The following is a 217,214-nucleotide window of genomic DNA, read 5'->3' as shown; positions in this document are numbered from 1 at the left end:
TGGTTCTTTAGGTTCTCTGACCCCATGGAGTTCACCATCTTCATATAATGTGCCAAGCTCAGAAATGGAGGACTTAAAGTAGAACCCACGGGAAGGCAACCTGAGAAGTCTTTCTCATATGTGCTTCAAGGATCACAGGTACAGTAGCTGGAGTTGCTGGTGAATAATACAGATTCCTGGTATCTGAATCCTTTTCAGGTGATTCCAGAAATCTACATTATTCAACGCGTGAACGTACTATGGGATTTGTGCTCCACTGAGTCCAGTTCGAGCAGGAGTTCCTTGCTACTTTGAGAAATACTGACAATCATTCCAAGACCCCAATCCTTTCATTTCTGTAGCGCCCAGGCTAGGAGACTTCAAATAGAAATCTTGCGTTTCAGACAAGGCGCGTACCCTCAGAAAAAGGGGCAGACATCTGGCCTAGAGATGGAAGGCATGCAGCCCTCGGCCCATACTCCAGCTTGCAGCACTAAGGCCAGGGCCTTGGCGCTGCAGGAAAGATGCATGACTACTTCAAAGTCATTCTGACTCAACCGGCCGCGTCGAGACTTGAACCCAAGTTCCACTGGGGCCTCGCAAACGCACGCTCCGTGGGCGGGACTCCCGGGGTCGCCTAGGCAACGGGCGCACGCCACGCCCAAGCTCCGAGCCCCAGGTCTGGAGGCGGGGGGGAAGGAGGGAGCGCACGCTGCTGGATATCTCGCGGGGCTGAGGCCACTTCCCCAGCCCCTCCCCCCGACTCCGCCCCGCGGAAGTGCCTGCCGAGATTTTCGAGTGCTGATTGGCTCTCTCACGCGAGGGGCGGAGCCTGCGGCAGAGCGGTGCGTACTTCCGGCTGCCGGGTTGACATGAAGAAGCAGCGGCGACCAGGACGGCAGTAGCGGCGGGAGTCGAGGCTTGCCGCGGGGCTCGGAGCTGAGAGCGCGGCGCGGCCTAGAGCGGCAGACCGTGCAGTGGGCCCAAGAGGAGGCGCAGCAGCCGCCCTGGCCCGTCATGGAGATGGAAAAGGAGTTCGAACAGATCGACAAGGCCGGGAGCTGGGCGGCCATTTACCAGGTGGGGTAGCGCCCCGGGGCGCGGCAGGCCCCTCGCTTAGGCCGCGTGAACCTTCCCCTCAGACCCCCGGCCCCCGTCCTCCCTCTGGGTCTCGCCCTCCGCCTCGGCCCTGCCGCTTGAGGATTCGGTCCGGCGGCGACGGAGGCCGGCCTCCTCTCTCTTTGTCCCTCGGGTGGGCCTGCGTCTCTCCCGGGCCTCACAAACCCCTTTGATCCCCCCCACCCACCTCATATCCTCCTGCCCGGCTGACCTCTCAAGCCTGGAGGCCGCCGGTCTGTGTTCTCAGCTCGAATCCCTCGCACCCTGACCCCGCCCCCCTGCTTAGCCACTCTTTGTCCCCTGGGGTTGGTAGAACACCCCCACGACTTCCTTTTCCAGACTGGACCACCCCAGGCTCTCTTCCTTTGTCTCCTGGGGGGAAAGGGTTACTCCCCCCTCCCTCCTTCGCATTTCCTTTCCCCTGGTCTCGGTGTGTGGCAGGTCCCACGGATGACAGTCCCCTTCCCCCTTCCCGTTCATTCATTTAGTGGACATGAATTGGCGTGCCTGTTCCATGCTGGGCATGGCCCTGGAAGTAGTATTTGCAGAACAAGACAGACGAGACCCTATTTCTCGCGGGGCTTAGAGTCGACTAGGGCCGTCAGGCACACGAGCAAATAATTTCGGATTGCGGCCAGTGCTGTGAAGGAAACACCACCGCATACCGGGGTAGAGCCGCTGCACGGAAGGTGGGTGGGCTGCCTCCGAGGGGATCAGGGGGGATCTGTCCGAGGAGCAGACCAGCTTTGAGCCGAGTGAGAAGCAGCGGCAAACCCTGAGATTATCTGGCTAAAGCGCTTTTCAGCCACAAGGCCTGCAATACCCACTCCTCTTGGGCCAAAATAAAATACCTTTCCAGGCAGGGAAGGGCAGCGTTGTTGCCCTCTCTAAAACCGCTTCTTTCCCCCAACGGACGTCTTCTCCTCTTTGGCATGGCTGAGTCTTCCCAGTCCTCGTTTCCTTGTGGGTTGGGTGGTTCATAAATGAAAGTTAGGAAGGTGGGATCTCACCTGCCTCTGCAGCATCCCATTGACAACACGAAAGGGCCTGCTTCCGCAAGCAGCTAAATCCTGTAAGGAAAATACATGCTCCCGATTAAATGTCATTGCGGGGGTTGCGAGGATTAACCAAAACCACACTTGGCATTTTAAGTGAGCGATGGACAGAATAGAGAGATTTTGTTACTCGTGTAAAGGGAGAATGCAGTTTATTCTGCTTTCAGCTTATAGGCTCAAAGGGCAAATTGTAAGATCCATCAGCTGGTAGTATTAAAATCTATTTTGAGCTCCACTTAAAAAGGAAAAAAGCTTTAAGCAGTGCTTTGGTATGCTTGACTAACAAAAGCCTTTTTTTGGCAGGCTTGGCTTCATGTGGATTTGCATCAAGCTTATTTGACAGGATTCTTCTTACTAGGACTGTAATGGATACTAACTTCTGATAGACCAATATTTATAACCACTGTAATCTATATAAGTATGAGGAATCAATATAGAAAATTTGTATTCTGTCTGGTCTCTGAGTTAATTGAATGAATTCCACTAGTGACTTCGAGAATGTGTAGACAGGTTTTCTGCATCACATTTAATGCAGTAGAATCCCAAGGGGCTTTAAAAGAAAAAATTGTTAGTTTGAAGTGTTGATTGTAACACAGCCCATGACAAGTGGAGGTGGCCTCCGGGAAGCGCTGGGGAAAATCTTTTGTAGTGGAACTGGGTTGGCAACGACAGATTCATGTTACAAAAAGTTCTTGGTTGATTTTCATTTCTTACTGTTTTAGGGCAGAGTGGGAAACCCATCACCCAAGCATTGTCCGTACTGTGTTATGCGTGCCACCAGCTTGAAGCATGATGGTCTTCGGTTAATTTCCCTCCCTGTTTGTATGTTAGTCTACCACTTTTGAACACCAGGAGTTAGTCAAATGACAGTGTGTGGAGATTGTCCCAGCATGTTCGTGGATTGCACATTCCTGGAGGTGGTTTCTTTAAAAAAAAAAAAAAAAATTAATGTTTTTATTTATTTTGAGACAGAGACAGAGCATGAGTGGGGGGAGGGGCAGAGAGAGGGAGACACAGAATCCGAAGCAGTCGCCAGGCTCCGGGCTGTCAGCACAGAGCCCGACGCGGGGCTCGAACTCACGAACTGTGAGAGCATGACCTGAGCCGAAGTCTCAGGACGCTCAACTGAGTGAGCCACCCAGGCGGTTTCTTTTTATTTTAGAGAATTGTCTGCTATAGGATTTCTCACGTATACCAGACAGATATTTTTCTTTTCTAAAATTGAAATCAGAATCTTCGCTCCTTTTTGAGTTTGGAGGTGGCTCTTTATTGGGCAACTGTAGCATTTTTAAAAACATAGAATACAAATGACCTTGAGTCTCAAGTGGCAAAGTTCCCAAAGTATGTGTCAGTTTACCAAAAGCCATTATTTTCAAGCATTCAGAAAAATGTATTTACTGTTGGTAGAAAATAGAAGTAAAAAAATTAATATTTTACAGCATGGCACAATGAGGGTAGCCTTACACGAAGTCATTTTGAGCTTGCTTGTTGGTCTGTTGTGATGAGAAAAATAATATGCAATTCTGGCTTAAAACTTTGTAAGTGAGGCAGTGCGGTTATTTCTCACTATACTTTCCTAACTAAAACAAAAGATGCAAAAACTTGGAAGCAATTGGGAAAAGAACAAAGGGCGAAGTAGACTTTTGAATGTGGAGGAATGTGGCTGCTCAGAGAACAAACGCTCGGGCAAGGATTCTGTGCTGCTCAACCTGATAAACTGAGCAGAAATGAGTGTTTAATTGTCAATCCTGACAGCACAGGTACCAATAAGCATTTAGTGTCTATAGAAAATCAGCTTTGATCGCTTATGCAGATGGCTTTAAAACGTGTTGTCTGTCATTTAAGCGATTGTCTGTTTTGAACAGTGGACGTAATACTTAGGGAGCCCGGAGTTTGAGGTGGGCTGGCTGGCCGGAAGAGCAGAGAGACTGCAGACGGGGAAAAGGGATTGGTATTGGGAGCTCGAATGAGAGGGGAGAGGGCTGCAATGAATGAAACAGCTAATAAGCGGTCCTCCGTGTGTAGTTTAAGGTTTGGGTCAGGTGTTTTGCCGTGTGTCTTTTCTCCCGTTCTTTGATTCTCTGACACCATTTCTGTTCACCATTTTCCGTCGTGAATGATTTGATTGTTTCAGATAAAGAAGATTGCAACAGTAGCTCGTGACTTGAAGTCAAGATTTATTCCATGTTAGAGGCAGGCTTTGTAAAATGGGCCACTCTTCAGTTGACATTTGTTTCTATAGCTGCTTTCATTATGAAATGCGATCTAATGCCTGACTAGGTTAAAACCATGTTATAACAGTAGTTCACTAAAATTCCTACTGCCGTATGCAGCTTATATTGTTAAATTCAAAAATGATGAATATTAAAATTTGCCAATAATTTTTATGTAAATACATTCTCTTCAGAGAAAAACTGTATTTTGTGTAGAGGAGAAAGATCTATATGCCATGACTCACTTAAAAAAAAAAAAGACAAACGGAAGTGACACGGAGAGATTGGGAAGTTCTAGTCATCTTGAGTGACCCATCAGATCTAAATGTTCTCGTGTAGCCCTGGTGTGAGTGAACTAAATTTAGGTGTCTGATCACCACTTTGGAAATGGTGTGAAAACCTTTGTCATTGTCTGGACTCAAATTAACGGGGAGCACAAGTAGAAATAGTGGAGGAGAGGACGCTTTGTGATCATTATTTCTTTGGCATCCCTGGCGTGTTTATAGGTATACTTTGGTACTTTGGGAAGTATGTAAACTGTATCAGGAGGCTCTGAAAAGGCAGCTGGGCCATCGCGGTAATACAGCCATTTCATTTGCCGCATCTCTCATGGGTGGGGAGAGGGAGGGCACCGCATTTGCATTTCGACATGAGCAGCTTCCCCAAACCTGTAAAAATGCCTAGGATTGAGGGGCGCCTGGGTGGCGCAGTCGGTTAAGCGTCCGACTTCAGCCAGGTCACGATCTCGCGGTCCGTGAGTTCGAGCCCCGCGTCAGGCTCTGGGCTGATGGCTCAGAGCCTGGAGCCTGTTTCCGATTCTGTGTCTCCCTCTCTCTCTGCCCCTCCCCCGTTCATGCTCTGTCTCTCTCTGTCCCAAAAATAAATAAACGTTGAAAAAAAAAAATGCCTAGGATTGAATAATGTAATTGAGTGTATACTGCATTTCATGATAAAGGTACATTTAAAAATGTCTTCGAAGACATTTTCAGACTATCCAGTGTTGAAATAATTGTGCCTTTTCTCCCCCCTCTCACGCCCCCCCTTCCTCCCACTTTTTGAATGGCCTATTTTCTGACCTTTAAATTGCAATTTAAATCCTTTTGGCGATTTGTGTCCTATGCTGTGGTTTGAATTGCAGGTACTTTTTTGTCAGCCTGCCTGAGCCCATGCATATCTTTGCAGGAGCTGGCAGTCCTCCCCCGTGTTCATGTTTATTTGTTCATTTTTGTTACTTTGTCAAATTGTTAATTTGTAACCAACAATACCGACAAGTAGGCTGGGTGTGCTTCCTCCGGCTGCCCACATTCTGGAAGATGGGAAGCCTCGCTGGGTCCTTCTTCCGGAAAATGGGAAGTCTAGCTGGGTTGTTGTTTCCAAGACAATGTAGTTTGGTACCAGTCATTTGATGTGCGTGTTTTGAATATCCATGAATGCTGGGGATAGTTCTCGATTCCCTCTACCGCATCGCGTGGATTGGTCACCATGGCGTCCTTCCTACTATCCCAGTGGTCTGAGTTCTCAAATTTTGCCTATGATAATTCCTGTCGTTTCTAGTTTCACCCTGCAGAAATGAGGGAAACCAGTCATGAATTGGTACGGTCCCCTCATGGTCTGCTTGCACCTCCTCCCCGCCCCTGTCCCGACCGTGTATGTTCTTCGCAGTTATCACTAGAGTAATTGTGTCTAAAACAGACCCTAGCCTGTCGCTCTGCATAACTGCTTCTTGGGCTTTCTTGACCCCTGTAAGGTCCAGACTGCGTAGCATGGCAGCCGGGTTCCGGCCATCCTCTCCCTGGACCGTCTATTGTAGCCACACCAGGAGTGCAGCGTCCTGCAGACTCCTCTTCCGCTCGTGCGTCTTGACTTCCCACTTTGTCCAGGCTGCCTTTCCCACAGTCTGGCTTGCGCTGCCCGGCTCAAACGTGTGCCTCCTTGCTTTGGATTTTGCTCTCTCACCTGTGTGTGTGTGTGTTTCCAGACAGCTCCGTACGTGCCTCATCTAAAGCCACCGTTTCTTTCTATCCGGGCCTGTGTCCTCTGGAGTCCACGCTGTTGAGGTCAGCTTTTCCCCTCTCTCACTCATCTTGGCATCGTCTGTACCTGGCACCAAGTACCTAAGAAATGTTGGGATTAAATTGGTTGGCAGCACTTTGCCAGGCCCTGGCAAAATATAAAGCTGAACAACACATGTTTCCCAACTCCCATTCTAGGTGGGGAAGGAATGATAGAAACAATTAGATTATCCACACTAGTACTAGGAGCAGAGGTCACTCTTGGAGAAAATCACCAGTTTTGAGGTACGGCCTCCTGAGGCAATTTAGTACTGCCTGTGGTGGTGGCTTGGAAGAAAGGCTTCAATTCTTCCCTAGGAGGAGCGGACTCAGCCAGCTTCTTTCGCAGGAACTTTACATTTAATAACGAATTTGCGCTTGCCCTCAGGCAAACTTAGTGGGAAAATTGGAGGTGCTAATATCTAAGATTTATTGAATTACTCTGTCCTCCTCCCTCTTGACTTGTTCTCATGTGCCTTCTAGAAGGGCTGTGCGTGTAGTTGGTTTGTAAAGTATTTTTGATTATGGCATACCAAATACGGTTCTCCATAAAGTAACATCCCTTATGAAGTCTTTGATTTTTTTTTTTTTTTTCAAAGTGTAAATGGTAAAGGCAAACATTCTTGGTCTTTGATCAGACCACCCTTCTGCCCGGGAGAGTAGCTTAATCTTTTGCTTTCTGTTTGGTCCCAGCTCTGTCACTAAGATGCTAAATGGGCTAGTTCCTTTCTTCTTTAATCCGTTCCTTTGTCAAAAATGATCCTGGCCTAACTGATCTGAGTGCATGTCAAGTAATAAAAGTCTTCAGTGTACTCACAAAGAGAATTTAATGTTCCTGAAGTAATCCTTGTAAACGCTGCAGTGGTTACTCAGTTTTGTAAGGTGTGTGGGTGTTGGTGAGCACAGTTAGGCTCAAAAATTTATAGGAGTTTTGTTAGCATAGCTGGAGATTCAGAAGAATTCAGTCTTTGTTTTTTTCCCAAGAGGTATTAAGCATTTTTAATAAGAAAGGTTCGTCTGACTAGTGATGTGGGAAAAAGAGTAGCACTGACACAAGAGATATGCTTGCAGTCTTTCTCTAAGTAGCGATGGGGTGGTTTTTCCTGTAAGAGATAGAGGAACTGATTCTTGAGAATTTACGAAAGATTCAACCCCAGCTAGGTACGCGAAGAGTAGCTGCCCTTTATGATGTAATTTTAGAAAGAAACCTACATGTGGTCTAAACTTCATTTGAATAGTATGATCGTTTACACAGCTGCCATGTTTGAGAAGAAAGTACCTAAGTCTCCAGCATTTTAGAAATAATTCTTTGTAGAAGTGGGCTTCATAGTTTCCTAGCTGCTGCCCTTTTAACTAGGCAGCTTGACATAATCACGAGTGTCTTACTGACAGTTTGTAAATTGTGAATGTCTGAAAACTGGACCTTTCCAGTTTCACGTGGTAGATTTTTTTTTTCTTCGAAATAAATAGCCAAGGAAAAGTCCGGTTTCCCAAATCCATTGATTGATGCGGACGAGTCACACTGCAGACAAAATAGTAACTCTTAATAAATGATTTCTGGTATTAAAAAAAAAAAACTGTGACATGATTCAGTTTGCAGTTCTTTTTCAAATTTTTTTTTTCAACGTTTATTTACTTTTGGGACAGAGAGAGACAGAGCATGAACGGGGGAGGGGCAGAGAGAGAGGGAGACACAGAATCGGAAACAGGCTCCAGGCTCTGAGCCGTCAGCCCAGAGCCCGACGCGGGGCTCGAACTCACGGACCGCGAGATCGTGACCTGGCTGAAGTCGGACGCTTAACCGACTGCGCCACCCAGGCGCCCCTAGTTTGCAGTTCTTGAATGCTATGATTCTAGCAAGGCAGTAGGTTTCGCAGATAGTCCTTGGTAATTAGATAGAATTGGTGCTTCAACAAGCTGCCATGTGGACTGACAAAGTACACATGGCTTGTTAGCAAAGTGACACTTAAGGTCTGTATTTTCTCCGGAAACGTACATGTGTTCCTTACTACCCTTCATCTGGTACTGTGCCAGGAAATTCAGGATCCTAACTGAGGGTTAACCACTTGCTGAAGTAACCCTCCGGGCCCACGTTGGCTTGTGTCCTGGGCTCCTCCTCTTACTTGCAGAAGCTTCTTCCCAAAGACTGGGTGAGACATGTTTTCTTTTACAGATGAAGAAGGAAAAGCCTCGACTGTGTTTGTGGCTTTTGTGGGCAAGCGACACCACTTGCAAAGATAAGATGAGCATAGCAAAACTAGGTTTCCAAAATTGTGTTTTTAAAACGTATTAGTTAGTGATTGGAGAAGGAAAAAATCCTCCTGATCGCTGTTATTCTCATGAAATGGCCCCCCACCCCCGACTTTTCTTACCTAATGGATCTCTTACTGGTGTATCTCTTCCTTTTGAGGAATCTCATTTTAAAATTGCCACAGTAAGTTTCACTAAACAGCTTAGCTAGTTTTTATTCTGATGAGGACTGATTACTCAGAAAATGATACACTGTCTTAGATGGCTTACAGGAAAGCAAACATCAAGTCATTATTCCAAAAAGTTGGAGTTCTCTTAAGCACAGGAGGTTACTTAAAAATGTCCGTGGGTGAAATCATTTCTGAATATAACTTCACTCAAGAGAGCAAATAGGCAAGCTGCATTTAACATAATGTGGTAAATCAGCTTTAAATTCCCTGGATGGTTAAACATTTGTCACGGTTATATTTATCTTCTAGATTTTGTACTGCTTCAGTGTTCAAAGAGGGCTTCGTTTGCTTCCGCACGGGTGAAGGAAAGAAATGCCTTCACTCGGTCATAAATATCCATAAATATCGTAGATATTTGTGTGGCTTGGAGAGAAGGTGCCTCTAAGAAGACACTTTGTGGTCTTCTTGAGGGGAGGAGATTTTGTTTGATGCTTCTTGGCTGTTGATTCCCGTTGGTTTTCCTCTGATTTGAACTGCATTTTAACGGCGTCTTAAAGTTAGGAGCCTTGCCATTATTCTTCTCCACGACGTGGATACCCACGTTGTCAGGGTCGTTCTGATCGTCCTCGGAGGTGGGGTGAAGGGGTGAAGCACAGGGGTGCGAGGTCAGGTTTTCAAGCCCAAAGCCACATTTCCGGAGCAATCCCTTCCTAGTACTCCAGGTGATGTAGCCACACTGAGGGATAAGCTGGTCATGTCTGTTACACCTTCCTTGAGAACCCACGTCCCTGTGATGCTGGGTTTTAATGAGTCCTTTGTGTACCCATCATGGTACTGTTTCTAAGTGTATTAAGTATTCCTTCACATCCTACTGACAGTTTTTCTCAATATACCCTGGGAATATCAGCATCACCAGTGGTATTTTATTTCATCTGTCCCTGCTGCAGGTCTGCCCGGGTCTTTCCCCTGTCATCCTGCCTGCTAATGAGAATGCTCCTGGGACTTTGGGTGACAGTGTATTCAGTGCGCCTCAGACAGAGGCGGTTGGCAGGTCCTGCACTCACCTTTATTTGACCACTTGTTTCCATCCTTTGTGAGCTTGTATTTTCCCCAGAAAACTTACCAGAGCATAGTCATCGTGCAGAGAGGATGACAGGAAAAGAAGCTGAAGTGTAACCGAGTCCTTTTTTTTTTTTTTTTTTTTTGCGAATGTGTATTTGTCAACTACGCTTCCTTTTGCAACTTGTTCCACTACTTGATGACAAGAAACTTTTGTGTTTCCCAACCGACTTTGTTTGTTGGAAGCTGTTGTTTTTGAAAGTAGGAAATAAGTGGTTTTAGGAGATGGAGGCAGGCTTTGGTTTGAAGTAGGAGCTGGTGTGTCCCTAGTTCTCGGTGCGAAAGGCAGCTGGAGATGGGTGTGGTCCGTCATCTAAAATTTCCTATCTTCAGTTTGAGGAGGTGGTTACCATTCTAACCACTTAAGAACAGCTCGGTACTTGGCTGTTTTATTTACAGGGCAAAACTTAGCTCTAATGGTTTCCCTCGTACTTGCCTTCAAATTAATAAAATGTCATTTTTTAGTCGTGTTTACAAGTCAGGGCTGTTTTAGAAGGAGGAAAGGATACAGCTGGAGTTAAAGGGGTAAATTAGCATCACACCTCTAGTTTTGTAAATGCTTCTAGTGTTTGATTTTTGTAGGTTGATCATAAGGAAGTGATAAGTATGTTAGGTTATTTGTGGTTTGAGCTAATTTTAGTCTCTGTTCACAGCTTGCTTTATATCCTTTGACATTAAAACATGCTTTCTAGAAAGACAAATTTTGAATGTAGGACACAGTCTGTATTCTCCACTGGCCTGCATTTCACAAAACATTTTCTCAGGACTTTGGAAGTTGGACAGTTTGAAGCCTAGTAACATTATTTAAAATCATTGATTCCTTTGCTTAGGGACATACATCTCTGCTTCTCCGGTGAGTGAATTAGATTCTTTCGTAGAGGCTTGGGGCTCTTGCTTCAAGCCGGTGGCCAGAAGGGCACAGTTAATGTTAGAGGATTTTCAAGAGACCACGACGGACTGTGCGATGTGCTAGGCAAGCACGGCTCCAAGTGGCTGCTTGTCGGAAGCCTTCCCCACCCTGCCCCCGCGGTCGATAGGATGTTTTGCTCCTAAGGGCTGGGCCTTAGATCTGCCTCCCGTGCTGGTCGGTTTCACACAGAACAGTTGTGTTTCCAAGCTCTAGTCCCAAGCTGCCCTGCTGCCCACCCTTAACCAACCGCCCTGAACATACATCTCCCCCGGGATTTGTGAGGTAATGGAAAAAGACGCCTGGGTCTGGGTTCTCGGTAGGCCTTTGACTGTTGTGGGGCCTTGACAGAGGTACACGCAGAATCTGTAAAATGTGGTGATTAGACCGGATGGCCTTACAGCATGACCGGGAGCTGGCATTCTCCAACTGTACAGTCACATGAGGAGCCAGGAGAATGGGGCAGCTTTTCCGGAAAACTTGGGGCTTCGTGTCCTACTCTTGCCGGATTTGGCAGCTTTTTATGTTATGTGCTCCCCTTTACCTAACGGTGAGATGGATCTTTAAATTTTCATATTTGCTCAAATTAAAACTTCAAAAATCCACTATTACGTCTTTAAAAGTAATGGAAACGCCCTGTGAGAGCGTAAATCAGATTATTTTATAAAATTGCTGCTTACCACGTTGATGAATGTCGTTTCTTTAGAAACTGCTTCCTTAGAAATTCTTTTTGTGTCTAAAAAGGATTATTGGGTTTTGTAATTGGACCTAACATCGCCCATCCAAGGGAGAATCGCACAGTCTGATCCACGTTCTCTCCTCATTCACAATAAAACCCAGTAAATAGCCAACATTTACTGGGTTCCGTTATGTGCCCCAGGCAGCGTGCAAAGTGCTTTACGTGCAGTCCCGTACGTGGCACGCCACCAATTGGTCTTTAATAGCAGGAAACGTTTGCGGAGGACAATTAGGTGTCGGAGCCTTGATGTTCTTCTCTGCCGGATCTCCCGTGTCCCGTATCCAGCTTGGCAGCAGCTTTGTGGCCACGCTCACCCTGGCGCACAGCTGCCACGAGAGACGAGGAATTGTGCGAAGCTTCCTGATCTGTTAGGACATAGAAGAGATAGTCTGTAGATTTAGACCGTTACTCCGTTTTCTGTCCTCTTGCCTACCTGTCACAGACTAGCCACCCACAGCCCTGTTTTGCTTGGTCCACACAGTGGTTTTTTTCCTTAAAAAAGTTAAAATTTTTGTCGTCATTTCTAAATCAGGAGAAGTCACATACAAATCTGAATTTCTGGTCTTCTCCTGAAAAATCTGAAGACTACACTGTCTGAGCCTACCTCGGCCGTGGCCTGCTGGGCTGAGGGGTACCACTCCCGCTGGCCAGACGTGTGTGTCCTTCAGATGACCGCAGCTCCACGGCAGGTCACGCTGTCCTCCCTTATATGAACCACCCGGTCCTTGGAGGTGCTTGGGTTTGCGACCTCTAGTCCAAGTTGGTTTGTTTTTTTTTTTTTCTCTTGGCATTTGATATTAGTATTAGAATTAAGATGATTTAAAAAGTTTAGCCTTGCCAAGTAGCTGGTACATTATCATTAGGTACAGATCAAAGCACAGGAAGGCTAGCCAGAGATAAAGTTTGATGACTAGTGTGAAAATGCCCAGGAGAGTGCCCTTGACATTAAAATCTTTTAAGGATAAAATCTTAAACCAGGTGCTTCATCCTGCCCTTCCTCTTTCCCTTTTCATCTTTAGCCCCCTTCTGCTATTTTGAGGAAGTTGGAAGCTGCCACTGTTTTTTTCCACCTTGGGTGACTGAATGTAAGTGTATTTTCATCCCATGTTCAGCTCTTTCCACGAACTATTTTTGATGAGCAACTTGGAAGTTGGGTGGTTCCTATGGGACTTGATAAAAAGAATGAGTTGCCCAAATATGCTTGCATTGAGAAATCGAAGAAGTGTTTTTAATGACTCGTTTTGTGACTTGGACAGGGATGATACCGTTTATCATGTGTCTGAACTCATGATTAGATGGTTTCTCTACCAAGGGATGAAATAAATGGTAGCCATCATAAAAATAAAAGAAATATACCGGTTACAAAGAAGGTGTGTTGCTAAGGGCTCTAGCCCTGTTCAGCAGCAGCAGGACAGGTTGTATAGTACGTCATGCTTTTTCTGTGACCCATCTTGAGCATCTTTTTTACTCCGTAGAGGTATGTTGTAGAGGCCAAATGAGAGCAAGCAATGGATTGTTTACCATTCGGAAACAGTCAAGGCCTTTGTTCTGAGTTTTGTACCTTTCCCCCCCAAAGCTGAATCCCAAAAGGAGATCCCAAGACCAGGTCAGTGTTCTAGCACTCCTAAATCATGTGACGTGATGGCATTAGCCATTTTATACTTCTCTGTATTAGTGAAATGAAAATCAGTAACCCGAAGGCCAATTTCTCCATAAAGCTTTTCATGCACCTTCATTTCCTCTTCTGTTCTTAGATTGTAAGCTCCTTGCAGGCAGAGTCCATTCATTCAGTCATTAAACAAATACATGAACAGCTAGTAGGTGCCAGGGCCTGCACTAGACAGTGAGGATAAGCACTGACCAAGATACAGTTGGTTCTGGCCCTTAAGCTTAATAGTCCAGCCAGCAAAGGGGCTGAATGGGGACAATCCCAGTTCAGAGGGATGAGAGCTCTTGCTGACCCAGGCCCAGGCCACGCTCAGGAAGAGGTAGCCAATCCAGACCGAGAGCAGGAAAACACAGATGGAGGAGCTGTCAGGCAAGGATAAAAGATAAAAGTAATGTCTAAGTGGAGATCCCAAGAGCAGGCAGGAGTGAGCCCCGTATGTTCTCCCGACCCCTAATCTGGGCATACTCCTTCTTGCCCTTCCTTCCCGTTCAGTATTACATTACCTACATTTGAAAGCATGGGAACATGTTTAACTTTCTTCCTCTTCGGTTTTAACCCTCCTCCTTCCATCTCCAACACACAATTCATGTGCGTTTGTGTGCCACCACCCCCCCCCCCCATATATTTCCTCTCTCCCTTCTGTTCTGTTTCCTGTGCCATTACTTCTTACCTTGACTGTGCTGATCGCCTCTGAACCCTTCTAATAGGGTGGAATAGTGGAGGTTACATCATGCCACTGACCACATGCCACCGTGCAGTGAAGTCCTCTTCCTCGGGGTGGGGGTGGGGTTTGCCTGCCATCAGCTTACAGCCCGAGAGCACTGGCCTCAGTGTGCTGCGCTTAGTGGGCAGGTCAACGCAGTGTTCACTGCAGTGATGGGTAACTTTGGTGTAAAGAGTGTATGCAGAGCCTCGTCAGTCTGTATAGAGAGCAGAATCGTTATATATTTTAACAGGCATGATAAAGCTTCCTCAGAAGAATTAAGTCTGGGCCTGACTCACTAAGAATGAACGGAAAGTACGTGGTTAGACCCCTGATTTGCAGCTGATACTATGAGAATAAAGGTCTCAGTTATTCACTGTGAATTTTAAAGGATATTTTTAATGATGTTGGCTGGCTCATCCCATTATGTGGTCTATTTATTAGCAGTTTTTGGTACACAGATGGCTTTGGGTGATTCTTTCAAGTCAAGTACCTTATAAAATAACATAAATTTGCGGATAATTATCCTCCTTTTAAATGGCTAAGTGGTAGGCTTTAATTTTTAGGCATTTAAACATTTTGGACGTGATTACAAATTGTGAGACTACGATTGCCTAAATTTAAACATGAAAACGATCATGTTGAGAAATTCTGGGGATTTACTGGTTGCTGCCTGTTTGTCATTCACATACTTACTACACCCTTCTTGCTCTATAGAAGCGGTCAGAATTAGTATCTGCAAACCATTATGGTTGTGAAACCTTTTCCCTCTTTTCCTTCTTGTAACTCTAGCTGTGAAGGTTACGTGCAGAAGTAGTCCTGGATTTGATAAAAAAATAATTATTGATTTCTTAAAGAAGAAGAGCGTTTCCTTTATCAATAGATGGCAAAGTAGAATAAAAAGACATTTTGGCTATTTTTTCTTTAACCGTGAGCAGGATGATTGTGTGTGTGTGTGTGTGTGTGTGTGTGTGTGTGTTCGTTCTTGTTTTATTTTGGAATCACGTACATGTATGTAGAATGTACAGAGCAGAAGTAGATGTATGGAATATGAAAAGAATAGTTCACAAGCCTCTCAACAGAATCACTAAGATCTAGCCATTATATGACCAAAATATTGAAAGGCAGGGGGAGGGAAGCAATCTTTTTTAAGATAGATGTGAATGAGAAAGAATTATAAAAAGGCATTCTTTATATAGAAGCCTAGACACTGGATGTGACCCCTGGTTCGTTGATTTTGCTTTGTCTTCAGATTTGCCGAGGAACGTGAAAACACTTGACTTGGAGGGGAGGTTTTGGGGGCGGGGGGGTTGTGTGTGTGTATTTTTGGGGGGGGGGGATTTTTTTTTTCACATTTATTTATTTTTGAGAGACAGAGACAGAGCATAAGTTGGGGAGGGGCAGAGAGAGAGGGAGACACAGAATCCGAAGCAGGGTCCATCCAGGCTCTGAGCTGTCAGCACAGAGCCCGACGCGGGGCTCAAACTCACGAACCGTGAGATCGTGATCTGAGCCGAAGTCGGAGGCTTAACCGACTGAGCCCCCCAGGCGCCCCATGTGTGTGTCTTAATCAATCGTAGGAGTCCTTCAAGCTTTTTTCCTCCTAGTCAATAAATGGCCATATTGGGGAATTGTTTAATTACTTGCTTTTATTATGCTAGTTGTATTTTAAATGGGTCCCTCTGCATCCCTCTCTCCTCCCCTTAATTTACCTGGGTCACAACATGCCTTCCGTTCCAAGGCTGCTGTCTCCCCTGGGCCATGTCAGTGTTCATTTGGGCAGTCCCCCCAACATCCCCACCTCATCCCTGGGGACTGCATGTCCCTCTCCTGTCACTGCCTTCCTCTTGTAGGCAGGTCCTGGGCCTCGGGATCTGCTCTCCCTTAGACGTATCATCCAACCCAGACCCTCCTCTGGGGGTCACAGCCTCCACTCTGACCCTCCATTCTGCAGTCACAGCCTCCTGTGCTCCACACCCTCTGCCTCTGGGTTTTCTCCTTCATCTGGTTTCCAGGTGCTCCTCCCCAGCCCCAAGCCCTGTCTTCCCTTCTTACACAGTTGTCATTATTGGAGTTGTCGCTCCAATTTGGCCTGTCTGCTCTCCATTGGCATCCGTGACCAGCTGTAGCCCTGGACCAGCTTTTCTCTCCCTGTGCCCGGGCTCCTAAGTGCTAACTGAAGAAAATCTGTGTGGGGAAACTGTCCTGGTCTCAGAGGTTGAGCCACTAGAAATCCCGTCTTCAGCCTCAGGCCTGTCTCTCTCAGCTCCGGGCCATCAGATCTGAGACTTACCTGCCATCCTCTCTACTTCATTTGTCTCACGAGGTGAAGGAGCCTTTGTTCCTATCTGAGGCCACCCTCGTGTCTGTGCTCTGCACACCTTCTGACACCTTCCCTTCTCACCTGGTCAAGGCATCTTGCCCTAACAGTCTAGTGTCACAGTTTAGCCCTCCCTCTCTATTGCTCTTCTTACTTTTAAGCATTCTGAGGCTTTCTTCAGCTGGGACTGTCCCTCCAGCCACTGCTCTTTAGTTTCCTTCTCCAGTGGAAATGTTTGAAATAAATAGGTCACTGTGTCCATTGTTCACCTTCCAGGCACTACTACTCCGGGAAGTTAGGGCTCCACCCTGCCAGGCCACTAAAATAATTCTTGAGAAGGTCACTCTTAGCTTCTTTGTTGCTAATCCAGTGGAGTCTTTGCATCCTTATCATAGTACTGTTTAACATGGCTGACCTGTTTGCTTCTGGAATGTTCTCTAATCCCTGTTTCCGTAACTCTGTCTTATTTCCTTTTTCTCTCCTTTTAATAGCTTCTCTGTCTCTAGCTAGTCCTGGCTCTCCCTCTGGGGCTGCTCCTCTTATCCTCTGCTGGGGAAGTTCCTCAGGGGGTCGTCCCGTGTCTCCCTCCCCCCCGCCCCCCCCCCCCCTTCATCTGACTCTTGTTCTTCCGGGGGCAGTCTCAGTCAGGAAGTAGTAATGGCCCTTGATTCGGGGCATGCACGACACATTCTTGCACTCTGGTGTGCCTTTCAGAACCCCCTTAGTTCCTGAAATGGTAACGCTCTCTGTCCCTCACAGAGCCTTTGCATACACTGTTTCTTCTGCCTAGAACCTTCTCCCTTGCTAATCCTACTTCTTCCCTTCAGTCACATCTTGGGCATCCTCTTTTTGGATGCTTTCCCTGACTTCCCCTTTCCCCGGATCCAAGTTAGGAACCTCTCATAGGTCTTCGCATGGCCCCTGTATTTCCCTTTCATAGCATCTTGGGTAATTGCACTGTAACTATATCCATGGTTCTGTAGCTGCTTGCTTATTGCTTGTAATCTGTCAAGTCTTCAAAGGGGCAGGACTGCTTTTGTCTCAGTCATTTGTATCTTTTCATACCCATTTTAGCACCTGATGTGTAGAAAGTACTCAAAAGTAGTTCCCGACCCAACAGATGAGCTATGCTGTTTAGAAGGTTCATGAATTCGAAACTGCTTGGTAGGGAGACATCGAGTTTATAGGATCGCACGAACCACATGTTACTTTGTTTTCTCTACTACGCTTTATGTTAGTTTTCTGCGCCTGACATACCCCCCCTTCCCCAGTGAGATTAGAAGCCCCTTGTGCCTTGTGAGTGACAACTGTGTGTAATTCCTGGTGTCCCCCTCACAGTGCCTTGTATGTCCTTGGACTTCATTTCACTGGGCCTGATCCCGTGTACATACGTACGTACTAATACGTACGTACGTATATGCGGAACACTTAATGGAACGAAGTCTCTTCTGTAATCCGTCCTTGTCTTCCTCGGGTGGCCCTGCCTCTGGGCCGTGCCCAGACCCTGCCACTCCGGAGGGGCACTTTCCCTGTGGCTTAGTAGCTTGCTGTGTTCCAGCATGCTGGCCAAGTATGAGCGACAGCTGTGGTATGAAAGTCTCCCTCATTCAAACTTCATAGGTTTGGGAGCTGAGACTGACCAATGCTGACAGGAAATAGAGGCATTTATTAAAAGCCAGAGAGTTGTCAACTTGCAGGAAGCAGAGCTCTCGTTAGCATATGATTTTGTGGTTGGTTTGGTGCAACTCTGTAAAAGTAAAGAAGGAGGCAAGAATGGGGGCTGTGTGCTTGGGTCTCTAAAGTTAGATCCTTTTTCCTAAGTAAGTTGCCTTTAGAGTTTCATTTGTTTGGAATTTCCTGAGATGTTGATCTTGCCAGAAAGTTCATAGCAAAAAAAAAAAAAAAAAAAAAAAAAAAAAATTCTGGGCAGGTGAAGCATTTGCATTTGAAATGACATCTCTGTTTTTGTTTTTAAAACTTTTTCTTAACATATTATCCTTGGTTCAGCCCTGAAGATTATTCTATTATTTATGGATCTCAACTTTTCCCTCATCTTCTGGATCTTACGAAACGAGTGGTATTATTTGAATGGAGAAGAGGAGGAAGGGAATAAAAATAAGTGTGAAAGTCTTGTTCTTGCCTAGGCAAGCTTGGCTTCATAGCTTGGAGCGCAATGACACATCCTAGTCTGGTGAAGCAGGGGTATTTCGGGTTGGTTTGGCTTCTTACTGTATTTGATTTTTTTTTTAGGTTTGTCTTTTAAACTGGAATTTTTATGTGAGTGTAGTCAAATTTAGAATAAAAGCACTTAGTTTTGTAATTTCCAGAGCACTTTTTGCAGAGCAGCTACTTTAAATTTTTTCTAAATGTTTATTTATTTTTGAGAGAGAGCACACGAGCGAGCGGGGGAGGGGCAGAACAAGAGGGAGAGACAGAATCTGAAGCAGGCTCCAGGCTCGGCGCTGTCAGCACAGAGGCCCACACAGGACTCAAACTTGTGAACCACAAGATCGTGACCTGAGTCACCCAGGTGTCCCGCAGAGCACCTATTTTAAAACACGGTCATTATGGTAAACGGGTTGGGGCAAGGATTGTTCATCTAGTGAACTGAGACCCAGTGTGATTCAGTGGTCACAGAGCAGACCTCTGACCCTGACCAGAAGGGAATCCTGTTCTTCCTGGTCCACTGTGTTACTTTCCTGGAGCCCCGGGGTTGCCTTTTGTCAGAGTAACTGAGTCTAAACAGAATGGAGATTTCCTGTTAGATTATAGCACTTGCCTGCCTTCATTCTGCTTATCTCAGTTAGAGCAGCAGATCCGAACCGTCAGTGTTATTTACTGAGATTTTTTTTTTTTTTAAAGTAATCTCTACAGCCAACGTGGGGCTTGAACTCACGACCCCAAGAACAAGAGTGGCTCTACGGACTGAGCCAGCCAGGCACCCCTATTTACTGAGATTTTTGTTACATGTGAAAATGCCTATAAATAAGGTTGAAGGCCAGAGGTAGAACGGTTGAGAGCAGAATAGAAATAGCTTTAAAGACGGGGTTGTGGGCAGGAGTCTCACAAAACGTGTTGAAGATTGTGTGGGAAGCAGTAAGCGTTTGTGTTCCACTGTGTTGGGTTCGAGCATACTTACTCCGTCCCCATGTTGCAGGCTGTGTGTTGCTGAGTCCCCACCCACAGTCGTCCTCTTTGTCTCGTTTTCCCCCTCCTTGCTTCCCCTCCTCGCCACCCTCTCCCCCCATGGCTGCCGCAGCCACCACTAGCAATTACCGACATGTTGGATCTTGAGGCCGCTTCCCTATAAGGATACAGGGCCTGTGGTGTTGGCTCCGACATGGTAACCAAGCTCTGTGGGTTCTCTCCTATGTACCTCGTGAGTCTGACTGCCTGCAAGCTAGCAATAAACGGCCTCTTCTGCTATCTGATCCATCTGTCGTTGCTTGCTGCCTCTGTATTTAGGGTGCATCTATAATCTGCCGGTGCCAGTTGAAGAAGATGATAGGAGCAAGCACATGCTTCGGCAGGTTGGGAGGGGTATTCATCAAAAGCCGGAAAATTAACTGCGATGTCTGTCGAGAAGAACAGGGTCCGTCTGTGGCCGAATTTTGGGAGTTTTGTTTTTTGGTTGTTTAATATCCCCGTAGAGTCCTTTTTAAGTCGACAGGCCTAGGGAAAAGCCATTGCCAGTCATATGCGTTAGAGAGTGCCTCGAAATGTGTTCCTCTCCGAAGCATCCCCTTCAGTCTTATTTGGGTCAGTATGCAGGAACCATGTTCGGATGGCTGTTTCTGGCTGGCATAGACTCAAAATGGTAACCAAGCATGAAAGTACAGACGGTCCCTAATGCACAAATGTGTCTGCTTCAGAAGTTTGAAAGTTGGTTGTCTGGGACTTTGAACATATTTTTCTGTAGAGGCTGTGTTATAAATAGGGGTTAAGCTCCAAGCTCACCCATGGAACCTTTTTAATCTGGAGTACATCTGAAATATTCCTATTAATATAACAGATAATTTCCCCATTGAATTAGTGTACGTGATAATGATTACATACTACTTAATATTAAAATCACATAATAGTGATTTCACAAGTAAAAAACCATTCTGGATTCCATCTAGGGGGTAGTGTGTGTGTGTGTGTGTGTGTGCGCACGTGTGTGTGCGCATGCACGCGTGGAGGGTGGGGATGGGTATGTATTGATACATCCTTTCCCTTGCAACGCTGGCACTCAGAGTGATTTTTCTCCTCACCTCCATGTAAGTATGGACTCCTGTGGCCTTTGGAGGCAGACTGGATTCAAGGTTGCAGGGGTAGATGAAAGCTGAGAGGAACACACTTAGGCTGGAGTTTAGGCCTAATCTCTTCCTTACCCTTTTTTTTCCTCTGGGGTCCCCAGGCATTGGCCTGTTTTTTCTTTGGTTGCCATTTTTTTTTGCTTCTGAGCAGGGTTTCTGCCTCTGGTCTATAACCGAATCCCCTGTCCGTCTCCTGCTTTTGAAAGAAATCTATAGTCTTTTTGAGGTTTTCTAAATTAAATGTTGTGGCAGAGTTATCACATGTTATTTCTGCTGTGAGAAATTATAGAATCCCAGATGACTAAACTTCATAAACTACATGTATTTCAGTCTCATTCTCCTCTATTGTGTATTCCATTGCACAAAATAACGGCTTTTATAATTAACATTGCTGGGCGCCTGGGTGGCTCAGTCGGTTAAGCGGCCGACTTCGGCTCAGGTCATGATCTCGCGGTCCGTGAGTTCGAGCCCCGCGTCAGGCTCTGTGCTGACAGCTCAGAGCCTGGAGCCTGCTTCGGATTCTGTGTCTCCCTCTCTCTCTGCCCCTCCCCTGCTTGCTCTCTCTCTCTCTCTCTCTCTCTCTCTCAAAAATAATAAAGATTATAATTAACATTGCCTCCCTCGGTTGTATTTCTGATTTCTGATTCGTTTTCACAGGAGACCTTGCCAGGACAGGACAGGACACTGTGCAGTGCACTTCCTACTTGCGGCCTTTAAAACTGTCCGCTGCAGTATTTCAGAGTCCAAGCTGTCTGCTGCCAGGACGGGAGAAACCTTGGGTGGGGCTTGTCTGTGGTGTGTGTGTGTGTCTCTCTCTCTCTCTCTCTCTCTCTCTCTCTCTCTCTCTCTCTCTCTCTTAAGTTTATTTATTTTGGGAGAGAGCAGGGAAGACGGAGAGAATCCCAAGCAGGCTCCACGCTGACGGCACAGAGCCCGATGTGGGGCTTAACCCACAAACTGCAAGATCGTGACCAGGTCAGACGCTTAACTGACGGGGCCACCCAGGCGCCCCTTGTCCGGGGTCTCTTAGGGCTTGATTTGTGTTTCCTAAGGTGTAAAGACAGTTGATGTTTTTGGGCAGGGACTGGCAGCGTAAGGCGGTGTGCAGGCCGGGCCTAGGGAAGGACTGAATGGCATGGCAGGGCCTGGCCCTGGCAGTGTTGTGGAAAAGCATTTGCTCCAGAGCTCTCCTCTCCTGCAGATATCCTCCCCCGCCCCCCATCCCGTAGTCACTCAACCTGTACCTCGCTTTTGGCCTCAACCAAACACTGCCAGGATGCCATTGGGTTGGCTGTTAGCTGGAGGAGAGGGTGAGCCTGAGTGTCCCCCTTTAACAGCTCACACTTTTTTTTTTTTAATGTTTATTTATTTCTGAGACAGAGAGACACAGAGCGTGAGTGGGGGAGGAGCAGAGAGAGAGGGAGACACAGAATCTGAAGCAGGCTCCAAGCTCCGAGCTGTCAGCGCAGAGCCCGACGCGGGGCTTGAACTCACGAACTGTGAGATCATGACCTGAGCCGAAGTTGGGCGCTCAACCGACGGAGCCACCTAGGCGCCCCAACAGCTCACACTTTTAAATGGGCTTGTGGAGACCAGAGCTGGAGATTCCCTGCTTATTCACACACAGATTTTGTCCCTGATTTGATGGCTGCCATTTCCCTTCTCAGCAGACAGGGACACCGCGCACACCCAGAAAGGAAGGCCTGATGTACCATTTCTGAAAGGTGCAGTCTGGCATCATTGTGATCAAGACGATGGGTCAGGTGGAGCCGCAGGAGGAACGTGGCTGTTCCCCAGAACTACAGATTGTGTCACAAGTGCGTTCTGGTGTCGTGTGGTGGAAGTTTCTGGCATTATTTTTCCCCCTTAATAATCATGAGCAAAGGGGTGCCTGGGTGGCTCAGTGCTGACAGCTCAGAACCTGGAGCCTGCTTCAGATTCTGTCTGTCTCTCTCTCAAAAAATAAATAAACATTAAAAAAATTTTTCTTTTAAATCATGGGCAGAGAAGAGGGGGAGGAGGTTGTCTGGTCATAGAGGCTGTCCTCTTAAATAGCACATCTTGCTTTTAGCAAGTTTTATCCAAATGAGACTTTACATTTTTCTCTAATTTACTGGCAGTTCTGAAAATGTGTAATTATTTTTGCCAGAAAATCACTCAAGCACTTAAGTCTTTTTCTACCTGTGCAGATATGCTGCATTCTTTTAAAATATATCAGCCATGGGTTACCCCTAAGATTTTATACATTTTCGAGGTTTTTTTTGTGTTAAATAGGTTTCTGTAGACTTTTGCATGCCTTTTGAGGATATGTTTTGCGATATAGAATGACTGCTTTATCTTGTCTTGTAACCTTGGTTATTTTTCTAACCACTAAGCATTCTTGTTTCTGCATTGAGAAATCCATTGGGTAATTATAAAATCAGTAGATACTTACACTTACAAGTATCTGTCCTTAGTCACACTAACTCAAAACCTGATCTCCAGCTCTCTGACTTGCCCTTACATCCAGCTGATTGCCCAGTACTCCACCTTCATTCTTTTTTTTTCTTTTTTTTTTTTTTTTAATGTTTATTTATTTTTGAGAGAAAGAGAGAGCATGAGTGCGGGTGGGGGCAGAGAGAGAGGGAGACACAGAGTCCGAAGCAGGCTCCAGGCTCCAAGCGGTCAGCACAGAGCCCGATGTGGGGCCCGAACCCACGAACCGCGAGATCATGACCTGAGTCAAAGTCATGACCTGAGTCAAAGTCGGAGGCTCAGCCGACTAAGCCCCCCAGGCGCCCCTCTGCCTTCATTCTTACGCGATTGTCTGAACCGCCCTCATTTCCTCATCTCTTCCCTTGACGGCATCCGGGCCTTCCTGGTCTCTGGCCTCGCACAGTGGCCTTCAGCTGGTTTCTTGTTCTCTTTGTCCCGGTCCACCTGAGGAATCCTCTGCCTAGGGGAAATTCAGGATTTGGTTATAGAAAGAAAGCCACTAGAAAGAACTTCATCAGCTTCTGGTGTGCCAAGTAGTGGTTTTTTTGCAGCACGCTATTCCTTTTTATACTTAGCAACATTTTATATGAAGTAATGTTCTTGTTCCTCATGTATATTTATTTTCTTCTTAGCTAGCATGTGAGCCCTCTAAGAACATTGGGCTCGAGTCTTCACATCTTTGTGTCCTCAGTACCTAAAGTACTCGTGTGTGGCCCACATCGCCTCGTGGACTTGTATCGCTCACACATTTAACCTTCCGTAGTTAAACCGTACGTAGCGTTACCCTCCACACCCCCCGTGGAAGAAGAGAGAGAGGGAGAAACTCCTTTAAATGCCACATTGTCCGTCAGACTACACCGTGATATCCTCTGTAGGGAAAGAGAGGCCACAGTTGAAAGAGAAACAAAAGAGGTTAAGATCTGAGCTTTACAATATCTACGGCTTCTATGCTGGCAATTTATGGTATTTTTTCCAAGGTCAACCTTAATTGCATGCACTTTGCTTCTTGCTAACTATAGAACTTAGTTGCTGTTCAGAAATGTTTGTGGAATTAAATAAACCATATGAAGGACTCCGCGCTTGAGAGTACTCTACCTAACAGTTATTCTTGCCCAGAAGGGTCCTCTAATTTCCCTATAAACCATTACGACGGTCTTCTGCAAATTTGTATAAGTCATGCTGGCGCGAAATTCATCACAGCCTAATTGGGCAGCTCTAGTTGCCAGGCAGTATGCTAGGCACTGACGAGGACAGGAGTGATCAGGAGCGTAGACCTGTGGTCTTTTTCATGGTCACGGGGTAGACGGCATGTAACAGTCACACCGATGATTAATCTTGTGGAGGAAGTGCCGTGAGAGAAAAGTAAGAGGTGCCAGGAGAATGTTGAAGCTTGGGGCTTTCAGCTGGTTTGAAGGGGTCACTGGATGCTTAAGCGAGGCCTGAAGGAAGGGGTGGTGAGCCCTTTGGTTAGAAGTGGCTTAGCGGTTTGCAAGGACACAGGGAAGGCATGTGTGGCCAGGGTATTGGTCTTTAGAGTATGTCATCTCTTGAGGTAATGACTCCTGGAGGTTTATTTATTGCTAGAAAGTCCCTTGGATTATACAGATTTTAAAAATTAAGGATTTGTTTCATACTAGAAGCCTGTGATTTGTGAAGTCTTATATCACTTCTACTCCTTGAGATTTTGTAAGGTATGTGAAAAAAATTTTTTTAATGTTTATTTTTTGAGAGAGAGACAGTGTGTGAACAGGAAAGGGGCAGAGAGAGAGGGAGACACAGAATCCAAAGCAGGCTCCAGGCTCCAGGCTCCAGGCTCCGAGCCATCAGCACAGAGCCCGATGCGAGGCTTGAACCCACGAACCGCGAGATCATGACCAGAGCCAAAGTCAGATGCTCAACCAGCTGAGCCACCAGGCGCCCCTAAAATTTTTTTTTAGTGTTCATTTTTGAGAGAGAGCATGTGCAAGCGGGGGAGGGGCAGAGAGCGGGGAGACACAGAATCTGAAGCAGGCTTCAGGCTGCCAGCACAGAGCCTGATGTGGGGCTCGAACTCACTAACCGTGAGGTCATGGCCTAAGCTGAAGTCAGATGGTGAGATCGTGACCTGAGCCGAAATCAGATGCTTAACTGACTGAGCCACCCAGGCACCCCTATAAAGTATTTTTTAAAAGTCCAAAGTCTTGAATATCTCCTTTTAACCTTGTTAAGAATGATTATATTTCTAATTTATACTGGATTCCATTATAAAGTAATATGTTCACTATGGAAAACAAACAAGAGTAAGAATTATCTTTATCCCTATCACTGTACAATATAAGTACTATAAACATTTTGTCTCTAATTCTGTCAGCTGTTTTTGTTTTTTTTTTTTCTAAAGATGTTATTTCTGAGTGATTTCTACACCCAATGTGGGTCTCGAACTTACAACCCCGAGATCAAGAGTCACATGCTCTACTGACTGAGCCAGCCAGGCACCCTGTCAGTCATATTTTTAATTATCATTTTTATGGAGATAATTGTAGATTTGTGTGCCGTTGTGAGAGATAATACAGAACGCCTTGTACACTTTGTCCAGCACCCCCTGCAAAAGGTAGCATTGTTCAAAACTATGTCACAGTCAGCAGGATAGTGACATTGATACAGTTTGCCCATCTTATTCAGATTTCCTCAGTTTTACTTGTACTCAGTTATATTGTTTTCCATAGACTCTTGTATTAGCACAAAGCTATTTTCGATGGTTTACTTCTAGTTTTTTATTCTGCTCCTTAAGAGCGTCCCTCCCCCTAATCTTATATCCCTGTCATGCTCATGTGTTTTCTCTAAACCTGTTTAAGAAAGCAATTACCTGTGAGAGGAATAAATAGGTCGGAAACAGAATTGTCCATCTGGTTGTACTTTACTAGCCTGCTGATTGTTTATGGACTGTTAAGCTAGCTTATAGTTTCTGACCTGGCTGCTGAAAGATACTCTGGATTGTTTCTAACCGAGAGAGAACCATTTAGTGCCATTCGGAATGGACTAAAGTCAACATGTCTGGAAAAGGCCCAACAGTGATAGAAATGTCAAGTTGCCTGTAATTAAAAAAAAAATAAAGTAGAAGAGAAAACATATAGGGAAAGTACCAGTAATACAGGAGGCTTTGAGAATCTTTGCTGTCACTCTTGAGTGAATGTTCTCAGGTGGTAACAGATCATCTGACGATCCATGACTGCTGCTCTGTGGGACAAGTAACCCAAAAGGTATGCACCACCCGCGTTGTTACAGATACGGGCAGTTGACTTTCAGTGGTCATATGATTTTCACGTGTCATCTGGTTTTCAATGTTGTTCAGATTTTCTAAATGAGGATTTTTCAATGGTGGGGTGTCAAAAGGAAAGAAACAGTAGATGGGTGAAAAGGAAGTTGTTTTAGAGTGACTGAGTTCAGAAAGCATGACGAGAGCAGGAGGGAAGCCATCGGGATGGTTGATACTGCTTGCCCAGTTGTATGGGCTAGCTCGAAAGCACATCGGGCAGATGGTTGACTCGAGAAAATGTAAAAGCAGGGGATGACAGCCATTAGCGTCTTTGTCCAAGCAAACGGGAAAAGCCTGAGGAGAAAAACTAGTTAGGTATGATTGTGAGGTTAGAGTCTGGGCAGTGAGAGAAGGCAGAGAGCTTTTTCTGTCCAGAAGGACAGAGGTTAGGCTCTCCCTGGTGAAAAATAACTATTGAGTTCTAGCTGGCCTTGTTCAGCAGCTCTTAATCATTAAAATGTAACAGCATAAGAATAGAAGAAAGCTACGAGAACCTAAATCTCAAACCTGTTAAAGTGCTGAAGTTTTGTTTTAATCAATCCAACTCTTATTGAACCTTGTTATGGAGGTTCTAGGTAAAGTAATAAGACAAGAAAATTAAATTATTGCAAAAATATTGGGGGAAGCAGATTTAGTCTATTTGCTAATGTGATTGCTATGCCCAGAAAACGCTGTTTTTTAAAAAAACAAACTATGAGTAAACGAAGGCAGGTGAGATGGCTGGATTACGAGATTCTCTTTATTCTAAGATAACGTGTGTAGTGTGAGCCTGTGTGTAAAAACTAGCAGAAAGAATTCATGATTTGTGTTTGCATGTGTTTGAAGAAAAGTTTGGAAGAGCAGACGCTACTAGATTGTTAACCTTGGTTAAGTTTTTTAATTATAGCTTTGTATTCTCTACTCTGGACATGTTATTTTTATAATTTTTGAGGAGGGACTTTATAAATGGTTAAGTCCTTTGGTATTTAAGAATTTTTGTGTTTTGTAATGTTTCCTTCTATACCAGTATCTTTATTATGTACCCTTAGTGTCTGGCTGTTACTGGGTTTCCCTTCTGTGAGCAGCATTGACATCATGTAGTGGCCATTCCTGTTCTCTTCTTTCTTCCCCAGCATCTGATTTGAGGTACTCTCAGTTGATATTTGAAGATTCTCAGTTGATACCCATAAAACTGATCAGCAAGATAAAAACTCTTCCTGGGATGCCTGGATGGCTCAATAGGTTGAGCGCCCAACTTTGGCTCAGGTCATGATGATCTCACGGTTCGTGAGTTCCAGTCCCGTGTTGGGCTCTGTGCCGACAGCTCGGAGCCTGGATGGAGCCTGCTTCGGATTCTGTGTCTCCTTCTCTCTCTGCCCCTTCCCCGCTCACACTCTGTCTCTGTCTCAAAAATAAATAAATGTAAAAAAATAATTTAAAAAAGATAAAAACTCTTCCTGTTCTGCTTCCCCCATTCCCTTTTGATACTTGTTCTCTACATTATTACACAGTACATTGTCCTCCTTACCGCTGACCTTGTGTCTGAAATCTAGTAAATACTAATGCTCACTATCAGTTCTTCCCTAAGCTTCCCTCCTCGGTTTGGTTGCCTGATGCTCATTCTCTACCAGATTTCTCAGGAAAGGTTTATGGAATTAATGGTGCATGTTCTTAACAGTGTGTCTGCAGCCTTGATATTTGAAGGCCACTTTGAATATAAAAATCTTTGGATCACATTTTATTTCCTTACATAACTTAAACGTGTTACTCCATTATCTTCTGGAGCAAAAGCATTGCTGTGGATGTTTGACAGCCTCATTAGCCTTCCTTTAAAAGTAACTGGGTCTTGGGGCGCCTGGGTGGCGCAGTCGGTTGGGCGTCCGACTTCAGCCAGGTCACGATCTCGCGGTCCGTGAGTTCGAGCCCCGCGTCGGGCTCTGGGCTGATGGCTCAGAGCCTGGAGCCTGTTTCCGATTCTGTGTCTCCCTCTCTCTCTGCCCCTCCCCCGTTCATGCTCTGTCTCTCTCTGTCCCAAAAATAAATAAACGTTGAAAAAAAAAAATTAAAAAAAAAAAAAAAAGTAACTGGGTCTTTTTGCTAGATTCTCAAAGGATTTTTTAACTTTTTATTTCAGAGTCTGATTCATTTATTAAGTCATGCCATGGTGGTAGCTACTTCGGTCATTCTTCCCCCAAATCTATGTGTTTTTTCAATGTATAGTTTCAAACCTTTCCTTTATTTAAATAAGCCTTGCGAATGCCTTGAATTAGAGTTTTCAGTATTTTGTTACATGGCTTTGGTTTCTTTTTTCAGGGACTTAGCCTGTTATGTCTCTGTTTGATCTTCTTTGCCCATCATCTGTTTCTTTCACTCTCTCTTAAAAACTTTTAAAATATTTCATCATTTATTTAAAAAATAAAAAACTATTGGGGCTCCTGGCTGGCTCAGACAGTTGAGCATGTGACTCTTGATCTCAGGGTCGTGAGTTTGAGCCCCACATTAGGGGTATAGATTACTTAAAAAAAAATTACTAAATACAATTTTTTAATTTTTAAAATTTTATTTCAAAAAGTTTTACAGAAAAAATTGTAGTAATAGTGCAACAAACCTATTTCTCTTTATTTCTTTAAAAAAATTGTATTCAAGTCCCCCTGATGTTTCTTTTAAAGCGTTAAACATGTTTGCTCTCGTGGTCCTCCTTGTTGTGTCTTCATTTCTGAAACTATATCTCTATTTTATTTATTTATTTTTTTTATTTTAATTTTTTTTTTAATTTTTTTTTCAACATTTATTTATTTTTGGGACAGAGAGAGACAGAGCATGAATGGGGGAGGGGCAGAGAGAGAGGGAGACACAGAATCGGAAACAGGCTCCAGGCTCTGAGCCATCAGCCCAGAGCCCGACGCGGGGCTCGAGCTCCCGGACCGCGAGATCGTGACCTGGCTGAAGTCGGACGCTTAACCGACTGCGCCACCCAGGCGCCCCTCTATTTTATTTTTAATTCTTTCCTGATTTCTTTTACTTCTCTTTTCAAATCATTCTTTTTTCCAGCCACCTTGATTCTTGACTCCTCACTCTCGTCTATATTGTTCTTCTATAGCTTCTACTGCTTTCTTAATCTCTGTTAGCTTGTTGGCTTGGTTTTCGTCTGTCTTGGGTGTCTTTCCAGCTGGCTTTTATTTTCTGCAGAGATACTGCTGTGTCCCTTATTCTCTTTCGTCCAGTGATGCTGTGTGTGAAGCTCAACTACTCCTTGTCTTCAGATCATTTTTAAGCGAATGGTTTCCTTGTAGTTTGAGGAAGGAAGGGGTGGGTCCCATAGATGCTCTAGCTCAGGGCTCTCCGGCTCCCTCTTGAGATGCCTTTGTGAAGTTATTTTATTTATTTATTTTTTATTTATTTTTTATTTTTTTTTAAATCTTCTCTTGAGCTAATCATATTTTTTTTCAAATTTTTTTTTCAACATTTATTTATTTTTTGGGACAGAGAGAGACAGAGCATGAACGGGGGAGGGGCAGAGAGAGAGACACACACAGAATCGGAAACAGGCTCCAGGCTCCGAGCCATCAGCCCAGAGCCCGACGCGGGGCTCGAACTCACGGACCGCAAGATTGTGACCTGGCTGAAGTCGGACGCTTAACCGACTGCGCCACCCAGGCGCCCCTGTGAAGTTATTTTAAACCGACCTTGGACTTTCTCTAAGATCTTCCCCTGTTCCTCCCATCTGACTTACCTTATCTCAGCCTTCTCTTTCCTTAGCCCCTTTTCCCCATATCTTGCTCAGTTTGTTCTAGTCCTAGACGTTTCTTCTCAGTGCAGGGCTTTGTCCTAGAAGGGCCTTTCTGTGCTCAGTTTTGAGAGTCCGTGGGACCTGGATGCCCCAGCGCCTTGGGTGGAGGAAGAGCCTTGCACAGCCTGGGAGTTGGAACCCACAGAATTTGTTTCCAGTTTGGCCGCTAACACAGACTGGCCGACACGCTTTGCGGTGAGCACCTGCTGGTGACCTGGGGGTTCCGCTGATCCCAGAACCCTCTGGGGTCTTGGAGTCTCCTTCCTCCCACACAGGTGCTATGCCACTGTGGCTCTCAGTGTCTGGTCCCTACGTCCTGTACTTTCAGGACTGCAAGGGCACCTTGCCACTGGTTTTGTCTTAGTTGTCCGAGTTAGTCATCTGCCCTTGTCGCTTCGTGTCTCTGTGTGGAGGGCTCAGGAGGAAGGGAAAACTGTGTCACTGGGGCTACCACCTCCCAGATCGTAAAACCAGAGTAAGCACTCAGAAACCTGCATCTCAGCCTGTCATCCCCCTACTTGGAAAAACTGAGTCTTAAGAACCTTCTTCGTGAAAAGTTTCAAACGTACAGAATAAGAGAGATGAGTATAATGAACCCTCACATATCCGTCACCTGGTTTGAAAAATTACAAACTCAGGGCCTGTCTTCTTTCATCTAAACTCCCCACCCCCCACCCCATTAACCCCTCCTAGCTCTGATATGTTTTGAAGTAAGTCCTAGCATCATAACAAATACTTCTTTTAAAAAAGAAGACCGGGGCGCCTGGGTGGCTCAGTCGGTTAAGCGTCCGACTTCAGCTCAGGTCACGATCTCGCGGTCCGCGAGTTCGAGCCCCGCGTCGGGCTCTGGGCTGATGGCTCGGAGCCTGGAGCCTGCTTCCAATTCTGTGTCTCCCTCTCTCTCTGCCCCTCCCCCGTTCATGCTCTGTCTCTCTGTCTCAAAAATAAACGTTAAAAAAAATTTTTAAAAAGAAGACCAAAAATTGAGTACTCAGGGATAGGAGAAGCCAGAAGCACCTCTCCTTTGGCCTCGGAGAGGAAGATGAAATGTCAGTGAAAGGAGACGATGATAGCATCCGGAGTCTGGGCCAGATGCCCGTCGGCCTGGAAATGTGTTCAGAATACAGCCTCTAGGGGGCTGGTCACGGTGGCAAGCTCTGCTGGGCACAAGGGCTAGCAACGCAGTGCTTCCCATTCCTGCCTGAATAGTGTTGGTAGCGGAGGGTCCCCGTATGTCGTGATTTGGGAGTGCTTTGCACTGAGTCCCTCCCAGCCTGGCTTGGCAGCTCCCTGTGAAATCCTTCCTGTCATCCCAGCCATTGACCCTGCTGCATCCCAGATTTGAGGGAAGGGTGTACATTCTGATGGAGCGTATCCTTCTCCGGGAATGTATCCCATCAGAAAATGGTTCTGCCTGCAGGAGAAATGGAGGTGGGGCGGGGGGGGAGAGGCACATCCTTCCAAGAAATGTTTCTCTCACACCCAGCCATTCCCTGGGTATCCTAGCAGGAAATTACTCATTGCTGGAAAACCACCCTTGCGCCCTGTGCTGAGGAGGTCAAAGAGAGAGCAGAATTCTCGAAGTTGGTTGGGTCATCAGTACTTTCTTACTGCAGTCATTATTTTGTATTCCACGGTTGTCCTCATGCTGTTGCTCTTTTCTCAATTCCGGATTCATAGCTCTCCCTTGGTGGTTCTGACCTGCTTATTATTAGCACACTCAGCTAGTAAATCTTTATTGAGGGCCCGCTGCAGGAATTGTGCTGTGCTGGTGAACAAGCTCGACCTGGTGTCTGCTCCTTTGAGTGGCGGAGACCTTTGTATCATCTTTCCCGGAAAGCCTCTCCAGCCCCGTTGAATGCAGGCAGGAAGTTTAGGAAGTGTTGTGTGTGCCCTGGGCACACCGACGTGGGGCACAGGCCGCTGTAGTGTGGTACAGGCCTCCTCTTCCTTCTGACCTTGCTGTGATTACAGGAGCCGAGTCAGTGGCCCAGGCAGCGAACTTCGAGGTTGCTCTGAGGAAGAATGGGCATCCCTTCTGCACCCCAGGCCTCAGTTGCCAAGGTTTCCTCTCAAGCAACATCGCTGGGACATACTGGGCAAAACAGCTGGGATATAACCATCTGATTTATTTCCTCCAGTTGATGCCAGTCCAAGCCTGCAAGGAGAAGCGACTGGTCTGCAGAGCCAGGGCAAGCTCTTCCCTCGGCACCAGGTCTGGCCGCTCCGCCGTTAGTTACTCCTGAATTTACTGTTCCCATTTTTGCTAGCCAGCCTTGGTGTCTTTCCCCTTTTCCTTTGGAATAGATTTCCTGTCTGATCGGTACTTTCTACAGTGTTTGATTGTGACTACAGGTGCTCTAACCCCACTCAGTGGGAAACTCATTGAGGAAGGGACCTCGACCTAACCACCTGCCTCATCAACATTTGGCACAACTTGAAATGGAAGGGCAAAACTGGGCTTGCAAGTACAGTGATATATTGTGGTCTTGATCCTGAAAGTCGTTGTCAAAACTTGACTTTGGTGTCTTGTGTAAGAGTTTGCTTTAAGGAGTAGATTTGTTTGGCAAAGCCAATTACCTTTAAAAGAACTTTACGGTTCTGGCCTTTTAGCTATCCTGCCATCTAGTGAATGTATCTTAGGGAAATTTTATACTGTTCACTCTGAGTAGTCTTGCCAAGATTGCTTTTCGGCACAGTAGGGAAACAAATGGTCTGCTAGTGATGTGCTTGAGTTTATATAGTGCTATTACATGAAAATGTCACTAGATTCAGTGTCTCTAAAGTTCTTTATTTGAAAAAAAATTTTTTTTAATGTTTGTTTATTTTTGAGAGAGAGAGAGAAAGAGAGGGAGACCGAGACAGAGCACGAGCAAGGGAGGGGCAGAGAGAGGAGAGAGAGAGGGAGACACAGATCCAAAGCAGGCTTTGACCTGCCCGCAGAGAGCCCGATGCGGGGCTCAAACCCATGAACTGTGAGATCATGACCTGACCCGAAGTCGGACGCTTAACCAACTGAGCTACCCAGGCACCCCTAAAGTTCTTTATTTATCCTGATTGTTTGATCCATTTGGTCCTTAGGATTTGTTTTCCTGCTAGTCATTTTGTGAGAAAGAATATCTAGCTAATTGTAATATCTTTAAAGGATATTACCTGTCCAGTAGCTTTCAGTTATGTATGTAATAATAGTGACTCCAGTTTGTATCTAGCAATATGTGTATGGATTTTGGTTTCTGTATAGTTTTAGTTGTGGCATTAAGATATTGAGCAAACCCTCTTGAGGAATGGTTTGGCATCCATCAGCCTTCAAAAGCTTCTAAAAATTGATCATATGTTATTAGCAAAGGTTTACTGCCTCTTTCCATTGTGTAGAGAATATACTTTTTATATATTCAGCTCTAAGAAGGGAGAACCCAAAAGCCCAAGGCTTTTGACTGGAGAGGAGGAAGGGATAGAACCTTAGAAAAAAACAAAACAACAACAAAAAAAACCCACCTCATCTCACTAAATATGTTGAAAAGGTGGGAAGATGTACTAATTTAATTTGCTAAGATACTGCTACTTGGATATTATTTGAAAGTTTAATGAAATACACTTAATAAAGTAAAATAAACTAAAATTTGCTTTGACCAAAGTTAGAAGTAAAGCAGCTGACATGATGAGCTATGTTTTGCCATTTTGTTTGTGATAGAACTGCTTATGAACATGGTGAATAGAAATAACTTTTTAAATTGTTAAATTTGGTACAAGTTTATATGCATGGTAATACATACTAGGTAAATATGGGAGGGGGGGATTTTTGTATCAGAGCCGTCTTGCCCATTCTTTCCTTACAGAAGAAGAACGAGGTAACAGTATTCATTCTAACTACAGAACTACTATTGTAGGTTTTAAAAACTCCCTATTATTTTAATCTCTTATGTTCCTTTTGATTTTTAGTTTGCTAAATAGTTGCAAAAAATGAGTCTAGGCTGCGTCATCATCTTTAAAGAACAACTCTACCTAATTGTAATGGTTCGTCTGTTTCTGAAAAATAGTGATTTGTTCATTCTGAAGTCAGAATTATCGAATGCAGCTGTGTTTTGTTACTGTTTGAATTTAGGGAGAGGAAGGAGGAGCTTTCTGTAATATACAATTTGAGCTGCTGTAATACACAAGCACAGATTGCACTAAGTGTGGTGCAGCTGGTAAGCTGACTGAACCAGACTCAGTGTGAAGTTTAAGGGCTAATAATGGGTGTAGTTGATAATTGTAGCAGGAAAATAAACTTCAGATAGATTAAGATTAAATGTTTTTTTTAAAAAGTGACATTACCATATTGAGGAAGAAAGATTTTCTACTGCTACGAGCAGTAGAGGAAATTGCACAGGAAAAGGTCAATAGATTGGAATGCATACAAATGTAAAACTACTTTTAAACTTCTAATTGCACAGGCAATGCATATTCCCTGTAGGAAATACTGGAAAGCAATAGGAAAAAAAAAAATTCATCATCTTGCCAACTAGCACTAGCTGCTGTGTTGCTAATATATTGACAGTTTTCTGATCATCCTCCCACATTTAAATTTCATTTCCCATACATAAAAAGTTTTAAATGTACAAGTAAATTGGAAAAGTGGTTTCCAGCACTGACAGAATTGATGGCTTTAAAATATGTAAAGAGGTTGGGGCGCCTGGGTGGCTCAGTGGGTTAAGTGTCCAACTCTTGATTTCAGCTCAGGTGGTGATCTCACGTGATCGAGTCTCACGTCGGGCTTTTTGCTGACAGCTCTGAGCCTGCTCGGGATTCTCTCTCCCTCTCTCTCTGCCTCTCCTCTGCTTATGTGCGTGTGTGCACGTGCTCTCTCAAAATAAACAAACATTAAAAAAATGAAATCTGCAATGAGGTTGTATGAATAAGAAAAATGCTAATATTGTCAAAGCTTGGTAGGCAAAAGACAGAGATCACTGTGTGTGCATCATCCAGCGGACACTTAGCACCTGCTGTGAGAGCTGTGCTTCCTGGGCGCGCATACAGCTGCTGCAAGGGATAGACCTGTGACATTGTTGTCTGTATGTTTTATGCCAACGTTCTGAGGCATAATCAAGATACAAATTAAAATGAGTGGACAACGTATTTCTTCTTCATTTGATTTTCAAAAAACAAGGTAGGTGAATGTATCTATGAGCTTGAGATGGGCAGATATTTCTTAAGACAGCCCAAAAAGCGAACCATAAAAAGGAAAAGATTGATAAATTGAACTTCAGTGACATTAAGAACTTCTGTTCATTGAAAGCGACCGTGAGGTTGCAGAAGTAGCCCCAAATTCCTCCCACCCCTGTCTGCCTGCCCCTCCCAGTGTGATTCCCATAAAGAGGCAGAGAACCACTTTCGAATTTGTGTTTGGCTATGTGACTTGCTTTGGCCGATGGAATATTGGCGATCACAACACAAGCAGAGGCCTGAAGAAGTACTTGAATATTGAGCCTTGCCCTCTCTTGCTGCTTTTGAAAATTCTACAATCACTACTCTGTTAACAAGCTCAGGCTAGCCTGTTGGATGATGAAGGACATGTGGCTTACTTCTTGCTTATCACCCTTGTCAGCAGCTAGTCAAGCATCAGGTTTGTATGTGAGTGAGGCCATTGGGCCACCAGCACAAGTGCATATTTGAGTCCAGTCAGTAACACATGGAACAGAGACAAGCCATCCCAGCTCAAATGGCTGACTTCTAGAATCATGAGCAAATAAGCAGTTGTTGTAAGCCCTGTGTTTTGGGGTAGTTTGATCCACAGCAAAAGCCAGATGATCCAGAGGAAGATACTTGTGACGTTATATGACCACCAAGGGACTCGTGCCCAGAGTCCATCAGGAACACTGCATATTATTAAGAAACAGACAGCCTAATAAAGTGAGGTGGACAAAGGCTACACAGGATGTCACTCCAACTATGTGACATTTCTGCAGTAGGCAAAACTACGGGACGGTAACAAGATCAGTGGTTACCGGGGGTTTGTGGGGAGAGAGGGCCAGCTGACTAGGGAGAGCATGGGGATTTTAGGGCAGTGAAAATACTCTGTTTGATATCGTAATGGTGGGTGCATGCCATCATACATTTGTCAAAACTGCTAGAATGTTCAAAGCCAAAGAGTGCACCTTTCTCCAAGAACACTTCAAGGGCTCCTCTGGCCTGAAGCAATGGTCTCTTGTGCCAGTGCTGCTCCTTGTCCAGATGTCTTGGGAGTAGGTGCGTGTGACGCGTGCCACTAGTGAACGATTTTTCAGTGCTGACGTAATGAATAAGGGACTTTAAAATAACTGCGTTAAGGTGGCTGTAAAGTCATTCCCCTGGTGTTACTTTGACTTGCTGCATTCAGATATGCTTTCTTGGGTGATGATTTCAGGTAACTCTGAGTGTTGCATGACTTCATGGTACAAAAGCAAAACTGCGGGCTGTGGGCTCACATGGGTTTTTGTCTCTTGGAACCCATATTAAGACTGGCTTGTCTTGATATGGTAAACAATAAACAGACGCCAAACCGATGACTTCAGTTTTTGTCAGTGGGTCCTCTCTCAACAGATTGGCCTGAGGAGATTTTCTCCTAAAGCCCTGAAGTTGTGGGGACCTTTGCTGTTTGTGTAGCAACATCCTTAAATTAGCTTTATGTCTGTAGGGTTACATCTCACTTATGAATTAAGGTCTAAAAAAAAAAGATGAGAAATCTGTGCTTAGATCAGGTTATCCTTAAATTGCCCCTAATGTCTGATGCGTGTGATTTTATACCTGTAGTGTGGTACTGTTGCTCTCAGGCACGTTTCAGTGCTGGAACCCTAAACTTCATCCATAGGAAGAAGCAACAAAGAAAGATGCAGGTGCCCGTAGAGGCAGGGGCTTTTGAACCAGTCGTTCTGCCTTCCCAAGAGTGTTCAGACCCTGATGGTGGGGAGGGGGGTAGGTAGAATAACATCCAATTGCTTGGCGGCTTTAATCTGCCTGTGTTCTTGTTAATCCTGTATACCCCTGATGAGTCGTCCCAGATGTGTTTGTGAGAGGTCCACATGACAGCACCTAGCTGGAATTGAGCGTCTGTTTATCTGGCAGTCTTCCCTAGGGGAGTGCAAGGTCCTTGATGGCAGGACTTTGCCTCTCTTGTTCTTCTTTATATCCTTAGTACATCCTTGTATGCACTGCCACATAATCAGCACTCAGTAGATACTTAGATGAGGTGAAGGGACTCATAGTGAATCTAAGCCTTGCTTCCTTAATCCTTAACACAGAGTTCTTTGGAAAGCCATATGGAAGAGCGTGGTTACCTGCTTCCTCTCTTCCCCAAATTCTCACTTTATTTTTATGGCCTCACTGAAGAACTAATCACTTCATAGTGCTTTTAGGCATTGGTAGTGCCTGCCTTCTTCATCCTGATCCTCATAATGGTGTCTAGAAAAGCATATTACGTCTAGAAAGTATTTAGAAAATTTACTTGTTTGGCGATGATAATGCAGAAGCCTTGGTTCGGGCAACAGAAACTTGGAATATTAAAGAAATTCTTAACCAACGCTGTTCTCATTTTGATATTGTGTTTGCCTCCTGTTCACACTCCTCAATTATCCACGGGAGTATCCTAGCAATTTTACAAGCGTTGTTCTCCGTCATTTCAGAGTGGGGATATTGTTTGGGTTCCTAAGGTCCCTCCCTGTGACCCCTGAGCTTAGGGAAATTAACCAGGGAGGGAGGAAGCTGGTGGTTGGCAGTCTGGTTCCCTGTAAAGGAAGGTGTGAGCCTTCCACTTTCGTGTGTCTGGCAGCTACTTGTGTCCTTACTCAACTGTAGCACTGTCCTCCAGCAGAGTGCCAGAACCCCAGGGCCTGAGTGAAGTACTTAAACTGTCCTTATGGAAAGCAGAAGGTAAACAAAACAGAAGCGAAAGTAGGTTCCGTTTTTGAGACTGTTCTCTTACAGGAATGGCTTTGTGGTTCTCAGCATTTAGAAAGATACTGGTTCCAGTGTGTTTTATTGACATCAATTACTGTAAGTCTGATTCATTTTCTGCCTATTGATTTCTGCCCAAGGTGAAAGTCATGACATTTAACAGAAAACGTAAGTGATTAAAAAAAAAAAGTATTCTTAGGACTGTGAAAATGAAGTTTAGAGTCCGTGACACCTAAAAAAGCAGTTTTTATACCTCTTTGTTAATGATTCTATTTCATGTACAAATAACGTAAAGGTTGCAGTAGCTTCCTATAATGAACTCAGAGTGTTGTTTCGGAATTAATTTTATCTGCGTCAAAAGTTTTCAGTGGTAGAAGACCATGTCAATATGCTCTCACTAATCACAAGGTTTTCTCAAAGGTAAGATCCTTCATTTCTAAATGAGTCCTATTACTGCAGCTGGAAAATAATTTTCAGTTCTGAAACTGCATAAGACCTTACAGAATCAAAAATAGCTATGAACCACAAATGCATAAAGTGACTTTGTTCTTTTGTAAATGCCCGAGGGTCATCATCAGTGACAGCGGTCCCTTTCTATGTTTTTAAGATCTCTTACTTTAAATGGCTGTGTAACCATGGAGTTGTTAAAAATTGAGTGATAATGTTAAAGCTCTGTTAAGCTCCCAAAAGATACTCTAGTTTATTTTAAAGATTCTTTATCCTTAATAGTTTGCAGCTTAACCCCGACCCTGCCGTGTCTGGGTACTGACTTACTGTTCAGGTTGCCCTGTGGCCCGTTCTCCTCTGTCTAAACTGCTCTTCGCGTGTCCTATTTCTCATACTCTGTTCCTCCCTCCTGGCTTTCAATTTACTCCTCCTTTGGCTGTGTTCAATATAGCGTTTATTAACTGTCCGTTGAGGTTTTGTGTTTTGTTTCTGTTTTTAAATTTCGTTTCTAAGATTTCTCATTTGTTCTTTCCTATCTACTTCTTCTGGTTTCATTTCTCCCTCTTTTTACTCATGACATCTTTTTTTTTTTTTTAATTTTTTTTTCAACGTGTATTTATTTTTGGGACAGAGAGAGACAGTACATGAACGGGAGAGGGGCAGAGAGAGAGGGAGACACAGAATCGGAAACAGGCTCCAGGCTCTGAGCCATCAGCCCAGAGCCCGACGCGGGGCTCGAACCCACGGACCGCGAGATCGTGACCTGGCTGAAGTCGGACGCTTAACAGACTGCGCCACCCAGGCGCCCCTCATGACATCTTTTTAAAAAATGATTCCTTCATTTATCCCCGATCTCAAATATGTTTATCTGTGAAGTGCCTGACAGGGTGTATAATAAATTTCACGTGGGATGGACTTATTTTCTAGCCAATTTGTTGGTTTATCTTTTTCAGAACCAGTACTATTCTGTGTTTTTGGTACTGCGGCACAGGCCATTTTGAGTGGGAGGGCTTTTGTTTCCTTTACATTCATTCTTGTTCTGTGTTTGAGCCGAGCTCTGCCTTTGTGTTTTTCTCTATATGTAATTGACCATTGTCTTGTATTCGGAGCAGAGGGTGTACATCAACACGTGGAATCTGTTCCACCTTCTCCACCAGATTGTTCCCCTAGCCAACTTCATGAAGGGTATTCCATACCCCCCATCCCTTATCCCCTTGCTGGGGGGGCGGGGGGGGGGAGCTGGTGGTGGTTTGTAAAGCAGTTTGATTCTGCTTTTTTCCATGTCACTTCCCAGATGGACATAATTGTTCTGTTAGTGATTTGTAGCTCCATTATTTTAACCTTGCCCCAGACCAGCGTACAGAATGACCCAACACTGCCTCAGATGCTGGCAGGGATGATTTTTGTGTATCTTGCTGCCTTTTACATGCTGACCAGTTTTCCCTCCTTTCTCTGGCTCTCTTTCAGGCACCACTGAAGATTCGGAGGTGCTGGGTTTACTTTTCAGCATCTTTCTTTATCCAATACATCGTCATTTTAAAACCTAAACCAAAACAGCCTTGGTATTGTTTAGCTAAATTTTAAGCTCTTTCTTTGTTATCTAAATGTTGTAGTTTGTCCTTAAATTTAATGATACTGAGTATATGGTTTCTTGTATGTCAGTTATATAAAGGTAAATATAATAGACATTTTCCTAAGGTTTTTGTAGTAAATAATATTGTTCTAGTAACTTCCATATATAAAGAATACTGTATTGCTTTTAACTCGAAATACCTTAGCCTCTGACTTGGATGATTTTTATATTTCTTGGAGTTATACAGAAACGCTATACTTTGTCAGACAGAAATCTTATGTTCTCCTTAATAATGAGATTGATGATTAACAAGATTTGTCCCACATGTTCCTTTGAAGATTTGGTATTTAAAATTTTAGGCTAGCACCCCCTCCCTCTGCTTCTATATATATCTCCCTGTTCAGCTGGCAGCCGCAGCAAGTGTCCAGGAAACGTACACCCCTGTATGCTCACTTACTGCATTTTAAATTCTTGCCTTTACTGTACGTCAGCATTTCCCTTCAATCTAGCTTGCTTTGTCCATCTCTGAGAGCCAGGACCTCCATAAAGTACTAGGTAACAGCTTGAAAAATCAAATTAGGCCACCGTTTGTACAGTGGGGGTAGGGGGGCATATAGATGTTGAAGGTGCTAAGGGACTTGGTAGTTCACCTCAGTCCTGGTGAGTGCACAGTACTCCTGGAGGTTTTTCTTCCTTTAGGCTTTTAAAACAGATCACTGTCAGAACCATTAAAAGCTAGCCCTTTCTGCTTTGAATCCATGTATTAGTAGCTATTCCAGTGCTATCTTATCGTAAGACTCTATGTCCCAATTGCAAAGCAAAATAATAATAATTATTATTACTCTAGTAACTTCCATTTTGTAACAGATGATTGAAAATAGGATTGGATCAGACATTTGCTAAACAACCTCCCTTTCAGGTACATTTCTGTCCCACGATGAAATGAAGCATTTGGTGTAGAAGCAAGGACTCTGAGTTTTGGGAGCCTTTGGGGCCATTCGTTAATTCAGTCCACAAAATCTAGTTGAGTCCTCTGGGCCTGGGCCTGGGCTTAGGAGGGGTGGAGAGGCAAGGATCCAGGCACTTCTGTCAGACTCCCAGCTGCTGATGGATGCCATGCTGTCTACCTCGTCACATGTCAAATAGTTTAAAAGTGACTAATGCATTTTACCGTGGAGCCAGTAAGGGACACCCGGTTGTGGGACTGAAGACAAAAGGGTGTTAAAACCAAACCTATACTTAACGCAATGATGTGCTTACTATAAACATGAAACTATGTCTGCAAGGCTGGGCTGGCTTTTATGCCTGTGTGTTTTAAGATAAAAATTAGAAATCTCAAACAATGTCAGCTTTTCACCCAAGTTTTACTTCACCTGATTGGATTTTGGAGGTATTTGAATAATGGATGGTGAGCTTTCATGAGTACATACAGAAATGAATTCACTCTGGGCCCTAATTCGTTCTGTTACTGGAGCTTTCTAAATATATGAGTCCTTCGTATTCACTGGGAGGTTATCGGTTACCTCCTTAAATGAGTGGGGCAGGATAGGAATCAAGAACTAGCCTTAGAAATTATTCAGGTAATGTTACTTTCTGTCCTGTTCCCTCCCTTGCCTCATGTAGAATTTCTGGTTCAGCAGATGTTTTGTTTATAATTTACCAAGCATTTGTAGCACAACTTTCTAGCCCAGCTCAATCATACTTTTGGAAGAATTTAATTTTTTCTCGTGAAAAATTTAATTTTCTTCATGAAAATAGTTCACTATGGAGATGACTCAGATCAATTTGAGTGCCCAGTGCCTGTATAAAATGATAATGTGATTTCAGTCATTTACCTGTAAGCTTTGACCAAACTTGAGCCTGCTTCAGTAACCCATTATCGCATTATCTCTAGGAGAGCATGAACCTTGGACATCTATTACACATGCTATTTTCTTCTGTCACATTTCTGAAATCTACACTAAGAATATGAAGTAGGCTCTTGAAAAGCCAGTAAAGAACTGGCTAGGAGAGGGTGAGGGTAGGTAAAGAATCTATTTGTTCTGCGTTGGTGTATTTCATGAAATGAGATCCTGTCTCATTTAAAAAATGCTGAGGTACACTTTGATTTGGGAATGTTGGCATTTCTCTTTAAGGGATGCTTCTGGAAACCTGTTCAATGGCAAGTTTTTTATTTCCCTCTTGGCTTGGCTCCCACATTTCCCCTGGCATTCAGCTTCTCATCATCCACTTTAAGGGTTTTATTTTATTTTATTTTATTTTATTTTATTTCATTTCATTTTATTTTCTCTGTGGAAATTTTACACACTTGTTAAGATTATTTAATCTCGGTCAGCGTAGTAAATGATGTAAGGATATTTTATGCTAGCGATGGGAGTCTCCTTAAACTTGTTCATTAGTCAGTGTTCTGCTCTTTCTACAACTGTTGGAAAGTTAGCTTACCTTCACTGCGGTTTTAGATTACAGAGATCTTATTTTGCTTTAATTCTGTGAAGGTTTTTGGTACAGTCCATTTTACTTCCAAACTGCTGTTATTAGTTGCCTTTAACTTTAAAGGTACTTTATCACTCCTCAAGTTTAAGACTGTAATCCTGGCATTTTATTTTACTAAATGAAACATAAATGGCTTGTATTCAGAACACGCATGTATTTCCCATATGATACTGTAATGTAGAGAAACACTTAAATGGGTATATTTTCTTATTTGTAGGTTAAAGTTGGTTAGAAAAACTTTACTGCACTTAAGGTCTGTGCATTTCACTCTTATGAGTTTACCTTCATTTTAAAATCAATTTTTAAAAAAGTATTGTATGAATACCTCTTATTTTCTCAACATCTTGACCAAATGACCACTCCAAATTCTACTTCCTCTTCCTCTCTCAGGCAGCAAAACAGTATATATTAATATAATCCTTTGGCTGAATAAAATCAGTTGCCCACGGTTACTCATATCTTGGCCCTTATTTCCTCAGAGTGAATATTTGTTGGTTCAGTGGTGTAACTGTATCAGTTATTTCTTCCGTCTTTATTCAGTCGCACCAGCTGGATTAACCAAATTTTTTCACACACACACACACACACACACACACACACACACACCCGCCCAAGGCTGAATTTGTATCTGCTAAGTGCTTCCAATTAAAGAGAACAACAGATTTGAGACTTAGATTTTTATTCCTTTGAGTTATTTGTCTGTGTTGCATAGCCTTTCCCTGCAAGCTTAATTTCATCCACAAATGATGTGATGAGTGTGTTCTGCTGGGTTATTTTGCTTAATCTCGGATAGGTTTATAATCTGTAAACATGCCTTTTCAAATTATTAGTTCATTTGTAGTGTGAGTCAAAAACACCTCCCCGCCATTTTGCAGTTCTTTAAATAAGTAGACTAGCAGAATGGGGGATTTTTTTTTTTAATCCAAGTTGATCTGCACGTGATCTGAGAAGTGAAAGGGGACCATAATAGGTCTGTGATAAAAGCCGTTGCTTTTTTGTCCACACCTCAGCCCATTACCGCAGTCTCTTTGCTCGAAACCATTTTCAACTCTGCTAGTCTCATTTGTCTGTGTCTCCCTATTTCCAAGGAAAATGTTTATTTTCTGATTCATTCATTTAGACCTTTACACAGGCAGAGAGGATTTCATTTTCTTGAACAGCCGTCCTTTCTGTTTTTTCCTCCCCTTTGCTTCCCCTTCCCCATTTTCCCAGTATCTTACACCTTTTGGTTAAAACGATATTCATTTCCATCATTTGCCTACACACATAGGCACAGGTAGCATCGTCCTGTAGTTTCCTCTTTAAAGTTTTCCCGTAGTTAATAATTGCCGTATGTACTTTGATTCGCGTGGCGTTCTTTCTGCCTGTTGATTCTTCCCATACCTCTTGTAGTCTCTTGGACAGTTTTCCACCGGGTCAGTCAGCACTGGCCGGTAGGAGTGCACCCCACGTGTATAATTTCACCCTTTCTAGTGGCAAAAAGGTAAAAAGAAGATGAGATTAACAGTAGTTCATTTAGCCCAGGATGTCCAAAATGTTGTTTTAACGAACACCACTGAAAATATTTACGATACTTGAGTTTCCTTTTTGAATACTGTCATCAAAATCTGATGTGCATGCACTTCAGACTGCTACTACTTACATGCTCTCAGGAGCCACCTGCAGGAAGTGGCTGCTGTAGTGGACAGAGCAATTTCAGCTGATTTCTTGGTTTTAGTTTTTGTCTTAGAGGCTTTTGTACTGGACAGACACCTCCATTCTCTTGGATTGTTTGGTCTCTGGGCCTGACACACACAGCTGTCATCTTAGGAACTCCTTCTGCTTTTCTTGATTGGATTCCCTATTTCCTGGATTTCAGGTCTTCTCCTTATTTTTCTCTGGTGGTTTCATTCAGTCATGGTGGGTACAGTGGACAAAGGCATGTCATTGACCCATTCAGTCTCTCGAGTCACACTGCTCCAGTCTGGCCCCCTTGCTCCGAGGTCTGGTATATACTCGTCATCCTGCGAACACCTCCCTCCACAGTTTCTTTGGAAATTTCCTTTGCCTTTGCTCTTGTGTCAGGTTTTTGGTTGTTTTTTGTTTTTTCTTTACCACATCTTCTATTTTTCTCTTTCTTGGTTTATTTCTTCCCTCACATGGAAGACCTGATGCTCAGTGGATTGCTGAGGACCAGAAGCATGGGTGGTAAGGTGCTTGACATCTTGCCTCTGTGCAATGTTTTTATTACACCTTCTCACTTGATGACAGTTGGGCTGGATATAGAATTCTAGGTTGGAGATCATTTTGCTTCAGATTCTAAAGGCATTGCTCCATTGCTGTCTCGCTTTCAGTGTTCTGGCGAAGTCTGAAGTCATTCTGATGACCTTATCCTTTGAAAGTGCATTATTTTTTCTTTTCAGGGACTTACAGGACATTTTCTTTGAGAGATTCTGGAATCACGTATTAATGTGCCTAGTATAGATCTGTTCTTATTATGATGAACACTTGATAGGTCTGAAGATTTCCTTGAACGATTCGTTTTTGTTTTTTTTTTCTTTGTATTTTGTTTTGCCTAGTTTTCTATTGGGGGTTTTTGGGGGATAGGTGGTGCTTTACTTTCTGGGAGGATTTTCTTCTACCTTTACCTAACATCTTGTTCTTAATTCATGGATACAATATCTTTTCTTATCTTACTGAATATATTCATCTCTTTTTTAAAGTTTGTTTTGTCTGCAGTTTATTTCTTCCAAGGGGCTTTTTTCCCTGTCATTTTTCTTGTAAATCTCTTTGATATTAGAGGCTTTCCTCTTAAATCTTAGAATCAGTGGTTGTCTGTGTGTGATGAAGAGTCGGGGCTCACAGGGCAGATTCAGAGCTCTGACAGGTGGAAGGGGCTCATCATCCCTGACCCAGGCGCGAGCCCTCTAGCGGGGCTGTTGATTGGTTGTTGGTTATGTGCCCTGGTGATAGTATCTTCCGGTCCTTCCTCTTGTCTGCTCACATCACCTAGAAAGCACTCTGCCTCCTGATTTACATCCTCCAAGAAATGATTCTCCAGAGTTCTGTGGTGCGTGGTGGCAAGTCACCCAGCAGCACAGCACGGAAGGGGTGCGGCGGGGATGGTGGAGATCCCTTTCTTCCCAGACGGCCCCAGCCCTGAGCCCTGTGGCGAATCCCATCCTTCCATCCAGAGGCGGCACTTCTGAGCCTCTGCAGGAGTCTGTGCTGGAAATCAGGGTGGTTCTCTGCTTTTCCCCATTGCTGGCTTGTGATCGAGCTTTCTCAGACCTGCCAGCTACTAATAAGATTCCCAGCTTCCAAAATTCTGTTGTTGCTGTCTTCTCTTGTTCTCCCTTGTGAGTTTGTCTTTTTTTTTTTTAATTGTAGTGACATATACTAACAAAATTTACCATTGTAACCATTCTTAGGTATACGGTTTAGTGGCAGTAAGTACGTTTACATTGTTGTATGAGCTTATCTTTTAATAATCATAAAATACAAGTTAAGAAGAAAAGATTTCTAAATGGGAGTGTAGTGGTGTTTTAGGAAAGCAAAATTAGATGTGTGTGATCAGCAGGAGGCATACTTTGGGTCTTCTGTTACTCCAGACGCTTGCTGTTAATCAAGACACTTTCTCTTTCTGACCCGTTTGGTATAATGGGATTTGTCTGTCTCCTGGGAAAGCAATCGAATAGTTGTTGGCATAAAGGTGCATTTTATCTGCCCTCAATAATTGTAGCTTTACGCAAGGTTACAGATGGAACTCCCAGGCATGACGTTCAAGGCTCTCCGCGATCTGGCCTACCCACCCACGTGCTCCAGCCGTCTGTCGTTGCTCCCGCCAGCCCACTCACACTGTTCCTTGCAGAAGATGTGCACTCCAGCCTTCGCTGGGCTGCATGTTCCCGAGCGAAATGCGCCCCCTCCCCTCACCGCCCCACTCCTTTGCATCTCCCTGCTGTCTTCCGCGTCTTTCCAGCTCCCAGCCCCACGCCTTCCTCCCACTGTGGCCATGTGGTTGTTCCTCTTCTGTTTTCCTCTCATGACCTTGTACGTGCCTCTGAATTATCACCTTGCGTTTCCCACACTGCCCAGCTCTCTTTGATGTGTGTTTCTCTACTGGGTCTTCTCAGTGCCTGGCACATAGCCCGTGCTCGGTCAAATGTCTGGATGGATTCCTGGTGCCAGAGAGTTCAAAAGAGAACTCTTTATCTTTTTCTTTTCCTTTTTTTTTCCTTTGTAGGATATCCGACACGAAGCCAGTGATTTCCCATGTAGAGTGGCCAAGCTTCCTAAGAACAAAAACCGAAACAGGTACAGAGATGTCAGTCCCTGTAAGTATTCACATCGCCATTACCAGTCTCACTGCTTCCACTGCGTCGGCTTCTCAGTCAGGACCCCTTGAGCCCCAGGGTTTGGCAACAGATTGATAGCAGTAGAGGTTTATGACTTGATTGTTTCCTATTATAAAGGCATTAGAGACTTACAGTAATGGTTCATTTTTTCCACGATTGTAGAAGGAGTAAGATTTCAGTTTCTGGAAAATGCAGCTGAGTTCAAAGCACTGTTTTTAGCTTTGACTATTTTTATGATGAATCCTTTTCCTACCAGCTGAAGCAGAGTAGAGTAGGCACAATATAACCTTTTCTGGATGACTCAGCAACAGCGTTATTAGACCCCGAGTGAGCGTCATATTGAACTGTGACGATGCCCCGCCCGGGCATTAAGGAGCCGGAGCGGCGGTCCCCCTCCACTGAGGACAGCTCTGCTCCTCAAGTCCCACCCCTACCGCCAGCACCGGTCTTCTAGCCCTTTCTTGCCATTAGCTCTCATTGGGCCTGCCGGCCTCTGACAACCTCCGCCTTCGGAGCGACCGGCTCTGAATCTGCTGCTCTCCCAAAAGGAAAGAACGAACCGTGTTCGAATTTGGGTAAAGCGAGAAAACCTGGAGCTGAGTAAAGAGCACGACCTTTGCCATTTCCTCTAGGCCCCACAGAACCTTTTGACTCCCCTTCAGGGTTTTTAGGCCCTGTCCGTCAGGGAGGGTTGTAGCTGCCACCGTCCCCCCGTGGCGGTCCCTTCCATCTGCCAGGGACACGGACGACTCCGGCCGTCATCCCTCACACTGGCACTTCCCGCATGCCTGCGAAGTCACGCCTGCCCCGTGGCAGTGGGTGCCGCTGCTCAGTGCTTTCCAGGGGAGTTGGCAGCGCTCCCCACCCCCCCCGCCCCCCAATTGTACAGCAGCAGGTTCCGGGGAGGGGAGCGGAGGTGCGCCTAGGCTGGCACCAGGCGGTCCGCCTGTGAGCGCTGCCCTGGTTCCCTGCCCGGGGGTGCGTCTCAGCCTGCCGCCTAACAAGCCGTGTGGCTTCGGGCGAATGGTTCCCTTCTCTGGTCTTCAGTAAAGCAGGAGCCGCGCGGATCTCAGGACTCCGTGAAGGTGAACTAGAATAGCATGAGCCGCTTAGCTCCGTGTCTCACTCATAAAGGCTGGCTGCAGTCGAGGCGGTTGTTAACGGGTGAGCAGAAGGTGCACGCCAGGGGCGTCTGCAGTGGAGGGCGTCAGGTGGCACGCGACTGCGCTCCAGCACCCGACGCTCTTGGCTAAGCATGTCGTGGCCGTGGCACCTAGTGGGGTTTATTAAAGAAACAAGGCTCTCCTCCGGTGACGGTGCTGTGAGGTCCTGGCCGGCTGCGCCGCGTTTCACAGAACAGTCCTGTCGGCATCCTTCACGCGGAGCGAGGACACCTACCCCCCCCCCCCCCACCAGCTTTGCTCTGCGGTAGGGAGTAATGTCGTCTTAATGCCCCTCTTCTGCTTTCTCCTCAGGACTCCTCTAAATGGATTCCTGAGCCAGTTTTCCACAGAGAAAACACAGCATTTGAAATATTCTTCCCGGGAAACAACTCGCAGCTTTTTTACCCCGGTGTCCCTCCCAATTTTTCTTTTTTTCCCCCACCTCCACTATCCAGCAGGACAGATAATTGGCTTTTTAGGGCCATGGGGGATCGGGGGAGAATGAGTCAAGGTAGAAAGTGACCTTGTCGTCTGTCTTCCGTTTGGCAACTTTGGAAAAGCCCCAGCAGCTCTCAGAGGAGTTGTTTTTCCAGGGTCACCCGGTGCTGTGGGAGCCCAGTCTTCTAACCCACCAAGGAGTTGTATGGTCTCATAGCCTTTTGGGGATCTTTTATCTCCATGACTTAAATACTACCGAACTATCCCAAGTTGTATTACTCCTCTCTGATGAGAAACATTCTTCCAAGTGGTGGCTAATTTTTCAAAACATTTCTTAGAAATCCTTTAAAAATTTTTTTAATGTTTATTTAATCTTGAGAGAGAGAGAGTACGTGAGCAAGGGAGGGGCAGAGAGAGAGGGACACAGAGGATCTGTGCTGACAGCAGAAATCCTGATGCGGGACTCAAACTCCCAAACCGTGAGGTCACGACCTGAGCCGAAGTTGAACCCTTAACCGACTGCCCGCCCCCCCCACCCCAGCCAGGCACCCCTTCTTTGAAATCTTTTACAACAAAAAGCCCCAAACCATGTGTCCCCGTTAACTTGTCCTTTCCCATTGGGCTAGGGAAGAAAAGATAGTATTCATGAGCGGTCACCCGAGTTCATCATCCCTTGTGTCAAACCAGAAATAAAAATGCCCACCTGCTCTTGTTAGTTGCACTGGCAGGATAAGGAAAGTGGCCTCAGGGAAGCACTGCTTTTGGGACAAAGTCATGGTAAAAGGGGGAAAAAGTGGCCATGTGTTTTCAGTAACCTGGGGCAGAATTTCCAAATGAGAATTTCTTTTTAAAAACCATCCTGGGGGGGCGCCTGGGGGGCTCAGTCAGTTGTGCATTGGACTCTTGGTTTTGGCTCGGTCGTGATCCTGGGGTTGTAGGATCAGGCCCTGTGTCAGGCTCCGTGCTGTGCATGGAGCCTGCTTGGGATTCATTCTCTCTCTCTCTCTCTCTCTCTCTCTCTGCCCCCCTCCCCCTCTTTGCCTTCTCTCCCCCCCCCAGCAGAAAAAAAAAATTAAATGAGAAAAAAACTTATTCTGACAATTACATTTAATGTACCTTCAGAGTTTTGGATTCAGGGTTTAGTTTTTCCAGTGAAAAACTCTCTTTTAAATGTCTTTGGTCATGACGGTTTCTGAATTTGAAATATTTAGAATCACTTAAGTATATGTTACACTTGAAACTTAAAAGAAACAAAAACAAAAAACCTTATATGAAGGAATTAAAGATATCACTTTGCACACCACTATATATTTAGGTCATTTTCATCTTCAATCCATTAGACACAGGGTAGGTGGAAATAACGATCATAAATCCTACCAACTGTAGCTCATTGTACCAACTAGAGCTGTAGGGGCTAGGTGAAATTTTTGGTGGATTTTTTTCTCTTAAAGATTGAAGCCGCTATATTTGATTACCTAATAAAAATATATATTCGGCATCTGAGAACAGATGCCTTGACACCCTCTCCCCATAATCTCCTGATTTGTGGCACAGGGATAAGGAAGATCTGACCTAAGAACAGGCTGCCCAGTTAGGACATAACCCATGTTTTAATGTAGTTTGTCTGTTACTATTTAGCATTAGCTTTGAAACACTTCCAGAAACCTTTCTCAAAATACTAAGTTGTCCCCGTAGTGATGACTAATCTCAATTAAAACACCATGGCCTCAGCCAGTGTGAATGCCCTTAATGCCACCAACTCACCTTTTTCACTTTCCCCATGGGGTGCACTGCCTGTGTAGACACTTTGGTCCTCTAGGACTAACCTTTGAGTTCTGGTTTGCCTTTCAGTTGACCACAGTCGGATTAAACTACATCAAGAAGATAATGACTACATCAATGCCAGTTTGATAAAGATGGACGAAGCCCAAAGGAGTTACATTCTTACGCAGGTGAATGGATTGTCCACATTTTTTTAATGGCTCTTGGCCTTTCTTGATATCAGCCTAAGAACTTTAGAGTACTGTCATTTATACCTCAAATAAGATCCACCGCATCCTTTCAAAGGTCAGGTTTTAGGCAATCCAAAACAGCAACGAGGAAGGAAAAGAATCTTCCTTCAGAGATTCAGGTTGGTTGTCACCCGCGTCTTTTCTGGGAAGTATGCCACTTGCTGGGCTTCTAGAAAACAGCATGAAATGCCAGAACTGCCTGTGGTCTGTTGACAGTGGCAGCAGAGCCGTGGCAAGAGAAGCGCCCTTACCTGTGTTGATTCCATAATTGAAGAGGGTTAGCAGTAGACCAGTAATCTCTGCCCAGGTAGCTACTCAGAATTTCTCAGCATGGTCCTCATTCTTTGGCCCAGAAAAAAAAGCATCCTTAGATTATGTGGACAAGCATGCAAAACCGTTCAAAATTCCCATTGGCTTTTGACATTTTTATGGGAACAAATCATAAAAATGATCTAACACTTGATCTTCTTGTGAAATGCTTACTGGCATATGACCCCAAGACCACAGGTATCTAAGAAAGACGATAAAGAAATTTCTTTTTACTTAATTTTCTCAAGTCTTAGTCTGTTACCTGTAAGTTGCTCTAAACACTCTGTGTTTCTCTCTCTTTTTTAATTTTTTTTTTTAATGTTTATTCATTTTTTTTTTTTTTTTTAGAGACAGAGCATGAGCGGGGGAGGGGCAGAGAGAGAGGGAGACACAGAATCTGAAGCAGGCTCTAGGCTCTGAGCTGTCAGCACAGAGCCCGACACAGGGCTTGAACCCACCAACTGTGAGACCAGGACCTGGGCCAAAGTTGGATGCTCAACTGACTGAGCCATCCAGGTGCCCCTATGTTACTCACTGTCTTAATCAAACAGCAAGGGGAAACTACTCAAGTGTTTATTTTTTTTTTTAACGTTTATTCATTTTTGAGAGACAGCATGAGTAGGGAAGGGGCAGAGAGAAGGAGATACAGAATCCGAAGCAGGCTCCAGGCTCTGAGCTGTCAGCACAGAGCCCCATGCGGGGCTCGAACTCATGAACTGCTGAGATCATGACCTTGAGCCGAAGTTGGACGCTCAACCAACTGAGCCACCCAGGCGCCCCTCTCTCTGTGTTTTTTAATCATAATGTTTGCTTTCTCGTTCTATATCAGTTTATCATTCTTTAAAAAAAATTTTGGGGGGCACCTGGATGGCTCAGTCAGTTGAGCATTCCGACTTCGGTTCAGGTCATGATCTCGCAGTCTGTGGGTTCAAGCCCCACGTTGGGCTCTGTGCTGACAGCTCAGAGCCTGGAGCCTGCTTCGGGTTCTGTGTCTCCCTCTGTCTCTGCCCCTCCCCCGCTCATGCTCTGTCTCTCTCTGTCAAGAATAAATAAACATTAAAAAAATTTTATTAGGGGCGCCTGGGTGGCGCAGTCGGCTAAGCATCCAACTTCAGCCAGGTCACGATCTCGCGGTCTGTGAGTTCGAGCCCCGCATCAGGCTCTGGGCTGATGGCTTGGAGCCTGGAGCCTGTTTCTGATTCTGTGTCTCCCTCTCTCTCTGCCCCTCCCCCGTTCATGCTCTGTCTCTCTCTGTCCCAAAAATAAATAAAAAACGTTGGGAAAAAAAAAAAAAACAGTGAATCATTTAAAAAAAAAATTTATTAAAATTTTTTTCAGTGCTTGTTTATTTTTGAGAGTGAGAGACAGAGTGTGAGCAGGGGAGGGGCAGAGAGAGAGACACACACACAGAATCAGAAGCAGGCTCCAGGCTCCGAGCTGTCAGCACAGAGCCTGACACGGGGCTCAAACCCACGAACTGCGAGATCATAACCTAAGCTGTAGTAGGACGCTTAACCGACTGAGCCACCCAGGAGTCCCAGTTTATCGTTCTTTTATATGGCTTTGGCGTATAGGGTGATTTTGAACATCGTACTTCTGTTTAACATTTAGAGGTTAAAATAACGGTGAAGCCAGAAAGCATATGAACAGAGGCTGCTTTAGGGCAGGGAGCTGGGTCAGAGCAAATCTGCCGTGGCCCTGCTTTACTGCCCTGTCTTGTCCTGTTCCCCTCCTCTCTGTCCATGAGGACAGTCAGCCGAGTGCCTCCCAGTGTACAGAACACCAGCCATGCTGTGTTCAGTCCTGGGACCCATTCAGGAAGTTCTTGGTGTATGCACAGGGGGCGGGCCTTTACAAGGCCTCAGGTCAAAGTCTTCCCAGCACCCCTGGGGTGGTTGGGGAAGAGTGATAAGGAAGGAGATCCTGGTGGTGGCAAGCTGGCGGGAAGAGGTTGAGGGAAAAGCAGCTTCTTGGTAACTTCTCTTTTTAGAAGAAGTCAAGTTTTTTACTTCCTGATTTCAGCCGTGCAACTTTGGTGTGGGGTTAGGCAGTCCAAAGCAAAGATAGATAGGGGTATAAAGTCAAATGGAGCGCCAGGATATCACCATGGAAACTTTTTACACCACTGCCTTCCCCACCCCCGTGCCCTAGCAATTACTTGGCACATCTGAAGGTCTCTCTGTTTTGTCAGGTGGTACCATGGACATATCTAGCTGCCTGCACGTCACCCTTTGCCCTGGGATTTATAAAAGGGACTGAAGTAACCTGGCCCCAAAGTTATACCTCTAGACAGTAGGAGTGAAACATTTTCCAAACTACAAAACCAAGAAAACCCTGCCCATTTTTTATTTTCAGTGTTCGTGATGCAAATAATACAAGTCTATAGTCTTTTTTTTTTTTTTAAGCCAGTGATGTGGAACTATAGAGAATGATGGCAAAGGCGCCTCTGTTACCTTCACAGTGAAGTGTTGGCTAAGTTGCTGTGTCTCCTTTCGGATTTTATATGATTTAAAAACATTTTTTTAACGTTTATTTATATTTGAGAGAGAGAGGGAGAGAGACAGAGCATGAGCAGGGGAGGGCAGAGAGAGACAGAGAATCTGAAGCAGGCTCCAGGCCCTGAGCCGTCAGGACGGAGTCCGACGTGGGGCTCAAACTCAGGAGCCGTGAGATCATGACCTGAGCCGAAGTCGGACGCTCAACAGACCAAGCCGCCCAGGTGCCCCACTTACATGATTTTTCAGTCCCTGAGACCCATCCTAAACTAAGGTGATGGGAGGTGGGGAAGGTGGCAGGCTGGGACCTGGTGGGAGCCGCCTCTGTGAGGCCTGGCCCTCATGCCCAACTTGCAGGATGAGAGACCTAGTTGGCCAGCCGGGAGGCCTGGGGCTGTTGCCTGAGGCTCTGGCTGGAGCGCAGATGTGTCCGGTTTAGGCAGCAGGAGGAAGAGGAGTTCAGGAAAGTGAGTGGGCACTGAGGGCTCATGTGGTCAACAAAGGTGTGGTGAGACTTGAAGGGAAAGGAGGCAAAAAATCAGGAGAATTTGGGTGAAAATAAGTGAGACTGGAAACCATTCTAGAAGTGGTGCTGGCCGGAGGAGGTGATGCGTTCTGTCACAGAGGTGAGAGGTGATACCCTTTCCAGGCAGTACTAACAGTTGAGACAAACTGGAGGCGTCCATACTCTTGTATCCAGTAAACCCCTATGCCTGTTGCCAGTTGGCCCGTACCCCGCCATGTCCCGGTGCCCACACTGGACCCCTTGGGCTACCTAACTGATCATTTGTGACTACATCTTTTATGTGCTTTGGTCCAAGGATGAAGGTGGTCCATAGTCAGGCATCATTTTTTTTTTTTTAAGCTTATTTATTTATTTTGAGAGAGAGCATGCATGTGTGAGCAGGGGAGGGCCAGAGAGAGATGGAGATAGAGAATCCCCAGCAGGCTCCATGCTGTTCAGTGCAGAGCCTGACGTGGAGTTCGATCCCACAAACCGTGAGATCATGAACTGAGCCAAAATCAAGAGTTGGGTGCTTAACCGACTGAGCCACCCAGGTGCTCCAGGTTCATCATTGTTTATTTTTTTTAAGCTTATTTATTTTGAAAGAGAGACAAGGGCACCTGGGTGGCTCAGTCAGTTTAGTGTCTGGCTTCAGCTCAGGTCATGATCTCATGGTTCATGAGTTCAAGCCCTTCATCGGGCTCTGTGTTGACAGCTTAGAGCCCGGAGCCTGCTTCAGATCGTGTCTCCCTCTCTCTCTGCCCCTCCCCGACTCGTGCTCTGTCTCTCTGTCTCTCGAAAATAAATAAACGTTAAAAAGGAAAAAAAAGAGAAAAGAGACAACACGAGTGGGGGAGGGTCAGAGAGGGAGGGAGAGACAGAGTCCCAACTGACTGAGCCACCCAGGCGCCCCTCGTCGTTAGTAATAGTAATAATAGGTAACATTCCACTGGATGTGTACCATGTTCCAGGTGCTACGGTAAGACCTTTACATGAATGGATACAGTTAATATTCCCTTCACAGCCCTGTGAATAAGGACTATGATTGGTTGAGTGAGCTGGGTGGAGAAACTGAGGCATAGAGATGTGAAGTGACTCATCCCAGGTCACGCGGATGATCAGTGATTGGAGCTGAACTGAAGCCACCAGAAGTGTCACCGATGATCACTTCCCCATACTGCCTCTTCCCAGCACCCACTAGCTTTGTGGCCATATTCTACTCACCGTCAAGAGGGGCCTCGGTGGAGCCCCTCTGCTAGCCGGCTCAAACCGGAAAGCAGAATCCGCATTTTCTGTCCTCTGCTGGTCAGCCCTGAACCAGCCCTGAGAGGCAGATACAACCTTTCACCACCACTAGGCAGGGAGGGTGGCACCTGTCCCAGCCTCAGCTGCCCTTGTGCCTAAGGGCACTGTCGTCGGCCGACCGCCAGTGGTGAGCTCTCGGAGCGAGTCACTGTAACATCACGCACACTTTGTGGATTGTGTATTTGCAGGGCCCTTTACCTAACACGTGTGGTCACTTTTGGGAGATGGTGTGGGAGCAGAAAAGCAGGGGCGTGGTCATGCTCAACAGAGTGATGGAGAAAGGCTCGGTAAGTGACGGATTTATCTGCTCTTTACGTTACCGTCCGTAAGCGCACCGGTCCGTGAAGTTGTCATTTTTGTCTGAGTCGATTTCTTGAAATTGCTTTTGTATTTCTTTTACGTAGTGTCCTTTTTAGTAGAAAAATTTAAAGAAGTGATATACGCATACATGTTTATTGTAAGCGAGTCAGAAAAGTAAATGAATTAAAAAGAGGGGAAAAGGTCCCAATTGCCCTTGACCTATCCCTCACTCATCAGTCAGTCTCTCTCCAGAGTGTGTTCATATTTGTTCAGGAACACCCTAGCCTGCGTGCATCTGTCCCTTGAGTCACCGCCCTGGCCTTTCGACTTGTTCTCCTCAGCGTATCCTACACTGAGACCAAGTGTCACCACCCCTTTTCCCAGCTGAAAACCCTTGTGGGGCTCCCACCGCCTCCTGGGATGTGCCCGTTGTGGCTACAGGACCAGTTAACCGGGACCCCGGTTTCCCACATCCGTCCCCGGACTCCAGCCAGAACACACGTCTGTTGTTTCAGTTCTCTGGACCAGTCTGAGTCACTGTCCCACCCCAGCCCTCTTACAGGTATCTCCAGTGGCTTCCCTCGAGTCGGCCACGGCTCATGCTCTCCTGCCCATCTCATCGTGTGGGTTGCCCGTTAGAGGCCCGTCTCCCACGCGAGGTGATGTGGTGTGCGGGGCACAGTGGCGTCAACGTAGCGAATAGACGCCGCACCCCTGCTACCTGGCTCCTTCCCTCCTCTCCCAGCCGGGGGCTCTCCAGCCTCGGCAGTGGAGGCCCTGGGAGAAAGCGAGCGGAGGAATGCGGACACCAGTGGGAGTGAGTGGCCAGGAGCAGAGAACGGCGTGTGCCCAGGCTTCGTCAGGAGCCGGCCCTGTGCTCTGGGGCTCACCCGGGCCACTGCGCTCACAGCTGTCCTGGCCGCCTCGGGTCCCGGCTTGCCAGGAGAGCAGAAGGCTCCAGAGAAGCCGACCCTCCAAAGAAAGCACACTCGTGGCCCTAGAGGGTAAAAATACGAGTGCAGAGAAGTAACATCGAAGGGGACTTGAGCAGTGAGACACAGGGAAGCACCCCCCACGGAGCCCCCCCCGCCCCCCCCCCCCCCCCCCCCCCCCCCCCCCAAGAACCATTCTTAGTTACAGCCCACGGCACGACAGCGCATGTTGAAAGTCAGGCTTTTTGCCTCTGCGCCCTTTTCTTAATCTTAAAGTATTTATTTGCTCGATAACAACAGATGGAGAGCTTACCTGAGCATTCAAAGAATGAAATCCTGCTTCTTAGAAAATTGTTTTCAGTGAAAGTGGTTTTTCATGTTTTCTGCTTCAGTGGCTTGATTAGTAAAATGTGAAGTTACAAATGTGGAGCCACCTCCCACCCATCACCACTCTTGTCAGCAATTTAGAATAAAGAGACAAACGTTAGGTTCCCACAGTATACACTCTCCGCAAGGGAACGTGAAACGTGGTGGCCTGGCCACACGTTCAGCACTCGGTAGCGTCCAGGGTCTCTAAACATCAGCACCGCTGACACGGGAGGACACGGGAGGCTGCTGGGCAGCGGCCCTGGCCTCCACCCACGAGATGCCGCTGGCCTGCCCGCCCCACTGGTGGCGATCAGAAGGTCTCCAGACATTGTCCAAATCTGTGCAAAATCGCCCCCAGTTGCGAAGCACTGTTCTGGATGGTATTGAGGGTTGGGAATTTTCTTTTTTATAAAATTTTTTGAGTTTGTTTTTTGAGAGAGGGAGGGAGCACGAGTGTGAGCGGAGGAGGGACAGAGAGAGGGGGAAAGAAAGAATCCCAAGCAGGCTCCACACAGCGCGGAGCCCGATGAAGGGCTCCAGCTCCCAAACCGCGAGGTCACGACCTGAGCCAAAACCGAGAGTCGGACGCTTAACCGACTGAGCCACCCAGGCGCCCTGAAGGGTAGGGAATTTTAAATCGAGTTGTTTATCCAGAAATCATTGGATATGGTAGCATTTCCTTTTTATTTGGTACTGAAGGTTTGGGTGAAACCTCTTTGCCGCTGGCACAGTCCCACAGGGGCGCTGTCATGACGTTGGCACTGCGTGCTGCTCACCGGGCCTGTGCTTGGTTGCCCGCCATCCAAGGCTGACCGTAAGTGGACCATCCATCCTCTGACAAGTTTCCCCCTTGGCCATTGGAAGAAAAAAAGGAAACCTGGCTAGTTGATTCTCTCGTACTTTACTGTGATCGTGTGACATTAGTCTCTCTTTTCCTTTGTAACTGTCCTTCCCGCTCAGGGTCATGCCCACCAACGTGGAAAGCGGTGAATGAATGGTTTGAGGTTCTTAAAGCTTCTTGGGGTCAGCAGTTCCAGTCCAGCGTCGATATTATCATCCCCATTAGAGCTGACTGGGGCAAATTGTAAGAGGTTGCAGTGCCTTATTTGCTTAGCTAATCTAATTATAAACCGTGCAGCCGTCCCACGGTACGAACCAGCTTGCAGAGCGTTTCCATGTGATGCGTATTTGTTTTGTGGTTTCCTTCCTTCTCTGCGTAGTGTAGGACATGCCCCTCTTATTTCTGGCAGAGCTGGCCGTTAACCCTTTTGGGACCTTGTGCTTCCTGGAAAACAGCAGTGCGGGAAATGTGTGTTAGACTGTGCTCATCCAGGTACCTGAAGGTCTTGGTTCGATTTCCAGATTGAGCGGAGACATGTGCGTGAAGAGTGTGTATGTGGGGAAGGGCAGGGGTGGTGGCTGTTTAGGCAGGGCGGACAAGCAAGCACCGCCTGTATCTCTCTCCCGAAACCGCAGCTCAAGGCGCTGTTTGGTTTCAGTGCTTTTGCACACGAGACGCTCTGGATTTGTATCACGGGAACTTCAGGCTTCATCCGTCTGCTTAGTTAGCTCTCTGGCTTGTCACTCCTTGGGAAAGCCGACTCCTCCGTCACAGGGTCACCCCGGGTGTCATTCATGGATTTTTCTGAAGATGCCTAGCTGTTTTGGAAGGCTGGGGCCTCTGTCTCCCATCCAGCTCCCAGGTGGTAACGGCAGCCACGACAGCCACCGGCCTGTTGGTGCTGCCACGGTGACGTTTGGTGCCGACCCAGGACGTGGCACGATTTGAATCCTGGTGAAGGACTGCTTTCGAGTAAGATAAATCTTCTTCTCGGGTTGGCGTGTGTCAGTTTAAAGGCTGGCAGGAAGTAGTGATCTCGAGGTTCAGTTTTTTGTTTTGTTTTATTTTCTGTGTTAAAACAAAAATTCCTACGGGAAATGACAGCAAGCAGAGCATGGCATGTTACCGCAAATGCCTGAGAGCTCTTAAAAATAAATAAGAGCTCGATGCACACTTCGTGCGTGCCAGGATTGCGCACTTCTGGCGGACTTTCTTGGGAAGTAGTAGGCGTCCAGAATCTCGGGCTCGTACCTGATCGCGGAGGTTTCTTAGGCTTCATTTGCAGTTTTGAAAGTGAGTGTTTGCTGTGTGGAGGTGAAATTTGAAAGACTCGTTCTTCCCTGCCCATGAGACCCGAAAGCATTGGCCTCTTCTTTGGTAGCGACCGGCCATTCTGCCTTCCCGCTTCTCTGCTCGCTCGTGGCCCTGGGTGCGTGCTCCAGCTCATGTGGTGTTGCACCCGCCAGGGCAGGCTCTTTGGTTCTGGGGTCTTCAGGAGCCGCATGGCCCTAATGGTCGGAAGCGTGGGAATAAATGCATCCTTTAAACCTCTTCTGTCGCCAGTGCTGGCTGCCCTGCCCACTTTGGCTGAGCACGGGGCCTTGCCATGTCACTGATGCTTTGCGTCCCGAGGGGCAGAATTACCTTGAGGCTGACAGATTGGCCGTGTTCCGGGGGTTCATCTTTGGCATTCGGTGTCAGGGAGGTGATCTGGGTGAAACTGGCCGGGTCTTTCAAACAGGCCCTGTCCGGGCTCTTTCGAAAGCCGTGTGGGCCTTCTGTTTCGGAACTGTGACGTCGATGCTACGCTGACATCACGATCTGGTGTCTGTTGGGGTGTTTCTCCTTTTTCTGTGGTTGCAGAACAGCTGCAGCTGGGCCGCGTGCGGCTTCGTCAGAGCAGGCCTGGTGGGCCTTCGTGCTTCTGTCTCTGGTCTGCTAAGGAGCATCCTGGCTCTTTGCTGCCCAGGGGACGCCGTGGGCTCCTGGGCCTTCTGCCAGAGTCACCGTGGTCTGTCCCTGCCCCCCTGTTGCTCTTCTGGCACTGGCTTCTGGGTCACCCCTCCAAGTGCACCCCTGTCAGAGGCCACTTCTTCCGTATGGTTTTCCCTGATCTCTTTCCTGTAACCTCAGCTGGCCTGGAACATTATTCCCCTCTTCTGAATTCCCACGGCACACCCACAGGGGTTCCTCCTGCCACACCACCTCGTCACTGCTTTAGCACGGACAGTCTCTCTCCTGACGGGCAGGCTGGCCCTGCAGGGTTCCTTCCACCTCCTGTGGCATTTCAGACACAGCACCCTGTGCCTCGGAGAAGGTACTGAGGGGGCCAGTGCGTGTTCAGTTGCAACTCGCTTGGATTTGTACCATTTCCCGAAGAGCTGTTTACGTCCACTGGTACTTCACGTGGCAGAAATCATGTCTTTGGGGTTCCCTCTGTCTGGGCACCTTGTCTGACCTTGTGGTTCATAGACCTTCAGCTTAGCCCCCATCTATCAGCTATTTTGGTCCAAAATGTTCACCAGCAAACAGAAAAGTCTGCCGTGGAAACCTAGTTGAAGGTATGCCACTAAATTTGAGTTCCAATTTTTTCTTGAACTCTAAATAAAACCAAACTTGGGGGGTTTGCTTACTTTGAAGAAAAAGTTCATGAGCTGCATTTAAATGAAGACCTGAAATTATTCCTGAAATTCTTAAGCTAGAAAATCAAAAGGATTTTTCAGCACCGACCCAAACCGGAATGAAAGGGTGGCATACAGCAGTGGGTGATCCTGAGCCCCGGAGGAGCCCGTCTCCTGCCTCCTCTAAACACCCAGCCTGTTCACCATGTTCCACTGTCTCCTCTAGACGTGGTTATTTTCCCCAGGGTAAGGAGTCTACGTTGTGCCGATGGCACTGACCGGTTCTTGGTAGTCTTCCAGATGGCTGTGCAAGTAGAGTCTGTGAGAGACTAAAACTTCTGTACAGTTTGACTTTGCTTCATAGATGGTCTGGAAGGACCAGACCCCTGGAGCTGCCCTCATGGTGGGGAGAGCCAGGGAGTGGCTGCGTTCGGAGGTCTGAGCCCTCTCTGCCCAGCTAGTCCTGGTTTGGGTCTTCACCCCTTCCCGTCTCCCCAAGAGGCAGGTTGTGCTGACGGTGACTTCCAAGGTCAGAAAACTCCCGGTTTCCCCGTCGGGTTGTCCTAAAGCGCGTGGAAGGCACTTTGTACCTCCCTTCATAGGAAAACTGTCCGTGGCTCACAGTAATACGTTCTTTTCTCTTCTAGTTAAAATGTGCGCAGTACTGGCCCCAGAAAGAAGAAAAAGAAATGATCTTCGAAGACACAAATTTGAAACTAACCTTGATCTCTGAAGATGTTAAGTCGTATTACACAGTGCGGCAGCTAGAATTGGAAAACCTCACAGTGAGTATCACGTGCTGTTCCGTACTTCAGACGGGCACTGGCTGAGATGTCTTTTCACCTGGGTCATACTACCTAACCCCGGTTTTTCTGGTCCCTCCCTCACCACAGAGCTCCCTCCCTAAACTGGAACACCAGTTTATCACGGTTTTTAGGGAAAGGGGGGTTTCTCATCTAAAACTTCTCTGTTCCTGTCTTTGCAACCGCAGAGGGACTGAAATGGTGGCCTGCACGTTACGTAGCAGCCGCTGCCTCTTTTGTCGTCCACGGTCTCTTTAGCGCGAAGCGAGGGAAGAAGGGCCCTTCTGGGGCTGAGTTCACGGTCGATGAGGTCTTGGGTTTACTCGTTGTGGAAGAATTTATAACACCAGCTGCTGGCTGTCATTGGAAGCTGGTCTTGAAACAGGCCAAGGCGCGGGGCTGAGAAGCTGTACCGCAGAAGGCCCGCGTGGGGATTCCAAACAGCCCAGCAGGAGCGCTCGCCGTGTGGGGACCCTCCACCAGTACTTGCAGCCGCGGGCGGGAGCTCCCAGCAGCTCCCGGGACGGCCACAGCGATGGCGGCCAGCCACCACCTTCTGGAACGTAGCTGCGTGGGGTGGATTCCTGGCCCCGCCGTGTCAGACTGTCAGACTTCGGGTGGAGGGGCATCATGTCTCCCCGTGTCTCAGTTTCCCCTTCGTTCAGAGGGGGGTTTTGTAAGGGTTCAGAAGGTAACAAAGGGGAAGAGGTAGAGCAGCACTGGGGCAGCAGGTACCGTGGGGTCGAAGTAACGGGTTTGGCCCGGGAGCAGCGCGTACCCACAGATGGAAGGGAAGGCAGGATCGCGGCTTGCCGGGCTGCGCCGAGGTGAGTCTGCCCCCGAGTTTTATTCACGTGCCAGTTTTCAACTTCCTGCTTTCCAGTGCACATGACTCCTGTTGTTGTGTTACTAATTGAAACAAGATCTAGACCTCCGCGCGGGTGACCACGAAGCAGAGGAGAGGTTGAAGTCGCGTGGCTTCCGCGAGCACCGCGGGGCACTTCCTGAGTGCTGTCTCTTCTCTGTGTGACGGCTCTGCAGCCGTGATCCTGCTGCAGCCACACGCGCGGGCTCCAGGGCTGTGATTTATGGAGGGGTTTGACGGAGGATTTTCAGGAATAATGTTGGCAGCGTGTTGGAATGTGCCTGGAGGATTATGCAGTAGACTTTCCTCTGCATGCTCTTTAAATTTTGCAAGCCTAACATGAAGCGCGACTTCTGGTAAACTCTTGAGACGGTATCTCCGGCTTGTTGAGGGAAATGGAATTCCGACCGAGCAGAAGCGGCCCGTGCTGTGTTTGCAGAATACGTGCAGCAGTGTGGAGGTTTTGATGTTGAGAAGATCTGGTCGCTCTAACAGACTTTGTTTTGAAAAATTCTTTTCTCAGCCGTGTGTCTGTTGAGACACAGGTCTAGAATGGTGGGCAGGTGTGCGGGAGGGGATGAACAGGAGATAACCGTACCTTTTTAAGGATTGAAAGAAAGAACTTGCTTTTGGTATATTTTCTCCCCCCCCCCCCACCCCCATCTTTAAATCTATTTTTAAGTGTTTTTCTTTCCCTAAAAACCAGAAAGGGCATTTCTCGTTTTCAGCCACACAAGGAGACCATTTTCTAGGGAGGGAGAAAATGGCATTGCCTAGTGTGGTTCTATTAATCATGTTCATGTCACCGGCAGATTCTTCCAGTTCAGCAGAAGGATGCCTGTGTGTCAGGGCTGGTGCAGGATTACATATGTATATGTGTTGCTGATGTGAAGTCACTGGGGTTTTCTGTAGGCTCTTTCATACGTTTTCATCCCACTGAGCCCCAGGAAGGCGGTCACAACTAAAGCTAAGCTCTGGGAGGGCATGGACAGTGTCTTTGCCACGTGGCTGGCACATGGTAGGCACTTTGGGCACATTTTGTTAAGTGAGGGGAGGCATTGTTGGTGAGCAGGCCTCTGGCCCAGAGCATTTTGCCACCAACTGCTCTCCAGGTGACCTAGGCACTGACGTGGCCCTTGGCACTGTGTGGCAGGGAGATAGATGCTCAAGGCGGTGTGGTTCCTGCCTGCATGTCTTCTTCCTGTGCCCGCTTTGGCGAGGCCGGCAGGTGTAGCTACCCCATAGTAAGACTGGCTCCCGTGAATGGTGTGCCCTTTGCCGAGCAAAATCTTGAGTACTCTCCTCCCACTGAGAACTACGTTTTGATCATTTCTGCCGGAGGCCAGGTGTCCACCCTGGGGGTGGACTCTTCGTAGGTTCAGAAGGAGGAGCAGAGCTGAAAATGGCACCAGAGGGCCATTCTTCTTGCTGTTGCACTGGGAGCAGACCCGGCCAGGGGAGAAACACTTGGGGACGAGGGCCAGGGTCTTCCTTTCGAAAGTTCCTGCCGCAGGCTCTGAACACGGGCTCTGGAGTCCAAACTTAAACTCCTGCTTCCTCACTTAATGGAGGGTCAGCCTGCGAGCCTCAGTCTCCTAACCAAGAAGAGGGGAATAGTGGGCATACACGCCCCAAAGGGTTAACGTGAGAATTCAGTGAGCTGATGCGTCTGGCGCTAGAACGCGGTGGGGCCAGTTGGGGCTGGTGGGGTCGACACCCTCCTCCTCAGCTGGGTCATCGAGCCACACGTGGCAGCCACCAAGCCTTGGAGACTGAGCTGGTTCCTTTTTTTCTCTAAAATGGCAATCCCCTGAGACTCCCGAGTAGTCTCGTGAAGCCCGGGATGACCCAGAGCTGGTGCCACACGCACAGAGTTACGTTTTCCCTCTTTCGTGGGAAGCCTTACAGGGCTTGAGGACAGGACTGCCGTGGGCGGCGACGTGGCATCATTGTGCCTCGTGGGGCAGAGAGAAATCACTTGCAACCGTGAAGACAGCAGAGGTGATAGGGGCACCGGAGGAAAGATGTGGGTGGGGATGTTCCATGCTAAAGGAAGGGACGTCAAGGCAGGTGTCCAGTGTCGGGCACCTCAGTGCTTGGTATTCCTTGACTCGGCGAGTGGACGGGAGGAGATCTGGAAATCTGAGAGGTGAAGCTGCTCTTAGAGTGAGATGGGGGCCTGGTGGGGACGACTCTTTGTGCCTACTCAGAAGCAGTGATTTCTGTACAGATGATTGTCTCAGAATTGGCATGAGGTGTCTTTTTGTTTTTGTTTTTGTTTTTCTTTCAGTCTCAAGAAACTCGAGAGATCCTACATTTCCACTATACCACGTGGCCTGACTTTGGCGTCCCAGAATCGCCAGCTTCGTTCCTGAACTTCCTTTTTAAAGTCCGCGAGTCGGGGTCACTCAGCACGGAGCATGGCCCTATCGTGGTGCACTGTAGTGCGGGCATCGGCAGGTCGGGGACCTTCTGTCTGGCTGACACCTGCCTCCTGCTGGTGAGGAGGCCCCTGAAGACCCTGGGAAGAGAAGGGAACCCATTTGAACGTCTCTTGTGGCCTCTGCCCGCGGCTTCTCTGTCATGGTCTCGGCAGTGAACTAGCAACGGTCTTCCATTTTTAACACTTGCCCTCCTGTGAAAGTAGCTCTACCCTAAGTAGCTTTTGTTCAGAGGGATATTCTTCAGTTGAATTGCAGAATCGAGGAAGATCCAAAGAGTGCTCTTCCCTCATTCTGTCCCCTGTGCTCTGGTGGTCCCCATTTTGCTGCATTTACTCACATTGTCTCCAATTCCGCCTCCCCACGGCGAGTTTTTGCTGAGTAGAAACCAGAGCACGCCTCCAGAACATGGAAAAATCACATTGTACTTGGGAGTTGGAGCTGACTCGGGGTGTCTCCTCTCTGGCTTTCAGATGGACAAGAGGAAAGATCCTTCTTCTGTTGATATCAAGAAAGTTCTGTTAGAAATGAGGAAATTTCGGATGGGACTGATCCAGACAGCAGACCAGCTCCGTTTCTCCTACCTAGCTGTGATCGAAGGTGCCAAATTCATCATGGGAGACTCTTCAGTACAGGTAAGCATTGCTTCCGCTTTCATCCAGGCGTGTTGATCTCGAACTTCTGTCTCTGAAGAAGGAGGCTGTCAGCTGTAAAAGTTGTTCAAACGCTAGCACGTGTCAGAAGAAAGAGCTGTCCTTCGTGTTTAAAAAGCTAGAAAGCTGCGGAAACGTTCACCACGTTCCGGTTTCTGCCTTTGACGTGTTGACGTAGAGAACGTTGATAGGGAGAGTAGACTTTATTTTCAAAAGATTTCACCTTCCGAGTATATGTGTCTGCAGCCCCAAGAAGCAGAGAAAACCCCTCGCCTCTGCTCGCCTAAAGGGGAGCAGATTTCCTGACACATCAGCCCGGTGTGAATACGAATGGAACTTTCTCTCGCTGCTTTCTCCAGGAGCAATGGAAGGAGCTCTCCCACGAGGACCTGGAGCCCCCACCCGAACACGTCCCCCCTCCTCCCCGGCCGCCCAAACGAATCCTGGAGCCACACAATGGGAAGTGCAAGGAATTCTTCCCAAACCACCAGTGGGTAAAGGACGAAACCGGGGAGGATAAAGAAGACTGCCCCATCAAGGAAGAAACCAAAACCCCCTTAAACGTCCCTTGCAGCGTGGAAAGGTAAGGCGAGCAGGGCCTGGCTTATTGGGGTGAGGGGATGTGACCTTCCAGTCGAGAGACGCATGTTGCCATTGAAACCCTGTGGACACAGCCTCCTCTTGGCAAGCGTAGCTTCTGTGTCTTTGAAGCATGAGGCCCCAGAGACATCCAGCCACAGGTTGGTCCGGTGAAGTGACCCAGTTCGGTGGGGCTCTAGCACCACCTTGTGGTACCCATTGGAACCAGAGATTCGCAGGACAGTCCTGCTCGGAAATGACCTTGCCCTCCCTCAGGCTTCCAGCCAGTCCTGAAACGTGATATCCAGGTTAGACGGTTATACTTTCAGCCCCCAGATGGTCCATCTGCAAGTTTCACCTTTTCGTGTGCTCTTGATTAACTTAATGCCATTTAACCAAGATTATTGAGTACCTTATTGGTACACGTGAAGTACTGAGATCACTAGAACATGGCCCCTGGTCTGTGTTCTAGAAGATTTTGTGGGGACAGAGACCGTAGGTTATGGTTGGGAGCCTGGGGACGGTAAGGAGACGGAAGTGCAAGCTGCGGGGTCAGCCTTAGCAGCGAGACGCTCAGCCTTCTCTGGGTGCTCAAGGAAGGCTGCCCGCATGAGGCGTGGAAGCTTGAAGAACGAAGGGAGGCAGGCCTGAGCCAGAGCCTCTGGAGGCAGTGCCCTTGGTTCCTGATTTTTGGATGAGTGCGTGCTGTGCCCCAGCATCTGTCCACGTCTAGAAATTTAGTGCGTGGCAGTTCGCAGACAGGTGTGCAAGAGACATACAGGTGGAGGTGTTCGTTGTGGCATCGTTTGCAATGGTGAAGAATCAGAGCTGAGCCAAGTATATATCCAGGGATTTGATACGTTGTGCTTTCTCCGACCTTGGGATGTTCTGGAACTGTTAAAGGACAGGATCGGGAATTATACTCAAGAAAGCAGGTTGTACGTGGTGGGTGCCCCAGTGGTCCTCTGGCTACGTCGATCATCAGAATCTTCACCTGGCTGGGCACCTTGCTAAATGCTGGTTGCCAGGCCCCGGTCCTGACCTATGGACTCGAGTCACCAGGGTCCTCCTGCAGCTGGGTCCCTGTCACAACAACGTCACATCTGGTTCTAGGGCTTGAGGAAGGTCTGTGCAGCGGGGCCTCCCAGAGCAGGTCCAGGTGACGTGCAGAGCGACAGCTCGGTGACGGTCCCCCAGGGAGACTGTGCCTAGCTTCCAAGGGCCTCTGGTGACGTTCTCAGGGCGGGCCAGTGTGCTGCATCTGAGGGCCTGCTGAGAGTCGAGGGTGAGAGAGGAGAGCGCTGACACGTGACTGGTGTCCAGTTTGTCACCTGTTCTGTACTGATTGAGACTGGCAAAGAGTGGTGGCTTTCACACTGTGTATGTGAAGGTGGTAAGGAGGGAAGTGCGGATCTGGGAAGATAGAAGCCAAAGAGCTCCAGGAAGAAGCGCAGCCATGCTAAGAACGTACGTGCCTCCGCAGTGGGGGCCCGCATGCACACAGACCTGGGCCCCGTGGCCAGAGCTCGCGGCTGCGTCCCAGAAAGCAGGTGCTTTGTACCGCCGCCTCCTGTCTCCTGGGAAGGGGGTGCCTCAGGGTGGTCCTGCCAGTCACACAAGATGCTGCTGGGGTAGAAAGGCCCTGGAGTGGCCTGTGAGAAGCAGGACGTCTTGTGGTCAGGGCCTCTCGAGGGAGGCCTGGAGGAGGTGGTGAGGAGAAGAGGGGCCTCTGCTGGCCTCTCTGAGACAGCCCTGGAGCGAGAACACCGTGCACATCGTCCCCGCAGGGTGTCTCTGGCTCGCCACCAGAAGGGCAGCCAGGGTCCTGTGTGCAGGATCCCTGAGCAGCAGTGCTCCTGGCAGGATTGGGTTGATGCTGGGGACACGAGCCTGGCACAGGGCGGGCTGAGGGGCAGAGGGATGTGTGATGTCCTCACGTCAGCCAGCAGCGACAGAGGCTCCTGGGGAGAGGGTGGTAGAGTGTGGGCCACACCATTGCCTTCTCTGATCTAGAACGGAATGTTCTCCAAGCAAACCCCAGGACAAATAAGCACCTGTCTTTGCACCAGTGGCTGTATTTGTCCTCGGAGTCTTACCCACCCCCATCACCAAGGAGTCCACTGGTCTCCGGAACCATACCTTGGCGATGGAGACCGCCTGGGTCTCTGGGGGGGTGGCTGTGGGGGTGCCAAGTGGGCTTCAGGTCGGTGTCCCCATCGCCAAGGTTTCTTTACACATGGCTCGTTTTTTCTTAGAATTCCAACTGTCACAGTAGCGTCCTCGGCATTGTTTTCCCTAGAGTGAGTAACCAGTCTCCGTCCCTCTCCTCCCTCAGCACGAGTCCAGACACTGAAGTCAGAAGGCGGGTCATGGGGGCAGGTCCTGCCCAGGGGGAGCCATCACCGCCCAAGGAGGAGCAGGACCAGGCGCTGACTCCCTGGAAGCCCTTCCTGGTCAACATGTGCATGGCCACGGTCCTCACGGCCGGCGCGTACCTCTGCTACAGGGTATGTTTTCACTGATGGACGTGCTGGCAAGACCTCATGTACAGAAAGCACTGGCCGACAGCCCGGCGTTAGCATTCAGTGCTGTGGAAGGATCTGAGCCAGTCTCAGAAGAAACAGAGCAAAGGTTTTTAAAGTCTGGAACTGTGAAGGGCTAACGAGAGAATTGAGGATTGATGCACTGGGGTTTTAAGGAGCCCTGTGGTCCCAAGAATATATGAGTCTAATCTCAGGGCCTTAACCTATTCAGGAGTAAGTGGAGAAAATGCCAAATACGTGTCTCTCTTTCTCTCTCTCTCTGTCTCTCTCTCTGTCTCTCTCTCTCTCTCTCTCTTTTTTTTTTTTTTGTGTTATTATTTGTTTTTGAAAAAAAATAGAATTACAACACATTGTTGTTTTTAACCTTTATAAAAAGCAGCTTTTGTTATTTCTGGAAAAAAAAAAGAGACTAGGCACTTACAAAACTTTCTTGTACCCTTAGGTGGTGTAACCAGATACACAGTTTATATTTGATTTCCAGGGAAAGTCTCCCACACTTTTCCGAATGTAAACTCCTTTGGAGAAGAGGGTTTAAGGGTTTAGGGCACTATCTTGCTCAGTCGCTTCCTCCGCTGTGTGCATACTGAGCTTGGACGGTGCCCGCGAGCTTTCCTGTCGTAAGAAGACAAACAACAAAAGGCCATCTCTGGAAAACAAAACCCAGCTTCTGCTTTTGCTCAGGGTGTCCCCGCCGGTTTTCCATTGTTCATTTCTCCGTTGATCCCTTCTTGTTCCAGCCATCTGGGTCATGCCCTGCCCTCGTCACCCCACCTCCATAGACGGGGTTTCTCAAGCCCCCTGCCTCAGGGTCAGAGGTCACAGCAGGGTGGCCACCAGCTTTGCACCCTGCCCTTGAGATCCAGCAGGAGCAATTTCCACTTCCTTCGGAATATAAAGTGAGGGGAGGAGGGAGGATTGGCCTCAAGACACTGCTCCTGGAAATCACCTCCCTAGACACTTTCAAATCCTTTTAAACATCCTCTTTCCCAGCGACCGTCTTTGAGTAGATCAGACGGTTTAGCAACGTGCAAGCCATTTTTTCCCTTAGGGGTGATTTTGGGAAGGGGGCCATTGTAAAAGAAAATTGAAACCCCCTTCCCTGGAGGCCAGCTTGGGGGCGGTGGCGTGGCGGCGGGGGGGCGGCCTGGGGTGGCCGGGGTCGTGCAGGGCTCTGCAGCTCCGTGGGGGTGGGGCCGGGCTCATCTGAAAATGTTTGGTTTCATTCCAGTTCCTGTTCAGCAGCAGCACATAATCTCCTCCACTCCACCTCCACCCCACTGTCCGCCTCCGTGCGTAGAGCCCGCGCCCGCCTAGCAGGCACGCCGTGGTAGGTAAGGGCCGAGGACAGCGTAGCCGGCCGTGACCTGGACGGACGTTTGTTCTGCACTAGAACCACCCTTCCCGGGCTGTTGGTCTTACCCCTTTTGACGGTGTCCCCCCTCCCTTTCCTTCGAGCACCAAATCCACAACCCCTTTTTTTGAGGAGAACGAAGGAGAGTACGGGGCTGGTGGCCTATGCGGGTCGCGAGGCTCGCCCTGCCCGGTGCGTGCTCTCGGCGTGGCCGGCGCGTCCGGGTGGGCGGGCATACGCTGTCCTCCCGCGGACCTCTGCGGAGACTCCACTCCGTATTTATTGTTTGTTTTTTTCCCCAAAGGCGTCCGTAGTGCACTAGCATTTTCTTAAACCAATAATGTATTAAGAACTTTTGATGTCAGCCTTGCATCAAGGGCTTTATCAAAAAGTACAATAATGAACCCTCAGGTAGTGCTGGGAACGTTAGATTTTGCCATGAGCCTGCTGCGTCAGACCAGTACTAGGAAGGAGGACGGTTGTAAGCAGTCGTATTTCGTGGCATTGTGGGTAACGTGAGAAGAGGTTTGGCATATGTTTATAGGACATGGGATAATATATAACGAACACTTGGATATTTAAGATACGTGGTGTGAGATTACTTTGTCCCAGTTACCCCCTCCCAGTTATCTGCTAGAACCTTGTTCTCAATCACTGCTTTCCCTGTGTGTATTAGGATATGCATGTGTGGTCGTCTTGTGTCCTGATCCAGTATCACGTGCTTGAAATACTTAGCTCTCTGCTTATTAATGTGCCCCGTGTACAAGTCCAGTCTACCTTTGCATGACCTGATCGTTACGTGGCTGTGGTTCCTAAGGCTGTTGCAGAAATAATCACCATTCCGCAATGGGGTGATGTTTTCCAGTAACGGATATTTGCCTCATACCTGGCATGGCACTCTGGTGACTTCCTGGTGAGGCCCCGGCCTGTCCTTGTTCAGCTGGGTCCCACTGTAACTCAGACATTCCAAGGGTATGGGAAGCCATAGTCCCACCTCACGCTCTGGACGTTTAGGCAAGCACGGTCCCGCCCCCCCCCGCCCCGCCCCCCCCCTCCCCGACACCTTGGGGATCAGCCTCCACTGTCAGAAGTTGACGCTCTTCTCGAGCAGACCATGATTCGGAACCAAGGCAACTGCTGGAAACCGCACTTCCTGAAGCATCCCGGGTGTCGGGCCCTCGGAGTCCGCCTGCCGCCGTCCTGGTCCAGGGGCCTTGCTGAGAGCCACGTCTGCCCCCGCCCTTGAACCCTGGGGACTGATGGTGCTCACGACTCTTCTGCAAGGGAACTTAAGACCTCCACGTTAAGTGGCTTTTTTAAACAAGAAGAAGAAGAAAAACACAACAAAACAAAAAAACAAACAAAAAACAAGGCAGCTGTAGCTCACCAGCTGCTCATTCGCCAGCATTTTCACGTGTTGCCTTTCACGTGTTAGAAGCCCGTGCAGAGAAATTCTGTGGTGGCAACGTTTGCGGCATCACTGTGCAGAGCCTTGGAGAGGTGCGGGTGAGGCTGAGATGCCAGGCTGTCGGCATTTTTGAGTTGGGCTTGTGTGTTTGTTTTTAAAGTCCTGTATATGTGTGCAGTAGTTTGGGTGTGTATATAGTAGCATTTCAAAGTGGATGAACTGGTTTAAGCTCCTGTCCTTGGAAACCAGATGGCTCTCCATCTTGTTACACGTATGTTAGAGAAGTAGCGAGCTGCTCTGCTATATGCCTTAAGTCAATATTTACGCATCAGGTCATTATTTTTTACAATGGCCGTGGAATAAACCATTTGTACGAAAATAAAAACAAACGAAAACAGCGAGGCGTTCTGGTAAAATACCTTTTCAGGTGTGTGTATACACGGCTGCATGATGCGGGGAGGGAGGGGGCGCGTCTCAGGGTCCTGTGACCTCACAGAACTATCAGACTGTACAGTTTTCCAACTTGCCATATAAATGATGGGTTTGCGTTTTAGTTGCAACAATAAATTTTTTTTCTAAAGAACACGGATTTGGGGTGCCTCCCATGCCTTTGTTTAAGGGGCCCGAACAGGACGGGTACCTCCTGTTTCTTTTCTGCTGCCGCCTGCGGGAAGCAGGTGCTGTGGGTCGGGTGGCCAAGGGTCACTGTGGCCTCCCGGGGTTGTGCGCGCCATTGGGCTGGGGGAACGTTCCCTTCCTGGCGAGTTTATTTGGCACTTCGGGCCTCCGCCTGGCTGCTTCGACAGCGACTCCACCCACCTTTTGAATGTGCAGGCCCCTGGCTACCATGGCAGACGTGCACAGGACCTGCTCAAGAACGCGTCCCCTGTCCGGCTGCCTGGGAGACCCAGCGGTTACCGCTTCCAGTGCCTCTGGTGAGCCACGCGTGACGGACGGGTGACGCAGAGGCAACGGGATGGAAAACTCATGTATGTGGTCTGCCTTTAAATCTCCTCGAAAGTGATCTGTTGACTTTCTGTTGTGAAGTAACTTCAGACTCCTAAGATGTTGGCAAAATATTGCAAAAATCGTTCGAGAATTCCCTGTCCTTCGAGGTTGTATGACTGGATGCCTGCTGCTGAGTAAACGGTTCGTGCTGTGGGCTCCCAGCAGGATCCACGGGACTGGGGGGTAAAAACAGACGATGGTCATGTGACCTGCGGCACACCCACAGAGGACTGTGGCCACGGGACTGCGGTGTCACACCCACTGTCACCTCAGTCTGTTTCAGATACAAAAATGGCATCAAAGCTGTCATGAAGCGGTGGGATGCCAGGGTAGGGAAAAAAGCTGAATCTGTAACTTTGGTGCAGAAATCACATGAGGCCAAAGGCTGGACAAGGAAGGGCCACGCGGCTCAGTGTCCGTGTAGGAGCGGGCGCTCAGGGAGCCTTCGGCCGCACGGGGGACATAGGGGGCCCCAGCCCCCCGCCTCCCTCCTCACCTGCTTGTGCGGGAGAACCCGGCCCACGGGGCTGCATGCGGCGCAGGAGGGGCTGCTCGTTTCCTCCCTGGGAGGTTTGTGGAAGCAACCACTGCTTTGTGCTTTTTTCAGGTAAAGTGAGACACCAATAAAATTCATTTTAATTGAAATTCAAAAAACTGAACATAGGAACAAGGCAAATAAATACGAAGTTAAACCGAAAAGCACAGAATATATACAGGAAGTTTACATGAGAAGGTTGAAGAGTCCAGAATCCCCAATGCCATTGTCAGGAGTCACGTACCCCAGGTTGTCTCTACGGCTCAACACAAAAACAGTTCAGGACACATTTGAGGGTTTTTTTTTTTTTTTAACAGACTTAAATAAGAAACGAATCTTCTTTCTTTAAATATATTCTTCAGTGAAATCTTTCTTCAAACCGGCTGATGGCTTCTGACACAATTTATCTAATCGGCCCTAAGTTGACTTCCGTTTAAAAGTTCGATTCCATTTTGATGAGGTCACGGTGGATGCTTTTACTGACACGACACAAGGTTTCCTGGCCAATGACGTTTTCTTCCTTGTGCTGTTGAACACAGTGACGATAAGGTCCACGGTCTGCAGGCCGCCACCAGGCTCCACGGGGGCGTTTGGACTACTGCTTGGGTTAAGATCATGAATCATGGAAACCCTGGCTCTGTCTGTCTTCCCACCTTGCCTGGCTTGCCAAGATGACGGCTTGCTGCCATGGAAATGACCCACTGCGTCCTCTTTAGCAAGGTCAGTCAGCCCGCTTGTCTCTTCACTGCCCGTCTTTATTGAACCAGCAGTGCTGAGCAGGCCAACCGGCAGGGAGACTTTGATTCCAGGCCTCAACCCGCCTGGCCTTGGCCCCTTCGGGGTGCAGCTGGCCAGGGAAGGTCAGACACATTCTCAAAACTGAAAGCTGGTCGTTTGACTCAAGTCCAACAGCCTTCAAAGTGCCACACGTCCCATTTGTACCCCTGGGCTGCGTGACTGGTCTGGGGACTGAGGGAGCACAGAGCATACCCCCACCCACAGCTCTGGCCCTGGGTCAAGGCAAGGCAGCAGCAAAAACAAAGGTGCCAGCTGAGGCTTCTTAAAATACAGTGATTTCAATATCGGCTTCCTGGCAAAAGGCTTCTCCTCTTGGTTCCAAGCAGAGTTTGTCCATCTTCTCAAAAGCTGAGCGTCCTTTCTCCCCTGAAATATTAAGGTGATCGGTCACTGGATTGTCCCCCACCTCTGCGTTCCTGCTCTGGTGAACCCAGATGGCCTCAGTGGCAGAGGCAGGTGGCATTTGGGGAGCTCCTGCTGGCCACTCGCATGGATGGACCCGGTGCCTCTCCCTTACATTCAAGACAGAATTTGCTGAACTTTATTCCTGCCGCGCACCTGGCTTTCACTCCCAAGGATCATAAACTGAAGCTGAAGAGAGAAATAAGGCACTTCATGCCACCTCAACCATGAAGGAAACCCATCTTGGCCAAGTGCAGTCACATGGGTCACCGACCGCACTCGGCCTCTGTATCATTTTGCATCTTTGAGGGCTGACCGTGGCCCCTCTAGCACAACCTTCCAAAGGTCGCGAACCTCACTGCACCGCACAGAATGTTTGATGGTGGACTTTACCGAATGACAGCGTGGCTTCCCGGGCTGCTGTTCGCACGGCCTCCAGGTCCGACTGGCACAGGCTGGCGATCTGATCGATGCTTTCAATGCCCTGTTTGAGGTGAGGGGAAAGAGGACCCATCGGGACGTTTCAGGTAGCAGGTGGAATCTACTTTTATGAGCTCTGTGAGACCAGCCCTAGCGTGGTCTTTGGGGCCTCAGGCCCTTCCTTTTCTGAAGGCTTGTAGGTTTCTTATGTAGCCTCAAGTTCATCAGAAGGGCCCCCACCTTTTCAATTCTGACACCTGCTGCTGAGTCAGGCCATCAGCAGAGCTTTATGGATAGATTCCTTCCAGAAGGTCTGTCTTGAAAACTGGGAAGCCCTGCTTCCCTCTGGACCTTCCCACCTCCCCCTTGCTCTCCTAACTCTAGCCTCTTTGGGCAGGCCGTGAGAACATCAGTCGGAACCCAGGTTTGGGCACAGCTGACCCTGGCTGCTCTCCAGGGCCAAGGACCAGAGTGCACTTCAGCCTCTTCTCCGGAGCACCCCTACCCCCTTACTGGCTTGGCTGTTCGATTATAACCAGATGGTCCTCCTAGAACTTCCCTTGGTTTTGTTTTTTTGTTGTTGTTTGTTTGTTTTTTCAGAATGAATGGGGTGAGTTTAATCTATTTTTCATCAAGCAAATTGGCGATGGTTTTTTTTAAAGGAGACTTTCAGATACAGGTGGGTTTGAGGCAAGATGGACATCCTGTCATATCTGCTTTAAGAGGGTGAGTTGTACCTGGAGTCTCCAGAAGTTTCATATTCTCTGGCCTGGAGTAACCCTTTGTAGAGTCCAGCCTAAGGAAGTAATTCAGAACTCTCTATTTTTTAAAAGCGTTACGTGCCAAGATGCTCATAATGATATTATTTATAGTAATAAATAGATGACAAAGCTTAATTTTCTACCACACAAGAGTGGGGGGATCTGTCAAGGTAAACCCTCAACGGCCCCTTCATAGAGACTTCTAAAGCACTGCCAGTCTACCACTGAGTGTCTGTTTTGCTCACTGTTTCTAAGCTATATATGTAGCATGATCAATCTAAAGACATTTAAGTTTAAGAGAGTGAGCACAAGCGGGGTAAGGGCAGAGAGAAAGAGAGACAGAAGCCCGATTCAGGGCTCGAACTCCGTGAGCAGAGGGATCATGACCTGAGCCGAGACGAAGAGTCACAGGCTTAACTGTGCCCGCCAGGCGCCCCTAGCATGATCGACAATTTTAAATACTCACACCCACAAAAGAAATGTAGCAAAATGCCAACAGTACTTTCTACTAAGTATTGGGATGAAGGGTAACTTTTACATTTCTGAATTTTACACTTTCTTTCCTATAATGAGCTTATTGTGCTTTTAGAAAATATTAAATCGAGGCCATTAAAACACAATCCTAGACTTCCAAAGTGAGTCCCTAGGGCCACCTGCTTCTTCAGGCCGAGCCAGAGCAAACGCTCCTCGACTACTGTTGAGGGGCCTCTGCTGGTAGCACTGAGGTCTGCTCTAAAACGAGCTCTCCAGGGGCGTTTTTTTTGTTTGGTTTTTTTGTTTGGTTTTGTTTTTTGCTGGTGGTAGTTTTGGGGGGAGGGGAGGGGTATTCCCAGTGGAATAATTTTGAAATGAACCAACTGGAACATTAGCCATAAGCAGGCTTCCCTCCGTCACGGGCGAGGACAGGTCAGACTCACCCTGAGGTGTTTTAGCGCCACACACGCGGCCTGCTGGAGTTTCCCGTCGTTCTCCATCAGGGCGTTGGTATAGAAGACCAGAGCCTGGAGAATAAGGTTGCTGTGAATGGGGGGTCAGCCGAAGCCAAGTCCATGCTGCCTGTGGCTAATCCTTCTAATGCTGGAGGGCTCCTCGAGCCCTGCTTCCCCTTTCCTAAACAAAAATCGGGCTGTGATCTATTCATCTCTGGGCCAGGCGCACCCAGTCCCAAGACCTATGCTGCGGCGTTTGGTTTCTCTCTAATAAACACACTGGTCCCTGGGCTGATGGTAATCAAAATGAAGAAGGCTCTTTTCATCTAATAATATTTTCCAAATCTAGATAAAATGCTGCATCGGAGCAATCCGATGTCTGGCCGGGGCCACTCAAAGAATTGGACGTGCGGAGGGAGGCCCGAAGGCCGAGCACCTCTTCCCTTCAGCCCTGGTCCCTGGTCCCCGGTCTCAGCGATGACCCCGCCCCCTCCACCACATCCGCCAGAAAAGAGCTGCATGGGCTTCACGAGACTCTGCAGGTTAATTAGGAAGCATGTGAGAAGGTACCCGGCCTTTGGGTGCCCAGACTACAGTCAGGCCTCGGTACTGCCCTCTTCTACCTTGGGGGCTGGTACCGTCAATCTAGAGTAGTCACAGGCCCAGGAACCTGAAGGGCAGAGGGGTCCGGTTTCTTGGTTTTCAAACAGACTGAACCCAACGAATCAGCCAGCCACACGTACTAGCTGAGATGAGGCTGGCCGTCAGAACCCTAAGGAAGAAACGCTCTCCGTGCAAGCGACATCTCAGACCAAATGGGTATGTTGGCGTTGGCGGCACAGATGCACGAGGCAGTAAGACGAGAGGTTCCGTGGGTCCCTCGGGTGGCCGCCAGCAACCCCAGGTCCCTCCCCAGGGCTGGCGTCGCCCAGGGCAATGGCCTGAGAAGGACCGCATGCATGCACGCACCAGGGAACCTCCCTAAATCTAAACATCCTGGGACACCTGGCTGGCTCGGGAGGTAGAGCAGGTGACTGGGTTGGAAGTTTGGGTGTAGGGATTACTTAAAGTAGAATCTTCAAAAAAACAAAAAAAACCCTCGCAGCAAAGGCAACCCCCTTCAGAACATCCCTTGTATTTTTCCGAGAGAGGAAGCCTGTGTCCCCCTGGCTGTCACACATGTAGCCATGGGGCTGCCGCCTCCTCGCCTCCCCCCACCGTACCTTCTCCCGAAAGCTCTGGTTCCGTGCCGCGCTGGCCAGGCGAGCACTAGCCGCCCTGCACACCCGGGGGGTCCCGTCCAGCTGCAGCAGTGCCCAGGCCCGCAGCGTCTGGGGCAGGGGCTGGAGCTGGCCCAGCCGCTTCCCCTGCAGCTTCCTGATCGTCTTGACTTGCCCCGCACACTGCAGCTCCTCGGCAAGTGTTACTGGAAGAGAGGAGTGGGCCCAGGGTCCCTCTGACTGCGGTCGGCAGTACAACTGCGCGTTTGTTTGGCCACCGCCGTGTTCGTGTTCGGGAAGCAGATCCCAGGGCAAGCCCCCACCATCACCAAGGCGCAGCCCGGATCGGCCTCAAGGGGGTGCCTCCTGGAATCTCTAGGAAGGCTTTCCGGCAAGGGGTCAAATCACCCTGAAAATTAATAAAACCTCAGCCCGTACTTTTAAGGACTCCGGCCAGCCACCCGTCACCCTCCTATCCAGCTCTGACCTCTGCCCTGTGCTTTGTAAAACCTTCTTCCCTCGGAGGTCATCTCCCTGCGTGGGCTGAGTGTACAATCTAATTCCATCTGGGGTCTCGAAAGGACAGCCGGAGGGGAAAGACGCAGTGGTTCGAAGACCCTGGCTTCCAAAGAGCCAGGACAGAGGGTTCCACGGACGGAGACTCCTTCGTTCTTGGCGTTGCTTTGAGGCGCCCTCCCTCCCAGCCCCTACCTTCTTTGGTGAGCTGGGCAAAGTGCTTCTCTAGGTCAGACACCCCCTGCCTCTGCAGGTAGCTGTGAAACTGGAACCAGGTGACCGTCTGTTCTTCGGGGAGCCCGGCTCCGGGGAGCAACCCACCACAGCTGACCACCTGCTCCAGGAGCCTTCGGCATGCTGGCGAAACAGGAGAAGGCCATGAGGATAGACGGGGCCCCCGTGGAGCTCCGCCGCCGGGCATGGCTGGGGCAGTTTAAAGGCCTTCTAACGGCATGCGGATGGGTGTCCCCCACTGTGCCTCCTGTGCCCGAGAGAAGGAGCATGCTGCGGCTGGGGTCCGCAAGCCCCACGTGTAGACATTCTTGGGGTGCACTCCATGCCCGAGGCTGGGGACTGGAAGTATTCAGGCCAACTAGCAGCCAGATGCTGGCTGGAGCTTCCAGAGCCCCTGGAAGGGAGGACGGCTGTCAGCTGTCAACAGAGAAAGATGCTCTGCTTTCTGAGGAGGGGTCCAGCCAACACTTCAAGACACCTTTATCCTGCCCACCTTTCTAGAAGTGTTCTTTCCTAACCCCTTTAAGGTTCGGGTGGAAGCCATGCAGTCTGTCCCCAGACAGATGTGCCAAAAGGCTAACGTTTGCAACTTCAGGGCTTCGCAGACCCCTTCCTGTCCCGGGAAGAGGCGGTGACGTGTAGCTGAGAAGCGCCCTCCCTCTGGTGCCATGAAGACAGAGACGAAGACGGGGCTAGAATGAGGCCCTGGGGCGGGAGGGGGTACCTATTTCCAGTTGTCCCGGGTATTTCCCTCGGACTCTGTGCAGAAACGTCTTCTTGAGTTGGTTCAGCAGCGTCGTGCCGGAACAGGACAGGACCCTGCCGGGCTCAGTGCACCCTCTCCACAGCTTCAGGCACCCCTTCCTCCGTGTGGCCTGGGGGACAACTGAAAGCCCGGGTCAGGACCCGAATGACGGGAAGGCCGAGCAACCGGGTGGCCCCAGGATTTCCTTCTGCGGAGGCCTGAGAGGTCAGGGGCAGCAGGGTTTCGGGCAGCTTTCCTTCCCGCATCACAGCCTGACACGCCAAGGACCAGCAGCTTCGGCCGTGGATGCCTTCCCTGGGCCCGTACCGCGGTCCTCGCAGCTAGGACGGCTGCTGCCACTAGCCTCTCCTCACGGGCAAGGGGAGGCTCCGTGGGGGGCAGAGGCAGAGCGGGGGTCACAGCTGTTTCTGGGAATGCGTGCCGTGTGCCTTGAACGCGTCCTGGCGATTACCTCACGGAACAACACTACCCAGTGGCCTCCTCTTTAGACAGGTGGGGAAGCTGAGGCCCAGAGAGGTGAGTCATTTGCCCAGAGCCGCACAGCCCACCGAACTAACTCCAAGGCCGTGTGGCCTCCCTCCCGCACCCCACAGCGTGTACGTCTGAGCACAGCCCCACCACCACCCCAGCTCGTACCCTCTGGGCGCCAGTGAGCTTTGGGCATCAGGATGGGAGACGAGGCTCCCCTGCCCTCCAGAGCCCATCGCTTCGTGCCATCCACACGAGGGCAGCCCGTGGGCAGCGGGCGGTTACTTACTTTCCTCAATGGATGCTGCCTTGCTGACCTTCTCAAAATCCAGCACAGAGAGCATCTCCAGAACCTGCTTTTGCTGCACGGCTTCTTCCAGAAGGCATTCCTGGACCATCCTCGACAGGTTAGGAGAGCCAAGTTTCTGGGAAGCAACCCACGATGCTCCAGGTTAGCACAAACATGCCCTCTGAGGCCGGCAATCAGGACTGCGGCCCCCACCTGCCTCCCCCCAGCTTTTCTGTGCCGGTGGTAGCTCTCTGACTCCCGTCTGGGGGTTCCTGCTTCTCCAAGGTGGCCGAGATGATGGGATGCAGGCTGCGGCTTCTGGGGGCTTCCTCTGCTACCAGAAAGGGCCAGCCTGCCTGAAAGTGAAGCCAGCCAACGCAGGAAAGCAGAGCTGAGAGAGACCCAGTTACGATGTTTTTTGAAATCCTGGATCCACCTGGGCCTGAAGCCTACCCCAGGGCCTTTGAGTTCCACGAGCCAAAAAGTTCCCTTTGGTTGAGCCAGTTTGGATCGGAGCTCTGGCAGCTGCCGCGGAAAGAACCACAGCCGCTGCTTTGGGGTCAGCACTTGGACTTTCAGGAGAGCCACGTGACCTTTCACCCAGGCCTGGACCTTCCACAGAGGAGCCTCCCCAGTCTCACTGGCTCTCTTCCCTGCACCGTGCTCCCCACCACCGGCACGATCAGATCTTCGCAGAGAGGACTCCCGCCCCCTAGCCCGGCTTCCCGGCAGGCCGCCCCGCCCCCCACATCCCGTGGCCAAACCTGCAGCAGAGTTTTGCAGACGTGGAGGTGGACGGTGAGCAACATGTCCAGCTCCGGGGTGCCGGCCGTCAGCTCCCGAGGGGACGCTGTCCGTGGTGGCAGCGGGGGCGGGCTCCTGTCCTTTCTGAGTTGGATTGAGAAGAACTGGGTGACTGTGCCAGTTAGCGGCTCAGCTCCCTCCGCGGGTAGAGGAGACCCTCCCTCCCTGGGGAGCTCTGATCAGGGAGGCCCGCTCCAGGGCCCAGGCAGATAGAGTTACACCAAGGATAAAACCAAGAGAAAAGAAAAAGCAGCAAAAGCCGTCAACGAGGGGTGGCACGGGCCCTGAAGACTGGGGGGGGGGGGGGGGGGCCACCTCCGGGATGTGTGATCTGAAGGCAGAAGGCTGCGGTTCAGGCTAATCCTTAGCTCTGTGACTCTGGACGGGCCTGCCCCCCTGGCCTCAGCGTGCTCATCTGTGAAGTGGGGACAGGCACACCCAGCTCCGGGCAGTGAGGGGTCAGGGCAAGCCTGCCAGCAAGCATCGCGCCCGGCACCACGTTGGCCTCGTGGTGGAGGCCGAGCCCGAGGCCTGAGGAAGGACAGACGCGACACTGGGATGCTGGGTGGGATCGTGAGAGGAGAAGACGAGATGTACTGTGTGTCCTGTCTGGTGCTGCTGAGATTCGGGAACAGGAGCCGGGCGTGAGCAGGGCAGGTGGGGGTGGAAGGTTGCACAGAAGGGGGAGCCTGTGTCCCTGCTGCCCGTTCGGTAGAGGACAGAGGTCCTACTGCGTCCCTTGTTATTTTGTAAGAGAAGAACCCAGCCAGGCCATTGCCCGCAGCTCGGGACCATGCTGGGGGGTGGTCGTGCACTCAGTGGTCAGCACGCCCCTGCTCTGTGCCCAGCGGCAGGCACGCAGGGGTGGGGGGCGCAGCAAAGGAACAGAGTAAGTACCAGTCGGAACCAGGGCGATGGGAGGCTGAGGCTGCAGGGGCCGACAGGAAGCGCGGAACTGAGGCCCATCGCCAGGGTCGGTGCTGGGAGGGGAGGGCGCCTACCTGGGACCCTGGCAGCCCCCACACAGGGACAGCTCCTGCGGGGCGAGGTCAGCATTGAGGAAGGCGAAGCTCTCCAGGATGCACTCCATCAGGCTCTCGGAAGAGGCGTGCTCCTGGCGGGCGCCACGGGGCTGTGGACAGAGCGGCAGGACCTTAGGCCACGGACCGTCACCACCGGGTCCGGGTCATGAGCACCGCCCCTCGGAGCCCAAGTGCAACCCCCCACATCAAGGATGGGCACAGGGGTGCGGCATCCCCCGAGGCCCCTCCCGAGTAGCCTGGTAGATACGGCTCCAAAGCCCGAGGGACACAGACCTGAAAAGCCTCTCCTGGGCTCACAGGGACCTGGCGAGAGACAGGAGTGAGCGGGCAAGTGATTGGGGGGGGGAGCCCGAGAACATGTGTGTCCCCCCCCCCCCCTCAAGAGGCCAGGCTGCCACTCTGCTCCAGCTGACACCTGCTGCTTGGGAATGTGGGGCCAGACTGTTCACTTTTCTCAGAAAAGCTGGAAACCTAGATTTTTGTGGGAACCTGCTAGTTTTTGAACATTGACAGCTAATCCCAAATTACTGTAAAAATAGGGTGTGAGTCAGGCTCAAAGGGAGGCTCAAAGGCTGCCCGGTGAACTTCTAGATTTCAGGGTCTCTTCTCCCAGGGAGATGTGGAAGGAGAGAATGGTTGAGGCACCCCCTGACTGGCAGGGATGAGGAGAGTGCTGGTGCCACAGGGCCTGCCACTGGTGGAGCAGGTCCCTTCCTCCGGATCTAGAAATCCACTGCTGGAGATTTTGGTCTCCCCTCCATTCAGGGCAGGACCCCAGGGCTTGCTCGGTCCCCATCCCTGGCATGCCCAGGCCACGTCCCACACGAAGCCACCCAAGGCACAGCCTGAGCAGATACCACCTTGAGAAGCAGAACTAGGCTCCTAAGAGTTGAGCCCGCGGAGAAAACCTTGTTATTCTCTTGTTAGAGAATAACAATGGCTAGTTGCGGATCTTTCCTCCAGCAAAAAAAAAAAAGTACGTTGGTGTGTATATATGCGCGCGCGCGCGCACACACACACACACACACACACACACACACCCCAGTTCTCATTATTCCAGGTGGTACCAAACCATTGCTCCTAAGAGAAATGCAGAGACCACTAGCCTCCGGTCACATTTTTATCAACCCATCAGTACAGAGCCTCGTTTCATGTGTACTTCTGTTTAAAGACACCTTATTTATTTACAAAAAATGTTTATTCTTGAGAGACAGAGTGTGAGCAGGGGAGGGGCAGAGAGAGAGGGAGACACAGAATCGGAAACAGGCTCCAGGCTCTGAGCTGTCAGTACAGGGCCCGACGTGGGGCTTGATCCCACAAACTGTGAGATCATGACCTGAGCCAAAGTCAGACGCCTAACTGAATGAACCACCCAAAGGCACCTTATTTAATTTACACTGACAATTCGTTCACACTGAACTCACACCTGGACGAGGCTTATGTAACATGGAATTTGTGAGTGAGGCCCTGCACAGCCTTCCTGGGCTCAGGAGCACTGGATAGCACTTCACGCGGTCAGGCCCATCCAACAGCTTGAAATCACCAAAAGAAAGGGCAGAAATGTGAGACACGCGGCACAAACTAGACGGCAGAAAGGACACGCGTCTGGACCAGGGCTGCGAGACGAAGGCAGAGTGTGTGAACCCTCTGTGTGTGAACAAGTGAACCCCTGGTTCAGCCCCAGCCAGGCACGTGCATGGCAGGCGACTCTGCACGTGCCCACAGATGACCGTGAGCACATCACAAGTACTGATTTTGGAGTTTCAGGTAAGCTTTACAGCAAGTAGATGAATGAGAAACACAGAATCCGTGAATGGTGAGGACCGACTACGTGTATACACACACACACACACATTATACACATACACATCAAACTAAAAACTATGGCCTATGCTCACTTTTACTCTTCGAATTCGGTTTGGTACAAGAAGAAAAGCTCCTCAAGTACGTTTAAAAGTATTGCCTGGGGGGCCCCTGGGGGGCTCAGTCGGCTCAGGTCATGATCTCACTGTTGGTGAGTTCGAGCCCTGCGTCGGGCTCTGTGCTGACAGCTCAGAGCCTGGAGCCTGCTTCAGATTCTGTGTCGTCTTCTCTCTCTGCCCCCCACTTGCACTCTGTCTCTCTCTCAAAAATAATAAAACATTTTTTTAAATGTTTTAAATAAATAAAAGTATTGCCTTACTGCAATATTATTTTAAGGCTTTTATGTAAAGGAGGTATGATTTTTCAAAATACAGCCATGTGACAGAAGCTGCATGTTGCAGCCTCAAATCATTCCACACAGAAAGGCTGTTAAGAAATACAAAAGAAGTGACTTTTTTTTTTTCTTGAAATTCTCCGGCAGCTCCTTTTCAAAAGAAGGTAGCAGTGATAAACAACTTTGTTTTGAAGTTCAGTTTTTAAAGATACAAAGTGAAACTTTCTCTCTGTCACTGGTGCTGAACGTTGGGGGTGGGGGTGAGGACAAAACAACCGAAACCAATTTTTGAAGAGAGCAGTTAAAACCATTCCACCGCCAGTGGGGCCTACACAAGAGAGCGGTTTCAGCAAGTAACTGATGCTTAAGTCGGTGCCACTGTTGCACATTTTGTTGTCCATACATTTAAAATGATGTAATAGGGACGCCTGGGCAGCTCAGTCGGTTAAGCGTCCGACTTCGGCTCAGATCATGATCTCACAGTCTGTGGGTTCGAGCCCCGCGTCGGGCTCTGTGCTGACAGCTCAGGGCCTGGAGCTGCTTCGGATTCTGTGTCTCCCTCTCTCTCTCTCTCTCTGACCCTCCCCCGTTCATGCTCTGTCTCTCTCTGTCTCAAAAATGAATAAACATTCAAAAAATTTTTTAAATAATAAAATTATGTAATCAGAAAAATCGAATAAATCTGCCCAGGCCAGCACTATTGAGAGCCACCCGAGGGCAGCTCTTGCTTGCCACGGGCCCTGTCGAGGAACAAGCTCAGAGTAGGGTGTGTGGCTGCTCGCGGCCTCTTGTGACACCAGCTCTGACCCTAGACACGCCCCGGGTCTGGGAATTGAATGCCCAACCTCAGCCCCGCCTGCCTGGGCCAGAAGATGCCAGAGGGGGCCAGGTTCTCTGGCCAGACGGGGAGCAGGTTTTCTACCCCGGTCCCCGACTTCCACTTCTAATCGTCCTCCCGGCCAGTGAAGGCCATTGTTCTCCCCACTGGTCAGATGAACAGACTGAGGCCCAGAGAGGAGACGTTGCCCAGCTGGGTCACAGGGGAACGAGGCCAGGATGCCGGCCCAGGCTGGCTGCCCCCAGAGTCTGCTCCCAGTCGTCAGGCGCTAGTAAAGCAGGGCTGCTGGCCCTCCAGGAAGAAACCCACCTTCAGCCGGTCCCTGCAGCCGAGAACCTGGTACTCCAGCTCCCGGAGCTGGGGCTGGGCAGTATCCATGGACCTCAGTAAATCCAGAACCTCTTGCAGCGGCCTCTCGAGGGTCACCCCAGGCCCATCCGCTCCGTCCTCGGCTTCTCCTTCGTCATCGTCTTTCTGGCTACCCGGGACTGTATGGTTGTGGAATGGGGAGCCCCGTGGCAGGCTGGGGGCCTCTATTCCCAAATTCCTCCAGCCAGGCTGCTCCACAAATGAGCCTCCCGCCAGGTGGGCCATCTCTGGCAGGAGGCCCAGGGATTGGGGGTCCTCCTGGGCCTCCTCTTCGATGGAGGTGTTGGGGCCAATGGCCACGGGCAGGAGTCCCACGTCTGAGGTGGATGCTGATGTGCTGGTCTCAGTGTCTCGGGGGTCCTCAGAGCTGAAAGAGTCCATCTCGGGCAGCTCCTGACTCTGGCTCCGCAGGCCGGACCCCCGAAGGTCGCTGTCGGACAGGTAGCCGAGGATGGAAGGGGCCTTTGGCCCACCCAGGAGCAAAGCCTGCTGCGCTGGCCGCTGCAGGACAGACTGGGGAGGGGGACACAGGACCAGCCTGACTGCCACACCAGGGACTTCCTGCCACCCCAGCGGGGCTTCCCTCCATAAAGACTTGCCCCGCACACACACACTCAACGTGACTGGGGTCCACCAAGGTGATCGGCGAACTGGAGGTGTTGACGGGACCCTGCAGCCCCATCCCCCCTCTAACCCCCTCCTTTCCAGCCCCTGAGGCCACTTTGCTGCTTGTCACATCCTCCAGGCTCTACACCTTCCTGTCCCAAGGCCTTTTAGAATGACTGTGCTCTCTTCCTGGAACATTCTTCCCATATGTCTTTGTGGTCATGCTCTTGGCCCCTCAGGTCCTTACTCAAATGGCACCTTTTCTGGGGACCTAGCCCTGGACGCCCTGTTTTAAATAGCAACTCCCACTTTGCCCCAGAAGTCCCCTCTCCCTCCCTGGTCTGTGTTCCCGTGGTCCTTAGGCCCTTGATCAGCCGGCGCTCCCTGAGGACACTGTCCCCACCTGGCCTAGAACAGAGCCTGGCACAAAGTTGTGAATGAGCGAACAGCTGACACCAAGCTCGCCCCGCTCTGCGGCACCCCCTCCCTTCCCCTTACCAGACAGACCAATAATAATGTCTGATGTTCCAAAGCACCATCTGTTTTTATCAGGTGTTCTTTGAAAGCCTTCTCGTTCATTAACTCACTTAATCCTTGCAAAACCTCACCAGAGTGGTGCCGTTATTTTCAGTTCTCTGATATAGAAACTGAAGGCCAGAGAGGTTGGGTGACTTGCCCAAGGTCACACAGCAGGTGAGAGGCATAAATAGCATTTGAACCCAGCCGTTCCGGCTGCAGAAGCCAGACTCTGGACCACGTATGATTTCTTTGACTGTAATATGCTGGGCACACCATGGCCAGAATACGGAAGAGGTTGACGACAGTAGCTGGTGCTAAGGAAGGGGCCCAGATCCCCGGAGGTCACAGGAAAGAGATGTTTTACTAGACACTATGTCAAGGTATTACCTACTGGAAACGTACATTAAATTTAATTTTGAAACAAATAGACTATGGCTGGAGTGGTAGCACCATACAGAGAACCCCATTCCAGGCTTCCAGGAGAACCAGCCAGGCCTCGAACCAAGTCCAGAGGCCCCCAGAATGGAGGGCTGACAAGAAGGAAAACAGGACAGAACACCACCCAGGATGATCCCCAAACCAGGGAGCACGAGTCCAAAGGGGGACCGGAAGTGCCAGGCTGCCGATCCCAGCCCCACGTGCTGGCCCCGGGGGAGTCGCGCCCACCCACGATCCTGGGGTGACCACAGCATCCCTGCCCTGGTGAGGCTCACTCACCAGGTAGTACCTCTCTCGGAAGCTGGGCGTGCTTGGGGGTGTCCAGTTGTACAAGGAGCCCTTTCTGCTGCCCATGGAGAACTTGCCCGTAGGGCTGGGCGACACCAGGAAGCTCTCGGTGTCAAACGGGCTGGAGGAGAGAACAGAAGGCCGGGGTGTCGTCAGTGCCTGGGAGAACGCGGCAGCACAGAGAAGACCTCGGGGGACTTCAGAGGAAATGGAGGTTCGGGAGGGGCCTGGCCTTGCCTGGGGTCACAGTCACAGCACCTAGAGATTCTAGGTGCACATTCTCAACCCCCCTGGGAACATCTCACCACCCTGAGGGCCCTTAGCCACATGGCAAGGGGCAGTGACTGGCAACCAGACATGTGAATGACACCCCCTTCAGAGGGCCCCTCAAGAAGCTGAGCGGAGGCACAGTGGACACTCCGTTCTGCCATTTTCTGGATAAACAACGTCACCGTCCCTCTCATCCCGATCTGTAACAGGGGTGCCATTATTTACGGAAGGACCTCTGTCGGTCGTGGTCACACGTAAGGCTGAGAAGCCAAGATGAGTGTGTGAAATACAGGGGAGCTGGGGCTCCAGCCTGGCCCTCACCCAGCCTTCCCTAGGAGCCAGTAGGTCTGGGTAACCTCCCTGCTGCACGGACACCGGCTCGCTCTCCTTTGCACAAAGGCCTGGCTCCTGCTCTGTGGGTTCTAGACGCTTCAGGCCAGCAGGACGCCTGCGTCCTTGGAATGGCCCAGCCTCGCATCGGATGGTGCTGGGCCGCCCGCGACCCTATAGATTTGAGGGCCTTCCCTGGAAAGAATAGTGTGCAGCCCCCACCGGACGGATGAGGACACTGAGGCTGGGGGTTCACCCGGCTCACTGGGAAGAAAGCGGCCTCTAGAGGCCCCAGGCCGGATGGAGAGACTGGGCAGAGCAAGCTCCAGAACAGAAGAAGCGTGCCCCAGCCCCTTAACTCCTGCTGCACCTGCCTCGGGGAATAAAGAGAATTCTCTCGAAACGCGAGGTTTCATTTGGGGCAAAAGAGCCCTACTGACAGAAAAACAGAGCCTTTGGAGACCAGCAGCATTCACTGAACGGCCCAAGAAGGTGACGAGTCGGCCGCCCCAGATGGGCACTGCCCCTTGCCACCTGCGATGCCCGATGGAGAGCCCCCGACCCGGGAAGGACGTGTTTTCGTGAGCGTCCCCATCCGTGGGGTCTGGGGTCCACGGGGGCCTGGTGGACGGCAGGGGCCAGCGGGGAATGAGGTGGTGGGAGCAGTGAGGAGAGCCCTCCTGGGGAGGGGCAAGGCTCCTCCCTGGAACCCAGCCCAGGAGGTCACCGGAAAGGGTCCTGGCCAGCATAGGCGGTTCGCTGAAAGAAGGGAACTAAGACTCAGAAGGGCGGGGGCAGGGAGGGTGGGCAGAGGCTCCAGCCTGGCCGTGGGGCCCAGTGAGGGCAGGAAGGCCCACAAGTGGATGCTAGGGTGTGCTCGGGCCACCAGAGGAGCCAGCGAGGCCCTCTTCCTTCTGCTCTGGGTGGGAGTCCCCTCTAGGTGGGAGTTTGGGGCCAGCCTCGGGGAGGGACATCGGGGCCTGGGGAGGAGGCCGGCCCCCTACTCACTTCCACAGCACCTCCAGCTGTAGCTTGATGGTGCCCAGCTCTGTGATGTCCACCACGATCACCTGCGGCCTGGTCGTGAAGAAGTCAGTGATGTCGCAGGTCACTGTGCCCACGGCCAGTGAACTCAGGCCCCTCAGCTCTGTCACCTGAGGGGGTGGGAGTTGTGGATGACGCCTGAGCCCAGCCTCCGGGCACCCTATCCCCGCCCCTGTGCCTCACCCACCTTGATCTCGAAGTTCTCGTGCAGCGTGGGGATGAAAACCTTCTCCTCCTCCTCCCAGGTCTGGCTGTCGTCAGACTCGATCCGGCCCTTCAGCTTCCAGCGCTGGCGGCCCAGGCGCATGAGCACCTGTGGGCCGGAGAAGGGGCGGGTCAGCAGCCCCAGGGAGCTCCTCCCCCGAGCCACCTGCCTGGAGGCCCTCCCTGCTAGCTGGGAGGGGATGGGGACAAAGCCCAGCTGGGACCCTGGTTCTCAGCAGCTCCCACCCCCCAAAGGCCTTATGGGAAGCCCTGAGGACTGACGCCCGAGTGGCCATACCTCGTACTGGTCTCCGGGACAGAGGCGTGCATAGCCCACGAAGCCTAGAACAGAGACAGGCTAATCTCCTCTCCGCCCTGCTCTGCCCCTGCCCCTGCCCCACGGACCACAGGTCCTCCCTGGGGGATCCCCTGCCCACGTGTGGGTATCACCTTCAGGGAGGGATAAATCGTCATGACGGACGGCGGACAGGCCCGGGCCCTCATGTCCACCTCAGGGGATGGGACTTGGCTGAGGTTACAAGTCATGTGAGTGGAAACCCAGTTTTCCTGGACCCCTGGGACCCTGACCAAACCCCCAACCTCAGCAGAAGTCCCAGGACCCCCAAGACGGCCTGACGCTACCCCCCAACCCCCCACCAAACTGGCTTCTGCCCACCGACCCTCGTCTCTGTTACCTTTCATCCTGATGTGGAACTCTCCCAGGTGAACCTCCAGGGCCCCCTCGATAAGCCACATGTCCTGCAAAGCCCCACACAAGGCGGCTCATGGCCGGCCCCTGGGCCCGGTGAGGTGGGGGAAGGGGGGCCCACGGATCCTGCCAGCCGGAGGCCCCAGGGAGCAGATAGCAATGGTCCTCGGGGTCCAGCCCCCCCCAACACACACACACACACGTAGCCCTCTGCACCCCTCACTGCCCCCCACCTCGGTGCACTCCTGCAGGCTGCGGCCCAGCTCCTGCAGGCTCTCCCGGGAGGCACGGCTGGGCGGGCACCTGGAGAAGGCCCTCTGCATGTTGGAGGCCCCGTCGCGCAGGCGGCACTGGATGCAGTAGCCCTCGTAGAGTTCGTCCACCTGCGGGGGGCGCGCAGGCTGGTGGGCACGGGGGCCCCAGGCCTGCCTGCCACTCTCACCCTCGGGAGAGGCCGCGCTGCCCTGGGTCCCCTGCCCCGGAGAGTGTGAGCCCCCGGGGGCAGGGGTCACATCGCTCATCCACTCCTGTGCCCAGCGCCCGGTGGACGCCTGCACACAAACCGGCTGGGCGAAGGCATCGCTTCCCCTCTCCCTGCCCCACTTTTGGGCTGCAAAACAGGGGAGGTGGGTTTGTGATATCCTGCCCAGCCAGGGGGCCACCAGTGAGAACATGGAAGAGTTGGTGGGTAAAAGCTTGAAGGGCTTGCTGTGTGACCTTGGGCCCGTCTCTGTCCCTCTCTGGGCCTGTACTCTCCCATCTTTGCAGTGGGGTGGTTGGACTCAGCCTCTCACCCTGTAAGCTGGAGCATGAATGTGGTCTTTTAAACCCCACAATCCTGGGGAGCCCAGCCACCCCCTGACCCACCCTTCCCCCCCCCCCCGCCCCGCCTCAGGGCCCAACTCTTGCATTTCCTGGGCCTCCTCGCCCCCCACCCCCACCCCTGCCCGGCAAACCCCAGCCCTGCCCTGTGACATCCAGGAGGCAGGCTGACCTTGCTGATGTGAAACTCCATCTTCCGGATGTGCCTTTCCACAGAGCGCGTTTGCTTCTCCCAGAAAAAGAGAAGGTACTTTGAAAGTGGCCTGGGCCACCCCCTCCCCAGGCCCCACCCCCTGCCCCTTCCTCGGGTCCTAACACAGAACTGGGCTCCCAGCCAGGCCAGCCCCTCAGCATCCTCATGGCTGAGCCCGTTTCCCCATTTTACAACTGGGGAGGAAACCTCCTGTAGGATGGCCTGGGGGACGAAACGCGGGCAATGACATCAGTCCCCCGTGAGCCCACTTTGCTTACTGCAGACAGAAAGTCTCACCCACCTTGTCCAGGTCGTAATAGAAAGCCTGTGGGGAGGAGAGTGGGGAGAGACAGGTGTCAGAGCTCTGGGTGCTCCTCCACAACCCACGTGGCTACATCCCAGGGGCACCTGAGCTCGGAGGTAGGAAAACCAGCAGCCACTCCCTCCTCTGGGCCCTGCAGTCAGCGGCCCGGTTCCAGACTGTTCCAGGCCGAGGGGGGAGAGTGGAAAACGCATGCGCTTTGGGTGAGGCAGTTCTGGGCCTGGCTCGGTTTCCCAGCCGTGTGTCCCAGGCCAGTTACTCAACGTCTCTGAGCCTCTACCTCCTCATGGAAAATGGAGTGGCCATAGAACACAGCACCTGCCCTGCAGGGTTGTTGTGAAGGGCAAAGGATGAGGTAAGCCCTCAACAAAACGGGGGTCACTGTGATTTGATCGTTTAAGGGGTGATTTCAGCCATGGCCAGAAGAACCGAATGCAGTGGGGGTGGAGGAGGCAGCCAGCGTCCCCCCCACCACCACCACCCCAAAGCCTGGGGGTTCAGGCTTTGGGAAATGCAAATCCAGACTGGTCCAGCCACGCCAGGGGCCAGGGGCCAGCCAGGCAAATCTCAGTGTAAAGGGCCAGACAATAAAACTTTGGCTTTGGGGGCCGCATGGTCTGAACTCAGCCACAGACCACATGTCAGTGATGGGTGTGGCCCGTGCTGATGAACTTTATTTCCAAACAGGCCCTAGCTCGCCCGAGTAGCTGAAATCACTCTATTTGAGCCTGGAGGCGTTTCCACGAGGTTGGAGCTTCACTGGGGAGAAAAAGCAAGACGTGGGGGAGCGGGGAGAATTGTGACTTCATTCTTCTAACGCTGACCCAAACCTTCCATGCGCTTCCGCATGGATGTTTACATGACGATGGGACCAGGGAGGAAACCGTGGAAGGTGAACTACCAGATTGTCCAGGGGTTGAACAGTGTGGGACACAGAAGACTGAGGGGAGAGCGGCATGAAGCTGGAAGGAGGGAGGGATCAAACCCTCCAGAAGTGTGTGCTTTCCCATGAATGCATTTATGAGAAACGATACATGTGCGGTTATGAGAGGAAAACTCCGTGTTAGAAATAAAGAGATGGGGAAGTTCCCGAGCCTTTGGAAGAAAAGTGTGCAGGAAAAGCCAAGAAGCAGCAGCGCCCAGGGAGGCAGGACCCCACGTCCGTCAGCCCGCTGCGCGGCCCCAGGGCGGCCACGCCTTCCCTTGCCTCAGTGTGCCCATCTGTGAAATGGGAGTAGCGAAAACGGATGAGCCTTTATACGGCTGCCCACCTTACAGTTACTTCTAGAGCCAGAGAGTGGAGGTGGGCCCTGCCCGAGACTGTGGACTCCTGAATCGTGAGGCAGGGGGAGGGGGGAGGAGGGAGGGCAGAAGCTTCCCAACAGTCCGTGAGGTTAAATTCCTCAGGGTCCAAGTGAGGTGAGTTCATCACAAGACAAAGACAGTCCATTCCTCAGGCCTGAGCTCCGGGACTGAGATTTACACCCGTGATGTGGGCAGGGGCGGGTGAGGGGGACTCCGTCTTTGTACCCCAGGGAGGCTGCTCGGGCGGGAAGGGGCAGGGAGAGGTCTCACCAGCCTGGAATTCCTGCGGGTGTCCTTGTGGCGCCCTGACAGGTAATCCAGCTCGGCCTGCTGGGTGCACAGATACTCCCTGCGAGGAGAATGAGGAAGAGGAGTTTGCAAAGTGGCAAAAGAAGAAGAAAAGACACGGCCCGGTGCCCAGGGTTCCGGAGTGGAGGCGGCCCCAGCTGCCGGCTCGGAGAATAGCGGTGGTTCTGGGCCGGCTCAGCGGTCAGAGGGGCGGTGCCGTCTCGCCCACCGGAAGCCGGGCCCCAGCTCGCTCAACCTGCAGACCCCACACGCTGGGGGCTGTGTGCCCAGCGCTGTGCAGAATGAGGAACCTCTCCATTAACAGGTGCTATTGTTATTATGCCCATTTTAGAGATGGGCAAACTGACCCTGAAAATTGGCAAATAACTCAAGCGCAGAGTCACAGCAGGGACGAGGCCGAACCCGGGTCTGAAACCAGCAGTGGCCTCCGGAGGCCGCTCTCTTCACCCCAGCCCACGGGGAGGTCAGCGAGAGCCCGCCTCCCTCACGGGCGAAGACAGGCCATCCTGCTGTCGGCCTGTGCAGGGCCAAGGACCAGAGAGGGGCTGGAAGACCCATTTCTGGGACGCACAGAGAAAGCTGTGTGGCTGGAGGGGACACTTCACGTTCTTTTCCAGCCAAAGAGCCTTAGACGTGAAGCGTGAGGTCTGGACTCGGGAGCCACGGTGAGGCCCCATCCTGCTTCATCAGAGTTTACTAGGCCACCCCAGGAAGGTGACTCGCCCTCTCTGGGCCCACTTGGACCACCATCTGCCAGGCCGCAGCTCACTCAGGGCGTGGGCTCCCCAGGAAGAAGGGGGTGCTGTTGAGTGAGCCCAGACCGGTCTCCAACGTGAGGTCCTTACAGGAATCACCAGAGCGGTCCTGGGAGATGCGCCCCTTGAAGACAGGCTCCAGGCACCCGGCCCCAGCTCCCGCTCTGCGCCAGTGCAGGTGGGGGCGTGCGGTGCGCCCCGTGGGTGGCGGATGACAGATGTCCCCTGGGCTGGCGGTCAGGGCGTGGCGAGGGGGGAGGTGACCTTTCCCCGGAGCCCGGGGTGGATGGGGGAGGGCTGCGGACAGAGGGCGGGTCGGCACTGGCCCCGGAGCCCCACTCCCTGCTTCCAGGCCGTAGGATCCTGGACGAGCTGTGTCCCCTCTTCCTAACCCTAACCCTAACCCTAACCCTAACCCTAACCCTAACCCTAACCCTAACCCTAACCCTAACCCTAACCCTAACCCTAACCCTAACCCTAACCCTAACCCTAACCCTAACCCTAACCCTAACCCTAACCCTAACCCTAACCCTAACCCTAACCCTAACCCTAACCCTAACCCTAACCCTAACCCTAACCCTAACCCTAACCCTAACCCTAACCCTAACCCTAACCCTAACCCTAACCCTAACCCTAACCCTAACCCTAACCCTAACCCTAACCCTAACCCTAACCCTAACCCTAACCCTAACCCTAACCCTAACCCTAACCCTAACCCTAACCCTAACCCTAACCCTAACCCTAACCCTAACCCTAACCCTAACCCTAACCCTAACCCTAACCCTAACCCTAACCCTAACCCTAACCCTAACCCTAACCCTAACCCTAACCCTAACCCTAACCTCCGGGAAAAGGTGAGGAGGCTCTCTGATAGCGTTCTTCAGGGATTCAACGGCGAGATGTGTAGAAAGCCCGCAACTGCTGCCCCTGCTGCTGTTGTCACTGCTATTAATTAGTGAGAAACAGAGCAGGATCGCAAGAGGCGGAGGGCGGGACAGGCCTCCCGGCCGGAAGGAACGGCGTGCGATTCAGGACACGCGCATGCGCGCTGAACAAGGAACCTGGGGCGCGGCAGCCTCCGCGGACGCTCCCCTGCCCGGGGAGCTGCTCAGCAAGGGCCACAGCACAGGTACAGGAGGGCAGATGGGGCATTTGGGGAACCAGTGGAGGCGGGGAGTGAATAATAGAAAAGTCTAGAAAGGTTGAAGGTCAGAAAGGACCCTGAATGCCCCCCCCCCCCCGAGGGTAGTAGGGAGCCATGGGAGAGACTTGAGCAGAGCAGGGGTGGCAGGTGGAGAAGGGGTAGGTGGGGACGGGGCTGGGACAGCAGCAAGGGGGCTGCTGGGAGAGAGGAGGCCCCTGGACTGGGCGTCACGGAGTCTAGGATCCTAGAGGGGCTACATGGTGGCCCCCCATGTGACTTATTCACGGGGCAACACTGCACTGAAACCACAGTTCTCTCTCGAGCCCTGACCTCTTCCATGAACCTCGGGTTTGTGCCCGAACTACCTCTTTTCATCTCCACTTGGACGATCTCTCTCTCTCTCTCTCTCTCTCTCTCTCTCTCTCTCTCTCTTCTCTCTCTACCCCCAGTCCCTCCCTCAGTCAATCCTGCCTGCTCCACCTTCAAAACGTATCCTGAAACTGACCCTGTCCCCTGCCCACCCACCCAGCTGCCACCTGGTCAAGTCCACCATCGTCTGCCACCTGGACCCTTGTAGTGACCTTCTTACAGGCCTCCCCGCCCCTTGCAGCCCGTTTTCCGCGTACAGCCAGAGTCTTGTTAAAACTGAACTCAGACCACACCCTTCCCCCCCCCCGCCCCCCGCGCAGAACCCAGCTCACCCAGAGTGAACACTAAGTGCTCACAGGCCCCATGTCACCTGGTCCCCATTGCCCCCCAGACCTCCTCACCCTTGCCTCCCTCTCTCAGCTCCCATGCCGACCTGCTCACTGTGCCCCTAATGCTCTGATCATGCTCCTGCCCCAGGGCCTTTGCACATGTGGCTCCCTTGGCCTAGAATGTTCTTTATCCATTACCTGCTGGGCTCACTCCTTCACCCCTTCAGGTTTTTGCTCAAATGTCACCTTCTTAAATGAGACCTTCTTTGAACCCCTTATTCAAAATCAGCCCCACACCTTACCTTGATTTGTTTTCTACTATGGTACTTCCCACCACCTGACCTATTTCTGTATTTTGCTTTTCTGCCCTGTTTATTGTCTGTCTCCCATTAGGAGGCTCCACAGGGGCAGGGATTTCTGTGTTTTATTCACTCCCACACCTTGTGCCTGGCCCTCCGTTAGCCCTCAAGAAAAGCGCATGGAGTGGGGTGCCTGGGTGGCTCAGTCGGCTACGTGTCCGACTTGATTCCGGCTCAGGTCGTGATCCCACAGTTTGTGAGTTTGAGCCCCACATGGGGCTCTGCACTGACAGTGTGGGGCCTACTTGGGATTTTCTCTCTCTCTCTCTCTCTCCCTCTCTCTCTGCTCCTCCCCACCCCCCTCAAAATATAAACAAATACACTTTAAAAAACATAGGTGGAGTCAGTGACTGAATCTTCCTGTTCTGGCTTCTGCCCAGCTAGCCAGTCCAACTCTCTCCTTCGCTCCAATCCAGCCACCCGGGCCTCCTGTCCTACACTCTCCTACCTCAGAGCCTTTGCCCGCGCTGTTCCCCCTGCCTGGGACGCTTATCTCCCAGAGCCCAGCACAACCGTCGGGACCTCCTTGGTGAGTCTCCTCTGCCTCCACGTGCTGCCTCTACATCACCTTCCTCCGTGCACTCAGGGCTGCTGGGAGTTCTGTTACTGCTTACGTCACTTCTGTTTGGCCATCTCCCCTCTCCACCATAAGCTCCCTGAGGCCAGCATCCCCCCCCCCCGCAGCGTTCACTGTGTCCCCAGCGCCGAAGGGTGGGCCTGAGCGCGTGGCTGCACCCGGGACGCACTTGTGGACTGCAGGAGCTCCCTCCTTGGCCTCTGGCAGACAAGACCCGACCGTGTTCTCTGGGGAGAGGCGGAGAGGAGAAGCGGCAGAGAACGCACGTTTCAGGGACAACAAACACTGGTCCTTACTTGAGGCCTCTCTTGAGTGCTTCGAAGATCTTCTTCACCTGCTGTGGCTTGGGGTCCGGGCAGACAGACCCCTTCCGCAGCGTGCCATACATCTTGGAGGATTTGGCAGGCATTCGAGCTCTCACGGAGTTCCCGTGGATGGACTTTCTGTGAGAAGGAATGAGGGGCACAGCTGGGATCCGGACAAAGCCCTCCCCGGCGGGGGGCGGGGGCAGGCACTGGGGGATCGGTGGCCAGAGCCCGGGGCAGTCACGAGGCCTGGCTGAGTCCCGCCCCGCCACCACCGAGCCGTGTGAGCTCAGGAAAGTAGCCGGGACTCTCCAGGCCTCGGTTTCCTCATCTGCAAAACGAGGGCTTGGATCTGAAGATTAAAAGACGAAGAAGAACCTGACATGAGACATCAACGCAGTGGGAAGTACAGTCGGGCAGCCCAAATGCCATTGTTTTCGGCTCAGTGTGGTCTGTCCGTCCGGACAAAACTACTTGGGAGGCCAAATCGTAGCCGTGGGGCGTCCCGTGGGTGGGCACTTGTTGGCTTTGCCTGCACAGGACCCACGCCTCTCCCTCTATTAGTAACACCCCAGTTTTCCTCTGGGGCCCCTCCCCAACTCTGCTGCTCATGCATGTGGTTTGGAGAGAGGTGGCTTGACAAATCACCACACACACAGACACGCGCGCGCACACACACACACACACACACACACACCTGCACACACATACACAGGCATTCTGAAGCAAATGCATGTCTCAGGCCTGGAGTCAACATACTCCATTTCCCTGGCTCAGGGAGAGGCACAGGACACAAATCTGTCCAGTAACCCTGCCGGGAGTTTGCTTCCAGATTCACAGATAGGAAAAGGATTCTTTCTTCTGACATTGCTGTTCCGGGGGAACATACACCTGGAACAGCCAGCCATTTCCTTTGCATCATGTAGGGGGAATGGAGGCAACACAGGGAGGAGCAGGTGGAGGCAGACCAATTCCACATGACCATGAGCTCCTGGATCCAGCTATGCCTGAAGCTAGACCTGCCCGTGGAATTTCACTTACATGAACCAGTTGGTTCTCTTTTCTGCCTAAGCCTATTGGAGTTGGGGTTGGGGACTGAATGATCTTAAAAACTGATGTCCCCCAGGAGCACCTGGGTGGCTCAGTTGGTTGGGCATCCGACTTCAGCCCAGGTCGCGATCTCACGGCTTGTGGGTTCGAGCCCCACGTCAGACTCTGTGCTGACAGCTCAGAGCCTGGAGCCTGCTTCAAATTCTGTGTCTCCCTCTCTCTCTGCCCCTCCCCTGCTCACACTCTGTCTCTCTCTTAAAAATAAATAAACATTTGGGGCGCCTGGATGGCTCAGTCAGTTAAGCGTCCGACTCTGTTTTGGCTCAGGTCATGATCTCATGGTTCATGAGTTTGAGCCCTACGTCAGGCTCCATGCTGACAGTGCAGAGCCTGCTTGAGATTCTCTCTCTCCCTCTCTCTCTCTGCCCCTTCCCCCCCCGCTCTCTCTGTCTCTCTCTCAAAAAAAAAAAAAACTTAAAAAGATTTTAAAAACATAAACACTAAAAAAAATTTTTTAAGGAAAAAAAAAAAAAGAACTGATGTTTCCCAGCAGTGACAGCTGTGTCTCTCAGCCCTTGAGGGGCACACCAGCGTTTCAGGATTGACTGGAGTAGTACAGGGTGAGGGTATCCTCGTTACAGTCCCGGGCTGGTTTCACTGGCACCTAAGCTCCTTCTAGAATCCTATGCCTCATCCACTAAGTGCAAGACCAGGGCTGCCTCCGTCCGTCCTCTTAAAGACATTGTTTCCCAGGTATCCCTGCACCAGATGTGGCTTCAGGACTCCCTTCTCACGGGAGAAACACGAGTGGAAATAACACTCGAACGTCTGGGTCAGTCTCTCAAAGAAGCTTCTAGCTTTTCCTTCCAGCTGCCTCCCTCCCTGTCTTCCTCTCGGGTGCACTGAGGAGCCTGCTTCAACCTGTGCTCTAAGGTTCCTCAGGGATGGAGACAGGGGGGGAGGGAGGGGGGAGAGACGGAGAGGGAGGGAGGGGGAGAGAGTGAGCACGAGCAGGAAGGGGGGAGGGGAGCAGGGGGGAATAACCAGTATTGTTTCTTTGTCAAATGTACTTCACCTCTACACTAAGGTACTACCCAAGCCTCAGTTATTTATCTGTCAAATGGGAAAACAATAGACCCTAAATGAGAGAGCAGTGCTGGGAATTCTCTGAGACACCAGGGGAAACATTCGGCATAATGGAGGCAGTGGGTGCCTAATAAATGTTTGCTACCGTTATAATAGTCACGTCCCATCTGTATCTGTCCCTGCGCCCACAGCCTGGAAAACAGTAGGTGCTCAGTAAATACTGAGCTGAACGGGACGAGGGAAATACAGCGTGTCGTGGGGACTAGAGAAGAGAGAGTTGGGGGAGCCCAAGGGCGCAGCGGGACCTCAAGGGAAGAACAGGATGAAGGGTCGTCCCAAGAAGGGTGTTCTGAATCGGGGGACGGTGAGTCAGGGTGGAGGGGAGGACGCGGTCCAGTCTGTGTGTGATGCTGGGCGGACAGCAAGGAGAAGGCTTGACCGAAACAGAGTGAGGAGACCCTTCCCGCCCTGTGGGAGCCGAGGAGGGGGAGCGGGGAGGAATGGGTCAGCTCCCAGCTTCACAGACCCGGACGATGACAATCTGGGAGCATCGTGACGGTGCCCGGATAGAAGGTGCCCCCTGAGTGTCTGTTGCTTCCCACCCCTGCTGTAGGAGCTTTAAATAAACATCGATTTTAACCCCATTGCAAGGTAGGGAACCGGAGGCTCAGAGAAGTGACTTGCCCCAGATCACGTGAGTGACAGAGCTGGGACCCAAACCCAAACATGGGCAGATTCCCAGCCCGGGATCTGAACCACCCCTCTGGGGGCAAGGGGCAGGGTTCCCTCAGGGTCCTCAGAATCATCTGGAGGACCCAGGCTCAGATTGCTGAGCCCTCTCAGCAGAGGCCCCAGTCTCAGGTTCAGCAGGTCTGGGGCGAGGCCTGAGAATCTGCATTTCTAACACGTTCCTAGGTGCTGCCAGTGTTGCTGGTCCAAGGACCACGCTTTGAGGACCACCGTCTTAGGGGATTCACTCGGGGGACATCCTTCTGCTGGAAACCCAGGTATGCATCTCCCCGGGAGCCCTTCAGAGTTTGCTGCACTTTTGCGGCCCAAAATCAAGGGTACCGGACCCCCCGACTCACTCAAACACTCACAGAGGGGCTTTCTGCGAATCAGGCACCATGATGGGAGCCGAGGGCCTGGGGTCCTACCCTCGAAGACTCCCTGTCCCCGGGAGGAGGGGAGGATTGAGGTCTGGAGAGCCAGGCAGGGGGCAGGCAGGACACAGCTTCCGGCTCCTTCGGCAGGCCTGACAAGTTCACTCTGGCGCCCCAAGAGGCTGAACGGGCAGCCAGGCTGTATATCCAGCCCAGCCAGATGTGGCACATTCCACACACAGATACAGACACCTGCTGTTGACTCAGCAGAGAGGAGCTGCCCCGGCCGCCCCTCCGGTTGGGTTCCCTACCCCGGGAATCCTCGCCATGTTACATGCCAAGGATCCAGAAATAGAGATCCCCGGCCCTGCCCGCGCCCTGAGAACTGGGTCCTAGGGGATGTTGCAGCAAGGAAGGATCGGGGGGGAGCAGGGGACTTGCCACGCTGGGAGCTTATGTTGTCTCATGAGACACAAGCTCCTGGTCAACCACCCATGGACAAATCCCAGCCCCGGGGTCACAGGTACTTAACCTCCTAGAGACTCAGTTTCCTCATTTGTAAAGGGCAGTTAAGAGTGCCTACCTCATAGACCAGTCATGAGACCATCATTCACTCAACAAACATTTACTGAGCACTTACGGCACACCAAACAGCATTCGAGGGGCTGGAGGTAAAACAGAGACCAAAGCAAGTAAAAGCCGTGTCCCCGCGAGCTGCCATGCCAGCTCGGGGAGGCGGTGGGACAGCCGGCACAGGCTCTGGAGCTAGGTGCCCGTGTCTCTATTCGGTAACCCCACTTACAAGCTACGTGACCTTGGGTAAGTTAACGAACCTCTCTGTGCCTCAGTTTTCCCATCTGTAAAATAGGGCCCAGGGAAAGCGTTGCTGTATGCGTTAATAAATGTAAAGGGGTTTGAGTAGTGCCCGGCAAAGGACAAGGGTTATGTATGTGTCAAAGTTAAAGAAGACAATAGGAGCGCCTGGGTGGCTCCGTTGGTTGAATCTGACCCTTGACGTCGGCTCAGGTCACGATCTCATGATTTGTGAGTTCGAGCCCTGCGTCGGGCTCTGCACGGACAGTGTAGAGTCTGCTTGGGATTCTCTCTCTCCCTTTCTCTCTGCCCCTCCCCCTGCTCACGCTCTCTCTCAAACTAAATACATAAATTTAACTTTTTTTTTTTTAATTTATTTTTGAGACAGAGAGAGACAGAGCATGAATGGGGGAGGGGCAGAGAGAGAGGGAGACACAGAATCGGAAGCAGGCTCCAGGCTCTGAGCTGTCAGCCCAGAGCCCGACGCGGGGCTCAAACTCACGGACCGTGAGATCGTGACCTGAGCCGAAGTCGGACGCTCAACCGACTGAGCCACCCAGGCGCCCCATCAAACTAAATACATAAATTTAAAATATAAATAAATCAGTAAGATAATAAATATCCAGGCCCTCGAAGGGGCTGCGCTCCCTCCTCCCTCCCCCTGCCTGAGGCCACACCACCCACCTCCTCCAGCAGGCCGTCCACAAAGTTGACATGCCAGGCGGGCAGAGACGGGTAGGGCTGCAGCCTTCAGAGAGGCGGGTTTCCGATGGGCTCAGGCCCCTGGCAGGTGGGGTGCACGAGCAACTCTGGGGGGGGGGGTGCCGCGCAGGAGCCCAGCTCACCTGCCAGCTCCCAGGGGTCCCCGGCCCCCGGGGTGTGCGTACCCTCGGCCGGTCCCCACTGCCATCTACCCGGAGACCTCCTCACCCTCACCGCTGCGGCCGTGCCTGGCTTCACTGGCTCCCGGGCGGGGAAGTTCTGAGCTCAGTGCTCTCGTCTGAGGTTCAGCGGGACGGGCGCGGTGGCCACTCTGAGTGCTGCTGGCTCAGCCGGGGAAGTGCAGCCTTCAGATGGCGAAATCGGGCTGCGTGTCTGGCCCGGTGATACAGCCGCCAGGGCAGAGAGCGAGCTCCGGGGGCGGGTGTCTCACCGGCTCTGGGAGCACTCAGTAAATATTAAACAGCCCCTGGCATGCCAGACAAGCTTCCAGAAGGACACGTGCCACCCGGTGGCCCCAGCCCTCACGTGAGGCCGCCGGGACGGCCTTTCTGCCTGATCGTCGTGGGGAAACACTTTGTCGGAGGCCCGGTGCACGGCTGCTGCAAGTGGGGGACCTGGGGGCAGGCGGGGCTGGGTGTGGCTGGGGGACAACGATAGGACCAACTGAACACGTTTCGCGTGAGGACTCAGTGGGCCGACGGTGTAAGCTAACCCTGTCTCTATGCCTGGTGGCCCTGAATGGGTGGGCACGATGAGGAACAGAGCAGGGTAGGGAGAGCACCTCTGCCATATCCTCTTTCTCCAACCTCCTTTCCTTGAAAATCAAAGGTTTACTACTTAGTTTTCACACCCCCACTTGCCGGCCATCTCAGCAGAGGAATTCCTGAGGTGGTGAGGACCTGGCAGGGGCTCCTAGCTCAGGAGGGTACCCTCCTGACAGCCTGGGGGAGAGGAGACCTGGCTGAGGAGGGACCGGAAGGGGGTAAGAGCAGCCACGCCTGTGAATCGGGGCAGAATGGGACAGCATCATTCATAGCAATCATTCACACCTTAGTATAAAATTTCCCCACCAGATAGATCACTTCCTCAGGTGAATTCTTTGATTATGGAATAAAAAGCCATGTCCAGAGTCAAAAGGGTTTCAGGTGCCAGGGCAGGGGCAGAGGTTGGACAAAGGGGACGTCCATGAGCTTCAATCCCTGGCTCTCCTATCTGAGGTTATTTTTACCTGCCCTGCCCCAGCCACTGGGTGCCTTGGCAATGTGTCTGTGATTCAGCCTGGTTGGATTACCTGAGAAATAAGGCCAGAAGGTGAGGTCTGAAACACAATCTAGGCCGTCCAGCCCCAGAGCCAAGGGTCCAGACTCCTGGGAGCTGGCCAGAGACAGGAAGTTAAAAATAGATGCACTCCTCCCCATCCTCGTGGGCAGCTTCTTCCTTACCCTTGGCAAAGGGCACTGAAGAGACTAGATGGTGGCCACTCAGGGACCTCAGAACCCACCCAGGCTGGTGGCTCCAGAATTCTCCAGAATTCTCAGAGCAGGAGGAGAAGGAGCCACCAGGAGAGTGGCTATTCTGGGATATTTACAGCCATCAAGGTCATCTGTCTTAGACCAGGATGCAGACCTTGCCAGATGTGATCTTGTCTTTGCTGATGGCCACTGAGCCATAGCGGGACAGGGTCAGACCTCTCTGTCTTCTTCCCACCCAGAGTTCTGTCCTCAGGAGTCCTTGGGACACTACCTGGGCAGAGCTCCTGACTGGGGCCTGTGGGAACATTCCCATGGAGGCAGGAAGTCCAGAAGCCCCCCAGGGGCCTGGCAGGGGGAGAGCTGCAGGCAGGACCAGGCACAGAATTCATGAGGCCCAGTGCAAAAGAAAATGCAGGGCCCTTTTTTCAAACTGTAGTAAGGGTTTCTAGATGGCGGGGCGCCTGGGTGGCTCAGCCGGTTAAGCATCCAACTCTTGATCAGCTCAGGTCACGATCTCACAGTTCGTGGGCTGGAGCCCTGCATTGGACTCTGTGCTGACAATGTAGAGCCTGCTTGGGATTCTCTCCCTCCTCTCTCTCTCTGCCCCTCCCCTGCTTGCACTCTCTTTCAAAATAAATAAATAAACATTGAGAAAAAAAAAAAGGAATTTCTAGATGGCAACACCACAGTATTACGTGAGCACAGGGCCCTAGTGAGCACACAGATTGTATACTCACGCAGCTGGCCTTGGCTGCCAGGGTCTGTGAAACCCCCCTTCAGCGCCCCCCACTGCCAGACCATGGTAACAAAATCCCCATAGTGCCTCTGTGTGAGTTAGAGAAAGGCACCCCACCCTGGGTGGGCCAGCTGCACGCCAGGGCACACAGCTTGGGAGGGTTACGTGGACTGGATGGCCCCTTTGGCTGGGTGACCTGTGCAACTGTCTTCAGCAGCCCTGATTACAGACCCCATGGTGGGGGGGCCTGGTGACGCCCAGAAGAGGCAGCTCAAAAGTGGTTCTGTTAAGGAACATGATCATTCCCTGGCCAGTTGACTTAATCCTTCTCAGCCGCACTTATGGAGTGCCTAATGTATGCCTTCCTTGCGGTGGCATCCACGCTTTCTCCTCTTGGAGGCTGGGCGTCAGAGGGACTGGGTGCTCACTCTCTCTGGGGCTGTGTTTTCCTGTGCTTCAGCTCTTTAGTGCCCCACCCCCCCGCCTTGCACCTTGCATGTCCTTGCTGTGGCTCACAAAGCCCCGCAGCCCTCCCTCTCTCACGTCTATCCCCCAAGACAGCCACACACCCACTTTCTGTGCCTCAAAGCTCATCCCCACCTCGGGACCTTTGCACTGGCTGCCCCTTCCACCTGGAAGACGTCCCCAGCCCTGCATGCTCTCTGCACGTGAACATCAACTTGTCTTCTCTCTGGCCTTAAAGGTGCCTCTGCCTCACTGAGGGCCTCCTCTGAGAGCCCTGCCACCCTCCCACATCCCCGTTTTAATTCCTTCACGTGCCACCAGCTGAATCCTTCTTGATTATTGTTGGCTTATTGTTCGCTGCCCTGACAGGAGGGCGGGGCCCGGTTCCGTCCCCAGAGCCCGGGACAGGGCCTGGGCAGAGTAGGTGCTCCATAAATATTTGGAGAACGAATCAGGGATTCCTAAGCATGCTTCCAGCTGAGACCCTCCAGGATTTCGGCCCTGAGACCCACTCCTCCCGGGCACGTGCTGGCACTGAGCGGCCAGGAGACAAGTGGGCGAGGTGGGAGAGCTGGACCTCAGGGACCAGGCATCACTGGGGGGGGGGGGGGGAGTGTGCAGCTGAACCCCAGGGAAAGAGCCACAGGAAGGCCCGGTCTGGGGCACGGGTGGTCCACCTCAGGACACGGCAGTGAAACCAAGGCCCAAAGGACATTAAGCAGCCCCTGGCCAGGTAAGGAGGAGTCACAGGAGGGCCCGGAGGAGAGAGCGGCCAGTGTGACAGGGAGCTGTTTGTGAGGCCGCGTGAGGAGTCCAGATTGCATTCTCAGCAGATGGGAACCCCTGGCAGGTTTCGGGCAGGAGAGGGCCGTGACGAGCCCTGGCCAACCCTGCTTGGCTGGGTGTCCTGCCTGTCCCCCACGTTTGCTCAGCCAGGCAGATGTTTGGGCCCCTCGGGCTTGGGCCACTCGCGATGCCTGAGGGATTGCCCCACCCCTGGGCGGGCAGCTCCCCAGGCTTGCACAGTGCCCGACATGAAGGCCAGGACCAGTCTGTGGCCCCCAGGAGTGGAAACGAACCTTCCTCCCGGGAAGTACCTGCAGCCGAAGGAGACTCGTGGAACAGCCATGAACTCACGTCCAGTGGGGCAGCCCTGACCCCATCTCTGCTGTTCCTCCTCCTTTGAAAATTTCCCGCAAGCACCTACTGTGTGCCAGCATGCGCCGGCTGCTTGCCTTGTGTCACCTCATCGTACGCTCACGACAACTCTGTGTCGGGGAGGGACACTCGTGATCCCCGTTTCACGGATGAGGAAACCGAGACTCAGAGAGGTGAAGTCACTTGCCCCAGGTCACAGAACTGGGATAGGTGGCCCCACGTCCCATTCTATCAAACAGGAAGAACATTCCATCCTGACCCCGCCCCCAGACTAAGTTCCAGGGCTGAACGAACCAGTCTTGCTGTGTGACCTTGGGTGAGCAGCTCCACCTCTCTGAGCCTGTTTTCTGATCTGCTAAGTGGGCCTGATAAGCTCACGCAGGTGACTTCCAGGACCAACTGCCAGGAGCATGTGACATGAGACGGCTTCGGGTCTCAAGGAAATTACAGGTTTCTCCCAGCACCAAGTGTCACACGCGCGCACACATACACACACACACACACACACACACACACGCACACGCACACACTGTCCTGGGCTGCAGACTTGGCATCAGAGAGAGCTTCAGGGTCACAGGCTGCACAAGACGAGCCAGCCCTGTACCCTCCTCACGGGCAGAACTTACGCGATCCTCCGGCTCTGTGCGCTGCTGAAGCCCGCGAAGGAGGCGCTCCGGCCCACGACCCCCACGGCCCCCGCGTCCCCGGAGGACAGGAACCGCAGCCTCACCGACATGGCCGTCACCTACAGGGAGAGGACAGGAGAGTCAGCCTCGCGCTGCCGCCTGTCGAGTGCGGGTCGCGGCTGGTCCCCCTTCACCACGGTCCCCAAGGTCCTTACAACAGCCCCACAAAGGGGGCAGCTGGTACCGTCCCCAGCTCACAGATGAAGCTCAGTGAGGCAAGGGAACTGTTTGGGCTGGCAGCAGGAGCGAGATTCGAACCCAGGTCTCTGTACTCTGTGCTCAGGTTCTTAATGGCTGAGCAATGCTGAGGCTCCGGCAGGGGGGAGTCAGCTCCTCCTGAAACCATACCTGATCTCTTCTCAGCTACTCCTCTCTGCCAGTAACCCTCACCCCCCTCCACAAACACTCATGGAACGCTGTGTGCCAAACACTGTGCTGGAGACACGCACTGAGCAAGACAGGCAGAGTCCTTGCCTTCCAGGGCTCCCGGTCTGGCAGGGAGGCTAATGAGCCACCAGTTACGGGAAGGACCCAGGGGATACTCGACTTAGCCATGGAGGAGGCGATCAACTGCTGAGAAGGAAAGGCTGATAAGGGGAGAAGGAGAAGGGAGCGGGAGGGGAGGGTATCTGAGGCAGAGGGAACAGCATGGGCAAAGGCCCGGGGGTACAGAGGACACGGCGTAATCCAGAAACCGAAAGAAGAGCTGTGGTTTGGGCCGTGACTCCAGGGGAGGCTGGAGAGGCCAGCAGAGTGCAGCTCCTGCGGGGCCTTGGTAACCCCAGGGAGGAGTTTGCCCTTGCAATTGGGCAAGGGTGACTGGGAGCCATGAGAGGGTTTTGAGCAGGGGTGACAAAGCCCAGCTCACATGAGGCCAAGCTGCTGGCATCCAGGCCCTCCAGAATCCCTGGATCCGTTGCCCCATCTCTGATCCAGGCTGCAATGAGGCCAGCCTAGAACCCTGGCTGTCTTTTCTTTTTTCCAAACCGCCTCTAGGTTGGAAAAACGCCACCGTATCCCTCGGGAGTATCGCCAGTGCCTTCCAGCACCGACAGTCGAAGGTTCTTCTGCATATCTGACCTGAATCTCTGCTGCTGCGTTGCTCCTCGGCCAGGGTGGAGACAGGCCGAGGATTCCAGGGACCCCACTGCTGAAGCCAAGCCTCTAAAAAAGCTCCACTGCACCACCTCCCTCGTATCGCTGCTTGGTAAGGCCCCCGCGTCCCAACATCCGTCCACCTGCCAGAGTCCACGCCTTTGCTCAGGGCTGGGCCTCTCCCTGGAATAACGTTCTCTTTCGAGCCACGTCTGTCCAGCATCCCGTCCTGCATTTTATGTGTGGTCAGCCCCCACCATAGGCTCCAGGGCCCCCCTGGCAGATCCGTGCGGCCCCCACAAGACTTCCCCTTCTCCTAGGCTCCCCCCATCCCCACCCCACACTGCGCTGTACATAGTGCTGAGGACTGGAAACCAAAAGGCCAGACCTGGGCTCAGACCCCAGCTGTGCCACTCGCTGGCTCCGGGCCCCGGCGGTCACGTTTGCAAAGCGGAAAGTCAGAGGACCAAGGAGACCGTGCGCTGAGGGTGCACAACGCGGAAGGGAAAGAGCTGGTTGTCTCTGTGCCGTTGGCCGACAGAGGCCCCCGCCCCGCAGGGGGCTACAGAGGCGGATGAGCCCGGGGAGCGCCCTCCAGCCCTGCCGGGGGAAGCTGGCGAGTGTTTGCTGAGCACCCACTGTGTGGCAAGCCCCAGCACCAAGGACCGTCACATGCTGTGGATCCATGAACAGCAGCCCTGATGGGGGCCACCGTCTGTTGAGTGCTGTTACTAAGTCAGCCCTGCGCTAAATGTCTCACGGAAATTATCTTAGCAAATCTACGCAGCCCCTGAGGCCTGGGAGCTGTTGCTGACCTACTTGGATAGATGGCGACATGAGGCCCAGAGAGGGGACGAGACTGGCCCAAGAAGCCCGCGTGGAAGCAATGAGACAGGTTTGGAACCTGAGTGCGAGCGGCTGCAGACGCCATCCCTTCCGACTGTGCGCACTCAGACGTCCCCGTCCCGCCTCTAGATGTCCCAGCCCCACAGGGAGGTCCCCACGCTCCCCGCCTGTGCCAGGCTGCTGCCAGCCTGGACCAGCCCCTGAGCGTCAATCGTTACTTTCTTGGGAATTTTGGTAGCTTGAAATCAGCCACGGCAGGAATGTGTACACCCTGGATGTCGGCAAGTGCTACAAATTTGGGCTTTTTTTGTGTTTTTTTTTCCCCTGCAGGTTAGTGAGCATCTATCAGTACACCATTGCCCCACCACTAGCGGTGTGTGCTCAGGGTGGCACCGGGGACCTTCTCGAACTCTTGAGAGCCCCCAGCCAAGCTGGGCAAGGGAATGAGGGGGTAACAGGGAGGGAGATCACTGGGGTCACTGGTTAGGAAGAATACTCTGGTGCCAGCCTGGGGACTGGGGACTGAGGACTGGGGACTAGAGGCTGCGGGCTGGGGGCTGGGGACTGCGGGCTGGGGGCTGAGGGCTGGGGACTGGGGGCTGCGGGCTGGGGACTGGAGGCTGGGGACTAGAGGCTGGAGGTTTCAGGCTGGGGACTGGGGGCTGGAGGCTGTGGGCTGGGGGCTGGGGGCTTCAGGCTGGGGACTGGAGGCTGGGGACTAGAGGCTGGAGGTTTCAGGCTGGGGACTGGGGGCTGCGGGCTGGGGGCTGCAGGCTGGGGACTGGGGGCTGCAGGCTGGGGACTAGAGGCTGGAGGTTTCAGGCTGGGGACTGGGGGCTGGGGGCTGGGGGCTGGGGACTAGAGTCTGGAGGTTTCAGGCTGGGGACTGGGGGCTGCGGGCTGGGGGCTGGAGGCTGCGGGCTGGGGGCTGCAGGCTGGGGACTGGGGGCTGGGGACTGGGGACTGAGGGCTGGAGGCTGGGGACTGGGGGCTGGGGACTGGAGGCTGGGGGGTGCAGGCTGGGGACTGGGGCCTGGGGACTGGAGGCTGGGGGTGCAGGCTAGAGACTGAGGGCCGGGGGCTGCGGGCTGGAACACCCTTCCCCCACCTTCCCTGCTCCATCAGTTACAGTAGACTGCGGATGGCAACTTCTCTGCTCCCCCATCAGACAGAGAGGGACCTGCAGGCGGGGCTCGAGTGTTCTCTGGTGCTTGGAAGATTCACAGCACATCCTTATGGGACCAGAAACAGTGCCTAAAAGGCTGGGCCTGCTGCTGCCACCGTACCAGGCTGTGCAGCCCATGGTGCCAGATAAGTGGAAGCCTCAGGCTAAGGATAAAGATAAGGATGGGGATAAGAATTTCCACTAAGTGCTCGATTCCAAGGCAGGGGCTGACAAACATTTTCTGTAAAGGACCAGATACCAAAGTTTTTGGCTTTGTAGGCCATATGCTCTTTTAAATACCCACAACTATTTACCTCTATTGTTTTAGAGCAAAAGCAGCCACAGACATTATGTAAATGATGAGCATGGCCACGTTCCCATAAAACAGTACTTACAGCTATTAATGGTTGACCGTGGGTGCCCAGCACCCTCCGTGCTACCGACTCTAAGGGCTTAAAATCTCATTTAATTCTCCCGACATTATATCAGGTAAACACGATTATTATCCCCATTTTGCAGATAAAGAAACCGAGGCTAGAGAGCAGAGGAAACGACTCATCCAAGGTCACACAGGTAGGAAACAACAGAGTTGGGATTTGGACCCGGGCATAACGGGCCTTAAAAGCCTGGTCACTTCATTCAAGGTGGCACCTGTTCCCCGGGGGGCTGTGCTGAGGACATGTCCCCACCCAAGAGCCAGACCCAGGCTGAATGGAAGCAGGTCGTGAAAGGGACCTGCCAAGCTAGAAGTCTAGCATTGGGGGTGGCCAAGAAAAATCAACCCCATCCCCTGCAGGCTTCAGGGTGTGGGAGCCCGGGTCCCTGGGGGCTTCTTGGGACCAGCATCGGTTCCCAATCAGCTCAGCTGCTCCAAAAGGGAGGCCAGCGGCCACCCCCAGCCTCCCCCACAGGCCCCGATGGGGTTAATCCTGGCTGTTGACTGGTTGGCCCCCTGCGATCTCACCCAGCTGGGTTTCTTGCTGCAAAAACATCTCCCTTCTGGTAGATGGGCTGGGACGGCCAGGCTGAGACCCCTAAGATCTCAGGAGCCTTCACTGGGCAGCCCCTGACAAGACCCCGTGAATGTTGGTCACTTTCGACCAAGGCTGATATTCTCAACGTTAAATCAGTGACCCAGCAGGGGCACTGACCACTCTGAACAGAGGTCGGCGCTCAGAGGCTCAGGATAGCCCTGGATATAGCTGGAACTCTACGGGCAAGAGAGATAAGCCAGAGACCTCGCTGGGCCCCTGAGCAGAGGAGAGAGGCACAGAAGTCATGCAGGTCCCAAACCTTTGGTGGCAGACAGGACTGCCTCGTCCCCGTGCGTCCCTCGCTGCCTCTCGCTGGCTTGGTACCCTGGGGCAGCACCCGCTTAGACGGATGGCTTGGACACAGCTGGTGAGTGCAGCAGGGGCCAGGACACCTGGAGGGGCTTCTCACACAGCCAGCGGCTCCCCAGACACTGGGACCATCGTCCGGGACCTCCTCCCGAGGCGCGGCTGGAGGGAGCCTGAGCCCACTCCGCTAAATCTGGCCAGCTCACTGCTGGCCAGAACCGCCCGCCAGCCCAGGGAACCTACAATTTCACCTCATTTGGAGGTGATGCTTCTAAATTTAGCGGCGTGGGCTCTCAGGGCTGGGTGGCTTTTATGCCTGAGTCCCTCACTTAGGGCTCTTTTATATCCGCTCAAATGCCAGGCAGGGCTTAGTTTGCTTATAGGAGTTTCCAAAATAGTCCCTTTGGTTTAGCACGAAAGGAAATGGTAAAATAGCCCAGGATGAGGAATGTGAGTTTATACCTAAGAGGGATGGGCGACCCGCGGAGGCCGCTCTGGGAACCAGACTACTGTCTGCACCAGATGGAGGGCAACTGCCTCGTTTCACCGGCGAGCACGCCCAGAGTGGTCACGTGGCTTGCGCGGATCACCCAGAGGTGAATGGAAGGGCCAGAAGAATCCACGCCCCTCCCCCCTGCCAGCTCCACGGCTGCAGACACCTCCAGGCCTCTGCCCAGGCCGTGTCCTCTCCCTCCCTGGCACGCTCTTCCCCCAGGTCTCCCGGGAGGATCCCTCCGGGCATGAGATCCCAGCAGAAAGGTCACCGCCTCAGAGAGGGCCTCTCTGGTGCCCCCTGGCGACAGCGGCCTCACTGTTCACCCTGTTTCAAATCCTGCAGAGGAGTCACTGCCGTCCCAAATTGTCTTGTCAAGGTGCTTGGCAATTGTGTGGCCCTCACAGGAGTCCCAAGCTCCGTGGGGACAGGGACTTTTTGGTCTTGCTCACAGCCGTATGTCCCAGGGCCTCACCAAGTAGGGGACCCCGGTAAGTACTGGTCCGTAAGTGATTGCTTGAATAACTGAACGATTGAAGGACATCTCTTCAGACCTGTGTCTAGGGCTCACTTACTTGATTTGTTCATTCAACACACACACATATCGAGTGCCTACTGAATGCAGGCACTGCGCATACGGCTGTGAACTAGTCCAGTGGGAGACAGGAATTAGGGTATGAGGCTGGACTGTGATAGGGAACTAGAGGCGTGGGGGGCAGACAAGGATCCCTCACCCAGCCAAAGGGGAGTGCCCGGGGAGACCCCCTGGGGGAAGCGATATGTTGAAATCTAAAGGAGGGGGAAGAATTGGCAGGGAGAGAGAATGGGATGGAAGAGTGTGCCAGGTGTTGGGAACAGCATGTGCAAAGGCTCAGAGATAGGGTCAACTAGATGAAATGCAATTAGATGAACTTAGTACAGTGTGGGTGGCTAGAGCATTAGGTACCAAGAGGATCCCTGAGGGGCTGAGTGGGGACCAGGCCTCTATGGGGACGGGGGTTTAAGCTGCATCCAGGAAGAAGTAGGCAGGACAGGCCTCCAGCACCCTCTGGATTTGGTAATGGCGCCCTTGAGTTCGTTCACTTACTGAATATGCCCCTACTGCACACCTGACCAGACAATGCTGTGTCTCCATAGACAATGAATGAGTGCCTGCTGCATGCCAGGCCGTCGAACCCCGCACCTCCGTCCAGGGGCTAGGGGCAGTCACACTGGAGACGCCTCTGTCCCTTTGGCCCAAGGCCCATGTCCCCTGGGCCAGCACTGACTGCCGTCTGGGGCAAGCTCAGATACCCTGTACGGCCTACCCCAGCTTGACCTGGGTTTTTGCCCTCTGCACTCAATCCCTCACCCACCCACCCCTTGCTTCCGCCACAGACAAGACCCAGACATTTGATGGTCCCTGAGAGGGAAAATCCCACAGCCAAGCCACAGAGGACAGAAGCCACGTTAGCTCTGACACCCGCCAGCTCGGGCTCCCCTTCTCTCTGCGGAGCCCCTGGGGCCCCGCCCCTACCAGATGCTTTCAGATGCTTCTCTACCCGCTGCAAGGAATCTGCTCACCTCTCCTCAGCCAGGAAAGCGTGCCCAGGGGATCTCTGCATGTGATCTGGAACAAGTTTCCTCCTCCCTGAGCCTCTGTCTCCCTGTCTGTAAAGTGGGAGGGCTGGGCTAGAATTCGGGGTCCCCCAAGCGCAGGCCCATCTGAGCCAGGTGAGGAATGCATAGCAGACACCGTGATTCACCTGGCAGGAGAGTCATTCTTGCCTTAGCCCCCTTTCTCTCCTGGCTCCCCAGCCGTCTGACACTTGTCCCCCCCCCCCCCCCCCCCCCCCGTTCAGCCGAGTTCAGAGCTGGCGCCAGGCACACGCTCCGATCGCATCAGGTGTTTTGTTGCCTTTCTTTTCAGGTAAACTTCCGTTTAGAGCAAACCGTCTTGTGTACGATATAGAGTGATTTTCTTTAAGTGAAAGAGTCATGGATTTGAAGGACGCTTGGTTTAAGTAGGGCAGGTAGGAACCCAGCTTCTTGGAAGCCCACGTTTCTGGGTCCCGCCGTGGAAGTGAGACGGGGGGGGGGGCACACCTAGCTGTGCCCCTGCAGATGGCCTGATGGAGTCAGATGAGCAGACAGCACCAGTTTCTAGTGGAAAAGAAGAGGAAGCAGCATCTTGGGGAGCCCTACCTGTCCCCCCAGAATTCATGGTCCCAGGGCTGCAGGGCAAGTGGAAACTTCCTGGTGGTTCAAGACGAGGCATGGGGGTCGGGACCCAGGATCCAAGAGGGCCCCTTGCCTCAGTTTATCACACAGTCTACAGTCCCCTGTGACCTTCCTGCCCAGGGCAGCCCTGGGAGGTGTCCACGACCCGCCCCAGCTCAGGCCGGGAGGCACAAAAGGACCAGTCGCGTGAGCGGACAGATCGGCTATCTCATCAGGCTTCACGATGCACCTGTGACCATCTCACAGCTGAAAACCCTGCGCGAGGCCACAAACGGCCAAACGGCCAAGTGCGAGGGAGCCCAAAGGGCTCAGCCACACGGAGGAAATTTCCATGGCAGGAATTAGGAATATGGTTTTGAGGAATAATGACACGGGAAGATAGAAGATGTTGAAAGTAAGATGTTGGGGACAACAGACCAAGATGTGAACTATACACGACACGCTCTCCGCTTTATTTCTCCATCAATGCCTTACCAGTGTTCTACCGTGGGCACGCATTCCCTCACAATCAGAAAAAAAGAAAAAAGGTGATCTGAAGAAAACAGAAAGATTGGTCACGTGTTGCATAGTAATCAAGCTGCCAAGGGGGCTCTGTGTGTCCTCCGACCTAGAGAACGATGCCTTTCAGGATGAAGCTGGGGTCACAAGAGAGACTTTTCTCTTAAAAAAGAAAGAAAGAAGGAAAAACAAACTTTTAAAGGTCCACGAATATCATCTACACTCCCAGCTAACGCCAGGGGGCTTTTACGAGGTAAAGATGACTCATGAATCTCTGTGAAATATCCAGAGGGTGTTTTGATTTAAATGCCCCCCCTCAGCACTCTGAGCTCCCAGACAGACGTCACCGCGGGGGGTGGAGGGGGTCACCTGGAAGAGACAGCACCCCTTTGGGGACAGGGCCTCCTGGGGCCGCCGTGGGGGCGGGGGAGCGTGGAGCCTGTGGAGCTGGGGGCTCGTGGCTGGAAAGACGGAGCCCCGATGCGGGATAACAGAGATCGGGGGGCAGCCAGACCCCTTCTCAAACAGGTGGGGCGGGAGGGACTGAGCCAGAGGCACCACGGTGCAGAGGGACCCCTCCCGGCAGGTCGGGGTGAGGCCACACCGTGGTCACGGTGCTTGGCCAGGTGCCTCTGTTTGACGCCAAAGAGGGAACCTGGCAATATTGCTAATGAGAACCGGCACTTCGAGAGCACCGGCTTCTGCCACGTTCTGTGCTGAGAACCAGCTCCTCTCATTCCTGGTCCCCGGCAGGTCTGGCCTCGGCTTCGCTCTGAGCGTGCCGGACGCCGGGCCGAGAGCTGGACACGGCACGTCTCCCCCACAGCACGCCTCTGAGGTGGGCGCTCTTACCACCCCCGTTTTACAGACGGAGAAACTGAGGCTCGTAGAGCTGAGGTGGCCAGAACTAGCAAGTGGCAGCGTCCCATCTTCGACGTCTCGCCTTAGAACACTTGCGTGTGGGCAGTGTGACACAGGTGTGCGTACCCCTCATCCACGTCCTAGGGGTGACCGAGCAACACGTGTGGGACCCCCATCAGAAGCCCTCACTCCAGAGTGGTTATGGGAGGGTCTCAGGCAGAGCTCCACTGACACTTTGGGCCAGAGCATTCTTGGCCGGGGCGGAGGGGGGGGTAGGGCTGTGTATTTAACCCCTGGACACCAGGAGCACCACGCCCTCCAATGGTGACAACCAAGAGCGCCCACAGACACTGCCACGTGTCCCCTGGGTGGCAGAATCACCTCCAGTGGGAGCCACTGGGTTAAAGCAGCTCTTCAACTCTTAAGGGTTCGTGAATCAGCGTCGCGGGCATTCGGGGTAATTTTCACGTGTGCGAGTAGAGGCGTTGAAGGTGCGGTCTTCCGTGGGTGGCAAATACTTCCCCCCTCGCATGAATGGGGGTAGGAATCTGGGGGGCCCAGCAGCCCAGCATCTTCAGAAGGGGCCCCGGGGCTGCAGCTCCCACTGGGCCTGTGCCACCCCAGCCCCCGCACGCACGCACCTGCACACTCACGCCAGGATGCGGACAAGGGCCTGGAGCCTCAGAGCGGGGGCTGGATCTCGGAGAAGAGGTTGGTGGCCCCCTCGGGGTGTTTGCTGTTAACATCAGAGTTCTGAATGACACCTGCCTTCCTCGCAACCCCTGCCCGGCAGCGAACAGAGACCCTAAGGCAACCTACTCATTTTGTCCCAAAGCACCCGACCACTGATGAACACTCACTGGCTTGGGTCCACTTAGCACAGGCAGGACTTGGATTCAAACCCAAGGGCCGCCTCGGTCACCCACTCCACTTCGGGCACTGGATGATCTGCCCGAATTCTCCATGGTCAGGGACACAGACGCTCCCTGCTACTCACCCGCACAGCTGGACATCAGAGCCACCTCCCCTAAACCGTCAGGACAGAGAAAGAATGCCATTCCCGACTGCTGTCTCTGCTCACCTCTGCAGTTAGGTTCCCTTCCCAGAGCACCGGGGACTCGTGCACGGGGCCCACGAAAATGGGTGGATTACTTTTAAAATCAGAAGATAAGAAATGAACTTTCAGGGGCGCCTGGGTGGCTCAGTCGGTTAAGTGTCCAACTTTTTGTTTGTTTGTTTGTTTGTTTTTTAGCGTCCAGCTCTTGATTTCGGCTCAGGTCATGATCTCCAGGTTCATGAGATCGAGTCCTGTGTTGGGCTCTGTGCTGGCAGCATGGAGTCTGCTTGGGATTCTCTCTTCCTCTCTCTGTGTCCCTGCCCTTCTTTCTCTCCCTCTGTCTCTCTCTCAAAATAAGTAAATAAACTTAAAAAAAAAAACTGCCTTGAAAAAAAAAGAAATGAATGTTTAGGTTAAACAGAATGTTTTATATTATAGTGTATATGTGTTACTATTTCTATATTAATAGCGTGTATTTTATCCATTCTTAGGCCAATTCAGTGGTAAATACACTATTTCATATTTCTTATACAGGAAGAGTCCTGCGAAGGCCAAGATGCTGGGGACTCAAGAAAGTCGCCACGGGCCCTGCCCTTTGCCCTCTGCTAGCCCTCCTTCGAACCTGTCTGACTCCAGAACACTCCTGCCATCTCCAGCCCACAGGCTCCCTCCCCAGCTCCTTCCCACCCACACCTTTATTTTACAGATGCAGTGAGCCCATCTCTCCTCCCTCCCCCTGCTCTCGTTTACCCTCCACTCTCCCTGCTCCTCTGGCCCAGGCAGAGGGGCTGAGAGAGCAGCCAGGCGGGGCCTTACACTTGACCTCGATATGCTCTTTTGACCCTCACCAAAACGTGATGCCGTGGGTTCCACTTTGTCCTGTTCTGGCCCTTGGGATCTGGAAGGCCAAACCCAGGCAGCCTGGCTTCCAGGTCAGCCTCTTATCCACAGGCCCTAACTGCCAGGTTTCTGGAGTTGGCAGGGGCCCGGCTGATGTCACGGAGCCTCTGGGCCACCACCACCCCCAGTCTCCCACTGAGCACTGTTTAGATTCTCCTCTTCTTATCAACTTGGACCCCTTCCTTCTCCCACCTCACTCTGAGTGTTGTTTGGGGGGGGGGGGGGCAAGTGGGTTTTTCACCCTCCTTTCCCTGGTTCCTCACGAGATCGAGTATTTCTATATGCTCATTATCTTTAGAATCTCCTCTTCTCGACTTCTCAGTTCATAATCCTTTATCCAGCTACCTAGCTATTCTTAGTGACTTCTAGTTTTCTCCCAGCCCCTCACGTGCTTTTTAACTTGTTCCTAATGGTGTGTGTGTGTGTGTGTGTGACAGAAGCTTCAAATATTTATGTGACCAGATCTGTCAACATTGTCCTTCTATGTTTTAAGAGTTTGGAACTTTCTTTCTCCACCTCTAAGATTAGGTTTCTACTCTCTAGACCACTGAAGTCTAGCTGCCTGGGTGAGAATTTTGTCTCCCTCGCCAGGCTGTAAAGCCCTCAAGAGAATCTCCCTCCTCCATAGGGGCCCTTGGCCAAGAGCTTTCACTGTCTGCTCTGCTTCTCAGAAACACCCTGAATCCGTCCCCTCCTTTGCATCCCCCTCCCCCTGGGCCAAGCCCCCATCACCTCTCTGCCTCCACCTCACCCTCTGCCTCCACCTGAAAATGTCCATCAGGTTTCTTACACCCCTCCCCAGGCTTGCAGCTTCTGGACACATCTAACTAAAATCTCACCCCCGGAACTGTGCCCACAAAGCTCTGAAGAGGCACCCGCCTGCAGAGAGGCCTCGTTCAGCAGTGCCTAAGGATGGAACCCAGATCGGGATGGTCAGGAGCTCCCTACGCACTGCCCAGGAAGACAAGAGCACCTGTTGTGCCCCTTCCGTGCCCTAAAAAATTAATCACAACTGGGGCTTTTCCTAGAAAAGGCAGGGGGTAGGTTGGGGGTGGGGTGGGGGAGGACTTTCAAAGCCTTGACACTCACCATCCCTCCTATTTCCACCCATTCCCACCCAGCCTGGAGGGCAGGCGGGACGAGTTGTCATCCCCCCACCCCGTTTACAACTGCAGTGCTGCGGCTCAGAGGGGGCAAAGGGTTTTGGGGCGGGCAGGGGGGAAATACTGTCATTCAGACACATTTTGAGCACTTAAGTGGTGACAGGTGAGGAGCTAGGCTGCACAGGGACCACACGGGAGGACCCTGGGTGGGTGAGGGGCTGTAACTCAGGAGCCCGTGAGTATGAACATTTCAAGCCCACTCACTGCGGTTGTTCACACGCCTTCTATACCCCACGGTTGCCTGTAACCCCAGTCCCTGCGTCTGGCTGAGATGCATGGCCCAGTGGTGCAGAGTCAGCCTCCCGGATGCCCGAGCTCCCCCGCCAGCAGGTCCCGGGACTCCTGTGCAGGCACGTGGGCTGGTGGACGGGGACTGTTTGCTGATGGAGGCTGTTAACAGCACCGGAAATGGTCAAGGGTTCAACGAGAGATGAGCCATCTGGTCATCCCAAGGTAAACAGTTTACAAGAGACAAAGCAAGCCAGCCTGCCGTTTTGGTTTTTCTTTCGACAGCGCCATGCGCCCTTTCCTTTTCCCCCTGCTACCAACTGCAGAGACAGGCTGTCCCAGGCCCCCTGACCCCAGCTCGGTGCCACCCTGGGACAGGGAGGCAGGAAAAGTCAGAGGTTTTCACAACTTTTCTTGCCCCGTTCTCAGGACTGAGTGCCTTTATGCCAGGTGGTTAACCCACAGTGTAAGGAGAGTGGATTTCCTCCCAAAGGAACAGGCTTATTTTCTAGAACCCAAAGCCTTCAGTTTCAAGCATCTTCAGCCTTAAATCCATTTCCTGTTGGAAGAAGACCCCTACTGGTCTCCCCAGGTATTGCATCCCTGCTCTACCAGCCACTAAAAATGCCCACAGAAAAGGAAGAGAGGGGCTCCGTTCCCTATGTTCACAGAGAAGCCAGGGGATTCTCAGGCATACAGGATATGTATGTGGCTTAACAGCCTGAAACAAACAGTTTGTGCTGGAATTGTAATCCTGGAGTTTCCAAAAGTGTTGCAAAACCCTCCAGGCAGACTCTGGAGTTTGTGTACTACAAGCTGTTTATCAATTAATTCCTTCTTTGCCAAACATTCCTACTTGGCCCACTGGGAGATGAGTTTGGTGGGAACGCATCTCCGATTTTGTAATGAAAACCACCAGGGAGAGAGGGCTCATGTTACAGAAGATGTAGCTGGAACAGGTGCTTCCCATAAGGACAAGGGTAGTCCTAAGTTTTGAGCTCGTGTAATAAAGAAGGGTGATATCTGGGGACCAGGAGTTGGGGACCCTGCAATAACCCAGGAGATACACATCCACAGATCCACAGGGAGGGTGATGATTATAAGTCTTGAGGTCCAAAAAAAACAAGTTCAAGTTCAGACTTTGCCTCTTTCTGGCTCTGCGACTTAGACAAGTCACTTAACCTCTGAGCCTTGGTTTCCTCATCTATAAAATCATCGACATTACCTTACATTACTCCATTTACAGTTTTCTCTTTATTAAAAGGAAAAACCAAACTATAACTTATAGCTTTTTTAAAAGTTTATTTATTTATTTATTTATTTATTTTTTGAGAGGGGATGGGCAGGGGCAGAGAGAGAGAGAGAGAGAGAGAGAGAGAGAGAGAATCCCAAGCAGGCTCTGTGCTGTCAGTTCAGGGCTCAAACTCAACGAACTGCAAGGTCATGCCCTGAGCCTAAATCAATAGAGGCCTAATTGACTGAGCCACCCAGGCGCCCTAATTTATAGCTTTGTCTACTGCTTTGTGCAGCAGACAAGGTTAGAGACCTGAGAAAGTGTATTAGTTTTCTGTGGCTGCTGTAACAAAGGACCATAAAACAGGTAGCTTAAAACAACAGAAATGTATGGTCTCTTCTGGAAGCTAGAAGTCCAAAATCAAGGTGTCGGCAGGGCCCTGTCCCCTCTAAAGTCTCTAGGAAAGGGTCCTTCCTTGCCTCTCCCAGCTGTTGCTGGTGGTCGTCTGTCCTTGGGCCTTCTTGGTGTCTAGCCACACCTCTCCAGTCGCTGCCTCTTGGGTCACGTGACCTCCTCCCAGGGGTCTCTGCTTCACAAGGCATTTCCCTCTTGTTCTAAGCACACGGTCACTGGACTGGGGCCCACCCCAGTGACCTCATCTTAACTTGATTACAGCTGCAAAGACCCTATTTCCAAAGAAAGTTACATGCGTCAGTACAAGGGGATAAGACTTCAGCGGATCTCTTGGGGTGGGGGCGGGGGGACACACTTCAACCATAACGGGTAGAAAACACTTTGTTTAATGCAGCAGGCTAAGGGGATTCTAGATGTGTCGAGGTGGGCCCCGAGCATTGGTGGGTGGGAGAAAAAACACTAGTTCAGTATGAGAAAACACAGAAATGTGCTTGTTGGTGACTGACAGCTGGAGAAGGGGAGGGCTTTGGGGGATGGGAGGGAATGAGACATGAAATTCTCCAGGCAATGAAATTTTGGGATGGGGATTCTGAAATTTACTTCCAAGTGTGCTCCCCCTGGCTTCCCATTACCCCGAATTCTGTAGACTTTCTCTCCTCCTGATGGCAGGCACCCCTTTTTCCTTCTGAGGACTTAGTTGCTTGTTTATTTATTTATGGGAGGGGAGAGCGCAAGTGGGGGAGGGGCAGAGAGAGGGGGACAGAGGATCTGAAGCGGGCTCTGCACTGACAGGCTGACGACAGCGAGCCTGATGTGGGGCTCGAACTCATGAACCACGAGATCATGACCTGAGCTGAAGTCAGAGGCTCCACGGACTGAGCCATCCAGGCCCCGTGAGGACTTAGTTTTTGCCCATTTACTGTATTCCAGGCCTGTGCGCACCCCCGGTGACCTTCCGGGAGACCCCCTCGGCTCAAATCCACCAGATTCTTTTCACGGGCTCCCAGCAGCTGTCTCTAGAGTCCGCTCTCCCAGCAGGCTTGTGTCAGCAATAGTTTAGGAAAAACGAAAGAATTGGAGCAGTGTCCAACATGGGATAAAGGGGGGAAAGACAGCAATTTTGGAAGAGTGGAGGATTTTTAAAAATTAACATGTCAGCACAAAGGTACCTAGAAGAAATGTTAAGACCCTCAAGAATCCTTGGGGGCAGTGAGGGAGAGGGTAGGGGCCAGGGTCCTGGGTTTCTCACTGGGGTCTCGGGCCTTGGTTTAAATATAAAAGGGGGTACCCCACAGGAAGTCTAGAAGATGTGGGCCTCTGGGGACTGACGCTTGAGGGATCCGAATGCCTGGCGCCCGCTGACACAGGGCAGTGATGGCTGTTACCTGACACATTGTCCCCTGGAGTGCGTGGCCCCTCGCTTTTGGCCAGCGCCTCACAGCCTCGGCCAAACCGCCTCCCCCGCGGGGAGGCTGGGCCCCTGCCAAGCTGGGCCCTTCCTGCACACATGCTGTTTTGATTCTGCGCCCCTCTGGCTTTATTGGTTTTTTCCTGCTAAATGAGGTGAGGTTTGCCCAGCCCAGTGGCAATTCCTGTAAAAGCTGGAGTTTCGATGACCCAATGTGGCGAGTTTACAAGGAAGTACTCCCTGTAGGCTGGGCTGCCTGGAAATGATGCTTCGTCCCTTCCAGGGACAGCAAAGAGGTCTGAGGGTTCTAATGGGAGGCAGGGGTACTATGGGCGCCAAGAGCCCCGGGCTGGGGGTCAGAAATCTGGACGTCAGCCCTTGCTGGGCTAGGTAGGCGTTCTCCTCTCTCTGGTGGGCAAAATGGGGATAAAGCACAGACCCCACAGCATTGCTGTTGGGCTCCAACGGGATTACAGATGTAGGATCGGTCTGAGAGCCATGAAGCGCTAACAAATGAAAAGATGTATCGGTATAACTGTAGCTACTGTGATCATCATTATTAGAACCTAAGATCTTCTGCGGCAGGCAGAATATTAAGATGGCCCGCAGTGACCTCTGACCTTGCATAATCCTTTCTCGTTTGAGTGTGGATGGACCCTGTAAATATAATGGGCTCTTGTGTTACCTTCTATGGTGAAAGGGAGGCTATCCTGGGTGGGCCTGACCTTATCAGGTGAGCCCTTAAACAGGACTGGCTCTTCTAGCCGAAACGATGTTTAAAGTAGGGGAGGGATTCGGTGTGAGGGAGAGTCTGCATCGCCGGCTTTGAAGACCGGGGGGGCCGTGGGGCAAGGAATCCTGAAGGCCTCTAGAAGCTGAAGGTGGCCCCGGCTGGCAGCGAATAAGGAAGCGGGGACCTCAGTCCTGTAGCTACATGGGGCCAAATAACGCCCACAAGAGTGATCTTGAAGCGGATTCGTCCCCAGACCCCTCCGGACAAGAACCCAGCCTGACTGGTATCTTGAATCCAGCTTTGCAATGCCCTCCGCAGAGACCCGAGCCCCACCAACTTCTGCCCTCCGGAACCGGGAGCTCCTAAACGGGGATTGGGTTAAACTGCTGGGTTTGTGGCAGCCCGTTCCACGGCGGCAGGAGACCAACAAACTCTGCCGAGGGAAGCCTTAAAATGGAAGGCTCGCCGTGCGCCTAGCGGTTGGAGGCGAGGCTCAAATGCTGACCGTACCGTTCACCGGCTGTGTGATTTTGGCCACACTATCTCCCTCGCCTCCCAGAACCTCTGTTTCCTCATCTGTAAAACGGGGCATGAAGCTTCGGAGCAGGGTACGTCATAAGGGCACGTAGGAAATGCTCGAGAAACACGAGCCCTGAACGTGTGAATGATTAGAAATGAGCTGAGAGCTAACGACGGCGCATCTGTGGTCTCCAGAGCCCTGTCCCCTACACCAAGGACATGGGAATGAGCCCTGACCCAGTGTCCTGGGAGTTACAGGATTCCCCTGGGGAATCAGGACCCGGAAAGCCACAACTTTGGAGACAGTAGGTGGTAACGCATGACATCCTCGGGGGGCACAGAGAGCCCTGGTGCCGTTCCCTCCTCGAGACCCCCTCTGCGCTGGCTGTTCCGAGGAAGAAATCTGCCACTCAGCTCCTGTCTCATTCTGGGTAAAGGAAGCCTGGGGCCAAGCCTCCTTCCTTGAAAAGAGGCTGATCCGGGACCCAGGGAGACAGGAAGGTCCAGTCTCCCCGTTCTGTTGCTGGCAACATGCCCTCACCAACCCCACCACACCCCCAGATTCTCCTAGGCTCTGAACCCCGCAACCCCTCCAACTGCTCCTGTGGCCCGGTCCTCCGAGCAGCCCCCAACCCTGGCCACCCACCCTCACGCCCAGACTCAATCAGTGCACCTGCCTCTCTGTTCCCTTGGACCCGGTTGGGCAGCACCAGCAGTGGACGCTGTAAGTTTCTAAGTAAACGCCACTTGGCTTCTTCCCCAGCAAATCGAATCCGCAGTGAGATGCCATTCCGCCCCCACGAGGATGGCCATAACCTAAGCAACGGACAACAGGCGCCAGCGAGGACGTGGACAGATCGGCCCCTTGGACACCGCTGGCGGGGACGTAAGACGTGCGGCCACTTTGGAAGACAGCTTGGCTGTCCCTCAAGTGGTTAAGCACCGAGTTACAAGACCGAGCTGAGCAATTCCACTCCTCGACGTGCACCCGAGCGAAACGAAAACATATGTCCACGCAAGGCCTGCACGCGAATGTTCAAAGCAGCTTTACTCTTGATGGCCCAGGAGCCAAAACTACCCAAATGTTCCTCAGCCGACGAGTGGATAACAAAACGTGGTATATCCATACAACAGGCTAATGTCCAGCCGTACAAAGAAATGAGGCAGCCATATATGTCGCCCTGTGGATGAATCTTGAAAACATTACGCTGAATGAAAGAAGCCAGACACAGAAGGCCACATAATATATGATTCCATTTCTATGGAATGTCCAGAACAGGCAAAAATCCATAGAGACGGAACATAGATTAGTGGTTGCCAGAGGCTGGGAGCAGAGAAGGATGGGAGGGGGTGGTGGCTGCTAATGGGGATGGGGTTTTTTTGTGGGGGCAGCACACTTTGAAAGTGTGAACTTCATGGTACGTGAGTTCTAGTTCGATTTTTAAAAATGGGCTTAAAAAAGTCTCGACAGGTCATTGCTGGCCGCGCGGCCTTGGGCAGGTGACTTGGCCTGTGCCCCCAAGTTCCCCATCTGTAGAATGGGGCCATAACAACAGCACTCCGTCGCGGGTCTGCTGAGATCGCATAAGACAACGCAAGAAAGCAGTGCTCCGTAAAGAGACGTTTTAGCATTCGTGTTGGGATTTGTCACTGGACTAGCATAAATTTGGGGCGGTTTCCGGAGAGTCTGCCTCCTCAAGCAACTCTGCTCCCTTATCCGCATGCTGCCTGGCTGGTTTTCTTCATCCTTGCACCCCCTCGACCTTGGACCTTGGCTTACGGTGCTCCTGCTGTTTCCCGCAATGCCCTGCTGGCCCTTCGTGGGCGGGTCCCAGCGCTGGCCCTCGCCTCGAAGCAGGCCCCCAGCAGCACCTTTTCTGAGCCCCCTTCCCCGATCCACCCTAGCCATGGGAAGCTCCATCCTCTTCCGGAGGCCCTCAGAGAGAGTCCCTTCGGCAGACTGAATCCCACTCAAAAGATCTCATTTCCCGAGCCAGGCTCCAAGCAGCTCGAGGAGAAGGGTTACGTCTTGCTTAGTGTGTCCCAAATTTCATGCATTTACCGCCATTACGATTTCCCCACACAGCAGTACCACCTGTGGTACTTATTTATTTATTTCTACTTATTTATTTATTTCAAGCGTATTTAGTTTTGAGAGAGAGAGAGAGAGAGCAGGGGAGGGGCGGTCGGCGGGGGGGGTGGACAAGGGATCCCAAACAGGCTCTGTGCTGACAGCAGGTAGCCCCATGCGGGGCTCGAACCCATGAACTACAAGATCATGACCTGAGCCGACCTGAGGCGGAGTCAGACGCTTAACCGACTGAGCCCCCCAGGTGCCCCTGAATACTTTTTAAAAAATCAACTCGCTTTTCAAAAACGAAGGCTGTTTTGGAAGGACAATTGAATCACAACTGTAAAAGATTAACTGCCATCAACAAAAACATAAACAGGAAGTGGGAAATACTCACACCGAACCCAGGGCCATGTTCAAGTGCAGGTAGGCACGTTACCTGCTAAGCCTGTTCTTTCAAAGTGGGGAGATTAGTAGGTCTTGGGGAGGCACGAAAGACGTACAAACAACAAGAAGACTTTCTCTTTGGCCTAATCGGGACTGAAAGATAATTGAAAGGGGACTCACATGATCTGCGAGTCACTGTTACATGATACGTGCCCCTCCTGAATCATCTTCCCTCCTCTCCTGCAGCTTGGGACTTAAATATCACCTCCCAGTGAGGCCTCTCCCAGCCCCTCATCTAAGTGGGACCAGCCCTGCCCTCCCATTTCCCAATTTCCCATCACTCCTTTATTTTTCTCTTTAGCACCGAACACCAGCAGATATCCTACTCACTGTATTTTCCTTGCCTTCGGCCTGTCACCCCACCTAGAGTGCACGCTCTTAATGGACCAGCACTACCAGGAAAGGACCTGGAACCTAGGAGGCATTCAGTAAATACCCGCTGAACGAATCGGTTAGTGCATGGATGAATGAATGAATGAACCTTGTACCTCCAGAAGCTTTGTACTGTCTCACACTAAGTTTGTACCAAATCTTAACCCTTGGGAGGTAGCCCAATAAAGCATTGTTGAGCATGCAACTGAGTGAATGAATCGCTCCGTCAATCAATGAATTTTTGTCTGGGTTGTAAAGCTCCCAGCTTTTGAGATAACCCAGGCTTCTTCACGTGTATGTGTTTTCAAAGTCCCTGATTCTAAATTCCTCCCACAGACTGTCTCCAAGGACCGAAAGAACGGAGCCTTTGCCAAGAAAAGAGGCTGAATTCTCAGGCCCTCCACTTTAGATCAAATGGTGCTGCTTTACCAGGGAAAGAAAGTTAGGGACCCCAAGGAGCTGTGGGAGCTCAGGAGGAGTGGGGAGAGCATTCTCCAGAGACAAACTCCTTCTTGCCCCCCTGCCCAGCCACCCTGGCACACTGCTGCCTGGGAGAAACCAGCCAGACACGCAGGCACGCTGCAGTTACTAAGTGATGCTAAGTACATCAAGATGGGCATCCTGACGCCAGCCACTCTGAGCGGATCTGGAATGAATCGGGGGGTTGTTACGATCGCCAACTTAAGCCTCTTCTCACAGGAAAAATATTTATTTCACTGAGCTCTGCTTTTTGGAAAGCTGCGCCTGTAACAGTCTGCATCGATCGAGCAGAGTTTTGGCTACCGCTGGCTTTGTCTCTTCTCCTGTGTTGGGCTGTGTGCGTGCGTGCGTGCGTGCGCGCGCGCGTGTGTCCAATTTAATACACGCTTTTTCTCCCCCCTGGTTTGGGGCAAAAATACACACCAATGTGAGGAGAAAAGTAAGCACTCCCATCCCTCCCCGGGGCCGATCAGCCTTTACTGCGCACTTTTTTCCATTGCTTTTCTACTCTTGGAGCCGAGGGCCGGGGTTTGAATCCCAGCTCTGCCCCTTGCTGGCCACGTGACCCAGAGAGTCACGTTACCACTTGGAACCTCTGTTTCCTCATCTGTCAGATGGAGTAATAGGCCCGCCCCTTTGGGTGGGAGGAGGAGATGAGAGGAAATGTATACAGAGCTTAGCAGAGTTTCCAGCACATAGTAAGCGCTCCATAAATGGTACCTATTTTATGGGAGGAAGATATATAATTTTTGTACGTCATTACACATCCCACTAGACCCCAACTGCACGGAGGAATATTACTTTTTAGCTGTTGCTCACTTGACATTTCATTCTTTAATTTGCATTTCAAAACACTTCCCCCACTATTTTCCTAACGCTAGTTTTATCAGCTACAGGGCTGAATGGTTACTATATGCCAAGCACGCGCTAAGGGCTCTGCAGGCAATATTTTAATCACACTTCTGGTTTGTACCCAGATTTGAACAGATATCCGCACACCCGTGTTCACAGCAACGTTAGTCACAATGGCCGAAAGGTGGAAGCGACCCAAGTGTCCATCACCGGATGAATAGATAAATAAAATGCAGCCTCGCCACACAACGGAATACTGTTCCGCCTTAAAAAGGAGGGGAGTTCTACAGGGAAGGCTACAACGTGAACGGACCTTGGGGACATTGTGCAAAATGAAGTAAGCCGGTCATAAAAGAGCGATTGTTGTACGATTCCTCCTAGATGACGTCCTGAGAGCAAAGTCACGGAGACAGAAAGTAGGGTGGGCCTGGGGAAGGGGGATTGAGGAGTTAGCATTTAACGGGGACAGAGTTTCAGCTGAGGAAGATGAAAAAGTTCTGGAGCGGATGGTGGTGATTGTTGTTCAGCAACGTGAATGTTCCCAACGCCACAGAGCTGCACACCTAAAAATGGGTATGTGAAACATTAAAAAAAAAAATTATAAGGGCGCCTGGGTGGCTCCGTCAGTCGAGCGTCTGACTTTGGCTCGGGTCATGATCTCGCGGTCCGTGGGTTCGAGCCCCGCATCGGGCTCTGGGCTGACGGCTCGGAGCCTGGATCCTGCTTCGGATTCGGTGTCTCCTTCTCTCTCTGCCCCTCCACCACTTGCACTCTCTCTGTCTCTCTCTCTCTCAAAAATTAATAAGCTTTTTAAAAAATTATAAAAATGGGTAATGTGGTACATTTTATGTTATGTATATTTCACCAGCACAACAAAAAATCTTAATCTTCCTAGCATTTTGTAAGGTAGATTTTAAAAAAAATTTCTTTTTAACCTTTATTTATTTTTGAGACAGAGAGAGACAGAGCATGAACGGGGGAGGGGCAGAGAGAGAGGGAAACACAGAACCCGAAGCGGGCTCCAGGCTCCCAGCTGTCAGCACCGAGCCCGACGCGGGGCTCGAACCCACGGACCGCGAGACCATGACCTGAGCTGAAGTCGGACGCTCGACCGACGGAGCCACCCAGGCGCCCCAAGGTAGATGTTTTTATTACCCACTGCCACCCTCATTCTTTACAAGATAATGAAACTGAGGCTCAGAGAGGTTGAACACTTTTCCCAGAGTCACACAGCTTCTGAGAAGTAGAGACAGGCCTAGATCCCAGGTCTTACTCTTCAAGCCTGTGATGCCACAAGCACTCTGTGGACACAGGAGTCAGAGGGAAAAGCAACCCAACTCAAGGGGGCAGGCGGAATTAGCAGTGCCAGACTGGCCCTCAAAGTTCAGAGTTCAGTTCTAAATTTATCCTCTGACCTTCTTGTGGGTTCTAAATTTGGCCAAACAAGTTCTTCCAGCCTAATCGATGACGTAAGTGCAGGTGCGGAAGATCAAACCTCCTTCCTGGTATGAAAGTAATAAAATAATGCAGATTTGTTTGGAAAAGCCACCCCCCCCCCCGACCTGTCAGCAGCCATTTGGGTGACCCTGGACCCACTGGCAGTGCAGACACGTAGCAGAGCCCAAGTCTGCGTTTCTCCTCCTAAATGAACAAGAAACAGAGCCTCAGGAAATAGCTAGACAAGAAAATTCTAACCAGAACCAAACTTTAAATTTTCCTGAAGTTATTAATTAAGAACAAAACAAGACTCTTCGGATAGTCTCTGGTCAAGGGGGGGCATTGCCGGGGCTGAGCCCCCACTTCTCCAGGAGGTATTGGGATGGCTTCTCAGACATCTTGCCTCTACTGAAGTGGAACAGACACGTGACCCTTGTGGTCCGGCCACCGATATCTGAACACGCCTCAGACACTCGACACTTGAGCTGAAAGGTCATGGATATTGGGGGTCGGGGTAACCATTCTGGGGGGCATATGCACACAGATGTATATAGAAAAGGGGTTGGTGCTGGGGCACTCTGGATCCCAGTGTAAGTATTGAGTGGCTGGATCAAACTTTATCTGAAACCCACCCTACCACTGACTTTGCCATTACACAAGCCGACAAAATCTTTCTTCAAATTACTCTTGTTAGGTTGTCTGGGGTTTTTTCCTTTTTTTTTTTTTTCTTTTATGACCAAAAGGAACATCTCTATAACTTTCCCATGTGTCCCATTTTTACCTGAAATTGTTAGAGTAGACGTATGACACGGAACCACACCAAAGCAGGCGGAAAGCCTTTGGCAGAGTTTAGGATTCCAAGCAGTGTCCCTGCGTGTCCCAAGTAACAAGTTCCCCTCTTCTGGTCTGAAGCACTTGGAGGAGGGAGAAGAAGGGTAGGACTTTGTTCCAGGGACATGCTGTCCCTGAACTTCTCAGCCTCCGAACTGCTGTTATCAGAATCTCTCCGAAGGTCCTGGACAAAGGGTGAAGCCAGGAACTCCTGAGGCTAAGGGCAGTTCCGGGGCCTGAGAGAGAAGGGCCAGGCTGGGGCTGGGGCAGAAATATGTCTTCCGTTTCCCTTGGGCCCCCACAGCACAGCTGTTGTCCGCAGTGAGGTTAGCCAACAACAGGGACAAGTAACATCCACTGGACAGGCAGTGCCTCGGGCGCAAGGCACTACTGGGGATAAACTGAGTCTCACCGAGGCAAAAGGGCTTAGCAGTGAGTGGTGGCCCCGGAATCTGGGCCTGGGTCTCATGGCTCCAAGTGGGGCACCTTTTCCAACTCGCTGCAGTGAAGCTTGGCGACCGCGGGCTTTCGCTGCGGCCACATCTGCCCCTCGCACTTCCCTTCCAGCTGGTTCCTCCATCAGCAGCCCTTCCAGAGCCTCTCTCGGGGGCTCCAGGGAGCTGACTGCTGAGGAGGAAAAGGATTGGCCACAAACCTGACTCTCCTTCCAGCCTCTGCCAGACCCACCGGAGGCGTGGGTGCGTCCAGCCTACCTGGAAGCCTCTGCTTTTGTCGTCAGACAGGGCTGTCTTGATGAGGCCCAGACCCCCTGAAGAAGGGAAAAGCCAGAGAAATTAAAAGTAGGTCTCCAAGAGGAAATAAGCAATAAAAATTGGCCACATCTGTGAAACTGGGTGCTTCTCAAGGGCCAGACGCTGGACCTGGGTCGAAGCCCGGGGAGTGGACGTCACAGGTGCTGCCGTAATCGCGGTGGTCCTACACCTGCGGGAACCGTTGGAGGCCTCCGGGCACAGCCCCCTTGGGTGGCTCTCCGTCCAGGGGGTCCACCCAGGACCCTCCTCTCAGATGCCCCACCGCCTCCACCACCCGATTCCTAGCGCTTCCCGCCGGCTCCCGGAGGAGTCAGCTGCACGGCAATCCGGGATGGATTTGAGTCCTGGCCCCGCAGCTCACGGGCTGTGTGACTTGGGGGAAATCCGTTCTTGCTGAGCCTCAGTTTTCTCACCTGGGGGGCTTGTTGTAGACCAGAAGTTTCCACCTGTCTGCGGGCCGGGGGCTCAACCGAGGGAGCCGTGACAGGCATTGATGTATGCCACTCAGCCTCCAGCGTGACATTTTCCCAAGTGCACACTCTCTGGGAATGATCCGAGGGCAGGAAGCCCACGTGCTTCTCGGTTCCCACCCAGCACCTTGCACGAAGCCGCCGCCGGGAGCGACGCGCTTGATGGTTCTCAAATGACTCCCACTCTCCGTTCTGTTCCTTTTCACGGCCCGTGGGGTGCAGCTCCGTCAGAACCAGGGTCAGGCGGACCCGACCTCAAGCCCTTACTCAAATGTGGCCACGGAAGCTCTGGTCCCTCTCTCCAAGCTTCCGGTTCAGCGTCTGTTCCTGGGAAATAACCCCCTCTGCTTCCTAAGGTCGCCTGTGCATTTCTTTTCTTTTTTTTCTTTTTTTTAACGTTTATTTATTTTTGAGACAGAGAGAGAGCATGAATGGGGGAGGGTCAGAGAGAGAGAGGGAGGCACAGAATCTGAAACAGGCTCCAGGCTCTGAGCCGTCAGCACAGAGCCCGACGCGGGGCTGGAACTCACGGACCATGAGATCATGACCTGAGCCGAAGTCGGACGCTCAACCGACTGAGTCACCCAGGCGCCCCCGGCCTTGTGCATTTCAATTAAGACAGCATACGAAGCTCTTGGCTTCCGCTAAACTTGCTAACTGAGTTCGTGCATCACATATCTCACAACAGGCTCTTTGGGGTCAGGACACCCGTTACCTTCCTGCAAAGAATCGGCCGGTTTGGGGCACCTATTCTCTTCCTCGGATTGGGCGCGGCCGAGTGGGGAAGAAAACTGGCTATGTCAAGACTTTCTCTCTGCTTCCTCTGGCTTCCCTAGACTGGCTGCCAGCCCCTCGTCCTCCCCTCCAAGACCGCCCCACCCCCACCCCCAGAAAGGAAGACACCTTCAGCATCACCCCCGGTTGAGAATGTGAGCCTAGTGGAGCACGTTACCCGGTTTTATGGCATTGAAGGCAGGGCATCCCAAAGCCCAGCGAGACATCTGCGACAGACACGCGGTTTGACCCGTGGGTTCCCCGGGACTCTCCCTGCCCGGCTGCTCCCTGTGCTGTGCTCGTCTCCAGACAGCGCTCGGCAAGAGAGGTCAGCGGCTAAGCTCTCTGGCTTTCCTCTGACCTCGAGTCTCTTTGTTTGCCTTGTGCAGCAGCGGTCGAGAGTGGAAATCTCCACTCAGGGACGGGCCTCCTCTCTGTGCTAGAATCAGGAGAGGAGGCTGCCCAAGGGTCGGGAGGTCCGGTCACTGAGTTCCTACATGACACTGGCCAACGCCCAGCGCTTCCGTTTCCTTATCTCCATCGGCCGAGAACAGAAATTGCAGGTAAGTCTCGGCTCACGTTAGAGAAATTGAACGGTGGGAGGCGCTCCATAAACACCCCCTCAACACCCACTGGCGGAGGAGACAGGTTGCTTCTGGTGGAGCCTCGGGGTGGATTGATTCTGAGGCTGTTTGGGCTCACTGAGTGCTGGTCGATTAGCAAGGTCTTCCAAGACCCGAAGGACAGAAGGGAGGGTGTATTTGGTGGCACGTAGTCAGCACCCCAAGCTAGGGGCTCTGTAAGGTTCCTCAAAGCCCGAAATGGTTCAGAGTCTTGAGATCTCATTGGATCACGCAAAAAAAACTTCAGGAGAGCTCTCCGCTGATGTGGCCTTTCTCCTAACAGCACCACACTTCTCAGTGCCCATCACCGAGGCCCGTCCAGATCGCCACTTCCTTAGAGCCACGATGATGGATTCCACCAAGGAAATTTCCACTGAACTGGGTCACTGAAAATCAGCCCCACGACCCCCTACTCCCACCCACCCCGGTGGATCCAGCAACACCTGATGCCAAACCTAATTCTAGATTTTTAAGTTACATGAGCTAACGCATTCTCCTTTTTGCTTCCGCAGTATGAATCGGGGCTTTGTCATTCGTAACTCAAAGGGTCCTAATGCACAGATTCTTTCCTTTTCCCAAAATGAGGACCAAAAAAGGGTTTGGCTAGTATGAGAGTGAGGACGTTTGGGGCTTTGCTTTTGTTTTCGTTTGAGCCACCCAAACAAGAGGCCTAGAGTGCCGAGAAAGGACACCAGCTTCTTCAAATGCAGAAGACTGGGAGACACCTGCCGAGGGGTCTTTGTGATAAGATAGCCTCAGCTTTGGACAAGTAGAGTCGAAAAGGGGGCGAGTTGTCTGGAATATCTTTTTATTTGCCTCAAAATGTAGTTTTCGTGAATGCTTTTTCCTTAGTTTCTTAGGGCACGGAATCCAGCTTGGTTGAATTTTGTTTAAACACATTGGCATAAATCATAAATACCCTTGGGAAAGAACATTAACCAGCAACCAGCAACATTAACATCCCTCCACCCCCACCCGTCTCCTCCAGTTAAATGGACTGGAACCTCTCCACCTTGTCCCCAAAGGAAACTTCCCTGCCTGTCCTAGAACATTTCAGAATTGGGCTCCTGCCGTAAGTTTTAACATATCCTCACCACAGCTCAGCCTCCTGGCCGGGCCCCTCCACAGTGAGAGGAAGGCAGGGACCTTGGCATGGGAACTAACAGCTCTGGGCATTTCCGGAGTCTGGCTCTTGAAGTTTTTTCCTGGGGCAAATTCTTCCCTTCCCTTCCCGCCTCCCCATTCAGGAACCTCGGCGGTGGGAACATAGCAAAGGCTTTGGTGCCGAACAGATCCGGGGACAAAACCTAGTCTGTCACATTCTTGCTGTGTCATCATGGACAAGTTGCTTAACCTCTCTGAGCCTCAACTTTCTGCACAACGGGGATGATAATACCACCTGCTATGGAGGGCTGTTTCGGAGAATTCGACATTCTAAGGCTTGCACAGCCTGACATAGTCAACGTCAACGGGAGCACTTGTATTAGTAGTCGTGGCATTCTCACGATTTTTGTTCCTCTGTGTGGATGCACATCTTCCTGTGGGTTCCGCTGGGTTCAAATCCCAGCTCTGCCGTATAAGAGCTCTGTGACCAGGAACAAGATTGGCTCAGGGCAGAAATGAAGAAGGATGGAGGGGAGAGAGAGACACAGAGACGGAGACTGATGGCAAGCAACTTCCACAGCATTCGGCCACCCCGGTTTGAGACTCTCCATTTTCCGCCTGGTCACCCTTGGAGATCTATCTGCCCCATTCTTTCAAAAGCGAGGGATTGATCTTTGTTCCCCAGGAGGCATCTGAGGTCCCGGAGTCTACAGACAGGGACTGAGATGTGACAGAGGCTCTGACCACCGACTCCATGGTACTTTGTCACATGGCACCCGAACAGACTAAGACAATTGTCACTCACTGCTCTGAATGCTTCTCCTTCGGCACATTTGCCACAAGTCTGACGACTTAAGTGTGATAGTTTCTATAACAGTTAACAGTTTGAGAAATGGGACTGTGCTTTCCTCTTTGCCTCTTTGGGTAAACAGTCCTTCCCCTTGGTCCTCAGCTATCCATCTGCCTGGGGAAGATGTGCATCCATACAGAGGACAAAAAGCAGGATCGTGGCGATATTCAGTCGCTTACAAATCAAAACAGATTTTGCCACAAGACAGTAGACTTAAAGGCCACCACAGTGAGAAAACATTTATTGAATGTCCTTTAGGTACCAACTAGCATAGCAAAGGCACAGTACTTTCCCAGACTGTCAAGAGAATAGAGGTCTCCCTTTACCTATGCCCCCAGGCTTGCTCCCTACGCAGAAGGAGCACACGCACGGATGAAGGACTTCACCTCAGCTTCCTTCTCAGCTTCAGCCCAGCGAGTGCAGAGGCACGTAGGAGGGTGGTGGCACAGGGTATGGACACAGGGGCTACTGGGGCTCAAATCCCAGCTCCGCCATCCAAGAGCTCTGTGACCAGGAACAAGTTATTTCACTTCTCCGTGCCTCAGTCTCCTCATCTGTAAAACGGGACACGTCGCTTCTCGGCCTTTTGGCTAAGATCGAGTGTATAAAACAGGACACAGGCTACTTCCTCACAGTGTTGCTAGGCATATCTAATGAGTTACTGCTTAGTATAGACTCTGATATATAATGCTTCTAAGTATCAGCTACTTCTTTATTATTTATTTACTTATTCTATTTCTTTGTTTAATGTAAGTAGAGCCAGCTCCAAAGGCAGAGCTTTGCACTGATCCTCTGGGGGCTGGAGGAGGAAGTCGCGGGGAGGCCACTGCCCACCAGCTTAATTTGGGAGATCATGAAAATGCTGTAAGTTGCAAGGAGGGAAGCCTTCCCCAGCGTTGCACTTTCGCTGGCTACACGAGTCCTCCCGTGGCCGGGCTGGGACTCGGGATGTTCCTTTTCATGGGGGAGACGCTTTGTTAGGGTCGTGGGCAGCCCCGCAGGGTCCAGATGCGGTGGAGGCGAGGGCTCTGAGCCAGGGAAGGGACAAGTCAGCCAGGCAGGGCTCGGGGCCTAGAGCGTGCGCTCTACCAGCCGCCAGCTTCAGCCTCAAGGGCCAGAAGGGCCAGTAGTGATCCCCGGCAACAGACGTGGCTGGAGACCTCGCCTCCCCACCTCCGCCTAGGAGCCTCGGGGACTCTCCTGGGACTCCAGACCCCGTGCCACCTTAGGGGGGCTGAGGATGGAGAAGGAAATCTGAGAGCGAGCATGACCTAAAGACCTAAAGTAGTGGATCAGATTCAATTGACCAGATTAGACTAAGTCTAGCGTTCTTCCTCGTTGCCCCGGGACTGGGGTTTGTGAGAAATCTCAGCTCAGTTACAGGATACAAAGAAAGAACACTTTTTTCTGCAGAGGCACGTGATAGAGTGGCCTAAGATGCAGCCTCAACGTCAGTCCCCCAGGATGCAGCTCCTGGGGGCGGAACCGCGCCTGTCGGAACGGTGGGAGGCGTTCCATAAACACCCCCTCGATCAGTGAGGGTGCCATGCAATCCTGACTCTGACCGGCGACCAACAGGTGGCCCGTGTCTGGGAGTGGGGGAGGAGGAACTCTTTTCTCGCTTCCTTGGGGGAAGGGGGTAGAGGGGGTCCCGCCGCCTGGCCTTCGCCCTCCTCTTCAGCGCAAGCGGGCCCACCGACTTGTCTCTAAGGAGGGAAAGTGACAAAAGTGACGCGACGCCACCATTGGGGACTCAACCGTGCCCACGTGGGCGCATACACACGTGCACATCCCTAAGCACGCCCACGTGCGCCCGCACACCCACGCGCATGCGCACCTGCACCGGCACGCACGCCCACGGGCAGGCCGCACGCACGCGCCCTCCTGGCCGGCTCGCTGCGCTGGAGACGGGGGACGCCGTGGCGGGGAGCGGAGGGCCACGCGCCCGAGAAGAAGTGAGTCCCGCCCGCACCGCCGAGCAAACTGGGAGGCAGATCCTGCCCTGAACCTTGAGACGCCCGGAGCCCCGCCGACACCTCAAGGCGCCTGTGACGAAGCCTGAAGCCGAGGATCCGGCCGCCGCGCCTGCACCCCGACCCGCAGAAACTTGTGAGATCGTAGACGCGTGTTGTTTTAAGCCACTAAGCTGTGGGGACATGTGTTACGCAGGGTAGATAACTAATCCAGCCCCTCATTAGCTCTGTGCCCCTGAACCAGCTACTTAACCTTATGTGTGTTTCTTGATCCGAAAAGGGGCATCGTAACTGCACCCCCACCTTACAGGTTCATTGTAAAGACCAAGAGAATGAATGAATGAATGAATGAACGGGACACCTGGCTGGAGCAGTAAGTTTACACAATCAGGAAATGAAGCCCGAGGGGTGGGACAGAATGAAGCTGTAAAGAGCCCCCACCCCCACCCCGGGCAGCTGCCACAAGGCCCAGTGCCCAGCTGGGCCCCCAGGAAGGTCCGTCACCAAAGTGAAGCCCCACCCCCACCCTCACTTTGTCCCAGCGGGTTTCTCCTGGGGCTCGAAAGGACCAGTGCTCAGGGGTGCCTGTGGCCGGGGCGCCCAGCATCCTTCGCCCTCCACCCAGCCATCCCTACCCTGGGCTCTGCCATCCCTTCTTCGGGGATTATGTTCCCCTTGGGGCTGCTGTTGCCCAAAAGCTGGCCAGGCTCGGCGCCGTGGAGACAAACAAGCCACAGCATCTGATAGCTCTAGAAACTGACCCCCGTGGGAGAGCCGCAGCCAGCTGGCATGAGTCCCAGGAGCTGGCCACGGCTCCTAGGCATCGGTCCTGGGGGTGACAGGGGCTTTAGCCTTCCCATGGCAACGGATGCCTGACTCCAAGTCAGAACAGACTTTAGACTTGGATACATGTCACAGGGCCTGGGAGTCTTAACAAATATCATGTCCAGCCCTCCCTGTCCCAGGTCTGTGTCACCTCCAGACCTGAGCTGGGCCCATCATGGTGCCCACCTCTGAACCCCAGTTTTGAGTGCCCAGAGATGCGTACGTCTGTTCCCCATCTCATCTGGGGTTGGAGCCACTTGGGCAGAAGGGGCACAGAGGCCACAAGGCCATTGTCTGTCCTGCTCTCGCTCCTGAGCTGGGGATGCAAATCAGACCCTTGGCGTTCACAGGCATGGAGACTGGTTGCCAGCCTGTGGTAGTGGCTTGTGGTGACCCATCCCTCCTCCCGGGTCCTCCGCACTCAAGCCGATCCCACTTCTTAGATTCTGGGCACGTGGCTCTGGCCAAGCTGGGTATGGGCCCTGGTCTCCCAGTGAGGGGCAGGTACTAGCAGGAAGCTCCTGCACAGCGTGCATGAGCAAGTTAGGAGCCTGGCCCTGACCCACAGCCAGAAGGCACAGGGCTCCTTCCTTCTCGTCCTGATTTTGCGTCTTCCCTGCCAATGCTGTCCTATACATCACAGCGATTGGCAGAGGAGAATTTGCTCTGTGCCATTAGCTCCAGAAATCCCCATAAGCCCCCAAGGTAGGTTCTGCTATAATCCGTGTTACAGAGGGGCTGTCTCAGGCCTAGCTGGTCAGTGGGAGAGGCAGGATTTGAACCCAGGCAGTCTGGCTTTGGGACAGTGCTCTCTGTGATGTGGCTGGCTCCTACAGGCTTGCCAGCCACTCTCTCAGCTGCTAACACCCCCCCCCCACCCCACCCCCGGCAAAGCCCCGCAGGCTGGCTTTGTTCTTGGAGAGCCCCTGATCTGCCCAGGGGCCTCCAACTTTCTTGCTGGCTAAGAGAAGGCTCCTGGCTCTTCCTGCTGACAGAGTGGCTATTTCCCGGTCCCAAAGCCCCAGTTGTTGGAAATTACAATCCTTCCTCGTGGCTCCCAGCTCATGGCTTCGAGGGGCTCCTGATTGCACCCGTCTCCCATTAGCCAAAGCAAGTTATTTCTGTGGCCGTGACACAGGCGTGTTAAAAGGTAAACTGTCCTACATCATCTGGCGGTGTACTCGTTTGTCTCTGGCAGGCCCCATTCCGGCCCTGCCAGGACCCCGCGCTCCCCTAGCTGTCAAAGAAACAGCTTCATCCTGCCTGCAAAGGCCTTCGCCAGGCCTGGCCCGGCCCAGCCCGGCCCAAGAAGTCGGGGGTTGAGGACCCGACAGAGTGAATCACTCTGTGAGCATTTAACAGCATTGTCCCGATGACGAATAAATCACACCTTAATGGACCATTTTTCAACCTGTAACCCCAAGTCAGGACTCCTAAAATGTTACCAGATGTCAAGGATGAAATGGATGCCTCCGGCACGCTCCTGCACGCGTGAGGGTCGCACGCCTCCTACCTGCTTCCTACCCGCAGGAGAGACGGGCACTAGCGATGTGAGGCAGAACGCAACTTCGCGTTTGCCGCCGTGAAGACGTGAGCCAACCCCCCCCCACCCCCACCCGCCTTTTATAGCCTCTTTGTGGGAGATGTGTCTGGAGAGAGTGGAGAGAGGTGTGGGCCAGAAGACAGCACAGCTCAGATGGCTGGGAGAGAGAGTACAGTGACTCGAAGCCCTTGGAATGGGGTTGGAGGGTCTCAGAACCTTGCCAGCTTTGGAGTCAGAAAGAAAAGGTTTACTCCCAGATTTGCTATTTAGCAGCTGTGTGACCTTGAGCAAGGCAGTTCATCTCTCTGGCCTCAAACAGGGATAATCCTAGAACTCACTTCACAAGGTTGTAGACACGGGCTAAACGGGGGAAGGAATGAAAAGGGCACAGAAAAGTGCTCAGCACCTCGTATGTGCTGCACAAACTGTGTGGTAAGAGACGTGTTAGTAATAGCTAATGTTTACCAGGAGCAGTGTCCCCCAGAAGTTCATGTCTACCTAGAGACCTGGAGTGTGACCTTACTTGGGAGTCGAGTTTTACCGATGTGGTTAGTTAAAAGACGAGGTCACACTGGACGGAGGTGGCCCCAAATCCAATGATTGGTGTCCTTAGGAGGGGAAGAAGGCCACGTGAAGCCGGTGAATCGATGCTTATTCATTTGTTGACCCGTCCGGGGCAAGTCCAACAGCAGCCGAGGCCGGCACCCGGGACCAGCATCTTCTGGCCCGTTCGACACCCTCAAACAACCCCTAAGGTCACCCCTGGATTTCTGCGATCTGGATTTGCTGTCATTGCTGCTGCTAGGTCGGGGGGTGGGGGGGAGCGGGGCGAGATGCAGGCCAGACCACACGTTATGGTGCCGTCCCGACAGCAAAGATCCCCTACGCTGGGTCAGGAGTGTTTTTCCACCAGGAAACAAGAACAGTTCATGTGAGTTTGTTCACCCTTTGTCCCAGGATACAAAAATGTGAGAAATGCACAAGGGCTCTGGCCACAGAGGGACACTGCATCTCGCCCCCGAGATCCATTTCCTGCACGGGGCTGAGGGTCAGGGCAAAGACCCCTGCAGGGAGAGTCAGGACGAGTGCCGCCCTGCTGCGCGCTTGCCGAGGGGAGCCAGAGAGGCTCCCCTTTCTCTGGGCCCTGCTTTTCTTATCTGTAAAATGGAGGTGGTGATGCCTGCTGCCTGGTCCCTGAGCTCACCTGAGTTAAGCTCTAGCAGATGTCGTCACTGCAGGTAAGGTCCTCTTGGGCTCTTTTCCTCTTGTTCTCCCAAAGAGGTCAACCGCATGAGACATGAGTCCCTCTCTCAGTGCCTCCCCCAGCCCCCACTTTATAACAAGCCGCCTGGACCCTGGCAGTCAGTCCGTATGTATCCACTAAGCCCCAACTGCATGCACGATGCCGTGCCCGTCTCCGGGAGGATATTCACAGTTGTCAACCCTGTTGATTAACAGTGTCAGAATGGCCACTGTTTATTGAGCATTTGCTAGATCCAAAGCCTTGCGTGCTTTGCCTCTCTTAATCCTCGCAGCACATCTGTAAGACAGTGTCATCAGAACCCCGGTTTTTGAGAGAAAACTCCGTTCGGAGGGAATGCGACTTGCCCAAGTCCACACGGTTAGTCTGGACTCCCTTTCTACCCTGCTTCCAAATGAGTCATTACTGCCTGCAGGCGCCCACAGCCCAGTGCAGCGATGAGACCCACCCATAATGAGACATTCCTAACACAAGCTTGTACTTCTCATGTCTGACATAGTGTCAGACACTTCATAGTGTTACGTCACTAAGACCTCCCAAGACCTTCCTGAGAAGTTGTTACCGTTATTATTATTATTATCCTGCTTAAACAGATGAGGACACACAAGTCCAGGGGGTTGTGTGGGTGGGAGTGCTAGAAAGTCGGGACCAAATCCAGCCTCTTCCGCAGCTCGGATTCTCAGTCACTACTCGTTTTTGCCTCCCTCAAGGGAGCTGGATTCCGTTGGTGCTCAATCAGTACAGAGACAGACAAGGGTGTTGGAATCCAGATCCCGGCAGGCTTCCTGGAGGAAGAGGATTGCAGAGGATGGGCAGAACCTGCATGGCACAGATTTCCTGTCTCCAGACCACCTCAGGGCATCTGTCAGGAACCTGGGAGCTGGATGGCCCAGCCGCAACCTTCTGAAACTCACTTCGTGGCGCCTCACTCCCCTGAGGGACTCCAGAGGAATCTGTCCCACCTAACCCCGCCTCCCACAGGCCTGTCTGCATGCCAGGCCAGGGCTGGCCCTTCACCCACAGACCTCTCATTCTGCAGGCCCCAGCAAGGAAAATCAGAGCCAAGGTTATCGTGGGGGTCACATACCTTAGGGGAGGGGTGGGTATACAAAGCCACAAGTTATTCAATGCAGCATTATTTGCGATCACAAAAGATTGGAACCAGTCTCACGTCCATCAGCAGGGGACTAGGTTAAGATACTTTGGCGTGATCACCTACGACTCAGGTGTCCACGGGGGAAGAGCGGGAGGCTTGTGAGTAAATCCTAAAAGCTGACATTTATGAGGGACTTGACCCTCTCCCGAGTGCGTTAACTCATTTGACCCTACGTCAATCTCCGGAGGAGAGACCGTTATCACTTTAAAGTGAGGAAACCGAGGCACCAAGAGGTCGAGTCCCCTGCCCACCGCTCACGGCTCTGAGCAACACAGCTGGGCTTGGTGCAGGCGGTGCGTGTCAGAGCCCCGCTCAGAAGCACCCTGCCACGTGGCCTCCTGGCTCCTCTGTCCCAGGGGCCCCTCTGCCGGGAACTCCCCAGAACCTGGGAGAGGAGAGAACCACACAGATGACCTTCAGCCCCTCCCGGCCCACGCTGGCCTGGGGGAGCAGGTGTAACCAGAGGAGCCTGACTGAAGCCTCCCGCGTCTGCAACAGATTGTGATAACTCGGACGCGGTGGTAGCCAGCTTCTCTCCACAGTCAATTATGGCCAGCGGGGGCCCACTGGTTATTTTTATAGCCTTTCCTGGAGTCATGACAAGGAAAACTAAACGAGCCACAGGACCCCTTTCATCACTAACAGCCGGGTTTCACAGTTGGGGGTGGAGGAAGGACAGAAAAAAATCACTTTTTTTCCCCACTTTTGAGCTAATCAACGGAACTCGAGGCTGGGCGGCCAACGTGTTGGTGTTGAGAAAAGCTGTTCTCAAGCAGAACTAATTGGCAACAGGAATGGAATCTTTTCCCCCCAAAAAGTATAAACACGCCTGATCCCTGGGAATTACCCTTTGGAATAGGTATTCCAGACATGTTGTATGCAACTGCACGGCCCTTCGGCTCACACAGGCGAGGCCAGAGGCGGCCTGCACTGCTTGTGGCTCAGCCTGGTCAGCCTTGTTCTCAACGGGATGGTCACAAAGGCCAGTGGCCCAGACCAGCCCAGCCCGGAGTGGACATTTGCTCCCCTGCTGCCCCGTACCCCTTCCTTCCTCCTAGAAACAGCAGTTGGCTTTGGGATACCTCATGCCCTGATTGCAGACGCTGGTTTGGGTGGAATTCATCCCCTCTCTCCTCCGGGGCTGAGCCCTGGTAGGTGTAAGCCAGTGAACAGATTCCAGGAAATTTTTAGGAATAGGCACACACCCCAATAAGAAACAATAAGGTACAAAAAGGAATATTTAGTGACGCTTCTAGAAAAGAGAGCTCTTGCCATTTTTAGAGGTGCAGAGAGGTTGAAGCGACCTACCCAGAGGCACACAGCATTGTAGAAGGAGATCCAGGATACGAACCCAGGTCTGTAGGATTGAGGAGTTTTTTTTGACATTTGACTTCTAGGCTCTACCAAGAGGTGGCGTAACCTAGCGAGGAAGCCAGACGAGACGGATGCAGACCCATCTCTGCGGTTTACCACCTGTGTGATTTCAGGCAAGTTACTTAACCTCTCTGCACCTCAGTTTCCATATCCGTGAAGTGGGGCCTAAAAGAGCACCTCTATCTATGGGCTCTGAGGGTTGAATGGATTAACAGCAGTACACGTAGGGTGTGAGCAACTGTACCTGTCACGGAGTGAGGATCTGTCCCCACCCCGCGGCACTCTGTTGCCCCCGCACGGGAAGAGCCAGACCGACTGACGGCTAGAGAAGGGGAGGAAGGCGAGAGCAGTGGTGTCCGGGCAAGGTCTGTGATCCCTACTCCGCGATTTCCCCCCTGTGGCACGGCTCTCGGGCTCGGCTCCTTTCCAGGAACAGCCACACCGCAAGGGTGTGAGACATCACGAACCCGCAGCCCGGTCGAGGCTTTTGGATATTCTTAGACCCAGAGATGCACAGTCAGTGGCAGCAGGGCCTGTCCGCGGTGGTGGTGGTAAAGAGCGGGGGGAGGTGCCACCCGGTCGCGTGGCAAAAAGGAAGACGTCAGACAAATGCCCTGTGGCAGGGGGCTCGCGTGAATTGGCGCAGCCACGCTGGGAAATAGTTCAGGACGTTATTTCCCGTTCCCTGCACCCCAGTGGTTGCGCTTCTGGGAATGCACGTGAGACCCACGCCAGCGTGCACGGCCCGGGACAGGTGCAAGAATGCTCAAAGCAGCGCCTTTCAGTTTTGCAGACAGACAAGTGGGAAGCACCCCAAATGCCTGCGGACGGGGAACACAAGTGGCGACGTGCCGCGTCCTAGCACGCGACAGTAGAAAAGAAAGAAACGAGGAGCCGTGTGCCGTCACGGGGGTAAATTTTAGTGGCAGATGCTTTATGGAAACATAAGTGGCACAAGACAACATACATCTTTTTATAACCTTTAAAATTAGTGAAAGTCAATATATCATTTTTGTATAAACGCAGAAGCTATATAATTCTTTTCTAAACAAGGGAAGTCGGGATGATGAAAACATTCTGCGAGGGGACAGTGGTGTCGGTTGTATGACACTGAGAGTGTGTTCGATGCCATTATAAACTCGAAAATGGTTCAAGTGGTAAATTTTATGTATATTTTTGCACTAATTGAGAAAACCTTTTTACTGTTGATTTGAGAGAGTGTGAGCAGGGGAGGGGCAGAGAGAGAGGGAGACAGAGGATCCAAAGTGGGCTCCAGGCTCTGAGCTGTCAGCACAGAGCCCAGTGTGGGGCTCAAATCCACAACGGTGAGATCGTGCCCTGAGCAAAACCAAGAGTCGGACGCTTAACCGACTGAGCCCCCCCGGGTGACCCGCCACAACTTTTTTTAACAAACCATAGGAAGATAAACACAAAATTTAAGCTCATACCTCCTGCAGTGGGAAGGAGCATGTAAGTAGATGTAAATAGTTGTGGAAGTTCTAGTTCCTGGGCTGGATGGTGGCTATACACGGGTTTTTTTGTGTGTTTTTTTTTTAATGTTTATTTATCTTTGAGAGAGCAAGACAGAGCGCAAGCGGGGGAGGGGCAGAGAGAGAGGGAGACACAGAATCCGAAGCAGCTCCAGGCTCTGAGCTGTCAGCACAGAGCCCGACGCGGGGCTCAAACTCACGAGCTGTGAGATCCTGACCTGAGCTGAAGTCGGACACTCAACCGACTGAGCCACCCAGGCGCCCCAGTATACAGGGGTTTTTATAAATAAATGTAGTGAGACTGCTTGATGGAAGGGGGTGGGACCGTTCCAGGGCCTCTCTCAGCGTGTCTTGAGAAGGTTATGATTAACTCGCTTCTACCTGACGTCCGCTTTATAAGTCGAGGAAAGCTCTCGGGACCAGGGATCTAACGGCTGCTGGACCAGTGAGCAAGGCCTTCAGCCATTCCCTCTGGTGTGAACCAGGCGTGGGACTCTTTGGTCCCTGGTGGGTGGGGGCACCCGGTGGTGCATTTAGAGGGCATGTATATGCCACATGCTTCCTCCTGCAGGGGATTCCTGTCCCCTCACTCGTTTGGAAGGCAGTGCTGGGCATGCTCCTCAGAGGGGGGCTCCCAGCCACACGGGGGCAGGGATGGTGGGTCCAGCTCAGGGGATAGCCCGGTGACAGCCCCCTGGCCACAACAGAATCCCATAACCTGCCTGATTCCCAGCGTGTCCACACTCGGGTGTGGAGATGGTGTTGTTTACAGGGCCCTCCGTGCCCACCTGAGATAGATGAGAGGGGTGAGCACAGGGGCCTCGTGAAGAGTCCAGAATGTGAGCTGGGGTTGGTCTGACAACACATCCAGTGATGTACAATTCAGCTGACTCTCACTGTTATGCAAATGAACGGCCACTGCATAAGTTGGCACAGGCTATTAGAATGTGGTATTCATAAATGAAATGTAGCGTGTGACTAGAGATTCCTGGTGACCCTAATTCAGGGTTCTCCCAAAAAATCTGACTGCCTTGTCACCCTTGGCAACATAGCAAGGCAGGTATTTCCACAAGTATTAATTGAGTGCCTTTATTGAGTGCCTACTCTGGAATATAACACTGAACAAAATAGGCAAAAAAAAAAACCCCAAAAACCTGTGCCCTCAGGAAACTCACATTCCAGTAGGGGACATTTAAGAAAAGAAAATGATATCGTATGGTAGATGATGATAAGTGGTAAGGAGTGAGCCGTATGGAGAACGAGTGTCCCAGGCAGAAGGGAAAGCAATGCAAAGGTCCTGAGGCAGGACTGTGCCTAGCACAACTGAGAACAACAGTTCTCAGTGTAGCAAGGAGGAGAGCAGAGGGGTAAGTCCCACATCCTGCTGGGCCCTGTGGGCATGGTGAGGCCTCGGCCTTTTACTCTGGGTGAGGTGGGACCAGAACTGAGAGGGATAGGGTGTTCTGAGCAGAGGAGGGATGGGATCTGATTTCATCTTAACAGGACCCCACCGGCTGCAGGTAGAGAATAGACTGTCAGAGAAGCCAGAAAAGCAGAGACACCAATGGGGAGGTAACTACCAGAGTCCAGAGACAAATGGCCTCTTGCACCAGGGTGAGGGCAGAGTGGGGACAGGAAGCGGTTAAAGGAAAAGCCAATAGAATTTCTTTTTTACTGAAAAGTGGAAACAGCTGGGTTCTACTTGTGTGTTTTGGGGTCACGAAAGTTTGCGATGTGGTTATCAAAATGGATCCCTTCTTCCAGCTTCCTGGGGCTTCCGATACATAGGCATTGAAAGGAATGTTTTAAGGACGCCTGGGTGGCTCAGTTGGTTAAGTATCTGACTCTTGGTTTCGGCGAGGGACTCTTGGTTTCGTGAAACTCACAATTCATGAGTTCGAACCCCGCGTTGGGCTCTGTGCTGACATCGTACAGCCCACTTGGTATTCTCTCCCTCCCTGTCTCTCTGCCCTTTCCTGCCTCTTTCTCAAAATAAATAAACTTTAGAAAATTTGAAAGGCATGCTTTAGGTCTCCATGAGCTAACGTGGATGAACACTCGGGATATATTGGCAGGTGAGAAAAGGAAGATACAAAATAGAATATATAGAAAGATCCCATTTTTGAAAATTGAAGTTACAAAAAAAAGAACGATGTGAAAATGGCTGAATGAATGGTCTGGAAGAATAGACACATGACTCTCCACTGTGGTTACCTGGAAGGGGGGCCACTGGGATTTAAGCTCAGGATCGACCTCCGGACCACACAAAATAAGTATAAAACCCACTTTTAATTCTCTTTAAAATTGCAGTGAGGGGCGCCTGGGTGGCTGAGTCGGTTGGGCTTCCGACTTCGGCTCAGGTCATGATCTCGCAGTTCGTGGGTTCGAGCCCCACGTCGGGCTCTTTGCTGACAGCTCAGAGCCTGGAGCCTGCTTCGGATTCTGTGCCTCCCTCTCTCTCCGCCCCTCCCCCGCACTTGCTCACTCTCTCTTTCTCTCTCTCTAAAAAACAAATAAACATTAAAAAAAGTTGCACCGAGCATGGCTCTGTTCTTGCCATCGGAGCTGTGCTTCTCTTAGCCCATGACCCCACCTGGGCCTCCTCCTTGGCCTCGACTGTAAGAGACGGAACTCTGGAATGAGAAATACTTTCCTCTCCTTGCTGGCTTGGGAGATCTGGAAAAGGCCCACCTGGCTCCCAGGGTTTCTAAAAATAGAAAGTTGTCTTAACTTTCCTATAGGTTTGGCTTTGCTGTTCCTTCTACTGGTTCCAAGATGCTGTTTCTATTAGAGAATCATGCTTTGCGCATGAAAATGAAGTGCGGTGGGGGCGAGCCCTTAAGCAGATGGAATTAACCCATGAGGGGTCACCAGAAATGCCCCCACATGCGGAGCCAATGAAGGCAGCGAGGAGCCCGGGGCCTTTGCCACTGCCCGTGTAGATGACACCTTCTACCCTACCCAGTCTCTGCATCCGTTCCAGCGCCCAGAGGGGAGGAGAGGAGTTGGACTGTTGGTGTGCTCTAGGCAAGAGGAGGAAGCTGAAGCATTTATGTCCTGGCTTTGAGTCTGGAGTCTTAACTCTTATGGAGTGAGGGCTGAGGATGGCCCAGGACAGGATTTCTGAGACCCTGAGCACAAGCATATGTGCTGCGGGGCCATCGGTGTGCTGGTCAAGGTGAACACCCAGCCTCCAGGGGAGATCGAGTGTGTGTGCGTGCGTGTGTGTGTGCGTGTGTGTGCACATAGATGCACATACCCACATACACACTTAGGTTTATTACAGATTGTACCGAAGTAAAGGATGAGTCGCACACAATTTACAAATACAGATAAGATGTGTGGGCTTCATACGCTCAACTGATTCACCCAGGGTGGTTTTGTTGATTTTTGCCCCCAACGCTCGTACCTGTAATCAGCCCGTGGTCACAACTGATGAGTGAGGGCAATTCTGGAAATTACGTCTGGAAAAACACTCACCAGTTACAACCGATGAATGAGGAAAGCTGGTTGGGATCTTCCATCCCCTTAAGGAATAAGACAAAACTGATACAACGAAGTGTATCGGAGCTGATTCCTCTGTCAGCGAAGGGAGCAAGTGCACAAGAAACAGCCGCGGAGGTGCCACTTTTATGCCTAATCTGCGTCATTAACGTCTCCTGTCTCCTTTCTCAAATCTAGACAATGGACAGATCGAGCCCTGAGTTGTACTGTTACCAGTTCCCGTGGCCTAACGACTCCCGCCGTGGCCGATTTCAGGCTGCCGACTAGAAGTCACTCCGCCCGGCCTTGGGGACAGACGTGCAGCGGCAGACAGGTACCGCGGGAACATTCCTAACAGCGACGCGTACTTTCAGAAACGGAAGGCTATGGGCTTTGATTACTTCCTCCCTTTGCAGCATCGTTTATTTGGTTACAAGCTCATGAAACTTAATTTTTAATAATGGCTCTGTTTGGCGAGTTCACCAGGTTTCTGAAAATGTGACACTTGGCTTTCCAGAGCCGGTACAAGCTGGCTCCAACACACCGCTGTGTAGGGAGCACGCGGCAGAGAGTGTCCCGGCTTGGGGAGGAAGCTCTTCCCTCCGTCTCTGCCCAGAACCCAGAGCGGCCTGGGTACGGAAAGGGTAGGGGCTCTGGGAACCTCAGACGGACAGTGGCCTTGGGGGCAGAGGCAAGAGGAAGCCGGAGAGGACAAGCAGGGCAAGAGCCCAGTCGGTGGGCATATGTGAAGACACCGCTCTGCAGCTCCCCAGAAAGATCTGGGGGGTCCTGGGGGCGGTGCTGAGTTTCCGCTGCAGGGTCGGTGACGGCTTCCCAGCCAGCACGCATCTGGGCTCAATCGCTCCCCACAAAAGCAACCCATTCGGCTCCCAAAGGCCTGTGACCGCTGACGTCAGTAACGAGGCACTTCGCGCCATCGGTCTCTTCTTCAGGCCCGCCTTTGTGCCAGCCTCCGGCGCCTTCCCGGTGGCAGGGCTCTGAGGGGGACCGTCCTCTCCTCGAAGCTTGTTGAGCACTTAAGTGCACTCCAACCAGAGCCACAGAGTTTTAGAGTCGCAAGGAGATTTCAGAGATTTCCTAAAATAACCCCCTCGTTGTGTAGATGAGGAAACACAGAGGCCCAGAGACGGGAGGTGACAGAGGCCCAGAGACGGGACGTGAGTTGCTCAGGGCTACAAGAAAAATCCAGGGCAGAAGTGGGTAGGGTGACCTATCGTCCCTGTGTGCCCAGCACCGAGGGGACTGCCGGGCCCCCACCCAGGTCTCAGCTGGAGCCCAAGACAGAGGGCCTGAGCCAGTCGCTGAAAGGAAGGAGGCCTGAGCCAGAGGTACCGCAAGATGGAATTTTCCAAGAGAAGAGAGGAGAGGAGGCCACATCGCGGTGCCGGGATCTCCAGCTCCGCCCGGAGGCCTGTTCCCCGTGGGATCTCCCACCTGCCGGCTGTGTCACTGTAACATGCGTCCCTCCGTCCCTCCCTCCGTGCCAGGGAGACGCTCGGAGACTTTTATCTGTGTCTTATCTCTGGCTGCCGCTGCCACAGCTGTGGGGATGTCTATGCAAATGGCCGCCGATAATATTAATATGTGATTCCCCCAGGGGAGGCGGTGGAAAGCGCTGAATGTGTTTCACAATTCTGTTCCGTCCAGAGGAGGAGTGGGGGCCCAGAATGATTCGAAACAGATTTTTGGAAAGGCAGAATAAAATTGGAACAAAACCCAGTAGAGGCATGTGCCACTCTCCCCACGCCCAGCCCTCTCCACCCCTGCCTGATACTAACCCTCCTGTCCTGCCCCCAGGAGCCTCCCACGGCAGGGGAGCAGGGTGGCGGGCACAACGCCTGGTGCCGGGCACTCTTCCTTCAAGCCGGGGGCCCCTGCCCATCCCAGGACGTGGGCCCCCACCCTGGGCGGACATACCGTCCGGAGGTACAGCCTGCTCAGCCTGTGGCTTCCTCTGACTTCCCTGCCCCCCTCCTACAGGGAATGCTCCCCTTGACACCCCCTCCTCCTCCACCCCTGCTTCCTGGGGAGATCACAGAACCCTAGATCAGGAAACAGCCCACTGGAAGCAGAAAGTGCAAGTCAGAAAGACAGAGACCTGATTCCGATCTGTGCCGCTGACCAGCCGTGTGACCTTGGGCAAGTCACTTCGCTTCTCTGAGCCTCTCTTTGCTCAGTGTACAACTGAGGGCAATAATACCAGGCGCACCAGAGGCCCATGGGGATTCCCTGGGCTGGGGCTTCGCAAATGCCAAGCACGGCGCCTGACATTGGCAGATAACACCAGAGACACGGTCCTAGTGAAAGCCCCTTGAAGGTCAGCTGTCGACCCACTCCGCGTCAGCAACAGGACACACACACGGAGGCCCGCCTCCGGGAAAGGGAGAGAACTTGCCCGAGGCCACACAGCGGCCCCTGCAATCCCATCCTGCCTCTTCCTCACAGCCTCCCTTCCCCGGTGGAGCACCAGGGCGGAGTGTGAGGGGGGGCCGCCCTCCTCACACCTCACCTCCCTCTAGCGTCTGGTCCACACGCCAGCACTCACCATGGAGCAGGTACGGACTTTCAGGCCCGGTTACGCGTCCTCCTCCAGGCAGCCTGGCTTTCTCTGCCGCCCAGGCGAGCGTCGGCTGCCGGTTCCCATCCAGGACTAGAGTCGAGCTAGGACTCGGGGAAGCCAGTCCAGACTGGCCACTCAGAAGGTCGCTTCCGAGGAGCCCACTGTCCCCCGGGCTTCCTTGTGGTGCTGCAGGACGTGGGACGGCACGCTGCAGGGCTCCGATAGCACGGCCCGGCTCTTATCTGGCCCGTGTCAGGGTGCGGGCAGCGGGAGCCGGGGTTCCAGGAAGCCCGCCCGGGGCCCCCCCGGCCGGCCGCTCTCCCCGGATGCTGCCTGCTGCCGTGGATGTAGCCGATTGCCCGTCAGTGTCACTGAGCTCTGCCACGGAGGATTCCATGCTGGCCCCCAGCAGGCGGGGCCCCCACCCCTTCACGTCCCACCCCCCACTCCCATCTTGGCAAGGGGACGGGAAAAGGCAGCTAATTTCAAGTCCGCACAGCGCTTGTGGTCGTGTCCTGAACTCTCCACGATTAATCACGGAGCATCTGATTTCTGCTTTGCCTCAGAGGGGGGTGTGGGGACGCCTGGAAGTTTCTGTTTACTCCATTCTGCGCCGGGGCTGTGTGCTAATCACAAACAGACAGGGACGCAGCCTTGCCCTGCCTCCCCTGCCTCTGCCCCCCCTTCTTACCTTGCCACTTTCAAGTCCCCTCCTCGCCTTCTCTCCTTTTCCTCCTTTCTTCCCTCCTCCCCATGCGACCCCCTCTGTCTGTCGGACCTGATGCTGCACACACCCCTTCCTGTGCTCCTTGTTTCCCGGGTGTCCCATTGTCCCCTCTGCACCTCCCACCTCTCCTAGGGTGCAAATTAGCTTGGCCCTTTCCCTTTATGTCTTTAGAGTTAGCGGTCCGTTCCTTTTACTGCCTTTTTTCCTTTTTTTGTTTTCCTCCAGCCTAATATTTTCAGGGTTTGCCCCCACCCCTGCCGCCCCTGTTACACGTGTACATACGACTCCTACAGACTTGATGGTGTCCCGGTCAGGGGGTGGGGTCCAAACACGACAGACACACAGGCGGGTTCCTTTTGTCACCTTGGCACATCAGCTTTGGGATTCGGCTCAGAGAATGGACTCGGGAACAAAGCCCCCATTGACCACCCCTGCAGAGGAGCCTGGCCCTGCGGAACCATCCAGCCTGTAACACCTAGAGATGAATTTCTCTCTGCCTCCCCTTGGCTCCTTTCTACCCCCTGCAGCCACTGCAGACGAGGAGGAGCCGGGAGTAAACAGCCCCCGAAGAACAGGGACTGCCACCCCTCCCCACAAACACACACACATACTCCGAGGAGTAATTTGGATTTGCCAAGACCTTTAAAAACCAGAAATAAGCAAACAGCCGCCATCCAGAACATAACTTAGGCCGGTGCATACGGAGGCGTGCACGCAGAGGTTTGTTAAAAAAACAAACAAAAAAAAAGTTTGTCATAGGAAACAATTGAAAATGGATTACTACAGAAACACATAGCAAGCCTGGAAAATCAGTCTTAAAGGATTTGAACCAAACTGGGTTGTGAAAAGGGACTCACGTATTTACTTGTGTCCCAAGCAGCGTCCTCTTCCACACCCACATGCGGAGAAGATTTCATCCAACCACGCGCCCCCTTGGACTAACTCAAAATTCTATAATGCGCCAGCCGAGAAATGAACGGCAGTGCTGAGGAGCGAACCCAGCAATTCTGCAAACACTCAAGTGTGATCACCTCCAGTTCGATCGGGGACCCCTGAGCCAGCAGCGACTTACCTTAAGGGCAGAGGAGCTGAGTGAGTGTGGAGGGGGCTTAGGTCTCCTGGAAATGAGGACAGCAGATACGTATTAGAAAGGAAAGTACTCGAAAGTGTGGACTTGGCTTCAGGAAACAACGTCACCGACTCCAACTCCTAAAACACGAAAACCGTTTTGAAACACCTGACGGGGATGAATCCAGACCTTATGGAAAGAAAAGGCTGCTGAGCAGGCAGTTGTCGATTTAAGACGGTCGCCTCCCCCATCACCGATGACACGCAGGGCCCCGTCTCGTGGACACGACAGGCAAGCGGACCTCATGTCCCATGCAGGGAGCACCTCTCATGCTGGTGGTGGAATTCTCGTCACGTGCCTGCCTGGCTATGGGAACTCAGCAGAGTCACTGCAGAGAACACGAGTGAGACGTACTGCCCATCTCCGAGCCAGGGGCACCCAGCTCCCTGGTGTCACCCTCCGGTGCAGAAGGAAGCTCCAGGTTTGAGCCCCGCGGTCTCAGACGTGGCGTTTCCGGCTGTCAGAGTGAGTGGCATAGGGAGATCATGCTCGGGGCTGCCCAAGACGACTTTAGGAGACACACAGTCTGCAGGACACGATGCTGAACCCCACGGTGGGAAAGCCCTTTTACTCCTCTGGCAGTGTTCTTCCAACCCCATCTGGCCTGTGAGAAAGTCTCAGCTTTGACCACCTCTCCAACATTTACTGATTTCCCTTTTTAACAGAGAAAGCAGGCCTCAGGCTCGGGTCATTCAGCAGCCAACAGCATCTAGCTAGAATGGTGTTCGGCCAGTGATAATGGAAGACGAGCAAAATCCTAACAGGACGTGGAGTAGTGTTAATAATAACGTATTAATATTAGTTCATTAGTTGTGAACAGATGTACGGCAGTCATGTAGAATGTCAGCGAGAAGGGAAACAATCAGAAGTTGGGTGCAGGGTAAGAGTTCTCTGTACTTTCTCTGCAACCTTTTCATAAATCTAATACTATCCTAAATTTTAAAGTTTATTTTTTTTAAGTTTATTTAAATATTTTTCATGGGCTCAGATAAAAATAAGTTCATGCTGGTTTTTTTTTAATGTTTATTTATTGTTAGAGCATGAGCAGGGGAGGGGCAGAGAGAGAGGGAGACACAGAATCCGAAGCAGGCTCCAGGCCCTGAGCTGTCAGCACAGAGCCCGATGTGGGGCTCAAACCCACAAACCATGAGATCATGACCTGAGCTGAAGTCAGATGCCTAACTGATTGAGCCACCCAGGAGCCTGCCCCCACCCCGACTCTGCCATTCTGTTTTTAAAAATGTACATATGGTGGGGCGCCTGGGCAGCTCAGTCGGTTAAGCGGCCGACTTCGGCTCAGGTGATGATCTCACGGTCCGTGAGTTCGAGCCCCACGTTGGGCTCTGTGCTGACAGCTCAGGGCCTGGAGCCTGCTTCGGATTCTGTGTCTCCCCCTCTCTCTGCCCCTCCCCTGCTCGCACTGTCTGTCTCTCTCTCTCAAAATATGGAACGGGGTGAGGGGGGGTGGGGGGGGAATGCCTGGGTGGCTCAGTCGGTTGAGTGTCCGAGTCTTCATTTCGGCTCAGGTCATGATCTCACAGTTCATGGGTTCGAGCCCTGCATCAGGCTCTGTGGTGACAGTGGGTAGCCTGCTTAGGATTCTCTCTCTCTTTTTCTCTGGCTCTATCTGTCTCTCTCTGCCCCTCCCCCATTCATGCTTTCTCTCAAAATAAATAAATCAACTTGAAAAGGGGAAAAAGTAAACTTACAGAAAAATCTCGGACCCAAGTCCCAGAATCTCCTCTACAGGCTCTGTGGGCACACACCTTCCAGATGGTACAGCATTTCCACTACCTTCAAACTCTTTCTCCATCGCTGTCCGTGCTCCCCTCAAGGTGTTACCATCCCACTTGCCAGGCTGAGTATTTCGGGGACAGAGATGAATAAGGAGGAAATGTTCTAGCGGGAGGCAGATGTGTAAATAGAAACCCAAGTGCCAAGTGCTAATTTCAGCCCAGGTAGTAAGCGCTGGGCGGGGCAGTGCCTTTGAGAAAGAAGGGGATGCCCCCCAGGAAGTGTGTCACCAGGGAAGGATGAGTAAACAGAAAGGTTACGTGATCTTTCCAGAGAACCTTCCTTCTCGGGCCCTCCGGGTAAAGCCAAAAGGTGCACCGCACCGCAGAGCCTCCTAGCCCTCTCCTGCTTCGCCCCCGTGCCTGAATACGCAGAATACACATCAGAGTTCTTAAGGTGCCAGCCCTGTCCTGCGGGTTCCCCCAGCCCCCTAGCCCTCTCTCCCCTTGGGCTTCTCTCATCGGCCCTCCTTGGCGGTCACCTAGTTAGTATCTTAACCCTTTACCTGCTGGCACCCAGCCAAGAGGCACGGTCTCCCAGAGCTTTCTCTGAGCCCCCACTCTGGGTGCGGAGCCCCTCCCGGTGCCATCCTTACCGGCTTCTGGCGGAGCTATGGAAGCACGCAGGCCCTGCACGTGGCCTTGGCCAAGCCACTCGACCTCCCCAGGCTTCTCTTTCCTCATCTGTAGAATGGGAACAACACTACTGCCTCAGTGGGTTGTTCTAAGGATTAGATGAAATAATACCTTCCTGCTTAACGTGCAGTCTAGGGACCGGCAGACTAGAGCATCTTAGTAGGGTCCCACGTCCCGCCCCAGACCTCCCAAACCAGATCCTGCGTTTTCCCAGGGCCCCAAAGTGATTCAGCATGAGACACTATGCGGAAAGTGTGTAGATTGCCGGTCTCGTCACCCTTCTCCACCTGGTCCGTCCTGACCAGGACAGCCATTGTGCCGTTACATACTTAGTGCCCAGAGCGTCATAGGTGCTCAGTGACTCAGGGCTGAATTCAGCCATTTGTCCAGGTCTCAGGAAGAAGCCAGACTGGGGCCCAGGTGGTCTCACTCCTGTCTGAGCCCTTTTGGACTCATGACTGCCATCAATGCCCCGGCATCCTGCAAGTTAGCAGGGACAAAATCTGGGGTGGTGAAAGGGTCTCCCGCTCAGGAAGTGGGGATGTGAGCTTAACAGAAAGAACAAACCCCCAGACTCATCCTGCTTGGTGAAATCCATCACCTTCCTGAGAGTGACGTCAGAATCCCCCTGCTCTGTCAGCCCTGTCAACCTTTAGCACTGATGAGAATGTCAGGTTCCTGGAGATAAATACCCAGATCCTTCATTCCCTGGCTTCTCCACACTCCTCTTCACTCCAGGCACCTCTGCTCCCCTGTGACAAACTACCAGTTCATCAGATAGACGACGACGGCGGCTCTGTTTGGCTGGGGAAACCTTTAGAATGACAGGGTCCTGCTCTGGCCTCGGCCAGGGCCATAAACCTCGGTTCAGCAGAGGAATGGATTCGCCCTGAAGACTGCAGCTTTATCAGCTGAGGGGATTAGCAAAGGCCGAGTCCTGACCTGAAAGAGAATCCCAGACACCCTGCACACTCCCTTTGGGACCCTCCAGAGTCAAATATTTTCAGAACCAACTCCAGTTAAGTAAACAGTGTTCTGCACGTGAGTGCCCACAGGGTTTCTCAGAGGACCTGACATTCTCCACTTGGTGACTGTCATTTCCTTACAAACATAACATTGAAAGCGATCTTTGCATTCCCAGAATGACTTCCCCAGCTGAGGAATTCTCTGAGTCTCCTTGAGTTCAGGGCTGTTGCTTTGTTTTGTGCTTTTACGACAACACCGCCTAAATGCATCCTGTACAATTTGATAAGAGCCCCTTGCCCCCCCTCCCCGACCGTGCGTGTCTTTCTTTGCCACAAACTTCTAGTAAACTCTTCAAATATGCGCTGCCTAAATTGAACCCTGATGCTAGGCGCACTAACGGGGCACCCTCTTCAAAGCAAATCTCCACAACCCAACAGTTTACATGTTGCTGGAAACAATGGACTTAAGTGCACAATTTATTTGGGTTGGCTGGTTTCATGCTGGTTGGAATCTGCTTTGGGGGAAAAACAAACCCTGCATGTGTTTAGATTTATAATTTATACCGAAAGCACAAATACCTCGTAATAGGGCTAAAACGAGGCGCAGTTATGAGCAGGAGGCATGCACATGTTGGCTTTACTCTTTCGTGGGCGTACTAAGATTATAAACGGCTTTTTTAGTTAGGCCTCCGCCTCCCCCACACCCCCCCCAAAAAAGCCCATCCATGGCAGAAGGCTGACCTGTGCGCAAGGGCCCTGACCCGGTGCTCTCCAGCGGCTTGCACGGACTACCTCACTCCACCCTTGCCCCGGCCTCATCCTGGGCGTCATGATCCCCATGTCAGGGAGGAGGAAACTGGGGCATCGGAGGATGAAGTCACTTTGCCAAGGTCCCACAGCAAGTAATAGAGCCAAGGTTCACACTCGAGGAGTCTTGCTCCGGAATCAGAGCTCTCGACCCGTAGGTAACTTTTGTCGTAAAATCCACGGAACCACTAGCCAGGATGCTCCATTAACTCAGCTTTTTATTTCCGTTGAGTTGGAAGAGAAGGCAAGTGGCAAGAGAATAAAATGGTATCAGGACCTAACCAAAGCAAAAATAAGGCCCCGCGCCCCAAATCAAACCACGCAAAATCTGGAAAAGAATACGTTCAGCCCCATCTCTACCTGCTGCACCTCCGTCTCCAGGGCCAGGGAAGGGGGTGCCAAGTCCCAAGGGGGGACCCGGCGTCCCGGGGGACCTCCCTCAGTAAGAGAGCCAGCGCTGCCCTTCGGATTCCAGAGCCAGGAGCAAGAAGAGTGCGCTCCGGGGAGAGCGCCGTGGTGGGTCATGACGGCAAGGGCCCCCGGTGAGGAAGCCTCCCTGGGTCCGCTGCCCTTTGCAGGGCACTGATGCCACTCCGTCTAAAAGCCTGTGTCTCCACCCACTCGAATCTGGGCGGCGCTGTGACTTGCTTTGACAGAATGAGACGGAGGTCGTGGTCCGCCAGCTTCGAACCAGGCCTCCACCCTGTGCTTTCTGCCTTTGCTTTCACTCGCTTGGAATTTCGAGACAACAGGTAGCGAAGAGGCCTGGGCTAGCCTCCCGGAAGACAGCCGTCCATGTGGAAGGGAATCACGGTACCTCCGCTGACAGACCATTGCTGGACGTGTGGGCGAGGCCGCCTCAGCCCCTCCAGCCCCAGTCGAGTTGTCAGATGACTGTAGCCCCGCGAGTGAGCCCGGGAAGGCCAGTGGCCCAGCTGTCCAGCCCGCCACCCCACAGAACGGGGAGAAACGACCACCTTACTTGTTGCTTTAAGCTACTAAGTTTCGGGATAGTTTGTTACATAGCAGCTAGAGTGGAAATAATTGTTAACACAGTTAAAATGAAAGTTCTTTACTGAAACCACAGCTGCAAAGTGTATTCCCATGACCATGTCTCTAGCACAGCAGTTTCTGGAAGATTCGTGGAAGCGTGTGTCGAAACATGTCCTCAGCTCACTTACGAGGACGCTGGTAGCCCGGTGGTAATTTCGCTTCTGTCTGCATTTTAAATATTTGATCATTGTTTTCCATATGAGAAAGGAACCCTCATTAGCACTGGCAACACAGATAAGTTTGGCACGGTGTTCTGAGAACTTTCAGGACAACAGAGGAAGTGGACAAGAACGCCATCAGACAGGAATTCGTTCAGGAAACATCTGAGTACCAGGCACTGCGTTTGGGGCTGGGAGCACAGAGATGAGAAGGTCACAAACCCAGACCTCGTGGGGTCCCTGTCTAGCGGGGGCCACGGACTTTCACAAAAAGAAAATGTGAGCATATGGGCACAAATGGTGTCCGTTGCCGTGAAGAAGTAGCATGGGGAGCCCGGAAAGAGAGCTCGCCTGGTGAGAGGAAGCCCAGAAGGTTTGCTGGGTTAGTGAGGTAATCCTGGAGCCCAACTTTGTTTTACATACAAACACAGAGTGGGGTTTGTTTGTGTTTTTAGTTTATTTATTTATTTTGAAAGAGAGAGCAAGCATGAGCAGGGGAGGGGAGAGAGAATCCCAAACAGGCCCCATGCCGTCAGCCCGGAGCCCAACATGGGGCCCGAACCCGGGAACCACGAGATCATGACCTGAACCAAAGTCAAGAGCCGGACGTTCAACTGACTGAGCCACCCAGGCGCCCCAAACAAACAGTGTTTTTTACACGGTTTTTATGATCCTGACCTTTCCTGGGATGCTTTCACTGTGTAAATTGAGAGAAGACTGAACTTCGCTTTGCCTGGGAATTCACATTGGCCGCCATTCTGCAGGAACAGCTCTGGCAACAGCTCAAACTCAGCATGCTTATGGCACGTGGCTGGCTAGCACCCCACACCTAGATCCACCTGTACCTGCAGCTGTCACCATCACAGTGTACCTACCTGTGAGCTCAGTGCCTGGAGACTTCACCAGGACTTCCAGCCTTACGACAGGAATGATTTTGTTATCCCTTACTTTCTACTCTCCTTTACTTTACACTTTGAGAATTCTGTGTACATGTTCTCCTGGTACAGCTAGGTAGGTTATATTATTGAGAAATTTCATTTCAGGGGTGACAAAGAGGCATTGAGTCTGATAAGGTGGGAACCACAGGCATCTTCAAGACCTTCCTTCTGGAGGACAGGGAAGCAGGCCAGCATAAGAACTACGTTGGTAGTTGTGGGGTTAGCGCCCAGAGAGCCAGGGGCTGCGCGATACAAGATGTGGCCAGAGGAGGAGGTGGGGAATCGGGATCCTCAATACGGTGCTGGTGGGGATGTGAAATAGTGCGGTTGCCACGGACAACGGTCTGGCAGTTCCACAAAGGTTAAGCCTAGAACGTCATCTGAACCAGCAATCCCGCTCCGAGGCGTATCCCCAAGAAAAAGGAACACGTATGTTCACACAAACACTTGAACGCAAATGTGCACAGCAGCATTATTCATCATAGCCGAAAGCAGAGTGTCCGTCAACTGGTGAATGGATGAACAAATGGGGTCTGGCCATGCGGTGGAATATTACTCAGCCATGAAAAAGGAGCAGAGCACTGACCCACAGTACAGGGTGGGTGAATCTTGAAAACATGACGCTGAGTGAAAGAATCGAGACACAAAAGGCCACAGATTATATGATTCCATTTATACAAAATGTCCAGAATGGGCAAATGGGTAGAGACAGAAAGCGGACTCATGGTTGCCTGGGGCTGGTGAAGGTGGGCGGGGAGATGGACAGTGACTGGTAATAGGTGTGGGGTTTCTTTGGTGGGTAATAAAATGTTCTGGAATTAAGTAGTGGTAAGACTTGCAGAACTCTGTGTGTATGTTAAAAACCACTAAATTGTACATTTTTTTAAGATTATATATATTTTTAAAAATTTTAATGTTTATTTTTGAGAGAGAGAGAGACAGAGCATGAGCAGGGGAGGAGCAGAAAAAGAGAGAGACGCAGAATCCGAAACAGGCTCCAGGCTCTGAGCTGTCCGCACAGAGCCCGACGCGGGGCTCGAACTCACGGACCTCGAGATCATGACCTGAGCCGAAGTCGGACGCTCAACCGACTGAGCCACCCAGGCACCCCAAGATTTTATTTTTAAGTAGGGGCACCTGGGTGGCTCAGTCGGTTGAGCATCTGACTTCGGCTCAGGTCATGATCTCACGGTTTGTGGGTTCAAGCCCCACATCGGGCTCTATGTTGACAACTTGCTCAGAGCCTGGAGCCTGCTTCGGATTCTGTATCTCCTTCCCTCTCTGCCCCTCCCCTGCTCACACTGTGTCAAAAATAAATAAATGTAAAAAAAATTTTTTTTAATTAAAAAAAAAGATTTTGTTTTTGAGTAATCTCTACCCCCAGGGTGGGGCTCGACCTCACAACCCTGAGATCAAGAGTCACATACTCTACCAACTGAGCCAGCCAGGTGCGCCCTTAAATTGTATATGTTAGAAGGGTGAATTTTATGGCATTTGAATTATATTTCAGGCACACAAAAAGATGAAGCTGAAGAGATAGATGGGGCCACACCATTCAGGGCACTGTGGCCCACGCTGAGGAGTTTCTGTCTCCAGCCTCGGACTAACGGGAGGTTTGGGGCACCAGCATGGCAACATGGGTGTGCATTTTAAATTGTTTTTTTTTTTTAATGCTTCATTTATTCTTAGAGCACGAATGGGGGAGGGGCAGGCAGAGAGGGACATAGAATCGGAAGCAGGCTCCAGGCTCCAAGCTGTCAGCACAGAGCCCGATGTGGGGCTCGAACCCACAGACCACAAGATCGTGACCTGAGCCGAAGTGGGACGCTTTACCAACTGAGCCACCCAGGCGCCCCTTCAGGTTTGCATTTTATTTTTTATTTTTTTTTTTAATTTTTTTTTTCAACGTTTATTTATTTTTGGGACAGAGAGAGACAGAGCATGAACGGGGGAGGGGCAGAGAGAGAGGGAGACACAGAATCGGAAACAGGCTCCAGGCTCCGAGCCATCAGCCCAGAGCCCGATGCAGGGCTCGAACTCACGGACCGCGAGATCATGACCTGGCTGAAATCGGACGCTTAACCGACTGCGCCACCCAGGCGCCCCTGGGTTTGCATTTTAGAAAGCTCTCTGTGAAGAGTGACCTGGAGGTGGGTTCAGGGGATGGCCTCGAAGGGTGAGGGAGAGCGAGTGTATGGAATGGGTCCTGGCCCCAGGCTGGAGCAGGCTGGTGGAGGGCAGCCGTGCCGAAAGCAGTGTGTGAGGACCGCTGTCACAGGCACAGTCACGCTGGGAGAAACGGCTTTGGAAGGTGGCATCTGGGAGGAGGTTCTGGAAGAGGCAGCATCTGAGCAGAACTCTGTAGGGTTGATTTAGGGCCATGCAGAAATTCAAGGGGACCGCTTGGAAAAAGGAAGCAAATGAGCAAAGGTTTAATGTGGTTGCATCTGGCCAAGTAAGAAGGGAGACGAAAATTATTCGGGTTCTCTAGAAAAACAGAACCAATAGGAAATATAAAGATCTGTATGTGAGGAGATTTATTATAGGAATTGACTCATGAGGTGATGGAGATCCAGAAGTCCCACAGTCTGCCCTCTCTGAGCTGGGGAACCAGGAAAGCCAGTGATGTGATTCAGGCCGAGTCCGAAGGCCTGAGAACCGGGGGAGCCGATGTCTGGGGACAGGGGAAGGTGGATACCCCAGCTCAAGCAGAGAGCACATGGGCCGTTGCTCTACGGTCCTGTGCGGGCCCTAAACAGATGGGATGGTGCCCACCTGCACTGGCGAGGGCCATCTTCACTCAGCCTGATTCGCGTGCTCCCCGTTTCCAGAAACACCCTCACAGACACACTCAGAAATAATGTTTTACCAGCGCTCTGGGCATCCCTTACCCCATCACACAGACACAAAAATCTCTTATCGTGAGTCTGCTCCGTGTCAACCTGACAGCCAAGTGCATCTCCTTAAACCATGCTTAATTTCCTAACAAAGACAATGACTAAGTCCTAATTCTGCCTAACATGATCCAGCCCTCCGGGGCACAATCGGGCCACGTCTCCCAACTTCCCTCCTCGCAGGAGGCTGAGGTTCAGAGAGTTGACGTACCCCTCGAGTCCCACGGCTACGAAGGGGCTGCCCGGCTTTTCATCTCAGGTCTGTTTTGGGGCGGGGGGGGGGGGAAGCTGCCCAAGGTGGGTTCAAGCCAACTTGTAGCATGTGGACTTTATTTTATAGGCAATAAAGTCATTCTTTCTCTTCTTAAGCCATAAAACTTCGTCGTCTTTGCACGTCTGTTTTGAATTACACATTCCAGTCCCTCGAATCTTTTGATAACGAGTGTCCTTAAGGGAGAGGTTGTGCTCGTGGTTTGGAGAACGTAACCCGCTGCAGCACAGGAGACGCCTGAGGACTCCGGACACCTATACGCCGGGATGTGCAGCATGTATATTTCAGCGTCCGAGAAACCGTGGCTTGTGAACGCTCTATCCGTGGGCCGACGCCAGCCAGCTGCCCGATAGTAAATAGGAGACGTGTGTTCCTTCTGCCGCTTAAACTCCCTGGCTTTGCTCTGAGCAGTAGGTACCAAAAACAAATACGTATTTGTTGAAGTTCTGTTTCATTCTGTTTGGATTCCAGGTGTTGAGATACAGTCGTGTCTTTTATGTGATGCATTTTTTTTTTTAAAAGGTACTTAAATCTTTACGGTTTAACAGCCATGGAAAAAGTCTTGACATATTTTCAAAGGGAAAGAGGTGGGGCAGGAGGGAGGTGACAGAGATAGAAGGTACAGTTATCAAAACCTAAGAACTGGTGCAAACCAACCTCACTGGAGGCAACCAGGACCTCTGAAGGGAAGGAAAATCAGCTTGCTTTCCCTTTGAGCGTTTATACAATCCGGGACACCCAGAGGGAGCCTGTCTGTGGGGCAGGAGTGACCCTAGGACTCCTCGGGGGACTGCAGTGGACAAGAGGGTGACGGCACTAACAACAGTAGAATTGCCTTCCAAGGTCAGTCCGTGCTTTTCCAGAAAGTGCAGTGTCTCCCTACCTGCCTCGGCAAAAACAGCCACTGGTGCTCTTTAAAAAGGCAGGTTTGGGGCGCCCGGCTGGCTTATTGGGTAGAGTGTCGACATTGGGTATAGAGATTACTTAAAATCTTAAAAATTAAAAAAAAAAAAAAAAAAAGGCAGGTTTAAGGGCCTCATCCCAAACCCGGTGAGACAGAATGTCCAGGAGAGACGGTTAATTGAGCAATTATGGGCGAGTTACTCAACTCACACGGGCCTCGGTTTCTTCATCTTACAGCAGTGGCAGGAAGAGCACTCAGCCGTGGGGCTGTGTGAAGATTTAATCGGCATTCAGGTGATGAGCTTAGCAGCGTGCTGGCACCCGGTCCACACTGTTACCTGCTTACCTCCCGTTTTCTGTTCCAGGTAAGGCACAACTCTGCAAAGTCGCCCTCTCTAACCTCCATCTCAAGAGGTGCCCAGTGGTGGCAGTCCCTGCAGAATCCAGTCTGCGTCTTGATCGAACCTTAATCAGTACATCGCACCCGTTTCATGCGTTGGTGACACTGCCGGTGCCATCCTGTTGGCCGACCCTTCACCAGGGGGAGTAGCGTTTGTATGCTTGGGTTCAGTCTGAGATGGTCACCGCCTCTGAGAACTGAGCTTGGCCCTTCAGCAACATGCATGGGGCCACTTAAACGTGGATTTTTTTTCTTCAACAAATATAGCACAGTACTGCAAGTTTATTTCTCTTCCTTGGGATTTTCTTTTCTTTTTAATGTGTATTTATTTATTTAGAGAGAGAGAGTCCCACATAGGTTCCGCTCTGTCAGCACAGAGTCAGACACGGGGCTCCATCCCACGAACCGTGAGATCATGTCCTGAGCCGAAACCAAGACTGGGGTGCTTAACCGACAGAGCCGCCCAGGTGCCCCTCTTCCTTACGATTTTCTTAATCACGTTTTCTTTTCTCTAGCTGACTTCATTGTTACGATACAATATATAATACCTGTAACGTGCAAAGATACGTATTAACCCACTGTTTATGGTATTGGTAAGGGTTTCCAGTCAACAGTAGGTTATTAGTAGTTAACTTTTTGAGAGGCAGAAGCTATCCGTGAATTTCCAGCTGCGCAGGGCCGGTGCCCCCAACTCCCACATCGTTCAAGGGTCAACTGTACATAGATTTTGATTGATCACCCTCGTTTCCCCGTGAGCGCTCACTCTGGGCCAGAACTGTTCTGGATTGCGGAATTAAAGTAGGAAAAACGCAGTCCGCGCCTACATGGAGCTCACACTGTCACAGGGGAGGCAAGTAATAAACAAAGCCAATAGATAGGTCCAGAATCTGTCTGATCCTTTCTTACTGGAAGCAGAGCTGGAAGAAGGGAGGGAGTGGCAGAGGGACCGTCAAAGGCCCTGAATGAGGGGAAGGGTGTTGGTAGATAAGGTTAGGGAAAGGAGGAAAGATAGAGGCTCTCTGGAGGCTATTGAGAGAAGTTTGCATTGGCTCTAAGCGAGATAAGAAGCTTTCAGGGGGCTGCCACCGGCCACGGGACGTGGTCCCAGGTTGTTCTGGAAGCTTTCCGGCTTAGAGTCAAGAATAGACTATAGAGGGGCAAGAGGAGAAGCAGAGAGAGCAGGGAGGAGGCTCCTGCAATAGTCCAGCCAAGAGATGGCGGCGAGGTGGTCCAGGGGAGGAGATAGGAAAGTGGTGGGAAGCAGTTGGCTTCCGGAGATGTTTTGGACGTCAGGCCGATGGGATGGGATGTGGGTGTGAGAGAAGCAGAGGAGTCAAGGATGATGCCAGCAGTAGTCACCTGGAAGCTCCAAAAGCACGGGCGGACAAACCTTGATGAGAAGGCGTGTGGAGAGATCAGGAGTTCGAGATGCCTAGTTGATAGAAATGATGAAGGGACCGGGCAGGCAAGTAAATACATGTATGGGTTCAGGGGAGAGACGGGGAGATAACAGCGTGAAGGCCACGAGTGCGTAGGTGGTGTTTAGAGCCGTGACGTTGAGGGCTGACCTGGAAGAGTCCTAAGGAGAAGAGGTTCAAGGCCTGAGCCCTGGGGGTCTCAGCATTTAGAAATGGGGGCCAGTCACCCAAGCGTCACTAGAACGCAGCAAGGGGCCGGGCCGTGCGCATGCCCGTTACTTCTGTGCTCGCCGGGCAGGTGGAAGGTCCCACACGGACTCATCTTTTAAGGGAAATTTAAAAACAATTACTCCTCTTTTTAAAGTAGAATTTGGGACAGATGGCCATTGGCATCTTTGACATTTCATGGGACCCTCGTAATGCACCCCTGGGCTGGGTGAGGGCCCCCTGTGTGGGAAAGCGTTAAGACACACGGGGCTCCAGATCTGTGTCACCACTTCCTGGCTGTGGGACTAGAGACAGGTCCCTGCACTCAGCGGGCTCTCATTTTCCTGGTCCACAAACGGGAGACACTAAGGGTTCCTAGCCACCTCCTCAGAAGGAAATGACATCAGGCCTATGGAGGCCTTGGCTTTACACAGTCAACGTTCCCTGAATGGCCGCCATTATTGTGGGAACAGAAGGCAGAGGGTCTGCGGGGCTGGGCGGAGAGCCCTGGTGCTGTGTGAAGGAAGGGGAGGGGTGTCTCTGGCCCCGGGGCTGCAGAGGAACAGATCAGATGACTCCACCCCTGCAGCCCTCAGACTGGGCCTTCCCAGACCTGCCTGGGTGTGGTGCTTAGTGCCTGCAGGCTGTCCAGAAGGTCTGCCCTGGGGGTTACCCCTCTAGCTACTCGTCCTGAATGAGGCAGCCGTGTAGAGGTGAGGAGTGACGGGGAGACAGGGTTCACAGCAGACTTATGGCCTCGGATGGCCAGAGAGGGTAGTGATGCCATGAATGGAAACGGAGCGCGCCGAAGTCAGAGAAGCGAAGACAGATGATCGTGTTTAGGAGACGAGGAATTCCGAGAGAAATGAGAGCAAAGGGAGTGTCCGAGGAATTTTGGGATGCGGCCACCTCTTGTCCTTAAATCACCTCTTCAGAGCAGCTCACCAGCGATAAGTACAAATGACTCTGACCTCAATTAAATCTCAACTCTGAGAACAAATTAGCACCCCGGGAGCGGCTGGCGAGTGCTCCTCTGGGTGGACAGACCGCACACTTCCAGCTCAGACTGCCCTCTGATGGACGCCTCAGCTGCACGTCCTGGTCCCTGAACTCCACGAGAGAAGGAAAACGGGAAAACAGACTACTTTCGCGATCGCTCTGTGAGAGACTCCTGTTTCCAAGGTGGGGAAACGGAGGCACAGAGAGGCTGAGCACCGTGCCCCAATTCTCAGTCGGAGCAGAGCTAAGCTTGGAGGCCAGGTTCTGTGCTTCACTCACTAGACTCAGCTGCCCCTGGAGGTGACAAGAATGACTTGGTCACATGGGACCGGACGTTCCTCCCAAAGGGGCCGCCAAGGCACCCAAGTCACAGTCCCTTTCTTACGCGACTTAAGACCCAGTCTTGAGGACCGAGGTTCAACTCTGAGGACAAATACGCTTGTTCAAAGCCTCTGCTCCTGGTTCTGGGCAGGGCCTGAGACCAGTCAAGGCAAAAAACTGTAATGCCGTTAGAGGCTGATAAAAAACCTGGGGACCTCGCTGGACAGAGAGTCAGGAAGCCATGTTCTTGGCCTCGTCTTGAACTCACGTGTGACTTCCAGCAAGCTCTTCCCTGGTTCGGCCTGTTGATCAGCAAAAGGAGGGGGTAAGTTCAACAGGTCACTTTCCGCCTTTAAAACCTGATGACGATGGGCACTATCCCTCAGGAGGACAACTTTGGCAGTCCCTACACATTTAAATGTGCACACCCACTGATTTCTTGAAACGGGTCTAAGAAATACACACAGAAGTGCACGAGACAGATGCTTAGGATGTTCACTGAAACACTGAGTAATGATGACTTAAGTGTCCACCATCACAAGACTGTCTAAACGAGTTACAGCATACCTACACCTTGGATGGCAACGCAGCCTGGAAAAAAAGGAAGAAGGAATGTAAGTAATAATGAAGTGTCACCATGATATATTCATGAATGAAACAAGAAAGATTTGTCCAAAAAAATATGGTATGTGCACATTGGTGTAACGAAAGATCTAGGAAGAGAGCAAAGGGGAAACCTATTTTTCACCTACAGAATGCTTTACTTTCTTTTATTTTTAAATTTTTTTTATGTTTATTTACTTTTGAGAGAAAGAGAGACAGAGGCATGAGCAGGGGAGGGGCAGACAGAGAGGGAGACCCAGAATCCGAACCAGGCTCCAGGCTCTAAGCTGTCAGCACAGAGCCCGATGCGGGGCTCGAACTCACACACTGCAAGATCATGACCTGAGCCGAAGTCAGACGCTTAACCAACTGAGCCACCCAGGCGCCCTGGAATGCTTTACTTTCATAATAAAAATTATTTTAAAATATTTTACTCAGTAGAGTAGTGTATGTAATAAAAGGGAAGTCTCATATGGACTCATGTGAGCGTTCAAGTTCTTGATCTACCAGAATAACCCGATGAGGAGAGATCTGCAGTGTTGCACAGATTCAGGTGTGTGCCCAGTGCTTTACGCATCAGCTACAGCCGCCAACCTGAGGGGTGGCCTCTTTGACAGGTGGGGAAGGGGGGGATTTGCAGACTGATTTTCGAGGCTCTTTCTACTGCACACAGGACTCTGCACCCTTTGGATTCCTACAAACCCATTTATGTTCCCATCTTTCGGGGTCTCATCCCCAGGAGGACACTTAGCAGACTGTATGGTAATCATGGGCTCAAGGGCAACACTCTTCAAAAGGGGGCCTCTGCCGAACCTTAACTAAAAAATTGGGGCTTACATTTTATAGGTCTTTGGGATTTTTTAATTTCATTCTTTTTCCGGCAATTCATTTTTATTATATTTTACAAAAATATGCATCTGCAGTGATTGGAAAATTCTTTAAAACCTGGTCCTTCTAGGGGCGTCTGGGTGGCTCAGTCGGTTAAGCATCTAAGTCTTGATTTTGGTTCAGGTCATGATCTCGCGGTTCGTGAGTTCAAGCCCCGAGGAGTCTGCTTAGGATTCTCTCTCTCTCTCTCTCTCTCTCTCTCTCTCTCTCTCTCCCTCTCTCTCCCCTTCTCCCCACCTCAAAATAAGTAAATAAACATGAAAAAAAAATTTTTTAAAGCTGATCCTTCGGCAATATCTCTGAGAAGCACCGGGCTGCTGGAGAGAAGAGAGTTGTCCGCACCGTCACAGGCATTTCCATGTTTGGCATCTGAATGAGCAAATCGCTGAGTGAACGTGTGTGTGAATGAGCAATAATAAGGCACAGGGAAGAAAACGCCCAGAATCTCGGTTTCTCATTTAGGGCCATGCAGAGGACCATGCAGAGGGTGAGAGCTTAGGACTTCAAGGTCATGGCCAGACTTGATAGGAGCATCACTAAATGCTCACTCTTCTGACTTGAATTGTTTTTTTAATGTTTATTTATTTTTGAGAGAGACAGCGTGAGCCGGGGAGGGGCAGAGAGAGAGAGAGAGAGGGAGACACAGAACCCGAAGCGGGCTCCAGGCCCTGAGCTGTCAGCACAGAGCCCGACACGGGGCTCGAACTCACAAACCGTGAGATCATGACCTGAGCCGAAGTCGGATGCCCAACTGACTGAGCCACCCGGGCGCCCCTCACTCTCCTGACTTTAAATATGGAGCTGGGAGATCTTTTTCCCCAGGGCATGGAAATGACCCACCAGGGGCCACGCACAAATAAAAAGCAGCATTCACTGCTCATGATTATAAAGTCAGACGAAGTTTGCAGACTAAGGTAAACATTCTCCTTACCAGCCTGAACAAGTAACAGGAAACACAAGCCACATGCACAAAACTCTTATTTTAAGCACTGCTGTTTAAGAGGAAACTTTTGGACCATTTACCTCAGGGCAAAGAAATTGAGGAGTGGGCAGGGTGCCACCCTGGGGCACAGGCTCAACTGTGAGGGAAACGACTTCAGCCTGAAGTTTTTGCTTCAGAACATGGGCAAAAACTGCCCAGTCCAGAAGGCTGCCGGGTACACCTTGCTCCATTTTGAAATTTCCCACAGGCGCTCTCCAGAAACAAACAGATCTTCATTATACTCTCTCTAGAGACCTGAAACTAGAAAAATGACATCTGGGGGCGCCTGGGTGGCTCAGTCGGTTGAGCGCCCAACTTCAGCTCAGGTCATGATCTCGCGGTCCGTGAGTTCAAGCCCCGCGCCGGGCTCTGTGCTAACAGCTCAGAGCCAGGAGCCTGCTTCCAATTCTGCGTCTCCCTCTCTCTCTGACCCTCCCCTGCTCGTGCTCTGTCTCTCTCTGTCTCCAAAATAAATAAAAACATTCTGGGGCGCCTGGGTGGCACAGTCGGTTAAGCGTCCGACTTCAGCCAGGTCACGATCTCGCGGTCCGTGAGTTCGAGCCCCGCGTCGGGCTCTGGGCTGATGGCTCGGAGCCTGGAGCCTGCTTCCGATTCTGTGTCTCCCTCTCTCTCTGCCCCTCCCCCGTTCATGCTCTGTCTCTCTCTGTCCCAAAAATAAATAAACGTTGAAAAAAAAAATAAAAAATAAATAAATAAATAAAAACATTAAAAAAAACTTTTTTAAGAAAAATGGCATCTGCTCGTGCAGCAGAGAGCAGAGCCGGAATGGCCCCGAGCCCTAAGCCCTTCCTCTGTGGGTGCAAATGTTTAGACAGACCCTTATCTTCCCCAGCTCACCTCGGTCTCCCCATGTGCGAATGGAATGATCACAGGACCCGAGTTAACGCGAGGAGTAAATAAGAGAATGTGTGTAGCGCAGTTTGCTCAGGCCTGACATGGCGCGAGTCTTCAACACTAGCTCGGGGCTCTCTCTAATCACAGACCGAAGTGCAAGCCCAAAAGAGTCTTGGGCAGTGACAGGTGCCATTTATTCAACCCTGGCCCTGGGCCAGAAACAATGTCAAGTGACACGTTTACGGTCTGGTGGGATTCTTGGTACAACTTCCGAGGTAGCTACTCAGTATCCCCTTTTAGAGACGGGGACTCAGGACTTGGACAGCTGTAGGGTCCACTGTCCCAGCTCCACCAGCCCAGAGGCAGCCAGGCAGGAACTGAACCAGGCTCCTCCCCAGCTAGGCTCCCGATCATCACCCAGCTCTCATGCCCTTGACTTCCTGGGGATGAGATCGTGGGCATCGGCTTTGGCTGGCTTTGTTGTTATTCTCAAGCCTTCATCGTTGGTATGATTTTACAAAAACTTGGCATTCCCTTGAATTTTTTAAAAAAATATGTTCAGTTCTTAAATGTCCCCGGGGCGTGGGGCAGGGAAGGTTTCGATCAATGATTTAGTTCTCTTCTTAATGCTGAATTTAATAAGGCAAAGTCACTGGATCTCCATTAACAAGTTGAGTTGTTTGTTGGTTTATTTTCATTTTGGAAACTCCTCTCCATAGTGAACCACTCTCCCTCTGCTGAAAAAAATCCCATGAGGAATTCTGATCAGATGCCGGGGCTGTGGGGCAGATCCCCTGGGGAGTATCAAGTTTCTAGAAGGCTCCTAGAAGGCAACAAGTCTTGCAACCTGACTCTTAAGTGACTTTTTACCTGTTGGATTATCTCAGGGCAAGGGGAAAAGGACACAGGCATGCTTTCTGCTTCCAAGCATAATTATGTATTTCATAAAAGAAGAGAGATTTTTGGGCCAACAGTTGAAATTCACTTGACCCTATAGAAGGAAGGCCACAGAGAAGGGTGAGAGCCCCAGAACCCAACTACCATTTCTGCCCCTTGTCTGTGTGATTCTGGGCAAGTTACTTAACTTCCCTGTAACTCCGTTTGCTCATCTGTAAAACGTGGGTGATAACAGTAACAGTGCCTAAACCCATGTTTCCGTGAAGACAAAATAGGGTTTACCAGAGACCGAGAGGCCTTCCCAGAACCCTCAGGGATAAAACCGGGGAAGTCCCAGGCAGACCAGGGTGAGTTGATCACCCCAGGATGAAATGAGAGTACAGTCTAAATGCCTTAGGAACAAACTCTTGCACGTTTGCTGCCCCATAGTCTTGGCTGCCCAGTAGTTTCTGTTCACGGCTGCCTCCAGCCACGGCTGCCACGGTCCTCGTTTATTTATTAGCCGCTCTGTAGGGGCCTTCTGTGTGCTTACAACACCTCTGATACCACACCCCCCAAGTCCCCAGTAAATGCTTCTTGCCGTTCGCAGAATAAGCTTCAAGAGAACTTATCATATGCCAGGCAAGCAGCTTTTTAGCAAACCTTTATCTCCCTCAACCCTCAGGCAGCATCTAACTTGCAGGTTAAAATCGAGAAAATGCTCCGTGGTGACAGAGGCAGAGACGGGAGTGACGTGTCCATACGCAAGGGACGCCCAATGATTGCCAGCAGCCACCGGCAGCTAAGGAGACAGGCCTGGACCATTCTCCCTCCCAGCCTCCAGAAGGAACCACCCCCGGCAGCACCTTGATTTTGCACTTCTGGCCTCCAGAACCGTGAGAGCACAGACTTCTGTTGGCGGAAGCCCCCTCGTCAGTGGCACTTGGTTACGGCAGCCCTGGGACTTCACAAGCCAAGGCCAGACCTTCACAGGCTCGTGTCCTGACAAATGCAAGGGCCTGCCTGCCCTTCACTGGTCTCCCTGCCTGCCGTCTGTCTTCCCGCAAGGCTGGCTCAAAACACCAGCTTCTGGGGCACCCGGCTGGCGCAGTCGGTGGAGCGTGCGACGCTTGATCCCAGGGTTGTAAATTCAAGCCCCACTTTGGGCATGGAGGTTACTGAAAAACAAAATCTTTAAAGCAAAACCAAAAAAACCCCACCAGCTTCCGACTCCCGGGTCAGAAACACCCAATGACACCCAATGCCTCGAGCACACTTCCCGAACTTATTTGAGGGTCAGAATCCCACAGATGGCAGTTAAACTTCCAGGTTCCCTGGCCCGGCTCCAGACCTCCAGAAATGGGCTTGAAGAAAGGGAGCCTCAGGAACCTGCATCTTTAATAAACACCCGAGATGATTCTTTTTAAATTGTTTTTTTTTTCAATGTTTATTTATTTTTGGGACAGAGAGAGACAGAGCATGAACGGGGGAGGGGCAGAGAGAGAGGGAGACACAGAATCGGAAACAGGCTCCAGGCTCCGAGCCGTCAGCCCAGAGCCCGACGCGGGGCTCGAACTCACGGACCGCGAGATCGTGACCCGGCCGAAGTCGGACGCCCAACCGACTGCGCCACCCAGGCGCCCCAAGATGATTCTTAACCTCAGGCACAACTGGGGGCAGGCTGGCCCACAAGATAAAATCCAGACGAGATCAAGGATCTTGGTTCAGCGATTTCCACACCATGGCACCAACCTCCTATCCGAATGTCACTTCCCAAGGCCTTCCAGGCCCTCTGTGCGGCGTGCCTCACGGGCCAGCTTGCTCATCATCCCCTACACAAGGATGCTTCCGTACCTCGAGAACGACTCTGGCCTCGCCACTTTCCTCCCTAAAACTGCTCTGCATTTCCTCCCGCTTCTAAGTCTAGAATCTAGAATCTGAATGATGCCACAGACCTTAAAAGTTGTCTCTGATTATTCAGAGGCAGCCTTCCAGTGAACTCGGGGTAAAACCCAGACTCCGCATCATCCCCTGCAGGGCCCGGCCCGGCCCACCTCCGGCCTTCGGTCTCATTAGGAGCCTTCTCCTTCGGCCATGAAGTTCCAGGCACGGGCTTCCCTGTAATTCCTCAGACACACCACGTTTTTCCCCGCCTGGATCCTTGACACATGCTCTTTTTCCCGTGACCAACACCTTATACTACTTAAATATCACCCCCTCAGAGCTTTCCCTACAACTCATCCTAGGTAGAACACACACACACACACACACACACACACACGTCATTTACTCTCAGTCACCACACTCTGTTCAGTCAATGGCCAACACCTAAAAATCAGGAAGTTTCAGGGGCACCTGGGTGGCTCAGTCGGTTAAGCATCCAACTCGGTTTCCGCTCAGGTCGTGATCTTGTGGTTCATGAGTTAGAGCCCCGTGTCAGGCTCTCTCTGCCCCTCCCCTGCTTATGCATGCTGTCTCTCTCTCTCTCTCTCTCTCTCTCTCTCTCTCTCTCATTAAAAAACAAAACAAAACAAAAATCAGGAAGTTTCACATAAAAATGTCCAGCCTCTTAAAGAATTGGCAGAGCTGCCCGTACAGAACCCGCCTTCCCCCACAGCCACACAGAGTGGAGGTGAGCCCTTTGCTGGAGCAGGAGGCCTCTGCAAGCCTGCCCAGGCCCTGCACTGCTTTCAGTTACCTGCCTGGGACACAAACAACCGCCTTTGCGACACTTCCTTGCCCCCCTCCCAAGTTGGGCTCGCTTGCTTATCATCTGTCTGCCTTGTGGAGAGAGATGGCTTTATTCCCCGGTGCGGCCCCAGCGTCTCGCCCGTGCCCGACACCTAGCTGGACCTCACTAGACGTCGACTGATTAAATGGGTAAATGAATGGATGGATGTCCTGCCTCCTCCCTGTGTCCCATAAGCCATACCATTCATTTCGCCATTTAATTATCCCCTTCCCTGCATCACTCATTAATTTGCTGCCCCCGGTGCCTCCCTCCTCCATAGAGCTTATGAAAACACAAATCTGGTCCTTTCATCGCCCAGTTGTAAACTTTTGAGGAGTCTCCCAGCACCAACTGGAGAAAGCATAAACTTGCCGCTGTCACGGAGGCATCTGAGGCCCTTCTCATCTGGTTTCCACCTACTTCTCCAGCCCCCACCTCACGAGAGGGCCATCACCCAGTACGCCCACACCCCACGCAATGGCTCAGGGAACACACCATGTTCTTTCCCCACCCCCACAACCCTGCAGCAAAAGCTCCCTTTCCCTGGAATGCCTCCTCCCCCGTCCCACACCCGCCCCCCCCCCCCCATGCCTCTAGCAAACTCCTACTCATTCTTCTGCCCTAGCTCTAACCAAAGTCACCTCACCGTGAAACACTCCAGAGCCCCCCAGGCTGACTTAGTCACTCAGTCTTTTCTGTCCCCCCCCCCCCTCTTTCATACCCTGGCCTTAGCCGTGAGTAATGGCTCAAAATAGCAGCTGGTGTCTTCCGAGTGCCTGCCGTGTGCCAGGCACAGAGTGAGCTTTATCGCTTTTAATCCTCACGCTCATGCTGAGCCCCTGCCTGGAAGGAAGCCTCCCCCCTACCCCCCTGCCCCTACAGCGCCCCCCCACACACACAGGGGATCACTTTCTTCCCTCCAGCTTCCTTGAGAGGCCATCCCTGCCACCCCATGTTAAATTTTCTTTCTCTTTCCACACCTTACCCCACCCCCAGGCCTCCCCATCTCCCTTCCCTGCTTTAATTTTCTCCCTGACTCCTCTCACTAACACACACACATTTTGATTAATTAATTTGTGTATTCTATCTCTACCCCGTGGAATGTCAGCTCCAGGAGGGCAGGGACTTTATCGTGTCTCCTTTACGACTGCATGCCTACCGCCTAGAATCAGTGCCTGGCACATCATAGCCACTCAATAAATACTTATTCAAAGAGGGTAGATCTTATGACTATCTTCGGTTTATTTCCAAGGGGAGTGGCCTTTACAGAGATCGAGGTGAGTCCCACAGAGGGTTGGTGGCTGAGCCGAATGTGATCTCTGGGTGGTCCACGCCCAACAGCCGACCACCGCCCTTAGCTGCCGTGGCCACCACTTCCTGAAGACCTCTCTCCATCTCTGACTTCTCGGTTAGGCGTGGAGGCAAGAACTCTTGCCTTGGAGTTCTTGCCTTGTCCTTGGAACTCTTGCCTTGTCCTTGGAGGCAAGAACTCTTTTCATATTTGTGTTTCCTTGCCTGGTCTGTGGTTGGTGCCCAAGGATGTTTGCTGAACCAATCTGTACGTGAACTGTGAAATGCTAGATGGTAGGAATCGTATCTTCACTTTTTATCCTTTATCTCCACGCGAGAAGCAGTGTCCTATACATAGAGGCTTTCCTTATTGCACTAATGAATTGTGTTATGGCCATAGGTAGTAAAAGTAATTAGCAATAATGACAATAATAGGCAACATTTATGAAGCCCTTAGTCTGTGCTAGGCCCTGTCCTAAGTGTACAAAGGCACAGGAATGAAGACAATTAACTAACTCTCTTATGATCCTCATTTCACAGATCAGGAAATGGAAGCTCAGAGAGGTTAAGAACTTGGCCCGAGGCCACACAGCTAGGACATAGCGGAGTGTAGGATCTGAGTGTTGGCACCTAGGAGTCACGTGCTTAGCTACTCTAGGCCGCATCCCAGCCTCTCTAAGAGAGATCCATGAAAAGGCTACCCTGTGTGAAAACAGGAGTGGCTTATTACACATTTCTGTTTTATTTCAAGGGATTTCTTGAAATTCCTCCAAAAGCTTTGGTAGGTAGGCATCATCACTTGCTAAGTAGTAACCACCAGTATACATGTTGTATTTGATGGTTGGCAGAGTTCACGTACAGTTTCTCATCTGATCCCTACAACAATGTGATGAGGTGGCCACTGCCGTCTCCTCTCATAGAAGAGGAATCTAAGGCTCTGAGCGGTTAAAGGAAGAAGGCCAAGGTCACCCAGCCGGTGAGGAGCAGAGCAAGGGCTCAAGTTAACATCTATCACTTGAAAAACTGAGGACTTGAGTGTTTCCAAATAGAAAGCTCTTCCGGTGTTACTTAAAAGTCAATAAGATAATCCACGGGAAAGCACTGGGCACGGCTCCTGGAACCAGGTAGGACCCTCATAAATGTTAATTTTGATCATCTTCTCAACACCTCCTAGGAACTGGAATATTTTAGCTGATGACTGCAGCCTGCCTGTTGAGCCTGATGGAAAGATTACACTTTTCATTCTAGTTCATCCCTGGTAATGTTGAAATGATGATCAATCTCCATTATCCCTGGGGTGCCATAGAATGTTAAGAGCTGGAAGGGATTGTGGAGATGAGCTCATCCAGTGCCTGCATTCACAGATGGAGAAATTGAGTCCTAGAGAGGGAAAAAGTCAGAGGGCAAACTTCTCAAGAGCAGGACTCTTGCACTGTGCCTGGCACATAGCACCTCCCACAAAGATGGGCTTTTACTGAAGAGAAGGGCATCTAGCTTCTTAAAGGCTACAGGAGATAATTCATCAGTTTCCTGAGCTTTGAGCACATCCACCCCACCCCCACACAAAGTACCAAAGTGTTAGAAGCTAGTAACCAGAAAACCGATCATGTGACTTAATTCCACCTCTGCTAAAAGGCTTAAAATGCTTTGGTGAGTAGTCTGAGATTCATAAACATACACTTCAACTCTTTCTCAGAGAATTATTAACCAGCTCCCTCTCCATCAAAACTGGAACTTGAGCAATCAAGGAGAAAAAGAGCTGGCAAGAGAAACGTCTTGAATAAAATCTTTTTTTTTTATTTAAAAAATTTTTTTTTAATTTATTTTTGAAGGAGAGAGAGAGACAGAGCATGAGTGGGGGAGGAGCAGAGAGACAGGGAGACACAGAATCAGTAGCAGGCTCCAGGCTCTAAGCTGTCAGCACAGAGCCCGACGCAGGGCTCGAACCCACAAACTGTGAGATCATGACCTGAGCCGAAGCCGGACGCTCAACTGACTGAGCCACCTAGGCGCCCCCTGAATAAAATCTTAACACCAGTATATATGATTTCTTGGCACCTCCCCCCCCCCCACCTAAGAGTTGGAGGATGAAGGAAAGAAAGAAGGTTATTGTATAAAACATGAATCAATAAAACTAATCGTGGAAAAGTACAGACTCTTTCCACCTCACAAGGTAGGTTCCAAGAGAAAATAGTCGTGTTAAGTTGGAGACGGACTTAAAGACAGAAAGTACTGAAAAGGAAGATGCAACAGAGATGTAACCCTCATTGGTTTTTTCCAGAGGGCAGAGACGGGCTGGAAGGACACGACAGTGTGTGGCTGTGATTATCAGCGGTAGCCGATTGCCAACGAATGATTTTGAGAACCTATAATTTATCGAGTTTGTGTCATACCTTACTTGTCTTGCTAACTCACTGGGTGCTAATTCTCCGAGGCATGGGACTAGCTTTTATTCCACACGTAAGTCTTGAGCAGCTTTGGCTTGAGGATTTGGGGGTGGGGAGGGATGATGGAGAGAAATGAGATTAGGGTTCGGTCTTGGAACTAAAGAAACAGAAATATAAACCCTCTGTGCTGTTTCTCTGGGCTTCGTGCTTCTCAAGTAAGGCTGAAATGCAGGCCCTGACAACACACTTGTGGCCACAGCAGCTCTTGGAATGAAAGGGGTCCCCCTCCTCCACAACACGTTTATCAAATTCAAACTATCCTCCACATTCCTTCCTTACACAGCTCAGGCGCACCTATGACGCAAGCCTCAGAGCAAATTCCGCTCAGGAGCTCCAGGAAGCTCTGGCCTGGGCCTCCCTTCTAGAAAGGAAAGTCCAAGAGGGATGCCACACCCAGAGGAGGGGAGAGAGGACGTGACAATACCTCCAGGAATGCAGAGCCCACGCAGGTGTGTTGGCATCCACGAACTTCCTTTTGAAAAGGGCCTGATAAATCAGCACGGATAACAGGAGTAAAGCTCAGCCAGCCACCCAATAATCGCTCACATTGAACTGGGGCCCTGGTTTCCAGGGCACGGCGACTGGGGAGAGGAGGGTGACAGCTGAGAATAAAGGTTCCTAAAGGCTGTGACAGGTTTTTCTATTCAGCGGTCTTAAAGTGGGTTCCCTGGGTGTCCCTGAGACCTTTTTAGGGGATTTCTCAAACCTAACACGATTTTCACAATACTAACACAGTCACTTCCTCTTGTCACCCTCGTTGTCTCACAGGTATATACAGTGGTGTTTTCTGAAGGGGCATGACATGTGATGATTATCACCCTGATGACTGCTGGAAGGTGTGCTTTTGTGTTCCTGTGTTTGGACATCGATGAACAGTAAAAGACGTGACACACATAAACAAAATGCTTGGGGGCCTCTATAATTTTTAAGAGTGTTAATGGGTCTTGAGACCACACTGTGGAGCTGCCCCAGCACAACATCGCACCTCACTTCCAGCGCACGTTGAGTCACATAGCAGGTGCTTCTGAACAGATTAGAGGTGGCAGGCCTTATTACTATTCTGCTTGGGCTGGAATCCTTTCCATCCCTTCTTCTACCCAAAGTGACCATAAAAACCTTAAATTCCCTCACGGACACATGGTGAACCGAACCCCCTCCCCCACCGCCAGGGGGAAAGACCGGCTTCTCACCTTTGAGCCCAGGTGGGGCAAAGTTAGCACGGGGAAACCACACTCCCTCCACGCCGGCCCGGGGCAAAGACCTATCTGGGTCAGGTACCATGCTACCTGCTCAACAGTGAGTTGACGTGGTTGATGTGGTCCCTGCCTCCTCACTGCTTTCGTCCTGGGGCGGGGCCAGATTACTCCCAAAACATGAAAAAAACCCGAAACCTGCCACACACGTGCTGGCAAGGATGTACAAGGTGTCAGACGGGATCTGAGGTAGGTAGATGATGAGGGGAAGGCCCTGAGGACTCGGGTGGAACCAAGCACCCTAAGCAATTCGTCCTGGCCACGGTTAGGCAACGTTCCTGCCCCCAGCCCCAGGTGGGCGCAGGGGAGGGGTCAACAGCTCTTTGTGAGCCGGTCCCTGGTGGGTCCTTCTGCGGGGGGGGGGGGGGGGGGGGGGGGGGATTGAGGGTCTTCTCCCCACTTCCTGGGCATGGCCAGTGCTTAACAGCGTCCCTTTGAGAAGAAACCTGCTCTGGGGCATTTGGAGAGAAGGGTTCAGTCTTTTACCAGGGACACAGCTCTATCACTCCGGTGGGAGAAAAGGACATTGTCCAGAGGCTGTCATTGGCGCAAAGAGCGAATGGCCAAGAAACGGCTGGAGGAGGGAGAGAAAGACTTCAGAGGTTAAAAATAAACAAGTACAAAATAAGCAAAGGAAAAAAGAAAGCCCTGGAAGGCCGGTCTGGAAGTCCTCAGGGAAGCCGCACCGGAGGGGAGCCATCCTGGTCCTCAACTCTCTTTCCCTCCCTCACGGCGCCCTCTCGACCTCGTGGGACCTGACGGATTGCAGGAAAAAATCTCTACGGACAAAACCAAGCCTGAAGAGCCCTGATGCTCTCCCCTAGTAACTGTTGCAGAGGCGAGAAAACTTTTATTTTGTAACCAGACTTGCAGCTGGACGCCGAAACGACCCAACCGGCTGGTGGAGGGACGCTGCTGCAGGGTGCAGCATCCCAAAGCGGACGAGGGGCGGGGGACGGCGGGAACCGAGCAGCCCCACCCCACTCCTGCAGCCCGCTGGGCCGCGCAGCACACCCCCGCGCCGGGCGCGCTCTCGCCGGGACTGGGCGATCAGGCGCGTGCCTGCGCTTGCGCAAAAGGCCCACCCGCCCCAGCTCCTCTCCAGGTGCGCTCGCGCTTCCGGCCGGCCTTCCCGAGGCGGAAACGCCGGAGCCCGCGCATGCGCTTAATGGATGTCCTGCTAGGTCCGGGGAGGAGGCCCAAAGCTTCAGGTGATCCCGCCCCTCCCTCGCAGCGCGGGGCCAATCGCAGGGCGGTGGGCGGGATTTTCGAGAAGGCGGTCCGCCCACGCGCTTCGCGAGGCGGCTATCGATTGGTTGGCGGCGCGGGCGCAGGTGCGCGCTTCCTATTGGGTGTGGGCGGAGCGCGAGCCGCCGAGGCTTCTGCGGCGACTGCAGGTGAGCGCGCTCACGCGCCGCCGCTCCGGCCAGGCTCGGGTGCGCGCGCGCGCGGGCGTGCGGGGGAGGCGGCCGAGAGCGAGACTGCGGCGCCTGTCGCCTCTGCTCCGCCCCCTCCTCCTCCTTCTCCGCCGTCGCGGCCGCCGCCGAGGCCCGGAGGGAGGGAGTCGCGTCCCCGCCCGCCGCGCCGCCAGTCGGACCCTTGGTCTCGCCGCGTGAGGAGCCAGCCGAGCGGAGCTCTGCGCGGAGACCCGGGCCGCGGCCGCCCCCTCTGCAGGTGCCTGTGAGGAAGCGCCCGGGCCGCAGCCGCGTCCCCAGCCCGCCGGCCGCGCACTCGCTCCCTGCGCTCCCGAGGGGCGGCCCGGCCGGAGGAGGCCGCCGCGGGGCCCGGCCTCAGCATGAACCGCAGTCACCGGCACGGAGCGGGCAGCGGCTGCCTGGGCACCATGGAGGTGAAGAGCAAGGTGCGCGGGGCCGGGCTGGGCGGAGCCGCCGGCCGATGGGGGCCAGGGGAAGGGGGGCGGCCGGGGCGGCCTGAGGGGGCTGCCCGTTGTCTGCAACCTCGGGGGGGGGGGTGCGGCAGTGGGATTTGGAGGCAGGAGGTAGCGGAGCGAAAACTTGGTGAGAAGGGGGCGAAGGTGGGGCTTGGGTTTGCCCCTAGCCCAGGTGGGAAGACCAGTGGAGCACTTAATCTCGTTCCTTAAATCTCATTCCTCTTCGGGGATGGGAGCGCGGGGTGGTAGGAAATCTTTGGGGGGGAAATTCTAGCTCGTGGTCTGTGAGTCCAAAGTATTTGGAACCCGCGGGGCCACAAAATGTTACCCCTTTCTGCGGTTCAAGGGTGCATCGAGTTGGTGAAAGGGAGAGCCCAGTGAAGTCAAGAGCCCTTTTAAAGTTAGCTTTGCTTCCTGCTAGGGATTTTTCCAGCACTAACTTTGGTGGGCGTTTAATCTACAAAATTAACACTATCACCTTTCGTTTGAGTAGCACTTTACAGTTTGAGGCTGGATGCGCTTTTCATTCCATCGTGCTACCTTTTCACGTCAAGTGTTTTCATTCCTGACCGAGCGGTATGCCCAGTCTGCTGAGGATTCCGTCCCTGTCCACTGAATTCCTAAATCGGCAAGGCTCCCTGAGCAGGGTAGTCTGTAGGGATTAGTTAGAGCATGCTTTCCAAAAGGGGGTTTCGAGCTGGAACCTGGAGGTGTTCGGCAACCACATTTTCAAGCAAAACCATTTCCATGAGTTGAAGAGTCAAAAAGAGCTTAATCTAGTTTGCTTCTCTGAGAAAACAGAGGGCTCAGAAAGGTGATGATGACTTCGCCAAGCTCTGCTTTCATGACAAAACCTGAAAGCCTTTTTACAGAGTAACGTCTACGCTCCATAGAATACAAATGTTTATGAGAACGTTTAAAATAGAGTTGAGAAAACCAAAACGCGCGTACAAGCCTGGGAGAACAGTACAGCACGTATCCACTTAAAAAATAATGAAACGTCATTGAATGTAAGGCTACTTAGGGCAAATACAAAATCAGGGAGCCTGTGGATAGAATGGTTTTATTATCTAGAGTTGATAAGCAGAGTTGTGTAGGTTGCTGTAACTGAGATCCTGGCGTCAAGAATATTGGCATGAATTTTTTTCAACATCATTTAACAATGCTGTTTGTGACTTAACTTCTGTATCAGGATAGGCACTAGTTGCAGAAACCGTTGTTTAATAGGAACAGAAATGCAATTACGGCAATTTAAGGAATACACTCTTCCTGTGTCCTCCATGGAACTGTCATAGCAAATTGGAGGGACATGCTTAAGCTAAGGGTTAAGATGACTCCAGATATACAGACATTTTTCCTGAGCTGCATAGGGGCAGTAGTGGTTCTGTGCCCAGTGGTTGAACTTTCTCAGGCATTCCTGTTATAAATCTAGGTTGCGCCTGTGGGAGTTGAGGTTAAGAAAAGAAAAACACTTAACGATATTGCATAATTTTAAAATTCAGTTTGTGGTCCTAATCTTGGTAGCAAGTCTTTAATTTTCTTATCCTAGGAAAAATGAGTCGAGATTCTAGGTGCACTGATAAATACAGTGACGTGGTAATTTATCTCTTGGACTAGAAACCTGGAGCATTTGGGGACTGGAATTTCAGGCTTTCTGCCCCTTCTCTGCTGTCAGCTGATGTGTGAATCTTTCCCACACGTATGTCTACTACATGTTCCATATTTGACCTGCCAGGCTGCCCTGTTAGTGAACCTCCTCTCTTAACTAGAGTCAAGGCATTCTGAGAACCCGCACCAAGTGAAGTGTGGCTCCGTCATTGTTCTAGCCGTCGATGAATAGACAGAGCATTAGGTCCTGTTTTTAATGTGTCTGTGACACCTTGTGTTTTAAATAGATATTGTTGACACGCTTATTTTTAGTGGATTAAATTAAACACTTGTCCTCCTTATCACTTAAAAAATATTTGGACAGATGTTTGAAACAGTATTTCCCTTTGTCACTGCTTTGGTGATATCAGAGCTTTTTACAAAACTGATCCTCAAGCGGTTGCAGCCAGGACCAGGTGATGTGCAGATCCACGTTTGGGATCTCTCTTACTTCTGCGGAGAAAACAGTGTGTCAACTTGATTATCTTTGCGGACCTAGGAAAGTTCTTAATCAATATTGAAGGTGGTATCCTTTAATAACCTTGGGACAACTCCTGAGCTGTACATTTTCTGATTGTTATTCGTGGGCAGACAATATCAAAATTAACTTTGCTTTTCTCGGATGTACCAACAGATGCTGAGAGAAGGTGTCCATTCTCCCAGGGGAGAAGGCCAAATTCTGTGTGGCCAGGACAAAGTAGACTGGGCTAAAAAAGAGTTATAAATGGTTCACATAGTGGATAGTTGTTGAGTGGGTCTTGATTTTCTCTCTTAGTATTTTTCTTCATGTAGTCAAACGTTCTCTTGATCCTGTTTTTCTGCAACAAGCATAACAGTTTCTCTTGTTTGGTTTTGTTTTCTGCTAACATTTGCAAAAGGGCACAGCTGCCGTGAAGCCATACAGTTTTTCATTGTTTTTATCATAACATTTAAGGAAGAGAAAAAATGTTAAGCAGAAGCTTTTCACCCAAAAGCTTTAGCAAAAGCAAAGACATTGGAGCCCTAAAATGTTCAGTTGTTAGATGTTACTCTTACACATGTACCAGGAGAAGTGATAACCCTGGCATGAATCAGAAAACACTAGCAACTCTGCCTTATGATACCAGAAGAAAGAAAATGGAGGAGAAACTGTGACTTTTGATAACATCGTAAGACTAGCTCTGATATGAAGGGTGTTGCCCAGTTTTTATTTACCTTGAAACATGAAGGTGTGACTAAACTTTTTGAGAGTTTTAGGTATGAGTCACCTTATATTCTTGACAAATGTTGGTGTTTGTGTTTCAAGAATGTGTTTTGGAAACTTTTTAAATTATTTATTAGAGGTAAGAGTCAGCTTTAGGGAGTTTTTAACTTAATTTAAAACTAGTGAGCAGTGTGGGTATTAGTAAGGCAGATGAACTTCTTAAATACAATAAGGACAGTGACTTCAGATATCCCATAGGTCCTTGGGAAGATGAATTGACACATTTGTAACCTCTCAAATTATTCTGATGGTGACTTTCTCTGCATGATGCTTAAGGCTGTGTTAGCATTACATTACATTAGAATACATTAATCTTTCTTGTTAATAGTAGATATTTAGAGGAAAAATAAGTTCAGTGGTAGAACATATTTGGCAAACATTTGTTTAGAATTAAAAAAAAAAAAAATCAACTGTAGGACTGAACTGAGTCTGTAATATCCGGTCTCCACAGTGATTCCTTAAGAGTGTGATTATAGTTACATAGCATTTCTAGACTTCTGTGGCCAGGACACTTTTTGAGGAAGGCTGATGAACCTTTCCTAGGTTTCCACATTGAGGAAGGTAGTCCCATATTAAGTCATAGATCCTGTTTATCAGGGACTAGATGAAGCCAGTCCTTAGTGTTCAATAACAGCCACTTTAATCATCTGGCATTTGGAGAGCAGAGATATGATTCTAGAGGAGGGAAACATACCCGAAAATCAGAATTGTGAAGGTAAATATTGGGTCTGATAGAGGTGTTTCTTTGATCCCTTAAGACCTTGCTGATGTCATTGTCCTCTTTACCCACTAATGGGTGAGCTCCTGCTCCCAGCCCATCTATAGGGCTCAGCACTGTGCCAAGCACATAACCACTTCTTGTGTTATGTGGGTGGTTGTAGGATATACATTTTATGTATTAATAAAGCTTCTTTTTTCCAGCATTATCATAGGGAAGATACTCCTTATCTCTAGACCTATTTCTTATATACCTCTATTTGTATGGTAGCTTAATGCCAAGAAACTCAAAGCCCCTTTTTTATATGTTTCTGTTAATTCTTACACTTCCTGCGAAGTAATAATCCCTTTTATAAGGGAAGAAACTTAGGTACTTTTTGCTAATGGCCAAAATAAAGACTTGGGCGCATCTTTGTTACCGCACGGCCTGAGTGGGGAGAGTACTGCCGGTCGAGATCTGGGCTCCAGACCGGTTTGAGCTGAGTCACCGTTGCAGGACAGTCCCCAGTGAGGCCTGCGTACCCCAGGGGTTGAAGTGAGCCTGCATCTCCTGAAGGGAGTGCCCCTCAGAGATGCAGCGGTGAGAAGGCACATTCCTGTGCCTTTCTTATGCTGTTTTATCTCCAGATAGTGAGGGTTCCGACCAAGGACTGTGTCACTGCCACTATCTTGTTTATTAAGGGAAGTACCATGCCTGTTAATTTTCCTGTGGCGTGCATTTTCAAATCGGGTCCTGTTACTTATTTTGTTTTTAATTAATGTGTTCATTGTATTTATAGTTTGGAGCTGAATTTCGTCGGTTTTCACTGGAAAGATCCAAACCTGGAAAATTTGAGGAGTTTTATGGATTACTGCAACATGTTCATAAGATACCCAATGTTGACGTTTTAGTAGGCTATGCAGACATCCATGGAGACTTACTACCTATAAACAATGACGATAATTATCACAAAGCTGTTTCAACGGCCAACCCACTACTTAGGATTTTTATACAAAAAAAGGGTAAGTACCACTGTGTAGAAGAATTGTTTTAGAAACAGAAGTAGTTTATTTTCCTCATTGATAGGATATGCATTGAATATTCACTTTGGTGAATAGAGTTTTGTTCATTCAGAAAGATGTTTTGCAAAGGCTATGACTTTGAAATCAGAGAAACATTCTAATTTTTTTTTTTTTTTTTTTTTTTTTTTGGTGGCAACGAACTCTCAGATGCTGTGTTTACTACTTAATAGATACCTGAAGGAAAGTTAATTATTTAGGATGTTTTTCACAGAAATAATGTCAGTTAGTTATCTGGAAAATTAGAGAGGAAGCCATTATTTTGGAGGAATTTAAACACTGATATTAGTCTTGCAAAAGAACATTTGAAATAACCATTCTGTGGGACAAGCATTTTCAAATGTACTTTGAGTTTATAACTTTTTTTTTTTAAACTTTACGGCCTCCTCCTTGTCTGTGTGTCTGCCTGTCTGCACATGGGCCTGATGTGTGGGGTTTATTCCTTTGTCTTTGGTAAATGAAGAGGTTTAGAAAGCCAGTGTGACAGCAGCAGGCTCAGTATTGGCGGGATAATGAGAGCCTTTCTATGTTTATAAACCAACCCAGAGAGCAGTTTGAGAGAATGGGTGGGGTTTACCCTTGAAGGTGAAACTTTATTTCCAATCGGTTGATAAGCCTTGGACCACTCCCAGGGCTTTGGGACTGCACTGGTCTTGTAGCTGTGCTTTTCTAGGTTTGGAGGAACTGAAGTCCACCAACAAACCTCCGAGGGTCACATTTACGCTGTTCGCAAAATACTTAGAAGCACACACGTTAATTTTCCCAGAGACCCCTGAGATGGATTGCGTAGATACCTAACAGTGGTGTAGTACAATTAGAGTATTAGCCTAGGAAGATTAATTTGGCTGCTGGGGATGAGATGGAGTGAGCAGCAGTCTTAGAGGAGAGGACAAGTAGCTGGCATGAAGAGACAGCCAGGAAGCTGCCCCGGTGGAGGAGGCAGGTGAGGAAAGGGGCGTATCTGGTACTTGAGAGTCACTGCTCCCCACTGCATGGTGGGGACGTGAAGAGGACTCAAACAGAATAAATGGGTTTCTGGATTTGAGTCTGATGGCCGGGACAGTGCCATAAACAAGCAGAATTTGGAAGAGGGACATTGACTTGGAAAGAAAATGGATTTGGTTTTGGAACAAAAAAGGCTTATTTGGGGGGGGTGCCTGGGTGGCTCAGTTGGTCAAGTGCTGACTTCGTCTCAGGTCATGATCTTGCGGTTTGTGGGGTTAAGCCCCACGTCGGGCTTTGTGCTGACAACTCGGAGCCTGGAGCTTGTTTTGGGTTCTGTGTCTCCTCTCTCTGCCCCTCCCCATTCGTGCTCTGTCTGTCTGTCTGTCTCTCTCTCAAAAATAGACTAAACATTAAAAAAGGGGGGGGGGGCTTATTTGGCTGATGAGTTTTAACTGTGTCATATAGGAAATTGGAAGTAGTAGACTGGAACTTATGATCGAAATCTAGAGGCTAGTCAGAGAAGATTGAAAGTCTGGAAAAGTGATCGTTGAAATTCTTGAGAGTGGACATCAGGTCTCGCAGGGATGAAGACAGGAGTGGGCCCTTGTCTGGTTGTGTAGAGACTGTTGGAGAGGAAGGAACGGCAGTAGAGGAGAGAAGACAAAACATTCAAGTGGAACTTGTGTTAAGCAGAAGAAGCTGAATCGTTGAGTGGTAGGCCTTCGTTGTTAGCCATTGTGATTTTCATTAAAAACTTCATTGCTGTTCGGAATGTGTATTTAAGTGAGGAGTGACTATGTTTAAACTCCTGCCATCCGACAAAATTTTGTTGGATTATCCTTTTTGCTAGATTTTAGGAGTTGGATTGTACCACTACGTGTGCTTATTACTGGAATAGTGACACTTAACGATTGTGGGATTAATCCTGATGTCTGGTAAGGGTGGTTATGTTCTGCTATTTGCTTTTTAAATATGTTTCTATGTGAACAAAAGTTTTCTTTGCCCTAGAAGTAAATGTCCAATATAGTGAACAGCTCTTAGAATTTGATTTAGAAATAGGTAGTGCATTGAACAGAACATTTTTGCTTTTAAAAATACAAGTGTAATTTGGGGCGCCTGGGTGGCTCAGTCGGTTGAGCGTCCGACTTCGACTCAGGTCATGATCTCACAGCTGGTAATTTCGAGCCCCGCGTAGGGCTCTGTGCTGATAGCTTGGAACCTGGAGCCTGCTTCGGGCTCTCTCTCTCTCTCTCTCTCTCTCTCTCTCTCTCTCTCTCTCTGCCCCTAACCCACTCGCATCCTGTCTCTGTCTCAAAAATAAATAAACATTAAAATTAAAATTAAAATAAATAAAAATGCAAGTGTAATGCAAATAGGACTTAAGGAAAGCAGAAAAGTAAGCTGGTCGAGTCATTCCTGCTTCATAACCCCCCTTCTCCCTTCCCACTCTACCCAGAATAACATCCTTCCTGCCTTGGACTTTACAACGTCATCTTTCTCCGTTCCCCTACTCCCTCATCACAGCCCACCAGGCTGGCTTGCTTTCTGGCTCAGACTTGGAAAGCTCGTTGCTCTGTGTTTCTGCTGTTCTTTCCCCCTTTTCCTTGCTCCTCCCATGGCTCCCTCCTCATCATTCAGATCTTAGCACACATAACTTTGTTCTAAGGGTCTCTTTGGACCACCCTAGCCAAAGCCCCCTGACCCTCCCACCTTTATCAGACCTGAAGTCACCTTATGTAAGGGCAAGTTAGTTATCTTTACTGTCTTACAGACTTACTCAGTGCCCGGTGATTCACGGTGATACTTTTTTTTCTTTTAAAGATCAACAGATGCTTAAGTAGAAAGCTGATTTTATGTAAATGATAATCGGCATTAAAGTCAGGAAACTAATATAAAGCATGACATTACGTATAGTAACATTTCACTGCTTAATGACAACACATTTTCTGTTTTCTTGGCTTGTTGATCCCAGTTTAGGAATCGTTAGGGCAGCGATTACATTCGATATGGTACCAAGTGATTTTAAAAAACAAACTTCAGAACCATTTAAAATTTTAAAACTGTGTCTTTTACAGTACATCTTTAATTGAAAATCTGATGCTTCTGCTAAGAGTTTCTTTGAATTGAAAGGTCACAGTTGAATGCATAAACTATTGTTACATATCTTGAAAGGTTTTATGTTTTGTAATAATTTGTTGTTAGAAGAAAGACCCCGTCTCTAGGGCTATTATCATCGGAAGCAGAACCAAAAGAAGATAAAGTCTCTGGTGTCTTAAAAGTTGTATTCACAGAGAAGATTGCCAGATCTTTTGTCAACCCCCTTCCCCTATTGGAGTTTAAAAGCCTCCCAGCTCGCATGACAGGCAGCCAAGTCTGGGATCTGTTGTGGTGCTCAGACTCCTCCCCAGATCTGATCAGAATATCCACACCACAACTTCGTGGTCTATTACCATCAGTTTTTGTATGATCTCAGACAAATGCATTTTTATCTTGGATTTATTCAGAAGAGTCTGCTGGAAACACTAGAAGGGCCTCCCTTTATACACTCTCTCACTTAAGACGTGGTCTTGTGGCCCAGACACCTGGTCAGGCACCCCATTCATCTCTTGAAACTGTGCACTCGACATTATTCTGCAGATGTACTTTAAGACTCCATTTCAGTGAGTCAGGGTTTGACTTAAAAATGCTCTAAAGGATATGCATTTTAATTGTAAATTGTAAAAAATGGTTTAAAGGTGTGGCCCAAGAAATAAGGTCAAATAAAATAAAAAGAAATTGTGACAAGAGTTGCTCATGACAGAAACCTGGGTGTCACCTTTGACACATGCCTCTCTTTTGCTCAGGCACCGAGCCTATTAGTATTAAAACCGTTCTAATTATTTTTCACGTTCGTTTCCGCATCAGCACTACCTCTGCTCCAGGCCAGGGGCCATCCAAAATCACTTCGGCGGCTCCCCGTTTTCTCCCTCAGGGCCATTCTCCAGTTTACAGCCTGGGTGAGCTTAGTAGAAAAACCCAAACCTTTGGTTTTCTTCCCATTGCCCTTAGGCTGAAGTCCATAATCCTTAACAACCCCCCCCCCCCCCAGGCCCTGTTTGTCTGCAGGGCCCCTGCTGCCTCTAACTGGGCTCTTGGCTCCTTCCCCTCCCCTCCCCCCCTCTCTCTATTGGACTTCTTCGTCTGCCCCATCCAGCCCTTCTCTATATTCGTTGGATCCTGTGCCTGGAACATTCTTCCCTCCCTTCTACCTGATTAGCTACTGGCTTCTTTTCCAGTCTCAGCACAAACCTCTCTTCCCTGGAGAAGCCTTGTGTCTCCCTGCAAACCAGGCCAGGCTCCTACGGTGCACTGTAGACAAACCACAGTTCTTGGCTCCTTCTAATAACGTAATTGTTTGAAATTCGGGTTGCCGGCCCCTCTTGTGGAGTCCCCTCTTGTGGAGTGCAAGCACCATGAGAACAAGCCCCCACCTTCTCTTGGTCACGGGATCGGCCTGGCTACATCCTAGTGCAGCTTCTTCTAGTGCAGTGTTTGGTGATTGGTTTGCTTATATTAGGAGGTGAAGGGATTTGCATGTTTTGAATGTTGCTTTAGGTGATATTTAATCCTTTTAAAGCTGCCAGATCTAGTTCATTTAACCATTTTGGATTAGAACAAAGGTTGGCAAACAAGGCTTGCTGGCTGTTTTTGTAAATAAAGTTTTCTTGGAACACGGCCACACTCATTCCTTTACGTACTGATCGTGGCTTTTGCAGCAGCGACTATATGACCTGCAACACCTAAAATACTTACTCCAGAGCTCTTTTGGGGAAAAGTTTGTCAACCCTGGCGTAGGATAATTTCAGAAATTATTTCCTTCTTCCCTGTCTTCTCATCGAACTTCAGATGGGTCATCGTGAACTTTCTTGATTACTGTGAACTGTTACTGTGTTTACTCTACAGGGATGCTGATGGGGTTTATAGGAGGGTTTGGGTTTTTTATCCCCCAGATTTGCTTTAACACCGTAGGCTTTTATTTCATGTATCTGTGCCTGCCCTGGGTCACTAGTGGACCCTTACCCCCTGTTCTGAATCTGTGACTCACGACTCAATGTCCGTTAAGGAATGAGACAGCCAGGCCTTTCGGAATTAACTGTTGGAAGAGTAAGAGGTCCCGGGGAGTGGCTGCAAGGCTCCTCTCTAAGTAAAGCACAGGAACTTTCTGTAAGGAAGGGAGACCCGCAGTTTGGCTCCTGGCAGGCATTCCAAGTGGATCCGTGATGATCGCAGTTAGCTGAGGCTGTGGCTGAGAGACAGGCTTGGGATAAGGGAGGTGTTGAGCCTATATCATGTACTGTTGCATAAGCCCGGGTTTTTACGGTGTGGGGGCGGGGAGGTTGCTGTGAACCAAGTTTGCAAACTTTCCATCTCATTCTGAGTTCAGTGCTTTGATACACAGACTCAGGTAGCAAATGAACTCCCGGTTCCCAGTGGACAGTCACCTTTACACTTTAAACTAACACTCTGCACCCTGGCTTCCTGCCAAAATATTTCTTTTCCCAGTGGCTAGAAACTGATTAGCTAGATGGGAGAACAAAGGTGCCTTTGTACTGGGGCATATTGCTTTTGAGAATTTAGCAGAGAGCATTCAAACAGTCTGGATGCAATGCCAAATTATGCAGATTTAGGATTGTTTTTTTCTTTTTGGGGGGGAGGGCGGGGGTCAGGTTTCCCATGTAGGCAACTTAATTTTGTTCCAGTGTGTACAGTGTGGAATTTTCCTTATAAATATTATGTACGTTTTTTAAAATTGATTGTTTTAAAATGAAAAGATACTTTTGAGAAAATACATTCAGTAGAAGACTATTGTTGATAGTCTTTCCCAAGTGTTGCCAAAAAGATTCTTGTGTCACTGGGTTAATTTCCAAAGCCAAATTATAAATAAATTTGTCTCTGTAGGAACATAGTATGCATATTTTATAAATGAAGACAGAATTTGCCCCAGGGGGAAAAATGCCAAAAATTAAGGTACCCCTGGTCTTGTACATTTATCTGCAACTAGCCTTTTTTTTTTTTTTTTTTAATGTTTGTTTATTTTTGAGAGAGAGACAGACAGGATCTGAAGCGCGTTCTGCACTGACATCAGAGAGCCCAGTGTGGGGCTCGACCTCATGAACTGCGAGATCATGACCTGTGCCTAACTAAGTTGGACGCTTAACCAACTCGCCACCCAGGCGCCCCTCTGCAGCTAGCTTTTAAAGAATGTTCAAGTGGGGCGCCTGGGTGGCTCAGTCGGTTAAGCAGCCAACCTCGGCTCAGGTCACGATCTCACAGTCCGTGAGTTCGAGCCCCGCGTCGGGCTCTGTGCTGACCGCTCAGAGCCTGGAGCCTGTTTCAGATTCTGTGTCTCCCTCTCTCTCTGACCCTCCACCGTTCATGCTCTGTCTCTCTCTGTCTCAAAAATAAATAAATGTTAAAAAAAATTAAAAAAAAAAAAAAAGAATGTTCAAGCAACATGAGAAAAAAATACCCAAGTTCTCCATATTCAGACCCACACCTGACACTTAATACTCATTATGTGAATGCGTAAGGTACTGGCCAGATAAGAAAATCCAGGTCCAGTCTTTCTCCGTATTTTGTACTCTTAATGGTTATTTTGTGCCCTTGATTTCCTGGTTTATAGAGTAAAGATGGAAATATTTATCAATAGAAGGTGAGAGTGCAGGGAAAGAATGGAGGCTAAGCCCCGTCCCACACAGTACAGTGATACTCTTCTCTGTAGCAGGAGCTGAGGCTAAGATTTTTTAATTTCTTCTCATTGGTTATTTTTGAAACATGATTTCAAGTTTCGTACCTGTGGTCAATCTCATTTCCTTTTCTACCTCATTCTCTGATGAGATGTTTTGTTTGTAGATGCCTTCCTTCAACAGTGTGATTTAAGAATCCCTATCTGGTTTTAGGCGCCCCGTTTTCCCTTAGTTTACATCAGAATTCTAGATTGCTGGCTGGAAGAATGAATTCAAGCCCGCGGATGTTATTTGGCTCAAGCTGGTTTTTGTTGTTATTTAATTGGGTATCAGCATTTAAAAATGAGAAATTTTTTACCTAAAAAAACAAGGCTCCGTGGCAAATTGGATTTGGCCACACAGATTTCTTTAGTGGAAGAAAGATGCCTGCAGCAAGGGGGCCGTGCCGCACGTTAAATGAGGCAGCAGCTCGGGGCTGCCAGGGTCCTCCCTCCCGCCGGTTGTGTCCCCACCACCCAGACAGGTTCCTTTGCCCCCCCCCCCCCCCCGTTGTTTCACACACGGTGAAGAAAAAAGTTAACAATCTTACACTTCAGCGTCTTTCAAAGTGGGAAAATGGGAGATGAAGAATTACCCCCTGGAAAGCTGGAAGAGAACATTTGCAGAAGACCAAAATCCCTACGTTCTAGATCTATATTTCTCTTATTACATTATCATTTAATGCATATTATCTGCCCAGTCAGCCTCTCATACAGGTTCATTCTCTTGATTTACCTTGGGATTCAAAAGTGTCGCATTTTACATCGAGGAGAATCAGAAATATGCAAACTGGAGGTTCTTAAATGAAGGGAAAATACATTTTATGTAACGCATTTGAAGTGATGTTTAAAAAAAAATTTTTTTTAACGTTTATTTTTTTTTGAGACAGAGCATGAACGGGGGAGGGTCAGAGAGAGGGAGACACAGAATCTGAAACAGGTTCCAGGCTCTGAGCTGTCAGCACAGAGCCCGACGCGGGGCTCGAACTCGCAGACCCCGAGATCATGACCTGAGCTGAAGTCGGCCGCTTAACCGACTGAGCCACCCAGGCGCCCCTGAAATGATGGTTAAGAATGGTTTGTAAGACTTACCAGAATCGTGTTTGCCCTCTTAATGCTTAATAGCCTTTGAGCTTGCTCAGATTTAACTTCAGCATTTGCTTCTTTTATGATGTGTACTTGAGAGGGCCACCTAGTGGTTTCCTTCTGGTACAGCAGTCTTACCACTGCACTACATTTTGATCTGATTAGAAGCTAATATTTAAATTGTTTGTGTACCAAATGCATGTGAGTTCTCCCTTCTGTATAGATTCAACTGTAGATAAATGGGTGTTTTTACAGTATCTCTATAATTATCGTATTTTGTTTTTAAACAGAAGAAGCAGACTACAGTGCCTTTGGTACAGACACACTAATAAAGAAGAAGAATGTTTTAACCAACGTATTGCGTCCTGACAACCATAGAAAAAAGCCACATATAGTCATTAGCATGCCCCAAGACTTCAGACCCGTGTCTTCTATTATAGACGTGGATATTCTCCCAGAAACACATCGTAGGGTTCGTCTTTACAAGTACGGCACTGAGAAACCCTTAGGATTCTACATCCGGGATGGCTCCAGTGTCAGGGTAACACCTCATGGCTTAGAGAAGGTCCCAGGGATCTTTATATCCAGACTTGTCCCCGGAGGCCTGGCTCAAAGCACAGGACTGTTAGCTGTGAATGATGAAGTCTTAGAAGTCAACGGCATAGAAGTTTCAGGGAAGAGTCTTGATCAAGTAACAGACATGATGATCGCCAACAGCCGCAACCTCATCATCACGGTGAGACCAGCAAACCAGAGGAACAATGTTGTCCGGAACAGTCGGACTTCTGGCAGCTCTGGCCAGTCCACTGATAACAGCCTTCTGGGCTATCCCCAGCAGGCAGAACCGAGCTTTGAGCCAGAGGATGAAGACAGTGATGAGGACGACATTGTTATTGAAGGTAACGGAGTGCCGCAGCAGATTCCGAAAGCTGTTCCCACTACCGAGAGCCTAGAATCACTAACGCAAATAGAACTCAATTTTGAATCTGGACAGAATGGTTTTATTCCTTCTAATGAAGTGAGCTTAGCCCCCGTCGCAAGTGGCACAGGTACAGAAACACGTGCTCCAGATCAAAAACTCTTAGAAGAAGACGGAACGATCATAACGCTATGAAACCTTTGTCTGAATGTCACCATAGGGACTTGTAAATTCGGCTAGTTTAAAGCATACATACCTCTGAACCAGTGACCTGGAGTAGGCATGAGAAAAATAATATCGCAAGCTTAAAATGTTATTAAAATAGTAGTTTGATAATTGTTAATACAAACTTTGGTTTGTCAGAGGTGAGTTTAAGTCTAAAAGGGGCCTTTGCTAATGAAAGTATGTGCTTTTGCTATTTTGTCTACAGAGAACTGGATGTTAGGGCACGTTCTCAGAACTACGAGAGGGCCAGATCATTTCCGTTCAAAGTGGTTGTGTATTTAACCTGCTGTGCAGAGCCCAGTTAGCTTTTTCTTTTAACTGTGTATTTTTTTAACTCTAATGTGAAGAAGTCCGATTCTGTCCCTTGGTACCTTGGGGACCTCAGCTCCTATGTTTCTTGTATTTTATCTTGATTTTTTAATGTTATTCTTCCGTTGCTAATTGTTACGAGTAATTTTTTCAAATGCCTTCTTTCCCCCCTAATTTCTAAGAGATCGAACCAATTGACTGTTTTTAGGAATTGCTTCCTAGGTCATAAAGCATTGAAGCCATGGTCTTGAATTAAGAAACTGTAACAGTTGTCCAGGTTAAAAGTTTGTTCATCCTATAGCTTTCCTGTGTGTATGACTTAACGTTGTAAAAGGCAGTTCCATCAACTGGTGATACTTGAGACCCCCTTAATCTCTTCTGTCTCATTCCCATCTCATTGAAATCATTCCTTTTGTCGTTAGTGTTTTGTTGGCGTGCTTTTATACTCTTTTCACGTATTTGAGTAGTATGAATCATTTTGGATTAAAAAATGCACCCAAATTAAGAGATTTTTACACACAGGACAAACTTGTGCACTTTTTGTATGAGATACGTGGGTTTTCCTTACTGGGATTTCTAGGGACACTGCCTACACTTTATGAGAAATAATATAGTATTCACCTTGGACAGGTAGCATTTATTGCTATTAATTTTATGAGGCTATTTATTATTTTCCGATGCACCCACTTAGGACAAGTTGAAGGTAAGGCTGCTAGCTCCCAACCCTCGCCTGATTCCACTGGACAACGTGCACAAGCACCGCTTGTATATAGAAACTAAGAAGAGTGTGGGGCGCGCACACGTTCCCTGTGGCTTACGGATTTTCCTCTCTGAGTTATTTATTATTAATTTTATGGTAGGGCCAGGACAGATGGATACCTTTATAACAATTGTGTGCTATTGAAACAATGAAGAATTAAATGGCTCCGTTTTGAAGGATATTTTCTCTCTGGTAAAAACGTATGAAGAAGTCTGGATTAGATGAAGGTGGCTGGACTCAGAACACTTCATGTATTTTGCTCGCGGCACCACTAAACTGACAACCGCACAACATTATGTGACACTACTTTTTCATTGAAGTCACCCAAGTTCTTCCACTTCTGTACCACTATTTTTTAACGGCATTCCAGCTTTAACATTCTGTGAGTTGATATAAATTTGACTCTCGAATGGGAAAATGTTAACACATAGGTTAAATTTCATGCATATTTTAAGCGGTGCAGGGGTTTAACATTTTAAGTAAAAATCCTTTCACACACTACCTCTCTCTCCTTTTTTTTTTTTTTTTTTTTTTAACAAAGTTTTAACATCAGAACTTCTCTCCTGGGAAAAATACTTCAGGGCTTGACTTTTTGTACACATTTTAACTATAAAGTACAGATTTGTCTTGTATGTATTCACGAAAATGGAAATCAAAGCTGCTAGTGCTTTTTATTTTAATTATCCTGCTAAGGGTATATATGAGTGGTGTTTTTAGCTAGATTTCTCATTGAAATCATTGGTGACATAATTGATTACTAGACGTATTGTAAAGCCAGTATAGACCTTGGTTATACAATAAAATGTCAAATCATTGGCAGTCTCAATTATTTCAGGTGTACCTTATTAACAAAAATACCAGTGGACTCCACATAAAATTTTGTAGTACTAAATGTCAAGCCTAACTGTGAATTTTGTTCTGTATCTTGAGTAAATTTATGATGTTCTCATGAGCTATCAACAAAAATATATGTACTTTTGTGAACTATGAATTTTCTAATTAAATTTTACATGCAACATGATTTTTACATGAATGATACTTTGTTTAAACTATCAAATGTCAGTATTTTACTACAATTTTATTATAAAATGTACATTATCACTAAATGAACTTTGATTTTAAAAATCAAATTAGTTTTAGTTGTATATTATTTTTTACAAATAAAGATAGACTTGTATAAAGGATACTTTCTTGTTTGCAAATATATGAATAGTCCCCCAACAAATATTTACCAAGCACTCACTATATAAAATGAATAGGAAGAAAAATGCTAAGCTTAATAACAGTATTCTGGCTTCCTGAACTTCTAATGTTTAAAAGATAAACACCAAATTGTATACACATTGACCGCAACCATGTCAGCATATGATTCTGTATAGGAAGATAGCATTTAAAATGTAGTATTCGGATTGTGTGAGAGATTGTGATACTCATTCAGAGTCATCATTTGGATTGTTAGAGATTATTTGAAACAAGACAAAAGTAGTTTGTAATGGGACAGTTTATCTTCTGAGATTGAAATTCACTTAGTTACGCTTTTTATTACCACCCTGCATGCCACTGCCTGTACAGATTGGATTCATTCCAGTTTAAACTGGACCATGGAAGAACCCTGAGATAAGTCAGACCCTCCTCCTGAGCCCTTTCTGATCCCAAATTCATCACTGTCATTAGCTTAGCTGATCATGTGTGCTAACTCTGCCAACCAGTGGCAAGTATGATCCTTCTGATTCCTTCCCTCGACTTAAAAACATTGAAAATCCTCTGAGTAAAAACTCAATAATCATATACATAGATCTCTTCACGTCGTTGATTGGTGCAGATTGATTTCATTCAATGTGTGATGTTTATCTCTGGGTGTCCGTGTCCATGAAACAATGGTGTGGAACTAAAATACCCCTTTAGCCCCCCAAAATATGACCCCAGTGCTGTTGGTTCTTAAATCCCTTCCAAGTTTCTAGTTCTGGGTAAAGAATTGAGTTTGAAGGAAAAACATAGAAGTTTGCAAGGAAAAATTAGCCCCTCTGTTCTGATTGCGTGTGTTAAGTTGCTGGAGCTAATGGTTAGCGACAACTGGTTATTTGGTTTTCCCATCTTTTGGATTGATGAAGTTTAATTGTGGGCGATGAAGCTTTGAGAGTGTGTATGTCGTGATTTGGCAGCTGAGCTCCCAAACAGAGTGCGTTACTTAGAAGACATTGAAAGTCTTGACTTTGTATTTGTGACAGTGTATCATTTAGTGATGGTGCTGTTACCTGTGGGTAACTGGTGCCTCCTGGTTCCGGTGAGATCACGTATGTGCTACCGAAGAGCTATAATTGGCTGGATGTCTGACTGTCTACTAGAAGGTAAATAGAAAACTAATTTGTTAGATTCAATAACTTCAAAGTCCTAACAAGTATATAGCTTTTAGTTCCCTAAAAACCATTAAGATTTAGATAACATTTTAAAAGATAATGTTTTTCCTAAATGTTATTTTATAAAATTTGTGTATTTTATAAATTAATATTAAAATTTAGTGGAGTTCATATTTTATTGACAATCCATATTTAGCTTTCCCATTTTAGGAAGCTCTCTTTTGGAAATGGTATTCATTACAACACCAGTGAGTGTTCTTCATGTAATAGGAAATAATTATTTTCTACTTTATTATTAGTTCCTTATAATCCCAAGGAATGGATAACAGAGTTACTTAATACAGTGTTAGCAAAGGTAACTTCAAAACATTTTTTTTCATTTTACGAATAATAGGTAAATTCATTCTCCTTATTGTAAAAAAAAGCTGAAGTTCCTTTCTGGCCACTAAGCATACTTATCTATCCTATACTTTGTTATAAAAAAGGATTTCAAACATTTAAAATAAGTGACTCTAAGGGCGCCTGGGTGGCTCAGTCCGTTAAGCAGCCAACTTCAGCTCAGGTCATGATCTCATGGTTTGTGACAGCAGAGAGCCTGCTTTAGATCCTGTGTCCCCCTTGCTGCCCCTCCCCTGCTCGTGCTCTCTCTCTCTCTCTCAAAAACAAATAAACATTAAAAAAAAAACCTAAGTGACTATAATTTATAATCCAGATAGGGACACGTGAGTGACTGAGTGTGCTATCAACTCTATGGACAGGGCGATAGGGGTGAACCGGAGGTGTCCCAGGTAAATTGTAATGTGAGTCACCCTATTAAAGATACTACAGTAGGATGGCTTTCAAACATTTTTTTAAACCTGTAACAGTAAGAAATGCATTGATTTTTGTGATCGCACAAATATATAATTGCAAGTGTCACAAAGTAAAACTTCATTACGTGAAAAATGCTCTGATTTCCTATTCCATTCTTTAAAATGTTTGTTGGGACCTCCCCAAACAATTTCAGAATGCGCTAGTTTGAAAAACACTTGTGAAGCACGTTGCTTTCCACTTAAAGAGATTTGCCATAGAAAATACTAGTATTCTTCTTAAGGGAGTTGGCAGGAGCATTGTATTGCTCGCTTTTATATTTTGAAATAATTTCAGGCGTGGGCAAGAGCTGCATGAAAATATGGCTTCTCCCCTTCACCCAGAGTACACCCACATTTGCTTTATCTCTCTGTAGTTTCTCCTGAAACATCCGAGATTTGGTTGCAGACATCACAGCCCCTTAACTCCTTAAAGACAAACACATCCCTCTCCAAAACATGGATATTCTCTTACACATTCCTTTATACAACCAAAGTTCATTTATCAAATTCAAAACATGTAAGAGTGATACAACAATATCTAATACACGAGCCATTCTAGAATCTCACCAATTGTCCTCCAAACAACCTTTACAGAAAATTTCCCTTGATCAGGATCCAGTCCAGAATCCTGCATCCTGCTTAGATGACACATTCTTCTCTCTCCTTTCATCCAAAACAGTTCCTCAGCTTTTCTTGGTCTTTCGTAATGTTGACTTTTTTGAAAAGTAAAGACAAACTGTTTTTGCAGATTGTCCCTCAATTTGGGCTTGTCTGTTTCCTCATCATTAGATCCACGGTATGTGTTTTGGGCGAGAAAACCGCGTATATGATATTACAGCTTCATCGTACTGCGTCAGGAGGCACATGTCCGTTGATTTCAACACTGCAGACGTAAAAAACTTTTTTTTTTGTTTTTTTTAGTAATCTCTACACCCTACATAGGGCTCAGTCTTACAACCCCAAGGTCAAGAGTAAGCAAGCTCTGCTGACCAAGCCAGCCAGGCGCCCCAAAACACTTTCTAATGGGAGAAGCTGCTCACATTCTTGTGTTGCCCTCCTTCTAATAATTCTTATGCTGATAAACATGAACAGGTACTTAGGAGAGACCTCTGCTTTCAACATCTGTTTGCTGTACATCTTGGATTGTTTCTAATTGAAAAAAAAACGATAGAAACATGAAATGGCCTGAGTATCCCTGAGTGTCCTGTGCCCGACTACATTTCTGGACCCAGGGATTCTGTTTTCTGGCACTGACCCGAACGGAAAGAAAACACCCCCAATGAAACCTAAGTCACACGCGTCTGGACAATGCTAATTGGAGGCTTCTGCCTTTGGATTCTGTGAATTATGAATCGACACAACTCCAATTGCTGGAATACCAAGACTTAGTGGCTACATAGCTGAAAAGTCAAGACTGGAACTTCGGCACAGATATGATCTAGCCGTGCTGCCTGATAAAACTTCCTGCATTAATGGGAATGTCCTATATTTGCTCGTTCCAAACAGTCCTCGCTAGCCCACACGTGACTACTGCACATTTGACGTGTGCCGAATGCAGCCGACATGCTGAATTTTTAAGTTCATGTAATTTATTTTTTAATTTTATTTTTATTTTTTAAATTTACATCCAAATTAGCATATAATGCAACAATGATTTCAGGAGTAGATTCCTTAGTGCCCCTCACCTATTTAGCCCATCCCCCCCGCACCTCCTCCAGGAACCCTCTGTTGGTTCTCCATATCTATGAGTCTCTTATGTTTTGTCCCCTTTCTTGTTTTTATATTCTTTTTGCTTCCCTTCCCTTATGTGCATCTGTTTTGTATCTTAAAGTCCTCATATGAGTGAAGTCATATGATATTTGTCTTTCTCTAATTCCGTTTAGCATAATTCCCTCCAGTTCCATCCACATGGTTGCAAATGGCCAGATTTCATTCTTTTTGACTGCCAAGTAATACTCCATCGTATAGATATACCACATCTTCTTTACCCATTCATCCGTCAAGGGACATTCGGGCTCTTCCCATATTTGGGTATTGTTGAAAGTGCTGCTATAAACATTAGGGTGCATGTGCCCCTTTGAAACAGCACACCTGTATCCCTTGGATAAATACCTAGTAGTGCAATTGCTGGGTCGTAGGGTAGTTCTATTTTTAATTAAGTTCATGTAATTTAAATGTAGCCACGTGGAGCTAGTGGGTACTGTATTTTACAGCACAGGCCAGAATCTCTCTCCATTTCTTGCTTTCCTCTGCTCTTTTCCAGGCAATTGCCCACTTGTGGTGGCGAAAACAACCTCCGGCCGCTCCAATGTGTCACACTCACAGCTCACCCGGAAGGGAGCCCCTCCTCCCCACTGATCACAGCCACAGCCTCCGAGCCAATTTGCACGTCATGCAAATTGGCTGCGTCATGGGCCCAAATCTGGACTGGGTTGGCGAGGGGTGGTTGCACAAAGAACCGGAGAATCTGGGCACTGCCGCCACAGGAAAGAGGAGAGACCACAGGAAGTGAGCACCGTGGTTACCACTTGCAGTTCTGTTTGTAAAGTATTTGGGAATACTTCAGGTTTTGTAAGGGAGAGAGTGAAAACATGAAGTACTTTGCAAAGGTAAATGAGGACAGAGAGCAGTCCTCTCTCTATCAAAGGAAATGGGGAAGGTGGAGATTCGATTTGGGGTCTAATGGCCGTGTTGGGAATTTGAAGGACAAGTTGAAATCTGATGATGACAGCATCTGGACTTGTGTTTTCAGGTATTATTGTTTGCTTTGATTTGCTTTGAATCTGATAGAAATCTGATATATAAAGAATACATAAATCTGGGACGCCTGGTGGCTCAGTCAGTTAAGCGTCCAACCGGCTCAGGTCATGATCTCGTGGTTCGTGAGTTCGAGCCCCGCGTCGGGCTCTGTGCTGACAGCTTGGAGCCCACTTTTTGGATCTTCTGTCCCCTTCTCTCTCTCTCTGCCCCTCCCCCACTCTCTCAAAAATAAACATTAAAAACAAGAATACGTAAATCCAGTAGAAACTTTGATTGCAGATGGCAGAAAAGTTCGCGTTTTATTATTTTTGAAATACAGAAACGAGAGAATCGTGGTCTTAGAGCAGTGGATAAATTGAAATGTCCCAGGGGCGGGGAGGGGTGGGCAGGGCAGGTGAGCTGGTAAACCGGAGTCCCCGTTTACACGTAGACACGCACACACACACAGAAAACTGTCCACGGTTGTCACGTGTATGTGTGGCCCCAGTGTTGCCAGCCCTTTGAACTTTTCAGAAGGTGTCAGAAATCCAGAATTTCAGCGAAACAGCCTGATTGTTTGAAAACAACTTCTGAGACAGGCTGGCAGTTCGCCTCCCCGTCTCAGAGCGCTCAGAGACCAACTCTACCAGGGGCCCAGTTTCCGCTGCTGTGAATCTATTCCCTCGAAGGTCGCTGTGAGGCGAGGGCGAGGTAATGTGCGCAGAGGGTTTGGACGGTGCCTGAGGACTAAGAAGCACTCAGCCAAGGTTGGCTGCTCCGTCCGTGTCTCAGGGAGATGGCTGGGGCCCAAGCGGATTGAGTGAGTGGCCGGAGGCAGTCTCCTCGTTCAGTGCGACTCTAGAGTGGGGTCCCGGGACAGCAGCATCGTATCATCTGGGTGCATGTTGGAAGGAAAGGCAGGTGCTCGGGCCCACATCGGTTCTACTGACTAGAACCTCCGCTGGGGGGCGTCGTGCATTTTCACACGCTCTCCCCAGGTGCTTCTGGCCCGCTAAAGTCTGGGGAGCTCTGAAATCCAGCTCATTCTCTCTCTTTTCTTTAATTTAAAAAAAAATTATTATTTTACTAAGGGTTTATTTATTTTTGAGAGAGAGAGCACGCGCACGTGAGCGGGGGAGGGGCAGAGAGAGTGGGACTGAAGATCCAAAGCAGGCTTTGTGCTGTCAGCACAGAGCCCGGTGCAGGGTTCGAACTAGCAGACTTCCAGATCGTGACCTGAGCCGAAGTTGGACGCTTAACCGACTGAGCCACCCAGGCGCCCCTGAAATCCTGGTTATTCTCTGTCTCCTTCATTCTTAGCAGCACTGTTTTAATGAGCATGGCTCGAGGGTCTTCTGAAAGTCACAAAAATGATGAAAAGCCTGCATCTCGAGATCTCTTGTGTAAACTGCGCTCTTAACTCACTCGGCAGAGCAAGCTTCAGTCTCCAGCCCCCTCCGCAGAGGGTCCCGCTTCCTAAAGTAGGACCATCCGATTGATCAGAACTGCAGTTGCGACTGAATGCAGGACTCCCCACACAGATCATTCCAGGGGTGCCGAGAAGCAGCCTCTGCAAACTTCAGGCTGCATTTTTGCGCTGGGTGATCTGCTGAGAAAGAACTGGAAAAGGCTAGAGCCTGACTCACAGAGCAACCCACAGATGGTATCTGGGCAGCATTCCTTCCTTGCCCGTTTGGGCTCCGGCCATGCGCAAAGGAGGAGGAAATAGCACTCGCCCGTCGTTTCTGACTAAGACCTGGAGCAGGTGACACTCCAGCGAAACATGACACACGGCACTGTTCTTCTAGAACATGGGGGTTCCGTTCCCAGGCCTCGTGTCCTGCCAGGCGCGCGAGCCTTCCATCTATGGGAGCTAGTGAGTTGCTTATCAGGTTTTCTCCAACATTCCCAGAGGCCTTCACCTGCTGCCTCAGGTATGTACCCACGGTGACTCAGGCAAAACTCTGTATGCTTAGTGACTCAGAAACTGAATCATTAACTTGGTAAATGCCTGCCGAGCGTGGGGAAAGGGAGCTTGGAGACAGCTTCAGAATGTGGGTCTTCCGGTAATGCCAGCGAGGATGGCCGTGTGAGAACAGCGATGCCGAACCGTGTTGCTTCTCAGGCGGGCCACGCGCTAAACGGACAGTCCCCTGGAGTCAGGATCTCCCATCAGCCACTCTGAGAAGCAGCAACTCACGGGGATTGTAGAATGTGTGCCCAGAAATGTAGATTTCATTTCTTTTAATTCCTATCCGGTACAGCAGAAAAACGTGCAAAAGGCTTCTTGACTTAAAAACACACATACGCACAACTTTGGATTTAAAATGGGGTATATGCATTCCACACACACACAGTGGCACACGATACTTGAGAAGGGATTCCAAACAAACCTCTCCCCAAAATGGCCATCGTCGTAATCTTTCAGTCCCCCGTGGAAGGCAACAGTAAAACCTCAGCAATTTAGTTGCGACACAAGAGGGTTTTTCTAGTGAGCTGGCCTGGCCGTCCTTCCCGCACCCCCAGGGTGTCTTGGCTGGTGTTCACAGGACCTGTGCCCAGTGGGGCTGGCATGTGCCTCCAACAGCCAAACAGACCGGGCCAGGGGAGAGGGAGGGGACAAACAGTCAGGGAGAGAGCCAGGAGAGGAGGCAGAACGGCTGGGGAGGGCTGAATGGGCTACATCAGCTGCTGACAACTCTTCAGATATCTTTGTTGTCCTTTCCCGCTCCCTGTGTGGACACCAAGGGGACACAAGACCCCTTTGCCGGGGCGCCTCTGAGAACTCATAATTGTTTTTCAAACGGCACGTAAGGAGAGAGCGAAACATCCATGGTTCTGAGGGATGACAGAAACAATGCAGAAGGTGAAGTCACCTTGACATCCCTTAATCAAGCCGTGAAGTTCAAGTTCAGCCTGCCAAGTCGTCTTATTTTAATCATGGTTTAGAGCTTTTCCTCTTTAGAAGAGTTTGTGTTTGAATGTTGGTGTCCGTTCTAGGACAGATGGATGGCCGGACTGATAATGCTTATGATGTCTTTCCTCTTTTAGCCATGCGAAGGCAAATAATGGTTAAGGATGGATGAAATATTTAACAGCGGCCGTGCATAATTTATCCCTGAGTGGGTGCTCATTTCCAGCCCAGTGCTTGTCTCTCAATTAGGGCTTCTCAGAACATCAAACCACTGTCTCCTTGGCAAATTGACATCCTGCTTATTTTTACTCCTTTCTTCCTAAGACTCATTGTTTTTAATTTTTCTTGTTGAAGTACTCATTCCTAGATGTCGTTTTCATCAACAGGAAACGAAAGTCAAAACCCTAGGCAAGGTTTTCTGTGTGGTCATTTCTGGGCCTGGGGTGGGGGTGGGGGGGGTGGAGTTTACTCAGAATTTCAGAGATGTACCCAGGAAGGAGAAAAATATATTTGTACATATAACTATTGCTTATGTAGACTGTTTAAGGAAGCCGTGTGTCCACTGGAGTGATATATGATTTCAGGAGAAATCTTAGGGGAAAAAAAGCGTATATATAAAAGAAAAAAGTCACCTTTCCCCAAAACCACTTTGCAGAGATAACCACCCTTAAGTTTTTCAGTACATATGCACATCAAGATATATTACCTGGCATGTATTTTGACCAAAACAGGATCCACAGCAACATATAAATTATTCTGTAGTTGGCTTTCTTCGGAGGACAATGTATTGGGAACGTCTTTGCTCTGTCAATATCGCTCTGCATCATTTATAATGGTTTCATCGTATTTCATAGTATAGATGGGCCGTCATTTGGTAAGACCAATTCCCTATTGTTAGCTGTTTTCATTTTTTCTCGATTCTAAACAGTGCTGGGGTGAACAGCTTTGTAAATACACCTTTGTGTTCTTTGTTCCATTATTTCCTTAGGATAAATTCCCAGAAGAAGAATCCTCAAGTCAAAGCATACATGTTTTTTTTGGAAGAGATCTGGCTCAAGAAAGTATCTGCTTTTCTTCCAGAAAGGCTGCTCTCCTTGACATCCTTACCAAGGTTCTGTGCGAATCTTCCCCCCCCCCCAACCACTAGATTTGTTTTTAACCTCTTCCTTATTTAAAAGGGGGGAGAAAGAAGCTCATAATTTTACTTTGCAGATTTTTTATTATTAGTACAAGGGTTGTTTTTTTTTCATTGTTTATTTGCATTTATTTTATTATCTTCTCTATTTGGGTCCTTTGTACAACATCGAACGAATCGAGGTATTGGCCTTTTGTTTTTTTTAAGTAGGCTCCACACCCAGTGTGGGGCTTGAGCTTATGATCCCAGGATTGGGAGTCGCATGCTCTACCGACTGAGCCAGCCGGGCGCTGTGGCCTTTTCTTGATATATACACGTTGTTTTATATATCAAGGAAGCCTTGGGGCTCGTTTTTTCCTAATTAGTCATTTGCTTCTTACCATGTCTATCTTTGGTTTTTGTATTTGATGTATAGGCATCTCTTATTGTACAAGAATCTCTTATCTCTGAAATTATCTCTGATTTATAGAGATAAATTACTTGTCTCTATAGTAAAATCCCTTCATTCTTTCCTCTAATAGCTTCAATCTCAAAATTACATAAATATTTACCCAGATTGTATCCCAAGTGTTACAGTACTTTTTTTTTTTACTTTTTTTTAATGTTTATTTTTGGCAGAGAGAGAGACAGAGCATGAGTGGGGGAGGGACAGAGAGAGAGGGAGACACAGAATCGGAAGCAGGGTCCAGGCTCTGAGCTGTCAGCACAGACCCTGATGCGGACCTCGAACTCACAGACTGTGAGATCATGATCTGAGCCGAAGTCGGACGCTTAACTGACTGAGCCCCCCAGGCGCCCCATTTTCTCTCTTTATTTTTATTTAAGTCTCCACACCCATCACGCAGCTCGAACCTGAGATCAAGAGTCACGTGTAGTACTGACTGAGCCAGCTAAGTGCCCCTGTTTTCCCTTATTATATAAAAACAGCAGCCCTGTTGTACCATTTGCTTTCCCCATTTAATATATCTTGGTCACTTTTGCATACCACTAGATAAAATCCTTCCCCATTCTTTTTTTTTTTTTTTCATTCTTTTCTAAATACAAACTTACCATTTTATAATTATTCTAGATTTACAGGAAAGTTGCACAGAGAGAACAGCCTCACTCACCTCCCTCTGATGTTAACATCTTACAGAACGTGGTGCTGTTTGTCACAACTAAGAAATTACCAATGGTACGGGTCTTGGTCTGCTCGGGCGACCTTAACAAATACCACTGACTGGGAGACTTGACCAACGAAAAGTTCTTTTCTCATAGTTCTGGGGGCTGGAAGTCCAAGATCAAGGTGTGCTGGCACAGTTTCTAGTGAGACCTCTCCTCCTGGCTTGTAGAAGGCCACTTTTTCTCATCGCGCCCTCCCCTGGCCTCTCCTCTGTGCAAGAAAGAGAGTTGGAGAGAGAGAGCTCTCGGGCGTCTCTTCTCTGGACAATAAAGACACTACTCTTATGGGATCAGGGCCCCGCCTGCTGGGGGTTTACCTCTTCAACATATGAACTGGTGTGTGTGTCAGGGGTGGGGGGGACATAAACATTCAGTCCATGACAGAACATTACTCTTGACTAAACTTTAGACTTTATTTGGATTTCACTGCTTTTTCACTAATGGCTTTGTTTCTGTTCCAGGATCTAATCTGGGGTGCCGTCTTGCATTTAATCCCCATTCACGTCTATAGCTCCATAACATAAAACCATTTCATATATTAAACAATCTCCTAGCGATGGACCTTTGGTTTGTATCAATATTTTTTACCATTGCAGCTAAGTAGCAATAAGTGTACTCATAGGTCATGTTTGCACATATTGAAATATATTGATATAAATTCCCCAAAACGGAAATATGGAGGGAATAAGCACACACACTTGTAATTTTGATGGATACTGCTGGCTTGTCCTCCCTGGGGGTGTGTCCGGTTATACTCCAATTAACAATGGGTATCAGTGCCTGTTTTCCCAGAACCTTGCTAATCTTGTGAATTTTCACCAATCTGTTGGTTGAAGGACGGATCCTATGCTGAGTGAAACCGAACCTCTTTTCATGTGATGCTGAGCTTCTTGAATGAACTTTTCTTCCACCTATCGTTTCATATGCTTTGTCCATTTGGTGTTTTTCTTATCAATTTCCAGAAACCCTTTGTAGAGGATGGGGAGTGCCCTTTGACCACGATATGGGCTGGCAAGCAATTTTTCCCAGCTGGTCACATTACTTTCCCCAACAACCAACTTCACCGAGGTATGATGTGTTTCAGTAATGTGTACTTTGAACATACAGTTCAATGAATTGCAACAGATATACATCCATAGAATCACCACCCACCACCGCGACTGAGGTACAGAATATTTCTATGACCCTTACATTATTTTAGAATATACTTCCAGTAGTGTTGCCATACAGAAACTCCTCATCTTTCTATAGTTGAAACTTTTTTTTTAATGTTTGTTTATTTATTTATTTTGGGAGAGAGAGAGAGAGAGAGAGAGAACAAGCGGGGAAAGGGCAGAGAGAGAGGGAGAGAGAGAGAATCCCAGGCAGGCTCCGTGCCATCAGCACAGAGCCCGATGCAAGGCTCAATGCCACGAACCATGAGATCATGACCTGAGCCCGAATCAAGAGTCAGACGCTTAACCAATGGAGCCACCCAGGTGCCCCTAGAGTTGGAACATTTTTTGTGGCTCCTGAATTTCGTGTTATAATAGGGCATGGGGGCTTTCACATTCTGAGATTGTAAAATAATTATTCTTTCTTTATTCTATTATATTGGTACCTTCGCTTTTTACATTTTGATCTTTGGTCTAGAATAGCGCAGAAGAGCATGAGCAGGTGTGAGGTGTGGGTCTAATGTCTATCCAGTTGTCCCAGCCATTCATAAACAACTGGCTATCTTTCCACCTCCCTTGACGTATGTCACATTTGTCATATTTTGAAAGTTTGCTTCTTCAAATATATTTTTGGACTTTGTATGCTGCTCTTTGGTTCTGTTTCTTCAATCATTTCCATACTGTTTTTATTTTTATTAGTTTTAACTTTCTTTTTAATGTTTATTTATTTTTGAGAGAGAGAGAGAGTCTGTGTGAGAGAGAGAGTCAGAGTGCGAGCAAGGGAGGGGCAGAGAGAGAGGGAGACAGAGGATCCGAAGCAAACTCCAGGCTCCCAGCTCCCAGCTGGGAGCACAGAGCCCGATGCAGGGCTCAAACTCACAAACCATGAGACTGTGACCTGAGCCGAAGTCGGCTGCTTAACTGAGCCACTCAGGTGCCCCTCCATACTGTTTTTTCTTTTTTAACTTTATTTTTTTAGTAATCTCTTCACCCGCTTTGGGCTTTAACTCACTGCCCCGAGAGATTAAGAGTCACACACTCCTCTGATAAGCCAGTCAGGAGCCCTTCACTTCTATACTGTTTTAATGATTGAGGGTTTATCGCAGGTTTTAATGTTTGTCCTATGCCCCTGCATTAGTTTCCTATTGCTTCTGTAACAAATTACCACAAAGTCCGTAGCTTAACGCAGCACAGATTTATTATTTTATAGTTCTGGCATCATTACTCTGCCTACCACATCCCCTCATTGTTTTTTTGGTTTTTTTCCCCACGGTTTTCCCATCTTTGCTCGTTAGATTTTTATATGAAGGTGAGAATCACTTTGTCTAGTGAAAAGCAGTAACAAAAAGCTGTTGAGATTCTCCTCGGGGTCGCCTGGAATCTCCACGTGAATTTAGGGAGACCGGCATCGGGTCCACCCTGAGTTGTCCCATCCAAGACAGGACGAGCATTTTCTGTTGCACAGACTCCTGTCCTCCAGAGCGTATAGTTTTCCTCGGGTACAAGGGTATAAATTTCCTCCCTTGTTAAGTTTGTTCCTGGGTGTTTTTATCTATTACTTTGTCTCTTTTTCTACTCTTGTCTTCTCGCGAGTTGTTGTTAGTGTATCTGAAAAACACTTATTTCCAGATATGAGAGAAAGTGTTGCGTTGTTGGTATAGATGAAACAAGCCTGACCATGAATTGACGATTTTTGGAACTTTTTACTTAAGTTTAAAATGGTTTCATTTATGTCTGAAAGTCTCCTTAATACGTTTTTTAAAAATTTTTTTGATGTTTATTTATTCTTGAGAGAGAGACAGAGACAGAGACAGAGCGTGAGCAGGGGAGGGGCAGAGAGAGAGGGAGACAGAGAATCCGAAGCAGGCTCCATCCAGGCTCCGAGCTGTCAGCACAGAGCCCGATGTGAGGCTCGAACCCATGAACTTCGAGATAATGACCTGAGCCGAAGTCGGACACTTAACTGACTGAGCCACCCAGGCGCCCCTCCTTAATAAGTTTTTTAAAATCCAACAATTCCTCTTAGTGTGTGTATTTGTGTAATTCGGGTGTTTGGAGTGTGTTTCAATCAAACAAGGATGCCAAATCTTATTTTGTATTTTTTTTATTAAAAAATTTTAATGTTTATTTATTTTTGAGAGAGAGAGAGACAGAGCGTGAGTCAGGGAGGGGCAGAGAGAGAGAGAGGGAGACACAGAATGCCAAGCAGGCTCCAGGCTCTGAGCTGTCAGCACAGAGCCCGACGTGGGGCTCGAACCCACAAACCCAGAGATCATGGCCTGAGCCGAAGTCGAACACGTAATCGACTGAGCCACCCAGGCACCTCATGAACTGAACTGTTAATTATCTTGATATAAAAGACACTATTGGGGCAACTGGCAACACTCTAATGGGGACTCAAGGATTACATGGCCATGAAGTATCAATGTTAATTTTTTTTAATGTTTATTTATTTTTGAGAGAGAGACAGACACACCGCAAGCAGGGAAGGGGCAGAGAGAGAAGGAGACAGAATCCCAAGCAGGCTCCCAGGCTCTGAGCTGTCAGCACAGAGCCGGATGGGGGGCTCGAACCTACGGACCGCAAGATCATGACCTGAGCCGAAGTCGGATGCAACCGACTGAGCCACTCAGGCGCCCCTAGGTTTCCACATTTTAAATGTCAAATATGGGCAAAAATATTTTTTAGGGCTTTGAAAACTTTTACATTCTCCTGCCTTCCTACTTATTTCTGTCTCCTGGATCTGCCATGGAACGAGAGGGGTAATTATTATAATTATTTAATTTCGATGGCTCTTATTCAAAACTTTGCTGGTCAATCTTGACACCTTAGTTCACTCCACCTAATCTCAAAAAATTTTAAATATGAAAGAAAAGCGTGTTTGAGGATCAGCAAAATATTGTGTGTTTATTCTCTCATCCAGACAGTGGGGTCTTTTCGTTACATTTCAGAGGAAAAATTCCATTGCAAGCCTAGATCGGCACTTTGGTAAATGTGTAGATTATTTTACGGGAGAAGAGCTTTAGGACGCGGAGTCTCCTCTTCAGTGAATGTGGTGTCTGTCCACTTACTTGCTTCTTCTTCCATATTCTCTACTAGAGTTTTATAGACGCCTTCTTCGGGCTCCTGCACACTTTCTGTTAAGTATCTTTCTAGATGCTGTTCTTGGTCTATTAGGAAGGAGTTACTGTAACCATTCATTTCTCTAACTATTGTTGGGGTTTTTCTGATATAAAGTTTCTTAGTAAAGACCTTGCTCACTATTTGTAATTGGATAATCCTTCCAGAAGGATAATACAGTGATGATGCTTCCTCTTAGAAAAATGTTACTGGTATTTCATGATTAAGAATAACTCTTTCTTTCTTTCTTTCTTTCTTCCTTTCTAATTTTTTTTAATGTTTATTCATTTTTGAGAGAGGGAGAGAGAGAGACAGAGTGTGAGCGGGAGAGGGGCAGAGAAAGAGAGAGACACAGAATCCAAAGCAGGCTCCATCCAGGCTCTGAGCTGTCAGCCTAGAGCCCCACGCAGGGCTCGAACTCACAAGCCATGAGATCATGACCTGAGCCAAAGTCAGATGCTCAACGGACTGAGCCACCCAGGCGCCCCTCTTTATTTTTTTAAGTTTTATTTATTGAGGTAATCTCTACACCCAACATGGGGCTCAAACTCATGACCCTGAGATCGAGAGTAGCATGCTCCTCTGAGCCAGCCAGGAGTCCCAAGAATAACTTCCTTAAATAAGACACTTAGTTTTCTCATTGCAAAATTAATATGTTCACTGCAGGCAAAATATAGAAGAAGAAAATTTAAATCGCATTACCACTACTTAGAAATGGCCACGGTTAGCATTTTGTTGTGTGTGGATACATAGAGTTTTCTCTTTTTATAAAAGTGAGATCTGACAATACAGTCCCATAACTTGCTTTTTTTTTTTTTAACTCAACATGTTGTAAACAGTTCTTGAACTTATTGAATATTCTTCTTCAACTTCTCTTTTATGGCTGCACAAGGCCTATCTATATATGGGCATCACCTGATTTATCTTATCAGTGCCCCTGTTGTTAACTATTGAAACGATTTCTAATTTTCTCCCGTTGCAGCTCTGCAAGGATTTGCACACAACCATGATTATATTCTTAGGAGAATTGGAATTTCTGGATCTAGGGTTGTGCAAAAATTATAAAATGTTTGATACAGATTGCTAGATTTCCCTCCAGGAAAGTTGTGCTGAGTTTATATTCTGCTGGGTGGTCCAGGCACCTCTCCATATTCTGGTCAACACCAGACATCATCCTTTTGCAATCTTTTATCAGTGTGTAAAAGGCTGTTTGAAAAGCAAAAAGAAAAAAAAAAAAAACCCTTTAATATGGTGAAATTTTGATGAGTGGCAACAGATAAGACAATAGTGGGAAGAAAGATAAACATCACTGTGGAAGACAGTCTACTAATCCTTGGTGGCCCTTAAAAAGTGATCCATAACCAGCCCGAGTGGCCATCACCTGAGGAATAAATGGCAGCCTGTGGGACATCCACATAATGGAGTAGCTCTGGGCCACAAGAAGGAATGAAGACTGGATATACACCATGGCGTGGAGGAAACGTGAAAACAGCATGCCAAGCAGAAGCGCTCAGACACAAAAGGTCACCTACCGTAGGGTATACTCCCATGGAAGGTCCAGAACAGACAAATCCAGAGAGACAGGAAGTAGACTGGTGGTTGCCGGGAGCTGGGGGGAGGGGGCGATGGAGGACTGGGGAGTGATGGCTAAGGAGGGTGGGGTTTCTTTCCTGGGATAGGAAAATGTCTTCAAACTGACCGTGGTGATGGTCTCGCAACTCTGAATAGACTTCAGTATATGCCATTGAAACTTTTTTTTTTTTAATTTTTTTTTCAACGTTTACTTATTTTGGGGACAGAGAGAGACAGAGTATGAACGGGGGAGGGGCAGAGAGAGAGGGAGACACAGAATCGGAAACAGGCTCCAGGCTCTGAGCGGTCAGCACAGAGCCCCACGCAGGGCTTGAACTCACGGACCGCGAGATCGTGACCTGGCTGAAGTCAGACGCTTAACCGACTGCGCCACCCAGGCGCCCCTATGCCATTGAATCTTTAAATACATGAATTGAATGGCATGTGAGTTATAGCTCAATAAAACTATTAAATAGTGATTCACAGGGCGCCTGGGTGGCTCTGTCGGCTGAGCATCTGACTTCGGCTCAGGTCATGATCTCACTGTTCGTGAGTTTGGGCCCCGAGTCGGGCTCTGTGCTGACGGCTAGGAGCCTGGCGCCTGCTTCCGATCCTATGTCTCCCTCTCTCTCTGCTCCTCCCCTGCTCCTGCTCTGCCTCTCCCTCCCTCTTCTATCAAAATCAATAAACATTAAAAAAAAATTAAGATATTTAAAAAAAGGATTCTCTCCCTCTCCCTCTCTCCCTCTGCCCCTCTCCCCAGCTTGCACTCACTCTCTCTCAGTAAACCTCATTCATTCAAAACACATCAGCTGTGTAGCATGTGGTGGGGGTCTTAGCAGTGAGCAAGAAAACACAGCCCCTGTCCTCATGGAGCTAATATTCTACCTGATACCACACTACCTCCTTGGAAAGAAAATAAAAAGAAAATGCTGGAAGGAAGACACATTTTGAGACCATCAGAAATTCTGCGGGCTTCTAATTCACGTTCCTTGGAGAGCAGCAGCCTCTGGGTCACTGAACAGAACTGCTAAGTCACCGTCTGCACTTGACCAAAATTCCCAGGTGATGTGTCATTCCCCGGTACCTTCAAGTGTGACCAGCCCTGATCTACATGGCGACCTTCTGTCTGAGCAGAAACCCTGTCTACACTACGCCCATGTCAACCCTCTACCCAAAGCAGAAACCCCATCTACATTATCCCGAAGTGCCAAGGACAGGGACAGGCGGCTAGCAGTCCAACGGTTCGAACGGTCCCATCGGTGGGGCCTCGCTACTCGGAGATCTGACTGTTCACTGACCGAAGTCTCACCTTCAGAAACTTCTGCCCTCATTTCCGGGCGGAGCTGGTCCCCCCTTGAGCGGATGCCCCTGCGTTTGACTTCCATCGTGGCATCACAGAGTCCCACCGTCTTAGAGGCTTGAAACAACACGCCTTCGTTTTCTCGCTTTCCGTGCAGTTTGAACACGACGGGTCACCTGGGTCCTTGGCTCAGCGTGTCACCAGGCTACCAGGCCGGCATCGGCTGGGCCCTCTGCAGCTTGGATCCTCATCCAAGCGCGTTGAGGCTGTGCTTGCGGCAGCTGTCGGCCTGAGGCTCTGAGCTCCTAGAGGCACCTGCGGTTCCCCGCCCCGTACCCCCACCCCCCACCCCCCACCCGGGAGTGTGCAGGAGGGCTGCTTGCCTTCTTCTAGGTCAGCAGGAGCGGCTCCCTCAGACTTCTCTCACCTCTGACCTCCAAACCCTCCGTCAGTGCCCGCCTGATTAGGTCAGGCCCACCCGGGAGAATCTCCCTTTGATTCACGCGAGGCCAGCTAATCGGCAACCTAACCCATCACAGGAGCAATATCCCATCACCTCCACCGATCCCAGCCACACGTGGGCATTGACACGGGGGCGCAGGCACCACCGGCGGCCGGGAATCTTGGGGCCATCTTAGAACTCAGCCTCCCTCGGCTGCTGCTGCGCAGCGCCAACACCAGAGGGCGCCGTTCCCGCAGAGGTGTGCCAACGCTGCTTTGCGAGGACCAGCCCGCACAGGCCTGCGGGTGGGGTTTCTCCGGCTCTTTGTCTCTGGCCGAATTCACGGCCTCCTTCCTCGTGATCTTCCTTTCGCTAATCCAGGCCTTCTCCGTGCGAAACAGCTGCAGCGCCTTCCAACTGGCGTCACGTGACAAGACTTTACACTCAGTCTGTCCCAACAGAGATCAGGCGCCTAGTCGGTGAGGAGGACCTGACTTCACCTGCTGGTTTTCTCTGCCTTCCCTTGGCAACGCTCTCAGCGTGTCAATATTCCACATCTAAGGCGGTATCCATTGAGCACCGACTCTCTTCCAGACCCTTGCAGAGGTTAGCTCGTTGAATCTTTTCAGCCCGTCATTCTACTGATTAGGAAAGTCAGGCACAGAGAGGTTAAGAAACTCCAGGGACGTCACACAGCTCTTCGGTGGGGAGCCAGAATTCGAAGCCGGACGGTTGGACTTCGGACTCTGTGCTATAGCGGGTGTGTTATTTCACGGCCTCAAGTGAAACTCCAGGTGAATTTTAAAATGCGCTGTGTTTGGCACGTGCGCTGCTGAAGACACGGTTTCCGGCATCGTCGTTAAGACAAATAAATGCATTTTTCTCCGCCGAAGTCTCACGGCGTTTACTTTTGGCCGTTATTACAACTAGAGGCCGCTCTCCGGTTTGTGTTACAACCAGAGGCTGCTCTCAGGTACAGAGCAGTATCTCCCTTATGGAGTACCTACTGTATGCACAGCACTGTATCATTTACTCCAAAGACAGAAAAGGACCTTTGAATCCTACTGAACAGAGATACACGTTCCTGAAACAAGAAAGCAAATGTGTTCAGACGTCCCAAATAGGCTAAAGAACGCTGTTTTTGCCAGGGCACTTAACTTTTTGACGTCTCCTGACACGTTCCGATCCGTCTCAACGTGATATCCTAGAAAGCCTGCGGGTCCGAAGCTCCATGCCACGTCGCCGTTACATGCGTAGGTCTGGGCTACCGAGCCTCAGTTTCCCCAAGTGGGAAATAGGAAAATGAGTCCACAGTTCCTTTTTTTTTTTTTTTTTTTTTGGTTTTTGGTTTTTTTTGATTTGGCAACTCAGGAAACTCTAAAAACCATCGGCTTTCCCGACGCCCCACCCCGATGAGGGCAGCGGACACATTGGCCAGCAGAACCTGGGCTGAATTGACCTGAGGTTTATGTAAGGCCTTATCCATATCCACTCGCCTGAGGTGAACGTTCACACGTGTTGCTGAGAAATGTCCAGTGTGATAATGGGGTGCTGCCCTCGCGTGCCCGGGAGTCGCCCTGAGATGTCGGGCGTGCTCTGTGTTAGCATCCTGAAACCCACCAATACCTCGTCCTGAAACCCGGTGGCCCCCAGCGCCCTAGCATGGGGCGGTGGAGCCGGCAGGTCCCGGGCAGCTGTGAGCCCTGGATGAGAAGTGACGGGAGGCACTACGCTCAGCCCTCACTGACCCGTCTGGCAGCGTCTTTGTGCCCCCGCCGCGAAAACAACCCAGGACCCACATCTCAGCGGCTGGAAGGGGGAGAAGTCCTCATGCCTCCAACCCCGTGATCCTCCTCTTACGTCTCAAATCCAGGGTGGCTCTCGCTGTAGAGCTAAGTGTTGGCATGCACAGAGCAGTTTGAACCTTGACCCTTGCCTCCAAAGCTCTGAGACCCTTTGTGTAGCTCTGTTCGGGAAGGGAAGGAGGTAGGAAAAAAAAAAAAAAATATATATATATATATATATATATATATATATATATATATATATCGAATTCCTGCAGAGAATTTTCCAGAAGCTGTCCTTTGCCGAGAAAGAAGGGGAATGTGTTGTTGCTGTTTCCTGCCACTGTAGTGTGAGAATTTCAAAACCTGGTTTTTCACTGTGCTTTTTTTTTTTTAGGTTTATTTATTTTTGAGAGACAGAGTGTGAGCAGGGGAGGGGCAGAGAGAGAGAGGGAGACACAGAATGCGAAGCAGGCTCCAGGCTCCGAGCTGTCGGCACAGAGCCCGGCACGGGGCTTGAACCCACGAACTGTGAGATCATGACCTGAGTCGAAGTCTCGGACACTTAACCCACTGAGCCACCCAGGTGCCCCTCGCTGTGCTTCTCTGAAGATGGGTGCTAAATTATTTTGCTAGCGGGGAAACAGACATGAAGCAGGAGAGCGACTTCAAATTTTAGATAGATGTGTTTACTGAGGACTTCCTGTGTGCAGAGGCAGTCGGCTGAACACCCACAACACCGACAACAACAACAACAACAACAACAAATGCATCAGACATATCCTCTGTCCTCCAGGAACTTGCTGTCTGGAGATGGACTTCTCCCTTCGCGGAAGGGAGAAGGTATCAGATAGGCGAGCTTACAGGGCACGTGTGCTTGAGGGGCAGAAGAAGGGCCCTTGAAGGCTGGCGGAAGGCGGGGGTGGCGGTCAGGGGCAGGTGCCCCAGCTAGGGCATTGCAGACGGGAAATGCTGGACATAGACGGGGGGGCCTGGCAGATATGTGACGCGTTCAGGGGTCCCTGGGCTCAGGAACCTGGACACCTTCAGGGACCAACAGGTCAGCACAAGACTGGGGCCCAGTGTGGAAGACTGGCAAACCGGGACAGGTCCTTCACTGGCCAAGTATGGCCATGCCACAGTGCCGGCTCACGGTTCCCTAATCTTTCCTTTCTTTCCAAGAGAAGCCACTGAGTCTGAGTGTCCACATGAACCGTAGAAGGCTATCACATTAAAAGATATAGAGGGGCGCCTGGGGGGCTCAGTCGGTTGAACGTCCAACTTCGGCTCGGGTCATGATCTCATGGTTCGTGGGTTCGAGCCCTGCTGACAGCTCGGAGCCTGGAGCCTGCTTCAGATTCTGGGTCTCCCTCTCTCTCTGCCCCTCCTCCACTCATGCTCTATCTCTCTCTTTCTCTCTCTCTCTCTCTCTCTCTCTGTCTCTCAAAAATAAACATTTAAAAAAATGTTTAAAAAAAAAAAGATATAGATACTTAAACAGAATGTTATCCAAAACAAATACGTTTGTAGATGTCTCCGTCCATTCAGGCCGCTAGAACAAAATCCCATAGACTGTGACATATGAGCAGCTCTTACTTCTCACGGTTCTGGAGGCTGGGAAATCCAAAATCGGCATCTGGTGAGAGCCCGCTTCCGGGTTGTGGACCGTCAACTTGTCAGGGTGTCCTCACGCGGTGGAAGGGGCAAGGGAGCCCTCTGGGGTAAGAGGACGCTAATTCCATTTACAAGGGTTCCACTCTTATAACCTGATCACCTCCCGGAGGCCCCCCCACCCCCCAAACTGGGGGGGGGGGCGAGGTTCAACGTAGGAATCTGGGGAGGGACGCACGCAGCAGGCTGTATGGCCGGGGCCAGGACTCAGGTAAGCCCAGGGCACACCTTGTGAGGAGACCCTCGCTTGCTGCTGTCCCTGGATAGTTTGTCCCACATGCCTCTCTGGCCTCACCCGAGGCCTGGCCCTGCTCTGTGGGCTCCCATCTGTAATTTAGGGTTCAGAGAGAAAAGCCGCGAAAACAGATTGGCGAGGTGGGGCCAGGGGTATGGTCTTTGAACTTCACGCAGTGGGCACTGGGGAGCCCGTGAAGGTTTACGAGCAAGAAGGGAGATGACTAGAATGTGCTCCAGGAAGGCAGTGAAGAAGGCGGGCTGGCACAGGGGTAGGGCAGGGCAGGGCTTTCCTAACGGGCCAGGTTAGAGGGGGGAGGCTGGAGCAGGAACCAAGAGGGGTTGTCTCGCTGGAGGCAGAGTATTTGGTGTGAGTGGCCGGCGAGGAGTTGGATAATCCTGGAATCAGATTGTCCAAGTGTAAATCCTGGCTCTTGCCTATACTAGTTATTGTCCTGGGCCAGCGGATGAGTCTGTCTCTCTTGGTCACAGTCTCTTCATCTGTACAATGGGCCTACCTCACGGGATGTGGCAGAGATTCAATGAGGCCACCTATGTGAACAGCGCCTGGCACATGGTAAGTGCCGAGGACGCAGCAGCAGTGAGGACAGTGGTGGGTGCCAAGGGACCCCAGGGTCACCAGCGCCCACAGAGTTAAGCACGCACTGGAACTAAACCTCCCCAAACCAAGGCCACACCCCATACCAATTAAATCACAATCTCTGGGGCGGGGGCTGGGCGTCAGTATGTTCCGCAAGCTTCTCAGGTGTTTCCAATGTGCAGCCAAGCTTGGGAACCATTGCTAATCTAGAACCTTGTATGCCTGAGGCCTGGGCTGGCGTTGACCTTGAAAAGACACAGACAGGCAACCATTTTGTAGCTGGAGGTGAAGCCAGATGGGGGTGGGGGGTGGGGGGGTGGAAGGGCGTGTGACCTTGAGGCCCAGCCAGGCACTCCTTTTAGGGCTCCGGGGGGCCTTGCCAGCCTGCCAGCCACTGGCGCCCCCACCCTCAGGCTGGGCTGGAGCCGGCCGCCTGCACCCGCAGAGGACTCCACGCAGGAGACCAGAGCGGCAGCTGAGCCCGGCTTGGGCGCCAGAGGGAGCTCGTGGGGACGCGCCACAGCTCCATCCCTGCGGCTGGTTCAAACTGGTTTGGGCAGGGTGCGGCCCTGGCAGGCTGCATGCCAGGCCTCAGGCTTGCTGCCTCTGCCCCAGGGTCTCCCCAAGAGCTAAGGACCGGGGACAGGGCATTGGGACATAGCCAAGCGCCACTGAGAGGCTAGGAGATTTTTACACCTTCAATCCCCTTTGTTGAAAACCATTGATTTGGCCTCCCATGGGGGGATCCCTGGGTAAATGCCTGCGGCAAGGCGGAGCCCCTAAATGGGGGTCATTCTCCGACTTTGGTGTGCATCAGAATCCACTTCACAGCTGTCACAATGCAGATGTTTAGCCCCCCAAAGATTCTGATTCAGCAAGTTGGGGGAGGGCTCCAGGCATCTGTATTTGTAGCACAATGTTTCTAAGGCATAATCACACATTTAGGGAGAAAAAAAAAAAAAAGACTGAAAACAAAGTGACTGTTGGTTACCCAACTCAGCCCAGGGTATGGATCCTTCCCCAGACGCCCCATCTCCCGGGAAAGCCGGGGCGGGGGGTGGGGGAGGTGCTGGGTAATCTGCATTTTTAGATAACATCCCAGCCTTTTTTGTTTATTCCTTTTACTTTTGATGAGTCATTTTGGGCATTCAATAGGTTTAAGTGTTACAACAAACATCAGCAGAAGAAATAAAACACTACAAATACCATGAAACCCTGTTTATAACCCTCCTGGGTTGGCCATCTCAATCCCCCTGTAACTACTTTCCTGAATGTGGCCTGCCCGGTCCCCATGCACAGTTTTATACTCTTGCTCCGTATGTCTGTATCCATACACAATACAGAGTGTGGTTTTGCATGTTTTTAAAACTTTATGGTAATGGCAGTGTGCCCTAAGTGTGCCTTCTGCAACTTGTCTTTTTTTCTTTTTTTCTTTTTTTTCTTCTTCTTAGCATTATGTTTGTGCATCTCATTCATCAGGGGAATTCTGCTGTGCCCAGGTCTCTTCCGCTAGTCCGAAGCCAGTTCTCGGCTTTTCAGAGGGAGGGCCCCCAGCCAGCCCGCCTGCAGCAGTGAGGGTCTGAGCTTGGTTCCTGCGTGTCTGTGTGATGAACTGAAGGGCTCTGAGCGCCGGGGAAGTCAGGACAGTAATGAATAGCCAAGTTCAGGTTCTGCGGGTTCCTATCCAATCCCGTAACTAACCACCTGTGGCCCGAATCTTTGCCAAGATTTTTCCAGAATGCGACTCTGACCTGCAGGTCTGAATGTTTGGGCAGGGGTGTGGAGCAATGAGCGGCGGGCAGGTGTGGAAGTGACGGATTACCCCAAAGACAGATCGAGGACATGTTATGCCCCCTACCCAGGTGGTCACGTAAACTATACATTTAGATTCCACGGGGCCGGGAGGGGGGCGAAGGACGAGGGACGTTGCGTATATTTATTTACACCCCTAAGCCCAGCTTGATTTTGTTAAACGAATGTGACATTAAAAAAAAAAAAGACGTCATAGGAAAAATTATATTTCTAGACTTCCCTGGACCTCTTCCCCATTTTTAGGACTTTCCTTATTAGCATTGTTTTGGGAGGATGCACCCCGCCCTCTTCGGCCTCTAGAGGGTCTCAACAAGCCTCCCAGGGGTGTGTGTATTGGGGGGGGGGCGGGCAAACAGTGAGCTTAAGAATTCCCTGGGGAGTTTATTCTACAAGCTGCCCCAGC

General features: G+C 50.3%; 3 protein-coding genes and 1 long non-coding RNA gene across 5 annotated transcripts; 3 read left to right on the top strand and 1 right to left on the bottom strand.

Moving 5' to 3' along the window:
• The first annotated feature begins 818 nt into the window (after positions 1–818).
• PTPN1 (protein tyrosine phosphatase non-receptor type 1) lies at positions 819–71,411 on the top strand. 2 transcript variants are annotated; one of them, XM_043553681.1, is made up of 10 exons: positions 819–1,059; positions 46,778–46,868; positions 50,342–50,442; positions 55,305–55,403; positions 60,827–60,964; positions 64,138–64,347; positions 64,762–64,923; positions 65,301–65,524; positions 67,856–68,027; positions 69,292–71,411. In XM_043553681.1, exons 1-10 carry the CDS (start codon positions 997–999, stop codon positions 69,313–69,315), a joined length of 1,284 nt encoding a protein of 427 aa, XP_043409616.1. In that variant the 5' UTR covers positions 819–996; the 3' UTR covers positions 69,316–71,411. The 2 variants fall into 2 exon arrangements, with proteins under 2 accessions (XP_043409616.1, XP_043409617.1); XM_043553682.1 differs by having other exon boundaries at positions 941–1,059; positions 46,778–46,848.
• A 1,037-nt stretch (positions 71,412–72,448) lies between these two features.
• RIPOR3 (RIPOR family member 3) lies at positions 72,449–147,943 on the bottom strand. The gene is made up of 22 exons (XM_043553680.1): positions 147,838–147,943; positions 104,849–104,967; positions 95,608–95,754; positions 91,740–91,818; positions 90,144–90,167; positions 89,822–89,875; positions 89,061–89,210; positions 88,814–88,877; positions 88,417–88,460; positions 88,102–88,227; positions 87,879–88,024; positions 86,262–86,391; positions 84,360–84,932; positions 80,974–81,104; positions 79,933–80,056; positions 79,169–79,304; positions 78,370–78,531; positions 77,607–77,768; positions 76,899–77,101; positions 75,664–75,747; positions 73,959–74,049; positions 72,449–73,529 (listed from the first exon to the last, which is right to left on the bottom strand). The coding sequence occupies exons 1-22, from the start codon at positions 147,838–147,840 to the stop codon at positions 73,426–73,428; spliced, it is 2,856 nt and encodes a 951-aa protein (XP_043409615.1). The 5' UTR covers positions 147,841–147,943; the 3' UTR covers positions 72,449–73,425.
• LOC122467276 lies at positions 93,382–114,642 on the top strand. Its single transcript, XR_006292878.1, has 5 exons — positions 93,382–93,662; positions 98,668–98,759; positions 105,905–106,115; positions 108,534–108,587; positions 111,225–114,642. It is a non-coding gene; the product is annotated as an uncharacterized LOC122467276 (long non-coding RNA).
• Positions 147,944–176,771: 28,828 nt separating the features above from the next.
• Positions 176,772–192,982, top strand: PARD6B (par-6 family cell polarity regulator beta). Its single transcript, XM_043553679.1, has 3 exons — positions 176,772–177,257; positions 181,674–181,896; positions 190,039–192,982. Exons 1-3 carry the CDS (start codon positions 177,192–177,194, stop codon positions 190,860–190,862), a joined length of 1,113 nt encoding a protein of 370 aa, XP_043409614.1. The 5' UTR covers positions 176,772–177,191; the 3' UTR covers positions 190,863–192,982.
• Positions 192,983–217,214: the final 24,232 nt, after the last annotated feature.

Source organism: Prionailurus bengalensis, chromosome A3, assembly GCF_016509475.1.
Source record: "Prionailurus bengalensis isolate Pbe53 chromosome A3, Fcat_Pben_1.1_paternal_pri, whole genome shotgun sequence".
Classification (NCBI taxonomy): Eukaryota; Metazoa; Chordata; class Mammalia; order Carnivora; family Felidae; genus Prionailurus; species Prionailurus bengalensis.
The sequence above is the reverse complement of the archived record's forward strand: the minus strand, read 5'-3'. Positions and strand labels throughout refer to the sequence as shown.

Excerpts from the sequence above, each read along its gene's own strand:
- PTPN1 (XM_043553681.1), top strand. The coding sequence starts at position 997 with ATGGAGATGGAAAAGGAGTTCGAACAGATCGACAAGGCCGGGAGCTGG. Across the intron at positions 60,965-64,137 it reads TAGAATTGGAAAACCTCACA|TCTCAAGAAACTCGAGAGAT; the intron begins GTGAGTATCACG and ends TTTTTCTTTCAG. Across the intron at positions 64,348-64,761 it reads CTGACACCTGCCTCCTGCTG|ATGGACAAGAGGAAAGATCC; the intron begins GTGAGGAGGCCC and ends TCTGGCTTTCAG.
- RIPOR3 (XM_043553680.1), bottom strand. Across the intron at positions 77,769-78,369 it reads CCCGGGACAACTGGAAATAG|CATGCCGAAGGCTCCTGGAG; the intron begins GTACCCCCTCCC and ends CTGTTTCGCCAG. Across the intron at positions 74,050-75,663 it reads TGGCGCTAAAACACCTCAGG|GGCATTGAAAGCATCGATCA; the intron begins GTGAGTCTGACC and ends CACCTCAAACAG.
- PARD6B (XM_043553679.1), top strand. The coding sequence starts at position 177,192 with ATGAACCGCAGTCACCGGCACGGAGCGGGCAGCGGCTGCCTGGGCACC. Across the intron at positions 177,258-181,673 it reads CCATGGAGGTGAAGAGCAAG|TTTGGAGCTGAATTTCGTCG; the intron begins GTGCGCGGGGCC and ends TTGTATTTATAG. Across the intron at positions 181,897-190,038 it reads GATTTTTATACAAAAAAAGG|AAGAAGCAGACTACAGTGCC; the intron begins GTAAGTACCACT and ends GTTTTTAAACAG.